This window comes from Somniosus microcephalus, chromosome 2, assembly GCF_052327205.1.
Source record: "Somniosus microcephalus isolate GS21.2 chromosome 2, FLI_Smic_1.0, whole genome shotgun sequence".
NCBI lineage: Eukaryota > Metazoa > Chordata > Chondrichthyes > Squaliformes > Somniosidae > Somniosus > Somniosus microcephalus.
Window position 1 is genome coordinate 367,996,869 of NC_140988.1, and position 288,358 is coordinate 368,285,226.

General features: G+C 47.3%; 2 protein-coding genes across 2 annotated transcripts; both read right to left on the reverse strand.

Annotated features, from left to right (window-relative positions):
- Positions 1–27,460: 27,460 nt before the first annotated feature.
- On the reverse strand, positions 27,461–40,193 carry LOC147123752 (uncharacterized). Its single transcript, XM_085975673.1, has 2 exons — positions 39,227–40,193; positions 27,461–30,707 (listed from the first exon to the last, which is right to left on the reverse strand). Exon 2 carries the CDS (start codon positions 30,687–30,689, stop codon positions 29,163–29,165), a length of 1,527 nt encoding a protein of 508 aa, XP_085831799.1. The 5' UTR covers positions 30,690–30,707; positions 39,227–40,193; the 3' UTR covers positions 27,461–29,162.
- A 9,370-nt stretch (positions 40,194–49,563) lies between these two features.
- Positions 49,564–209,445, reverse strand: dqx1 (DEAQ box RNA-dependent ATPase 1). The gene is made up of 12 exons (XM_085975679.1): positions 208,996–209,445; positions 200,620–200,982; positions 173,402–173,595; positions 153,369–153,753; positions 112,593–112,835; positions 93,644–93,743; positions 84,470–84,625; positions 80,120–80,311; positions 66,572–66,697; positions 62,084–62,274; positions 60,109–60,299; positions 49,564–55,624 (listed from the first exon to the last, which is right to left on the reverse strand). The coding sequence occupies exons 2-12, from the start codon at positions 200,932–200,934 to the stop codon at positions 55,432–55,434; spliced, it is 2,286 nt and encodes a 761-aa protein (XP_085831805.1). The 5' UTR covers positions 200,935–200,982; positions 208,996–209,445; the 3' UTR covers positions 49,564–55,431.
- Between the last annotated feature and the right edge of the window lie 78,913 nt (positions 209,446–288,358).

Genomic DNA, 288,358 nt, shown 5'->3' on the forward strand with positions numbered 1-288,358 from the left:
GGCTTCGTGCGATGCTGCAATAAGGACAGCCCTGTCCAGTGTAAGGTCGTTCTCTTCAAGTAGTCGCTTTTGCGTTCCTTCCTTTGCCAACCCGCACACGAACTTGTCTCGCAATGCCCCTGTCAGATTCCCTCCAAACTGGCAGTATTTCGCTAGTCTACGCAGTTCGACCAAGTATTCTGCGTTGCTTTCGTCTTTCCGTTGCGTTCTCGCATAGAATTTGAATCGTTCCGCCAACATCAACGGTGTAGGGTTCAAGTGGTCCTTCAGGACAGCCACAATATCATCGAAAGTCTGATCCGCCGGTTTAGCTGGTGCTAGTAGATGCTTCAAGAGCCCGTATGTCTTTGCACCCATCGAGTTCAGCAAGGTTATAGCTTTGTCATCTTCTTCTATTTTATTGGCCTCACAATAGATCTCAATGCGTTCCACGTACGTGGCCCAGTCTTCTACTTCGGAATTAAAATCGTTGATGTTACCACGCTTAGGCATCTTCCTCTCTTTGGGAACAACACAAGTATTTCTTTAAATTATTATTTCTTTTTTTTTCTAAGATGGCGGTTTTCCCGCGAAAATGGCGGTTTCCCGCTCATATCTTCTCTCCCCGCCCACTTCAATGGCGGTTTCCCGCTTCTGTCTTCTTCCCCGCCTAATGGCGGCTTCCCGCGTTTCTTCCCTGGCGGGAGGGGTACACTTTCCCCACGGGCGACGGCCGCTGGCTTTCAGGTTCACAGCCTGCGCGTCGGCTTCAAGGCTTTCCCTTTTTTTTAATTTTATGGCAGGGCGACCGGCTCTGGGTACCCCGTTGACGGCGAACAGGTTCAGCCGCTGGGCTGGCTCTCGCACAGTTCCCCTTGCTCGGCTCTGTCTCTCTCCCGCTCGCTCGGCTCTACCGGCGCTGGTTACACCCCGTTGACGGAGGACAGTTCAGCCGCTGGACTGGCTCTCGCACAGTTCCCCTTGCTCGGCTCTGCCTCTCTCCCGCTCGCTCGGCTCTACCGGCGCTGGTTACACCCCGTTGACGGAGGACAGTTCAGCCGCTGGACTGGCTCTCGTGCAGTCTCTCTTGGTCGGCTCTGCCTCTCCCACTCGCTCGGACCCCAATCGCGCCTCCCAGCCCTCTCGCAGTCTGGTGCTTCTCTCCCCGGCTGCGGCTGAGTTTCTCTCTTCCCGCGCCTACGCTCCCGGTCGCAGCGCTTCGTGGCTTCGGTCACCGCCCGGCTTTTCCCGCCGGTCGCGGTCTCTCACGACGCCGTTGGACCCGACTTTTTGTCCGGCTCCTTTTCCCCCTCGACCGTGGTCGAGTGCCAAGCCCTTATCCTCCGGCTATTCTTTTCACTTTCCCTTACTCACAGTCACCATGGCAGAAGGGACAGTCAGTGCCTGTTGCTGATGGAAGTTTTTGTCGCTAAAGTCTTCCTCCTTTCTATTGCTGCAGCCTTGAGTTTTCTCCCAGCCGAATGACGAGGGCGGTTGCCTCTTTTCGACGCTCTTTCATTGCTTTGAAATTATTGTTGCCGCAGGGTACGATCGGACTCGTCGCCACTGTAAAGTCTGTGGGTTGTGCAGTTAATTACGACACAGACTTCAGGAGTAATATACAACAGGACTTTACTATTCGAAGGTCAGGGCGAATCTGCCCTATAAATCATGCCACAGCACTTATATACCGGTGTGGTCACCGTCGGTATTACCGTATACAGAAGCCAAACAAGTAGTGCCACACCTAAAATAGTTCTCTTAAAGGTGAACGGTTACATACAATAGTCTCTTAAAGGTAGACGGTTACATACACTACAATTGTAACCAAATAATAATAGATCTGATTCTAACCCAATAATAGGAGATTATAAACTAATGAAATAGAGTTAAGGAATAACTATTTTGCATTTAAAGGTTAACTTCAGGAACAGAGTGCCACTGAGCAGAGCAAATCCAAACTAGTTTAAAGCAATGAGAGAGAGATTTCTCAATCAATGTGAAGTTGTAGGATTCGGGGCCTAGCACTAAAGCAAAGGGAAGGCAGAATGGGGTCAGTGGAAGTTGTACCTAGGGAATGAATGAGACCGTGACAGAGAGAATAAAAACACATGGATAGAGAGGATGGGAGAGAGAGAGACAAAGGGGAATGGGAAGCAGAGCGACTGAAAAGGAGAAAAAGAATGAGGAGAGAGGGAACGAGAGGTGGGAAAGAAACGGGAGGCACGGAAAGTGAGAGAGAAATAAAGGGGAGAAGGAATGTGAGAGAGAGGGAGCAAGGAGGAGGGAGGGGGAAGGAGAGAAAATAACAAGGAAACAGGGAATGAGAGGATGAAAGAATAAAAAATAGTGAAGGCCGGCAGGGAGACAGAGAGATGGAATGAAAGAAAATAAAACAGACAGTTCTGAGTTAGGGATTCTGAAAGAGAGAGAATACGAGCACTAAACTTCCTAAATCACCTCAAATCTAGCTCCCCAGACACCCTTCATTTCAAAGCCTTTCAGACCCAAGAGCTAAACCCAGAAAAGAGTCCCCTGAGTCAGCTGCTACGGAAACTAAGTACTCAGCCGGACCCTGACCAGCCCCAGACCAACACAGCCGTCCAAACACCAATCCGAGTGAACCAAATCATTAAAAAATGCAAAGAAACCTACCTGGAACATTGGAACAAAATAACCGAAAGCCAAAGCAGATTAGAATGTTACCGGGCCCTAAAAAGAGAATATAAACTGGCAGACTACCTCACGACCATCAGAGACACAAAACAGAGACAGACCCTCACCAGGTACAGACTAAGCGACCACCAACTGGAAATTGAAAAAGGCAGATACAAGAAATCCTGGCAGCCTAGAGAGAATAGAATATGCGATCAATGTCTGGCTGGCGAGGTTGAAACAGAAATGCATTTCCTCCTAAAATGCGAAAAATTCAACACATCAAGAAACATATTATTCAACAAGCTAAGCCAAACAACCCCAGATTTCAAGGAATTGGATGATCTGTCAAAATTGAGATTAGTCCTAGGAGAAGGAGACAGACCATACCTTGGGGCCAAATATGTAACAACATGTCACAACCTGAGGACTGTTTAAAATTAAGACTGTTTAAAATTAATATTGAACGTACCAAATGAAGTACAAAGACTGTTTAAAATTAATATTGTTTAAAAGTAATATTGTATGTACCCAACAAATGTCAAATCGATTGACACCTACAGAATGTTGGAAAACTGTACCTTTTTGCTATGTAAGCTTTGGCAATATGGTTCTCTGTAAACTTTCATGCCAATAAAGCATTTTAATTGGAATTGGAATTGGAATACAATCCAGATTTCAAGTATATAATTGTCACAAAACACATTAATGGACAAGGTATGCTTATACTTACAGCGACAATAGCAGTGAGTATACTAGCATATATCTCTATATTAAAAGTCTTGTGTCAGAGTGAGCACTTTGTGTAATTGTCACACCTACTTCCTGTCACAGTTTAGCAGTTACATTTCAGCGTATCCTCTGACTGACTGTGAGCGACACCACAGGAGATCTAGATTTAACACTCGGCTCTTGCAATGCAATCTCTTCTTCCAGCCCTTGAGCTCTGAAAGGTTGGCCACCCCTGGCTTAGCATATAGGCAGCAAATTACTTTGCTTGCTATTTTAATCAAGGCGTTTACCCAGACTTAAATGGAATTAAATTATCAGAAGCTGTTAAATTAATCGACAAATTAATTTCATATGGACGCCATCATGGGGGTGATTTTAATCCCCAAAAAAGGGTGGGTTGGGGTCGGGTGAGATGTACAAATTTTTTAAAATCTCAAACCCAACCTGTTCACATCCGGGTTTAAGGGAGGCGGACAGGGGACAGGCGGCCAATCCGCTCCCAGGAGGCTGGTTGTCCATTTAAATATTATAATGAGGCTGGCAGCCTGGCATTTAAGTTCAGGTTTAACAGTGGCCGGCCGGGTTTCCCAGGCCTTGGGAAACCCGACAGATCAAGGGAGGAGAGGACAGCTTCAGGGAAAAGGTAAGTGCCTTTACAGCACTGCTCGAGTCCAGAAGGAACGGCGATATATTTCCAAGTCAGGATGGCGTGTAACTTGCAGGTGATGCGCCTGCTGCCCTTGTCCTTCTAGATGGTAGAGGTCGCGAGTTTGGGAGGCGCTGCCGAAGAAGCCTTGGCGAGTTGTTGCCTGGCACCTTGTAGATGGTACACACTGCAGCCACGGTGCGCTGGTAATGGAGGGAGTTGAACGTTTAAGGTGGTGGATGGGGTGCCAATCAAACGGGCTGCTTTGTCTTGAATACCGCTCATTTTGCACCCCCACACAAGTCGAATCTCACCCCGATAAAAACAACTTGCATTTATATAGTGCCTTTACCCTGGTAAAACTTCCCACATGAGTGAAATCAAACAAAAATTGACAACTAAAAAGGAGACATTAGGACAGGTGACCAAAAGCTTGGTGAAAGAGGTAGGTTTTAAGCAGGGCCTTAAAAGAGACAGAGATAGAGAGGCAGAACGGTTTAGGGGGAGAATTCCAGAGCTTAAGGCAGCTGAAGGCACGACTGCCAATGGTGGGGCGAAGGAAGTGGGGGTTGCGCAAGAGGCCAGAAATGGAGGAGCGCAAAGATCTCAGAGGGTTGGAGGAGGTTACAGAGATAGGGAGGGGCGATGCCATGGGGAGATTTAAACACGAGGATGGGAATTTTAAAATCGAGGTGTTGTTGGACCGAGAACCAATGCCGGACTGGAAGCGAGCACAGGGGTGATGGATGAATGGGACTCGGTGCGGGTTAGGACACAGGCAGCCGAGTTCTGAGACAGCATTTTAACACACAAGAAATGCTTCTGTTGTTGAGATACCGCGGCAAACGTGGAAGTCGAGACCAGAGCTAGTAAAACACAACTGCTTTTATTCTACCTCATGACAAAGAGAAACTGGAAAAGCCCGCGCATCCACTTAAATACTTCCCAGACAGGAAGTGCTCCCGGCAGCCTGTCCCTGCGGGAAACAAGTTGCTGGAGGAAAGGGCCCCCGGCTGGGGGCGTCTGCTTAAACTGTCCATGCCGCCGTGAGTGGATTATGTCCAGTGGTGGCGTGTCGCCACAGAGCTCCCCCCAGAATCCGCTTAGGAGGAGTGGTCGAGTCGTGACGGTGGTCTGATGGTTCTGCCGCAGCGGCTCTGAGTGGTCGCCGGTCTAGTTGGTGGGGCCGGGTGGTTCGCCGCCGGCTGTGCTGGCTTGCTGGCGGGATGGCCTCTAGTTGGAGGCTGTGCCACGGGGACCTGTTCCCCTGGTTCTGTGTGTGCTGGTTTGAGCCGGTCGATGGAGACTGTGTCGACCCTGTCGCCGAGCCGCAGCTTGAAGACCTTGTCCCCGGTTTGTAGCACCTCGTACGGTCCATCGTACGGGGGTCGCAGGGGCCCGCGGTGCGCGTCGTGTCGCATGAAGACGAAGCGCGCCTGCTGTAAATTTGGCGGGACGTGAGGTGCGAGTTCGCCGTGTCGGTTGACCGGAAGTGGGGCGAACTGCTGAGCGGAAGAGAAAGAGTTGAGCCGCTGCTGTTCGGCCGACCAAGGCGTGGTAGCCTCCGGAAGGAATTCGCCTGGGACGCGCAGCGGTTGTCCGTAGACTAACTCCACTGCCGAGGACTGGAGGTCTTCCTTGACCGCGGTGCGTAGGCCTAGTAGTACCCACGGTAGGCGGTCAGTCCAGGTACTGTCCTGCAGGCCGGCGTGGAGTGAGGCCTTGAGTGACCTGTGGAAGCGTTCACAAAGGCCGTTGGCCTGCGGGTGGTACGCCGTGGTTCGGTGGAGCGTCACCCCGAGGTTGCGTGCTGTGGCCGTCCAGAGTTCGGAGGTGAACTGGGCGCCTCTGTCGGAGGTTATGTCGGCCAGTACGCCGAACCTCGCAACCCAGGTGTTAACGAACGCCCTGGCGATGTCGGCTGTGGTGGTGGAGGTCAGTGGCACTGCCTCAGGCCAGCGTGTGTAGCGGTCGACCATCGTGAGGAGATAAGTTTGGCCTTGCGATGGCGGCAGGGGACCGTCGATGTCGACGTGTACGTGGTCGAAGCGGCGGCTGGGTACCTCGAAGTCTCCCAGGGGTGCTTTTGTGTGCAGCTGTACCTTAGCCCGTTGGCAGGAGGTGGCCCAAGTCCGAAAATCTCTGCTGAGGCCGCAACAGATGAAACGCTGGGAGAGGAGTTTGACGGATGCGCGGGAACCCGGGTGGGAGAGCCCGTGGAGCGCGTCGAAGATGCGGCGGCGCCAGGTTGCAGGGATGACCGGCCTGGGTTGGCCGAGTGAGACATCGCAAGTGACTGCCGTGGCTTCGGGCCCGTGCACGACCTTGACTAGGCGTAGCCCTGGCATGCTGGTAGCCGCCGAGAGGAGGTCTGGGTCCGTGAGCTGGGCCACTGCTAGTTGCGCGTAGTCGACCGCGAGGTGATTCGCGCAGATGGCGGGACGGGAAAGGCAGTCGGCGACAAAATTGTCTCTACCGGAGACGTGCTGGATGTCCGTAGTAAACTCGGACACGGCCGCGAGCTGGCGTTGCTGCCTAGCGGACCAGGGTTCGGTGTGCTTGGCCATCGCGTATGTGAGCGGCTTGTGGTCCACATACGCGGTGAAGGGGCGGCCTTCCAGGAGGAACCTGAAATGGCGGACCGACAGGTGGAGCGCGAGAAGCTCGCGGTCGAAAGTGGAGTATTTGACCTCCGGGGGGCGCAGTTGGCGGCTGTAGAAGGCAAGTGGCTGCCACGCGCCATTGACCCACTGCTCGAACACGGCGCCGACCGCGTGGTCGTAGGCGTCGGTGGTAAGCGCGACCCGGGCATCGGCCCTCGGGTGCGCGAGCAGGGTGGCGTCGGCGAGCGCGTTTTTGGTGGCGTCGAAGGCGGCTGACGTGTCAGTGGTCCAGGCTATGTCCATCTTGCCGGATTTACCTCGGAGGGAGTCGTATAGGGGCTTCATGAGGGCTGCCGCTCTGGGGATGAACCTGTTGCAGAAGTTCACCATCCCGAGGAACTCCTGGAGGCCCTTGATGGTTGTGGGGCGGGGGAATTGCTGGACGGCCTGCACCTTGTTGGGCAGGGGGACGGCCCCAGCAGGGGTGATGTGGTGACCGAGAAAATCGATCTCGGTTAGGCCGAATTGGCACTTCGCCGGGCTGAGGATGAGCCCGTATTGGGCTAGGCGCCCGAACAAGATGCGAAGGTGTTCGAGGTGTTCCTGTTTGGAGGAGCTGGCCACGAGAATGTCGTCTAGATAGACGAATAGGAAGTTTAGGTCCCGGAGGACTGAGTCCATCAGGCGCTGGAAAGCCTGGGCTGCATTCTTGAGGCCGAAGGGCATCCTCAGGAACTCGAACAGGCCGAATGGGGTGATGACGGCCGTTTTGGGGATGTCCGCGGGGTGTACGGGGACTTGGTGGTAACCGCGCACCAGGTCGACTTTGGAAAAGACGGTTCGTCCGGCCAGTCGGGCTGAGAAGTCCTGGATGTGTGGCACCGGGCATCGGTCGGGGGTGGTGGCGTCGTTAAGACGGCGGTAGTCCCCGCAAGGGCGCCAGCCTCCGCCGGGCTTGGGGGCGATGTGGAGGGGCGAGGCCCAAGGGCTGCTGGAGCGGCGGATGATGCCGAGTTGTTCCATGGTGGTGAACTCGGCCTGCGCGATTTCCAGCTTGGCCGGGTTGAGTCTGCGGGCGTGGGCAGAAACTGGGGGGCCGGTGGTGGGGATATAGTGCCCCACACCGTGTTTGGCGGCTTTTGCCGAAAAGGTCGGGTTAGTGAGGGCGGGAAACTCGGCTAGGAGTGCCGAGTAGTCGTCCGTGGCTCTGGCGAGGCAGTAGGTCGTCAGGCAGGCCGAACGGGCCGGGGTAAATGTGCCGGGGATGGGGGCCATAGTGTTGATGTCGACGAGGCGGTGCCTCGGAATGTCGACAAGGAGGCCGTGGGTGCGTAGGAAGTCTGCGCCGAGGAGTGGGCAGAGGACCTTGGCTGTGAGGAACTCCCAGCGGTAGCGGCGGCCCGCGAGGTCGAGCGTGACCATGCGGGTGCCATATGTGCGGATGTCAGAGCCATTGGCTGCGGCCAGCGTGATACCCCGTGTGCTGCGTTGGATTTCGAGGGCGGAGGCGGGGGTGATGCTGTGCTGGGCCCCTGTGTCGCACAGAAATCGGCGGTTGGTTCTGTCGTCGGTGACGTACAGTAGAGGCCCCTTTTGCCCCGCGGCCATCGCGGGGGCCGGTGCGGGGGGGGTTTGAAAGTACACGGTGGCATGCAGCGTTGGGCCCTAACGCCAAAACGGGTGTGGTAGTAGCAGTGACCTGGAGTGGGAGGGCGGTCGGGCCTAGTGGGCCGAGAAGACTGCGTGGTCGTTGCCGTGAGGTCGGGCGCGACGTCGCGAGCGGACTGTGCAGAGAGCAGCCGGTCGGCCTTTTCAGCTATGTCATTCAGGTCCGTGGAGCCAGACTCCACAATGAGTGGGCGGATGCTGGCGGGGAGCTGCCGAATGAAAAGCGTGCGAAAGAGGGCGCCGGGGTTTTTGTCGTCCGAGAGGGACAGCATGTGGGAAAGCAAGTCTGATGGTGAAGCGTCACCAAGGCCGGGGAGGTCAAGGAGTTGGCAGTGGCGCTGGTAAGAGGACGTTTGAAATTTTTTAAGGAGCGCAGCCTTCAGATGTTCGTACTTGCCGTCTGGTGGTGGATTCTGCAGCGCTGCCCAAACCTTGGGGACTGTGGCATAGATGAGAGCGGAGATGAGGTAGTCGTACTTTGTGGCGTCGACTGTAATGTGTTTCAGCCGGAATCTGGACTCAGCTTGAACAAACCAGGCTTCAGCCAGGTTCTCCCAAAAGTCCGGTAATTTAACCGTGACTGCGTTTGTATCCGCCATGCTAGCTTAGGATTCGTCCTGAGCGTCGGGGTCACCAGTGTTGAGATACCGCGGCAAACGTGGGAGTCGAGACCAGAGCTAGTAAAACACAACTGCTTTTATTCTACCTCATGACAAAGAGGAACTGGAAAAGCCCGCGCATCCACTTAAATACTTCCCAGACAGGAAGTGCTCCCGGCAGCCTGTCCCTGCGGGAAACAAGTTGCTGGAGGAAAGGGCCCCCGGCTGGGGGCGTCTGCTTAAACTGTCCGTGCCGCCGTGAGCGGATTATGTCTAGTGGTGGCGTGTCGCCACACTGTCTGTATTTACTTGCAGTCCTGTGGGAAAGTTAGCCTTTCCCTACAACCATCAGCATCCTGGTAAACTACAGTCACATGCTTTGCTGGCGACCAGCTGATCCTTCACTTTATGAATGGGATTTTTCTGGTGGGAAAGTAGTTACAGTAAAGTGGAGGCATTACTGAACTTTACCAAAATCAGCATTCTTTTTTGCCCTTATTCTTGAACTAAATACCTAGAATTGCATTAGTCACTTTTTAGAGGTGTCATAATAGAAACTGAAATAAATGTTGTGGTCAGCGATAACTAGTGTAAAAAGGAAGTGCTGCTTCTTTGTAAAATGCAAATGTTTCTAAATCTATGTTTTTTAGCAGTCATGTCATTGACTGCTGAATAAATAGTATGTCCCCCCAGTTAGGAGCAGTAAGAACATAAGAAATAGGAGCAGGAGTAGGCCATTCACTGGGAGTGGGAGTTAATGCATTTGGGGAGGGAGGGCTAACAAGGCAAGGGAATACACAATGGGCCAGAAATTCGGGTCGGAGGCTTCCCGCGGGTGCAAGCCCCCCGACCTGCACTTACCTACTGCGCCTGCCGTTGTGCTGTGGGCCCGCGTGTGATTCCGATCATGGGCCTCCTCCAGCTGCCGGTGCGCAGTGCTCGTGTATCACAGCGGCGCAGTTAGTTCGCAGCGTCCCCTGGGATCACGTGGGCCATGGGGAGCCAATCGGAGCAGGGAATCTCCATTCATAGATTTGACAGAAAGACCTGTCAAATCTATGAATAGAAATCGGCCCCAAAACCTAAGTAAAACTTCAAATAATTTTTTTTTTAAATCACATTTTTAAAATAACTATAAATTACATAAATTAACTATTTTAAACAAAAATTAAAATTTTTGAAAAAATTAATTAAAGTTTTTAACGGGGCTAAAAATAAACTTACCTTTCTTTAAAGTATTTTAAAATGATAAACCTGTGGAAAAAATGTTTTAATTTTACTTAATTAACCTCTTACCTTGTTAAAAGCAGGCCTTGCGCCTTCTTTTTCCACGGGCAGCTGCTCGGGACTTACCCGCATGGAGAAACCTGTAAAAAAATCAGAAGTTCCAGGCATACGCGCTGCCTCTCCGGTGCACGCGTTTGACCTCCGAACCCTTTCCTTCAAGGGAATGGAAGTTCCGGTTTCTAGTGCATGCGCAGTGCATGCGTGAAACCGGCACTTACGTTGGCCTTACGGGTAGCGTGTACTCACCTGTGGGGACCCGAATTTCTGGCCCATTAAATAGTCAGATGCTGAGACGTGTAGAGGAACAGAGGGACCTTGGAGTGCATGTCCACAGATCCCTGAAGGTAGCAGGACAGGTAGATAAGTGGTTAAGAAGGCAAACGAGATACTTGCCTTTATTAGACGAGGCATAGAATACAAGAGCAGGGAGCTGCTAGAACTGTATAAAACACACAGGCCGTGATTTTGCCGGTGCTCAAAGGGCGGGTTTGGAGGCGGGTCAGGAGCTAAAATCAAAATCATTGACTGCGGGTAGCGAACCCGCCACCTTCCCGCAACTTTGCAAAGTGTCGGGTCTGCGAGTCCCGGTCAGACCCGACACCAAGCGGCGGGAGAGGCACTTAAGGCAGTTAACAGCTTGTTAAGAACATAAGAAACCGGAGCAGGAGTAGGCCAATCGGCTCCTCGAGCCTGCTCCGCCATTCAATAAGATCATGGCTGATCCAATCTTGTCCTCAACACCACTTTCCCGCTCTCTCCCCATACCCCTTGACTCCCTTGTAGTTCAAATATCTGTCAATCTCCACCTTGAATATATTCAGTGACTCCGCCTCCACATCTCTCTGGGGTAGAGTATTCCAAAGATTCACGACCCTCTGAGAGAAGAAATTCCTTCTCATCTCCGTCTTAAATGGGCGACCCCTTTTTCTGAAACTATGCCCCCCTAGTTCTAGATACCCCCACTAGGGGAAACATCCTCTCATCATCAAGCCTGTCAATCCCCCTCAGAATCTTATCTGTTTCAATAAGATCACCTCTCATTCTTCTAAACTCCAATGAGTATAGGCCCAACCTGCTCAATGTTTCGTCATACGTCAACCCCTTCATCCCAGGAATCAACCTCGTGAACCTTCTCTGCAATGCCTCCAATGCAAGTATATCCTTCCTTAAATATGGAGACCACAGCTGTACGCAGCACTCCAGGTGCGGTCTCACCAGCGCACTGTAAAGTTGCTTCAAAACTTCCCTACTTTTATACTCCATAGCCCTTGCAATAAAGGCCAACATTCCATTAGCCTTCCTAATTACTTGCTGTACCTGCATGCTAACTTTTTGTGTTTCAAGTACTCGGACCCCCAGATCCCTCTGTACCGCAGCATTTTGTAGTCTCACTCCGTTTAAATAATAATTTGCTTTTTCATTCTTCCGTCCAAAGTGGATAACCTCACATTTTCCCACATTATACTCCATCTGCCAAATTTTTGCCCACTCACTTAACCTATCTATATCCCTTTGCAGACTCTGTGGTGTCGAATTTCCAAGCCCCGTGGAGGCGGGTTTGGAGGCGGGAGTGGTGGGAAAGTTGCAGAATCAGGGGGCAGGAACCCATCCCGCTCCCAACCCGCCTCCGTGCCAATGTCCCAGGAGGCGGGTATCCGACCTGTGCTGGGAGGCGGGAAGGGGATTAGTGCCAATTAACTGCCTGTTAACAGGTGGTTAACAGGCACTTTTTTGCCTAATCCCTATTTTTAGCCCTGAAGTGTGGGCTTCCCGACGGCTCCGAACCACGCCAAGTTAGCGAGGCGGACCGTCGGTCTGAAGGGGTTGGAGGGGTCGAGATGTCCGTTGTGCAGGTGAGTGATGGGTGCATGTGTGCATATTTTGGTTCTGTCTTCACAAAGGAGGACACAAATAACTTCCCAGAGATGTCGGGGAACATAGGGACTAATGAGAGGGAGGAACTGAAAGAAATCAGTATTTGTAGGGAAATGGTGTTGGGGAGGTTGACGGGATTGAAGGCCGATAAATCCCCAGGGCCTGATAATCTACATCCTAGGGTACTTAAGGAAGTGGCCCTGAAGATAGTAGATGCATTGCTGGTCATCTTCCAGAACTCGATAGACTCTGGAACAGTACCCATGGATTGGAGGGTAGCTAATGTTACCCCACTATTCAAAAAAGGTGGTAGAGAAAAAGCGGGGAATTATAGACCGGTAAGCCTGACATCGGTAGTGGGGAAAATGCTAGAGTCCATTATAAAAGATGTAATAGCAGAGCACTTGGAAAGCAGTGACAGGATCGGACAAAGTCAACATGGATTTACAAAAGGTAAATCGTGCTTGACTAATTTACTGGAATTTTTTGAGGATGTAACTGGTAAAATAGATAAGGGAGAACCAGTGGATGTGGTGTATTTGGACTTTCAGAAGGCTTTCGATAAGGTCCCGCATAAGAGATTAGCGTGCAAAATTAAGGCACATGGGATTGGGGACAAGGTATTGACTTGGATAGAGAACTGGTTGGCGGACAGAAAGCAAAGAGTTGGAATAAACGGGTCGTTTTCTGAGTGGCAGGCAGTGACTAGTGGGGTACCGCAAGGATCGGTCCTAGGACCCCAGCTGTTCACAATATATATTAATGATCTGGACGAGGGAACTAGATGTAATGGCCCAGAAATTCGGCTCTCCACGGGTGAGTACGTACGGGGTACTCGCCCGTAGGCCGAATGGAAGTGCGGGTTTTCTGCATGCACTGCGCATGCGCGGGAAACCGTCACTTCCGATCCTCTGAGCGAAGGGGTTCAGAGGTCGAACACGCGCGCAGGGGAGGCTGCGCGTGCGCTTTGAACTTAGGTTTTTTTTGCAGGTTTTCACGCGAGGTTAAGCTTGCAGGATTTACACATTTAAAAAGCAGGCGTAAGGCCTGCTTTTTACAAGGTAAGTGGTAAATTAATTAAAATTAAAACATTTTTTCCACAGGTTTATTATTTTTAAATACTTTAAAGCAAGGTAAGTTTATTTTTAGCCCCGTTTTTTTATTAAATTATTTTTTTCAAAAATTTAAATTATTGTTTAAAATAATTATTTAATGTAATTTATAGTTTATTTAAAAAGTGTGATTTTTTTTAAAATGTATTTGAAGGTTTACTGCTATTTTGGAGCCCGTAGTATTCATAAGTTTTGACAGGTCTTCGTGTCAATCTTATGAATGGGCTTTTCCCTCCTCCGATTGGCTGCCCATGGCTCACGTGATCCCAGGGGACGCATCGCACTAACTACACCCCTGGGACACGCAAGCACAGTGCGCCGGCAGCTGGGCCAGGCCCCGGAGCGGAATTCCACAGGGCCCTACAGCTCAACTGCTGGCGTGCAAGGTAAGTGCAGCCACCAACCCGAATTTCTGGGCCATTATCTCCAAATTTGCAGACGACACAAAGCTGGGTGGGAGGGTATGCTGTGAGGAGGATGTCGTGAAACTCCAGTACGATTTGGACAGGTTGGGTGATTGGGCAGAAACATAGCAAATGCACTATAATGTAGATAAATCACAGAATCACAGAATCACAGAAACCTCACAGTGCAGATAGAGGCCATTTCAGCCCATCGAGCCTGCACCGACACATATCCCACCCGATCCCCGTAACCCCTACACCAACACATATCCCACCCTATCCCCGTAACCCCACGTATTTAATCCCCCTAACACTAAGGGTCAATTTTATCATAGCCAATCAACCTAACCCGCACATCTTTGGACATCTGAGGCTATCCACTTTGGCAGCAAAAACAGGAAGGCAGATTGTTATTTGAATGGCAATAGATTGGGAGAAGGGGAAGTGCAAAGAGACCTGGGTGTCCTTGTGCACCAGTCACTGAAGGTAAGCATGCAGGTGCAGCAGGCGGTTAAAAGGCAAATGGTATGTTGGCCTTCGTAGCGAGAGGGTTCGAGTACAGGAACAAGGATGCCTTGCTGCAGTTGTACAGGGCCTTGGTGAGACCGCACCTTGAGTATTGTTTGCTGTTTTGGTCACCTTATCTGAGGAAGGATGTGCTTGCCATGGAAGGAGTACAGCGAAGATTCACCAGGCTGATACCTGGGATGGCAGGAATGACGTATGAGGAGAGATTGTGTTGATTGGGCTTATACTCACTGGAGTTTAGAAGATTGAGAGGGGATCTCATCGAAACCTATAAAATTCTGTCAGGCCTGGACAGACTAGATGCAGGAAGGATGTTTCCGATGGCCGGGGAGTCCAGAACCAGGGGTCATAGTCTAAGGATAAGGGGTAAGCCATTTAGGACTGAGATGAGGAGGAATTTCTTCACCCAGAGAGTGGTGAACCTGTGGAATTCTCTGCCACAGAGGGCGGTGGAGGCCAGTTCATTAAATATATTCATGGAGTTGGATATATTTCTTAAGGCTAAAGGGATCAAGGGATATGGGGAGAAGGCAAGGACAGGGTACTGAATTTAGATGATCAGCAATGATCTCATTGAATGGTGGAGCAGGCTCGAGGGGCCGAATGGCCTACTCTTGCTCCTATCTTCTATGTTTCTATGTAAGTGTGTGAGGTAAGTGTAAAGTGTTTTACTAAGTTTTACTTATCTTTACTTTCTCCTGCAGGCTTCTTTCCTTCAGTTCTTGGGAGTCCCTCAGTTCACCAGTACAGAAAGCAGAATGGCCACTGAACTGTCAAAAGCTGCAGCATTCTGCTTTCTGGTCTGGAGAGATCTCTAACTGAGTCTGAGTTGAAGGGCTCAAGTTAGAAGACAGATTGTCAGTGTTTGACAGCTTCACAGAGCTGTCAAATGCCGATTTTTCATCTGTCAAAAGCTCCTGACAGATGAAATGTCAATCCCTGACGTCACCAGTTACCAGGTGTCCCTTAATTGGCCTGCTGAGCCCGCTGGGCGGGCTTAACAAGGTCAGTCAAGGGAAAATAGCGTGGGTTGGCCACAAGTCGATGGAGGCGGGATACAACCCAAAAAGTGGGAGTCCCGCCTTCATCACGTCCCCATTGACAAAATCCAGCTCTTTGTGTCCTCCTCACAACTTGCTAACCCACCTATCTTTGTATCATCAGCAAATTTGGCTACAGTACACTCGGTCCCTTCATCCAAGTCATTAATGTAGATTGTAAATAGTTGAGGCCCCAGCACCGATCCCTGTGGCACCCCACTAACTACTGGTTGCCAACTGGAAAATGACCCATTTATCCTGACTCTCTATTTTCTGTTAGTTAGTCATTCCTCTATCCATGATCATATATTACCCCTAACCCCGTGAGCTCTTATCTTGTGCAGTAACCTTTTATGTGGCACTTTATCAAATGCCTTCTGGAAATCCAAATACACCACATCTACTGGTTCCCCTTTATCCACCCTGTTTGTTACATCCTCAAAGAACTCTAGCAAATTTGTCAAACACGATTTCCCTTTCATAAAGCCATGTTGACTCTGCTTGATTGTATTATGATTTTCTAAATGTCCTGCTATTACCTCCTTAATAATGGATTCCCTCATTTTCCCAATGACAGATGTTAGGCCAACTGGCCTGTAGTTTCCTGCTTTCTGTCTCCCTCCTTTCTTGAATAGTGGCGTTACATTTGCGATTTTCCAATCCGCTGGGACCTCTCCAGAATCCCTTTTTTACAGGCTCTTCCCATTTTACGACATTTTCAGCGTGTTGCACGTTGTGCACCAAACACGCCCGCTGATTGTGGCGGGTTCAGCAACTCGCTGAATTGTTGACGGCTGCTCCTGCAGCATAAAAGCGGAGGTGCGACATGGCTGACTTTCAGATGCCAGAACTATGTGCTTTGAGGTTTGATGTTTTGGAACACATTTTGCTGGTCTATTGAGCTGGTGAGTGTTTAAGCTGAGATCCATATGCACGGTGACCTCCTTGGAATACCCTCTGGCCACATTGATTGCATTTAAGGTTAGGGTTAGGGTTAGGGTTACCCCTAACTGTTAAATCTGTGAGTTGTTCAAGTAATTAATACTCAGACTTAATCAGTAACAATAAAACAGGTCTTTACTGGTTGGAGGTAGGGACTATACGTAGGTCTTTACTTCATGCCCACAGGCGGGAACTGAGGGGAGATTAGTACCCACAGTACTACTTATACCCCTATGGCCAGGAGTGGTACTGCGTATCACTACGCCCTACAAGTAGTGCAGTCCTGTCCATAGGTTCAAAGTAGCACACATATTACATACACAACATTCCTCCCTTCCTAGCTTTACAGTCATCTCCCCATTTAACATAACGTAATAACATATATACATATATAACTTCAGAAATGGGCACATCAGTAGACTTGCCAGACTCAGAATCCACAGTTAAACTATGTTGTTGTTGCTCAGTGGAATTCTGTGCTGAAACTTTGTCTTTTGCACCTGAGTTGGGCTTACCATCATCCGTTCCAGAGTCTGGGCCGACTATCTTCACCGAGTTCTCACTCGTTATTGTTTGTAGGAAATGCCAGTCCATATTAATTTTCCTAATCCACTCCCGTCCTAGTAGTGGAGGACCTCCTTCAGATATCACATATAAGTCCATTATTTGACTGTCTTCGCCCTTGTGGACCACTGCAACCTCTATTTTCCCGATGGGGTACACTCTTTGCCCCGTGTATGTTTCCAATATAATCCCCGTATCCTGTAGGGGAATATGTTGGAATAACTTTCCGTAATCTTTCTTATTTATGACCGTCAATGCCGATCCAGTGTCCAATTCCAGTTTTACTTGGACTCCTTCTATCTGAAGAGTGACCCAAATTGTCTGGAGGTCTGCACCCTTACCAGCGTTGAGTACTCTTAAGCTAGCCAGTTCATTACAGCTTAAGCTAGCCAGTTCATTACTGCTAGCGTCTGAATCGGACTCCTGTTCGGTCACCTTGTGTACCTTTGCGTATTTTCCTTGCGGTGACTTCTTGTTGCTGGTCTTCTTCCCTGACCTGCATACTCTAGCTATATGTCCAAGCCTACCACAAGTTCTACATTCTTGGTTTTTAAACCAACACTGGTTCTGATCATGCGTTGTCTTTCCACAACGATAACATTTGCCAGAACTCACACCCAATTTGTGTGCACTGAGCTCCGGTGACCGTAGCTGCATTACTGCCGTGCCTCTCGCTGCGGCTTCGTGTGCTGCTGCCATAGTGACTGCCTTCTCAAGCGTCAGCGCATTCTCCTCGAGCAGTCGCTTTTGTGTATCCTGTTTAAATAAACCACACACAAATTTGTCTCGTAGTGCATCTGTCAGTCCCGTTCCAAACTGGCAATATTTTGCTAATTTACGCAATTCCAGCAAATATTCAGCATTGCTTTCATGCTGTAGCTGCCTTCTGTCGTAAAATTTAAATCGTTCCGCTAGCATCAGCGGCGTGGGGTTTAGATGATCTTTCAGGACAGTAACAATCTCATCGAACGTCTTATCCGCCGGTTCATCTGGTGATAACAGGTGTTTCAATTGCCCGTATGTCTTCGCACCCATTAAATTTAATAATGTTAGAGCTTTATCTTGGTCACGAATTTTATTGGCCTTACAATAATTTTTTACTCTTTCAACATATATGGCCCAATCTTCGAGGTCACTATCAAAGGTGCTAATATTCCCGTGTTTAGGCATTGTAGATTTGCAATTTCTCAGATTTTATTTTCTTTACTTGTTATCAAAGATGGCGGCTTCCCGCTCTTGCCGTCGTCCTCCGCCCACAAAATGGCGGTTTTCCCGCGCTTGGCGGTCTTCACCCGTCCCCCAACGCCGTCTCCCTTCAGCCCCCGAGTGCGGCCCTTATCTTCGCCGCGATCGCCCGAGTGCGGCCCTTATCAGCGGATGCGATCGCTGGATCGCGAAGCGGCTCTCGGCTCTTATCAGGAGATGCGATCGCTCTGTTGAAACGCCTCCCGCTCGAAGCGGCTCTCGCGCCCTATTCCTCCAGCTCCCCCAGCCCCGTTCGTGCGGCCAACGCGGTCGACTGCCTGTCGCGTCGCTGCCCGGCTCAGACAACGGCTTACCCACCACCAAGCTGGAGAAGAAGCTGACGGTCGCCGATGGAGGCTCCGAGGTCAGGATGTCTTCCAGTGGGGTGGAGAGGGTGGAAACCTCTCTGCAACGTCCTGGCTGTGGATGAAGCTGCCGTGGAGTGACTGCCGCAGGGTTCGAATCAGACTCGTCGCCAGTGTTAAATCTGTGAGTTGTTCAAGTAATTAATACTCAGACTTAATCAGTAACAATAAAACAGGTCTTTACTGGTTGGAGGTAGGGACTATACGTAGGTCTTTACTTCATGCCCACAGGCGGGAACTGAGGGGAGATCAGTACCCACAGTACTATTTATACCCCTATGGCCAGGAGTGGTACTGCGTATCACTACGCCCTACAAGTAGTGCAGTCCTGTCCATAGGTTCAAAGTAGCACACATATTACATACACAACACTAACCCTAACCCTAACCCTAAATGCAGCGCTTGTAATATCTATTCCTCAACTGAGATATATACCAGCAGGATAAGTACCATTTATACCCCCTCATCCTGGTCCTCAGAATCGGAGGGAGAGCAGCCGTGGCAGCAGCAGAACCAGGCACAACAGCAGCACCAACAACAGGAGCGTCAACCTCCTCCTCACCCACCTGATGTTGCACAGGGCAGAGGGCGTCAGCGCAGGGCTGCACCGCGCCGCAGGAGATATCCCCAACACAGGGTTTACAGGCAGAGGATGAGCTTCCTCAATGTGACTGAGCAGCACTGCCAAAGGAGGCTGAGACTTTCGCGAGAGGTATCGCTGACATCTGCGCAATGCTGCACCAACACCTGGAGCCCAGATCAGCGGGTGGACACTCCTTACCAGTGTCTGTTAAAGTCACCACCGCACTCAACTTCTTTGCTTCAGGGTCCTTCCAGGGATCAGCGGCATCTCCCAGTCGGCCGCACATACTTGCATCACGCAGGTTACCAATGCCCTCTTTGCAAAATCACACAATTACATCCACTTCTCCACGGATGAAGCAAGTGTAACCGCGCGTGCAGTTGGCTTTGCAAATATGGCAGGCTTCCCAAGGGTGCAGGATGTCGTAGACTGCACATGTGGCCTTTAGGGCACCCCATCACAATCCAGCTGCATTTGTCAACCGCAAGGGCTTTCACTCCCTTATCGTTCAGCTGGTGTGTAACCACAGGAAGAACATTATGCATGTTTGCGTCAAGTTCCCTGGCAGTTGCCATGACTCGTTCATCCTGCAGCAGTCTAATGTACCTCAGCTGTTCAATCTGCCAACCCAATTTTCCGGATGGCTACTTGGAGACAAGGGCTATCCCCTGAAAATGTGGCTAATGGCACCGATGAGGAGGCCATCAAGCGAAGCTGAGGAGCGCTGCAACATGAGCCACATTTCCACAAGAAGCATCATAGAAACATAGAAACATAGACGATAGGAGCAGGAGTAGGCCATTTGGCCCCTCGAGCCTGTTCCGCCATTTAATGAGATCATGGCTGATCATCCAAACTCAGTACCCTGTTCCTGCCTTCTCTCCATATCCCTTGATCCCTTTAGCCTTAAGAAATATATCTAACTCCTTCTTGAATATATTTAATGAATTGGCCTCTACTGCCTGCTGTGGTAGAGAATTCCACAGGTTCACCACTCTCTGGGTGAAGAAATTCCTCCTCATCTCAGTCCTAAATGGCCAACCCCTTATCTGAGACTGTGACCCCTGGTTCTGGACTCCCCTGCCATTGGGAACATCCTTCCTGCATCTGGTCTGTCCAGTCCTGTCAGAATTTTATAAGTTTCAATGAGATCCCCTCTCATTCTTCTAAACTCTAGCGAATATAAGCCTAATCGACCCAATCTCTCTTCATATGTCATAGAGCAAACCATCGGCTTGTTCAAAATGTGACAGATCTGGTGGAGCCCCACAGTACACACCAGCCAGGGTCTCCAGAATCATTGTGGTTTGCTGTGCCCTGCGCAACATCACACTGCAGCGTGGCTTAGCGCTGCCGGAGGAACAAGTGGCTCAGCGCACAGCCTCCTCGGAAGAGGAGGAGGAGGTGGTGGAGGAGGTGGCAGATGAGGGATGTCTGGCAGGGGCGGATGTACCAATTCCACCAGCACACAATGACATTGCTGGCCGTGAGGCAAGGGATGCACTCATCCATGCCAAATTCGTGTAATTTTACACATCAACCACATGTGGCTGGCACATGGAAATGAATGTTTGGCCGACCTTCTTAACACACCACACAGCATCTGTACAATAAACTGTGGTTTCCTATCACTCTCACCACCATCATTACAGATGAAAGGCACCCTGACCTCTCACTGTGACACTTCCATTTCTGAGCACACATAGGCCAACTCGTTGAATCTTTGCGATCGCTTTTCTTTAATACATTTATAATCACGATGAAAAACATTACTTTGTATGAGATGAAAACACCCAAGTGACTACCTGTGGTGATTATTCTTGTTTTATAAGAAGCATTGTAATTGGTTGCCTGTTTTCCTGCCTTGAGATATATGCTGTAAACTTATTGGTTAGTTGATTCCATGTGACCTGTGGTGGCCATCTTAAATTCAGTTTTCTACAGTGGTTGAGACTGGGTGCTCAACATGTACTTGCTGGTTTTTTAAGGTTAATAAAGCCTAGCTTTTGAAAGGCAATCTACTCTTTATTTCAATTTATTAACCTTTTGCTATGATGGAACGATATCTTCGACCGGAACGATTTAATGCTGACCCTAATTCTGCAGGAGTGGATGATCAATGGAAACATTGGTATCGTACATTTAAAAACTTTTTGGGTGTGTTGGATCAGCAGTCCCTGAATAAGTTGGATATACTAATCAACTACATTGCTCCAGATGTGTATAAGTATATTTTGGACTGTGAAACTTATGAATTGGCTATTGCTACGTTGGAAAAAAAATTCGTTAAACCCAAAAATGAGGTATTTGCACGTCACCTTTTATCTGCCCGTAGGCAGCAGGCGGGAGAATCCTTGGAAGCTTATTTACAAGCACTCCGGCGCCTTGGTGCTAACTGTAATTATAAGGCCGTGTCTGCAGAAGAACATAAGGAAGAGTCGGTACGGGATGCATTTATTAATGGATTATTGTCTAGATCAATTCGTCAGCGGTTATTAGAAAATAAGACTTTGGATCTTAAGAGTGCTTTTGAGCAAGCCTCTACATTGGATTTGGCTCAGAGAAGTTCGGATTCTTATGCTCTTTTTGATCGGCCTGCGACCGTGGTTTCGGCAGTTCCGGATGCAAGGGGGTTACGTGGATTTAATAGGAGTGGTTTACCAGATTCCGAAACAGTTTCTACTTCGGCAGCTGTTGCCTCTAGGATTCAGAAGTGTTATTTTTGCGGGAACGCCCGGCACCCCCGTCTGAAGTGCCCTGCCCGGGAGGCTGTGTGTAGTAAATGTGGCAAGGGAGGTCATTATGCACGTGTTTGCAAATCGGTTGCCTCCTCTGCGACCATTCAGCCTTTAGATAGGGCGTTTATTGCATCAGTTTCTGCCGCCTTTTCCCATGGCCTAAACAAAGCTATAGTTATGGCCCAAGTTAATGGGTTAGAAGTGAAGGCTCTTATAGATACGGGCAGTACTGAGAGCTTTATAAGTCTTCAGTTTGTGAGGGAGAAGCGTTTGAAAATTTCGCCTGTTTCCTATCAGGTGTGTATGGCTCAGACGACTCTCACCTCACAAGTAGCTGGTTGTTGCCTTGTGAAATTAATTCTCCTAGGTAATACGTATACTGATATACGCCTATCCGTTCTGCCTAATCTCTGTGCGGACATTTTGATTGGTCATGATGTGCTTCAATTACATGAGTCCCTCAGTCTTTCTTTCAGAGGAACCAAGCCACCTTTGTCTATTTGTGGATTAACTTCTTTATTCATTTCTCCATTATCACTTTTTTCCAATTTGATGCCGGACTGTAAGCCAATTGCTACTAAGTCAAGAAGGTATAGCAGTCAGGATAAAGAATTTATTAATTCTGAAGTTCAACGTCTTTTATCAGAAGGAATCATTGAACCTAGTTTTTTGCCCTGGCGGGCACAGGTAGTTGTCACCACTAATGAGAGACATAAGAAGCGAATGGTGATAGACTACTCTCAAACTATTAACAGGTATACTCAATTAGATGCGTACCCCCTGCCTAAGATTGATGAGCTTATCAATAAAGTATCTCAATATAAGGTTTTAGCACTATTGACCTAAAGAGTGCTTATCATCAGATTCCTATTGCTAAGAGGGACAAACCATATACGGCCTTTGAAGCTGGCAGAAAGCTGTACCAGTTTTGCCGAGTACCATTCGGTGTTACTAACGGTGTCGCCTGTTTTCAACGGGCAATGGATGCTTTTATAAGTGATAACTCTCTCTCTGACACCTTCTCATATTTAGATGACATCACGGTGTGTGGCAAATCAAGGGTGGAGCACGATTTTAATCTAGAAAGATTCCTTCAAGTTGCAGAAAAAGTTGGCTTAACTTTCAATAAAGAGAAGTGTATCTTTTTGACCACCGAGGTAAATTTACTGGGGTATATTATCTCAGGAAACAAGATTAAACCAGATCCAGAACGGCTGCGACCACTGATTGAGTTACCTTGCCCTACTAATTCTAAGGCCTTGCAACGAGTTGTTGGACTGTTTTCTTATTATTCTAATTGGATTGCAAACTTCTCGCAGAAGATCCGGCCCCTTATTCGGGTTACGACATATCCTCTATCATGGGAGGCCAGGGTGTGTTTTGATAATCTTAAAAAGGATATCCTTGGAGCAGTTGTGCATTCTATTGATGAGCAGGTTCCCTTTGTGATTGAGACGGACGCTTCCGATTTTGCAATTGGGGCTACCCTGAACCAAAATGGAAGACCTGTGGCCTTTCTCTCACGTACTCTGAGCAATAGTGAACAGAGACATTCATCAATAGAGAAAGAGGCGTACGCAATTGTAGAAGCACTGCGTAAATGGAGACATTATTTATCTGGGCGACATTTTACATTAATAACTGACCAAAAATCTGTGTCCTTCATGTTTGATGTCAAACATTTCGGAAAGATTAAGAATGATAAAATAATGAGGTGGAGGATCGAGTTGGCATGCTATCATTTCGATATAGTCTATCGTCCGGGGAAGGATAATGTTGCCGCTGATGCGCTGTCGAGGGCTTATTGTTCTGTGCTTCACGGAGATTCGCTTATTAATCTTCATAATGCTTTGTGCCATCCTGGTGTTACGAGGATGATACACTTCGTACGCAGTAAGAATTTGCCTTTTTCAGTTGAAGACGTCAAGCGGATGACTTCGTCATGCTCTGTCTGCGCCCGGTGTAAACCGAATTTCTTTAAGCCTCAACGAGCTCATCTTATAAAGGCTACTTCTCCCTTTGAACGCCTGAGCGTTGATTTTAAGGGGCCTCTTCCTTCAACGACTCAGAATCGATATATATTTACTGTTGTGGATGAGTTTTCAAGGTTCCCTTTTGCTTTTCCTTGTGCAGATGTATCAGCTGCTACAGTTATTAAATGTCTGACTCAACTTTTTGTCATCTTTGGGATGCCTGTGTATATCCATTCGGATCAGGGAAGTTCTTTTATGTCTTCCCAGTTGAAGGAATACCTCCAGAGTCGGGGAATTTCTACTAACAGAACTACCCCGTATAATCCCCAGGGTAATGGACAGTGCGAACGATACAATGGGGTGATCTGGAAGGCAGTTATGTTGGCTTTGACATCCCGGAACCTTAAGAATACACAGTGGGAAATGGTACTGCCTGATGCCCTGCATTCCATTAGATCATTGCTTTCAACGGCTACTAATGTGACCCCCCATGAAAGGCTCTTCAACTATCCGCGGAGATCCACTACGGGATATTCGGTACCTTCATGGCTTACTATGCAGGGACCTGTGCTGCTCCGACGCCATGTTAGACTGTCAAAGTATGATTCTTTAGTGGAGGAGGTGGAGCTATTGGAGGCAAATTCCCAATATGCTCACATTCGATTCCAAGATGGGAAAGAAAGTACGGTTTCAGTTAAAGACTTAGCTCCTTGTGGTGGCCAGCCTTCTCCTGAAGACATTAACAATAGCCATAATTCAGATAATGTTGATGTCGTCACAGATACTACGAACATTTCCAATCCTATTGCAGACACTTACAATTCTCTTAGTCTGCCCCCGATGGATGTTCATGACCCTCCCAGTCTACCTTCTAATGGGACTTCCAATCCGGAAACCGTTGATAATCGGGATATTGATAGCTTCCCTGCAGAAGATATTTCTGTGTCTCCTGGTGTGGGAGGGCAAGGAACTCCATCAAGGCTAAGAAGGTCGACACGAACAAGATATCCGGTCGACCGATTAAAAATGGACTTTTAAAATAATTAATAAATTAATAGTAAAATTTTAAAATTGTTGAAGGCATTATACATGTATTGCTCTAGTCATAAATAACTAATTGTAAACTGTAAAGGCTACCTAGGTTGAAGTATATTTTAAAAGGAGGGGTGAATGTGGTGATTATTCTTGTTTTATAAGAAGCATTGTAATTGGTTGCCTGTTTTCCTGCCTTGAGATATATGCTGTAAACGTATTGGTTAGTTGATTCCATGTGACCTGTGGTGGCCATCTTAAATTCAGTTTTCTACAGCGGTTGAGACTGGGTGCTCAACATGTACTTGCTGGTTTTTTAAGGTTAATAAAGCCTAGCTTTTGAAAGGCAATCTACTCTTTATTTCACTACCCTTGTGACTATTTGTGTGTTAACTTTCTCTTACATATGCTTCTACGTGGTGCTTCCCCTGTGGCTTCAGCAGATGTAGAGGCACCTTGCTCACTTCTATGCTTAGATGCCTTTGGCAGGCGTCCTCTGGGTTCTGGAGCCTGGGAGGACCCCGCAACAGTCTGCTCCTCCTGCGGCTGTGCAAGGGCTAAGATGGCCATCTCAGTTGGGTGATGAATCTGGGGCTCTGACCGAGGGCTCCACAGTGGCATGGGAGTGTGAGCGCTTGGAGAGGAGCCCACGCTTCCTTGTTGTCGACCACCAACATCCCTCTCATGGGTCGCCCACACTTCACTGCTAGCAAGTAGCTGAGGAACACCTTGCTGCACATCAGTGGGGCCATGAGGACCCGTCTCTGTACTGACAGTCCTCATAACGGGGACGTCCATGTATCTTTGGTTCCTCTCTTCAATAGATGCCCAACCATCCTCCATAGCAGACCGTCTATTTAGAAGAGTCACCATGTTCATTTGATTTATATCCTCCATGGAGGTTGCTATCCTTTCCATGGTGGCACCTACATTCGCCATTGCGTGCACCACGACATTGCTCACGTTTGAGATTGACTCCTCCATTCTCTGCACACTCGCAGTTACCATGGATACAAACCCTGTCAGAGACTCCTGTACTTGTTCCTGGAGTTCCAGCACCGCTCTCTTTCTGGATGGCCCCAGAGGCACAGTGTTTACATGCAGCTGAGCAGAGCTAGGATTGTCCTGCAACCTCCGACGAGGACTCTCCACTGCTGTCACTGTCTCCACCATCTGCTGATGCTCACTTGTGAGTTGTGACACACCAGGTGACAACACTACTCCAGCTCGCAAAGGACCCACCGAGGTGTGCATCTCTGCACTGGTGCTGGGTGCGCTGATTTCTGGTGACGCTGCTCCCTTAGAGGCTCCAGGTTACTCTGAGGTGTCATCCGGCTCTTCCTCCTGGACAGTGGGGAGGGGGGCTCTCGATGGTCCTGTGGGAGAGTAAAGGCATGGGTTAGACATGTGATATTTAGGCAGGAGACACATCCTATTGTGCAGATGATCAAAAGTCAATCTGTATGAGCATCAGATGCCATATCAGTCACTCATGAAATCGAAATGAGAGGGTTGCAAATCTATCCTGTCACCAGCTTGCTCTACTGTGCCCGTCTCTCTGTCCCCCACTTCCAGCTCCTCTGCACCTCCGACGATGTCGAGAGCAGCCTCCTCAGAGCTTGTTAAAGTCGCCAGGGATGGTGGGCCTCCTCCTGTCCTCCCTCTCTCCCTCTTATTGTGGGCTCTCTTTTCCTGCAATAAGGGACACAAGTGGAGTTTCAGCAAGATTGATCAGGGAGTGGAAAGAATCCATAACATAGAAGCTTAGAGGGAGACAAAGATGGAGTGAGGTGCCAAAACCAAGGTGCCTCCCTATGCGTTGTTAGTTGTTGTCACTGCATTACAGTGAGAGCAAGTGTGAGGGGTACATAGTAAGATGGTGAAGTGATTCTGTACAGAGAGAGAGAGGGATAGGTGAGGGTGCAAGGGAAGTAAGGGTAAGTTGGGATGTGGAGGAGTAGGTTAACAATGCAGTGCTGGTGATGAGGAGATAGGGAGCAGATTGAAGGTAAGTGTGATGTTATACTCACTTTTGCTGTGCGTAGCAGATCATTGATCCTTTTTCGGCACTGAACCCAGGTGCGTGAGCACAATGACCTTGCGCTGACCTCCTCAGCAATTTGCAGCCAGGCTGCCTTTGTCTGTTGAGCAGACTTCCTCCAGCCATCGGGAGGGAACAGAACCTCCCTGTGACCATGGAGGGAGTCATCATCAAATTGAGGACTGGCCTTAGATCTTGCAGCAGTCATGTTCCAAAGACTCGTTTTCAGGAGCAGCAGAAAGGAAATGAAATCCAACGGCTACATGGGCCCCTTAAAAGCTCCTGAATCGAAGACATCAGCAGAGGCGAGCAGCAGACCTGCACCCACTAATTGGGTGACAGCACATTAACAGAAACTTCACATGAACATTGGCTATAATACACAAGAGCCTACCCTTGTGTGTTCGTGGAGAGAGAAACAGAGTTAACGTTTCAGATCTGGGACCCTTCATCAGAACTGATGAAGGGTCCCAGACCTGAAGCGTTAACTCTGTTTCTCTCTCCACGGATGCTGCCTGGCCTGCTGAGTATTTCCAGCATTTTCTGTTGTCGTTTCAGATTTCCAGCATCCGCAGTATTTTGCTATTATACCCTTGTGTGTTGTTAGTTGATATGATTGGACTAGGATGAGGGGCGAGTGTGAGGGGTGGCTAGTGAGATGGGAAGTGATAATGTAGATAGAGAGGGATGGGTGGAGGCGCAAGGTAAGTTGGTGTGAGTAGTGTAAGCGGTTTTTGATCCTAGCCCAATTGCTAGACAGACGGTTCGAATCGCCCCTACCTTACGAATGTTCTATACCCGGGAATTATTATTCAGAGCGTAAATGGAATAAGTCACGGACAGGAATGCTTCGGTGAAAAATCAAGCTTATATTTATTTGGTCTAACATACACTGGCTAAAACATGCACTACTAAACAAAATCACAATCCCTGTGGAGAATAAAATCCAGGTTACAAACATACATACAGTACAAAACTGGGAACTATAACAAGCAGTGATTCCCTTGTTGCTATGGTAGACTCTAATTCCACCCCTACCAACGAATTACCCAGTCGCATAAACCCCTTCGCCTGGCTGAACCAAACGAAGCTCCCACCCTCGGAATAGCCCAAAAACTTCACTTCTGAGAAAACTCTGAGCCCTTACAGCTCACGGGTTACCGGCTTGGGACACTCGAGACTGTGCTTACCCCCACACGTGGTCGGTTTCGATCACTCCGCTCGGCGGCTTCTCTGGTACTTCTTGTTAGTTCTATCTTGTTGGAGCGGGAGCGCGAGAGAGAGAGAGAATGGTGGAAAAGAATCTATCTTTTATAGGAGTCTGGCTACCCCTATCTTTTCCCGCCAATCTTTAAAATCCTTTTGTTTCTAAGCACTCCGGTACTTAATCAGTGATGGGTCATCCTTGGACCTATGAGTATTGGATTAATGGCCCTAAGTCTGGGACATATCTTTCGGTCTTTGTGTTGGGAAAAAACTGGCTCCTTTTTGGCTGGCTGAGGCCAGTGGGTTCATTGTTCTGCTTCTCTTCTGAGATGGAGGTGAGAAGTGCTTTTGCATATTAGAGTGGCCTTTTAATCAAGTTCAAGTTCAATGGCCCCCTTCCTTTTTCCAGGACTGTCGGGCGAACCCATACATTCTGGATGACTGACAGTTCTTTTGTCACAGCCAACTGCCATGCGTTCTCTGGAGTTTTAACAAACCAGTCTCCCATGCATTTGCACAGGGCGATCCCACCACAGGGAAAATGCCCTCAGAAAATCCCATAAAGTCCACAAAAATATTCTCGACTGAGTCCATTCTTCAAACAGAGACTTTGCGATCTCTTCAATCCCCCATTTGATGCTTCTCTTTCCACAAAGCATCACTCAATGAGAGAGCAAAGGCCAAAGTCTCCCACAAGTGAAGCTGTTTCCCTGATTTTACGTTTTAAACCCCAGAACTGCACCCCTTACTGCATGTCATAGCTCCATTCTACCGAGTCAAAACATCAGCAAAACGGTTTCTTAACACATTCAAACGGCTGGGTTCCAATTCCCACCGACAAACTTCAAGTCAAAATACAGAACATTAATAAGATTCACAGGACGTTACAAAAAAGTCACCGTGCACATCACACAGTACAGCATTGACAGGTGGTAACACATTACAAAAATGCAACAGCGCACATCGCACAATACAGAGTGTAAAACTATAACCAGAATACAATACACTTGCTTACAGAACTTTGGTACATTACAAGTTTTGGCAGGGAGAAACCATCATCAACACAAATCAAATTACACCTTTCTGGATCGATCTAACTCTCCTTGCCACCGCGCTCGGAGCATCTGGCTCCGTTGCCTGCAGCTGGTGTAAAACAAGTAGCTTACAGGCAACAATTGTATGATAACTAATGCATGGGAACAGATGCGGATCCAGGGAGGAATCTCTATACTCAGACCGATGTCCCACCATGGTGGCGAGACAATCCCATTGATCTCCTTCCCCACTTCTACTGTCTTTTGCTCTAAAGTGTAAAAATGTTTCTGGGAGAGCTCAACGGTCTTTATTAACTCAGCGAGGTGTTCCGGCAGAAAAGGAATCGGGTACCCGAAATGCTCCACACAGTATGGTTGGACCGCCCGCAATCTACAGGGACAGGGTAGGCTTCAGAGGCTAAGCGAAGCTGGCACGGGCTCAACAAATTGCTATACGGGTGCAGCGCGGTGAGATGCTTGTTGCTTAACCATGAAGGGACGCGACCTTGCCTCAGGTCCTCCAGGTTACTGCGGCCCTCGCCCAGCAACCATGCTCCATACAACACACACACCTCATTCCGTGCAGCCTGCTCCGAGGCGTTCCTGTCCTCCCGTATCAAATCATTGACAGTTTTAGCGTGCCTCTCCAGCTCCGCAATGACCTCCTTTAAATGAACGGTCATTGCCTGGTCCTCATGAAGCTCTGAACCCACCACTGTATTCTCTTCCCCTAGAATCTTACGCAGTTGGTTCTTTAACCCAGTGATCTGCATCTGGAGTTGTGCGTCATCCATACTATTAATAATACCCGTTCCTGTACTGAACGCTGTAGCTACATCATTCCAGGTCCCTCTTCTCTGCCTCCCGGACCCCACACTATCCCCAACATTCAGATTATAAAGCTGTTCTTTCTCTACATTTCCATAGTCCAGTTCACAAATTTCCTGAAACATCGCTTTTAACAGAGCTTCATAAAGCTTCTCCGTCTTCCTTGGACACCACACAGGCAGATGGACTTCAGTCAGGTTCAGGATCAAGGATGCCACAGCGTAGTGCACGTTCTGAAACAACACTTTTTCAGTAGGGATCATCACCAACCCATTCCCTGGACCCCTGGTGGTGGTGAGACACCCATCTACAGTCGTCTGTACCGTCGGGGCTCTGGGCGGGGGCTTCCTGGTGTATGAGATGAGCTCTGTGGCGTTGTTGATGTTCGGGGGTTTTGGGATTACACAGGAGTCCACACTCTGATCCCAACCGATCCCATCCCCGGCGTCCTGCCATCGCCTGCTAAACGCGATCGATACACCTGCTGGGCAGATCTTTTCCGACCCCCACATACACACATAAGTCCCTTCCTCGGATTCCCACCACTTATCCCAACACACATTCACTCCTCCCTGAGAACCCGTGATCGTCCAGTACGTATCATTACTTAGTCTTTCCCAGTCAGCTGTCTGGTCCCCTGTATCCGCGCTCAGTTTCCTGAGCCACCACCACCTTCCCAGTGGAATGTGTCCCCTACAGCTAAGGCACACCTGTTTACCCTCTGTTACCCTAACCCGGGAGGTGGTAACCCCTATTCTCGGGCATGAGATGGACGTTTCACCATAGGTGAACTCGTCATGGCTGGAATACCGGGTGGAATTCGACCCCAGCCATCCAGGCCATCTTCCCTCGTGGAGATAGATGCTCGCCCCATCCTTCGAGCCACCTCCAGTGGTCATGGTCAGTCCGTCTCCCCCAGTGCAGCCGAAGACAACTGATTCCTCGGTGTCGCCCCTGTGACGCGTGCTGGCTTCAATCATGATGATCAGGACTACCATAGTTGACTTCATCTTGTTCTTAGGCGTTCCCTGAAAACACAAAGAATGCAACGTTGTCCTTGGGTGATGCCTCACCTTTCCAGACGCAGCTACACATGATTAAAATCCAAACTATACAGACAAGCTAAGGCAACAGACAGGAGAGAAAGAAGTTATGTACAGCGCCACACGTCTCCGGGTGGCCACACTAGGTCTCCTCGACCCTGGGCCTCTTACGACTCCGGCTTCCTTCGTTCACCGGTGTGTAAGGAGGCGTCCACGGCACCTTCGGCCGTGGGATCCTGGCACTTCTTCTCACTCCTGCTCCCACAGGCGGAACGACTGGTCCCTCTGTGGACTCCTCACAGTCCCAGATTAGGGGCTGGAGACCCACACCTGTAGCGCAGCTCACCACTCCCTGCTGTTTCCTCCTATTATCAGCTCTTTCCCCAGGATTAAAAAGCTTGCACTGATTGATATGGAACCACTAAGTGCGTCGGGGCATTTTGACCGCATATACCATTGGACTTGCTCTATCCACGATACTGTACGGTCCCATGTATAGCGGTTCAAAATTCCCTACCCTGGCGAAGTTTCTAACCATTACTTGATCTCCGACCTCCCACTCGTGGTGCCTCTGAGGCTCAAGCAATAAACGATTTCTACGATGTTGCTTCCCCATGTTACTGGCAGCCTGCCAATGGATCTGTCTGAGATGCTCAAGCAAATTCTTAACCAACCTGTCCCGGTTCACCTCTCTCACCTTCCGTGAGAACCGGGGCCAGTACATGGCTGGGCGTTCTCATGACCCTGCCAGTCACGAGCTCATGCGGGGAATACCCTGTGCTTCTAGACAGGCTGGCTCGGACCCCATCAGAACTAACGGCAATACCTCCGCCCATTTTCTAGGCGAGTCTCCCGTCTCCTTCCGTAAACTTTCCTTGATGGTCCTATTAATTCGCTCCACAATCCCCGATGACTGCGGGTTGTGTGCGACGTGCCATTTACCCTCTACACCTAGCATCTTTAGAGTCGCCTGCATGACTGCCCCTGTGAAGTGACTCCCCTGATCGGACTTCACATACTGTGGTAGCCCCCACCTAGAGAACACTTCTCTCACTAGAATCCTTGCGGTCCCCAAAGCTGTGGCTGTTCGGCATGGGAAGGCTTCTACCCATTTAGAGAACACATCTACCAGGACCAGGCAGTACTTGTAGCCCCCCTGAGCAGTGGGCAGCGGTCCGATATAATCGACCTGTAAGGACTGCCCTGGTCCCTCCACTCTCCTACTGTGTCCCATGGATACCTTCCTTTTCTGGGGGTCAGGGTTGTTTGCAGCACACACCAAGCAATCCGCGCAGAAGTTGCGAATGTCCTCCCTCAGTTGCGGCCACCACCCTGCCTGTTCCATCCGTTGCCAGGTGGTCTCCGGCCCGGGGTGCCCCGCTCCTGGACCAACTGAAGGAATTCCCTCCGGTGCTGCTGCGGAACTACCCACTGTTCCCCTCTGAAAACCATCCCTTCCTTTACCGTAATACCTGCCACTCCGTATGGACCCTCTACCTTATCTCCCTTAGCCAGCATCTCCAGAACAGTCTTTAGGGCGGGATCCCATGCCTGGACTATCTTTAGGTCCGGGGCCAATGCTACCCCTTCACTCCCTTGGGTCCCACCTCTGTCTCTGATCGCTGCTACCAGACTCGACCAATATGGATCCCAAAACGTGCCCGTTCGAGCACCCTCTTTGGCCAGCACGTCGGCCTGCTGATAGAACACCGTGCGGTGTTCTGTCTTAGAATGGGCCTTGACTTTGTGGATATAGAAATCCCCCTGGGTTCCTATCGATGTTAGGATCTGTCGCAACAATGGCTTGGTTGCTAGGGGTTTCCCGTCTGCAGATGTGAACCCACGACGAGACAAAATGACTAAATATTCTGTACACGAAGTGAACATGCTGTCCGAGCAAATCGTGTAGGGTGTAGGGAACTCTTCGTGGTGGGTAACCACGTACACCACCGCCGACAGTTCAGTGTGCTGGGCGCTCATGGTGCTCGGGAGTTTAATGGCCTTGGCAATGCCTGCCTTTGGGTCAAAAATCCGGCATCCAGTGAGTCACTCCCCGGCCACCACTGTACTGGACCCGTCTACATAGAGCTCGCTGCCCGTGGGATGGATCCCAGCCCGAAACCCTATGTCTACGTCCCATACTGCTTCAACAGAACATTTGTGGGCCACCCCTGGGTAGATCAAAGTTGCGGCGAGCTTGGGCTCACAGAGGCCTTTCACACTTAAATTCATCTGAGAGAGCAATAAAGTCCAGCGAGCAATGCGTGCACTGCTCGCCGTGCCGTCCTTTATCCTCCCATCCAGAAGCATCTGAGTGGGCGTATGATGGGTTAAGAGAGTTATCGGTGACGCCCCCGTGAAGATTTGTGATCTCCTCACGGCCCAATGTGTGACAAGCAGGTGCCTCTTACAATTGGAGTACCCCCTCTCTACACCCGTGAGGATTCTTGCTGAGTATACCACAGGCCTCAGCTTGCCATGCCGCTCCTGGAGCAGCACTGCACTCAAACTGTCCCCTGTGGCAGCTACCTCCAAAAAGAACTCCTTTCCCCCATCAATCTCTCCTAAAGCCGGTGCGGTCTGCAGATCTCTCTTCAGACGACTAAAAGCTGCCATGCAATCCTCATCCCACTCCCTTGTGGAGGAACCGGAGTAGAGGAGCTGTCGTAGTGGCATAGTTCTCTATGAAATCCCTGCAGTGCCTTGTGAGTCCCAGGAAGGATCTTACCCCCGTTACCGTGGTCGGGGCAGGTAGCTCCTGTACCGCCTTCCTCCTCGCCTCATCGATGGCCCTCTCCCCAGCACGCACGGTCAGCCCAAGGAATTTTACTTCCTGCTGGCCGATCTGTGCTTTCTTGGGATTAACCTTGAACCCAGCTCCCTTTAACAGGCTCAGCAGCTCAGCCAGCAGGGGGCCATGCTCCTCCCCCTCAATAGAGAACAAAAGCAGGTCGTCCACGTACTGCACAAGCCGCTGCGGTCTGCTGAACCCTTTTAAACAGCTGGCCATACATTGGTGGAAAATAGAAGGACTGTTATGAAACCCTTGGGGAAGTCAGGTCCATGTGTACTGCTGACCCTTGACAGTGAATGCGAACTTATACTGGTCCTCCCTTTTGAGAGGGATAGACCAGAATCCGTTCGAAATGTCCAGCACCGTGAATGTTTTCGCGGATGCTGGGATACTCCCGATCAGGTCGGCTACGGCTGCGACGGTGGGGGCACAGGTTGGGATGTTCTTGTTAAGAACCCGATAGTCCACAGTGGCTCTCCACGAATTGTCCGGTTTCCTAACCGGCCAAATCGGAGAGTTCACATGGGTCGCTATGGGTCTCAACACACCCTGCTCAACCAGTGATCCCACTGCCATCTCTAAATCCGCCTCTGCCTCTCTGGGGAAGTTGTACTGTTTCGGTGGTCGGGCCATGGGGTCTCCTTCTACTCTGACCTCCACCCCTATTACCCACCCACAGTCGTGCTTGTGTGTAGCGAATGCAGCGAGGTTGGCTTGCTCATCCGCTATGTACTCCGCCAGGGTAGAAGTGACCAAAAGTTCAAGGTCATAACTACCCTTGGGCTTCATCGTACACACGGTTCCCTTGCCTTGTTTCCCTAGTATAACTACCACCTCCTTCTCCTTTCCCGTGCATACTACCCCCCAAAGACAGTGATTCCAGAAATCCACCAATATCTTGTGGGCCAGTATGAAGTCTGCCCCCAAAATGCCTGTTCCCTCCCGCTCCCACCGCATCAGGACACATTTCCACTCCGTATGGAGTGTACCCAGATCGATGGCTGGTGGGATGGAGAAAGACCCAGCCTGTTCGTTCCCGGTGAACCCTACTAAGTTATGTGGGACCCCGCTCGATAGAGGTGATGTGGTCGGGTTATCCGCATAGACAATGGTGCTTGAAGCTCCAGTGTCCAGCAGATAGGTCCCTTGTACCTTCTCCACCCCCATTTTCATGCACGGTCTCTTCCAAGCATCATAACTTAGTGGGCACAGGTAAACGGGCTGAGAAGCCCCTAGTCATGGGTCGGGATTGTTCAGGGCGGATGGGAGTACGCTGCCCGCTGCCGTGTCCACCCTACCCTGCTGGAAAGACTGCGCGGAGAGCAGCCACTAATACCGCGAACGGATCAGTGCTGCTTCCTGCCACAGCTGCGGCTTTCTGCACTGGCGCTGGAGGATCCCCTTTCCTGCTCCTTTTGTCAGAGACTGGGCAGTCTTTCCTCCAGTGCCCTTTACTCCCGCACCTATAACAACCCTGCTTCCTCTCTGAGCTACCCCCTTCCTGGCGCCACTCTCTTCTAACGTTGCCTCCACTAGGCTTTAACTCGTGTACTCTGCCCTTTGGTTTGTCATCCTCACCCCTACCATTCTTGAAAGAGAGAGTTAACTGCCGGATCACACTCTCTTCTGTGGTCTGGGGATCCCTGGAATCGAACCACCCCTCTGCTTTGGCCTTGATCCTGGGCAGGCTGTTCGCCACCAGGGTCCTCAGCCAATGAGCCCTAGGCTCCCCCTGCAGCTGCACCCGGTCAGGCATCCCCGCACAGGCACTCCGGTAGACAGGCCAAAGCCTGTCCGCAAAAGCCTGCGGTGCGTCCCCAGCTGACTGCAGTGTCCTTTCCACTCGGGAGAAGGGACTTCCATCATTTAGGCCCATAGCCTCTAGGATGTCATCCTTTATCCCCTCTAATGTACCCTGTCCCCTCTTGCTACCCGCTGAGAGCGACTGGTACAACCTACTATCCAGTGAAAATAAAAGTAATTTGGCTGTCTCAGCTTCGTTACAATTATTGATCCCCCCCCACCTACTCCACATCCGTAAAATGGACAGATGGGTCCCCTATGCTGGTCAGTTTGGTCAGGTTAGAGACCATTGCCTGCAGCTGGGGGGTCGTATACGGGACCACGAAGTCACTCTGCAGTGCTCCTTGCTCTTGACCATCTACGGGCGCACCGTATTTCCGCTGCTGGACAGGACACATGGGTCCTGGTCCCGGCACTTTGGGCGGTGGTCGAGCGTCCTCCTCTGCCTCATAGTCCTCCTTATCTCCCTCCTGCTCTTCCTCATCTACCCAGACCACTCCCGGAGCTACCAAGCAGACCATCCCTTTGGCCTTAGATAGAGCATTGGTCAAATTCCAGATCTGCTCCTGGCAAGGACCATGATTACCCTTATCAAACCCTCCAGTGCTGGCGACTCTGTATGCCACCTGAATATCCTTCAACTGCGCTCCCAGCACCTTTACCTCATTTGTGGTGTATGTGCCTTTAAGAGCCCCCTGTGTACTGTAATGCCGGTAATGGCCACTCGGGCTATATAAGCCTGTATATTGTCTTGTATCTGTTAGTTCACCTCCAGACTTTGTTCAGTAAACACCTGTGAAACCAACTCCTGCCTTCCGTGTCTCTATTAACACACGGATACAACATCATTCAACAAGCGAGCGTTCTCCTCCCTAGCCACTCTCTCGTTCCCCTTTGCCTCAGTTACCTGGCATTGCAGGAACTCCTTATGGTTACGGAAGGTTTCCTCCTGGCTTATTCTTCCCTGCTTCTCATCCCTTAGCTCCGTGCATAACCTGCTCCCTACTACAGCCCTTGCGTCTGACTGTGCCTCGGACTCCCTGAGCTCTGCCTCTAACTTAGCAACCTGCTTATCTAGCAGATGCACTTGTCTTTGTAGACAGACGAGCCATATCGCCTTTTCAATGCTGCGCCTATGCTCCTTGCCCTCCGTCCATTCTGCCGCTGCGTCCACCGGACGCACAGCACGCAACAAGCCCAGCACCCACTTCTTAGTGACGTTAACCTTCTTAAACACATATGAAGAAATCCTTTCCTCCATTTGGGACCTTTCGCCAGAAGCGCTGTCCATGACTGATTTACACTCCTTTAACCCAGGTCCTGCCGCGGTCACCAAGAGATGTAAGCGGTTTTTGACCCTAGCCCAATTGCTAGACGGACGGTTCGAATTGCCCCTGCCATACGAATGTTCTATACCCGGGAATTATTATTCAGAGTGTAAATGGAATAAGTCACGGACAGGAATGCTTCGGTCAAAAATCAAACTTATATTTATTTGGTCTAACATACACTGGCTAAAACATGCACTACTAAACAAAATCACTGTCCCTGTGGAGAATAAAATCCAGGTTACAAACAACATACATACAGTACACAACTGGGGACTATAACAAGCAGTAATTCCCTTGTTGCTATGGTGGACTCTAATTCCACCCCTACCAACGAATTACCCAGTCGCATAAACCCCTTCGCCTGGCTGAACCAAATGAAGCTCCCACCCTCGGAATAGCCCAAAACTTCACTTCTGAGAAAACTCAGAGCCCTTACAGCTCACGGGTTGCCGGCTTGGGACACTCGAGACTGTGCTTACCCCCACACGCGGTCGGTTTCGATCGCTCCGCTCGGCGGCTTCTCTGGTACTTCTTGTTAGTTCGATCTTGTTGGAGCGGGAGCGCGAGAGAGAGAGAGAATCTATCTTTTATTGGAGTCTGGCTACCCCTATCTTTTCCCGCCAATCTTTAAAATCTTTTTGTTTCTAAGCACTCCGGTGATCAGTGATGGGTCATCCTCGGACCTATGAGTATTGGATTAACGGCCCTAAGTCTGGGACATATCCTTCGGTCTTTGCGTTGGGAAAAAAACTGGCTCCTTTTCGGCTGGCTGAGGCCAGTGGGTTCATTGTTCTGCTTCTCTTCTGAGATGGAGGTGAGAAGTGCTTTTGCATATTAGAGTGGCCTTTTAATCAAGTTCAATGGCCCCCTTCCTTTTTCCAGGACTGTCGGGCGAACCCATACATTCTGGATGACTGACAGTTCTTTTGTCACAGCCAACTGCCATGCGTTCTCTGGAGTTTTAACAAACCAGTTCCCCACGCATTTTCACAGGACAATCCCACCACAGGGAAAATGCCCTCAGAAAATCCCATAAATTCCACAAAAATATTCTCGACTGAGTCCATTCTTCAAACAGAGACTTTTGCGATCTCTTCAGTAAGGATGTGCAGGAGTAGGGTAGGGAAGGCAGAGTGCTGGGGATGTGAAGGGTGTGGCTTTGCAGTAACATTTCGTGATCAACTGAGATCATTGAAAGGTTTGCGCCACTGCAGCCTGGTCCGCCTGACTGCAGTGGCGCAATGTGCAACCAGGCTGCGTTGGTCTCCTGGGGAGGTCTCTTACGACCATGGGAAGGGAAGAGAACCTCCCTGTGTGCCGTGCCTCCCTCCATAAGTATATGGAGGGAGTCATAGGAGAGCCTGGGTGCAGCCGTGCACCTCTGTGCAGTGCTTGTCAGTGTTTGCAGCACCTCAATGCTGTGGAACACTGACAGCACAAATGTCAAAATGAATGTGGACATGGTCCCTTTAAGGAAAGTGGCTGATGACGCGTCATCAAATGATGTCATCAGACCTGCTTCCTTCAATTGGCCGGGAAAGGCGCTGGGCGGGCTGGAGCCAGCAGCGAGGCCAGGACCCGCCACCGACATTGCCCGCCACGGTCCCACCGAGGCTGGTAAAGTCCAGCCCAAAGTAATTGGTAGAAGAGTTAGAGGGGAGTTGAGGAGAACGTTTTTCACCCAGAGGGTGGTGGGGGTTTGGAACTCACTGCCTGAAAGGCAGAAACCATCATCGCATTTAAAAAGTACTTGGATGTGCACTTGAAGTGCCGTGCCCTACAAGGCTACGGACCAAGAACTGGAAAGTGGGATTAGGCTGGAGAGCTCTTTTTCGGTCGGCACACATGATGGGCCGAATGGCCTCCTTCTGTGCCGTAAACTATGATTCTATAATTAGGGCAGATGACCAAAAGCTCGGTCAAAGAGGTAGGTTTTAATGATTGTCTTAAAGGAGGAATGCGAGGTAGAGAAGTGGAATTTTAGGCAGGGAATTCCAGAGCTTAGGGCCTTGGGAGCTGAAGACGTGGAGCGATTAAAATCAGGAATGCTCAAGAGGCCAGAATTGGAGGGGCGCAGATACCTCAGAGGGTTGTAGGGCTGGAGGTTACAGAGATAGGGAGGGGCGAGGCCATGGAGGGATTTGAAAAGAAGGATGAGGAGCTATGTGTTCCACCCTCTCAGGTGGATGTAAAAGATCCCATGGCAATTATTGGAGAAGAGCAGGAGAGTTCCCCTGGTGTCCTGTCCAACATTTATCCCTCCACCAAAACAGATGAACTTAGTCGTTTATCTCATCATTTTTTGTGGGACCTTGCTGTGCACAATTTTGTTCCTGTGTTTGCCTGCATTTCAACAGTGACTGCACTGCTAAAAAAAAAAATACTTAATTGGCAGTGAGCTGCTTTAAGGCATTCTGTGGACATGAAAGGCGCTATATAAATGCATGATTTTTTCTTTCTATCTAAAATGCTGCCCCATTCATAAATTAACAGGGCTACCCCAGCCAATGTACAGGTGGTGTGTGTGACCACAGGTAAAACATCAAGTGTCAGAAAGTGCAATACTCTGGAAATACCTTTGATTTGCTTATCCCGCAGTAGTGACTAGTTGCAGACTTCTTTCAAGGTCCAAGAAGATTCCAGCGATGGCTTCTGAGGGACCAAGGGTAAGCCCAGCAGCGAAGGCTGACGAAATCAGTGGTGTCCCCTAGGACATGAGCACAGCAAAGTGGTGAACTCCCACAGGAAAGATGCTTCCTAAAAAAAATTCTGGTAAACTAGAAGCACTTTCACATTTCACAATTAATGTCTTTTTAACCTAAAGAGGAAATACAAAGTGACATTTGGATTTTCAACAAACCATCACTTTCCCAGAAGTCACCTCAACCAGCCAAGTCGCCCACATCCTAGTTCACAAAGGATCACGATGTACGGACCGCGTCCTATTACCCAGATCTCTCAATTAAAAGAAGAGGGAGACGACATGGAGGAAAAACACAACCTTTAAATCAGTCCCGGAATAAACAAACAGAATTACATAGATTTATAAAAAAAAACAAATTTAAGTGTCTTGGATAGGTAAACCCGGGTAGTCAAAGTTGATTTACGCCTCTGGCCAGCAAAGACCTGGACTGGATGAACAACAGGCTGCCTTATCTAGTAGGACTGTGCCGTAGAACTAACTCCAAGCTTCACCTTAAATGCATTTTTTGCACTTGCTGAATACCTGAACCCTACATGACTTCCAATAACAAATGGCTATTTATCAGAGTTAGGGCTGATCTTGTGAGACAGATGTTTGTTGGCAACTGGACTGTGCTGGACCCCTACTTCAATACAGATGAAAAAAGTCAGACAAATATATACTGGGCGGAACTCAACAGGGATTTAAAATGGGTGGTAGCATTTCAAGACTTCCTTTGTATTTCCTTAGAGCAGGATTTCCGGGAATGGTGGCATAGTGGTCATGTTACTAGGCCAGCAATCCAGAGGCCTAGACTAATGACCCAGAGATACGGGTTCAAATCCCGCCACGGCAGCTGGGGAATTTAAATTCAGTTCATTCAATAAATCTGGAATAAAAAGCTAGTATCAGTGATGGTGACCATGAAACTACTGGATTTTCGTAAAAACCCACCTCGTTCACTAATGTTCTTTAGGTGAAGGAAATTTGCCGTCTTTACCTGGTCTAGCTTATATGTGACTCCAGACCCACAGCAATGTGTTTGACTCTTATAACTACCCTCTGAAATGGCCTAGCAAGCCTCCCAGTTGTGCCAAACTGCCACAAAGAGCGGTTCAAGGCGGCGGCTCACCACCACCTTCTCAAGGGCAATTAGGGATGGGCAGTAAATGCTGGCCTTGCCAGCGACGCCTACATCCCAGGAATGAATAAAATAAAAAAGAGTGGCTTGGCTGTTTGTGATATAACGCAAAGTTTTCACCCCAAAAAAAACCAGGGCGCGGTGAGGATCAATTTCCACTCCCCCCCCCCACCATCTGTTTCTATCTATCCTGTCAGAATTTTAAACACCGCTGCAAACCGTGCCCTAATCTCCTCTGTTCTAAAACAAAATCTTTTCCAGACTTCCTTTGTACAGGAAACTCTTTTTTATCCGGCACCGACGGGACCGGCGTGGTGCCGGTTGATCAAAAAGTTCGGATTACAGAGAAGTATTTTAAAAGGTACGAGAGCCCCGTACACGGCCACAGATTCAGGCATCCCTGTTGCATGGCAACAGGTGCAGGAACCCCGGTTACACGGCCACAGATCCAGGCATCCCTGTTGCATGACAACAAGTGCAGGAACCCCGGTTACACGGCCACAGATCCAGGAACCCCGGTTACACGGCCACTAATATGAAGTAAAACTTACCTGAACCTAGTCCTGAATTTTGCCGGTTAAGAGAGATTTCCAGTTATTTAGGTGTCGGTAAAAAGAGAGTTTCCTGTATCTCCTTATAGCAGGCACCACCCTCGTGAATCTGCAAAGTAATCTTAACCTCAACATCCTTCCTATAATGCGGAGCCCAAAGCTGAACACAGTACTCCATTTAAGGGGAAGCTAGATAAACACATGGGGGAGAAAGGAAGGTTATGTTAATAGGGTGAGATGAAGAGGGGGTGGGAGGAGGCTGGTGTGGAGCACAAAAACCAGCATGGACCAGTTGGGCCGAATGGCCTGTTTCTGTGCTGTGCATTCTATGATAAGGCAGGATCTGGCCAAAGTGACTGGGATCAGCTACTTGTAGGAAAATCCACATCAGAGCAGTGGGAGTCATTCAGAAAGGAAATAGAGAGAGTACAGCGCCAACATGTTCCCGTAAAGGTCAAGGGTGGGGCCAACACGTCCAGGGAACCCTGGATGCCAAGGGATATACAAGAATGGATTAGGAAAAAACAGAAGGCTTTTGGCAGATACAAAGGACTAAAAATAGTGGAAGCCCTAGAGGAGTATAGAAAGTGTAGGGGGGTATTTAAAAAAGAAATTAGGAGAGCAAAGAGGGGGCATGAAAAAACACTGGTGGGCAAAATAAATGAAAATCCCAAGGTGTTTTAAAAGTATATTAAGGGCAAGAGAATAACCAAGGAAAAAGTAGGGTCCATTAGGGAACAAAGTGGCAATCTGTGTGTAGAGCCGGAAGATGTAGGTGAGGTTTTAAATGAATAATTTGCATCTGTGTTCACTATGGAAAAGGACGATGTAGGCATAGAAATCAGGCAGGGGGATTGTGATATACTTGAACAAATTAGCATTGAGAGGGAGGAGGTACTAGTGGTTTTAGCGGGCTTAAAAGTGGATAAATCCCCAGGCCCAGACGAGATGTAACCCAGGCTGCTGTGTGAGGCAAGGGAGGTGATTGCAGGGGCTCTGACACAAATTTTAAGAAACTCTCTGGCCACAGGGGAGGTGCCAGAGGACTGGAGGACAGCTAACATAGTACCATTATTAAGGATAAACCAGGGAATTACAGGCCAGTGAGCCTAACATCAGTGGTAGGGAAATTATTGGAAAAAATTCTGAGGGACAGAATTAGTCTCCACTTGGAGAGGCAAGGATTAATCAAGGATAGTCAGCATGGCATTGTCAGGGGGAGATCATGTCTAATCAATTTGATTGAACTTTGAGGGGGTGACTAGGTGTGTGGATGAGGGTAGTGCAGTTGATGTAGTCTACATGGACTTCAGTAATGCTTTGGACAAAGTCCTGTATGAGAGACTGGTCAAGAAGGTAAGAGCCCATTGGATCCAAAACTGGCTTAGTGGCAGGAGGCAGAGGGTGATGGTCAAAGGTTGTTTTTGTGACTGGAAGCTTGTGTCCAGTGGTGTACCGCAGGGATCGGTGCTGGGTCCCTTGCTGTTTGTAATGTAATGTACATTAATGATTTAGATATGAATGTAGGAGGTATGATCAGTAAGTTCGTAGATGACACGAAAATTGGTGGCGTGGTAAATAGCGAGGAGGGAAGCCTCAGGCTGCAGGACAATATTGATGGGATGGTCAGATGGGCAGAACAGTGGCAAATGGAATTTAACCCTGAAAAGTGTGAGGTGATGCATTTTGGGAGGACTAACAAGGCAAGGGAATACACAATGAATGGTAGGACCCTAGGAAGGACAGAGGATCAGACGGACCTTGGTGTGCATGTACATAGATCCCTGAAGGCAGCAGGACAGGTGGTTTCAGAAGGCATATGGGATACTTATATCCTATGCCTCGGCTAATGAAGGCAAGAGCAGGGAGGTTATGATGGAGCTGTACAAAACGCTAGTTAGGCCACAGCTGGAATACTGTGTGCAGTTCTGGTCACCACACTATAGGAAGGATGTGATTGCATCGGAGAGGGTGCAGAGGAGATTCACCAGGATGTTCACCACATGGCAGCTGTCTCTCATTCTGCCAGAACATTTCACACCTAATCTCGAGCCGTCTTTTGTCTCCACTAGTCCTATCACCATCTCGTCTGGTTTTGAATACCTCTTCATGTCTCTTCACTTCTTTTGTTCTCTCCCAGCCCTGCCTTTCGATCTATTTAATTTCCTTTCCAGTTTTGAAAAAGGGTTAGACCCGAAACGTTGACTCTAATTTCTCTCCACTGATGTTGCCTGGCCTGCTGAGTTTTTCCAGCATTTTCTGTTGTTATTTCACCAGGATGTTACCTGGGCTGGAGCATTTCCGCTATGAAGAGAGACTGGACAGGCTGGGGTTGTTTTCCTTGGAGCAGAGAAGGCTGAGGGGGGACCTGATTGAGGTGTACAAAATTATGAGGGGCATAGACAGGGTAGATAGAAAGGAACTTTTCCTCTTAGTAGAGGGGTCAATAACCAGGGGGCATAGTTTCAAGTTAAGGGGCAGGAGGTTTAGAGGGGATTTGAGGAAAAACTTTTTCACCCAGAGGGTGGTTGGAATCTGGAACTCACTGCCTGAAAGGGTGGTAGAGGCAGGAACCCTCACAACATTCAAGAAGCATTTAGATGAGCACTTGAAACACCATAGCATACAAGGCTACGGACCAAGTGCTGGAAAATGGGATTAGATTAGACAGGGCTTGATGGCCGGCACAGACACGATGGGCCGAAGGGCCTCTTTCTGTGCTGTATAACTCTATGACTAGTCTATATTATGGTAGTCTGACTAAGATTTCATATAGATTCACCATTATATCTTGATTTTTATATGCTGTACCCCTCACTATAATACAATACTTCCATTCGCTTTTTTATGGCCTCATCCACTGGATGTGCTGCTTTTGATGTCTTGTGAGCCCAAACCCCCCGCCACTTCCACAACAGCTTTCACCCAAAGTATCCGATTACATTTCTGTATCTAAAATTTACCACCTCACATTTACTGACATTGGATTCCATCAGTTACCTTTCTAGCCCATTCCACCAACTTATCAATATCCCCTTGCTTTGGTCCTCACCATTATTTACTATGCCTCCTATTTTATCATCTGCAAATTTGAACACTGATCTGAATGGTACTTGCATACTGAACACCCCCGATGGGAGTAAGCACTTTGTAGCATTTGCAGTCCAATGACTTCTCGTGTACTGTATTGTTATTCTTCGACGGGAATATCCAAAAATAAAAAAGTCACCTTAGTTGGTACCACATCTCCTCCAATCCCCTCCCAGCGCACGCCCACCATCCGCTACTCTGCAACGCTGGGCTCCTTTCCCCTTCCAACATTAGTGAAACGCCTCCAGCAGTCTTGGCTCTGCTTTGGGGAATTCCCTCCTGTTGAGATATTTTAAAGTGGTTTACATGATCAAAGTATCCCTGCCGGCCTTTGCTTTAGCATTTTAGCTGCAGAGCGAATTGTTCCTGTGTGAACAAACTGAGCTGAGCCACGAAAATCAGGCACCGAGATAAGGGGGCAGTTGCTAAGACACCACATACCACAGCAAAAGATAGCATTGAGAGACTGCTAAGACAGTCAGAAAAGTGAAGTCCTGCAAGGCCACTCGGCCTACGCATTTACAGTACACAAAACAAAGCTTGTAGAACAGAGGTGGAGGCCGAAAGATTAGAAATAGACTAAACACCTAAATGCGTGGCCTCAGCAAATGTGCACCTACGCATAAACTGTTATGCGCAGGTGCAGCCCAAAGGCAGCTAAATAAAGAATGGGACCGGTGTCTTTAGTGCTCTCGGGAGAGTCAGAAGTCCATTCGCCGTAACGGTGACCCACAAAAGATTTTTTAAAATTCGTTCTGGGGAGGTAGGTGTCGCTGGCAAGGCCAGCATTTATTGCCCATCCCTACTTGCCCTAGAGAAGGTGGTGGTGAGCCGTCTTCTTGAACCGCTGCAGTCCGTGTGGTGAAGGTACTCCCACAGTGCTGTTTGGGAGGGAGTTCCAGGATTTTGACCCAGCGACGATGAAGGAATGACGATATACTTCCAAATCAGGATGGTGTGTAACTTGGAGGGGAACTTGGAGGTGATGGGGTTCCCATGCGCATGGTTTTATGAAGGGGAAGTCATGTTTGACAAATTTGCTGGAGTTCTTTGAGGAAGTAACATATAGGGTGGATAAAGGGGAACCAGTGGACGTAGTGTATTTAGACTTCCAAAAGGCATTTGACAAGGTGCCACACAGAAGATTATTGCTTAAGATAAAAAATCACGGGATTGGGGGTAATATTCTGGCATGGATAGAGGATTGGCTATCTAACAGAAGGCAGAGAGTTGGGATAAATGGTTCATTCTCAGACTGGCAATCAGTAACTAGTGGTGTTCCGCAGGGGTCAGTGCTGGGTCCCCAACTCTTTACAATCTATATTAACGATTTGGAGGAGGGGACCGAGTGTAACATATCAAAGTTTGCAGATGATACTAAGATGGGAGGGAAAGTAGTGAGTGAGGAGGACATAAAAAACCTTCAAGGGGACATAGACAGGCTAAGTAAGTGGGCAGAGATTTGGCAGATGGAATACAATACTGGAAAGTGTGAGGTTATGCACTTTGGCAGGAAAAATCGTAGAGCAAGTTATTATCTTAATGGCAAGAAACTGGAAAGTACTGAAGTAAAAAGGGATCTGGGGGTCCTGGTGCACGAAACTCAAAAGGTTAGTATGCAGGTGCAGCAAGTGATTAAGAAGGCCAATGGAATGTTGGCTTTCATTGCTAGGGGGATAGAATATAAAAATAGGGAGGTATTGCTTCAGTTGTACAAGGTATTGGTGAGACCGCACCTGGAATACTGCATACAGTTTTGGTGTCCATACTTAAGAAAGGACATACTTGCTCTCAAGTCAGTACAAAGAAGGTTCACTCGGTTAATCCCGGGGATGAGGGAATGGACATATGAGGAGAGGTTGAGTAGATTGGGACTCTACTCATTGGAGTTCAGAAGAATGAGAGGCGATCTTATTGAAACATATAAGATTGTGAAGGGGTTGGATCGGGTGGATGCGGGGAGGATGTTCCCGATGATGGGTGAAACTAGAACTAGGGGGCATAGTCTTAGAATAAGGGGCTGCTCTTTCAAAACTGAGATGAGGAGGATCTACTTCACTCATAGGGTGGTAGGTCCATGGAATATGCTGCCCCAAAAAGCTGTAGAAGCTACATCATTACATAAATTTAAAACAGAAATAGACAGTTTCCTAGAAGTAAAGGGAATTAAGGGTTATGGGGAGCGGGCAGGAATTTGGACATGAGTCTAGGTTCGGATCGGTCATGGCCCTGTGGGTAGCGGAGCGGGCCCAGGGGCCGTGTAGCCTGATCCTGCTATTTCGTGTGTCTAATTCTGTTAGATTCAGGAGATGGTTCTGTGATAGTGGATTGGCGGTTAGGATCAGATCAGCCATGATCTTATTGAATGGCGGAGCAGGCTCGAGGGGCCGATTGGCCTACTCCTGCTCCTATTTCTTATGTTCTTATGTCCTTCTAGATGGTAGAGGTCACGGGTTTGGGAGGTGCTGCAATGCATCTTGTAGATGGTACACACTGTAGCCACAGTGTATCGCTGATGGAGGGAGTGAATGTTTAAGGTGGTGGATGGGGTGCCAATCAAGCAGGCTGCTTTGTCCTGGATGGTGTTGAGCTTCCCGAGAGTTGTTGGAGCTGCACTCATCCAGGCAAGTGGAAAGTATTCCATCACACTCCTGACTTGTACCCTGTAGATGGTGGAAAGGCTTTGGGATATCAGGTGAGACACTTGCCACAGAATACCCAGCCTCTGACCTGCTCTTGTGGCTACAGTATTCATGTGGCTGGTCCAGTTAAGTTTCTGGTCAATGGTGACACCCAGGATGTTGATGGTGGAGGATTCGGCAATGGTAACGCCATTGAATGTCAAGGGGTGGTGGTTAGACTTTCGCTTGTTGGTGATAGTCATTGCCTGGCACTTGTGTGGCACAAATGTTACTTGCCACTTATAACATATGATCAGCTTGAACAGGAGCAAACAGTATTAATTGCTCGCTATTTAATATAATACTGTAGAACAGTTGTATAAACCACTATTGTTATTAGTCAATGTAAAGCTTGTTGTTTAAAACCACTTGGGCCTGAATCTCTCAGGGGTTATTGTGCAGGACTAGCAAACCTTTGTTGCGACTGTAATCATGGGAAATCCCTACATCTCCCTAAATTCCTCTGCCTTGCTACTCACCTTCAAACACCTTCTCAATCATCTGTGTCTTCAATGACCACCCAACTCTTCTACCACTGTTCTGTGTCCGTTCTTCTGTGAAGCACCTGGAGTCATTTATTAACGTGCAAGTTCTTGTTGCTGAATGCTCAATAATTACTACTCAAGTCTGTAAACCCAATGATGAATGTTATTTATTTATGATCGTCATGTCTTGGGATATTTGACCATTTCCCCCCAAAAGGATTTAGAAAAAGATTCATATTGAAGGTTATTGTATTTTGAAGCAAAGTGTTTTTGTGCACAAGTTAGAAAAAGGTGCACGGAGCCAAAAGGTGGTTCAGCGTGAGGCCCAGGCCATTTTATCAGCTGTGCCTCATTCAGCAGTGCTGAAGCCGGGTACGCTGTCACAAAACCGGTAGGTGGGAAATCAGGAAGGAGGCCAAGGCCGTTGGTACCCAAGGTAACATGACCGTGGCATAAAATTAGTGCTTGAACGAGGAGGCTGGGATCTCCAAAGAGCTGCCGGAGCACTTGGAACCATCAAAAATTTACCAATAATTACTCTGGTCACTCCGGCTAGATTTCGCTGGCGTATTTGTCCCAGTGCGGGTCTCCTGCAACTTCAGGTAAAAATCATGTTGGAGCACCGATGACATCGTCAGGCTGTGACTTCAGCATCTTAAATAGACCCCCCACCGCCCCCGCCCCCACAGCGGGCGGCCCTCCTGTGCCTGAAATGTCCCTGGTTAAAATGGTGGCAGGTGGGACGACATCAACAACCCAATCCTGTCTCTGTCATTTTAACTACCCGCCCGCCCTGTTCAAAGGAGGTAAAGACAGGCAGAGACAAAAAGGCCTGGATATTAACAAGGGCAGGTTATGTAGGCTTGCGGGGATAGGGGGGGGTACGGAGTTTCGGATGGGAAACCCAGAAGTGCGTGTTTCCCCGCATGCTGTGGAGTTAAAACTTGCGTCTTTTGTACGACAGGTTTCCCGCACAGAGGTCAGCCTGATTGACAGGCGTGGCTTCCAGTCGGGCGGGGAGGACTCTGGAGCAGGCCGCAGGACCAGGTAGGCCTGATCCACGACCTGGGGGAGGGGAAAGGGACTGATCCCTGACCCCGGGGAGTGTTTGATCTCCGGTGGCGGGGATTCCGATCTCCTGGGGTCTTTGTATGGGGGTAACTTGGTCGGGGGGGGGGACCAGGGGTAAGCACTACTGCTCCTCCTGGCCCAGAAGCAGTGCTGTAAAGTCACTTACCTTCCCCCTTAAGCTCGCCTCACCTCCCTTCAGCTGCCAGGTTTCCCAAGGCCTGGGAAACCCATCCGGCCACTGCAAAGAACGTTAAATCAGAAGCTGCCAGCCTCATTAAAATATTTAAATTGCCAACCCACCTCCTGGGTCCAGGGATTGAACTGTTTGTTGCAGAATTGGCACATTGTAGCTACGGCTGGTCTAGATAAGCTTATAGTCAATGGTTAGCCCCGTCCCCAAGACGATGATGGTGAGGAACTCACTGATGGTAATGACACTTAAGGTCAAGGAAGATGGCTGCATTCTCATTACCTGGCACATGTGGCTTGGATGTTGCCTGGACCTCATCAGCCCAAGCCTGATTATTATACAGGACCTGCTATAGTTTAGCTGCTTCATTATTGGAATGATGTGGAGATGCCGGTGTTGGACTGGGGTGGACAAATGTAGAAGTCACACAACACCAGGTTATAGTCCAACAGCTTTATTTGAAATTACAAGCTTTCGGAGCGCTGCTCCTTCACCTGACGAAGGAGCAGCACTCCAAAAGCTTGTGATTTCAAATAAAGCTGTTGGACTATAACCTGGTGTTGTGTGACTTCTCTCATTATTGGAAGAGCTGCGAATGAAGCTGAACATTGTGGAATTGTCAGCAAACAGCCTCACTCCCAACCTCATGGTTGTAGCGAAGGCAATTGCCTAAGGAACGCCTGCAGCAATGTCCTGGGGGCTGTGACGATTGGGCTCAAACAACCACAACCAACTTCTTTTGTACCAGGTGCGACTCCAGCTGCTGGAGAATTTTCCCTTTCACCAACTTTCAAAAGATTGTGAATATCCAGTTTAAATCACAGGGGGGGTAGCACCATTACAACCACGGGCTACGTCATCGTACAAGTAGGTATTGGGCAGTGTGACCCTACTCTGGCGGGTAAGGGGCATGAGGTCCACTTATGGGAACAAGCGATGCTACTGAACCAGAGTAGGTAGTGGAGGCTGACTCAACTTTGTAATAATGATTTTTGCAATATAATAGACACTCTCAACAAAATACAATAAAGCAAGACATTTTTTTAAATTTTACACTGTAGTCATTAAAATTGACGACACCACTGGAATTTGCTACTTAACTTTAAATATCACCTGTGCAACATTGGGAAAAGTACAATAATTTCAAATTCGGCTAAAGTTTACAGCATGTTTCTTCCTCAGTACAACAGCAAGTTTCTAAAATGTGTGCTTACAAGACCAGTATTCCAGTTAGTGGGAGAAAAATAATCAAAGATAAACATAGCAGCAACACCTATATATTCTACCAGTTCTGAAATCAATAGTAGCAAACAGCAACTTGTCTACCACCTGTGCAATTGGCACTTGTACAGAAAATAAATTACAGCAGGAAAGGACCAAGTCCCCAAACCTTAAATTAATTATGTGCAAAGAAAACAATGTAATGTCTGTGCTATCCTTTCAAATAAATTACAGTATAAAGCTTTCATTCGGAGAAGAAATTGGAGCTTTACTCAAACTCCAGATTATTTTTGACTGGCACAGCTTCAGTTTTAAATGCGTATGTCCAAAGCTAATCGGTGATTTGCAATTTATATACATCAAAAAAACAAAGCTGTACTGCTATATTGAGGATTGTAGTGTTACAGGGTGTCACCATAAGTCAATTGCTATTTCCCTGTAGCCCCAAGGCAAGAACTCCAAAAGCACAATGTTTGACAAACCAGTGAAGGATCCTCATGCATTTAAACGGCCCCTTAATTTATGAAAGAAAAGATTCAAAATAGGCGAAGCACGGTTGAGACATTTGTGAGACACAAAGGCTCGCTATAGATGCGTCCATTCATTTATTGCTGCGATTATCAAATAGTTATAGAATTATCTGAAATAAATGAACGTCCCTGGTAAAGAGTTACGACGTGCAGAAGAAATTAAATGGTGATTTTTTTTTGACTGACTTTGAGATGTGCAAATTTTCCCGAGCAGGATTAAAAACCCGGGCATTTTGCCTAAATGGTAAAGTGGAAACCCAGCTTGGAGATGCATCCTTAAAGTTTCCCCGCACTTAAATCCCTTTTTTACCAGAAATTCTAATCATCAGAAAAAAAGCTACCCAAATTGGCACTTTGATTTGCAGCAGCACTTAAGTGTCCAGATTTGAAGTTTCCCTCTCGTCCTCCTGCTCTGAGGCTGGCCTTAAGGGCGGCGCTACTGCCACCAGCCCCGACAGGCGCAACAGCAAACTGGGCAAATTCACTAAATCCGTCAAGAATCTGGCCTCCCAGCAAGCTGGACTCCGTGAGTCTGGCCGGTCTACACTGGGGCTGTGAGCGGCCGCTCCACCACCCCATCCAACGCCAGTTTTAAAGCCGCTTCAGAGGCTAACCAGCCTGTAAATTAGTTCCGGATCTCTCTTCTTCAAGAAGATGACATGATTAAGAGGCTGGTGTTGAAAAAAAACCACACACACAAAAAATAAAAATAAAATGATGCTTCTAAGTCCAATTCAGAACATTCTACAACTTCAAAACATGTTTTCTGAAGCTACTAACTGTACCGAGTATTGTGTCAAGTCAGTCAGCTTGAAGTTACCAATAACAACAGAAAACGCTGGAATAACTCAGGTCAGGCAGCATCCGTGGAGAGAGAGACAGAGTTAATGTTTCTCCAGTTTTTCCAGCATCCGCACTATTTTGCCATTGAAAGTTACTAATATCCGTGCTGCGGATGAGATATACTAGTTTAAACCCACCACACTGATCTTTTTAAAGTCATTAAATAAAACAAAATCACAATTATTCAAGTTTGCGATAATAAAACTTTGGATCTCGTCGCTACTACCAAGAGCTGCAGATGCTACTTCCTGAAAGTAATTTTTATTTATCTTGCTCTGATTTTCCCTGGTGAGGTTGCTGCCCCCCCTCTAGGGTCAGATTCCACAGGCCGACAGCCTTCTGACATCTCAGCCAAGCTTCAAGTGAGCCCCGGACAGTGTCTGTTAGTGCGCCATGTGGTAAGCTCAGCCTAGTACCGTTCTCATAGAAACATAGAAGATAGGAGCAGGAGTAGGCCATTCGGCCCCTCGAGCCCGCTCTGCCATTCAATGAGATCATGGCTGATCATCCAAATTCAGTACCCTGTCCCTGCCTTCTCCCCATATCCCTTTAGCCTCAAGAAATACATCCAACTCCTTCTTGAATATATTTAATGAATTGGCTTCAACTGCCCTGTGTGGCAGAGAATTCCACAGGTTCACCACTCTCTGGGTGAAGAAATTCCCCCTCATCTCTGTCCTAAATGGTTTACCCTTTATCCTTAGACTGTGACCCCTGGTTCTGGACTCCCCCGCCATCGGGAACATCCTTCCTGTCTGTCTAGTCCTGTTAGAATTTTCTAAGTTTCAATGAGATCCTCTCTCATTCTTCTAAACTCTAGCGAGTATAAGCCCAATCGACCCAATCTCTCCTCATACGTCATTCCTGCCATCCCAGGTATCAGCCTGGTGAATCTTCGCTGCACTCTCTCCATGGCAAGAGCGTCCTTCGTCAGATAAGGCGACCAAAACTGCACACAATACTCAAGGTGTGGTCTCACCAAGGCCCTGTACAACTGCAGCAAGACATCCTTGCTCCTGTACTCAAATACTCTCGCTAGGAAGGCCAACATACCATTTGCCTTCTTAACCGCCTGCTGCACCTGCATGCTTACCTTCAGCGACTGGTGCACAAGGACACCCAGGTCTCTCGTTGCACTTCTCCTCATCCAGCGTCTACTTTCCCAACACAGGTCGCTTGATTTCCCCCCCCCGCCCTCCTTCTTAGCCCCGAGCACTCAGCCCACAAGTCGGTGCCCTGCCCGAGAGCAGCTGACTCAGCACAGCCCATGGAATCAAACCTGGCGCTTTCTAGTCTGTATGGCAACACTGGGCTATGGGTGTACCCACCAGGTAAGTGTGGGGGGGGGGGGTGGGGGGGTGATCGGTCATTTTACTATCAGTAATTCCCTGATCCCAAACTGCATCTTGTGGTAGTGCCTACTTGAAACCTGAAGGTAGCGACTGCTTCGGGTTCATTCAAAAAATCCCATTTCAGTTGCAGAAATCAGAGTAAACTCAACGAGAAGTAAAGAAAATCTAGAGTCCTAAAGTACACAGATGCACACACAAAAAGGTGGAAGAAAAAAAAATCACATTTGCAGCTTACTGTATAGTTTAAAAACTCAGAAACGCAAACACAAAAATATGCTCTGCTGTTAGCTACCATTGGCTGGATTCCAGAATTCCCAATTCTGTTTTCTAAAATTCCAGTTAAGGTTTAGGGTAGGGGAAAAAAAAAATCACACGTAAAAAAATAATATCGTTAGCAGTTTAGTCCTGTAATAAACAGGGCACTTTACCCCACCAGACTTTGCTCAGTGCCCAAGGTTCAGCTGACCAACTAACAAAAAAACATCTGAAGGACAAACTCTACAGATGGAAACTGCAACCGTCTCTCCCAGTCAGATTCTCAGAATGCAACACCCCCCACCCGCCCCCCCAGAAAACCGCTCGGATATGCGGAGTGAGCATGGGGAGAGTAACCAGTATGGCAGTGTGCTCTTTGATCTCACTTCGAGACTGTCAACCGTGAGGGATTACGGAGTGTCCTCCTCAAATTCGGCTGCCCTCAAAAGTTCGTCACCATCCTTCGCCTGCTTCACGACGACATGCAAGCCGTAATCCTGACCAACGGATCCACCACAGACCCAATTCACGTACGAACCAGGGTCAAGCAAGGCTGTGTCATGTCCCTCCCGAACAAAGACGCCTGCACGGTCAGGCACATCAGTTATTAGATAGTGCTCGACCTGGGAGAGTGGAATATGCATCCCCACTGGCTGGGACGTGGAATTTTCACATTGTTCCAAGGCCGAGCTTTATCTGGACGCTGTGCTCGCAACCATTGCTGGAAGCTAGAGATTTAACCTCCTGTAACCAGACACAGCTTACAACTTGACTTTGTCTGCCTTGCATCTGGTCCCAGCTTGGTCAGCATTCCAGTGAGCTTCATGATGTAAAAGTGCAAGATATTCACATTGAAGGAAACTGTGCACGCACGCCACTGTGAAAATAGGGACAACCACAAAACTATTTACAAAAGGTAAAGGAGAAAGTTACAAATCCAGACACGTAATAGAATTCCTAGTAACTATACAATCAATGTAGTGTCCAAGCTCTAAAAAACACAAACAGTGCATTACACTCTAGGCACTCCTATATTGCTAATGTTACTTTTGTCCAAGTTTATTCACCTCTCGTGCAAACTGCAAGGGACAGCCTTTCTGATTTAGATTTACAAGCGCACAGACACAAACATACAAACGCGCACACACACTCACACCCAGATAAACACACACAGACGCACAGAGATACAAACGCACACACACACAAACACACACAGACGCACACAGAGATACACACGCACACACAAACACTCACACCCAGATAAACACACACAGACGCACAGAGATACACACGCACACACAAACACACACAGACGCACAGAGATACACACGCACACACACACACTTACACCCAGATAAACACACACAGACGCAGAGAGATACACACGCACACACAAACACTCACACCCAGATAAACACACACAGACGCACAGAGATACAAACGCACACACACACACACCCAGATAAACACACAAAGACAAATGCACACAAACACACACCGTGTGCGCGAATCCTTCCATGGTAGAGGTGAGGTTTGATGGCTAGCTGTACTATTCAATTATCAAAGAGCTCAATAAGGGAGAACTAGTCATAGAATCATGGAGTGTTACAGCACAGAAAGAGGCCATTCAGTAAATCAAACCTGCAACGATGTTTTTCACCTCATCAGCCATCTAATCTAATCCTTGCTCACTCCCCATATCCTGAAGTAGTCTTTTTCAAGCAACTATCTGACAATCCTTTAGGAGAATTTATGGAGAGATTCGTAGACTTTTTTAAACCTCATATTTTTGGGCCTGTGACACCATTTTTTATTTTAAAGAATTTCTTTTCCTATTGTGCTCAAGGTGAAGGATCCTAGTTTTGGGAAATGGAACATTTTCCCATTGCTAGCATCACATGCTCGAGCAGAAGTGAGGTACAGCACGAGTGAGCTGCAAGGTAAAGTTGCCTCTATGCTGACCCAAATATATCTGCCTAAGTGCCAATCTCAGTACAGGATCCCTTACTGTTCCCATGCAATACTTCACTAGTTCCGCAGCAGCCATCCTGGAGAGACGCTACCACATTCATCGTAATTCTGTGCTATGGGCCCACACTCGAAATGGGTTGAGACTGCCAAAACTCATTTCACGCAGGACCTTTGCATGCATCCTGTACCGGGTACCAGGAGGTGAAAGGGGCAATGTACCAAACCACTGCGCAACCCATTAGTCTGTAGCTTGAAGGAGAATGGAGAAACAAAGACAGGTCGGGGGAGTTCCTTCAATTGAAAGTGACTCACTGACTACTGAACCAAAATATCTTCTGACCAGAATCATACAGTACAGAAGGAGGCCATTTGGCCTATCGTGCCTGCTCTTTGAAAGAGCGATCCAATTAGTCCCACTCCCCTGCTCTTTTCCCAAATGTTTCCTTTTCAAGTATATATCCTATACCCTTTTGAAAGTTAACTATTGAATCTGCTTCCATCACCCTTTTCAGGCAGGGCGTTGCAGATCATAACTCGCTGTGTGAAAAAAAAATTCTCCTCATCCGGTTCTTTTTGTGAGAAGGAGGTGAGATGGTGGCGATTATATTCAAACGCTGGATTTGGTTCCCATGTTGTATACGAGTAGAGTTGATGGCCAGCTGTCATTAAGTCACTGGTCCCTTTGCCCGCCCCAGGTGCTGCCGTCTCCCTTTCCGTTCACTGAAGTAAACAGAGCTCCTCATTTTCAGCCCCTTCTGCGTTTTCTTCTTCTTCCTTCAGGGCTTCCTCTGCCTCTTCGTCTGGCTGTGTCTCCGTGCCGCTCAGCTTCTCGCGAAGCTCCACGAGCAGGTCGCGGCTCTCGCTGGCCGGTAGGTTGCTAAGGTAGTACTGCGGCGCAAACTCAATCAGCCTAGGAGAGATGGCAAAATCCAACAGACTGGTGTCAGAAATCACAGCTTAAAATGGATTTACTCTTCGCGGAACAGGTTAAGAACAACGGGTTATACATGGTGTTATAAATCTCATCATTCATCAAGAAACTACTCGTGAAATAACGCTGGATGGCCAGCTGGTGGCGCCGTCCAAGGAGTATAAATACTCGGGCGTGGGCCCAGCTTTCCAGGGACATTTTGTAAGACAAGGAACTAGTGAAGTACAACTAGACCTCCATGTTCTGAAACAAGTTGGTTAAAGCCTTGCTTTATACTCAAACCAAGTGCCTAGTGAGTTTTATTACGTCACATGGTATTTACAGCACAGAAACAGGCCATTCGGCCCAACAGGTCCATGTTTGTGCTCCACATGAGCCTCCTCTCACCCTTCTTCAGCTAACCCCCATCAACATATATATAACCTTTCAGTTCTGGTACCATTCCAGTAAATCTTTTTATCACCTTCTCCAGCGCCTGGAGGTATTGCTTCAGTTGTACAAGGTATTGGTGAGACCGCACCTGGAATACTGCATACAGTTTTGGTGTCCATACTTAAGAAAAGACATACTTGCTCTCGAGTCAGTACAAAGAAGGTTCACTCGGTTAATCCCGGGGATGAGGGGATGGACATATGAGGAGAGGTTGAGTAGATTGGGACTCTACTCATTGGAGTTCAGAAGAATGAGAGGCGATCTTATTGAAACATATAAGATTGTGAAGGGGTTGGATCGGGTGGATGCGGGGAGGGTGTTCCCGATGATGGGTGAAACTAGAACTAGGGGGCATAGTCTTAGAATAAGGGGCTGCTCTTTCAAAACTGAGATGAGGAGGAACTACTTCACTCAGAGGGTGGTAGGTCCATGGAATATGCTGCCCCAAAAAGCTGTAGAAGCTACATCATTACATAAATTTAAAACAGAAATAGACAGTTTCCTAGAAGTAAAGGGAATTAAGGGTTACGGGGAGCGGGCAGGAATTTGGACATGAGTCTAGGTTCGGAATGGTCATGGCCCTGTGGGTAGCGGAGCGGGCCCAGGGGCCGTGTAGCCTGATCCTGCTCCTTTTCGTGTGTCTAATTCTGTTAGATTCAGGAGATGGTTCTGTGATAGTAGATTGGCGGTTAGGATCAGATCAGCCATGATCTTATTGAATGGCGGAGCAGGCTCGAGGGGCCGATTGGCCTACTCCTGCTCCTATTTCTTATGTTCTCTGTATCATTTTCATAATATGGAGACCAGAGCTGTTCACAGTACTCCAAGTGCGGTCTAACCAAGGTTCTATACAAGTTTAACATTACTTCCCTGCTTTTCAATTCTATCCCTCTAGAAATGAACCCCTAGTGCTCTGTTTGCTTTTTTTAAACAAATGGTCTTATTAAACCTGCGTTACTACTTTGTGATTTGTGACTCTGTACCCCCAGATCCCTCTGCTCCTCTACCCCATTTAGACACATTTTCCAAGGAGTATGTGGTCTCTTCCTCCTCACACTCATCTATATTGAAGTCCATTTGAAATAAAAATCCCACTCATTCAATACAGCAGCAGCCAGGATATTTTTTATGTGATATTTCAAGAAACCCTCATTACATCAATTTACTGTGAATATAACATTTTATATTCTATGAATAAATCAGGCAAAAATAATTGCTCCAATACTACAGACACTCTAACAGCTAAACTCTGACAGGAGGCCATGGGAGGGGGGGGGGGGTGGTGGAGTTACAGATTCAAACTAACAAAAAGCAAATTAAGACTCGATGTCTGGAAATTATTCTCACACAAAAGAATAATTTGGAAGGAGCTGGGTAGGGCAATGGAGGAAAACCCATTGAAATCTTTTAAGAAACAGACTGTTCTGGGAGGATTGCAGCTTCTTTCTGAATGGATGTGGCCTCCTCATCTATACCTAACTCATGGCTCATATTGCAGCTATGCCCAGATGGTGAGCTCTTTCTGTTAAAATGTAGTCTTATTGAAACATACAAGATTCTGAAGGGGATTGACAGGGTAGATGCTGAGAGGTTGTTTCCTCTGGCTGGAGAGTCTAGAACTAGGGGTCACAGTCTCAGGATAAGGGGTCGGCCATTTAAGACTGAGATGAGGAGGAATTTCTTCACTCAGAGGGTTGTGAATCTTTGGAATTCTCTGCCCCAGAGGGCTGTGGAGGCTGAGTCTTTGAGTATATTCAAGGCTGAGATCGATAGATTTTTGGACTCTAAGGGAATCAAGGGATATGGAGGTGGGGCGGGAAAGTGGAGTTGAGGTCGATGATCAGCCATGATCTCATTGAATGGCGGAGCAGGCTCAAGGGGCCGTATGGCTCGTGCTCTTATTTCTCATGTAATACTCCTGTCTCCAGAGTGTGGGCAGTCTCAATTCAGCTTCTAATGAGCAGGGGCCCTGAACACAAAACTGGCAATCTCGTTCAGAGGGGCCAGAACATAATTGGTATAACAGCAAGCCAAACACAGCCACACCGCCATGGGAGGACACCAACTGGGGTCCAGGTGAACACCTGAACTTGACAGAGATCATTAGCAATCGATATTCACTAAGGAAGACACTAGTAACCTGCCCTCTATAAATCAGACATATAATCCAAATAGGATTCACAAGTTCAACTTCAGTGGTTCTAGACAGGCTGAAAGGCTCAAAGGGAATACACTTCCGGGAATGGAATGTATTTATCTTAGGGTACTAAGCAAGACAAGTAATTTGAGGTGCCGATGGTCATCACGAGGGAGCTGAATGCTGAAAAGGTCCCATTAGATCAGAAACAAGCTAATGTGATAAACATTTTCAGAAAATACGACAAAATACACTCAGGCAACAAATTTGAAGATTACCTGTGTGATTACAACCCTAGTAAATAGCAGATTCAGAAGAGGGAAGATCCTGCCTGACCAACTCCTTGGCCTTTTTTCAGGAAGTGATACCCAAGTGAACTTTGGAAAACCCAATGATGTGGCATACCTACACTTGCAAAAACCCTCGTCAAAAGTTTCATACAAAAGACTGCTAGACGCTTAGGAGTGGGGACTCAAGGTAAAAGCTGTGAAATTGGGTGAAGTATATGAAACAGTGGGTATTGATATTGGGCTGTGGGACTAAATGGAGGGTCCCACAGATCAGTTTTCAGATTCTTGCTGTCTCTTAATTACACTGAGGACTTGAATTCAGAAGCTCAAAGTAATTAGAGTGTTGAACCATACAGCCAAAACAGCACGCAAGGCAGAGGATGCCGTGATCAATTGAGGTTTTGTTTGGGCTGGAAAGGAATCATTTCACCAGGTGTTCGGAAGATTGAGATCTGAAAAACCAAGCTCAGAGCGAAAGCGATCGTAAAAACTGATAAGCCAGTTCGGTGATGACAATAATAAAAAAAAAACAATCACCACTGGAGTGAGTGATTGGCTGTAACAGGAAATTAAATCTGGAAGAGTATTAACTATCCTCAGAGCTTGGGGTATCACCAGGATCCTTCATAGAAACATAGGAGATAGGAGCAGGAGTAGGCTATTCGGCCCCGCGAGCCTGCTCCACCATTTAATGAGATCATGGCTGATCATCCAAATTCAGTACCCTGTCCCTGCCTTCTCCCCATATCCCTTGATCCCTTGAGCCTTAAGAAATATATCCAACTCTTTCTTGAGTATATTTAATGAACTGGCCTCCACCACCCTCTGTGGCAGAGAATTCCACAGGTTCACCACTCTCTGGGTGAAGAAATTCCTCCTCATTTCAGTCCTAAATGGCTTACCCCTTATCCTTAGACTATGACCCCTGGTTCTGGACTCCCCGGCCATCAGAAACATCCTTCCTGCATCTAGTCTGTCCAGGCCTGACAGAATTTTATAAGTTTCGATGAGATCCCCTCTCAATCTTCTAAACTCCAGTGAGTATAAGCCCAATCGACACAATCTCTCCTCATACGTCATTCCTGCCATCCCAGGTATCAGCCTGGTGAATCTTCGCTGCACTCCTTCCATGGCAAGAACGTCCTTCCTCAGGTAAGGCGACCAAAACTGCACACAGTACTCAAGGTGCGGTCTCACCAAGGCCCTGTACAACTGTAGCAAGACATCCTTGTTCCTGTACTCAAACCCTCTTGCTACGAAGGCCAAGATACCATTTGCCTTCTTAACCGCCTGCTGCACCTGCATGCTTACCTTCAGCGACTGGTGCACAAGAACACCCAGGTCTCTTTGTACTTCCCCTTCTCCCAATTGCTACATCCTTGCAGTACACTCCTAACACAAGTTACAGTGTTATTTTTGATTTACTTTATTTTTTTCTCCTACGAAAATACAAGACAGATCTCACGATGAAAGAAAATCCTTGTTCTAGATATATGAATTTAGTGAGAATGTGTTATGTCTGCAGTAACGGACTCTCCCCATATCCCCTGTAATGTACACACACTGTAGCTCAAAGGACTGGAACCATTTCCTAACGGTCTTACATTTCTGGCTGAATCTCGGAGACGACGCTGATGCAGTTGTCTTGGAAGATGGTGAACTCATGATACAGGACCCAGGAGGGAGGCCGAGGCCGAGGCTTCCTGGTGAGGTAACACGATGAAGGATGCAGGTGGGCCACGTGCTTATGATTCAGCATCAGGTAATTCCCAGAGCCATCCACGTCTCTTGCTACCTAGAAACCGGGTTTTTTTTGGGGGGGGGGGGGGCGGGGGAGGATGGGAGTGGAGAGGAAAGAAAAAATTAGCGTAATTAATCAGTTAAAATAAACGCCCTTCTTCAATTTACCATGGAATTAAACAGAGTTACCAGTCTTTTTCTTAGGCAGTCCCTCGGAACCGAGGATGACTTGCTTCCACACTAAAAATGAGTTCTCAGGTGGCTGATGAGTCCAATACAGGACCTACTACAGTCTCTGTCACAGGTGGGGCAGACGGTGGTTGAAGGGGCGGGTGGGTGGGGTGCTTGGGTTGACGTGCGCTCTTTGCGCTGCCTGCACTTGCTCCCGGCAAAGAGACGCGAGGTGTTCGGCGCCTTCCCGGATGCTTCTCCTCCACTTTGTGCGGTCTTGGGCCAGGGATTCCCAGGTGTCGGTGGGGATGTTACACTTTTTCAAGGAGGCTTTGAGGGTGTCCTTGAAGCTTTTCCTCTGCCCACCTGGGGCTCTCTTGCCGTGCCGGAGCTCCGAGTAGAGCGCTTGTTTTGGGAGTCTCGTATCGGGCATGCGGACAATGTGACCCGTCCATCGGAGCTGATTGAGTGCGGTCAAAGCTTCGATGCTGGGGATGTTGGCCTGAGCGAGAACACTGACGTTGGTGCGCCTATCCTGCCCATGGATTTGCAGGATCTTGCGGAGGCAGCGTTGGTGGTACCTGCTGTACATGGTCCATGTCTCTGAGGCATACAGCAGGGCGGGAATCACTACTGCTCTGTAGACCATGAGCTTGGTGCCGGGTTTGAGGTCCTGGTCTTCAAACACTCTCTTCCTCCAGTTACCAGTGCATTAAGATTAAGACAGCACCTCACCCCGTAGCGTGCCCTCCCTCGGTGACAAGGTAAAGATTTTTTTTAACATACATCATAAATAACTCTGACACTCATCAATTGTGATCTGTATCGTGTTTGCATAAAATCATTTTTCTGAGGGTTCTTCAGTACCATTTCAACCGATGCCAAACCGACTACCGAGTGCAGCTACCAGGGAAAGGCTTCTTCGGAGCAGGTTTAGGGGTGGTCTATTGATGGAGCTCAGACAAAATACTTTATTTGGTTACTGGCGGTCATCAGCTGAACCCAGTTAGGTGACAGCAGCTGGAAAAGCAGCTGCTCACTCTTCAGTTCTCGAGAGGGGTCCGTCTGACATATCTTTTTCTTTCTGATGCTGGCCAGCCTCCTAAACATTCTCAGGATTTCCTGCTGTTTTTTTAAAAAATGGATGCTGTTCAATGCTTAGCAGAGATCAATAAATCTGAATTGTATCATCTCTAGTTTAATATTAAACTTAAAAATATGCAGGTATTTCAATATTAAAACATATTTCTCGTATTTCTAATTACATTTTAATGCGCGATCATCGAGCTTTGTAGCCTATTTTCAGTCTGCGGTTTTGCATTCTCACGGCTGCAGTCGGAGTACATGCCTTTGGCACAGACAGCCGTGCCTTCCAAACATACAGCAGAGTCGAGCCTAACAACTCCACACTGTTATGGCGGAACAGTTAAGTTAACAGAGTGATGCATCAGGCAGAGTTCAGGGACCTTAGTGCAATGCCACCATGGCATACCCGTCAAACGTTACACTCGTAACTATGCAAACCAGACCTTCTTCAAGAGAAGGTCGACAAGAAATGGCATGCAACATAGCAGTATTAAGGGAACTATATATAGCTCGCTAAAGATCTTCAACTGATGCCAGGTCTTGGAGGCGGAGAAACTGGGACGGGGCAACACGATCACGCACCTTAAGGAAGTAGCCCGAGATCAGAGCTCTCTTTATGTTGAGCACGTTTTCCTCCATTCCGAAGTTGGGTGGCGATACAGGCAGCTCAATCCTCTGCATCAGTTCCAACAGTTCGTAGCGGACGACGTCCGCCAGCTTCAGAGCAGAATAACTCAGATAGTTCTTCAGACACCACGTTTCATCTTCATCATCTACAAGCAGATTTTACAGGGGAGGTAATCTGATATCACGGCCCTCTCACCAGTAAATAAATTAATATGCTCCAGATACAACGTAGACAATAGTGGGCAGGTGGGACAGATTCTGAGCTTTTAAGAAGTACATTCGTGTTGCGGGTGGCGGGGGTGGGGGTCACTGCACGATTTTACCCTAAAAGGCAAAAATGGGAAGGGGGGGGGGGGGGGGGGAAGTAATGGAAATATCCAGCATGCTAGTCAGTGTTTAAAAGAGAAATATCTGTTAAAATTTCAGGTTTAGCTGAAGGGTCACACCTGAAATGTTAACCCATCTTTCTCTTTCAGGTGCTGCTTGCCCTCTGCACATTTCCTCTTTGTGTTGTTCCTTGGGCTCACTTCAGCTGGTGCATTTCACCCAGTGGGCATGTGAGGATGCCCACATCGACCACGGGAAGATAATCGAGTGATAATTATGTGTTGATGGTTTGGAACCAGTCGGTGGTACTGCTCATCTGCCAAGTCTCCACGGTTTGTGCCTGCTGTTTTCTCAACAATTAACAAAGCAAAATAGAAGAGATGATAGAATTAGGTCAGTGTGTATGAATAAGCAATTGCATTTTTATGTTATTTCAAAATTGGACATTTTCAGTTGGTCTGTCTAGGGGAGGTACAGTACAAAAAATTGAAGTGTTGCTTTTGAGATAAGCAGCATTAAATCAAGTGGTACACAGCGCACACTTCCTACTATTATCTATACAGGTTAACAGCAGAGAGGCTGACTATCTTGATGTGTGAATCTTGTACTATTCGGTTTGAGAAAAGGTAGTGCTGGGGAATGGTACACTTTCTATTTTTGGGCAGCCGGACTCAACATAAAGCACTTCCAGGTTAAGTACAGCTTTGTTAGATGCAGAACAGTGCTCCGTGAACAGTGCTCCGTCTTCACTGCCCCGGCAGTGCGTCTGCAGTCAAACCTTGGAAGAGCACCCGATAATGTCTCAATGCGACATTTTTCCATTTCTCGCACCAGGGTGCGAGGGAGACTTGTCAATTTAGTCCTGAATTAGGGGCCGTTTATTGCTGCAAGAACTGGGTTGAGATTGCCCAAACACATTTCATTTTAGGCAAAAAGGTTTCATGACATTATGTACTGTTTATATGCAACACTGCTGAAAAAGCAAGTAGAATAGTCCAAATTTTATAATACTCTGATTACGTTTCAAAGAAAAAAACACCTACACATTTGGGAATATTTATTGGACTTTACATCCTAAATTATAATTAAAGAATTCCCCGTGTGTCAACACCCTTGTAATCAAAATGGAAGTTTTGTCCTCTTAAGATGTGTAATAGTTGTGGTAACCCAGTGCTAAGATAGATTCAACAAGATTTATTTAAAACTGAAATGGCTGCTTAGAGGTGATCTGACTGTGCCATAGACTCGCCTGAAAAATGGACAGCCAGCAACTGAAAAATCATGGGCGGGGCGGGGAACCTGATGCAATCATACACGCTCCACCCATTTGTACCAGGCACGCACCGCCCTAACCAACGGAAGCCTCTTGGTGGGCCCAGGAGCAGGCGTGCTCCTCCTAGGACCCAAATATTACTCTGGCGTGCTACCGGACCGTTTGGTGGGCCGAAGGTACGACACGCTTATGACACGCTGAAGCTTAACGATCAGGATTTCTAAAAGTGATAGAAGATCTAAAGTGACATTTGGCATAATGTACAAGCCAGTGAAATCACCCACAATCCAAGGGGAAGCGTGGCAGGTTTCTGAAACTGAACAGAACCAAAGAAAACATTATAACGCAAGTGTCTCTGCCTTCAAGAGAAGCTGCTTAAAGGGGAAGTAAAGTCATTTCAAGTGTGGACCCTTCATTAGAACTGGAGGATATTACAGATGAACAAAAAAGGAACAGGACAAAGGGAAGGGAGAGGAAAGAGAAAACATACCTGCCATTAACCATCTTCTGTCTGCCAAGCACTTTATAGGCCATTCTATTACTTCTGCGTGCGTGCGTGTGTCTGCATGTGTATGTGCGGGCATGTTTCTGTGCTTTTCCTCATTTCTTTTGTTTTCTGTTCCTTTTTCTAAGTGCTGCTCATCTGTAATATCTTCCCGGTCTGATGAAGGCTGGGAGATATTACAGATGAGCATCCACTTGTCTGTTCTCTCCACAGATGTTGCCTGACCTGATGTGCATTGTTTCAGATTTCGAGCATCTGCAGTTTTATCCCTTTCTGTTTACCCTGGATAAAGTGCCTTCCACAACACACACCTAGACGTATACATGATTGTTAAGAGCGTAGAAAAACTTTTAACCCGGAATATTGCTTCAAAATAAACGGCAGAAGCAGAACTAGGGGGTCACAGGTTCAAACTAGTAAAAGGTAATTTTAGGAAATAATAACAACTTGCATTTATACAGCGCTTTTAATGTAGTAAAACATTCCAAGACGCTTCACAGGCAAGTAATCAGACAAAATTTGACACCAAGTCACACAAGGAGATATTAGGGCAGATCAAAGAGGTAGGTTTTAAGGAGCGTCTTAAAGAAGGAAAGAGAGAGAGAGAGAGAGAGAGGCAGAGCGGTTTAGGGAGTTCCAGAGTTTAGGGCCTCGGCAGCTGAAGGCACAGTCGCCGATGGTGGAGCGATTAAAATCGGGGATGCCCAAGAGGCCAGGATTGGAGGAGCGCAGAGATCTCTGAGGGTTTCAGGGCTGGAGGAGGTTTCAGAGATCGTGAGGGCGGGCGAGGCCATGGAGGGATTTGAAAACAAGGATGAGAATTTTAAAAAATTGAGACGTTGCTTAACTGGGAGCCATTGTAGGTCAGCGAGCACAGGGGCGATATCATAAATTCTTCACACAAGCGATCGATGTGTGGAATGAACCAGGGGTCACAGTCTAAGGATAAGGGGTAAGCCATTTAGGACCAAGATGAGGAGGAATTTCTTCACCCAGAGAGTGGTGAACCTGTGGAATTCTCTACCACACAAGGCAGTTGAGGCCAATTCATTAAATATATTCAAGAAGGAGTTAGATATATTTCTTAAGGCTAGAGGGATCAAGGGATATGGGGAGAAAGCAGAGACAGGGTACTGAATTTGGATTAACAACAGAAAACGCTGGGGAAAAACCCAGCAGGCCAGGGCAGCATCCGTGGAAAGAGAAACGTTTCAGGTCGAAGACCCTTCGTCAGAACTGGAGTCCAATTCTTCGACCTGAAACGTTAACTCCGTTTCTCTCTCCATGGATGCTGCCCTGGCCTGCTGAGTTTTTCCAGCGTTTTCCGTTGTTATTTCGGATTGCCAGCATCCGCAGTATTTTGCTATCGTACTGAATTTGGATGATCAGCCATGATCTCATTGAATGGCGGAACAGGCTCGAGGGGCCGAATGGCCTACTCCTGCTCCTATCTTCTACGTTTCTATATAGTGGCGGTTAGAACCCCGCAATCATTTCGGAAACAATCGGGTACTACAGTGGGGCAGACTAGGATCTCTCTGAATTGATGAACTAAGATGGGTGGATGAACAAAGACTGACCTTCCTTATCTGTAATTACTTCATGAAGATGCCTTTCGTTCATGACACAAATGGATTGAATAGGGTCCGTGATACTGTAAATCGTGTGGAAGGAATATGCTTGAGGGACTAAGTGAAGATGCTGCCATGCATGCTTTATGTTCTTATGGCAGGCCCTGCTTCGGCTATGCAATCTGAAACGAATGCTCAGGCAATGAAATCACAATGCATCTAAAGACAATGTCATTAATGCACTCGCTACTCCAGCAGTTTAAAAAAAAATCTATTTCACACTTTAGCTATTTTTTGCAGCCTTTGGAGCGAGAGTGCCAGAGAGGGACATTTGTGTTAGAAGCACTGTCTAGCAGTGCAAAGTTATCAACGGCATTAATATGGCCTGCCCTGCCGCAGTGGCGGGAGGTAAACATCATATAATGAAAACCTAATGGAGGAAATAACTTTTTAGCCAGTCTTTGGCTAGGTTAATGAAATCAATAATGAAATAATGATATCTAACAATACGAGTGGCTGCCGGTCCAGAATCATCGTTAACAATAACTTGCACTTATATAGTGACTTTAACACGATAAAACATCCCAAAACTCCTCACAGGAGGTGAAAAAAAGTCGGATAAAATCTGCTAGTTAAATGATCAGTAAAGACGGGTATGAGGCAATGCGAGCAGCTGGCACAATTGTGCCACTTTTTTTTTGCGGGGGGGGGGGCGTGGGAGGGGAAACAACTACTAATTTAAAGAATACCGCTTTTTCCGCACTTACGCTGTTTGAACGCATTGTAGAGATTGATGAGAGTAAAATGGTCACCCTCGGGATGCAGAAGAACCCTCCTGCGAATGGCTGCGGCTTCCTCCAAATGCTTGGGTGGCGCAACAAAACACGGCGATGCTGAAGAAAAGGTAAATACTCAGGTCATGAATGTCTCGAGATACTCAGCTCTAATACAATAATCAAAGAGCGATAGCAAACTCGATTTAAACACCTGGTAATGATCGTTACGGCGATTCTCTGTCAGTGACCACCCGTCTGCTTCGGAATCAGACAACTCTGCTTTGAGGATTGACTTCTGCTTGTTAAGAAAACGCGGCCGGTTACTGGTTAAGAATTTTAACCAGCAATACAGGCCCCTTTTTTTTTTACACTACTTCAATACACAATATTAAACACCCATAGAAATTTACGGCACAGAAAGAGGCCATTCGGTCCGTTTTGCCCGCGCCAGCCAAAAAAAGAGCCATCCGGCCTAATCCCACTTTCCAGCTCTTGGTCCACAGCCCTGCAGGTTACGACACTTCAAGTGTATATCCAAGTACTTTTTAAATGCGATGAGGGTTTCTGTCTCTACCACCCTTTCAGGCAGTGAGTTCCAGACCCCCACCAACCTCTGGGTGAAAATATTCTCAACGCCTTCTAATCCTTCAACCAATTATTTTATATCTATGCCCCCCCTGGTTATTACCCACTATATTACCAGTTAAAATAATGGACCAGTAGCAATTTATATCAAATCAGGCAGGTGACATTCCCAAGGTGGTAATAGCAAAGGTTGAAAATGAGACAGAAAAGTTTGTAAAAAAAGATTGCACACATGCAGAAAATGCTGGAAAAACTCAGCAGGTCAGGCAACATCCGTGGAGAGAAATTAGAGTTGACGTTTCGGGTCGAAACCCTTCTTCAAAACTGGAAAGAAAAGAAAATAGATCGAAGGCAAGGCTGCGATCGAACAAAAGAGACAATAAAAGGTATTCGAAGCCAGACGAGATGGTAATAGGCCTGTGGAGACAAAAGCTGCCTTTTGTCTCCATGGGCCTGTTACCATCTCGTCTGGCTTCGAATACCTTTTATTGTCTCTTTTGTTCGATCGCAGCCTTGCCTTCGATTTATTTTATTTTATTTCCAGTTTTGAAGAAGTGTTTCGACCCGAAACGTCAACTCTAATTTCTCTCCACGGATGTTGCCTGACCTGCTGAGTTTTTCCAGCATTTTCTGTTGTTATTTCGGATTTCCAGCATTTGCAGTATTTTGCTATTGCACACATGCAATTGGTCTCTGTTTAACATATCCAGTCCAGTGCCTGACTGGACAGAAGGTGGCCACTGTAATTCTGTTGCACTTCGCATTGCATTTCACAACACCTCCCAAACCCGCGACCTCCCCCACCTAGAAGGTCAAGGGCAGCAGGTGCATGGGAATGCCATCACCTCCAGTTTCTCCTCCAACTCACACACCATCCCGACAGACTTAGATCGCTGTTCCTTCATCGTCGCAGGGTCAAAACCTTGGAACTCCGTACCTAGCAACCTCGTGGGAGCACCTTCACCACACGGACTGCAGTGGTTCAAGAACTAGGTCCATCACCATCACCTTCTCAAGGGCAACTAGAGGTGGGTAATAAATGCCGGCTCTGCCAGCGATGCCTACATCCAGCGAATGAATTAAAAAACAAATCAACATCCTGCAATCTCAGTCAAATCAAAGCCGCCTAAAGGATGAAACACTTTGCTGCTGTCCAAACAAGTGAGAATTTGTGTCTTTTTTTTTAACTACACATTTCTGCCATTACAACAGCCTTCCAAACAGTCTCTCCTTTCTCCAAGTTTGAAATTCTCACCAATTATACACCATCTAGCCCTTCAAAAAGTTCAATGTGGTTTATAGTCACAGGTAGCATACCTGCAATTACATGGAACACTCAATCCTCCCACCATTATTTTTTCAGATTAGGACATTTAAGTTGCTCAAGAACAAAATGAGTAAAATTTATCACATGCAAAAATTAGCAGGATTGCAATGTCTGCATCTACTGCTCAAGGCTCGAATCAGACTGTGCATGAGAGTACTACAGGCCCACTTGAACAGTGCTGTTATACCACAAACTGTCTGACTCAACTTTTGTTCATTGCAATATTGGCCCAGAAATTCGGGTCTCCACGGGTGAGTACGCACGGGGTACTCACCCGTAAGCCCAATGGAAGTGCCGGTTTCCTGCAATGCACTGCGTATGCGCGGGAAACCGGCACTTCCGTTCCCCGGAAAGAAGGGGATCAGAAGTCGAACGCATGCGCTGGAGAGACAGCGCGTGCGCATCGAACTTACGGTTTTTTTTGTTGCAGGTTTTCCCGGGAGGGTAAGTCTCCAGAAGTTACACATATAAAAAGCAGTCGCAAGGCCTGCTTTTTACAAGGTAAGTGGTGAATTAATTAAAATTAAAACATTTTTCCACAGGTTTATTATTTTTAAATACTTTAAAGGAAGGTAAGTTTATTTTTAGCCCCGTTAGAAAATAAAATTAATTTTTTCAAAAATTTAAATTATTGTTTAAAATAGTCTAGGTTCGGATCGGTCATGGCCCTGTGGGTAGCGGAGCGGGCCCAGGGGCCGTGTAGCCTGATCCTGCTCCTATTTCCTGTGTCTAATTCTGTTAGATTCAGGAGATGGTTCTGTGATAGTGGATTGGCGGTTAGGATCAGATCAGCCATGATCTTATTGAATGGCGGAGCAGGCTCGGGGGGCCGATTGGCCTACTCCTGCTCCTATTTCTTATGTTCTTATTATGTTCTTATGTTATTTCATGTGATTTATAGTTTATTTTAAAAATGTGATTTAAAAAAAAATTTATTTGAAGATTTAGTGATGTTTTGGGGCTTATAGTATTTATAAGTTTGACAGCCCTTCCTGTCAAACTTATGAATGAAGCATTCCCTGCTACCATTGGCTCTCCATGGCCCACGTGATCCCAGGGGACGCTTCGAACTAACTGCGCCCCTGGGATACGCAAGCACTGTGCACCGGCAGCTGGAGGAGGCCCAGGATCGGAATCCCACGCGGGCTCACAGCACAGATCGGGGGCTTGCACCCGTGGGAAGCCTCCGACCCGAATTTCTGGGCCATTATAAGACCAGTCCACTGCACACTTAAAAAGAAAAATAGATGCTTATCTTAAATAAAATTACAGTAGAAATTTGCCCACGTCTGGTTTCACTTTACCTCGACTATTCCATCTGTGAGAATGGACCATACATTGTCATTCATTCCTTTTGCAAGTCTCGATTTGTAACATTTCCTGTTCTAGCAAAAGCGATTCACATTTAAATCCCACAAGATCCTATTTTGTGTGAGTTGCGCAATTCTGCAAGGTAGTATAAAAATAACCCAAGGCACTTCACAGGAACGTTATCGGATACAATGCGACACTGCGCCATAAAAGGAGATACTAGGGCAGCTGACCAAAAGCTTGGTCAAAGAGGTAGGTTTTAAGGAGTGTCCTAAAGGAGGAGAGGTAGAGATATGGAGAGGTTTAGCGAGGGAATTCCAGAGCCTAGACAGTTGAAGGCACAGCCGCCAAGGGTGGGGCAAAGGAAATCGGGAATGCACAAGCGGCCAGAATTTGAGAAATGCAGAGATCCCAGAGGGTTGTAAGGCTGGAGGAGGTTACAGAGATAGGGAGGGGCGAGGCCATGGAGGGATTTGAAAACAAGGATGAGAATTTTAAAATGGAGGCGTTACTGGACTGGGAACCAATGTAGGTCAGCGAGCACAGGGGTGACGGGTGAACGGGACGTTTTTGCACGAGTTAGGATACAGGTGGCAGAGATATGGATGAGCCCAAGTTTATGGAGGGTTAAAAATGGATGGCCAGCCAGGAGAGGATTGGAATAGTTGAGTCTGGAAGTAACAAACAAATAGATGAGGGTTTCAGCAGCAGATGGACTGAGGCAGGAGCAGAGGCAGGCGTTATTACGGAAGTGGGAGTAAGCGATCTTGGTGATGGAGAGGATAAGGGGTCGGAAGCTCAGTTCAGGGTCAAATAGGACGCCAAGACTGTGAACAGTCTGGGTCAGCCTCAGACAGTGGCCAGAGAGGCGGAGGGAATCAGCGGCTAGGGAATACAGAGTGTGGCGGGCTTCACTTTGGAGTGTTATAACCAGAAGTGAATACAAATTAACCTGCAACCCCCTTATGCCATAGCTGCAATATACAGGCCCACCGCTCCACTACCATTAGTCTGGTGCAGAAGTGAAAATAATAGGGTTATATTTTTTATCCATATGATTGGGTGGAAAGTCTAGCCTGAAAAGCTGGTGCAATACTGAATAGCCACGAAGTGGGTATCTGAAACAAATAGCTTGGAAATTCTGTTTCCTTTTTGGCACATAAATCTCACAATCGGGGGCGGGCGCAAAGAGGAAGGAAATTGGTGCAGAATCCATTTCCACCGAGTATCTGGCCCTTTCTACCCAAGTGGAAAAATCTTGATTGTGGCTAACCCCCTCTATCATGATATCACAGTAAGAAGAGGAACCCAAATGGGGCCAAATAGCCATTTCCCAATGACTATTGATCTGAGAGAGATTGATTATTAAGAAATGTGGCAACTTGACTGAGGAGCACATAGGGACTCATGACTCAAATTTTCCTCTTCGGCCACACACTCCCTGACCCCCCACACTCCTCGCCTGTAATTCTGGCCATGTCTTAGAAAAGAAAGACTTGTATTTATATAGTGCCTTTCCCGACCTCAGGACGTCCCAAAGCGCTTTACAGCCAATGGAGTACTTTTTTTTGACGTGTAATCACTGCTGCAATGTAGGAAGTGCAGCAGTCAATTTTCACACAGCAAGCTCCCACAAACGGCAATGTGATAATGACCAGATCATCTGTGTTTTTTAAAAAAAAGTGATGTTAATTGAGGGATAAATGATAAATATTGGCCAGGACACCGGGGATAACTCCCCTGCTCTTCGTCGAAATAGTGCCGCGGGATCTTTTACGTCCACCCGAGAGAGCAGATGGGGTCTCGGTTTAACATCTCATCCAATGGCACCTCTTGACAGTGCAGGGCTCCCTCGGTACTGCACTGGCGTGTCAGCCGAGACTTTTGTGCTCAAGTCTCTGGAGTGGGACTTGAACCCGCAACTTTCTGACTCAAAGGCGAGAGTGCTACCCACTGAACCATGGCTGATGTCCAGGAAGTTAGGACCGAGGTCCAGGAAATGCTGTAAAAATGACATGAGGGCCTGAACCTTTTATGCATATGACCCGGTCCCCAGGGTTAATCACTGGGCAAGAATTCCCACCTAGCCTCACTTCTGGCCACACCACAGCCCAGTCGGAATTTCTGGGCTAATTTTATTTTACATTGTAAAAAATACTGTGGTATTGGTAGCAAAGGTTGCTTACATTGACCTTGTTTCCTGCAAAAAGGAGAAACACTGAAGAGGAAAGGTTTTTTTAGAAGTTCAATATTTACGATCTCCCCTCCTGGCCTCCTGCAGCTTGGAGGTCACGTGTGCAACTCATAGACACTGCTATTTCCTCAGTCCGTAAAAGGCATTTGCACACATACACACTGACACACACAATACCACAAAGAGCGACACCCTTCTCATTTTCCGACCCACCTTAGAACGATCATAGCAATATGCAAAAATATTGCACTTCAAATCGAAGAAAGTTTAAAATCATCCCATTACTAACCAGTTCACCCAATACAGGAATGCCCATTAACCACAACTATCGTTCCCCATTACATCTCCGTTATTATGGTCAGTGCTCCCATGAACTTTCCTCAACACACTCAGGGCTGGATTTTTCCAACCTCGGTGGGTCCATGGTGGGCGTCGTCCGTGGTGTGTGGGGACCCTGCATCTGTCTCGATCCCGGCCTCCAACATGAATTGCCGCTGATGGGGCTTGTTAAGCCCGTCCTGCGAGGTTCCCGGCCAATTAATAGGAAGCGGGTCATTTGATGACGTGTCATCAGCCGGTTTCCTTAAAGGGACCATGTCCACATTCATTTTGACATATGTGCTTTCAGCGTTCTACAGCAGAGGTGCTGCAAACACTGACAAGCACTGCACAGAGGTGCACGGCTGCACCCAGGCTCTCACATTACTCCCTCCATATGCTTATGGAGAGAGTCACAGCAAGCAGGGAGGTTCTCTTCCCTTCTCATGGGCAGAAGATGGTGTGGAGATGCCGGAGTTGGACTGGGGTGGACAAATGTAAGAAGTCACACAACACCAGGTTATAGTCCAACAGCTTTATTTGAAATCACAAGCTTTCGGAGCGCTGCTCCTTCTTCAGGTGAAGTGGAGAAATGCATAAAGACACAGCTTATATAGTCAGAGAATCATGTCAGATGTTTACAGGTAACCTTTCCAACTGCCATTTATCACACCTCGGCAGAGAGATAATCACAGCAGTCAAAAGTGTGAATGGTGTCCAAACAGGTCAGTCAGGGAAACATTACATCAAAGAACAATGAGGTGGGGTCACAAGGGGTCAAATATTGCAGATGCTGGGGTCTGTATGAAAAACAAAAAAAGACAAAAAACATTTTTTTTGGCTGGAAATCACAGCAGGTCCGGCCGCATCTGTGTAGAGAGAACAAGCCAATGTCGACTCGAGTCTGGATGACCCTGCATCAGGTGGGGTTACATGTAGCGTGACATGAACCCAAGATCTCGGTTGAGGCCGTCCTCATGAGTGCGGAACTTGGCTATCAGTTTCTGCTCGACAATTTTGCGTTGTCGCGTGTCTCGAAGGCCACCTTGGAGAATGCTTACCCGAAGATCGGAGGCTGAATGTCCTTGACTGCTGAAGTGTTCCTCGACTGGGAGGGAACACTCCTGCCTGGTGATTGTTGCGCGGTGTCCGTTCATCCGTTGTCGCAGTGTCTGCATGGTCTCGCCGATGTACCATGCTCCGGGGCATCCTTTCCTGCAACGTATGAGGTAGACAACGTTGGCCGAGTCACATGAGTATGTACCATGTACCTGGTGGGTGGTGTCCTCACGTGTGATGATGGTATCTGTGTTGATGATCTGGCATGTCTTGCAGAGGTTGCTGTGGCAGGGTTGTGTGGTGTCGTGGTCGCTGTTCTCCTGAAAGCTGGGTAATTTGCTGCGAACGATGGTCTGTTTGAGGTTAGGCGGCTGTTTGAAAGCGAGTAGTGGAGGTGTGGGGATGGCCTTAGCGAGGTGTTCGTCGTCATCGATGACATGTTGAAGGCTGCGAAGAACATGGCGTAGTTTCTCCGCTCCGGGGAAGTACTGGACGACGAAGAGTACTCTGTTGGTTGTGTCCCGTGTTTGTCTTCTGAGGAGGTCTATGCGATTTTTCGCTGTGGCCCGTCGGAACTGTCGATCGACGAGTCGAGCGTCATATCCCGTTCTTACAAGGGCGGCTTTCAGTGTCTGTAGGTGTCCATCGCATTCCTCCTCGTCTGAGCAGATCCTGTGTATTCGCAGGGCTTGTCCATAGGGGATGGCTTCTTTAACGTGGTTAGGGTGGAAGCTGGAGAAGTGAAGCATCGTGAGGTTGTCCGTGGGCTTGCGGTAGAGTGAAGTGCTGAGGTGTCCGTCTTTGATGGAGATTCGTGTGTCCAGGAATGAGACCGATTCTGAGGAGTAGTCCATGGTGAGTTTGATGGTGGGATGGAACTTGTTGATGTTATCGTGTAGTCTTTTCAGTGATTCTTCGCCGTGGGTCCATACCTGTAAACATCTGACATGATTCTCTGACTATATAAGCTGTGTCTTTATGCATTTCTCCACTTCACCTGAAGAAGGAGCAGCGCTCCGAAAGCTTGTGATTTCAAATAAAGCTGTTGGACTATAACCTGGTGTTGTGTGACTTCTTACATGGGCAGAAGGCACCTCCCCAGGAGACCAATGCAGCCTGGTTGCACATTGCACAGGAGGACACAAGTAGGAATGTGGTCAGGAGGACCAGGCTGCAGTGGCGCAAACCTTTCAATGATCTCAGTAAATCACGAAACGTTACTGCAAAGCCACACTCAACCTCATCCTGCTGTGCCACTCGTCAAATCCCCATCACTCTGCCTTCCCTACCCTACTCCTGCACATCTTTACTCACACCAACTTACCTTACACCTCCACCCATCCCTCTCTATCTACGTTATCACTTCCCCATCTCACTAGTCATCCCTCACACTCATCCTCACCCTCACCCTCATTCTTGTCCAATCATTCAAACTAACAACACAGAAGGGTAGGCACTTGTGTGCTTTAGCCAATGTCCGTGTTTCTGTTAATGTGCCGTGAAACATTGAAATCTTTATTTTCAACACTTGTCTTCTTGGACAGATTTGTGTGCACCTTTGGAAGTGTCTTAGTGAGTTCCAGTGAATGGTGAGACATAACGTTTCCACCCCTCCCCCAATGGTGATGTGTGTGAAAGGAATGGCTTGGACATTGTAGGGATGCTTTATGGTGTTGGTGTGGGGTGGTGCCAACCTGGTGCATCACGTGGCGGCCAGGGTGTAGTGTTAAGTAAAGTAAATCTGGCCATGGTGAGGCCATTGCTGGCGTCCCAGGCAGCAATGTGCACGGGTGATGATGCCCTGTGTCCAGTGCAGCATCAGTTGATTGCGGAGAAGGTTGGTGTGGATGTTGGTGCTGCTGGTGTGCCCGGTGATGCTGGTGTTGGGGCTGATCGTGTTGGGATTCTGAGGAGCAAGGTGAGATTTTTTCAAGGGCACTGATGCTGATGTAATAGATGGCAAGTGAGGTTGAGATGACAGAAGTGATCTGTCAGTGGTGAAAGAGGTTGTTCCAATGAGGTGACACTGGATAGAGAGTTTGCGCCAAACACTTGCTATCTGCATAAAGCTCAATCTGTTTTCCAAATGCAGTAAGCAACAACTTCTAACGTTGGAAAGTGAAGACCTATGAAATGGGAGCTATCATAGAACATTTGCAGCTGTCGGGTTAGTAAATCATTCCATGCTGACACAACATCCAACCTATTTACCTAACATGATACCCGCTCTCTGGGAACCTCGATAAAAACCTGGTAAAATGCTAAGTACATGGGAAAATGGTTCTTAACTAGCTTTTGATAAGCTTTAAACTATCTAAATTGGCTGACCCGCTGCTTGGCGTCGGGTCTGTTCAGGGATGACAGACCCGACACTTGGGAAACTGACAAGGAGGCGGGTTTGCAGCGGGATACTGGCCTGCTGTCAATCTTTGTGATTTTGACAGCGGACCCGCCTCCAAACCCGCCCTCTGAGCGCCGGTCAAATTCCAGCCTCAGCTTCAAACACATGGCACACAATTACTTTTCAAGGCTTATTGCAGCCTTCGACTCAAACTACAGGGCACTTCTTTCTCAAGATCTCAAAACTGTGGAATCTCCTACCTACTGCAGTCTCTCCTTTCTCCGACAAGCTTTTGAAACCCAATCTTGCCGCCACTTAAATCACTACAACCCGATTCGTCTCACTTCATTTATTCTTTTCAACCTGCCCTGGGGACGTCCTGACCCTGCACTTTAATTTTTCAAGAAAATAGGGCCAGAGAGAACATAAATGCGATTTAATGAAAAGTAAAATTTACAACAAACTAGGAAAGAACTCTTCACTGAAAAAAATGTTTGGAATAATTTGCTATTTTGCCGAGGCGCTGGGGGCTGCTGTTAGCTGTGTTGCTGCACTGCTTTTGGGAGAAAAGGGGGGTAAAAAAAGGAACAAAACTGGAGATTGACTTCCATTCACCAAGTCACCTAGCATTAGAGGCATGTTGTCAGGTGGGAGGACAGAAATGCTCAGTACCAGCAAAGAGCCCAGCATAGGAATGCAGGGATTCAGGGTCATTTTAAAAATAAATCATGCAAAAGCTGTACTCCTCCACGTCAGACGGATGCCTCTTCAATCATTTTAAACTGTGCAATGTTCAATCAACCAGAGAGCATATTTGTCGGAGTAGAAAGGACGTGCCGATAAATGCACGCTCTCTCCCTACCACTTCCTTCAACCCGCAACCTCTCTTCTTCTTAGGCAGTCCCTCGGAACCGAGGATGACTTGCTTCCACATTAAAAATGAGTTCTCAGGTGACTGATGAGTCCAATGCGGGACCTACAGTCTCTGTCACAGGTGGGGCAGACGGTGGTTGAAGGGGCGGACGGGTGGGGGGGTGCTTGGGTTGACGTGCGCTCCTTGCGCTGCCTGCGCTTGGCTTCCGCTTGCTCCCGGCGAAGAGACTCGAGGTATTCGGCGCCTTCTCGGATGTTTCTCCTTCACTTTGTGCGGTCTTGGGCCAGGGATTTCCAGGTGTCGGTGGGGATGTTACACTTTTTCAAGGAGGCTTTGAGGGTGTCCTTGAAGCGTTTCCTCTGCCCACCTGGGGCTCTCTTGCCGTGTCGGAGCTCCGAGTAGAGCGCTTGTTTTGGGAGTCTCGTATCGGGCATGCGGATGATGTGACCCGTCCATCGGAGCTGATCGAGCGTGGTCAAAGCTTCGATGCTGGGGATGTTGGCCTGAGCGAGGACACTGACATTGGTGCGCCTATCCTGCCAATGGATTTGCAGGATCTTGCAGAGGCAGCGTTGGTGGTACCTCTCCAGTGTTTTGAGGTGCCTGCTGTACATGGTCCATGTCTCTGAGGCATACAGCAGTGCGGGTATCACTACTGCTCTGTAGACCATGAGCTTAGTGCCGGGTTTGAGGTCCTGGTCTTCAAACACTCTCTCCTCAGGCGACCGAAGGCTGCACTTGCACATTGAAGGCGGTGTTGGACTTCGTCACCGACGTCTGCCCTTGTTGACAGTAGGCTCCCGAGGTATGGAAAGTGGTCCACGTTGTCCAAGACCTTGTCGTGGATTTTGATAATCGGGGGGCAGTACTGTGTGGCGGGGGCAGGTTGGTAGAAGACCTTTGTCTTACGGATGTTTAGTGTAAGGCCCATGCTTTCGTACGCTTCGATGAAGGTGTTGGACGATGGTTTGGTGTTTGACCTCAGAGTGTGCGCAGACGCAAGCGTCGTCTGCATACTGTAATTCGACGACACCACCCGTAATGTCAAATTACCTGTACCAAATTTTTTCCAACTGAACACTGGTAAAGCCAAAGTCATAATTTTTGCCCTCCATTCTGCTCCCTTGCCACTGACTGTATCCCCTCTCCAAACATCTGCTCAGGGTGCACTAGACTGTGTGGAACCTTGGTGCCCTGCTCAACCCAGAACTGAACTTCAAAGCCCACTTGTTGTCCACCATCAAGGCTGCTTACTTTAGCTTCCACAACACTGCCTGCCTCCATCACAAAAAACAAATTATCTGGTCATTATCGCACTGCTGTTTGTGGGAGCTTGCTGTGCGCAAATTGGCTGCCCACGTTTCCTACATTACAACAGTGACTACACCGCAAAAGTTCTTCATCAGCTGTAGAGCGCTTTGGGACACCCTGAGGTCTACATAAATACAAGTCTTTCTTTCTTTCTTTACCCCTGCTTCACTTCACTGCCGCTGAAACCCTTACCCACACTTTTGTCGCCTCTGGACTCAATTTGTCCACCTTGCGGGCTTTGCATCTTCCATAAACTCCAACTTGATCAATACTCAACTGCCCCTAACCTGTCCTGTTCGTCAGTCACTCCCATCCCTACACCGATTGGCTCCTTGCCCACCGTAGCACTGAATTTAAAATCCTTGTCCTCAGCCTAACCAATCTCTCCAACTTACATCCCCTAGTGCACCATTTCGACTCTGTTCTTTTGTTCATCAGCCTCTCCGTTCCATCTTCAGTGGTAGAGCCAGTTGCCAAGGCCCTACTCTGTGGAATTCCATTCATAAACCCTTGTGCCACTTCTCTTACCACCTTAAGAAATGTTTTGACCAAAGTTCCCAACTCCTGCACGATGACTTGTCTATTCCCTTTATTCCTTCCATCTATTTTTTTCTCCCGCTTTGTAAAGCATCTTTCTTCATTAAAGGCACTATACAAGCAAGTTGTTCCTTAAACACTTCAATGAAAAACCATTTTCCCACTTCCACCTTAAAGGACTAGGACAAAGACTGTTTAACTCATTCTACACACAAAAAGATATTATTTCAAATGGCGGAAGCTGAGGGCAAAGAGAGAAATCGCTTCAACGATCTGGCCAGATGGCATTCAGCAGGTTGTCTCAAGCAGTAGTCATTCATCTGAGTAGAGAGAGGCACATGGCCTCCACCTGAAAGCTTAGGAACGTTGGGCGCGAATTTGCCAGCCCTGGGGAGGCGGGTATGGAGGTGGGACCGCCGGGAAAATGGCAGAATTTGGGGGCGGGTGCCCACCCCGCCTCCGTGCCATCTTGCCAGGAGTCGGGTAGCCGTCCCGCACCGGGTCCCGTCTCCTTGGAGGCGGGAAGGGGATTAGTGCCAACTATCTGCCTGTTAACAGGCAGAAAATAGGCTCATCACCATTTTGCCCACACAAGTGCGGGCTTCCCGAAGGCTCCGAACCCCGCCAGGGTCACCGAGGCGCGTAGTGGGTCTGCAGGGGCTGGGGGGGCGGGGGGGGTGGGGTGGGTGGGGAGTGCAAAAGTGTGCTGTGGAGGTAAGTGATGGGTGCAAGTGTGGAGAGGTGAGTATCTGAGGTAAGTGCAAAGTGTTAGTAAAAGTGTACTTACCTTTGTTTCTTCCTGCAGGCTTCAGTCGGTGGGGATGCGGAGAGTCTCTCACCTCCGCGGCAGAGATGACAGATGGCCGCTGCATTCTCCAATGCAACAACCATCTCATTTCTGCAAAAGAGGTTTGATGAGGTCTTGAATTCAAGACCTTATCAAACTACAGAGAATTGTCAGTGTTTGACAGCTTCACAGAGCTGTCAAATGATGACAATCCATCTGTCAAAAATTTTTGACAGATGAAACGTCATACGCTGACAGTCTCTGTAACCGGCTTCCCCTTAATTAGCCTGCTAAGCCCGCTGGGCAGGCTTAACAAGATCAATCGAGGGAAAATAGCGTGGGTTGGCCAGAAGTTGATGGAGGCGGGACTGAAACCCGACAAGTGGGAGTCCCGCCTCCAAAAGCTCCCCATTGTCAAAATCACCCCCATAGTTTCAGATACACACACACACGAATCTGTCCACACGTGAGCTTTTGAGAGTAAATGAATTTAAATGTTCACAGAAAGATTGAATTAGTGATGTGAGGAGGCAGAAGTGGGTGTTGTGTGTGGGGGGGGGGGGGGGGGCAATGGCAGGAGTGGAAGACTGGTGGGGATCATTGTTGATCCAGCTAAAATAAAATACGTATCGCAGTACACATTTAAATGCCTTAAAAATATTAAATACACGCCACCTGTTATGGAAACAGCATCCCCCATTGAGTTATGTGTAGATTTATTATGTGCAGAGAGCCAGCACGGGCTCGACGGGCCGAATGGCCCCCTTCTGTGCTGTAACCATTCTATGATTACAATTGTCACCGGGAATGCTCTGGAGGAAAATAGGGCGAGGCAAAATTGGAGAAAGGCAGAACATTTTTTTTGTGTTAAATTTTAGAAACAAATTATTCTCACCTATTACCATCGCAGCAATTGTTAGCATCTCATTCACACAGTCAAATTCACAGGATGCAAGAAGAGCTTTGGCAAGCTGCGGATCCAGGGGGAATTCAGACATAATAATTCCAACTTCCGACAGGTTCCCGTCGTCATCCAGAGCAGCCAAATAGTCCAGGTCCTCTAGTGCCTGCATCAGCGCCTCTGGGGCTGAGGAAAGTAAAAAAGAAAGACATTACCGCTGTGCAGGTGTGTTTTTTTTGTATTATTCCAGGAGTCAAGCAGAGGTAATCACTTCTCACAAAAACTAAAGCCGGTGCCTGCTGAGAGTGCAGTTATACCCGCAGTGTGAGGCAAACACATAAATCAGACCTTTCCCAGAAATTAATGCACAGTGTAGCCAGCCAGCTGAAACAGTGACTTGTTGGGCTCCACATTGTATCGTTACTCACTAATAACACAGAAGGAACGCTTGAGGGGAGACTTTAAAGAATTGTACTTCTGCGCCTGGTCGTAAGATCTTATTGCCTTTGTTCTACAAATGATTTGCATTTTTTACAGTATCAGAAATATACAGCACAGAAGGGAGGCCTGATGGGTCCAACCAGTTAGTCCCATTTCCTTGCCTTTTCCCAATAGCCTTTTATTTATTTTTTCCAAATATTTAACAACTTCCCTTTTTAAAGCTATTATAGATTCTGCAACCACCAACTTATTCCACGTTCTAACAACCTTGTGTCTTAAAAAACTCTTCTAATCTGTCTCTTTGCTCTTTTACGGACAATCTTACATAGAAACATAGAAGATAGGAGCAGGAGTAGGCCATTCGGCCCCTCGAGCCTGCTCCGCCATTTAATGAGATCATGGCTGATCATCCAAATTCAGTACCCTGTCCCTGCCTTCTCCCCATATCCCTTGATCCCTTTAGCCTTAATAAATATATCTAACTCCTTCTTGAATATATTTAATAAGTTGGCCTCAACTTAAATTGATGTCCTTTAGTTACCAACTCACTGACCAGTGGATTTAATGCTCCCCTACTTATCTTACCAAAACACCTTCATAATCCTGAATTACAAATCTTAACCTTATCTGTTCCAGTGAAAAGAGCCCCAGTTTCTCTAATCACCTCTCACAACTAAAGCCTCTCATCCCTGGGATCATCTTAGTAAATCCCTTTCAGATTTTGGACGGTTGTGGTTTCAAGTCCCACTCCAGAGACTTGAGCACAAAAGTCTAGGCTGACACTCCCAGTGCAGGGCTGAGGGAGCGCTGCACTGTCGGAGGTGCCGTCTTTCAGATGAGACGTTAAACTGAGGCGCCGTCTGCCCTCTCAGGTGGACGTTAAAAAATCCCATGGTACTATTTCGAAGAACAGTGGAGTTACCCCCGGTGTTCTGGCCAATATTTATCCCTCAATCAACATCACTAAAAAAAAATTATCTGGTCATTATCACATTGCTGTTTGTTGGAGATTGCTGTGCGCAAATTGGCTGCCGCGTTTCCTACATTACAACAGTGACTATACTTCAAAAAATACTTCATTGGCTGTGAAGCGCTTTGGGACGTCCGGTGGTTGTGAAAGGTGCTATAGAAATGCAAGTCTTTCTTTCTTTGTACCCGTTCCACGGCCTCAACATCATTCCCAGTTGTCCAGACCTTAGATCCTGCAGGGGTAAAACATTTTGGGACTACTATAGCGTTCGGTTAAAGCAAACTGGTACTATGGTTTTATATGATGTGAGATTAGGTGACTATGGGCTAGAAATTCAGGTGTTGAGCGTCTCTCCGTAGCGCCATGAAATGGCGATCAAATAGCTGAAGCTGCTCTTTCACCAGCTGGTTGCGGGTCCTGCGGTGGCCACCATATTGCCTTCCCCGTTTGCGCTGCCAGTAACTGGCAGCGCCCTGGAAAAAAAGTGGCGGCGTGGTGACGTCAATCGGCGTGCAACGCCGACTTAACGTCATCAACACGAACTTCAGCCCTAGCGCTGGGTCCGAAGCAGCAAGCAGGCTGACAGTGGCGATGTCTGCAGCTCTTAAAGGGACACAGACATCATTCAGGTAAGGTTGAATTTAAGAGTTTGGACTGTTTTTTGTTGTTGATTTTATTGAAGCGGTGGCTTGCTGCAATAGATGTGAATTTTTTTTTAAGTGTGTAGGGAGTGCTGCTGGACGCTTGCAAGGGCTCGGATGGTAAATGAAGATCTTTGGGAAGACAGAACATGCTGCGAATACTCAGCAGGTCACGCAACATCCGTGGAGAGAAAAACAGAGTTGACGTCTCAGATCGACACGCTGCCTGACCAACTGAGTATTTCCAGCATTTTATGCTGTTCATTTTACATTTACAGCATCTGCTTGCAGAGGGAAGAGGAAGATGCAGAAGTGGAGGAAGCTGAAGAGGAGCAATCAGACGGAAGAATGCATCCCAGACAGCCCCTTTGTGGCTGGGATATCTGGGAAGAATCATCTGCTTGCGGTCCCACTGGCTGGGCAGGCTGCCTCAACTTGTTGACCCAGTGGCTGGGCAGGCTGCATTTCCTGGGTGTGTGAAAAGAGGAAGGCACAAGGGTGGAGTTGTGCTGATGGGAGGGCAGGAAAACAAGAGGTGCAGGCCAGAAGGAGGATAACGTACGAGGATAACTGCATTTTGCATCCTGGCAGTGACGGCCTTAATGATGCGCTCCCACATTGTTCTTTCTGGAGGGTCTCCTGCCCCCCTGTGGGTAGCGGGCTGATCTTGCAGTGTTGACCCCCTGCACAAAGCTGGAGTGCTGCGTGTCAGACCTTCGGTGGCCCTTCCCTGGCTTGCTGAGCCATTTGTGTTAGTGCGGAGGCAGTTTTCCCATTTGTTGAGGTTAGGAAGGTAATTCAGCTTTAACAGCTGAATATTCACATTTGGAACTTCTTTTAAATATTCAACATTTCTTAAAAGGCAGAAAGGACTGAAAAATGTATTGATTCACTGCATTTTATTTTGTATTGCTTCAGTGTGCGTGGCCCCTTTAATTCTCAGACCTCTTCATTACCCACAATTCCCTGCGTGCTCCACAGCTTTGCGCACAGAGGCTGTGGGAAGCTGCAACGCCGGACCCGGACGGGAACGTCGTCCCGGATCCCTCCAGCAAAACCATCAGGACGGAGTTGCACGGAAGATGAGCGCTGCGCCACCTATCTCCATGCACCCCCCAGACCAGTATCACTCGGTTAGCATTATGACCATTTCCAGCGGCTATTAACTGTAGTTGCCGGGGACACCGGCAGCTTTGCTGGCGAAGACAAATTTTTCCCCCAATATGTTTATCTGCAACATCATGATGGCATTTCAATATATATGCTAAGAACATGGGCCCGTATTTTCCAGTAGTGACCACGCAAATGCCGGTTTCAGGCACGCAAAGTGCATGCGCTGAAAACCGGCATTTTCGATCTGTCAAGAATCCTCTTGACAGATCGCACGCCTGCCCTGGAGAAGGGCCTCTGCGGGCGGAGAGTTCCGCTTTCTGGAGAACCTCCGCCCACTGAAATCACTTAAAAATCTTACGCCTGGTAAAAGCATGAGTTTAAAAAAAGTAAAAAAAAATTTTCCCCCACTCATTTATAACTTAAAAATACTTTCCAAAAAAAGGTAAATTTATTTTTAGCCCCGTAAAAAACTTTAATTTTTTTTTCCAAAAATTAAATTTTTGTTTAAAATATTTAATTTAATGTAATTTTAACTCATTTTAAAAATGTGATTTAAAAACAAATGTATTTAATGTTTTGATGTGTTTTTGGAATGATCTCCATTCATACTTTTGACGGGTCTAAGCTGAGCGATTCCTTTCTCCCATTGGCTCCCCATGGCCCACGTGATCTCAGGGACGCTTGCGAACCGCCTGCGCCCCTGGGATACCTGGGCCTCTGCGCATTTTGTCGTGGAGAGGCCCAGGAGCGGAAATGGCCGGACCTCGGGAGCCCTCAGGTAAGGGCGCAGATTTTTTCCAGGTCGGAGGCCTCCGCACGCAGGAAGCCTCCGATCGGAAAATACTGGCCATGGTTTTCACAGACCAATGAAGCTGGACTACATTTTACAATGTGGAGGATACTTATTAAGATTTTTTCCTTCGTGGATGTAGAGGTGTTTCACTCTATTAAAAAGTTTCACTGCAAAGGTATCAATGTAATTAGTTACAGTGACACAGCTTTTCAAACAAAACCTTACAGAAAGTGACTGAGGACTGAGTAGTAATATGCATCTCAAAATTAACACGTATATTTCAATGATTACCTGTACTTAGTTTTTAATACAACTGGATATTTGTTCACCCATGACTGTAGTCTACGCCAGCATGCACATCATACCAAATGCTGTGTTGCCCTTACCTGGCCTATCCAGGAAGTCACACTGTCCCATATCTGCAATATCCAGCCTCTTCAGCAGAAGCACCAGGTGACTGAGGTTTGTTTCAGATACTCGGGGTGGTGGAACCTCCAGCATCGCGTTGTGGAATGCTTCGGAGTACAAGCGGAAGCACTTCCCTGGAAAAGGAAAGCACGCAATGTTAAACAATACTCTTAAAAGACCGGTTTCGTCTTCCGAAAACACAGCGTCAGTTTCCACATGTACGCTGACGACACTCAGCTCTACCTCACCACCTCTTCTCTCGACCCCTCCACCGTCTCTAAATTGTCAGACTGCTTGTCCGACATACAGTTCTGGATGAGCAAAGATTTTCTCCAATTAAATATTGGGAAGACCGAAGCCATCGTTTTTGGTCCCCGCCACACACTCCGTTCCCTAGCCACTGACTCCATCCCTCTCCCTAACATCTGTCTGAGGCTGAACCACACTGTTCGCAACCCTGGTGTCATATTTGACACTGAAATGAGCTTCCGACCACATATCCGCAGCATAACAAAGATCACCTACTTCCACCGCCGTAACATCGACCATCTCTGCCCCTGCCTCAGCTCATCCGCTGCTGAAACCCTCATCCATGCCTTTGTTACCTCTAGACTTGACTATTCCAACGTACCCCTGGCTGGCCTCCCACATTCCACCCTACGTAAACTTGAGGTCATCCAAAACTCAGCTGCCCGTGTCCTAACTCGCACCAAGTCCCGTTCGCCCATCACCCCCTGTGCTCGCTGACCTACATTGGCTCCCGGTTAAGCAACGCCTCGATTTCAAAATTCTCATCCTGGTTTTCAAATCCTTCCATGGCCTCGCCCCTCCCTATCTCTGTAATCTCCTTCAGCCCCACCACCCTCTGAGATATCTGCGCTCCTCTAATTCTGCCCTCTTGACCATCCCTGATTACAATCGCACAACCATTGGTGACCGTGCCTTCTGTTGCCTGGGCCCTAAGCTCTGGAATTCCCTGCCTAAATCTCTCTGCCTCGCTACCTCTTTCCTCTTTTAAGACGCTCCTTAAAATCTACTTCTTTGACCTGCCCTAATTTATCCTTATGTGGATCGGTGTCAAATTTTTTGTCTTAAAATACTCGGGTGCAGCGCCTTGGGACGTTTTACTATGTTAAAGGCACTATACAAATGCAAGCTGTTGTTGTTGTTCCCTTCTCTTGCTGCTGCAGAACTGACCACCAGGAAACAGGTGACATCACTGCACCACGTAAATATTAGCAGCATCTAGTGGGTGGAAAGGTAGATTATCTATTCAGCAGGCTACCTTTGTGCTGAACCCCAATCAATATCTTGCTTCAAGGCCACTCATAAATGTTGCAACACAGTGCAGCACAGAGTGATGGGATCCAGGTTTGTGCCTTCGATTACTATTACCCTTCCCTAATTGCCCTTGAAAAGGTGGGTTCCCAATTTCAATTGTGCTACTACAAAAGCAAGATACTGCGGATGCTGGAAATCTGAAATTATTATTTTTTTAAATTTCAATTCTGCCACTGTGGGTTGCTCACAAGCTTTCACATCACATTGTTTCTTAAATGCATCCAAGGTTTTTGCCTCCACAGCTCTCCCGGGAAGTCCATCTTGTGTATCTCTGTTAAGATCACCTCTCCAATGCCCATGTCCAGGCTGAAAAGCCCAAATCTCTGTCGAGTTTCCTTGTAATTCAGACTCTTGACCACAAGGGTCAGCCTCGTGGTTCTTCTCTGCACTAGCTTCAACGTCTTGGCAACCTGAAATGGACTTTTTGGCTCTGTAGTTCAACGTGCAATTGGCTTTGTTGACTGCTGCTCTACATTGCGTAGTCATGTTCACAGAATGAGAACAGCACAGTAGGAGGCCATTCGGCCCGTAGAGCCCGTGCCAGCTCTCTGCAAGAGCAATTCAGCTAGTCCCACTCCCCCGCCCTTTCCCTGTAGCCCTGCAATCTTTTTTCCTTCGGGTACTTATCCAATTCCCTTTTGAAAGCCACGATTAAGTCTGCCTCCACCCACCCTTTCAGGCAGTGCGTTCCAGATCCTAACCATTTGCTGAGTAAGAAAGTTATTTCTCATGTCGCCTTTGGATCTTCTGCCAGTCACCTTAAATCTGTGTCCTCTGGTTCTCGACCCTTCCGCCAATGGGAACAGTTTCTCTCTATCTACTCTGTCTAGACCCCTCCTGATTTTGAACACCTCTATCAAATCTTCTCTGCTCTAAGGAGAACAACCCCAGCTTCTCCAGTCTATCCACTGAACTATAATTCTTCATCCCAGGAACCATTCTCGTAAATCTTTTCTGCACCCTCTCTAAAGCCTTCACATCCTTCCTAAAGTGCGGTGCCCAGAATTGGACACAATACTCCAGTTGAGGCTGAACCAGTGTTTTATAAAGGTTCATCATAACTTGCCTTTGTACTCTATATCTCTATTTATAAAGCCCAGGATCCCGTAAGCTTTTTTAACTGCTTTCTCAACCTGCCCTGCCACCTTCAACAATTTGTGCACATACACCCCCAGGTCTCTCTGTTCATGCACCCACTTTAGGATTGTACCCTTTTAGAGTTTAGAATTGAGTCTATGATTCCAAATTCTCATTCTACTTCATTCATGGAGCATGTGTGCTTCTTATTTTTCTATCCTATGGACAGTACTTTGCATTTGTCCGAATTAAATTTTATCTGCCGTTGATCTGTGCGCAAACTTATTAAAACTAAAACTAGAAAACAGAAAGTTCTATTAAGTAGTTCTATTTGATTAGGGCTCTATAATTGTTTCTGCGGGAGCTACCCCCCAATAGAATTCCCTCCCTAGTCTGAATGCGTGTGCCAGGGAGCCCAGATCTTGGACCGGGATCGTGCCTGCCGCGACCGCCATCTTCAGATCATTCCACGGCTCACCACTTCCTGATGTTTCTGCCCAAACGCTCCGCACCTCCCAACACGAGGCTACTTATTGGCGGTCACTCCTGCAGCCACTATGGCTTCCTTGTACTCTGAAATTCCAACAGCATCTCGACCTCGTCACTTCCCTGACTTCAAAAAAAAACCTCCTTAAGACCCTTCTTTTTGAAAGTGTTTTCTTTTTAAAAGAAAAAGTGTTCTCAGGATGCGGGCTGCATTTGTTGCCTATGCCTAGTTGCCCTGACTTGCTGGACCACTTCAGGGCGCGTAGAGTCAACTATATAGTGTGGGACTGCACTCACATGCAGGGCAGACTGATTATAGGTGGCAGGCAATGTTCCCATTAAGCTCCGTGGCCACGCAGCGCTCTGGAGGTCCCGTGCAGCCAGTGAGCCGGCTTTTAAATGCAAAAACTGTGCATGCGTGGATTTTTGACTGGCCCCTTTAAGGGGCTGTGCGCGCACCCCCCCCCACCAAAAAAATTAGAGGGAACATTGGTGGCAGGTCCCCTTCACTGAAGGATATTAGTTGGGTGTTTATGACAATCTGGCAGTTTTTATAGTCACAGACTTTTTTTTTTCCCCTGGTGCTCGGCCAAAAATGACCAAATTTATTGAATTCAGTTCCACAACATATCGTGATTTGAACTCATGAACTTCTGGGTTGCTAGTCCACTACCATAACCACGATGCTACTGCACGCCCTCTTGACTCTCTTCCCTTTCCCCTTCCGGACTTGGTATTCTCTCACGATCCACCGGCCGGTAAAGAGCTCCGACCCACCTCTCTTAATAAGTGATGGGCAAATTGAAGCTGTTATTGAGTAACGCACAGCGACAACAAAAAGCAGTTTTCTAAATGATGAGCTTTGAGTCAAAGATGTCTTAAAGAGCAAAAAAAAAACCCACAAGGTTATAAACCAATTTAATTATTCATCGATCACATGTAAATTTTACTGCAAGCCTGGCTGCCGCATAACTTCACTTCTCTTTCCAGGTATATTAGTATGACTGGAGTCAGACCACAAAGCAGACCAGCTTCTTTAACCTTGTTTAAAAAAAAAATCAGGATATTTTAATGATAAAACATATACGCTAACCACCATCATCAAAACTGCTTTATTTGTGGGAACATGATAAGAAGTGGAAGCAGAAGTATTTTTCTCCAGAGTCTTTCAAACTTTTTTAACAATCATTTCATACTTGCAAGCATCATCGCAGAAGTATCCGACATTGGCTAATCAGAGGCACGAATGCCTGGCAATGTCTGTGGTGAACAGAGGCCTTCCCTCGATTTCTAATACGCAGCCTTCCTGCCTCGGGGTTGGGAGCTTAAGCTCAAGGTTTCTCTTAGAAACATAGAAGATAGGAGCAGGAGTAGGCCATTCGGCCCCTCGAGCCTGCTCCGCCATTCAATGAGATCATGGCTGATCATCCAAATTCAGTACCCGGTCCCTGCTTTCTCCCCATACCCCTTGATCCCTTTAGCCTTAAGAAATATATGCAACTCCTTCTTGAATATATTTAATGACTTGGCCTCCACTGCCTTCTGTGGTAGAGAATTCCACAGGTTCACCACTCTCTGGGTGAAGAAATTCCTCCTCATTTCTGTCCTAAATGGCTTACCCCTTATCCTTAGACTGTGACCCCTGGTTCTGGACTCCCCGACCATCAGGAACAGCCTTCCTGCATCTAGTCTGTCCAGTCCTGTCAGAATTTTATAAGTTTCAATGAGATCCCCTCTCATTCTTCTAAACTCCAGCGAGTATAAGCCCAATCGACCCTTTCTGCCTTCTCTCACTGGACTGCGAGAATGTGATGGGAGGCAACTCCAGCACTCACTGCACATAGCGTCATGGGAATTGCGAGATAAAGAAAGACCAAGGTCCATCTAGTTCGGACGAAGGGTCAGCCACCTGGAACGTTCACTCGGTTTCTCTCTCTCTCTCTCTCCACAGATGGTGCCCAACCTGCTGAGTATTTCCAGCATTTTCTGTTTTTATTTCAGATTTCCAGCATCCGCAGTATTTTGCTTTTCCATCTAGTTCACCTTCTGCTAAGGGAACGGTAACACTGTGGTCATGTTACTAGTAATCCAGAGGCCTGGACTAATAATATGGAGACCGTGAGTTCAAATCCCACCACGGGAGCTGGGGAATTTAAATTCAGTTCATTAAAAAATTCTGGAATAAAGAGCTAGAATCAGTGATGGTGGCCACGTAACAACCGGATTGTTGTATAAAACCCATCTGTTGTCCTTATCTGGTCTGGCCTACACGTGACTCAAGACCCACAGCAATGTGGTTGACTCTTGAACAGCCCTCTGAAATGGCCTGGCAAGCCACTCAGTTAAGGGCAATTAGGGATGAGCAATAAATGCTGGCCTTGCCAGCAACGCCCACATACAGTGAATGAATTTTTAAAATTCCTGGTGGTTGCATGAGACAACGATAATGGAGTTGTTGACTAATCGTAGCAATCAATCTCTATCAATTAATCTACAACATTCCTAAGACGTGAGGCGAGGGAAACCCGAGTGTTGGAAAGCTTTGGGAACCATAGATCCAAAGCCACCTGCTCCTCCCAAGCATGCTATACTTAACCGCAAGTCATGTCACAAGTGAAAGTACAATTTTACAACTATAGGCTCTAAAGAGGACCAGAGAGAGGGAAAGAAAAAACACTATAAGGTTGATTGCGGGGTCCTGTCACAATGCCACAAGTAGCAGAGAGTTGTCCTTGGTTATTGCCATACACACACTGGCCCAGGTGCTGAGAGAATGCTTAATAAGTAGCAGGAACATCTCGTAACCCAGTAATTCTTAAAGGACTGCCATGAAAATGTTAAAGGATATGTGGGCTGCAATTGTTTTGGAGTATTTGCCAGCCTTTCCAAAAGCCGTATCAGGATAAAGATTTGGCAGGTAAGAAGCAAGGGAGGGCAAACCCAAGGCAGAGGAAGGAAACAATCAGAGCGCCTGGCCCCTTGTTTGATGGCTGTGGACATGTGCCACGCTCCAGGAGGTGGTTTGCCCTTCTCGACAGCTCCCCATAAGATGGCAGTGCATCATGCCAAATGGTGGCCAGGCTCACCTTTGTGTACTGTACCTGCAGCATCCAGGAAAAGACGTGGGAGAGACCAGAATACTTTAGGGAACCTGGAAAGTAATCTATATTTACATAAGAACATAAGAAATAAGTGCAGGAGTAGGCAATTCAGACCTTCGAGCCTGCTCCGCCATTCAATAAGATTATGGCTGATCTTCTACCTCAACTCCACCTTCCCACTATCTCCATATCTCTTGATTCCCTTAAAATCCAAAAAATTAGCGATTTCTGTCTTGAATATACTCAATGACTGAGCCTCCACAGCCCTCTGGGGTAGAGAATTCCAAAGATTCACCACCCTCTGAGTGAAGATATTTCTCCTCATCTCAGTCCTAGATGGCCGACCCCTTAATCTAAGACTGTGACCCCTGGTTCTAGATTCTTCAGCCAGGGGAAACATCCTCCCTGCATCTACCCTGACAAGCACCTTAAGAATTTTATATGTTTCAATGAGATCACCTCTCATTCTTCGAAACTCTAGTGAATATAGGCCTAGTCTACTCAATCTCTCCTCATCCCAGGAATCAGTCTGGTAAACCTACATTGCACCCCCTCTAAGGCAAGTATATCCTTCTTTACTGCTCGTCCTTTCACAATCTACACAGCATTTAAAGCATACTTCAGCACAACATACATTAAACTGCAACATACAACTGAGAGCTTGGTATACGGACATCCTCGATGGGTTTCACACATCACATATTGCAAAGCAACCCATCTACATGAAGTTTGCATGTGCATGTGAACGTCGGCAGGTGCCTTCTTTCATTTTCTAAAACCCGACCAGAAAAATTGTTGAGTGAAAAATGTACTGGGCCCCACACGCCCAGGTCCCACCAGCTGAAGTGGTCTCGTCGGTTCAAAACACCGATGGTGGAAACCCTGGGATTTTTGAAAGTTAAGCTAAAAATTCTTGAGAAACAGAAATGAGATGCTAGAATGTTGTTAAAATGCAGCTGATGGCAAAGCAGGTTGGCTCTTGTGTTTTTGCCAGCGCTTGAAAATATAAATGGGCCTGGTTTAAACATAGAAGATAGGAGCAGGAGTAGGCCATTCGGCCCCTCGAGCCTGTTCCGCCATTTAATGAGATTATGGCTGATCATCCAAACTCAGTACCCTGTCCCTGCTTTCTCCCCATATCCCTTGATCCCTTTAGCTTTAAGAAATATATCTAACTCCTTCTTGAATATATTTAATGAATTGGCCTCAACTGCCTTTTGTGGTAGAGAATTCCATAGGTTCACCACTCTCTGGGTGAAGTAATTCCTGCTCAGCTCTGTCCTAAATGGCTTACCCCTTATCCTTAGACTGTGACCCCTGGTTCTGGACTCCCCCGCCATCGGGAACATCCTTCTTGCATCTAGTCTGTCTAGTCCTGTTAGAATTTCATAAGTTTCAATGAGATCCCCTCTCATTCTTCTAAACTCTAGCGAATATAAGCCTAATCGACCCAATCTCTCCTCATACGTCATTCCTGTCATCCCAGTTCTGGTGGCACTGCAGACCCACCATCGTCACCGGAGTCAGTGGCTCTGCTTCTGAGCAGCGTATGGTGCCAGGTGGAAAATTAAACGGGAGGCAGATTTGCCCTCTCCCCAAAACCAGCCCAACACCACAGCACCTATAGAGTAAATTTACAACCGCTTGCCAAGTGGACTATGTCAAAAAAATCAGTCTAATAGGAGCTCATTTAAGGGTTTGTTTTCCAATGGTGAAGCTTAAGACACTTGCACTACATCCCTCTGTGTCCTATTTTCACTTTGAACACCCCGGGATTGGAGGAAATTAACACTTATCCATGCAGCTTTTAAGCCAGCTGTTAGATACAGTAGTGTTAGTAAGCTTCGCACCTTACAGACATTAGCGCATTAAACCCCCTCCCGCTGCACAGGAACAACCTACAGGCAAATACTAATGGCCTACAGTCAATGTTCTCTGTAAGCTGCGCTGCCGCACAGCGCTCTGCAGCTTCCACGCAGCTGGCTCACCGGTTTTTAAATTGGAAAAAATTTGAATGGGCTGCGTGGCCCCCTCCCTCCGCCACAAAAAAAAATTAAAGGGAACAATGGCCCAGAAATTCGGGTCCCCACGAGTACTCACCCGTAGGCCCAACGAAAGTGCCGGTTTCGTGCATGCACTGCGCATGTGCGGGAAACCGGAACTTCCGTTCCCTTGGAAGAAGGGGTTCAGAGGTGAAACACGTGCGCCGGAGAGGCAGCGCGTGCGCATTGAACTTACGTTTTTTGTTCCAGGTTTCTCCGGGAGGGTAAGTCTCCAGGAGTTACACATGTAAAAAGCAGGCGCAAGGCCTGCTTTTAACAAGGTAAGTGGTGAATTAATTAAAATTAAAACATTTTTTCACAGGTTTATTATTTTTAAATACTTTAAAGAAAGGTAAGTTTATTTTTAGCCCCGTTAGAAAATGTAATTAATTTTTCAAAAATGTAAATGATTGTTTAAAAGTTATTTTATATAATTTATAGTTATTTTTAAAATGTGATGGTTTTTAAAAATTTATTTGAAGTTTTAGTGATGTTTTGGGGCTTATAGTATTTATGGTTTTGACAGCTCTTCCTGTCAATTTTATGAATGGGCATTCCCTGCTACCATTGGCTCTCCATGGCCCACGTGATCCCAGGGGACGCTTTGAACTAACTGCGCCCCTGGGATACGCAAGCACTGCGCACCGGCAGTTGGAGGAGGCCCAGAATCGGAATCCCACGCGGGCCCACAGCTAGGTAAGTGCAGGTCGGAGGCTTGCACCCGCGGGAAGCCCCCGACCCGAATTTCTGGGCCATTGCCTACAGTCTATCAGACTGGCATGTGTATCAATCATAACGACTGCTGCGATTGCCAAGAATTCCATACATAATCAGACAAAAATGCTTCATTTTGTCAGAGCTTTCCTAAAAACAACACCCAGAGGAATCTGTATCAACACATTTGGTGTTCGTATGTGAATTTTACCAACCTGAAAATATACCTTTTTACAGTTATGGAGCTGCATATAATTTCCACTGGTTGTTGACTGACTTGCACAGCCCAAAGAACTGCAACAGTGCCAAGTGCAGAATAGCTGGTGGATCTTCCGCACACATTTCCTTAAACTAATCTTTGGCATTTTACTCGGTCGGGATTTATTCTTACCTGGGCAGGTGTGGCCTAATCTCTGCCACCTCAGTTCAGCCTGACTCTTGCTAATTGGCTGAACGACCTGAGAATCAGCCCTAATGCGAGGATTGTATACCTGGGGAAGAGAGAATTGAAAAAAACATATAGTAAATACAGCCTAAGAATTAAAACTTTACATACTGGATACATCTCTCAAGACCTCATTTGGACAGGTTTAGGCTGTTAATTCGAGGGGAAAGAAATTAAATAAATCCAGCAAAACATGCACTTCAGATATAAAGTTAATAGAGCTTGACGAGCAATGGACATTTAAAGAGGCAGTATTTTTTATTGATCTACACGATCAGGAATTTAACATGGTCTACAATTATAAGAGGCTGTGTCAGCACTTACTTAGCAAGCAATCACCCAAAAGCATCACGATCTTACCCTGGTTATCAACACCACAGGTAAGTGAATCTGGTTGGGTTGGGTTCCATTAAAAGGGGCCAATGATTTTTCTACACAGCCCTGTTCCTGGGACTAGGAACAGGGTCACTGGCAAGGATTGGAAGCTAAGCAGAGCCAGGCCTGGTTAGTACCTCGAGGGGTGACCATCAGGGAAGACCAGGTGCAGAAGGTCACGGAAGGAGCCCTGAGGAGGGGCGGTTGGTGAGAAGGTCACGGAAGGAGCCCCAGGGACGGCTGGTGAGCAGGCCCGGGCGTTGGGCTGAAGATTGTCGGACAGGAGGAATGGTGGAAATGGAATGGCGGCGCGCACAGACGCAGCGGCTTTGCTTCTCCCAGGACGGTGCTATTTACGTTTAATGTTAATGTTATTTGTACTGGACTCATGGGAGCTTGCAAGATCACATTTCGTTGTTCATGTACTTGTGCATTGTACAATGACAATAAAGTTGAATTATTATTATTAATAGACTGGTGATGAGGCAAGAACATCTGTACTTAACTGATTCACTGAATGGCCCATCAGAAACAAACGCTGTGCAATTCAATCTCTGAGTTTATCGAGTGAGCAGCTGAACCACATAGACCAGGGAGATTCTAGGTTTGATTCACTGAGCTGTTCAGAGTTAGCACGGCAACTCTACGGATGCTACAGTTTGCCCCTGGGTTAGGGAGGATAGAACGAGTCCAGGGTACTGCCTGAACTGCAATTCAACAACTCCTTTAGGAACTACACGTGAACATTTGGCAAGGATACGATTAGACTCGCCTTGGGCGTAATCTGTGGTCAAATAGCTTGTTGGCGGCAACAATAACAGCTTGCATTTATATAGCGCCTTTAACGTAGTAAAACGCCCCAAGGCGCTTCACAGGAGCGATTATCAAACAAAATTTGACACCGAGCCACATAAGGTGATACAAGGGCAGAAAATCAAAAAGCTTGGTCAAAGAGGTAGGTTTTAAGGAGAGTCTTAAAGGAGGAAAGAGGGGCAGAGAGGCGGAGAGGTTTAGGGAGGGAATTCCAGAGTTTAGGTCCTAAACAGTTGAAGGCACGGCCGGCAAAGGTGGAGCGATTAAAATCGGGGATGCGCAAGAGGCCAGAATTGGAGGAGCGCAGAGATCTCGGAGGGCTGTAGGAAGTTAAAGAGATAGGGAGGGGTGAGACCATGGAGGGATTTGAAAATAAGGATGAGAGCTTTAAAGTCGAGGCGTCGCTCAACCGGGAGCCAATGTAGGTCCTCGAGCACTGGGTGATGGGTGAACAGGACTTGGTGTGAGTTAGGGTACGGGCAGCAGAGTTTTGGAAGAGCTTAAGTTTATGGAGGGTGGAAGATGAGAGGCTGATCCGGAGTGCACTGGAATAGTCAAGTCTAGAGGTAACAAAGGCATGGATGAGGATTTCAGCAGCAGATGAGCTGAGGCAGGGGTGGAGTCGGGAGATGTTACCGGAGGTGGATATAGGCGGTCTTAGTGATGGCGCGGATATGTGGTCAGAAGCACACCTTGGGGTCAATTCGAACAGTCTGGTTCACCCTTAGACAGTTACCAGGGAGAGGAATGGAATTTGTGGTGGGGACTGAAAACAATGGCTTCGGTCTTCACAATATTTAGTTGGAGGAAATTTCTGCTCATCGGGCAAGGAGGACAAATCAGAGACAGTGGAGTGGTCGAGAGAGGTGATGGTGAGGTAGAACTGGGTGCAGTCAGCGTACATGTGGAAGCGGACATGTTTTCAGATGATGTCGCCGAGGGGCAGCGTGTAGCTGAGAAATAGGAGGGGGCCAAGGATAGATCCTTGGGGGACTCTAGAGCAATGTTCCCGTGAATTTTTTTAGGGTGCAAGGGACCGCGCAGCCGATTCAAAATGCCGCGCGTGCCGCAGTTTCTCCTATTTAAAAGCCGGTGAGCCGGCTGCACGGGAGGTGCAGAGCGCTGCGCAGCTTAAAGGGAACATTGCTCCAGAGGTAACGACGCGGGAGCGGGAAGAGAAGCCAATGCAGGTGATTCTCTGGCTACGACTGGGTAGATAAGAATGGAACTAGGCGAGTGCAGTCCCACCCAGGCTGGACGACGGTGGAGGGGTGTTGGAGCAGGATGGAGTGGTCAACCGTGTCAAAGGCTGCAAGCAAGTCGAGAAAGACGAGGAGGGATAGTTTACCACGGTCGCTGTCGCGTTCACACATGAATAACATCCACGCGGATGAACTACTGGAGAGTAACCAGCACCCCATGGAACCCTACTTCAGCAAAGAGACAATGCTCGGAGGATGGAGAAGGGCAAAAATTGGTAATAAAAATAAAATCTCTGCTGACACAAGATTTGCTATAAACCGAAGGGGGTGGGCATAGTTCAGCTGCTTCTACAAGAGTAAGATTTAAACTTGCAGCTTCTTCCCGCCCCTTGCTAAAGAAGGGATACAAAGTCCTGGAGACCTGCACACAAAGTCTGTGTGTGTCTGTGTGTGTGTCTGTGTGGACTGTGCTATGTAAAAGCAGTTTTGGGTAGTGTTAGTTCAGCCCCACGTCACACAATTTTTCACTCAAAATCTCAAGAGGGACTACAGCTAGCGTGGAAAAGGGAAACATTTAAGTGGTACAGTATGGTTGGGGCTAAGGCTTTACTCTGCACCTGCACATGCCACGTTTAGCCTGGGATGACTGATAGAATTGCCAAACCTCCAGGAGTTAAAGACTAATAACCAGGATACTGCTGCGGGCAACCCAGGATAAAAAACCATAAGGGCAATAAAAAATGGTTTCATTTTAAAAACAATTTTTGAACACTTGTTTATGAATTATAAAAATATTGGACATGGGGTGGGGGGAGGGGGGAAGTCTGTTGACTGGCAGTGAAGAATAATCCAATTGGGTAATGAAGAGTCTATTCACTTTCTGATTGGTGAGGACCGCGAGGATGGACGTGTCTGGTGACCAATGGCAGGAGTGCGGGGGGCAGGGCAGTCGGCGGCAGGAGGTCATGTGATGAATCCTCCAGGAACATGTCCAACCCGAGTTGGCAGCCCCAGCGACTGATGGTGGCATTGTGCTGGCTAAAATTCCCCAGCACCGACATTCCTCAGCTCGAGTGCCAGCTTAGCTCAGTAGCAGCACTCTCGGCCGAGTTAGAAGGTAGTGGTTTCAAACCACACTCCAGGGCTCGAGCACATAACTTGAGTCGCTGAAGGTAAGCATGCAGGTGCAGCAGGCGGTTAAGAAGGCAAATGGCATGTTGGCCTTCGTAGCGAGAGGGTTAGAGTACAGGAATAAGGATGTCTTGCTGCAGTTGTACAGGGCCTTGGTGAGACCACATCTTGAGTATTGTGTGCAGTTTTGGTCGCCTTATCTGAGGAAGGATGTCCTTGCCATGGAAGGAGTTCAGCGAAGATTCACCAGACTGATACCTGGGATGGCAGGAATGACGTATGAGGAGAGATTGGGTCGATTGGGCTTATATTCGCTGGAGTTTAGAAGAATGAGAGGGGATCTCATTGAAACTTATAAAATTCTGACAGGACTGGACAGACTAGATGCAGGAAGGATGTTCCCGATGGTCGGGGAGTCCAGAACCAGGGGTCACAGTCTAAGGATAAGGGGTAGGCCATTTAGGACAGAAATGAGGAGGAATTTCTTCACCCAGCGAGTGGTGAACCTGTGGAATTCTCTACCACAGAAGGCAGTAGAGGCCAATACATTAAATATATTCAAGAAGGAGTTAGATATATTTCTTAAGGCTAAAGGGATCAAGGGATATGGGGAGAAGGCAAGGACAGGGTACTGAATTTAGATGATCAGCCATGATCGCATTGAATGGTGGAGCAGGCTCGAGGGGCCGAATGGCCCACTCCTGCTCCTATCTTCTATGTTTCTATATGTTTCTATGAGACAGTGCCGCATTGTCGAAGGTGACATTTTTCACATGAGATGTTAAAATGAGGCCCTGACACCTGTTTGTAAAAAAAAAATCTTGGCAGCGTTCAAAGAAGAGTTCTTCTGGTGCTCAAACCAACATTCCTCCCTCAAACGATGTACCAACAACAGATTAACTGGTCATCCACTTCACTGTTGTTTGTGGGACCTTGCTGCGCACAAACTGGCTGCCACGTTTGTTTACAAACAGTGACCACGCTTCAAAAAGTAATTCATTAGTTGTGAAAGTCTTTGACTCATCCTGCGGATGTGAAAGGCACTATATAAATGCAAGTCTTCAATAAGGACAGAAATTCAACAAAAAAATATGTAGCTCCAGTTTTCAAAGCAGCAGATTACAGGAGTAAACATCGTTTGCATTTTAGATATTGGAGGTCCAAAGTGGAGGCTTGTCATCAAACTAATAAGAAGTGATTTGTAGAACAAAATGGAATCCCCTGAATAGGAACAATCTACCATCTTTTATGATAGCAAAATACTGCGGATGCTGGAAATCCGAAATAACAACAGAAAATGCTGGAAATACTCAGCAGGCCAGGCAACATCCGTGGAGAGAAAACAGAGTTAACGTTTCGAGTCAAACTCTTTGTCAAGACTGGAAAGGCACAGGAAATGAAATAGATTGAGAGGCCAGGCTGGGAGAGAACAAAAGAGAAGTGAAGAGACATTAAGAGGTATTCAAAACGAGACTATCACCATCTCGTCTTGTTTTGAATACCTCTTAATGTCTCTTCCGCACCCATGAGGACGGCCTTAACCGAGATCTTGGGTTCATGTCACGCTACATGTAACCCCACCTGATGCAGGGTCATCCAGACTCGAGTCGACATTGGCTTGTTCTCTCTACACAGATGCGGCCGGACCTGCTGTGATTTCCAGCCAAAAAAAAAAAATGTTTTTTGTCTGTTTTTGTGTTTTTCATACAGACCCCAGCATCTGCAATATTTGACCCCTTGTGACCCCACCTCATTGTTCTTTGATGTAATGTTTCCCTGACTGACCTGTTTGGACACCATTCACACCTTTGACTGCTGTGATTATCTCTCTGCCGAGGTGTGATAAATGGCAGTTGGAAAGGTTACCTGTAAACATCTGACATGATTCTCTGACTATATAAGCTGTGTCTTTATGCATTTCTCCACTTCACCTGAAGAAGGAGCAGCGCTCCGAAAGCTTGTGATTTCAAATAAAGCTGTTGGACTATAACCTGGTGTTGTGTGATTTCTTACAAGAAATTAAAATGCAGTCGTGGAATTGTGGGCAGCCCATTATAGCAAAGATATGGGAGCTATGGGAACATCGCAACGTAGATTCACCAGGATGAGACACGGCACAAGAGGATATAGTTATGATGAGACTTTAAAAAAAACTAGAGTTGTATTTACTGAAGCAGAGAAAAATTTGAAGAAATCTATCCAAATTGTTCAAATTATGTAAGGGTTTGAGAGGGTACGTCGTGAATGAGTGACAGGGGGCCATAAATTCAGGATAAGTTAAATAGCAGCAGCAATGTTCCCTTTAAGCTGCGTGGCCATGCAGCGCTCCAGGGAACCCGTGCAGCCGGCTTTGCAATGCAAAAAACCCGCATGCGCAGTATTGCGAATGGGCCGCGCAGCCCTTAAAGGGGCCGCGCAGCGCCAAAACAAATTTCAGGGAACATTGAGCAGGAGTTTAGAAGAACTTTTTGCAGATATAGAATTGTTAGTATAAGGATTGCTTTATAAAAAGTGATTATGGAAGCTGAGTCAATCACTGCATTTAGGAAGGAATTAAATCAAAACCTGAAGTAAGAATTTAAAAAACAGGGTGGAAAGAACAGGGAAATTACACTGCAAAGAATGATTTACTCGAACTTCATTTATGCTAATTCCCCCCACCACATACTACTGTTTTAAACAATTAATGTCAAGCTATCTAGAGTAAGATTTGGAGAACTCATCAATACAAGTGAATCAGTGGATTCAAGAACAACAACTTACATTTGTATAGCATCTTGAAGCTAATAAACTTCCCAGGACACTTGTCAAAGAGAGAGATGTCACATATTTCATTTATTTGTTCTCAGGACGTGGATGACACTGGCAGAACCATAGAATGGTTACAGAACAGAAGGAGGCCATTCGGCCCATCGAGACCGTGCCGGGTCTCTGCACGACCACTTCAGCTAGTCCCACTCCCCCGCCCTTTCCCTGCATCCTTGCAATTTGTTTTCCTTCAGGTACTTATCCAATTCCCTTTTGAAAGCCACGATAGAGTCTGCCTCCACCCACCCTCTCAGGCAGTGGATTCCAGACTCTAATCACTCGCTGCGTAAAAAAGTTATTCCTCATGTCGCCTTTGGTTCTTCTGCCAATCACCTTAAATCTGTGTCCTCTGGTTCTCGACCCTTCCGCCAATGGGAACAGTTTCTCTCTATCTACTCTGTCTAGACCCTCATGATTTTGAACACCTCTATCAAATCTCCTCTCAACCTTCTCTGCTCTAAGGAGAACAACCCCAGCTTCTCCAGTCTATCCATGTAACTGAAGACCCTCATCCCTGGAATCATTCTCATAAATCTTTTCTGCACCCTCTCTAAGGCCTTCACATCCTTCCCAAAGTACGGTGCCCAGAATTGGACACAATGCTCCAGCTGAGGCCAAATCAATGTTTTATAAAGGTTCATCATAACTTCCTTGCTTTTGTACTCTGGGAGAAAATTTGGGTTGCTTTGCACACCCCGTTAGCACCCTTAGAGGGCGCTAACGGGGCGCAAAGCAACCAGCGCCGGGGCGCGGCGCTGCCCACGCCTCCCGCGAAATTCAGCGGCGGCACTAACCGGTAGCGGCCCGCCGCCGGCGATGACGTCATCGCTGTGCGCAGCGCCCCGGCCGCGATCTTCGGGAGCGCCCCCTGACTTATCGCCGGACGCTATGTCCAACGGGGTCAGGGGGCCCTACTTGCAGCCGGGGAGGCACTATTTAAAGGCGAGGTGCGGGGCGGCCATTTTTGTTGCTGGCTGCCAGCCTGCGCTCCCGTGCCCGGCCTCCTGAACCACCCCTCCCCCGCGGAGTGCCGGCTGCGCTCCAAGAGCCCGGCACTTCTCTTGAGCGCCGGGCTCTTTTGCCGGTACTCCCGATCCCCTGGGGGCCCAGCTGGGCCCCGGGTCGCGCTGCGCAAGGCCCCTCCCCTTTAAGAAGGGGTGGAAGGCCTGCAATACCGTAGCACGTAGCGCCACGATATTAAGTCGCAGCGCCCCAATAGGGATGCGGGGCATTTCCAGTAGTGCCCCGCTTCCCTCTTGGGGCGCAACCAATCAATTTCCAGCGCAGAGGTGCTAATTTTAGCGCCCCGGCGAAGTTAAATGGGGCGCTACTCAATTTTTAGCCCTCTACCTCTATTCATGAAGCCCAGGATCCCACATGCTTTTGTAACCACTTTGTCAACCTGCCCTGCCACCTTTCAACAATTTGTGCACAGATACACATACATATGTGGCAGGACCACATTTTTTGTCCATCTTGACTGTGTTTACAACTGAGTGTCTAATTAGAGCATTATGAGTCAACCACGTAGCGTGCAACTGCAGTCAAACATAGGACTAGCAGGTTTCCTTCCCTGAACGCCATTAAGGGAAGAAAATCTGCAGAGCTATGGGGAAAGAGCAACGGGTGTAGGACTAATTAGACAGCTCTTTCAAGCAGTCGGCACAGGCTTGACGCGCTGAATCATTCTATGATTCTATTCAACCATCCTGCAGCTTTCTGGGTCAGCCCACAAATTTACTGAATTCATTTTCCACGGTGGATTTGCATTTACGATCTCGGCCTAGGACCATGACCACTGCAGTACCACGCCTGCATGGTCAAAGAGAAAGGGGGAACAATTCAGTTGGTTTGCGCCTCCCATTAGCGCCTTAAGGGGGCGCTAATGGGGCGCAATGCAACGAGTGCCCGGGCCCGGCGATGTTTGCGCCGCTCACGAAATTAACTGGACATTTTGCGGCGGCGCTAAACACTATCGCCACGATCTCCTGCGCCGGCAGATCGTGACTTCAGTCGAGTGTGCAACGCCCCGGACCAGATATTGAGTGGCGCCCCCTACCTTACCGCCTACCGCTAGCAACGACAGGTTGAGGGGAGCGTTTTGCCGTCAGGAAGGGACTGGGGGAGCGCTATTTTAAGGCAACCGCTTCCTGCCTTTTTTGCATCATGCATTCTGAGAGAGAGAGAGAGTGGTGTAGTGGGGACAGTTGGTAAATAAGCGCCCTAGAGTATATCTTTAACTGGTGGTATTGAATTAATTTAAATTAATTAAAGGGGTAAGTCATGCCAGAGAGCCCAGCCCCGTGTTATGCTCCTCTTGCTCTATGTGGGAATTCAGGGACGCTGCCAGTGTCCCTGATGACCACGTGTGCCAGAAATGCATCCAGCTGCAGCTACTAACGGGCCGTATTGAGGCGCTGGAGCTGCGGATGGATGGGTTGTGGAGCATTCACGTTGCTGAGAGGGTCGTGGATTACACGGATGATGAGTTGGTCATGCCGCAGGGTAGGGTTGCACAGGCAGAAGGGAAATGGGTGACCACCAGGCGGAGCAGTAGAAGCAGGCAGGTAGTGCAGGGGACCCCTGTGGCCATCCCCCTTTCAAACAGGTATACCAATTTGGATACTGTTCAGGGGGCTGACTCACCAGAGGAAGGCAGCAGCAGCCAACTTCCTGGCACCGGGGGTGCTTCTGCTGCTCAGGAAGGGAGGAAAAAGAGTGGGAGAGCAATAGTGGTAGGGGATTCTATCGTAAGGGGAACAGATAGACGTTTCTGTGGCCGTAAACGTGACTCCAGGATGGTTTGTTGCCTCCCTGATGCCAGGCTCAAGGATGTCACTGAATGGCTGCAGGGCATTCTGAAGGGGGAGGATGAACAGGCAGAGATCGTGGTTCACATTGGGACCAACGACATAGGTAGGAAGAGGGATGAGGTCCTGCAACAAGAATTTAGGGAGCTAGGTAGCAGATTAAAGAGCAGGACCTCAAAGGTTGTAATCTCTGGATTACTCCCGGTGCCACGTGCTAGTGAGTATAGGAATAGGAGGATAGAGCAGATGAATGCGTGGCTAAAGAGTTGGTGCAGGATGGAGGGCTTTAGTTTCCTGGATCACTGGGCCTGCTTCTGGGGAAGGTGGGACTTGTACAAGTCGGACGGGTTGCACCTGAACCAGAGCGGGACAAATATCCTTGCGGGGAGGTTTGCTAGCACTGTTCGGGGGGGTTTAAACTAAAATGGCAGGGGGTTGGCAACCTGAGCAGGGAGACAGAGGAAAGGAAAACAGGGATAAAAGCAAAAGATAGGAAGGAGAAAAACAAAAGTGGCAGTCAGAGAAATCAACGGTTTAAATCAAACGTGGCCAAAGTAAATAATAATTGTAATAGGTCTAAGAGCGTTAAAAAAACAAGCCTGAAGGCTTTGTGTCTTAATGCGAGGAGCATTTGTAATAAGGTGGATGAATTGGCTGCGCAAATAGAGGTAAACGAATACGACTTGGTTGGGATTACGGAAACGTGGCTCAAGGATGGCCAAGACTGGGAACACAACATCCAGGGGTATTCGATATTCAGGAAAGATAGGCAAAAAGGAAAGGGAGGTGGGGTAGCATTACTGGTTAAAGAAGGGATTAATACAATTGTAATGAAGGATATTAGCTCTGATGATGTGGAAACTGTATGGGTAGAATTGAGAAATACTAAGGGGAAAAAAACATTAGTGGGCGTGGTATATAGACCTCCAAACAGTAAGGTGGAGGTTGGGGATGGCATTAAAAGGGAAATTAAAGAAGCGTGCAATAAGGGCACAGCAGTCATCATGGGTGACTTTAATCTACATATAGATTGGGCCAACCAAATTAGTAACAATACTGTGGAGGAGGAATTCCTGGAGTGTTTAGGGGATGGTTTCCTGGACCAATATGTCGAGGAACCAACCAGAGATCAGGCCATCTTAGGCTGGGTATTATGTAACGAGAAAGGATTAATTAGCAATCTTGTTGTATGAGGCCCCTTGGGTCGGAGCGATCATAATATGATCGAATTCTTCATTTAGATGGAGAGTGAAGTAGTTGACTCAGAGACAAGGGTCCTCAATTTAAATAAAGGAAACTACGATGGTCTGAGGAGCGAGTTGGGTAGGATTGATTGGGGAATGGCGCTCAAAGGGTTGACGGTGGATAGGCAATGGCAAACATTCAAAGACCAAATGGATGAGCTACAGAATTTGTTCATCCCAGTTTGGCATAAAAATAAAACAAACAAAGTGACTCAACCGTGGCTAACAAGGGAAATTAGGGATAGCATAAGATCCAAGGAGAGGACATATAAATTGGCTAGAAAAAGCAATAATCCTGAGGATTGGGAGCAGTTTAGGAGTCAACAAAGGAGGACAAAGGGATTAATTAAGAAAGGGAAAATAGAATTTGAGAGTAAGCTAGCAGGGAACATAAAAACTGACTGTAAAAGCTTTTATAGATATGTGAAGAGAAAAAGATTGGTGAAGTCAAGCGTAGGTCCCTTACAGTCAGAATCAGGGGAATTTATAATGGGAAACAAGGAAATGGCAGACCAACTAAATACATACTTTGGTTCTGTCTTCACAAAGGAGGACACAAATAACCTCCCAGAGATGCCAGGGAACATAGGGTCTGATGAAAGAGAGGAACTGAAAGAAATCAGTATTTGTAGGAAAATGGTGTTAGGAAAATTGATGGGACTGAAGGCCGATAAATCCCCAAGGCCTGATGGTCTACATCCCAGGGTACTTAAGGAAGTGGCCCTAGAGATAGTAGATGCATTACTGGTCATCTTCCAGAACTCGATAGACTCTGGAACGGTACCCATGGATTGGAGGGTAGTTAATGTTACCCCACTATTCAAAAAAGGTAGAGAAAAAGCGGGGAATTATAGACCGGTAAGCCTGACATCGGTAGTGGGGAAAATGCTAGAGTCTATTATAAAAGATGTAATAGCAGAGCACTTGGAAAGCAGTGACAGGATCGGACAAAGTCAACATGGATTTACAAAAGGTAAATCATGCTTGACTAATCTACTGGAATTTTTTGAGGATGTAACTGGTAAAATAGATAAGGGAGAACCAGTGGATGTAGTGTATTTGGACTTTCAGAAGGCTTTCGAGAAGGTCCCACATAAGAGATTAGCGTGCAAAATTAAGGCACACGGGATTGGGGGCAAGGTATTGACTTGGATAGAGAACTGGTTGGCGGACAGAAAGCAAAGAGTTGGAATAAACGGGTCGTTTTCCGAGTGGCGGGCAGTGACTAGTGGGGTACCGCAAGGATCGGTCCTAGGACCCCAGCTGTTCACAATATATATTAATGATCTGGACGAGGGAATTGGATGTAATATCTCCAAATTTGCAGACGTCACAAAGCTGGGTGGGAGGGTAAGCTGCGAGGAGGATGTCGGGAAACTCCAGTACGATTTGGATAGGTTGGGTGATTGGGCAGAAACATGGCAAATGCACTATAATGTGGATAAATGTGAAGTTATCCACTTTGGTGCCAAAAAACAGGAAGGCAGATTATTATTTGAATGGCAATAGATTGGGAGAAGGGGAAGTGCAAAGAGGCCTGGGTGTCCTTGTGCACCAGTCGCTGAAGGTAAGCATGCAGGTGCAGCAGGCGGTTAAGAAGGCAAATGGTATGTTGGCCTTCGTAACAAGAGGGTTTGAGTACAGGAACAAGGATGTCTTGCTACAGTTGTACAGGGCCTTGGTGAGACCGCACCTTGAGTATTGTGTGCAGTTTTGGTCACCTTACCTGAGGAAAGACGTTCTTGCCATGGAGGGAGTGCAGCGAAGATTCACCAGGCTGATACCTGGGATGGCAGGAATGATGTATGAGGAGAGATTGTGTCGATTGGGCTTATACTCACTGGAGTTTAGAAGATTGAGAGGGGATCTTATCGAAACCTATAAAATTCTGTCAGGTCTGGACAGACTGGATGCAGGAAGGATGTTTTTGATGGCCGGGGAGTCCAGAACCAGGGGTCATAGTCTAAGGATAAGGGGTAAGCCATTTAGGACTGAAATGAGGAGGAATTTCTTCACCCAGAGAGTGGTGAACCTGTGGAATTCTCTGCCACAGAGGGCGGTGGAGGCCAGTTCATTAAATATATTCAAGAAAGAGTTGGATATATTTCTTGAGGCTAAAGGGATCAAGGGATATGGGGAAAAGGCAGGGACAGGGTACTGAATTTGGATGATCAGCCATGATCACATTGAATGGCGGAGCAGGCTCGAAGGGCCGAATGGCCTACTCCTGCTTCTATCTTCTATGTTGCTATGTTTCTATGAGAGAGAGAGACTTCTGGAGAGATTCAACGTTGTGTGAAGGATTTTGGGTACCGAGGAGCACTTTGCAGGTTCATTTTGATTTGCCCTTCCTTGTATCGATTTAGAAGAGACTGTGGGGGCTGCACTCTGAGCTCTTTCCCTGGGCCTCTCCATTGTTCTTTCCAGCAGATTAGATGTACAGGTCTCTCCAGGCCGAGATTCAAGGCTGCAATGAGCAGGATGTGGATGGAGAGCAAGATCAATCTATTCATATAACTGAAATCCCTCATTCATGGAATCATTCTCATAAATCTTTTCTGCACCCTCTCCAAGGCCTTCCTAAAGTGTGGTGACCAGAATTGGACACAATGCTCCAGCTGAGGCCAAAACAATGTTTTACTAAGGTTCATCATAACTTCCTTGCTTTTGTAGTCTATGGGAGAAAAATTGGGTTGCTTTGCACCTCCCGTTAGCAACCTTAGAGGGCGCTAACGGGGCGCAAAGCAACCAGCGCTGAGGCACGGCGACGCCCACGCCTCCCGCGAAATTTAGTGGGAGATTAGCGGCAGCGCTAACCGGTAGCGCCCCGCCGCCGGCGATGACATCATCACCGTGCACAGCGCCCCAGCCGCGTTCTTCAGGAGCGCCCTCTGACTTACCGCCGGACGCTATATCCGACGGGGTCAGGGGGGCCTACCTGCGGCCGGGGAGGCGCTATTTAAAGGCGAGGTGCGGGGCAGCCATTTTTGTTGCTGGCCGCCAGTCTGCGCTCCCGTGCCCGGTCTCCTGAACCGCCCCTCCCCTGCGGAGGGTCGGCTGCGCTCCATGAGCCCGGCACTTCTCTTGAGTGCTGTGCTCTTTTGCCGGTACTCCCGATCCCCTGGGGGCCCAGCTGGGCCCCGGGTCGCGCTGCGCAAGGCCCCTCCAATTTAAAAGGGGGAGAAAGGCCTGCAATACCGCGGCACATAGCGCCGCAATATTGACTCACAGTGCCCCAAGAGGGATGTGGGGCACTTCCAGTAGCGCCCCGCTTCCCTCTTGGGGCGCAACCAATTAATTTCCAGCGCGGGGGCGCTAATCCCCCGGCGAAGTTAAATAGGGCGCTACTCAATCTTTAGCCCTATCCCTCTATTCATGAAGCCCAGGATCCCATATGCTTTTTTAACCGGTTTCTCAACCTGCCCTGCCACCTTTCAACAATTTGTGCACAGATACATATACATATGTGGCAGGACCACATTTTTTGTCCATGTTGACTGTGTTTACAAATGAGTGTCTAATTAGGGCATTATGAGTCAACCACGTAGCGTGCAACTGCAGTCAAAACATAGGACTGGCAGGTTCCCTTCCCTGAAGGCCATTGAGGGAAGAAAATCTGCAGAGCTATGGGGAAAGAGCAACGGGTGTAGGACTAATTAGATAGCTCTTTCAAGCAGTCGGCACAGGCTTGACGCGCTGAATCATTCTATGATTCTATTCAACCATCTGGCAGCTTTCTGGGTCAGCCCACAAATTTACTGAATTCATTTTCCACGGTGGATTTGTACTTACGATCTCGGCCTAGGACCATGACCTCTGCACTACCACACCTGCATGGTCAAAGAGAAAGGCTTTGAGGAGACTTCTGAATATTGGGAGGGAGGTAGCAAAGTAGCGATGGCTGAAAATTCTGCCACCAAGATCAGAGTTAGGAGACTGGAAGGCATGGTCTGGGCTCAAAGCTCCGGAAGAGTTTGCACAGACCATGGAAAAGAAAGAAAGAAAGAAAGACTTGTATTTATATAGCACCTTTCACGACCTCAGGACGTCCCAAAGGCCCCAGTGTTGTCACTGTTGTAATGTCGGAAACGCGGCAGCCAATTTGCGCACAGCAAGGCCCCACAAACAGCAATGTGATAATGACCAGATAATGTTTTTTGAGATGTTGATTGAGGGATAAATATTGGCCCCAGGACACCGGGGATAACTCCCCTGCTCTTCTTCGAAATAGTACCATACGATCTTTTACATCCACCCGAGAGGGCAGACGGAGCCTCGGTTTAACGTCTCATCTGAAAGACGGCACCTCCGACAGTGCTGCACTCCCACAGCACTGCACTGGGAGTGTCAGCCTAGATTTTTGTGCTCAAGTCTCTGGAGTGGGACTCGAACCCACAACCTCCTGCCTCAGAGGCGAGGGTGCTACCCACTCAGCCACGGCTGACACTAATATACAATTTATAAGTCAGGACGAGAGTTCTGTAATTCAATGAGCTGCCGACTGATGGGATTTGTACGAGTGGGGCTTACTTGGGACAGGGTGCGAGATACAGAATTTTGGACAGTTCATGTAGGGAGGAGCTCAGGAGACTGGGGAGGAGAGCCTCGGACACCATCCTTAACCACACCGCTTCAGCTGTACATGTGCCAATTCAGTTTCCTCAAACTATCAGGTTTAGTAACTCCGCCAAGCTGCTTCTAACCCCAATGACCTCACAAGCACTTTTAAAATAGGAAGAAAACAACGCCAAAGTCAATTCCAATCCCGTTTAACTGGTTGATTTTACTTGAAATGAAAAAAAAAAGGGGTCCCGATGGTGAGACTATCGCTAATATTATCAAGTATTAGAATTTAATGAATCATATCTGTAAACATTACAGGATGGTTATTTTCTGGGCACATTTTAAAAGTTACAAAGAGTCAATGCTCTAGTTGTAACATTGTGAAAAGCGCCGACTACAGGTAACATTTATGTACTTCAATCCTGTGACTATTTGAGAGAACCACTGAGAGATCACTGCGGAGCTTTTGGTGAATTAAAACCGCTTTTATATTGCTCAGTTGCTTCCTTCCTGTCTTGGAGGAGTTGCAATCCCTTTTTTGAATGCTAAAGACAGGGACTGGCCAAGCAGGGCTCGCTTGTAGAATGCAGACAACCAGTTGCAGTGCCAGTCAGATCCCAGGGCGTGGCATATTCGTACTGTGGAAAGAGGCCAAAAACAGAAACCTATTCGCCTGCAATAAAAGTGCCTTAAGCATTCTACAGGAGTGCTGTTGTATAGGCATGTTCTCCCCTCAAAATAAACAAGAATGTTTCAAATCTGATTTTGTTTGCACTTAACCTTTTTGCTAAAGCTTAATATGCATTTACAATGTTGTATAAAGCAGATAAAACAATTGCAATCCATACAGTATATCAAATTCACAAGGTACGGTAGCAGAGTGGTTATGTTACAGGACTAATGATCCGGAGACATGAGTTCACATCCCACCATGGCAGCTGGGGAATTTAAATTTAGTTATTTAGATAAATCTGGAATAAAAAGCTAGTAATGGTGACCATTTAACTACCATTTAATACCCATCTGGTTCACTAATGTCCTTTAGGGAAGGAAATCTGCCGTCCTTACCCGGTCTGGCCTGTGTGACTCCAGACCCACAGCAATGTAGCTGACTCTTAACTGTGGGAGTACCTTGACTACAGTGGTTCAAGAACGCGGCACACCACCACCTTTTCAAGAGGGATGGACAATAAATGCTGGCCTTGCTAGCGAAGCCCACATCCCGTGAATGAATTAAAAAAAAAACACAATTCATTACAGGATAGAGTGCAGTGTGGCTCAGTGGGTAGCACTCTCGCCTCGGAGTCAGAAGGTTGTGGGTTCAAGTCCCACTCCAGAGACTTGAGCACAAAAGTCTAGGCTGGCACTCCCAGTGCAGTGCTGAGGGAGCGCTGCGCTGTCGGAGCTGCCATCTTTCGGATGAGACGTTAAACCGAGGCCCCGTCTGCCCCCTCAGGTGAACGAAAAAGCTCCCATGGCACTATTTCGAAGAAGAGCAGGGTCCTAAGGTGTCCTAATATTTAACCCTCAATCAACAACACTAAATCAGATGATCTGGTCATTATCACGTTGCTGTTTGTGGGAGCTTGCTGTGCGCAAACTGGCTGCCACGTTTCCTACATTACAACAGCGACTACACTTCAAAAGTACTTAATTGGCCGTAAAGCCGTTTTGGGTCGTCCTGCGGTCATGAAAGGCGTGACAGAAATGAATTTCTTTTACTGGATGGCCAAACCAGAGGTTATGAGCTCAACTCCCGCCATGTCAAGTTGTGAAACTGAATTCTATAAAATATGGTAATTTGTGGTCTGGCACCAGAAAAATAGACCATGGGCGGGTGGAACTGTGGTGTAAGAAGGCCTTCTCAGGGTAACTAGGGCCTTTGTGTCCACATCTGAGCTTTCACCGCATCCAGACAATGAGGTCATTTGGTCTGCAGAAGGAGAGTTTCATCAAACTAGAATGTAAGCTGGTACAAGTGAACTGGAACAGCAAATGCCCGACAATCCCACAGTGTTTCTCTCTGTTGTCTTCGAACATGGGGATTGAGTAATGCTGCACCCAAGGTATTGCAGGAGTTTTAGAAAAGCCCATTGCAAATCCTCATTCACTGGCAGGTCATTGAAAGAGGTGCGCCAATCACGGTTTGGTGAGTCACAGAGCCTAGAGGCACGCAGTAAAGTGAGCAATACAAGTGGATGTGTACACGCTACCCACAAGAAATACAAGGTTGCTCCACTTTAATATAAAAAAAATCTTACTAAAAATGAAGGGTAATTCCACAGGTAATCAATTTGGACAATCTCGATGTAGACTTCTCAATTCATAGATGCACGCAAGGGGAAGCTGGATAAGTACACGAGGGAGAAAGGAGTAGAAGGATATGCTGATAGGGTGAGATGAAGTAGGGTGGGAGGAGGCTCGTGTGGAGCACAAACACCGGCACGGACCAGGTGGGCTGGAAATTCAACGTCATTCGATGCAGTTTGTGAGAATGGTCTTCCAATGCATCAACGGACACGCAACTGGCAATCTCACTTGGATAGCTGGTGGGGGGAAATGGGGAAATGTTACGCTGATAAAGCAGGAGGGAGGGGCGCTGCCAACATTCCCTGCAAGCCAAAAACCAAGCATACCCGGTATTTTGAATGGCCCGCTCAGCCCCTTAAACCAGGGGCCACCGGGGCGGGGGGCAAACAGAAATACAGGGAACACTGGCTGCTGCCCACTGTCGGTGCAGAGTAGAGCGAGCTTAACTCGGGATAGAGTTACACAGCACAGAAAGAGGCCCTTCGGCCCATCGTGTCCGCGCCGGCCATCAAGCCCTGTCTATTCTAATCCCATTTTCCAGCACTTGGTCCGTAGCCTTGTATGCTATGGCATTTCAAGTGCTCATCTAAATGCTTCTTGAATGTTGAGGGTTCCTGCCTCTACCACCCTTTCAGGCAGTGAGTTCCAGATTCCAACCACCCTCTGGGTGAAAAAGTTTTTCCTCAAATCCCCTCTAAACCTCCTGCCCCTTACCTTGAAACTATGCCCCCTGGTTATTGACCCCTCTACGAAGGGGAAAAGTTCCTTTCTATCTACCCTATCTATGCCCCTTATAATTTTGTACACCTCAATCAGGTCCCCGCTCAGCCTTCTCTGCTCTAAGGAAAACAACCACAGCCTGTCCAGTCTCTCTTCATAGCTGAAGCGCTCCAGCCCAGGTAACATCCTGGTGAATCTCCTCTGCACCCTCTCCAATGCAATCACATCCCTCCTATAGTGTGGCGACCAGAACTGCACACAGTACTCCAGCTGTGGCCTAACTAGCGTTTTGTACAGTTCCATCATAACCTCCCTGCTCTTATATTCTATGCCTCGGCTAATGAAGACAAGTATCCCATATGCCTTCTTAACCACCTTATCTACCTGTTCTGCTGCCTTCAGGGATCTATGTACATGTACACCAAGGTCTCTCTGATGCCCCCTGGTTATTGACCCCTCTACTAAAGGGGAAAAGTTCCTTTCTAAGGGGGAAAGTTCCTTTCTAGCACTTCGTATCCAACCTGACACGTTAGACTCGGACACGAAGGCGGGTCATTTTTGCCTGACCCGCGCGGTGGCAATCCGACGGGATGGGTTGCACCTATTTTTCCCAATGAAAAGCAAAAAATTGGGCAGGGTGTAAAACGGGTAGTGGACCCGATGGCAGCAGCTTCCTGCAGGCCGGGTGCGGTGAAAATGACCCTGTAAATGGTTTATTCCTCAGCACTAATATGCCGTCTCAACGGGCACAAATGTTAAAAGATTCAAAGTAGGCAAAAATGTGTCTCCTATTTATGACAGTAAACATATATTTAAGTCGAAGAGTAAGAGTGTTTATAAAAAAATAAAAATAAAAATTTGGATTAGAAATGTTATCGTTAATGGAAAAAGAAAATCGTAAGAGATAGAATTCACTTACATTTTTCAGTTCCATTCCAGAGTCTACTACATAAGTGACATCAGTAGCAAATGAAGAATCAGCTAACGAGTCTGCAATGATGATCTTCCTCCGGTAATCTTTGAATCTCTGGTTGCAATTTTCATAAATTTTTTGAAAATTGCTTCCTACGCCCGAATGCAAGGGAATGGGAACGAGCTCGCCCAACTGAGACCCGATAGCACCCCCTTCTGTCCGTACAGCTCTACAGCAGTCCGTTATCTCCTGCAAAAACAAGAAGAGATGAGAATGAGATATAAAAGCTTGCCTGCTGGTCATCACGAAACAACTGCCTCATTCAAATGAACGGACAGCAAATTGAAATAAAGCATCTTCACCGGTCTTCAGTAACCAGTTGGTGACAGCTCCCATCACTGCTCCTCAGAACGCCTCAGCAACGTAATGCATTTTGGAATGAAAAAGGAGGAGAGGCAATATAAATTAAATGGCACATTATTAAAGGGGGTGCGGGAAGAGAGAGACCTGGGGGGTTCACATACACAAATCTTTGAAGGTGGCAGGGCATGCCGAGAAGGCTGTTATAAAAAAGGCAAACGGGATCCATGGCTTTATAAATAGAGGCACAGAGTGCAAAAGCAAGGAAGTTATGCTAAACCTTTGTAAATCACCGGTTAGGCCTCAGCTGGAGTATTGTGTCAAATTCTGGGTACCACACTTTAGGAAGGATGTCAAGGCCCTGGGGAGGGTGCAGGGGAGATTTATCAGAATCGTTCCCAGAATGAGGGACTTCCGTTCTGTGGAGAGACTAGAGACGTCGGGTTTGTTCTCCTTGGAGCAGAGAAGGTTAAGGGGCGATTTAATAGAGGTGTTCAAAATTTCGAGGGGTTTTGCTAAGTAGATAGGGAGATACTATTTTCACTGGCAGGAGGGTCGGTAACGAGACAACACGGATTTAACAGAATTTGCAAAGAATCCAGGGGGGAAATGAGGAGAAATCGTTTTACGCAGCGAGTTGTGGTGATCTGGAACGCGCTGCCTGAAAGTGTGATGGAAGCAGATTCAATAGTAACTTTCAAAAGGAATTGGATAAATACTTGAAAAGGACAAATAATAGGGGTTTTGGGGAAAGAGGAGTCAATCTAATTGGCTAGATCTTTCAAAGAGCCAGCATAGGCACGATGGGCCGAATGGCCTCCTTCTGTGCTGTATGATTCGATGAAACCTTCTCTTCGATCACCATCCCAAACTTGAATTATCCCGTAAACAAGTTCATGACTGCCCTTTGTGCCTCTCGGCATTCTCCGAATGTCCATCATGGTTTCATAGCTGCCTCCTTAACAGCAGCATCCCGAAATGGCCCATCCTTTGCTCTCACTGAGCATCTTGCTCAGCATTTCACAAGGTCAACTCCTTCCTTCGGTCACCCTTTGCACCACCAAATTCCGCCCCACCCCCCCACCTTCGACCCTATCCGCACACAATCTTCTGTATTTACCCCAAGAATGCTCACTTGCACGTGAATAAGTCACTCTTAAAATTTAGGATCTGCCTTGGATACCTCCTCTGCTTCAGTGACGTCAGTCACTCCCATAAATGGATCCCACACCCCTTACGTGCCGGAATTGACTGCGATTGCCCAATATCTACTTATTCAATCGCATAACCCGGGGTGCAACAATGGTATCCACTTGTGATCCAAACTGGATATTCCTATCTTTTGCAAATGTCCCCACATCCCTTGCCAATCTTTGAGGGTGGACTAAGAAAACACCCGGTAAGATGAGGCCAGATTCAAATCGTTAAGCTTGTCCAAAGCTCTGCGACATGCGTCAAGCCCTGTACTAAATCCAGCACACCCAATACCCCGTCTTCACTGACCTACATCGAATCCTCATCCCCAACACATTAAATTTAAATTCTCATCCCTCCATGGCCTCGCACATTCTCTGCAATCTCTGATAGCCTTATCTCTCCCCCCACCCCCCATCCCCAACAGTGTTCCTCTGTCTTCAGCCTCTTGAGCATTCCCCTTCTTTTACTCCGTCATTGGCTCAGAGCCTTAAACTGCATGGGTCCTAATCTCTGGAATTCCCTCCCTAAACCTTTTTCAGTCTCTCCATCTCGTTCCTCTTTCAAAAACCCTTCACAAAACCCCTCCTAACCTCTCCTTGCTGGGCTCTGTATCCCTTTTTCCTTACCCCCGTGAAGCAGCTTGTGCCATTCTTCAGATTAAAAAGGTACTATATTAACGCAAACTCCTGATGTGACAAGGTCACGCACTGCCAAAAATGTAGCCTAAAAATTAGAGGCAGGCCCTTCAGGAGTGAAGTTAGGGCCTTGGTGAGGCCACACCTTGAGTAGTGTGCGCCGTTTTGGTCGCCTTATCTGAGGAAGGATGTTCTTGCCATGGAGGGAGTGCAGACTGATACCTGGGATGATACCTGGGATGGCAGGAATGACGTATGAGGAGAGATTGGGTTGATTGGGCTTATATTCGCTAGAGTTTAGAAGAATGAGAGGGGGTCTCATTGAAACTTATAAAATTCTAACAGGACTAGACAGACTAGATGCAGGAAGGATGTTCCCGATGGCGGGGGAGTCCAGAACCAGGGGTCACAGTCTAAGGATAAGGGGTAAGCCATTTAGAACTGAGATGAGGAGGAATTTCTTCACCCAGAGAGTGGTGAACCTGTGGAATTCTCTACCAGAGAAGGCAGTTGAGGCCAATTCATTAAATATATTCAAGAAGGAGTTGGATATATTTCTTGAGGCTAAAGGGATCAAGGGATATGGGGAGAAAGCAGGGACAGGGTACTGAATTTGGATGATCAGCTATGATCTCATCAAATGGCAGAACAGGCTCGAGGGGCCGAATGGCCTACTCCTGCTCCTATCTTCCATGTTTCTAGGAAACACTTCTATACACAAAGGGTGGTATAAGTTTGGAACTCTCTTCCGCAAACGGCAATTGATGCTAGATCGTTAATTTGAAATCCGAGATTGATAGATTTTGTTAACCAAATGTATTAAGGAGTATGGGGGAAAGGCGGTTATATGGAGTTAGGTCACAGATCAGCCATGATCTCACTGAATGGCGGAACAGGCTCGAGGGGCTCAATGGCCTCCTCCTGTTCCTATATGGAGCGTTGCAGAGCACAATCTGCACATTAAAGTAGTTATTACTGATCAGATTAATATTGGGCAAGCGCTGCATTGCAAGTGATCCAGCAATGGGGATGGAGGGGGATGGACACATAGCAAGAAAGGAATTTCTGTTGTTCTATAAATTCCCCAATTTAAAAGCATAGGTAACTCATGAAATAGGTTCCTTAAATGGTAGCTGCGAAGATATGAACCAATCGCCATACTCCCTCCTCCCGAAGTTCCATTTCGCAAGACAGCAAAAGCCACTGCACATGCGACCAGTCTTTACTGTGAGCAGCACCAGAGAGCTGGCAACAAACCCAGTGCAATCATCAGATAATTGGTTTGCAACTTGCTCGCAGATAGAGGGCATGTTACCCTCAAAAAAATGACCAAGGAGGGAGATGTTCCCTGGCTTTCCTTCAGGCAGTACGTATATGGTACTCGGTCATACAGACTAGGAAATTCCCAGGGTTAATCTAGCCAATTTCAGCCAGGGAAGCCCCAAAGGCAGTGAAATTGGCTTCCATATTATTAGCAGTTGCTTGCCATCTAGTAGCCAGTGCTTTCGAGGGCAGTTCAGTGCAGACAGGATTAGAGCCAGCTATACTGTCCCTATGGTCAAAGAACTTGTTGACACTCACTGTCTAGCCTGACCCATGAGGAAGGACTACTTGGCTGCCAGTATCGGAGAAACCATACACCAGTTTGAGGAACCAGCTTCATGCAGTCATCACCAATTCTGAGCCAATACATTCCAAAGGGATCCGTAATAATACTTTGTCTCTCTTCCCTCCATAGTTTTGATGCACAGCTGACAATATTATATAACAAACTTTCAACCGTAACAACTTACAACCTTTTCTTTCTTCCTGGTTACCTGGCAGGTTTACTCGCTATATAACAACTCCAAACAATCCATTACCGCTTATTTATTCTTCCTTTTTTTCCCCAAGCTATGTTGAAACAGTCAAGATTAATTCTACTTAAAAGCACACAGAGGGATGGATGTTCTCTTTTCCCCAAACAACAATGTCCTGTACCTACAACAGATAAGATCAAAGTATGGAATGAGGAAAGGCCATTTTGCAGATTAAACAGGTTTGTTCTGCAGACCATGTATAATGTGCACTCAACTCAACCCTGTCGATTTTCTGAAAGATACTACATGGAAAACACATCCATAAGACATGGAATCATAGAATGATACAGCACAGAAGGAGGCCGTTCGGCCCATCGTGCCTGTGCCGGCTCTTTGGTGGAGCTATCCAGTTAGTCCCACTCCCCTGTTCTTTCCCCAGAACCCTGTAAATTTTTTCCCTTCAAGTATTCATCCAATTCTCTACTGAAACTGCTTCCACCACCCTTTCAGGCAGTGCATTCCAGATCACAACAACTTGCTGTGTTAAAAAAAACAAGTTTCCTCATGTCGGTTGAGGTTCTCTTGCCAATCACAAGTCTGCCTCCTCTGGTTGCTGACCCTTCTGCCACTGAAAACAGTTTCTCCTTATTTACTCTATCAAAACCATTCATGATTTTGAACACCTCTATCAAATCTCCTTTTAACCTTCTCGGCTCTAAGGAGAACAACCCCAGCCTCTCTAGTCTCTCCACATAACCGAAGTCCCTCATCCCTGGTACCATTCTAGTAAATCTCTTCTGCACTGTCTCCAAGGCTACACTTACAGGGGATGTTGTTTGCAACGTTGATTAGGGCCATCGATGACGTGCGAATCTAGACTGTACCGTGCCATTGTAGTTCTGAGTTTCAGCACAAGAACTATTGTCCTCCATAGATGCAGACGATCAACTGCAGTAGCTTTATACTCCTCAATTCCATAATCAACACAGCATGAACTCTTTCTTTTGTTTGCAGTCTGGTCCACAGACGAACATACGAAAATGACGGGCAGGGAAAGCGCAGCTGGTCCATCAAGCCTGCCCCACACTCTTGATATCTGGAATTTCATGACGAGACCCTTCCTATCCCCACATACCTACCTGCCCCCCTCCCCAAAATCACTTAGGGTTTGCTCCCTTTGCATGCGTGGCCTCCAACAATGCAGTCACAGTCTAAAGTAGCTAGCCTGCACGTGTGGGACCACATAGTTTATAAGATTTTAAAAATTAATAAATTAGTTAAAAATTAATACGCATCTGTAGGAAACGGATTCTAACCCAGCTTAGAAACGACCCCCTTTATCATCATCAATTCAACCACGACAATTCTGCTGTTGGATTCAGCTTGTTTGTTCAAAGTAAAATAACTCTTGAGTTTGTAAAAACAGAGAGCCTGAACTGATGATCCACATCAGGGGTGCCGACCCTCCAGGGTTGTCCAGGAGTCCAGTATTAATCCTTGGACACTGTTGCGAGCAACCCGGGAGAAGAAAAAAATCATAAGGGAATTACAAAAAAAGTGTTTTTTTTCTCCTCATTTTCTTTGAACACTTTCGTTTATTAGATCTGAGAATATTGGAGACGGGGGAAAAAAACGACTGTTTGACTGGGTGGGGTGGCTGGAGATGGGAGGTCACGTGACGGAACCTCCAGGAATACCTCCCACCAGAGCTGGCACTCGAATCAATATAAACAACTACGGGGCAACCGGCAGGGAATACGCCGCCTGGAAATCACGGACGTGCAGTTGTGACTTTCCGCCCGTCAAATGAATGGACCTGCTGGGAGCCCCAGGTGGAGGAGGGGACACCCTTAAGATGGACCATGCACATCATAATACGTTGAAATAAATTTTACATGAGGTATTGTACCGAGATTATGAAGAGAACTGACAAAATTGTTCTCATGTTAAAGGATTCAAAAAATAGGGGAAAACCAAGTTAAAAATTGGGAGGCAGAAGAGGAGAAGTTAGTGGAACTTTTTCCACTCAAACGGTAATGAATGAATTTGTGGAACAGGTTGCCAGGAAAGGCAGTTAGAAGCGTTTCTGAAGTACGGCTAGGAGGATATGGGGAGAAGCTAGGTAGGTGTATGCTTGTTGGGCGCAAAGATCTTTCCCATCTATGTTCTTCTTACCAACAACAACAACATGTATTTATATAGCACCTTTAAAGTAGTAAACTGTCGCAAGGCGCTTCACAGGAGCGATTATCAAACAGAATTTGACACCGAGCCACATAAGGAGAAATCAGGGCAGGTGACCAAAAGCTTGGTCAAAGAGGTAGGTTTTAAGGAGCGTCTTAAAGGAGGAAAGAGAGGTAGAGAGATCTGGGAGTGATGTCTAAGATCAAGGTTGGATGAGAGGTTTATGTCCATTGATAACATTTCAGTTAAATTCTGTAAAAAGGATTAAAGATATTCAAATTGACAACCTTGAAAAAAAGCAGTGATACTGAGGCTTAGTGGATAACATATCAATATTTTATTAAAAATCTTGCAAATGGTGTGCATTTTCTGTCCACAAACCTTACTACTTATCACAATTTGGAGTAATGCTTTCTTTACAACAATAACTTGTATTTATATAGCGCCTTTAATGTAGTAAAACGTTCCGCTTCATAGGAGCGTTTTAAAACAAAATTTGACACCGAGCTACGTAAGGAGAAATCAGGGCCGAGAGGTTGGTTTTAAGGAGCATCTTAAAGGAGGAAAGAGAGAGGCCGAGAGGTTTAGGGAGGGAATTCCAGAGCTTAGGGCCCAGGCAGCTGAAGGCACAGCCGTCAATGGTGGAGCGATTAAAATCAGGGATGTACAAGAGGCCAGAATGGGAGGAGCGCAGAGATCTCAATGGGTTCTAGGGCTGGAGGAGATTACAGAGATAGGGAGGGACGAGGCAATGGAGGGATTTGAAAACAAGAGTGAGAATTTTAAAATCGAGGCGTTGCTTAACCAGGAGCCAATGCAGATCAGTGAGCACAGGGGTGATGGGTGAACAGGACTTGGTGCAAGTTAGGACACGGGCTGCAGGCTGTTACAGTGCTGCAGCAAAGGTGGATCGGGTTAATGCCATGTTACTCCACTGCACTCTAGTTCAACAGCAATTCACAATATAGTGTGCAAATATTGACACTCCTTGTTCAAATAAGGCTTATTTCCTTAAAGTGTATACAAGTCCTATAAAGGTTCATTGTACAAAGAATTTTCAAGCTGTCAAACTATTTTACATTTTTATAAAAGCCACGTCCTTTCCATAGACAAACTAATGCATGAAGCGCTGAATCATTTTGACAGTACCCCGCCCAATTTTAAACTTGCAATGTGAGCAACAGAATCTGGATGTGAAAAACATGGGAAAGAGGGGTGAAAACATTATGTTGGACATGGATCAATGCAACGAGCAGCTAACGAGCAGTTCATTCTGAAACTCAGCCACAATAGCACAATACAGCACCGATGGCCCTAGTCAAAGTTACAAACAACATCCTCTGGAAGTGTGACCATGCTGCATTATCCCTCCTTATCCTCTTTGCAGTGTTCCACACGGTTAACAATGCCATCCTTCTCCAAAGCCTCGTGCCTATGTTGTCTACATCCATGCAACTGCCCTTTCATGGTTCTATTCCTGCCTGTCTGAAAGTATCTAGTGCATCTCCAGAAATGGCTACTCCTCTGTCCAGTCAATTCTGGAGTCTCCCAAGGATTTATCCTTGTCTTCTTCCTCATTACATCATGCCCATCAGCAATATTCCCCCTACTTTATTTTTTGGGGCTGCGTGGCCACTCACGGCGCAAAACTTAACATTGAAAAAGCCGGTTCCGGGCTGCGTGGGACCAGCAGAGCTGTGGGGTCGTGTCGCTTAGAGGGAACGTTCGTTGCCCATCAGTAACATCATCCACAGGTAAGGAAGGAGTTGACAGTGTCGAAGGCCTTTGTGAGATCAAAGAAGGCCATGTACAGTGGTTGGCACTGTTCCCTGCATTTCTCTTCTAATTGACGTACGGTGAAGATCATGTCCACTGTGCCCCTTAGTGGGCGGAATCCGCATTGCGACTCTGGGAGGAGCTCTTCGGCCACTGGGAGAAGGCGATTGAGGAGGATTCTTGCGATGTCTTTCCCTGTGGCAGACAGCAGGGAAACTCCTCTGTAATTACCGCAATCAGACTTGTCACCTTTCTTGAAGATGGTCACAATTACGGCGTCTCCGAGATCCCCTGGCATGCTCTCCTCCTTCCAGATAAGAGAAATGAGTTCATGAATTCGCGCCAGTAATGCTTCTCCGCTATGCTTTAGTGCCTCGGCGAGAATTCCATCTGCTCCAGAGGCCTTGTTGTTCTTCAGTTGTCGGATGGCCTTTTCAACCTCATGCCAGGCTGGGGTTGTGCTAAGATGGTGACGGGTAGCATGCTGTGGGATGGAGTTGACACTCGCGTCGATGACAGAGTCGTGGTTAAGGAGATCTTCGAAGTGCTCCTTCCAGCAGGCACTGACTGCCTCTCTGTCCTTGATGAGTACCTCTCCGTTCTTGGCCCACAGTGGGGTAGGGCCTTGGGTGCTTGGGCCGTAGATGGTCTTGACTGCGCTAAAGAATCCACGCATGTCGTGGTTGTCGGCTAGCTGCTGGGTCTCCTGCGCTTTCTCCACCCACCATCTGTTCTTTAGGTCGCAGGTTTTTTGTTGGACCTCGGCCTTCAGGCTTCTGTAGAGCTGCTTTCTTGCTCTCGAGTTCTGTTGCTGTTTCCAGATCAGGAATGCCTTGCGCTTGCGGCTTATTAGCTCCTGGATCTCATGGTCATTCTCGTCAAACCAGTCTTGGCGTTTCCTGGTCGAGTGACTGAGCGTCTCTTCACAGGTGCTGATTATGGAGGCCTTGAGTGCAGACCAGGCGCTGTGGACACTTTGTGTCTCTACATCACTGGGAGTTGTCAGGTTGTTTGTGAGGCGCAGGCTGAATAAGGCTTTCTTATTTGAGTGCTCCAGTGTTAATTTTCCTGCGGCATTGTTTCTGTTGCCGCCGCTGTTTTGGGGCTACATTGATGGAGGTGACAGAGCGGATTAGGCGGTGGTCTGTCCAGCAGTCGTCAGCTCCTGTCATAGCGCGGGTGATGCGGACATCCTTGCGGTCCCTCGCTCGGACGATGACGTAGTCCAGCAGATGCCAGTGCTTGGAGCGAGGGTGCTGCCATGAAGCCTTGTACTTGTCTCTCTGATAGAACAAGGTGTTGGTTATGACAAGGCCATGTTCTAAGCATTTCGACAGGAGGAGGGTACCGTTGGAGTTATCTTTCCCTACCCCCTCTCTGCCGATCACACCTCCCCAGAGGTCTGTGTCCTTTCCAACTCTGGCGTTAAAGTCGCCAAGGAGGATCAGCTTGTCGCCCGTTGGGACTCGGGACAGGGATTGTTCGAGGCTGGAGTAGAATTCCTCTTTGGTCTCGTCTGTGGCTTCCAGTGTTGGGGCGCACGCACTGATGACCGTAGCGCACTGGTTCCAGGCTAGGGTGAGCTGAAGAGTCATGAGTCGCTCGTTTATACTGCTAAAGAGAGTCTCTGAGACGCGTCAACTGTGAGGGATTATGGAGTGTTCTCCTCAAATTCGGCTGCCCTCAAAAGTTTGTCACCATCCTACGCCTGCTTCACGACGACATGCAAGCCGTGATCCTGACCAACGGTTCCACCACAGACCCAATTCACGTACGAACTGGGGTCAAACAAGGCTGTGTCATCGCACCAACGCTCTTCTCGATCTTCCTTGCTGCAATGCTCCAGCTCACCCTCAGTAAGCTCCCCACTGGAGTGGAACTAATTTATAGAACAAACGGGAAACTGGTCAACCTCCGTCGCCTCCAGTCCAGATCCAAGGTTGTCCCATCCTCTGTCGTCGAATTACAGTATGCAGACGACGCTTGCGTCGGCGCTCACTCGGAGATCGAACACCAAACCATCGTCAACACTTTCACCGAAGCGTACGAGATCATGGGCCTTACACTAAACATCCGTAAGACAAAGATCCTCTACCAACCTGCCACCGCCACACAGTACTGCCTCCCGATTATCAAAATCCATGACGAGGCCTTGGACAACGTGGACCACTTTCCATACCTCGGGAGCCTACTGTCAAAAAGGGCAGATGTCGGCGACGAAGTCCAACACTGCCTTCAGTGTGCCAGTGCAGCCTTCCATCACCTGAGGAAGAGAGTGTTTGAAGACCAGGACCTCAAACCCGGCACGAAGCTCATGGTCTACAGAGCAGCAGTGATACCCGCCCTGCTGTATGCCTCAGAGACATGGACCATGTACAGCAGGCACCTCAAAGCACTGGAGAGGTACCACCAACGCTGCCTCCGCAAGATCCTGCAAATCCATTGGCAGGATAGGCGCACCAACGTCAGTGTTCTTGCTCAGGCCAACATCCCCAGCATCGAAGCTTTGACCACGCTCGATCAGATCAGATGGACGGGTCACATTGTCCGCATGCCCGATACGAGGCTCCCAAAACAAGCGCTCTACTCGGAGCTCCGGCACGGCAAGAGAGCCCCAGGTGGGCAGAGGAAACGCTTCAAGGACACCCTCAAAGCCTCCTTGAAAAAGTGCAACATCCCCATCGACACCTGGGAATCCCTGGCCCAAGACAGCACAAAGTGGAGGAGAAGCATCTGGGAAGGCGCCAAACACCTCGAGTCTCTTCGCCGGGAGCAAGCGGAAGCCAAGCGCAGGCAGCGCAAGTCAACCTAAGCACCCCACCCACCCGTTCAACCACCGTCTGCCCCACCTGTGACAGAGACTGTAGGTCCCGCATTGGACTCATCAGTCACCTGAGAACTCATTTTTAATGTGGAAGCAAGTCATCCTCGGTTCCGAGGGACTATCTAAGAAGAAGGAAGGCAGGAAAGCTTTCACACCTACGCTGATGACACCCAGCTCCATCTCTGTACCCCGCCCTGCCCCGCCTGCCTCTGTGCTGTCTGACTGCTTCTCCGATATCAAGTCTTACATGAATTATAATTTCCTCTGGTTCAACATTGGGAAACTAACGGCATCATCTTCGGCTCTGCCGTGAATTCTGTTCCCCTCCCACAACCACTCTCTCAAGCAGTTCGCAACGCAGCTTCATGTTTGACCCTCAGCTGAGCTTCAGACTTCATGCCCGTACCATCAAAAAGGCCACTTACCTCCGCCTCTGCAATATTACACCCCCTGCTCCTACCCGAGCCCCTCTGCATTGTAACCATTACACATGCCTCTGTCACCTCCAGACTCAACTCATCCAATGCTCTCCTTGATGTCCTCTCACCCTCCACCAGCCATCAATTCCGACTTCTCCAAAACTCTGCTGCACATAAGCGATGCGGCACTAAGTCCCGCTTGCCCATCACTGCTGCTGTCGTTCAGCAACATTAGCTCCTGTTCTGGAAACACCGAATTTAAAATCCTTATCCTCATCTTTAAAGCCCTCTATGGCCCAGCTCCAACTCATCTTCTCCTGCCCTTCATGCCCCAACCATTTTACATAAGAACATAAGAAGTAGGAGCAGGAGTAGGCCATACGGCCCCTCGGGCCTGTTCCGCCATTCAATAGGATCATGGCTGATCCGAACCTAGACTCACGTCCACTTCCCTGCCCTCTCCCCGTAACCCCTTATTCCCTTATCAGCTAGGAAACTGTCTATCTCCGTTTTAAATTTATTTAATGTTGCAGCTTCCACAGCTCTCTGGGGTAGCAAATTCCATAGATTTACTACCCTGAGTGAAGAAATTTCTCCTCATCTCAGTTTTGAAAGGGCAGCCCCTTATTCTAAGATTATGCCCCCTAGTTCTAGTCTCACCCATCAGTGGAAACATCCTCCCCACATCCACCCGATCAAGCCCCCTCACAATCTTATATGTTTCGATAAGATCGCCTCTCATTCTTCTGAATTCCAATGAGTAGAGGCCCAACCTACTCAACCTTTCCTCATAAGTCAACCCCCTCATCTCCAGAATCAACCGAGTGAACCTTCTCTGAACTGCCTCGAGAGCAAGTATATCTTTTCTTAAATATTGAAACCAAAACTGTACACAGTATTCCAGGTGTGGCCTCACCAGTACCCTGTATAACTGAAGCAAGACTTCCCTGCTTTTATACGCCATCATTTTCTCTGAATCCAACCTCTCGTGCACTCTACGCTTCCCTTTTCCCACCACTGCTGATACAAACTTCAGCTACCTGGGTTCTACTTTCTGGACTTCCCTCCCTAAACCTCTCCGCCTTTCTTTCCTCCTTTAAATAACTTCTTAAAACCCAATTCTTCAGCCAAGCTTTTGGGCACTTCTCCTAATTTCTCCCTTCCTACCTCAGCACCTGTTTACCTAATGCCTATCCTGGAAGTACCATGCAACTTTTTAAAAAATACATAAAAAGCACTAAATAAATGCAAAATGTTTTTGTATTTGACTTGAAAAGTGATGTAATTATGCAGAAAGATTAAAAAAGATTGTGGGGGGGGAGGGAGGGAGGAAGGATTGAAGTACAATAACAACTTCATATAGCGCCTTTAACTTAAGAAAACTACCCCAGACACTTCACAGAAGTTTAATCAGACAAAATAACAACAGAAAATGCTGGAAAAACTCAGCAGGTCAGGCAACATCCGTGGACAGAAATCTGAGTTGACGTTTCGGGTCGAACCCTTCTTCAAAACTGGAAAGAAAAGATAGATCGGAGGCTGACCATATAAGGAGATATTAGGACAGGTGACTAAAAGCCTGGTCAGAGACGCAAGTTTTAAAGCGGGTCTTATGCAAGATAGTTTTCTAGATCAGTATGTTGAGGAACCAACTGGGGAACAAGCTATTTTAGATCTAGTATTGTGCAACGAAAAAGGGTTAATTAATAACCTTGTAGTAAAGGGGCCTTTAGGGAAGAGTGACCATAATATGATAGAATTTTATACTGAGTTTGAAAGTGATTTAGTTAAATCCGAAATTAGTGTCTTAAATCTAAACAAAGCAAACTACGTAGGTATGCGGGGCGAGTTGGCGAAGGTAGATTGGGAAACTACATTAAAAGGTATGACAGTGGACAAACAAATATACATTCCTTTAAAGCACAAAAACCCCACAGGAAAAGTGGTCCAACCGTGGCTAACAAGAGAAGTTAAAGATAGTATTAGATCAAAGGAAGTGTCTGATAATGTTACCAAAAATAGTAAGCCTGAGGATTGGGAGGACCTTAGAATTCAGCAAAGGAGGACCAAGAAATTGACAAAGAAAGGAAAAATAGAATGAGAGTGAACTAGCGAGAGACATAAAAACACACTGTAAAAGCTTCTATAGGTATGTAAAAAGGAAAAGATTAGCGAAAGTAAATGTGGGTTCCTCACAGGCTGAGACAGGAGAAATTATAATGGGGAATAAGGAAATGGCAAAGAAATTAAACAAATACTTTGGGCTGAGTTTTGCCGGCGCTCAAGAGTGCGGGTTTGGAGGCGGGTCCGCTGTCAAAATTGAAATGATGGGGTAGATTTTCCTCAAGCTGTCGGGAAGGAGGCGGGACTTCAACTTTCGTGTTTTAGTCCCGCCTACATCGACGTCCGGCCAATCTGCGCGATTTTCCCTTGATTGACCTTGTTGAGTCCGCCCAGCGGGCTCGGCAGGCCAATTAAGGGCCACCCGGCAACAGGTGACGTCACAGACTGAAATTTCATCTGTCAAGAGTTTTTGACAGATGAAATATCAGTGTTTCACAGCTGTTTGAAGCTGTCAAACACTGACAGTCTGATTTCTAACCTGAGTCCTTCTACGCAGACTCAGTTAGAACTGTCACCAGCAATGAAAGCTGAAGGCTGTCACTTTTGACAGATCGCAGCCGTTCAGCTTTCAGTTCCGGCTGAGTGATGGACTCCCAAAACCTAGAGGAAGAAAGGCTGTTAAGGTAAGTACAGGTAATTTAAACTTCTTTACACACTTTAGACACACCAAACACACATGCACCCATCACTCACCTGAACACCAACATCGCAATCCCTCCAAGTCCTTCAACCCGACGGCCCAACTGCTCTAACCTGGCGTGGTTTGGAGCCGTCGGGAATCCCACACGACACCCCTCAAAATAGGGATTAGGCTAAAAACTGCCTGTTAACTACCTGTTAACAGGCAGTTAATTGGCACTAATCCCTTCCCGCCTCGGGTCGGCAGGTCCCAGTGCGGGGCAGGTACCCGCCTCCTGTGAAACTTACGTGGAGGCGGATTTTGGGCGGGATTGTGTCGGGACCCCCGAATTCGGGATTTCCCCCCCCCCCCAACACGCCTGAAACCCCGCCTCACGGGTCAATGAAAATCTACCCCGATGGGACAGCGGGTTGGGAACCCGCAGCGAAACCACCTCCATGTAAGTTTCCAAAGTGGATTTCAGAACAGACCTGACACCAAGCGGCGGGGGAGGTAATTAAGATACTTAACTGCTTGTTAAGTGCTTGTTTACTACTATTTTGCCAGCCTTTTTCTATTTTATCACATTTTTAACGGGGTTCACGTCAGGTCGGGTTCTCTATGTCTCCCCATTGCTGTGAATAAGTGACAGCTGCAAAAGTGGTATGAAAGCTACCATTTCACAGCTGGTCACTTTCCAATGTCAGAAGCCTGAGCCTTCAGGAGTTGGAAGACACTTTTGAGCTGTATGCAGTTTGGAAGTGCTTGGGGTAAACTTTCTATCCACTGTCACCTCCTTGGAGCAAGCTCTCTCACCATTGACAGATCGCTTCTATCAGCTCAACTTCAGCTGCCATCTATTCTAGCAACATCATTGACCTTCTCTGCAGTCACCATGGCCCACTAAATCCCTCCACGATCAGCCCCAACACCAACATCACCAGGCACACCAACAACAATACCAACCTTCTCCACAATCACCTGATGCTGCACAGGACATCAGCACCCAACAACATTGCTGCCCGGGAGGCCAGTGATGGTATCATCATGGCCAGATTTACTTCACAACACTGAACACCCTGGCTGCCACATGATGCGCCAGGTTAACACCTCCCACACCATCACCATAAAGCAGTTAGCCTGACATCAGTACACGGGAAAATGCAAGAATCTATTATTAAGGACGTGGGTAACAGGGCACTTAGAAAATAATATTAGGATTGGGCAGCGTCAACACGAATTTATGAAAGGGAAATCGTGTTTGACGAATACAGTTTTTTGAGGTTGTAACTAGCAGAATAGATAAGGGGGAACCAGTGGATGTGGTGTATTTGGATTTTCAGAAGGCATTCAATAAGGTGTCACACAAGAGGTTATTAAACAAAATTAGGGCTCATGGGATTGGGGGTAATATACTAGCATGGATTGAGGATTGGTTAACGGACAGAAAACAGAGAGTAGGAATAAAACGGGTCATTTTTGGTTTGGCAGGCTGTAACTAGTGGGGTACCGCAAGGATCAGTGCTTGGCCCTCAGCTATTCACAATCTACATCAATGTTTTGGATGGGGGGACCAAATGTAATATATCCAAGTTTGCTGATGATACAAAGCTAGGTGGGAATGTAAATTGTGAGGAGGATGCAGAGGCTTCAAGGGGATATAGACAGGCTAAGTGATGGGCAAGAACATGGCAAATGGAATATAATGTGGAGAAATGTGAAGTTATCCATTTTGGTAGGAAAAACAGAAAAGCAGAGTATTTTTTAAATGGTGAGAAATTGGGAAATGTTGGTGTACAGAGGGACCTGGGTGTCCTTGTACACGAATCACAAAGTTAACATGCAGGTACAGCAAGCAATTATAAGAGGATTTGAGTATAAGAGTAAAGATGACTTACTGCAATTATAATAGGGCCCTGGTGAGACCACACCTGGAGTATTGTGTACAGTTTTGGTCTCCTTACCTCTAAGGAAGGATATACTTGCCATAGAGGGAGTGCAATGAAGGTTCACCAGATGATTCCTGGGATGGGAAAATTGTCCTATGAGGAGAGATTAAGTAGACTAGGCCTATATTCTCTAGAGTTTAGAAGAATGAGAGGTGATCTCATTGAACATACAAAAATTCTTAGAGCTTGGCAGGGTAGATGCAGGGAAGATGTTAAGAACCAGGGGTCACAGTCTCAGAATAAGGGGTCGGCCATTTAGGACTGAGATGAGGAGAAATTTCTTCATTCAGAGGGTGGTGAATCTTTGGAATTCTCTATCCCAGAGGGCTGTGGAGGCTCAGTCGTTGAGTGTATTCAAGACAGAGATCGATAGATTTTTGGATATTAACGGAATCAAGGGATATGGGGATAGTGCAGGAAAGTGGAGTTGAGGTAGATCAACCATGATCTTATTGAATGGCGGAGCAGGCTCGAGGGGCCAAATGGCCTACTCCTGCTCCTATTTCTTATGTTCTTAAAGGAGGTAAGAGACAGAGATGTTTAGCGAGGGAATTCCTGAACTTAGGGCCTGGACGGCTGAAGGCACAGCCGCCAATGGTGGGGTGAAGAGAGTGGGGGATGCGCAAGAGTCCAGATTTGGAGGAACAGAGAGTTCTCGGAGTTGTAGGGCTGAAGGAGGTTACAGAGAAAGGAGGGCAGTTGCATGGAGGGCTTTGAGGCAAGTCAGCGAGGACAGGCTTGCCGGGTGAGTGGGACTTGGATGAGCTGTAGTTTAGGGAGGGTGAAAGATGGGAGGCTGGCCAGGACAGCATTGGAACAGTTGAATCCGGAGATAACAAATGCATGGACAAGAGTTTCAGCAGCAGATGAGCTGAGGTAGGGAAGGAAACGGGCAATGTTACGGAAGTGGGCGAACGTTGTGATGGAGAGGATATGGGATTGGAAGCTCAGTTCAGAGTCAAATAGGAAGCTGAACATAACAAGAGAAATAAGTAACAAAAATGGAATTTTCCAGCACTGTTCCCAAATGTTACCCTATCAAGCCCAGTTGTTGACAAAACTGTACCCCAATCGCGATCTCGGCTTACTACAAGTCTGTGCTTACTTTCTCTGCAGTCACTCTTAGCAATTCTATATAAATACACATTAAACAATAATTTATTTTACAAACAAAATGTGATGATTTGTTAATTGACTGACTTCTATAATTGTGTGTTTACGGCATGCATCCATTTTCAGTCAGTAAATTCAAACAACTACTTTTGTCAAACAATTGCCAACAATTCCAGGAACAGTCCTCTGTCATCACTTGCTGAAATAGTCATTAAAATTCAAACCGAAAATAGCAAATTTGGAAGTACATTTCACTCAGTAAATGAAGTGGTGAGTTGCTTTTATGTTGATCCTAAGCCGCTACTTACCACAGTAAGGTCTCCCGCTGCTGACAGCAATCCCCAAACAAACCTACTCGGCACCTGCGAAGACTTGTTTTTTTAAACTAGGTCTTCCTTAGTCTAGTAATAGAAACATAGAAGATAGGAGCAGGAGTAGGCCATTCGGCCCTTCGAGCCTGCTCCGCCATTCAATGAGATCATGGCTGATCATCCAAATTCAGTACCCTGTCCCTGCCTCCTCCCCATATCCGTTGATCCCTTTAGCCTTAAGAAATATATCCAACTCTTTCTTGAATATACTTAATGAACTGGCCTCCACCGCCCTCTGTGGCAGAGAATTCCACAGGTTCACCACTCTCTGGGAGAAGAAATTCCTCCTCATTTCAGTCCTAAATGGCTTACCCTTATCCTTAGACTATGACCCCTGGTTCTGGACTCCCCGGCCATCAGAAACATCCTTCCTGCATCTAGTCTGTCCAGGCCTGACAGAATTTTATAGGTTTCGATTAGATCCCCTCTCAATCTTCTAAACTCCAGTGAGTATAAGCCCAATCGACACAATCTACATGGCTTCAGTGAATGTGTTGTTCCTGATTCAGCGCAAGTCATATAGAGTCATAACGGTGCAGAAGGAGGCCACCGAGTCCGTGCCGGCTCTCTGTAGAGCAATCCAGTCAGTCCCATTTCCCTGCTCTATCCCCGTAGCCCTGCAAGTTTATTTCCCTCAAGTGCCTATCCAGTCTCCCCTTGAAAACATTGGCCCAGAAATTCAGGTCCCCACGGGTGAGTACGCGCTGGGTACTCACCCGTGGGCCCAACGAAAGTGCCGGTTTCGTGCATGCACTGTGCAAGCGCGGGAAACCGGATCTTAATTTCCCTTAAAGGAAGGGGTTGACAGGTGGAACGCATGCGCCGGAGAGGCAGCGCGTACACCTGAAACTTCCGTTTTTTTTCCAGGTTTCTCCAGAAGGGTAAGTCTCCAGCAGTTACACTTTTAAAAAGCAGGCGCAAGGCCTGCTTTTAACAAGGTAAGTGGTGAATTAATTAAAATTAAAACATTTTTTTCCACAGGTTTATTATTTTTAAATACTTTAAAGAAAGGTAAGTTTATTTTTAGCCCCATTAGAAAATGTCATTATTTTTTTCAAAAATTTAAATTGTTTAAAAGTTATTTTATGTATAGTTATTTTAAAAATGTGATGCTTTTTTAAAAATGTATTTGAAGTTTTAGTTATGTTTTGGGGTTTATAGTATTTATATAGTTTTGACAGCTCTTCCTGTCAATTTTATGAATGGGCATTTCCCTGCTACCATTGGCTCTCCATGGTCCACGTGATCCCAGGGGACGCTTCAAACTAACTGCACCCCTGGGATACGCAAGCACTGCGCGCCGGCAGTTGGAGCAGGCCAAGGATCGGAATCCCACGCGGGCCCACAGCACAACGGCCGGCGCGCTAGGTAAGTGCAGGTCGGAGCCTTGCACCTGCGGGAAGCCCGACCCGAATTTCTGGGCCATTGAGTCATTCATTGTTGCATCGTGGCACACTATCACGACGACAACCAGCGGCTGCACGTGGCTGGCTGTGCATGCACTGATGTCGCGTAGCGTTGCTTTTTGCCGTTTGTTTAATAAAAAAATAACTTACTGGAGCAACAGCAGTAACTTCCAGGTGCAGCCAGGTAGAACACAAGGCAATCGAAATGGCTGCAGAATGGAGCAGCAACAGCATTGGTCAGAACCATAGAAGTATACAGCATAGAACGAGTCTTTGCCGACATTTCGCCAAAACAAATCCCACTGCCCTGTTCTCTTCCAATATCCGCAAAACTTTCTCCGCTTCAAATATTTATCTGCTTCCCCGAAAAGATGCCATGACAGTGCAACCCATGTGCTGAATGTCTGGATTAAGTTTGCATCCACCCACACGAAGACTGGCTGCACTGTGCAAGTGTAAATGCAGAAGAAAGGTGCACATAGCTCACTCTCCCACGCCTGGCCTTCCTTATTTGATTTTCTTCCCCTTTCTATTTGAGGAATTTTTGTGTGCTGGAGATTGATTCCCACAGTTCTTCTATTGCGATTGTGTATTATATTACTTGCACTTTCATAGCACTATTCAAAATGTTTCAAAACACTTTAGACAACAGATTAATTTTTGGAATGTAGTCACTGTTCTCCCTCTCACCAACTTGTCATAGGAACATAGGAATTGTTAGATGACGAAAGACCAAGGTCCTTCTAGTTCGCCATCTACCATCTTGGTCGTCGCATGATACAGCGATATGGAGTTGTTGACTAATCATAGCAATCTCTAATCAGTTAAACTACAACAGACCCAGACATGACAGGAGAAAAACTCCCGTGCTAGAGAACATTAGGAACCATAGGTCCAAAGTCACCTTTTTCCTCCCAAGCAGTTACTAGATGTCATGTCTCAAATTACTCACCTACCATATCCAAAAATGCTGATGCTTACCTCCATTATTGCCTCTTTTCTTCCAGTGCATCCACTTGCTCCCCTGTCCCTTCTAGTTCCCACAATGGCTATTCTATCCCTCCAGTTTCTTACCATCTCCTGATGCCTTGTATTGTCCCCTCCCCTTGCTCCCACTGGCTACCCTTACTGTGAAGGACCTTGGGACATTTTACTATGTTACAGGCGCTACATAAGTGCAAGTTGTTGTTGTCTTTACACTACCACCCTGACAATCACCTCCTCTCATCAACTTCACCCAAACACTCCATAAATCGCACCCTCACTTGGCCTTCCGTACCCTCCCATCATCCAACCTAAATCCTCTGCCCCGTCAACAACCCCACAAAGCCCCTTCCCCCACCATCACAATCGCCAATCCCATGCCCTTTCACCATCTATTCCTCTTTGCCTTCACCATCCTATTGCCCTCCTTCTCCTCAATGACTCCCGATTTCCCTGTCTGACTCAGAATCCTCATTCTCTTCTCCATCTTGTATGTTGCCCCTGAGCGGGATCTTAGCTAGAGCAGGCTGTTCTGAATCTTATGATCCATGAAGACTCATGAAATAACACTGGACGGCCAGCTGGTGGCGCCGTCCAAGGTGTATAAATACTCGGGTGTGGGCCCAGCTTTCCCAGGACATTTTGTAAGACAGGAACTAGTGAAAGATAACTAGACCTCCATGTTTTGAAACAAGTTGATTAAAGCCTTACTTTATACTCAAACCAAGTGCGTAGTGAGCTTTATTGCGTCACAGGCATTGAGGAGTAGCCCGGGGTTGCTGGCAGTAGGGTGTAAAGAGCAGGGTGGGTTTAGGGCGTGGAACAGGTCAGGCGGTGTCTGGGTTATCCAGTCAACTGGGGGGTCAGGGGGCAGCGAGCATTCCCTCAGGTGGGGTCAGGAATTAAAAAGAAAACTGCGGTTGTTAACAGGGAATGAAGGATATAGCTGGGTTTGGTGGCCATGAGTGAACAGCAGGTTTCTCCGGAGTGGGGCTGGGAATTAAAATATATGAACTGCAGCTGCAGGAACAAGGGAAGGGAATTTAAAAAAATAAATTTTGTTAAACTTAAAATAAAATATAAACCTTAACTGACTTGAGAAATAACACAAACAAGATGGCAGGCGGAGCTGAGTGACTTGTATTAAAGAGCCACCTAGTTCCCGCTGGCCTGAGACTACATTGTGACTCTCTGCAAATGAAATTACAATGATAAATGTTTACATAGGGAGTTTTCATTGTAAATATTCACCTAAAACCATTGTCTTCGGTCGCCACCACAAACTCCGTTCCCTCGCCAACGACTCCATCCCTCTCCGTGGCAACGGTCTGAGGCTGAACCAGACAGTTCGCAACCTTGGTGTCATATTTGATCCTGAAATGAGCTTCAAAACACATATCCGCTCCATAACCAAGTCCACCTATTTCCACCTCCATAACATCGCCCGTCTCCGTCCTTGCCTCAGCTCATCCGCTGCTGAAACCCTCATCCATGCCTCTGGACTTTACTGTTCCAATGCACTTCTGGCCGTCATCCCACGTTCTACTCTACATAAACTTGAAGTCATCCAAAACTCTGCTGCCCATGTCCTAACTCGCACCAAGTCCTGTTCGCCCATCTCCCCTGTGCTCGCTGACCTATATTGGCTCCCGATTAAGCGGCGCCTCGAATTTAAAATTCTCATCCTCGCTTTCAAATCCCTCCATGGCCTCCCCCTTCCCTATCTCTGTAATCTCCTTCAGCTTTACAACTCCGAGATCTCTGCGCTCCTCCCATTCTGGCCTCTTGTACATCCCTGATTTTAATTGCTCCACCATTGGTGGCCGTGCCTTCAGCTGCCGAGGCCCTAAGCTCTGGAATTCCCGCCCTAAACCTCTCGGCCTCTCTTTCCTCCTTTAAGATGCTCCTTAAAACCAACCTCTCGGCCCTGATTTCTCCTTACGTGGCTCGGTGTCAAATTTTGTTTAAAACGCCCCTGTGAAGCGGAACGTTTTACTACATTAAAGGCGCTATATAAATACAAGTTATTGTTGTAAAGAAAGCATTACTCCAAATTGTGATAAGTAGTAAGGTTTGTGGACAGAAAATGCACACCATATGCAAGATTTTAATAAAATATAGATATGTTATCCACTAAGCCTCAGTATCACTGCTTTTTTCCCCCAAGGTCGTCAATTTGAATCTTTAATCCTTTTTACGGAATTTAACTGAAATGTTATCAATGGACATAAACCTCTGGTCCAACCTTACATAATCTTGATCTTAGACATTGCTCCCAGATCTCACTGAAAACCGAAATGCTTGTGACCTCCTGATTCAAGCTAACCATAACACAATTAAATCCATAGAGATGTGTTAGCATCCCATTTTCTCAATGGACACCATCAGTATTACTGCAGCACCAGTCACTTCTCCGAAATAGCCCTTAAAAGTCAATTGTACAGTATATAGATAAAATTACATATTTTCAACTATTAAAAATTCTGTGGGACAGAAATATAATGCTAAAAAATAAATGCACAGAGTGCCATTCCAATTGAAAAGAGAGTTTATATAATAAAACAAAGGTTGATGCAGTGTTGATGTAATGCAGTGAGAATCAGCATCGCAGTGTTTACTAGATAGCAATGTTTCCTCTAAGCTGCGCGGCTGCTCAGCACTCTGGAGCTCCCCCACAGCCGGCTCACCGGCTTTTAAATAGGAAAAACTGCACATGGCCGGTATTTTGAATGGGCCGCGCAGCCTCTTAAAGGGGCCGCGTACACCCACCCCCCACCCCCACCCTGCTCCCCAAAACAAAATTAAAGGGAACATTGCTAGATAGGCCATTATATTCACAAACTATTTATTCTAATTGCATGTGGGGTCATTTTGAGTCCTTGGGCAGGAATTTAACTCAGGAGTCGGGTTGGAGGCGGGACTACAACTTTTGGGATTGTAGTCCCACCTCCATCGAGATGCGGCCAATCCACGCGATTTTAACTTGTTTGATCTTGTTGAGCTCGCCCAGCGGGCTCAGCAGGCCAATTTAGGGCCACCCGCCAACAGGAGACGTCACAGACTGAAATTTCATCTGTCAAGAGCTTTTGACAGATGAAATATCAGCGTTTCACAGCTGTTTGAAGCTGTCAAAACACTGACAGTCTTATTTCGAACCTGAGTCCTTCTCCACAGACTCAGTTAGAAATCTCTCCTGCACAGAAAGCTGAAGGCCGTCACTTTTGACAGATCGCAGCCATTCTGCTTTCTGTGCTGGTGAGATGAGGGACTCCCGAGACCTAAAGGAAGGTAGAAAAGGTATGTAAAACTTATTTAATCACTTTAGACACACCAAACACACTTACCTTTGTACTCATGCACACATCACTCACCTGAACACCGACATCTCGACCCCTCCAAGTCCTTCAACCCGACGGCCCGACTCCTCTAACTTGGCGTGGTTTGGAGCCGTCGGGAATCCCACACTTCAACATCAAAAATAGGGATCAGGCTAAAAACTGCCCGTTACAGTTAATTGGCACTAATCCCCTTCCCGCCTTGGGGAGGCGGGTCCCACTGCGGGGCGGGTACCCGCCTCCTTTGAAACTGGCATGGAGGCGGGTTTGGGTGCGGGAAGGGGTCGGGACCCCTGATTTGGGGATTTTAACCCCCCCCCCCCCACGCCTCCAATCCCGACTCCACGGCACAATGAAAATCCTGCCCCTTAAATCAAATATCAAGACTTTTGAAAATAGGACACTGAACTCTGAATTAATTTCTGTATCTAACAGTAGCTAGAACTGGATCACCGGCATGAACTGCAATATCAGTAGAAACAGGAGTTAAGGAAAGTCAGTAGTATGGATCATGGCAAATGAAAAAAGGCTAATACCAGGAGGAACAAGCAGGACGGGAGGGAGGGCAAGTATGTGACCAGACAGACAATCAAAATGTTGGCACTGAAAACTAATGCTCTGTGCCATCAGAAGAACACCACCACCTCCAAGTTCCCCTCCAAGTCACACACCATCCTGGCTTGGAAGTATATCGCCGATCCTTCATCGTCACTGGGTCAAAATCCTGGAACTCCCTCCCGAACAGCACTGTGGGAGCACCTTCACCACACGGACTGCAGCGGTGGCTCACCGCCACCTTCTCAAGGGCAATTAGGGATGGGTAATAAATGCCGGCCTTGCCAGAGACGCCCACATCCAAGGAGGGAGCATACACACTAACACCAAGCATTAAATCGGCAACCACAGACCCCGTGGAAAGCTGACCCGGATTTCATGAGATTTCGCAAAATGCTGTTCTCTTCAAAATGCTACCCGTCTAAAAGAGGAACGGACTCATTTTAAACCGATTCAAACTGCCAAACCGAATTATCCCAGGGAGGTAGAAATTGTGGAAAATCTAATTGATGACAGCGAGGGTCTGAGGTCAATCTGGGTATTTTTCCATAAAGAAATATAAAAGTATAAACAGCTCTCATAATCCGGTTATGGTCAAGAGCAGTTAGCTAGGCACTGAGCTGCAAGAGGCCTTGATGATAACAATTCCCAAAGCAGGCAGAGCTCCTATGTGAGCGCTCTAGGCCCATTTATCTCATTAACTTTGCCTCCACGATACTTGTATAAATTTGGCACGCAGCTTGAAGGAACTTTGCCTTTCCTAATTTACAAGGAATAGATTGCGTGAAGACGCAGGTCTCGAAGGACAATACCAGTAGCTGTTCCCACATCTCCGGAGCCACCGACATTTTTTTTTTTAAATTGCTGTAAAACCTGGGAAGCTGCAGGGAGATATAGTCAAATACAGGAAACTCTTGATTTACCGGCACCTAAATAACCGGAAATCTCTGAAAATTCAGGAGTAGATTCAGGTAAGTTTTACTTCATATCAGTGGCCGTTCCTGGATCTGTGGCCCTGTAACCGGGGTTCCTGTACCTGTTGCATAGCAACAGGGACGCCTGGATCTGTGGCTCTCTTACAATACCTCTCTGTAATCCGGACTTTTTGATAAACCGGCGCCACGCCGGTCCCGGATAAAAAAGAGTTTCCTGTATGGAGCAAATTGAACATTCACCCCAACAGCAAAGGACCATTAGTCAGTATTCTACTCTGGCCTCCCTTTCTAATGGCCCCACAGGAAAATGATCTCATTCATTTTACCCCAGATTTGAACAACTGAATAAAAAGAAGGACTTGCATTTATATCGCGCCTTTCATGACCTCAAGATGTCCCAAAGCGCTTTACAGCCAATGAAGTATTTTTTTTGAAGTGTTGTAATGTAGGAAACGCGGCAGGCAATTTGCACACAGCAAGCTCCCAGAAACAGCAATGTGATAATGACCAGATAATCTGATTTTAGTGATGTTGATTGAGGGATAAATATTGGCCAGGACACCGGGAATAACTCCCCTGCTCTTCTTCAAAATAGTGCCATGGGATCTTTTACAACCACCTGAGAGAGCAGATGGGGCCTCGGTTTAATGTCTCATCTGAAAGACGGCACCTCCGACAGTGCAACACTCCCTCAGCACTGCGCTGGAGTATCAGCCTAGGTTTTTGTGCTCAAGTCTCTGGAGTGGGACTTGAACCCACAACCTTCTGAATCAGAGGCGAGGGTGCTACCCACTGAGCCACGGCTGACACTCAAGCTCTAAGTTTCTGGATAAATCTCTAAATAAGCAGAATAGACATCAAATGATCTCAGTGTGGCAGTGGACACTCAGTTAAAATTAATGTCCTTCCTAGTTTGAACCCTGACTGTCACCCATGTCTCAACCTGCGGTATTAGCAATAGTTATTCAAACAAAAACAGTCCTGCAAGAATGCTTAGAATGGATTCATTGAGGGCCACAATCCGGAGCAGTGACTAGCTCAAGAGAATTCTCACAGAGGGGTACAGTAGCATAGTGGTTGATGCGCTATCAATTACTCATAAAAGACGGAGAGTTAGGAGAGTAACTAAAAGGCTTTTATTAACAAAGAACAGAGCATGCCTCTCGTGGTTGACTGGTTTCCAAGAAAGCAGGGGCTGCAGAGCAGTCACCTTTATACCTGGGCATGTGGGTGGAGCCAGGGGCAGAGCCAGCTGAGGCATGCATAGATACAACAGTGTGCAACAACAACAACGGTGAACAACAATAACAGTGGTTTACCACATTCACCCCTTGTTTAAAATTGAGTCCGGCGGGGTGAAGTGTACTAAAGGTTCGTGTAAGTAAGTCTATCAGGTGGCCTTGTATGCCGTCCTGATCGTCGTGGTGGCGGCGGTGATGGTGCAGCATCCAACGTTGAATCTGGCGTCTCATTGAGTGGTTGGGTGGTCAATGACGGGTCCTGGGGCTGCGGCATGCCGTCTACAGGGGTTGGGTTGTGGATAGTGGTGGATGGCAATGGTAGTGTTTCAGGGGCACCCGAAGGTGCGAGGTCTCGTATGGAGACTGTGTCCTCCCGCCCGTCCGGGTACGCCACGTAAGCATACTGGGGGTTGGCGTGGAGGAGGCTCACCCTCTCGACCAGGGGGTCCGTTTTATGGGACCTCACGTGCTTCCGCAGTAGGACGGGTCCTGGAGACGTCAGCCATGTCGGTAGCGAGGTCCCCGATGTGGACTTCCTGGGGAAAGTGAACATTTATTCATGGGGGGTGGCATTGGTGGCCGTACAAAGCAGTGACCGAATGGGGTGGAGCGCCGCAGGGAGGACCTCCTGCCAGCGAGAGGTCGGAAGGCCCTTAGGTTTTAAGTTTAAGAGGACGGCCTTCCAAACCGTCGCGTTCTCTCTTTCCACCTGGCCGTTCCCCCGGGGGTTGTAGCTGGTGGTTCTGCTTGTAGCAATACCTCTCGTGAGCAGGTACTGACGGAGTTCGTCGCTCATAAAGGATGAGCCCCGGTCGCTATGGATATAGCTAGGGAAGCCAAACAAGGCGAAAAGGTCATTCAGACATTTAATGACCGTGGTACTGGTCATGTCTGGGCAAGGGATGGCAAACGGGAAACGGGAGTACTCATCAATTATGTTGAGGAAGTACACGTTGCGGTCAGAGGAGGGGAGGGGCCCTTTAAAATCGACGCTCAGGCACTCGAAGGGGCGAGTGGCCTTGATCAGGCTTGCTCTGTCTGGCCTATAAAAATGCGGTTTACACTCGGCACAGATTTGGCAGTTCCTGGTCATGGTCCTGACCTCCTCGATGGAGTAGGGCAGGTTATGGGATTTGGTGAAATGGAAGAACCTGGTGACCCCCGGGTGGCAGAGGTCATTGTGGAGGGTCTGCAGTCTGTCAACCTGCGCGCTGGCGCAGGTACCATGTGATAGAGCATCTGGGGGCTCATTGAGTTTCCCAGGCTGGTACAAGATATCGTAATTGTAGGTGGAGAGTTCAATTCTCCACCTCAAGATCTTGTCGTTCTTGATTTTGCCCCTTTGCTTATTATTAAAAACATAAAAGCTACTGAACGCTGGTCAGTGAGCAGGGTAAATTGTTTTCCGGCCAGGTAATGCCTCCAATGTCGCACCGCTTCCACAATGGCCTGGGCCTCCTTTTCAACAGAGGAGTGTCGAATCTCGGGGCCCTGGAGGGTCCTTGAGAAAAAGGCCACGGGTCTCCCCGCCTGGTTAAGGGTTGCAGCTAGGGCGAAGTCGGATGCGTCGCTCTCCACTTGGAAAGGGATGGACTCATCCACTGCGTGCATTGTGGCCTTCGCAATATCACTTTTTATGAGAGCGAAGGCTGCACATGCCTCTGCTGTCAGGGGGAAGGAGGTGGACTTGATGAGGGGTCTAGCTTTGTCCGCATAGTTGGGCACCCACTGAGCATAGTAAGAGAAAAACCCTAGGCATCTCTTCAGTGCTTTTTGGCAGTGGGGGAGGGGGAGCTCCATAAGGGGGCGCATTCTGTCGGGGTCGGGGCCGATGACTCCGTTCTCCACTACGCAGCCAAGAATGGCGAGGCGCGTGGTGCGAAACATACATTTGTCCTTGTTGTATGTTAGATTCAGCCGCTGGGCCATACGGAGGAATTTCTCTAGGTTAACGTCATGGTCCTGCTGGTCGTGGCCGCAGATGGTGACGTTGTCTAGATAGGGGAAGGTGGCCTGCAGCGCCTTCTGGTCAACCATTCGGTCCATCTCCCTTTGGAAGACCGAAACCCCGTTGGTGACGCCGAAGGGGACTCGGAGGAAGTGGTAGAGACGACCGTCAGCTTCGAAAGCTGTGTACTGGCGGTCCTCAGCCCTGATGGGGAGCTGGTGGTATGCCGACTTCAGATCAATTGTCGAGAACACCCGGTATTGTGCTATCTGATTGACCATGTCAGATATGCGGGGGAGTGGGTATGCATCTAACTGGGTGTAGCGATTGATCGTCTGGCTGTAGTCAATAACTAGGCGCTGTTTTTCGCCAGTCTTCACTACCACCACTTGTGCTCGCCATGGGCTAGTGCTACCCTCAATAATCCCTTCCTTCAGGAGTCTTGCTACTTCGGATTTAATGAAGCTCCTATCCCCGGCACTGTACCGCCTGCTTTTGGTAGCGATGGGCTTACAGTCGCGGGTGAGGTTAGCGAACAAGGGGGGGGGGGGGGGGGGGGGAGACTTTAAGCGTGGAGAGGCTGCAGATGGTGCGCGGCGGGCGATTTAAAAGCTGCTGGCTGCAGACGGTGAGTGGGGGGAGGGGTCCGCCGTACGCTAATGTGACACTTTTAAGGTGGCACTGAAAATCCAACCCCAGTAGAACGGCAGCGCAGAGATGGGGCAGGACAAGAAGTTTAAAATTTTTGTATTCTGTGCCCCTTACTGAAAGGGTCACTACACAGTAGCCACCGACATCTGCTGAATGGGATTTGGAAGCCATAGAGATCCGATGGCGCGTTGGCAGGACCGGGAGAGAGTAACTGTGCACCGTGTCGGGGTGGATAAAGCTCTCCGTGCTCCCGCTGTCGAAAAGGCAGGTAGTGGCGCGGCCGTTTACCGTAATGTCCATCATGGACCTGGACAGTTGGTGAGGGAGAGATTGGTCCAGCGTCACGGAGGCCAGCGTATGGTCGAGCGAGTCGCTGTGGTCGTCAGACGAGGCGGTGGTTGAGTCCGGGTCACCCGCGATTGGAGTTGGAGGCGTCCAAGATGGCGGACAAAATGGCTGCGCCCATGATCCCGATCCCGATGCGGCTGGAGGTGTCCAAGATGGCGGACAAGATGGCTGCCCCCACGGTTCACACGCGGCGCTGCTGGCGTTAGCGGTTTTACCTTTGCAGGTACTGACGTAGTGTCCTTTCTTCCCGCAGCCGGAGCAGGTAGCGTTTTTCGCCAGGCAGCGTGCTCTGGGGTGTTTTGCCTGGCCACAAAAGTAACATTTCGGGCCCTTGGACATCGCTGCAGCAGTTGGTGCCGGGGGTGGCGGTCCCATGACCCAAGGTTGCGGCGTCCACGGTGCGGAGCGGTTAGGGGAGAATGCGTCCATATTCCTGTGGGCCGCGTCTAGTGAGAGCGCGAGGGACACTGCCTTCTTCAGGTCGATTTCGCCCTTCTCCAACAGCCTCTGCCGGGAGTAGTCGGACTTGAGGCCCGCAACGAAAGCATCTCGGATAAGTCCCTCCGTGTGTGTCGCAGCCGATACCTCTTTACAATCGCAGGCTCGGCCGAGTATCTGTAGTGCCCGTAGGAATGCCTCCACCGATTCCCCGGACTGCTGTTTGCGGGGTCTCAGGAGGTGTCTGGCATAAACCGTATTTACCGGGCGTGTGTATTGTCCTTTTAGCAGATCGATAGCCGCCGCGTAGGTAGTCGCGTCCTGGATGAGCGTGTAGACTTGGTGGCCCACCTTGGAGGCCAGGATTTTTAGTTTGTTTCCATCTAGTGTCACTGCTGAGGCTTCCAGGTAAGCTTCGAAGCAACGCAGCCACTGTGCGAACTTGGTAGACGAACCCGCCTCTTGAGGGTCTAGGTCCAGGCATGTTGGTCTGAGGGCATGCAGCAGCGCCTGCTGCTCAGCGTTTGGTGCCGTCCTTTGCTGCAGCGCCTGCAGCTCAGCGTTTGGTGCCGACATTTTGTTTTTGTTAATAAAATTGATGCGCTATCAATTACTCATAAAAGACGGAGAGTTAGGAGAGTAACTAAAAGGCTTTTATTAACAAAGAACAGAGCATGCCTCTCGTGGTTGACTGGTTTCCAAGAAAGCAGGGGCTGCAGAGCAGTCACCTTTATACCTGGGCATGTGGGTGGAGCCAGGGGCGGAGCCAGCTGAGGCATGCATAGATACAACAGTGTGCAACAACAACAACAACGGTGAACAACAATAACAGTGGTTTACCACAGTGGTTATGTTACCAGACTATTAATCCAGAGGCCTAGACTGCTGAGCCAAGAGACACGAGTTCCAATCCCACTACGCTAGCTGTGGAATTTAGATTCAAAGCAAGTATCAGTAATGGTGACCATGAAACTACCAAATTGTCATAAAAATCCATCTGGTTCATTAAAGTCCTTTAGGGAAGGAAATCTGCTGTCTTTACCTGGTCTATGTGACTCCAGACCCACAACAATGTGATTGACTCTTAACTGTCCTCTGAAATGGCCTAGCAAGCCTATACAAGGCGACGGCTTCTCAAGGGCAATTAGGGATGGGCAATAAACGCTGGCTTTGCCAGCGACGCCCACATCCCAGGAATAAAAAAAAACAGACCTACCAAAAAGCAGCACCATCTGATTACAGGAAACTCTTTTTTATCCGGCACCGACGGGACCGGCGTGGTGCCGGTTTATCAAAAAGTCCGGATTACAGAGTGGTATAGTTAAAAGGTACAAGAGCTCCGTACACAGCAACAAATCCAGGCCTCCCTGTTACTTAGCAACAAGTGCAGGAATCCCGATTACACGGCCACAGATCCAGGAACGGCCACTAATATGAAGTAAAACTTACCTGAACCTACTCCTGAATTTTGCCGGTTAACAGAGATTTCCGGTTATTTAGGTGCCGGTAAATCGAGAGTTTCCTGTACTTTTATTTTCTCCCCGCAAAAAACTCCCTCTCTTCCCCTCCCGCCTCCCCGCAACCCCGCTCCCAAATCCACCAGCATGGACCAGCACAATTTCAGACCCACAAAAGACAAAACAACTTTGTTGTGGACCAGGTGAGGAGCCGTAAGTGACCCCCCTACCCCATTCTGAGTGTCAGGCTGTATTATTCATCGGTACTTAACTGTAGTTTGTGGGGAGATTCAAAATATAAAACAGATGGAGCTGATGAATTCACAGTTCTAATTACTTAGCATATAAAATTAGATCTCTCATGGAATGATTATACCCCAGTACAATAGTGACAATTGAGGTCATTCTCACCAATGAAGGAGTCCACCTGAGCACACAACCGTAGCAGAATAGGTTGGAAAAAAGAATATGGTCTTTGGTGCAGCAAATCTTTCCTTTTGTACCAGACTTGTGCACCAGTCGCTGAAGGTAAGCATGCAGGTGCAGCAGGCGGTTAAGAAGGCAAATGGTATGTTGGCCTTCGTAGCGAGAGGATTCGAGTACAGGAGCAAGGATGTCTTGCTGCAGTTGTACAGGGCCTTGGTGAGACCACACCTTGAGTATTGTGTGCAGTTTTGGTCGCCTTATCTGAGGAAGGATGTTCTTGCCATGGAAGGAGTGCAGCGAAGATTCACCAGACTGATACCTGAGATGGCAGGAATGACGTATGAGGAGAGATTGGGTCGATTGGGCTTATATTCGCTAGAGTTTAGAAGAATGAGAGGGGATCTCATTGAAACTTATAAAATTCTAACAGGACTAGACAGACTAGATGCAGGAAGGATGTTCCTGATGGCGGGGGAGTCCAGAACCAGGGGTCACAGTTTAAGGAAAGGGGTAAGCCATTTAGGACAGAGATGAGGAGGAATTTCTTCACCCAGAGAGTGGTGAACCTGTGGAATTCTCTACCACAGAAGGCAGTTGAGGCCAACTTATTAATATATTCAAGAAGGAGTTAGATATATTTCTTAAGGCTAAAGGGATCAAGGGATATGGGGAGAAAAAGGGACAGGGTACTGAATTTGGATGATCAGCCATGATCTCATTAAATGGCGGAACAGGCTCGAGGGGGCGAATGGCTCCTATCTTCTATGTTTCTATGTACCACCCATGACTTGACTGACACTTAAGTCTGTTTCACTTTGAGTGTCACGGTATCCTGTCATAAATATGGGCATGATATTACAGTGGATAGTCAAGCGCCTGCCTCCCTTTGAACAGTGGGGGAAAAATTCGGTAGTGACCTGTTTGGGGCGCCAACATTGCCAGGGCGGTAAGTTTAGCGCCCAGAGCTAATTAGCACCCCATACTGCGATTTGGCTTTAGCGCTCCAAGAATGGAGCGCTAAATCAAGCACTACCACTTCACAGAGGGTGCTAATGGGCCGGTAGCGCCAGGCCGCTAATGAAGTTAGCGCTCAGGTCTCGGAGGCTCCTTCTCTGGATTAAAGGGAAGGGCCCAACGCTTACTCCAGCCTCAGGTAAGGCCGTGAATGGGTGGGCAATGGTGCCCGTAGGCCCCGAGGAGCAGCCCCAAGCACCTAATAGAGTGCAGGGCTGCCCCATCGGTGGCACCAAAAGTGGCAAAAGGCTGCACCCGGGGCGCTAATTAAAAGTTGGCCTACCTGACAGCCGATGCCTTTAATTAGCACCCCCCCCCCCGATCAATGCTGTTAGCGCTCAGCAAAGGCGGAGACAGCGCTACTCAATTTCCCAGTGGGGCGCTAACGGAACGCTGTGCACCCGGATGACGTCACGATCTCTGGGGCGCAGGGTTCCGAGGCGCTAACCGGCAACTGAATTTAAAGCACGGAGCGGTTATCGGCCCGCCGGGGCACAAACCCCTTCGCGCCGCGTTAAGAGTCTGGGCGTGGCGCTAAGCTACCCAATTTCTAGCCCAGCGAGTTCATTAAAAGGTCCGACAATATTTCTCGGCTCAGAGAGATAAGTGTAAAAAAATATCGAAAGCAACTGCTTTCTTTCAACAAATTCATATGAAAACCCACAACAGTTCTGTGTCACATCAGGCAGGCCAAAGCAAACCAGGAATTAGGCCATCTCCCCCGGTGGCACCATAATCAGCTAGAGAGAAAGCTGCTTCAGTTATTTTAGGAGTTAGTGCCAATGTGATCAGACTCTGGAAGTAGGTAACTGGGTCACATCAGGAATCTCTGCTAGTCTACTTAAAAACAGGATGAGGATTGTATTCCAACTGCATCAATCCCCTTACTGTCCGATGTTCCTCTCCCTGGCCACTGCCTGAGGCTTATAAAATTCTAACAGGACTAGACAGACTAGATGCAGGAAGGATGTTCCCGATGGTCGGGGAGTCCAGAACCAGGGGTCACAGTCTAAGGATAAGGGGTAAGCCATTTAGGACAGAGATGAGGAGGAATTTCTTCACCCAGAGAGTGGTGAACCTGTGGAATTCTCTACCACAGAAGGCAGTTGAGGCCAATTCATTAAATATATTCAAGAAGGAGTTGGATATATTTCTTAAGGCTAAAGGGATCAAGGGATATGGGGAGAAGGCAGGAACAGGGTACTGAATTTGGATGATCAGCCATGATCGCATTGAATGGCGGAGCAGGCTCGAGGGGCCGAATGGCCTACTCCTGCTCCTATCTTCTATGTTTCTATGAACAAGACCTTCCCAACTTTGGCGTCCTATCTGACCCCGACATGCCCACTCCATCACCAAGAACGCCCACTCCCACCTCTGGAACATCGCCCGTCTTTGTCCCGGCCTCAACTCACCTGCTACTGAAAGCCTTATCCATGTCTTTGTTACCTCTAGACTTGACTATCCCAAGGCTCTCCTGCCCGGCCTCCCACCCTAAATAAACTTGAACACATCCAAAACTCTGCTGCCCGTGTCCTAACTCGCACCAAGTCCCGTTCACCCATCACCCCGGTGCTCGCTGACCTACACTGGCTCCCGGTAAACTAATGCCTCGATTTTAAAATTCTCGTCCTTGTTTTGAAATCTCTCCATGGCCTCGCCCCTCCCCATTTCTGTAACCTCCTCCAGCTCCACAATCATCAGAGATCTCTGTGCTCCTCCAATTCTGGCCTCGTGCGCGTCCCTGATTTTAATCGCTCCACTACTGGCGGCCGTGCTGTCTGCTGCCTGGGCCCTGAGCCTCTCCACCTCTCTCTCCTCCTTTAAGACACTCCTTAAAATTCTTTGACCAAGATTTTGGTCACCTGTCATAATAGAACACAAGAACATATCCCTTGTCAGAAGGTTGTGGGTTCAGGTACTACTCCATGAACTTGAGCAGTGCAGTACTGAGGGAGTGCTGCGCTGTCGGAGGTGCCGTCTTTCGGATGAGATGTTAAACCGAGGTCTGCTCTCTCAGGTGGATGTAAAAAATCCCACGGCACTATTCGAAGAAGAGCAGGGGTGTTATCCCCAGTATCCTGGCCAATATTTATCCCTCAATCAACATCACTAAAACAGTTTATCTGGTCATTACCACATTGCTGTTTGTGGGAGCTTGCTGTGTGCAAACTGGTTGCCGCGTTTCCCACATTACAACAGTGACTACACTTCAAAAGTACAGGAAACTTTCGATTTACCGGCACCTAAATAACTGGAAATCTCGGTTAACCGGCAAAATTCAGGAGTAGGTTTTACTTCATATTGTATTTGCCTTCTTCCATCTGTGCTGTGCAAGGGTGTGGCTGCAGCTGTTACTAAGGTACGAGAAGCTTGAAACTTGTGGCCATTGTTACAGGTTTGTTGCTTTATACGGAGCTCTCAGCTCTCCCTATCTTTTACTATAGCGTTCGGTTATCCGGAATTTTTGATGAACCGGCACCACGTCGGTCCCGTCCGTGCCGGATAAAAAAAAGTTTCCTGTACATCATTGGCTGTAAAGCACTTGGAGACGTCTGGTGGTCATGAAAGGCGCTATATAAATGTAAATGTAAGTCTTTCTTTGATTTCCTTAGTGCCAAAAAAAATCTATCGATCCCTGTCTCGAATATACTCATCGACTGAGCATCCACAGCCCTCTGGGTTAGAGAATTCCAAGGTTCACAACCCTGAGTGAGGAAATTTCTCCTCATCTCAGTCCTAAATGACCAAACCCTTATCCTGAGACTATGTCCGCACTAGTTGTAGACTCTACAGCCAGGGGAAACAGCCGCTCAGCATCTACCCTAAGCTCTCTGAGAATGTTATACATTTCAATGAGATCGCCTCTCATTCTTCTAAACTCCAGAGAGTATAGGCCCATTCCACTCAATCTCTCCTCATAGGACAACCCTCTGATCCCAAGAATCAATCTAGTGAACCTTCATTGCACCCCTTCTAAGGCAAATATATCCTTCCTTAGGTATGGAGACCAATATAAATGCAATTTGTTGTTATGGTTGATATTCAAGAATCCAGAATCCAGTCACTTGAGAACTTTTCTACACAAAGTATAGTATTTGCCTACTTAAATCATTTATCACCCAGATCTTGTATTACTTTTAGTTAAGCAAAGAGAATTCAAGTGGGACTCAGTCTGTTTGCATATCTGCTCACCAACATCCAAAATGAAGTGTTATTACATTACGTTATTATAAAGAGAGACAATGCATGGTTAAAACGGGAGGAAAGTCCAGAGGTACGTGTCGCGCAACGTGCTCTCCCTTGTAAAAAAATTACAAGTGAAAATAGCTGTTACCAATTTTTTTTTTTTTTTTTTTTAAAAAGCTTCAAATATTATTCTTGCATCCAGCCTGTTTCACTGAAGCCATTCAAGGAGAGGAACTGCCCGTGTCCCATAATGGCTCTATTCATTATAAGAGGGAGCTACAATTTTGAGCAGGGACGGGAGCTGGTCGAGAACCACAGGAAAATATGCTATAGCCAAGCAAAGGGTGTCAAGGGTCTACCATCGCTCAGCAGAGCTGCAGTAAAGCACAGATGCCTTGTTGTGCTAATACATTAAAAGCTTTTGAAAAAGAACAGCAGTGAGTATTTTAATCTTTTAAAACATTGTTATGCATCTATATCTCATTAAAAGTCTTGCGCATGTACACACAGTCTACAAAATTCATTTTCTATTCTCATGACTTTTTGTCACTTTTAAATCCACATTTGGCATTGCAATTCTCTATATATAAACACACAGGCCTGCAGTTTACGGTGCTTCCGACAGTTTACGGTGCTTCCGACAGTTTACGGTGCTTCCGACAGTTTACGGTGCTTCCGACAGTTTACGGTGCTTCCGACAGTGTATGCACAGCGTACGCTACAGGCAGCCTTCAGAATGGCCCCGCAAGTTCCGGGTTTCCGCATGCATAAGGCCTTCTTTTACCAGCGCAAGGGTTAAAATAAAATGTTAAAATAACATTTTGAAAATGATTTAAACATACACATGCATTTAAAATTAGTTTAGGTAAATTTTAAAATGTTTAAATTTATTTTTCAAAAAATTACATTTTTATTTCAAATGTTTAATTAAAGGGTCTTTTAATTAATTTTGAACATGGGGATATTTCTTTTTATTTAAGTGTTGTGAAATTTTATTTACAGGAAACTTTGGTTTATCCAGGAGGTTATATGTCCGGAATACTCGATCTAACGGCAAAAATCAGGAGCCGTTTTCTATATGTTTTTTTAGTTCTCGTTGCTTTTTTTTCCCCCAGTCAAGCACTGCAAGGTCTGTAGCTATAGCAACAGCTTCAGCTACAGGTGCTTGCAGCCGCAGCCGACTGTTTTGAAGCTGTTGCTAAGCAACAGGGTTTGTTGATTCACACGGAGCTTCTCAGTTCCATATGTTTAAACATTAACTCTGGTATGTCCGGCACTTTTGATGTTACGGCACCAGCTCGGTCCCGTCAGTGCCGGATATCAGAAAGTTTCCTGTATTGGGTGATTCAGATTATATTTATGGGGATTCCATCCGTAAATGGGATCCCGATAAGCATCATAGGAATCTCCCTTTGCCATTGGTTGGCCAGGCCCACGTGATCTCAGGGAAGCTTGCGAACCGCCTACGCCCCCGGGATCCGTGGGCCTTTCCCTCAGGCCTACGCCTGCAGGCCCAGGACCGCAAGAGTCCGAAGCTCCGGAGACACCAGGTAAGTTCGTACTTTTCTTTCGGTTCGGTGATGTACGCCGGTGCCAAGCCTCCGACCGCAATTTCCAGGCCATAATCTCATGACCCTCTGTAAACAATTGCCTGTAGCTCTTTATTGACAAACCCATCGAATCACAAAATGGTTTTTTTTCAAAAAAATTTCCCTCAACTGACATTTAGAATGTCTAAAATAAGGTTTTAAAGAAAAATAAATTTCAAAAATTACATATTTCACATGATGATTAGATCTGCCCAGTAACTGCATTAAAGGCCTCAGCCACTCTCAATAACCTGGGATGTGACTGGATATTGCTTCCTCACAGCAGTTGAGGACATGACCTGTACTTGGGTGTAACAAAGTTTACGGATGACACGAATCTTGGAAATGTAGTAAACTGTGAGGAGGACAGCGACAGACTGGTGAAATGGGCAGACACGTGGCAGATGAGATTTAATGCAGAGTGATACCTTTTGGGAGGAAAAATGAGAGGCAATATAAACTAAATGGTGTAATTTTAAAGGGGTTACAGGAACAGAGCGACTTGGGGGTTTACATGCAGAAGTCTTTGAAGGTGGCAGGACAAGTTGAAAAAGCTGTTAGAAAAGCATACAGGATCCTTATAAATAGAAGCATTGAGTACAAAAGCAAGGAAGTTCTGGTAAACCTTTATAAATCATTGTTAGACCTCAGCTGGAGTACCACGTCCAATTCTGAGCACCACACCTTCAGGGGGAAAATGAGGAGATTTATTTTTAAAACTCAGCGAGTTATGATGATCTGAAATGCGCTGCCTGAAAGGGCAGTGGAAGCAGATTCAATAGTGACTTTCAAAAGGCAAATTGGATAAATACTTAAAATTTGCAGGGCTCTGGGGAAAGAGCAGGTGGAGTGGGACTCTTTCAGAGAGCTGGCACAGGTAGGATGGGCCGAAGGGCCTCCTTCTGAGCGGTTATGATTCTGTGAACAGTTGTCCAGAACTTTCAATCACATCTGTGCAGTCTGAGCATCGGCAATTTGAACAATTCCTCAGTGTGAAAGGGGTGCCTGAACAAGAGTAGAAGAGCATTGCTCTTCACCTTGGAGAGGATACGAGGCGAACTGCTTTTTCCAAAAGACTTGGGGAAAAAAAACTGGAGATTGAATTCTCAAGGCTGTTACTTCAGGCAAGTGATGACACATATATGTGTCTTTCGTATGAGACGTTAGACCGAGGGCCCGTCTGCTCTCTCAGGTGGATGCAAAAGATCCCACGGCACTATTTCGAAGAAGAGCAGGGGAGTTATCCCCGGTGTCCTGGCCAATATTTATCCCTCAACCAACATCACTAAAACAGATGATCCGGTCATTATCACTTTGCTGTTTGTGGGAGCTTGCTGTATGCAAATTGGCTGCCGTGTTTCCCACATTACAACAGCGACTACACTTCAAAAAGTACTTCAATGGTGTAAAGCGCTTTGGGATGTCCCGAGGTGGTGAAAGGCACTATATTTTTTCTTTATTAACAATTGTGAGTTCAATTATAAATTCCTCACAAACGAGACCTCATTAAGCCTGTGAACAGCATCATAGAAACATAGAAGATAGGAGCAGGAGTAGGCCATTCGGCCCCTCGAGCCTGCTCCGCCATTTAATGAGATCATGGCTGATCATCCAAATTCAGTACCCTGTCCCTGCCTTCTCCCCATATCCCTTGATCCCTTTAGCCTTAAGAAATATATCCAACTCCTTCTTGAATATATTTAATGAATCTGTTATCGTGCTTTCTTTGTTGATGGTTAGAAAAGAAAACAAGAGATTGTTTATGGATGATGGATTGCTGTTGAAAATTCTGTTGAAAAAGTCTATCCTGAATATTTAAATGTTGAACCTTTGATCAATTTTGTTTATGAAAATGTATACAGGAAACTTTGTGATATCCGGCACCGACGGGACCGAGCTGTTGCCGTTCGATCAAAACTGCCGGACATGTTGAAACATACGGAGATTTTCAGCTCCGTGTGAATCAACAAACCCTGTTGCTTAGCAACAGCTTCAAAACAGTCGGCTGCAGCTTAAAAGCGTCTCTAGCTGAAGCTGTTGCTTGCAGAGCCTGACTGGGAAAAAAAAGCAACGAGAAGTAAAAATACTTATAGGAAGCGGCTCCTGAATTTTGCCGGTAGATAGAGCTTTCCGGATTTTTAACCTCCGGATAAACCAAAGTTTCCTGTATTTACTAAAAAGGATTGTATAACTAGGGAAACTCATTAATTGGACGCTAAATTTTCTACTTCTGCGCTCATGAGGTATACCAGGAGTGCATCAGTAAATTGCACACCCTTTGCCCGTGATTTTCCGTCCATTAAATTTAAATCTTTATGTGTAAGAATACAAAGACAGGAACCAGTTGGCAATGGAGAGCTGGTGGTGGGTTTACCCTAGGGTGCAAAAGGGGTATAGATGGACGTTTGAACAGTTTGGATTAGATTCTCCTCGGCCCGTCCCACCTTCACAAAGCTAAGAGGCTCAACTCTCCCCAATCTGCCAGATCCCACCAACCTTTATTACTGCCAGGCTCTCGCTCTCCCACTGCTCAGAATACCTCCTCAGTCCTGCTGGACCCTCTCAGATCTCCTAGATTGCATTCCCAGTGCTCCCTGAATCCGGAACTGTCCCAATGCTCCCAGAGCCCGAGATCTCACTCTCCGATATCTCTACATCCCAGGTTCCCGCTCCCAGTGATCCCAGAACCCAACAACTGTCCCAGTATTCCCAAAACTCCCAATATTCTCAGACCCTGGGATCCGTTGAAAGTACTGTTGACTGTAAGACCACATTCTACTACTGCCAGACTGTAGGATGGCCCCAATGTTGATGATCCAGCATCCCTGATAATGCCACTTGGCATACACACACAAATCCACACACACACATCCAAGACAACACTGGGGTGAGCACTTCGAACAAAACGTATTCTGCAACGACCCTCCCCCATTTTCTTTCCTCTATAAGCATCTGCAGCCTAGAGGTTAGAATATGGAATGCAAAATTCAGAACAAACAAAGAGAGAGTCTAACCACCGCCCCATGACATTTAACGGCATTACCATCGCCAAATTCCCCACCATCAACATGCTGGGGGGTCACCATTGATCAGAAACTTAACTGGACCAGCCACATAAATACTATGGCTACAAGAGCGGGTCAGAGGTTGGGTATTCTGCGGCGAATGTCTCACCTCCTGACTCCCCAAAGCCATCTACAAGACACAAGTGTGATGGAATACTCTCCACTCGCCTGGATGAGTGCAGCTCCAACACTCAAAAAGCTCGACACCATCCAAGGCAAAGCAGCCCGCTTGATTGGCACCCCATCCACCACCTTAAACATTCACTCCCTCCACCTCCGGCGTACCGTGGCTGCAGTGTGTACCATCTACAAGATGCACTGAAGCAACTTGCCAAGTCTTTTTCAACAGCACCTCCCAAACCTGTGGCCTCAACCACCTAGAAGGACAAGGGCATTCGAGTTGGAAATATATCACCGTTCCTTCATCATCGCTGGGTCAAAATCCTGGAGCTCCCTACCTAATAGCACTGTGGGAGCACCTTCACCACACGGACTGCAGCGGTTCAAGAAGGTGGCTCACCACCGCCTTCTCAAGGGCAGCTAGGGATGGGCAATAAATGCTGGTCTTGCCAGCGATGCCCATATCCCAGGTGTGAATAAAAAAATAATCCAGATAGAATAAAGGAAAAGGGATTTAAGGAATATAGAGGGTAAATGCTGATATGGACTGGTTGGGCCGAATGGCCTGTTTCCATAATCTAACTTCTATGTATCATCAGGCAGATTTCCAGTTGATTATCTGTCATGACACAACAGCCATTAGAAATAAATCTCAAGTCAAAAAGGATTTCTGCTGCTGAAACCCTTGATTTTACAAGTATGCATACCCACCTTTTCACTGGCCAGGAACACGATAATGTTGCCCTCTTCTCCTTTCCTGTGGATATCCAGTACTGTTTGCGCTGCAGCTGAAACACAGTCCTTAAACTGGCCATCTCTGTATATAACTTCCACGGGAAATGAATTTTCGGCAGCATCCTCCACTTTTACAAAAGGCGCGCCAGCATAGTAACTCCCCAGCCTGCCCGCCAGGTGAGGCGCCGTGATGACCACAACCTTCAGCTCCGGCCTCTGCCTCGGCAAGTCTTTCAATAAACCGAGGAGGACATCGGTTGCAACTGTCCGTTCGTGGGCCTCGTCAATGATTATAACTCCATAGTGATGCAACAAGGGATCAGACATCATTTCACAGAGCAATACATCATCTGTGCAGTACCTGTCGAAGAGAGAAAGAACTTGCGTTTAGATAACAACTCATCGCGTTGCGAGGCCATCTCAAAGCTCTTTATAACGAATGGCTTCCATTTTTATTAAAAAGTGCTTTAACTATGGTATGCAGGCAAGGACAGAAAGTTGGGGCTTCGATTAATCATATTCTTGCAACAAGTTAGCTCACAAAAACAACCATGTGCTTACCCAGCTGAACACTAACTAAAGATCACCAGATACACCAACCGAATTAACATCTCACAGGAAAAAAAAACATTTGGCATCAACTTGTGTACGTCTACACAACCACAGTTTCCACGTGGAACTGACTGTTCATTGATTTCGGTTGTGTAAATTGGAATTTCCATTAACTGGAGCACAAAGATCCAACGTTACCATCATCATCCGAAGCGCCACAAAACAACTACAGGAAACTTTGGTTTATCCGGAGGTTAACTGTCCGGAATGCTCGAGCCACCGGCAAAAATCAGGAGCCGTTTCATTAGGTTTTTTTTCTTTTCGTTGCTTTTTTTTTGCAAGATCTCGCTGAAGCTGTTGCTAAGCTACAGAGACGCTTGCAAGGTACGGCCGACTGTTTAGAAGCTGTTGCTAAGCAACAGCGTTTGTTGCCAGATACGGAGCTCAAAATCTCCGTGTGTTTCAACATTAGCGCTGGTTTGTCCGGCAGTTTTGATGGGACGGCAACAGCTTGGTCCCGTCTAGCACAAAGTTTCCTGTACTAACTAGGCAATAAGGGATTTGGTTAATAAGTTTAGGTAAGTATGCAAATGGTTTTATAATCGTCATTTACACGGCAGAACAGGTTCCAGAAGCTGTACCACAATACGTGCTCCCAGACCTGGTGCTGCAGAAATACTTCCCTTTATATTTTGCAATGGTTTGTGCCAGATAGTTGAACTATAAACTCATCGTTTGTGTGTCAGTGGGTCGCACTCTCGCCTCCGAGTCAGAAGGATGTGGGTTCAATTCCCACTCCAGAGACTTGAGCACAAAAGTCTAGGCTGACACTCCAGTGCAGTGCTGAGCGAAGTGCTGCCTTTCGGATGAGACGTTAAACTGAGGCGCCGTCTGCTCTCTCAGGTGGGCAACAAAGATCCCACGACATTATTTCAAGAAGAGCAGGGGAGTTCTCCCCGGTAACCTGGCTCGATCAGCTCCGATGGACAGGCCACGTCGTCCACATGCCCGATACAAGACTCCCAAAACAAGCGCTCTGCTCGGAGCTCCGACACGGCAAGAGAGCCCAGGTGGGCAGAGGAAACGCTTCATGGACACCCTCAAAGCCATCTTGAAAAAGTGTAAAGGAGCGCACATCAACCCAAGCACCCCACCCACCCGCCCCTTCAACCACCGTCTGCCCCACCTGTGATAGAGACTGTAGGTCCCGCATTGGACTCGTCACCTGAGAACTCATTTTTAGTGTGAAAGCAAGTCATCCTCGGTTCCGAGGGACTGCCGAAGAAGAAGAAGATTTATCCCTCAATCAACATCACTAAAAATAGATTATTTGGTCATTATCACAAACTGTGGGCAAATTGGCTGCTGTGTTTCCTACATTACAACAGTGACTACAATTTAAAAGTTCTTCGTCGGCTGTGAAGTTCTTTGGGATGTCCTGAGGTTGTGAAAGGCGCTATAGAAATGCAAGTCTTTCTTTCTAATGGATACATGGGAGATGTAGTGAATGCTGATCACCTCCTGTTGATCCTTATCCTAGCAGGATGCAGCAAAGCATTCAAAACAAGAAGAAAGGTGAGAAAAAGGCGGTTAGGATCAGATCAGCCATGATCTTATTGCATGGCAGAGCAGGCTCGAGGGGCCGATTGGCCTACTCCTGCTCCTATTTCTTGTGTTCTTATGTTAAAATTGACAGAGAAAAAAGAAGTTCCTGCAGAAAGTTAAGATTCTCAGCAATTTTCAATCCTCCAGTTATGGTGTTGATATTATCCATCATACTACAGGAAACTCTCGATTTACCGGCACCTAAGTAACCGGAAATCTCGGTTAACCGGCAAAATTCAGGAGTAGGTTCAGTTCAGGTAAGTTTTACTTCATAGTAGTGGCCGTTCCTGGATCTGTGGCTGTGTAACCAGGGTTCCTGCACCTGTTGCTAAGCAACAGGGATGCCTGGATCTTGTGGCCGGGGTTCCTGCACCTGTTGCTAAGCAACAGGGATGCCTGGATCTTGTGGCCGGGGTTCCTGCACCTGTTGCTAAGCAACAGGGAAGCCTGCATTTGTTGCTGTGCACAGAGCTCTCGTACCTTTTACTATACCTCTCTGTAATCCGGACTTTTTGATAAACCGGCACCACGCCGGTCCCGTCGGTGCCGGATAAAAAAGAGTTTCCTGTAATTATTGCAGCTGGAGTGTGGAGTGGAACAGCAAAAACCAACAGGATAGCAGCATTCCCGAGAACGCCTCCGTTATTGGCCACATTCCAAGAAATGTTTCGAAAATGTATCTGCTATTTTATGCCAATCTGCTTGTCTCCTGAAACTGCCTAGCTCTTGGTGAGATACACTTCCATGGCTACGGACACCCCTCTGGCATCTAAATCGCTGTTCATGTGTGAAACTAGGCAATGAATGCCAACAGGACTGCTTTTCACAGTAACTTGCACTTAAATCCCACCTTCAATGTAGCAAAGCGTCTGCCCCCCTCCCTCCCCCCCATCTTCAGCTGCTTAATCAAAAGACCTCTCCACCATAAAGTCAGGAGTGGAGCTGTTTGCTGATGATTACACAGTATTCGGCTCCATTCCCTACTCCGCTGATAATGAAGCAGCCCCTGCCAGCATACAGCAGGACTTAAACAGGCTTGGGCTGACCAGTCACAGGTAACAGCTGTGCCACGTAAGTACTAGGTACTTGAGCCTCTAGCCAAGCTGTTCCAGTACAGCTGCAACACTGACATCTATCCGGCAATGTGGAAAACTGCCCAGGTATGTCCTGTCCACAAAAAGCAGGACAAATCCAATCCGGTCAATTACCGCCCCATCAGTCTACTCTCGATCATCAGCAAAGTGATGGAAGGTGTCATCGACAGTGCTTTCAAGCGGCACTTACTCACCAATAACCTGCTCACTGATGCCCACTTTGGGTTCCGCCAAGACCATGCGGCTCCTGACCTCGCTACAGCCTTGGTCCAAACATGGACAAAGGAGCTGAATTCCAGAGGTGAGGTGAGAGTGACTGCCCTTGACATCAAGGCAGCATTTGACCGAGTGTGGCATCAAGGAGCCCTAGAAAAACTGAAGTCAATGGGAATCGGGGGAAAACTCTCCACTGGCTGGAGTCATACCTAGCACAAAGGAAGATGAATGTGGTGGTTGGAGGTCAATCATCACAGCCCCAGGACATCGCTGCAGGAGTTCCTCAGGGCAGTGTCCTAGGCCAAACCATCTTCAGCAGCTTCATCAATGACCCTCCCTCCAACATAAGGTCAGAAATGGGGATGTTCACTGATGACTGCACAGTGTTCAGTGCCATTCACAACTCCTCAGATAATGAAGCAGTCCATGCCCATATGCAACAAGACCTGGATGACGTGCAGACTTGGGCTGATAAGTGGCAGGTAACATTCACGCCACACAAATGCCGGGCAATGACTATCTCCAAAAAGTGAGTCTAATCACTGCCCCTTGACATTCAACGGTATTACCATTGCCAAATCCCCCACCATCAACATCTTGGGGGTCACCATTGACCAGAAACTTAACTGGACCAGCCACATAAATACTGTGGCTACAAGAGCAGGTCAGAGGCTAGGTATTCTGTGGCGAGTGTCTCACCTCCTGACTCCCCAAAGTCTTTCCACCATCTACAAGGCACAAGTAAGGAGTGTGATGGAATACTCTCCACTTGCCTGGAGGAGTGCAGCTCCAACAACACTCAAGAAGCTCAACACCATCCAGGACAAAGCAGCCCGTTTGATTGGCACCCCATCCACCACCTTAAACATTCACTCCCTCCACCAATGGCGTACCGTGGCTGCAGTGTGTACCATCTACAGGAAACTTCGCGATATCCGGCTCCGACGGGACCGAGCTGCTGCCGATCTATCAAAACTTCCAGATAGACCAGCGCTAATGTTGAAGGATACGGAGGTTTTCATCTCCGTATCTGACAACAAACACTGTTGCTTAGCAACAGCTTGTAAACACTCGGCCCGTACCTTGGAAGTGTCTCTGAAGCTGTTGCTAAGCTACAGAGACGCTTTCCAGAGCCTGACAGTTAAAAAAATGCTAGAAGAAAAAAAACCTACCCAAAACGGCTGCTGATTTCTGCCGTTAGAGCGAGGTTTCCGGACATACAACCTCCGGATAAACCAAAGTTTCCTGTACAGGATGCACTACAGCAACTCACCAAGGCTTCTTCGGCAGCACCTCCCAAACCCATGATCTCTTCCACCTAGAAGGACAAGGGTAGCAGGCGCATGGGAACACCGCCACCTCCAAGTTCCCCTCCAAGTCATACACCATCCTGGCTTGGAAGTATATCGCCGATCCTTCATCGTCGCTGTGTCAAAATCCTGGAACTCCCTCCCTAACAGCACTGTGGGAGTACCTTCACCACACGGACTGCAGCGGTTCAAGAAGACGTCTCACCACCACCTTCTCGAGGGCAATTAGGGATGAGCAATAAAATGCTGGCCTTGCCAGCGACGTCCACATCCCCTGAACGAATATAAAAACATTACCATCTCCAATAAGAGAAAGCCCAATCACCACTCCCAACTTTCTAGGGTACTGCCATCGCTAAGCCCCTATTATCATCATTTTCGCAGGGGTGGGGGGGGGGGGGGGGGGGGGAGCTGTCATCACAGAAGCTGACTGAAGCAACTACATCAACACAAAGGCTACAAGAAAAGGACAAAATCTGCATACTTGGCAACGAGTGGCTCACCTCCTGACACTCAAAGTCTCTTCACCATCTACAAGGCTCAAGTCAGGAGCATGACAGAATTCTTACCACTCGCCTGGATGGGTGTCAGCTGCAACACCCAAAAAGCTCAACACCATCCAGGACAGAGCAGTTTGCTTGACTGGCACCTTGCCACTGGATTAAATATCCACACACTCAACTGGCACACTGTGGTTGTTGTATGCACTATTTTTAGGACGTACTGCACCAGCTGACCGCGATTACTTTGGCAGCATCCCAAGGACCTCAACCATGAAGAAGAACAAGAGTAGCAATGCTGTGAGAACGCTGTCACCTCTAAGTCATACACAAGTTCCCCTCCAAGTCACACACCATGCCGACGTGGACATATATGGACATTCCCGAGTTGTTGCTGCATCAATCGTCTGAAATTCTTTACTGATCAACATTGTGTGAGAACTATAACAAAGAGTGTAGCGATTCTGGAATGTCCACCACCACTTTCTCAGGAAAACTAGGAAAGAGCCAAAAATACAGGCCTGCCAGTGTTGCCCACATCCTGAGAAAAAATTATAAAAATTGAGAGTGGGAGTCAAGGGAGCAGGAGGTGGTCTTACAGACAGGAGGTTGGTGAGCTTTGGCATGGAGATAACAGAGAAACTATAAAGAGTTCTGAAGTCAGAACTGAGATAGAGATAAGCTGAAATGCTCAAGGATGGTATAAGGGCTGGTGGAGACTTACACAATGGAGCAGATAGCCTCAATATTGGATAAAAACAAGCCCAAGCTCTTCACAATTGGCATTAGAAGTGAGGGTAGTGGGGACAGCGGAGAGCTTGAAGGAGGCAAAAGGGTTTAAGATTTCTCTTGACCTCCAGATGACCCTGGAATATAAGATAATTGGCCCTGCACTCACTGACATACATTGGCTCCCGGTCCGTTAACGCCTCAATTTTTAAGTTCTCGATTTTAGAAGTGCGAGGTGATGCATTTTGGCAGAAGGAACAGGGAGAAGCAATATACACTTAATGGCACAGTGTTAAAGAGTGTGCAGGGACAGAGGGACCTGGGAGTTAATGCGCATAGGTCCCTGAAGGTGGCGGGACATATTGAGAGTGGTTAGCAAAGCATATGGGATCTTGGGCTTCATAAATAGAGGTATTGAGTACAAAAGTAGAGAAGTTATGCTGAACATTTATAAAGCGCTGGTTAGGCCACAACTGGAGTATTGCGTCCAGTTCTGGTCACCACACTTTAGGAAGGATGTGAAGGCCCTTGAGAGGGTGCAGAGGAGATTTACCAGAATGGTTCCGGGGATGGGGGATCTTAGTTACAAAGGACAGGTTGGAGAAGCTGGATTTGTTTTCATTAGAGCAAAGGAGGTTGAGGGGTGATTTGATAGAGGTGTACAAAATTATGACAGGTTTGGACAGGCTAGACGGGGAAAGGCTGTTCCCACTAGTTGATGGTACAAGAACTAGGGGACACAGGTTTAAGGTTTTGGGCAAGAGATACGGGGGGATGTGAGGAAAAACTTTTTTACGCAGCGAGTGGCGAGGACCTGGAACTCGCTGCCGAGGGAAGTGGTGGAAGCGGAGAGACTGGATAGGCACTTGAGGGAAATAAACTTGCAGGGCTACGGGGATAGAGCGGGGGAATGGGACCGACTGGATTGCTCTACAGAGAGCCGGCACGGACTCGATGGGCTGAAAGGCCTCTTTCTGTGCCGTTATGACTCTATGGCTCATCCTTGTTTTCAATTCCCTCCATGGCCTCCCCCTGCCTATCTTTATAACCTCCTCCAGCCCGACAACTCAACGAGATACCTGTACTTCTCCAATTCTGGCCTCTTGCACATCCCCAATTTTAATCACTCCACCATTGGCCCTAAGCTTTGGAATTCCCTGCATAAACCTCTGAGCCTCACTCCCTTTCTCTCCTCCTTTAAGTCGCTCCTTAAAATCTGCCTCTTTGACCAAGCTTTTGGTCACCTGTCCTAAGATCTTTATATGTGGCTTGGTGTCAAATTTGTCTGATAACGCGCCTGTGAAGTGCCTTGGGACATTAAAGGCACTATCTAAATGCAAGTTGTTGTTGTAGTAGTAGAGCGGGAGAGGCTATTTTTTTTTTTTCAGTTGGTCAAACAGATCTGTCAAGTTCTATGTCAGTCAGTACTTCACGTCAGACAGACAGTTAGATAGCAGAGAAACAGTCATGGAATCAAGGGACTTCTTGCAATCTAGTATACTGTATTCGCTGCTCACGATGTGGTCTCCTCTACATTGGGGAGACCAAACGCAGATTGGGTGACCGCTTTGCGGAACACCTCCGTTTAGTCCGTAAGGGTGACCCCGAGCTTCCGGTCGCCTGTCATTTCAATTCACCGCCCCATTCCCACTCAGACCTCACCGTCTGCGGCCTCTTGCATTGTTCCACGGAAGCTCAACGTAAACTCGAGGAACAGCACCTCATCTTCCGATTAGGCACTTTACAGCCTTCCGGACTCAATATCGGTTCAACAATTTCAGATCATAACCTCGGCCCCGATTATATTTTCATATTTTTTATCCACACTTTTGGTTTGTGTCTTTTCCCTTTTTATTTTTCTCTCTCCCACATGGCAGCTGTCTCTCACTCTGCCAGCGCATTTCACGCTTCATCTAGAGCCATTGTCTGTTTCTTTACCTGTCCTATTACCATCTCGTCTCACCTTGAATATCTCTTAATGTCTCTTCTTTCATCCCCTCCCCCATTTCCCAGCCCCCAAACTGCCTTTTAATCTGTTTCATTTCCTGTGTTTTTTCAGTTCTGACGAAGGGTCTTCGACCTGAAACGTTGACTCTATTTCTCTCTCCACGGATGTTGCCTGGCCTGCTGAGTTTTTCCAGCGTCTTCTGTTGTTACTATGGACTCACGGGTATTGGTGGAGAGATAAAGCTGGGACGAGACTGATCATATGTCACATATATTTAAGTGCATCCGTTGGATTTCAAGGCATGAAGGTAGGACGAGAAATTACGAGGGAAATTAAAGAGTCAAAGGAATCAACGCTCGAAGCAAGAGATCCGACTAATTTTTGAAAAAGAAAGTCAAAACTTGTTCATTTCCCCCCCCACCCCACCCCTCTGTTGTGCTCCTCGCTCTTTTAACCAGTTCTGTTTTCTATCAGGGTCTCAGGGATTCAACTAAAACAAGCCAGAGTTACAAGGGAATAAATTGAGCCAAGGAACCCTTGTTACAGCGAAAAAAACAGACTAGGCAAAATGACAGAGCAGCGAGCCCGCCTTTCATTGACTGAGCAGGGAACCTCACAGATTTCTAAACCATTTGGAAATAGCAGACTCTCTCTCCAGCCCATCTCTCCACTGATGTAGAAATATCCAGCCATCAAAAGGAGGGGGAATTAAATAAAATCCCAAGGCATTACAATCTCAAATTATTCTTTTGCTTCCAATAGGAAGCAGCTGTTTGGAAGCGATTCAAAGCACTGTGCCCGAGGACACAGGTAGGGTGTATACGCACTATGGCCTAGAAATTGAGTTTTGGCGCTGCCAGGGCTTTAGCGCCGGAAGTTAGTGCCGGAGCTAAGTCGCGCTGGTCGGGCCCAAAATTCACTGGTTCTGCGCCCAAACGGCTGCCGGCGCTGCTGAAAGCTGTTAGCGCCTGAAAACTGGCGCTATGCGCTGAATTTCGGCGCTATTCCGGCGCTGCGGCGCCCGCTGCGGTGCGGCAGGTTCGGGAAGTGCAGGCCTCCTCCTTCCCTTAAGGAGGAGCTGCCTGCACCCGGCCGCGGCCCGCGATAATCTTATTAAAAATGAGCCCGGCACCTCGGACAAGTGCCGGGCTTGCTTCTGTTCCGGGGGGGGGGGGGGGGGGGGGAAGTCCGGGGAGGGAGCTGCGGCCAGGCGGGCGGCGGGAAAGCGGCCGGCCGCCGCGGGGCCTTTAATGCGCCGGCGCAAACTTGTGCAAGGCACCTCTGCCAGAACGTTGCTTGCGGCTGCCACGGGCGAGGCGGCCGCAAGTCAATTTCGGCGCTGGGGCCCGTCACCACGGCAACCGGGACGCTGCGCACACCGATGACGTCATCGGTGCCGGCGCAGCGCTACCGGTCTACCGCGGCGGAAGGGCCCCAGGCAATTTAGGCGCCGGCGCCAATTGCAGCGCTAGGCCCTCTAGCGCCGCAAAATCGGCGCTAAGGGCACTGAATTTCTAGGCCTATACTTTTAAGATTTGATGGAAATTTCACAATTGAAGGTTATGAGAATAAGAGGTTAAAATATTCACAGGAACACTTACAATTAACAAATTTGGGGCAAGAATGGTACACATTTAAAAAAAAACATTGCTTATATGTACATATTAATCTTCCAGAATTCCCTAGATTCTAGAACAGTCCCCAAGGATTGGAAGGTAGCAAACAACCCCGCTATTTAAGAAAGGAGGAAGAGAAAAAAGAGAACTATAGGCCTGTTAGCCTGACATCAGTAGTAGGCAAAATGCTAGAATCTATTATTAGGGATGTGGTAACAGGGCACTTAGAAAATAATAATACGATTCGGCAGAGTCAACATGTTTTTATGAAAGGGAAATTGTGTTTGACAAATCTGTTCGTTTTTTGAGGTTGTAACTAGCAGAATAGATGAGGGGGAACCAGTGGACGTGGTGTATCTGGATTTTCAAAAAGCATTTGATAAGGTGCCACACAAGAGGTTAGTACACAAAAATAGGACTCATGGGATGGGGGTAATATATTAGCATGGATTGAGGATTGGCTAATGGACAGAAAACAGAGAGTAGGAATAAACGGGACATTTTAGGGTTGGCAGGCTGTAACTAGCAGGGTACCGCAAGGATCAGTGCTTAGGCCTCAGCTATTTACAATCTATATTAATGACTTCGATGAGGGGACTAAGCGTAACGTTTCCAAGTTTGCTGATGATACAAAGTTAGGTGGGAAAGTAAGCTGTGAGTAGGATGCAAAGAGGCTGCAGAGAGATATAGACGAGGGGTCACAGTCTCAGGATACGGGGTGTGACATTTAGGACTGAGATGAGAAGAAATTTCTTCACTCAGAGGGCGGTGAACCTGTGGAATTCTCTACCACAGAAGGCTGTGGAGGCCAAGTCACTGAATATATTTAAGAAGGAGATAGATAGATTTCTAGACACAAAAGGCATCAAGGGGTATGGGGAAGAGAGCGGGAATATGGTATTGAGATAGAGGATCAGCCATGATCATATTGAATGGTGGAGCAGGCTCGAAGGGCCGAATGGCCGACTCCTGCTTCTATTTTTCTATAGACAGGTTGACTGAGTGAGCAAGAACATGGCAAATAGAAGACAAGGGCCCGTAATTTCCGATAGGAGGCTTCCTGCGTGTGGAGGCCTCCTATCGGAGAAAAATCTACGAACTTACCTGAGGGCTCCCGAGGTCTGGACACTTCCGCTCCTGGACCTCTCCAAAATCGAAATGCGCAGGGCCCACGTATCCCAGGGGCGCAGGCGGTTCGCAAGCGTCCCTGGGATCACATGGGCCAGGCCAGCCAATAGCAGAAGGGAATCTCCCTTCATACTTTTGACAGATAGACCTGTCAAATATATGAATGGAGATCACCCCAAAAACACAGTAAAACATTAAATACATTTTTTAAAAACCATCACGTTTTTAAAATGAGATAAAATTACAATAAATTAAATATTTTAAACAAAAATTTGATTCTTGGAAAAAAAATTAGTTTTTTTACGGGGCTAAAAATAAACTTACCTTTTTTAAAAGTATTTTAAAATTATAACAGTGAAAATTAATTTTTTTAAACTTTTTTTAAAACTTTTATGCTGGTAAAAGCAGGCCTTATGCGTGCTTTTACCAGGCATAAGATTTCTAAGGGTTTTCTGCGGACTGAGGTTCTCCAGATAGCACCTTCTCCAGGGCAGGCATCCGATCTGTTAAGACCATTCTTGACAGATCGGAAATACCGGTTTTCAGCGCATGCACTTCGCATGCCTGAAACCGGCATGTCCGATGTCCCTATAGGAATGTACACAGCCCGTACACATCGGAATATACGGGCCAAGGTGGGAAAGAGTGAAGTTATCCACTTTGTAGGAAAAACAAAAAAGCAGAATATTTTATGTAAGGTGAGAGACTGGGAAATGTTTGCACTCAGAGGGACCTGGGTGTCCTTGTACACGAATCACAGAAAGTTAACATGCAGGTACAGCAAGCAATTAGGAAAGCAAATGGTACATTAGCTTTTGTTACAAAGGGATAAGAGTATAAGAGTAAAGAAGTCTTACTACAATTGTACAGGGCATTGGTGAGGCCACACATGGAGTACTGTGTGCAGTTCTGGTCTCCTTACCCATGGAAAGACATACTTGCCTTAGAGGGAGTGCAACGAAGGTTCGCTAGACTGGTTCCTGGGATGAGGGGATTGCCCTATGAGGAGAGGTTGAGTAGACTGGACCTACATTCCCTAGAGTTGAGAAGAATGAGAGGTGATCTAATTGAAACATAAAGGGGGAGAAATTCGGTATCGCCCCATTTGGGGCGCAATTATCGGCCGGGCGCAAAGATTAGCGCCCGGCGCAAATTATCGCCGCCGACTGCAAAATTCGCCTCTCTCGCCCCTGGAGGTGATTGGAGCACTAAATGAGGCGCTTCACATCTGTCTTAAGGCACAAAGGCCAAGGAACGAGGCGCTAACTCACAGCGCTGGCGAAGCTCATGTGATTTCAGTCAGCAATGGAACACAGACACACTGGCACCAGCCAATTCTTAAAGGGGAGTTCTGATGAATGGTCATCGACCTGAAACGTTAACTCTGTTTCTCTCTTCACAGATGCTGCTTGACTTGCTGAGTTTCTCCAGCATTTTCTGTTTTTATCTTAAAGGGGAGGGTTGATCTTGGTCTCCATCCACATCCTGCTCATTGCAACCTTGAATCTCGGCCTGGAGAGACCTGTACATCAAATCTGCTGGAAAGAACAATGGAGAGACCCAGGGAAAGAGCTCAGAGTGCAGCCCCCACAGTCTCTTCTAAATAGATACAAGGAAGGGCAAATCAAAATGAACCTGCAAAGTGCTGCTCAGTATGCAAAACTCCTTCACACAGCGTTGAATCTCTCCAGAAGTCTCTCTCTCTCTCTCTCTCTCTCTCTCTCTCACACACAGAATGCGTGGTGCAAAAATGTCACCAACAAAAAAAGGCAGGAAGCGGTCGCCTTTAAATAGCGCTCCCCCAGTCCCTTCCCGACTGCAAAACGCTCCCCTCAACCCGTCGTTGCTAGCGGCAGACGTTAAGGCAGGGGGCGCCACTCAATTTCCAGTCCGGGGCGCTACCGGCAGCAACGAGGCTATAAAAGTCCCAGAGACCAGGTAAGGCCTCAGTGCGTCTGCGGGTGTTCCAGCGGCAGCAGCGGGGCTATAAAAGTCCCAGAGACCAGGTAAGGCCTCAGTGCGTCGGCGGCTGTTTCAGCGGCAGCAGCGGGGCTATAAAAGTCCCAGAGACCAGGTAAGGCGTACCAATCTCCAGTCTGGGAACTCGGAGGGAAGGAGAGAGGTAAAAAGTAATCCAAGTGTGACGTCACCAGAAAGCGGGTAAGTGATTGGTTGGTAAGTATTTCTCCCTTTTTAAGCTTAAATCTCTTTGGTTTATAGTTTCTAAGGTGCGATATTCATCATCTAGAATCGGGACAGAGTGTATTTAAAAATAATATCAAATTTAATTAATTACATAGAATGGGAGATCAGGTGATGTGTTGCTGCTGCAATATGTGGGAGCTGGTGGACACCATTGATGCTCACAGTGATCACAATTGCAGTAAGTGTTGGCTGCTCGAGGAATTCCGGCTCCGTGTTGAAGAGCTGGAGTCCGAGCTTCAAACACTGAGACACATTAGGGAGGGGGAGAGTTACCTGGACTCTGTGTATCACGAGGTAGTCACACCAATTAGATTAATTAATTCAGATGTAGTCCGTGGCCAGGGTCAGGATGGTGTGACTAGAAGTGAGGCAGGTACGGGGATCCAGGAGGTAGTGTTGGAGGAGCCGCAGCCCTTGCACTTGTCCAACAGGTTCGAGGCTCTTACTCCCTGTGAGGATGGGAACAGGGACTGCGGGGAGGCTGAGCAACCTGGTCACAGCACCGTGGAGTGGGGGGTCTTCAAGAGGGGGGAGTTAAAAGAAATGTTGTAGTGGTAGGGGATAGTATCGTTAGGGGGATAGATAGAGTTCTTTGCAGCCGAGAGCGAGAGTCCCGAAGGCTGTGTTGCCTGCCCAGTGCCAGGGTTAATGACATCTCCTCTGGACTGGAGAGAAACTTGGAGTGGGAGGGGGAGGATCCAGTTGTCGTGGTCCATGTTGGTACCAACGCCATAGATAGGACAAGGAAGGAGGTTCTGCTGAGGGAGTTTGAGCAGCTAGGGGCCAAATTAAAAAGCAGAATCACAAGGGTAATAAATTATTACCTGAGCCACGAGCGAATTTGGCTAGGAGAAATAAAATTAGAGAGTTAAATGCGTGGCTCAAAGACTGGTGTGGGAGAAATGTGTTTTGCTTCCTGGGACACTGGCACCAGTACTGGGGCAGGAGGGAGCTGTTCCGTTGGGACGGGCTTCACTTGACCAGTGCTGGGGCTAGAGTCCTGGCGGATCATATAACTAGGGCTGTAGAGAGGGCTTTAAACTAACTAGTGGGGGGGGAGGTTCCTAGAGAGCAAATAATAAAAATGACAACAGAGAAGGTCATAGACTTAGGTAGCAGTGGGGAAATTAAAAACCAGAGCATGTCAGGAAGGGGCAGAAGGTATAGAGTAAAAGGTAAAGTAATAAAAAGGGCAAAAGCAGGAACTAAGTGTCACAAAACATATTTGAAAGTTCTCTATCTGAATGCACGTAGCATTCGTAACAAAATAGACGAGTTAATGGCACAAATAACTACATATGGGTATGATCTTGTGGCCATTACAGAAACATGGCTGCAGGGTGACAATGCCTGGGAATTAAACATACCAGGTTATTTAACGATCAGGAAGGACAGGCAGGAAGGAAGGGGAGGTGGGGTGGCTATGTTAACAAAGGAAGGAATCACTGTAATACAGAGAAATGATATTGGGTCAAAAGATCAGGATAATGAAACAGTTTGGGTGGAGGTAAGGAATAATAAGGGGAAAAAAACACTAGTGGGCGTAGTCTATAGGCCTCCGAACAGTTGCAACTCTGTTGGACGGAGTATCAATCAGGAAATAGTTGAGGCTTGTAATAAGGGAACATCTATAATTATGGGGGATTTTAACTATCATATTAATTGGACAAATCAAATTGGGCAGAGCTGCCTTGAGGATGAGTTCATTGAGTGTATTAGGGATGGGTTTCTTGAGCAGTATGTAACTGAACCGACCAGGGGGCAAGCAACCTTAGATCTGGTCCTGTGTAACGAGACAGGATTAATTAACAATGTCCTAGTAAAGGATCCCCTTGGAATGAGTGACCATAACATGGTTGAATTCCATATTCAATTAGAGGGTGAGAAGGTTGGATCTCAAACAAGCGTGCTAAGCTTGAATAAAGGAGACTATGAAGGTATGAGAGCGGAATTGAGTAGAGTGGATTGGGAAAATAGATTAAAGGGTAAGACGATATATGATCAGTGGTGTACATTTAAGGAGTTATTTTACAACTTCCAAAAAATATATATTCCACTGAGAAGAAAAGGGTGTAAAAGAAAAGACAGCCATCCGTGGCTAAGTAAAGAAATTAAGGATAGTATTCGAATAAAAACAAGGGCATATAAGGTAGCCAAATCTAGTGGGAGGATAGAGGATTGGGAAAACTTCAAAGGACAGCAAAAAATAACAAAAAGACTGATTAAGAAAGGGAAGATAGATTATGAAAGTAAATTAGCAAAAAATATAAAAACAGATAGTAAGAGTTTTTATAGTTATATAAAAAGAAAAAGGGTGGCTAAAGTAAATGTTGGTCCCTTAGAGGATGAGACCAGGAAATTAATGGTGGGAAATATGGAGATGGCAAAAACACAATGAATATTTTGTATCAGTCTTTACAGTAGAAGACACTAAGAATATCCCAACACTGGACAAACAGTGGGCTATAGGGGGGCGGAGGAGCTAAACACGATCAAAATCACTAAGGAAGTGGTACTCGGTAAAATAATGGGACGCAAGGCGGATAAATCACCTGGACCTGATGGCTTACATCCTAGGGTCTTGAGGGAAGTGGCGGTAGGGATTGTGGATGCATTGGTAATAATTTTCCAAAACTCCCTGGACTCAGCAAAGGTCCCGGCAGACTGGAAAACTGCTAATGTAACACCCTTATTTAAGAAGGGAAGTAGACAAAAAGCTGGAAACTATAGACCAGTTAGCCTAACATCTGTGGTTGGCAAAATGTTGGAGTCCATTATTAAGGAGACAGTAACAGGACATTTGGATAATCATAATTTAATAGGACAAAGTCAGCATGGTTTTATGAAGGGGAAGTCATGTTTGACAAATTTGCTGGAGTTCTTTGAGGAAGTAACATATAGGGTGGATAAAGGGGAACCAGTGGACGTAGTGTATTTAGACTTCCAAAAGGCATTTGACAAGGTGCCACACAAAAGATTATTGCTTAAGATAAAAAATCATGGGATTGGGGGTAATATTCTGGCATGGATAGAGGATTGGCTATCTAACAGAAGGCAGAGAGTTGGGATAAATGGTTCATTCTCAGACTGGCAATCAGTAACTAGTGGTGTTCCACAGGGGTCAGTGCTGGGTCCCCAACTCTTTACAATCTATATTAACGATTTGGAGGAGGGGACCGAGTGTAACATATCAAAGTTTGCAGATGATACTAAGATGGGAGGGAAAGTAATGAGTGAGGAGGACATAAAAAACCTGCAAGGGGACATAGACAGGCTAAGTAAGTGGGCAGAGATTTGGCAGATGGAATACAATACTGGAAAGTGTGAGGTTATGCACTTTGGCAGGAAAAATCGTAGAGCAAGTTATTATCTTAATGGCAAGAAACTGGAAAATACTGAAGTACAAAGGGATCTGGGGGTCCTGGTGCACGAAACTCAAAAGGTTAGTATGCAGGTGCATCAAGTGATTAAGAAGGCCAATGGAATGTTGGCTTTCATTGCTAGGGGGATAGAATATAAAAATAGGGAGGTATTGCTTCAGTTGTACAAGGTATTGGCGAGGCCGCACCTGGAATACTGCGTACAGTTTTGGTGTCCATACTTAAGAAAAGACATACTTGCTCTCGAGTCAGTACAAAGAAGGTTCACTCGGTTAATCCCGGGGATGAGGGGATGGACATATGAGGAGAGGTTGAGTAGATTGGGACTCTACTCATTGGAGTTCAGAAGAATGAGAGGCGATCTTATTGAAACATATAAGATTGTGAAGGGGTTGGATCGGGTGGATGCGGGGAGGATGTTCCCGATGATGGGTGAAACTAGAACTAGGGGGCATAGTCTTAGAATAAGGGGCTGCTCTTTCAAAACTGAGATGAGGAGGAACTACTTCACTCAGAGGGTGGTAGGTCCATGGAATATGCTGCCCCAAAAAGCTGTAGAAGCTACATCATTACATAAATTTAAAACAGAAATAGACAGTTTCCTAGAAGTAAAGGGAATTAAGGGTTACAGGGAACAGGCAGGAATTTGGACAGGAGTCTAGGTTCGGATCGGTCATGGCCCTGTGGATAGCGGAGTGGGCCCAGGGGCCGTGTAGCCTGATCCTGCTCCAATTTCGTGTGTCTAATTCTGTTAGATTCAGGAGATGGTTCTGTGATAGTAGATTGGCGGTTAGGATCAGATCAGCCATGATCTTATTGAATGGCGGAGCAGGCTCGAGGGGCCGATTGGCCTACTCCTGCTCCTATTTCTTATGTTCTTATGTTCTTATGTTGCACACTTGACTGACGTCACGATCTGCCGGCGCAGGAGATCGTGGCGGTAGTGTTTAGCACCGCCGCAAAATGTCCGGTCAATTTCGCGAGAGGCGCTAGTTGGTTTGCGCCCCACTTAGCGCCCTCTTAAGGTGCTAACGGGTGGCGCTACCAACTGAATTTTTCCCCCAAAATTCTTAAGGGGCTTGACAGAGTTAATGATGAGAAAATGTTTCCCCTGGCTGAGGAATTTAGAACACGGGGTCACAGTCTCAGGATAAGGGGTAGGCCATTTAGGACTGAGATGAGGAGAAATTTCTTCACTCAAAGGGTAGTGTATCTTTGGATTTCTCTATCCCAGAGGGCTATAGATGCTCAGTCGTTGAGTATATTCACGACAGAGGTCAATAAATTTTGGGGAATTAAGGGATATGAGGATGGTGGGTTGAGGTCGAAGATCAGCCATGATCTTGTTGAATGGCAGAGCAGGCTCAAGAGGCCAAATGGCCTATTCATGCTCCTATTCTTATGTTCTTATATAATAAATGGGAGGCTGAGATTTTGTTTTGCAAACTATTTAAGAAAGATTTCCATATTTCAATGGGGTGCAAAGATTAACTACCATTTCCAGCAGAGTCTCAGTAATATTGAGACTTGAACCCACGTGCCCTTCGAGGCACTAATGACCTCGTCTGAGGGAACAGAAGACAATGATAAACCGCCTCAGCTTTGCTCTTGCTGTTCGTAACATCATCTGAATCTTAAGGGAGTGCATCATAACTGTGTAACATACATTTGGAATTTTCTAAATAACCTGTGCATATAGATGCATAATTAGAAAATGTATTTTGCGACCAAATCATGAAGTATTGTCTATCACACGAGTTGCTCAACACACGTAGTCACAAATACCTATAAGCAATAATATTCCCAAGACTATAATGTAGTACCATGTAGTACAGGAGAGAAAATTCAAGGTCCGATGGAGTGGAGCTACTTTACAGAACAAACGGGAAACTGTTCAACCTCCGTCGCCTCCAGTCCAGATCCAAGGTCGTCCCTTCCTCTATCGTCGAATTACAGTATGCAGACGACGCTTGCGTCTGCGCTCACTCGGCGGTCGAACTCTAAACCATCGTTAACACCTTCACCGAAGTGTACGAGAGCATGGGCCTTACACTAAACATCCGTAAGACAAAGGTCCTCTACCAACCTGCCCCCACCACACAGTACTGCCCCCTGATTATCAAAATCCACTACGAGGCCTTGGACAACGTGGACCACTTTCTATACCTCGGGAGCCTACTGTCAACAAGGGCAGACGTCGATGACGAAGTCCAACACCGCCTTCAGTGTGCCAGTGCAGCCTTCGGTCGCCTGAGGAAGAGAGTGTTTCAAAACCAGGACCTCAAACCCGGCACCAAGCTCATGGTCTACAGAGCAATAGTAATACCCGCCCTCCTGTATGCCTCAGAGACATGGACCATGTACAGCAGGCACCTCAAAGCACTGGAGAGGTACCACCAACGCTGCCTCCGCAAGATCCTGCAAATCCATTGGCAGGATAGGCGCACCAATGTCAGTGTTCTCGCTCAGGCTAACATCCTCAGCATCGAAGCTTTGACCACGCTCAATCAGCTCCAATGGACGGGTCACATCATCCGCATGCCCGATACGAGACTCCCAAAACAAGTGCTCTACTCGGAGCTCCGGCACGGCAAGAGAGCCCCAGGTGGGCAGAGGAAACACTTCAAGGACACCCTCAAAGCCTCATTGAAAAAGTGCAACATCCCCACCGACACCTGGGAATCCCTGGCCCAAGACTGTACAAAGTGGAGGAGAAGCATCCGGGAAGGCGCCGAATACCTCGTGTCTCTTCGCCGGGAACAAGCGGAAGCCAAGCGGAAACAGCGCACGTCAACCCAAGCACCCCACCCACCTGCCCCTTCAACCACTGTCTGCCCCACCTGTGACAGAGACTGTAGGTCCCGCATTGGACTCATCAGTCACCTGAGAACTCATTTTTAACGGTTCCGAGGGACTGCCTAAGAAGAAGACTACCGGAGAGAAAATTCAAGGTCCGATATCTATGTTAATCTTTAAGCAACGTGTCCCATGTGATTTTTCCCATTACTAGTACCAGAGTTCCTGCTAAGGTGTGCACGCAGCGGTCTGAGAGGTCCCGTACAGGCCGCTCACCGGCTTTTACATTGCAGATACTGCACAGGCGCAAAGATTTGTAAAGGCGGAGGTGCCGTCTTTCGGATGAGACGTTAAACCGAGGCCGGGTCTGCCCTTTCAGGTGGATGTAAAAGATTCCATGGCACTATTTCGAAGAAGAGCAGGGGAGTTATCCCCAGTGTCCTGGGCCAATATTTATCATTCAACCATCACTAAAAACAGATTATCCTGTCATTATCACGTTGTTGTTTGTGGGAGCTTGCTGTGCACAAATTGGTTGCCGCATTTACCTACATTACAACAGGGACTACACTTCAAAAGTACTTCATTAACTGTGAAGCGCTTTGGGACATTCAGAGCTCATGAAAGGCGTTATATAAATGCAAGTTCTTTCTTCCTGTTCTGTTTGGTTTAGCGCAGCGCTGGGTCGTGTCTTTACACAAGATTAACAGCCAATGCACTTCAAAAGTAATCCACTGCGTGAAGTACTTTGAGGCATTTCACGGCGATATTATCTCGTCAGCAGTTTTGCTCCGCCTTTTCCCAGCCCTTAGCTTCCAGCTCTGTGGTAACGAAAACAAGTATTTGCAGCAAATGCCACCTTCCATAACAACCTGAAGATTAGCAGTTTTGAAAATTCACTTAAAAGATTCACATGCGTGCTAAACTGACCTGAGAATAGTTTCTGTCGTGCAGCAGTCTTCATAAGGAACACGGTACCCAATCTCATGACCCACATTTAAGTCCAGTTCATCTGCCACACACTGTGCCAGACACATGGCAGACAGGCTGCGGGGTTGCGTGCAGACCACCATGCCGTGTTGATACTGAGTCGAGAGGGCATACTCAGCACACCATTGGGAAATCTAATGAGGGGGAACAACAATACAAGCCAGATATTAACTTTTAATTTTGTAATTCATACAAACACCCTTTACTACTTGTTCTGTCCCAATAATACATCTTAGGGCAACTTGCAGTAAAGTTAATATTTTTTCTGGAAATTGCTAGAGAAAATATAAGAAACTCTTGGTGGCATACAAGGAAGTGGGGGCTCCTCTCCAAACGCTCACACGACCATGCCACTGCAGAGCCCTCGGTCAGAGCTCCACCAGAGTCCCCACCCAACTGAGATCGGCATCTCAACCCCTGTACAGACGCAGGAGCAGCAGACTGCTGCCGAGCCCTCACAGGTTCGCAACCCCAGAGGACGCCCGCCAAAGGTGTCGAGACAGGAGCAGCAAGTGAGCAAGGGGCCTCCACATCTGCTGAAGCCACAGGGGAAGCACCACGTAGGAGCACGCGTAAGAGGAAGATAATGCACAAGTAGTCACAAGGGTAGTCACTTGGGTGTAATCTTGTGTTTAATTTTGAAAAGCCATCAGTTGCTTATTGTCACAAAAAATTCTGATGGCAAACTGTTGCAGTTGTGGTGTGTGTCATTTCGCTAATGGGACTTACACATTGAGGGCTATGGGCGACTTGCAATTGTCAGTATGGTGGTCAGAGTGATAGGAATCCGCAGGTTCTTGGCCATTGTCGATGGTCTGATAAGAAGGTGCGAGGCAAAAGTGTTTGATTGTGCAGGCCAAGATGAGTGCATCCCTTGCATCCCGGGCAGCAATGTGGTCGCGCGCTGGCGCCTTCTGGCCTGTGCAGCTTCAGGTGGCTGAGCAGCAGCTTGGCGCTCCTGTTGTTGCTGCTGCTGTTGGTGGTGCTGTTGTTCATGGTTCTGCTGCTGCCACGGCTGGTCTTCGTCCGAATCTGATGTCCAGGAGGAAAGGAAATAAATGGTTCCCATGCTTCTGGTATATGCCTCAGTTGAGGAAGCGTTCAGTCAAGGTGGCGAGAGGGATTTCCCAGGAGGTCACGCTGGAGATGGGTATCAGGCTCCAAACTTCCACAACAATGGGTATACCTGCTAAAAGTTCCCCCAGACCTGAGACAACAAAGTTCTGCCACCTGCAAATGATGATTGGTGAAAACTCCTTTTTAATGGTGGAGCTGCAGCTGTTAGTAAGCAATCCACTTGTGAGGCCGCCGGGATTCACTGGCGTGTTCCAGAGGAGACGTGCAGGATGTGGGAAAAGTGGAAAAATTAGAATGGCCTCTCAAAATGGGATTATAGAGGCAATTAAGTGGTTGTTAAGGGCCTTAAGGGCCTATCCCGCCTTGGGTCAGAAAACACGCATTTGGGAAAATTACTCGGAGGCGGGATCGGGCCCGCCCGCCATTTTTTGCAATTTTAACACCGCACACACCTCCAATCCCATCTCGTCGAGCCTGGCAAAAATCGAGCCATAATTCTCTGTTTTAAATACCTGGAAAATTATTTATTTCTTTTTCTGTGAAATTTGTGCTGTAATTAGAACATTTAATCTGGTCCCCACAATACAACCTCCAACATTAAAAGAAGTAATTCCTTCACTGCCTCCTCCCCCGACCCACTGGCCAAAGATTTTACAAACGGATGGTTCTTCTGGACTTATAAATTAATTTCATCAAATCTTTCCGATTCAATTCTCTCCTCATGAAGTGTGTGAAATATGTAAATATTACATTTTACAAAGCGCCAAAAATTACCAGCAGACATATAAATAATTGACACCATCTTACTCATTGCCTCAAAATGAAATCATTAATTCTCCGCAACCTACAAATGAATTAATCAAATCTTCACACTTTTTTTCCCCATGTGCTGGCTCAATCCTTTTCTCCAGTCTCTGAAAAATGTCTGTGTAGATTATGTATATACTTAATTAAATTATAATGCCTCCACCATGCAATGCCAACATGGGAAAAATAATTAAGAGGCAGAGGGCATCATTTGGATCACACAAATAAAGATCACAGGCTGGATTTTCATTGAGTCGTCAGGTAGGAGGCGGGACTACAACTTTCGGGGTTGTAGTCCCGCCTCCATCGAGTTCTAGCCAACCCACGCGATTCTGACTTGACTGACCTTGTTGAGCCCGCCCAGCAGGCTCAGCAGGCCAATTAAGGGCCACCCGGCAACAGATGACGTCACAGATTGATATTTCATCTGTCAAGACCGTTTGACAGATGAAATATCAGCGTTTCACAGCTGTTTGAAGCTGTCAAACACTGACAATCTGTACTCCAGGTTAATTCCTTCCTGTCAGGATGATTTAGAGATCTTCCCGGAACAGAAAGCTGAATGCTGGAACTTTTAACAGCTCGCGGCCATTCTGCTTTCTGTGCCGGTGAGATGAGGGACTCCCGAGACCTGAGGGAAGGAAGGTTGTAAAGTTAAGTAAATGTAAGTACAACTTCTTTAAACACTTTACACACACCAAACACACTTACCTCTGCACTCATGCACCCATCACTCACCTGAACACCGGACATCTCGACCCCTCCAAGCCCTTCATCCCGACGGCCCGCCTCGCTAACTTGGCGTGGCTTGGAGCCGTCGGGAATCCCACATTTCAACAATGAAAATAGGGATTAGGCTAAAAACTGCCTTTTAACTACCTGTTAACAGGCAGTTAATTGGCACTAATCCCCTTCCCACCTCGGGGAGGCGGGTCCCAGTGTGGGTCGGGTACCCGCCTCCTTTGAAACTGGCATGGAGGCGGGTTGGACGCCTCCAATCCCGCCTCCACGGCACAATGAAAATCCTGCCCCACGAGTTCCCAAGCGCAACACCATGCTACATGTAATTTATGGAGTCAGCCGTGGCTCAGTGGGTAGCACTCTCTCTCTCTCTCCTCTGGGTCAGAAGGTTGTGGGTTCAGTCCCACTCTAGAGACTGGAGAACAAAAATCTCCACTCCAGCACAGTGCTGAGGGAGACCTGCACTGTCGGAGGTGCTGTCTTTTGGATGAGACGTTAAACTGAGGCCCTGTCTGCCCCCTCAGGTGAATGTAAAAGATCCCATGGCACTATTTCGAAGATGAGCAGGGGGGGTTCTCCCCGGTGTCCTGGGGGCCAATATTTATCCCTCAACCAACATCACTAAGAAACAAATTATCTGGTCATTACAGGTAGACTATCCTTTATCCGAAAACCTCGGGACCAGCCGTGTTTCGGTTTTCGGAAAATTTCGGATTTCAGAAGGTATTACAGGGCAGCACCCCGTAAGCCACCACATTAATATTTCTGCAGCGAACCTTATGAATACCTGTATTCACACTGAGTGGGATAAATAAAGACTATAAATACTGTAGTATTACAGGGATAAATACTCTAGTACAGTTTATTTGTAAGGAAAACATTCAGTAAAACTTCAAACATATACAGGTACAAACTAAGCTAAATACCTGTACATATACATGCAGTAAAGATACATTACATCTGGCTTGAGGATCTTGCAGAAGAGGGTACATCAGTGTTGTCATCATTGTCATCAGGTTGGAGTCGGACATCTGAAGATGGGCCAGGAACAGGATTCTCAAGTGATGAAGCAGCACTACGACAGACGGCCTTTTTAAAGATTTCTTCCAGTGTCATCTGTCTCATTAACATTGGTTTCTGTCTAAGCAGTCTCTCTTTAATTGAGTAAACTTACATAATCTCTTGCTCACTGATAAATGCACGTTGTTCAAGGCCAGCAATTAACTGATCACACATTGTCACCATATCGTCTATGGGGATTTTTTCACCTGTGTTCACAATGTCATCATCATCATCAGTACTATCCTCATGCTTGTCTTTATTTAACACCATTTCAGCAATTTCCCCATCACTCAACGAATGCACAACAGGTGCATCATTGTCAATGTTCAGCACTTCTTCGATGTCAGCTTCCTCTAACTTATTTACACTTTCGGATGATAAACCTTTGGCGTAAGTAAGGAGGTTTGATATCATCTTCTCCTGACTGACAGGAAATCCTTCAAAATCTTCATCTGCAGGTCCATCTTCATGAAACATCATTGAAGGCCAAAGTCTGTGCCAAGCATTTATTAATGTTGGTTTGTCAACATCGTTCCAAGCATTAGCAACTGCGTAAATGGCATCCTTAACATTGAATTCTTTCAGGAAGCTTTGGATTCCTATGCCTCTGTTGATTGCATCAAGCATAGAGTTCAAAAAAACGTCTTTATACTTGCTCTTCATGGAGCGTAAAATTCCTTGGTCACAAGGCTATGTTAAAGATGTCACATTAGGGGGAAAGTTAATGCCGAAATCATAACTTTTCACAAGAAGTTCAGGAGGGGGATGTGCGGAGCAGTTGTCCAGGAACAATAAAATTTTGCAGTTTTCTTCCAGTCCAACTTGCCTGCAATGAGCTCATGTCGCTGGTACGAAGTGGTTATTGAACCAGTGAGAAAATATTCCTCTGGTTATCCATGCTTTCTTGCTCGCATAATAATGCACAGGTAAATTGCATACACCTTTCAAACATCTCGGATGTTGGCTTTTTCCAATCACTACCAACTTTAACTTGTGTGTGCCTGCAGCATTGGCACACCCAAGAACAGTCAACCTGTCCTTAGCATCCTTAAAACCTGCTGGTGCACTCTCATCAGCCGTTGCTAATGTTTTACTAGGAACGTAGCGCCAGAACAGAGCTGTTTCATCAGCATTGTAAATTTGTTCAGGACCGAGGTTTTCATCAGATATTATTTTTGCAAATTCATCTATGTAATTTTCAGCTGCTTCATGATCAGCAGAAGCTTTTTCACCACAGATTTTCAGATATTTTATACCATGACGCTTCTTAAATTTATGCAGCCAACCTTCTGAATATTCACACTCAACTGAATATTCACACTCAACTTCAATGTTCAGTTCTTCATGGTATATTCTAGCTTGTTTCATGACCATCAAACCAGTCAGTGGTACACGTTCACCTCTGCGTTGTCGAATCCACTCAATCAGCACACGGTCAAGATCTTCATTTTTTGCCCTATGCAATGTTTTCCTACTTTTCATTAGTTTATGGTCATCACTGTCAGTGTAAAACTTCAACAACTTGTCTTTCTGTTTCTTTAAGTCATATATGGTGGTAGTTCCCACCATATTCTTCAGTAAAACACCGCACAGACACACCACGATCAAGCTTCTGCAATAACTCCACTTTCTGTGATATCAATAATGAGAGATGCTTCCTTCTCTGCTTCTCACTGTTACCCATAGGGGTATCTGCAGCTCTTTTTAGCATTTTCACAAATCGTAAAAAACCAACAAATATCAAAGAGAGCAGCAGGCGCACGTGTGACAGCACTGAGACACAACTGACGCCTCACACCTGCGTGGGTCAAGCATCGGCCGCGTCGGGTCATGTTTTGCGCCACTCGGGTCATGTCGTGCGCACGACTTACGCTGAACGAAAAAACTTTCGGTTTTTAGAGGGTTTCAGTTTTCGGAAGTTCGGATAAAGGATAGTCTACCTGTATCACATTGCTGTTTGTGGGAGCTTGCTGTGCACAAATTGGCTGCCGCATTTCCTACATTACAACAGTGACTACACTTCAAAAAGTACTTCATTGGCTGTAAGGCACTTTGGGACATCCTGAGGTCAAGTAAGGCGCTATATAAATGTAAGTCTTTCTTTAATATATTTATTTACTTGATCTAAAGTAAGGCGGCAGACTACAGAAGGCATGAAGAAGCTGGGAGAATGGACTGAAAAGCAGCTGATGCTGTTTAATATGGAAGAAATAAGAGGCAATGCATTTTGGGAAGAAGAATAAAGAATCATTTATAATTTAGTATACTTTATATGCAAGTTTCTCAATGTTAAATACTAGAAGAAGAAAATTTTACAAGGCCACGGGGAACGAGCAGGGGAATGGGACTAATTGGACTCATCTTTCAAAAAGCTGGCACAGGCACGATGGGCCGAATGGCCTCTTTCTATGCTGCACCATTCTATTATTCTAATACAGTGGAACAGCAAAGGGCCCAATGTATGCAGATGCATAAAATATTAAAAGTGGGTGAAAAGGTTTTTTTTAAAAAGCCATGATTTGGTGTTTATATCGAGAGCGTTTGAACACAAAGGCAAAGAGGTCCTGCTGACTATACAAACTGTTGTTCAGGCAACACCTAGAAAGCAGTGCACAGTTTTGGGCTCCTCATTAAAATGTAACAAAAGGCCAAAGAAACTTTAGGCTTTAGACAAGAAACTCCTTCGTATCCGGCACCGACGGGACCGGGATGGTGCCGGTTGATTAAAAATTCCGGATAACGAAGAAGGGACATGGAGTGACAATGGCCCAAGGTACGAGAGCCCCGGTCCACTGACACAAGCGCCGGAGCCCCGGTCCACAGGCACAGGCGCCGGAGCCCCGGTCCACAGGCACAGGCGCCGGAGCCCCGGTCCACAGGCACAGGCGCCGGAGCCCCGGTCCACAGGCACAGGCGCCGGAGCCCCGGTCCACAGGCACAGGCGCCGGAGCCCCGGTCCACAGGCACAGGCGCCGGAGCCCCGGTCCACAGGCACAGGCGCCGGAGCCCCGGTCCACAGGCACAGGCGCCGGAGCCCCGGTCCACAGGCACAGGCGCCGGAGCCCCGGTCCACAGGCACAGGCGCCGGAGCCCCGGTCCACAGGCACAGGCGCCGGAGCCCCGGTCCACAGGCACAGGCGCCGGAGCCCCGGTCCACAGGCACAGGCGCCGGAGCCCCGGTCCACAGGCACAGGCGCCGGAGCCCCGGTCCACAGGCACAGGCGCCGGAGCCCCGGTCCACAGGCACAGGCGCCGGAGCCCCGGTCCACAGGCACAGGCGCCGGAGCCCCGGTCCACAGACACAGGCGCCGGAGCCCCGGTCCACAGACACAGGTACAGGGGACCAGGTTACACAACCAGAGGTGCAGGAGCCATGATTACATGGCAAAAGGTACAAGAACCCTGGTTACACAGCCTCAAATATACAGTATACGGAAGCCTCAAAACCTACTCCAGAATTTTGCTGATTAGAGAATTCCGGATAACGAGAGTTTCCTGTATTTTCTTCAACTGAAATAATTCATGGAAAATTTGCCAGAAGTGTTCAAAATGATAAAACAGACACGTCAGAAATAAATAAATGATTTTCATTGATAGGTAAATCGAAGCCAAGAGCCTATGGTCTCAAGATAAGCACTAGACGCATAAAGGAGAGGTGAGAATACACATTTTTCTACAGAGTTATGGGAATGTGAAAAGCTTTGCCATAAATGGTGATCAATGTTAAATCAATAACAACATTCAAAACGTTTTTGGACAATTATTAATAGAAAATAAAGTGTGTGGAGAAGCGGAGAGGCTATGGGTGGGAATTCCAGAGCTTAGGATCGAGGCAGCTGAAGGCACGGCCACCAACGGTGGAGCGGTGAAAATCTGGGATGTGCAATAGGCCAGAAATGGAGGAGCGCAGAGATCTCGGAGGAGGTTACAGAGGTAGGCAGGAGTGAGGCCATGGAGGAGTTTGAAAACAAGGATGAGAAGTCTGAAATCGAGACGTTGCCGGACCGGGAGCCAATGTAGGTCAGCGAGCACAGGGGTGATGGGTGAACGGGACTTGGTGCGAGTTAGGACACGGGAGGCAGCGTTTCAGATGAGTTCTGTCTCTTTGATATGCTGGTGCTTGGGTTTCTCACCAGTGCCATCAAGATGAAGTTTGAAGTGTACTCAGAAGCCCACTGGACCTCCGAAACACAAAAGACTGCAAACTCTCCCACCAACACTCTTTAAAAAAATTTTTTTTTTTTTTTTTTTTTTAAATTGAACAGCTGAGGCCAGAGTCCAATAAATGTGAATACCATTGGGCCCATCTAGCTCATCCTTCCTATGGTCCTCCAATCACAGCATCCAACTTCATCTGGAATGACTTTGTTACCCTAACTGGAAGATCAATCTAGGAATTAAATCGCTCTTCACGTGAAGGAAGCCCTTCACAACATCAGTTTAAACCTTTTACCAGTCTGTCCTGCAAACGTGGGATTAACTCGATTGCCAGCTCGATTGTAATTTGGCTATTCTTGACGGTCGTTAGGTGGGTACATTCAGGCCCTACCTTAACTAGCCAGTATTTTCCCCCAATATTGCTGATGTGGGGAAAATACCAGATGGGAGCCTCCAGTGCATTGTCCTGGTGCACCACCTGGCATCCAACCAAAAAAAGTGAAACTAATGGTGGTCTAGAAGCTGACAGACAGAAAGAAAAGAAACAAAGAAAGAAAGACTTCTATAGTGCCATTCGCGACCACCGGACGTCCCAAGGCGCTATACAGCCAACGAAGGACTTTATGAAGTGCAGTCACTGTTGTAATGTAGGAAATGTGGCAGCCAATTTGCGCACAGCAAGCTCCCACAAACAGCAACGCGATAATGACCAGATAATCTGTTTTAGCGATGTTGGTTGAGGGATAAATATTGGCCAGGACACCAGGAATAACTCCCCTGCTCTTCTTCAAAATATTGCCATGGGATCTTTTACGTCCACCTGAGAGGGCTGACAGGGCCTCGGTTTAACGTCTCATCTGAAGGCCGGCACCTCTGACAGTGCAGCGCTCCCTCAGCACTGCGCTGGAGTGTCAGCTTAGACTTTTGTGCTCTAGTCACTGGAGTGGGATTTGAACCCATAACCTTCTGACTCAGAGGCGAGAGTGCTACCCACTGAGCCACCGCTGACATGCTGATCTTTCTCTCAGACTTATATAATGTGCAGAAGACATTTGGGTGGGGAGGAGGAAAAAGGGTTATCAAAATAAAGCGGGATCAGAAACACACCCTGAAGATCACTGAAATGCGACAATGAACGGCAGCAAATCTCTGTGGCCCGATTACTATCTGCTCGACCTTAGTGCACTGCTTATGATGTCATCAGAACACAACTAGGTTACAACCCACTTGGTAACACCCTATAGGTGTATCTATAGTGAATATATCCTGACCAGTCATACACCTGACAAGAATACAAGCTAATTCACAAATAACTTGCTCAAACAAATTAATAAAACCACCCTCCGCAAATTCCACTTGTATGTACTGCAACATGCTGCAGGGTGTCTCAAGGCATTTCATGGTTGAAGCGTCAATAAATAACTCAACCTTTGCTCTTAACATTTACAACATGACCTCAACTGCTAGATGTAGTGTCTTGTGGCAGATCTGCATTATCCAATATTCAACAGTCAGTGATTCTATTCACTGAAAAAACTATTTGATCTTCATTTTTAATTTAAAGCAACTTTCTCTTTCCAAGTGAAAAGATGTGATTCTGTTTTGGTTAGAGGATATTTATCGACTCGCCCCACCCCCCCTCCAAATTATTTCTTCCCACTGGGCTTCTTGAGCACACATCACCTGCTCCAAGTCTCCACCAATGTTATTCTAAACAGGCTCCTCAGAGACAAGCACCAGAAGAATAATGATTCCCTCGCAGAGATTCATTCCATTCCTCTCGGCAAAGATCTGGGCCTTGCCTAATCCCTATGGTGGCACAGCTGAGACAACATGCTTACCGGAGTAGAGGCAAATAAAAGTCACACTTCATGCCTGTCGCTCTGTGGCCATGAAGACTGAGATGAGGAGGAATTTCTTCACTCAGAGGGTTGTGAATCTCTGGAATTCTCTACCCCAGAGGGCTGTGAATGCGGAGTCGTTCAGTATGTTCAAGGCTGAGATCGATATTTGGTCGCTAGGGGAAATCAAGGGCTTGGGGATCGGGTGGGAAAGTGGAGTTGAGGTCGATGATCAGCCATGATCTTATTGAGTGGCGAAGCAGGTTCGAGGGGTCGCATGGCCTACCCTTGCTCCTAACTCTTATGTTCTTAAAGTGCTATGTAATAATCCCCCCACACTCTCATTGCATGATTGTCATGGGGTAGAATAAGGATCACTTACTACTTCAAAACAGGCTGTCAGTTGTTTTGGTGAAAGGTCTGTTTAAGACCAAGAAGCTTGGAGATCACATCATTAACTTGAAGAGACTGGGACCCCTGCCTTGCAGGCATGAGGGCTTGTGACTTTGTACAGAGAGCCGAGACTTGAGCTCTGTAAATGTCATTTACTGTAAAAATGTTCAAATTTTAAATAAAAAATAAATACATTTAAAAAAAGGCTTCTGGACTGGAAGGAGTTAACCAGATTGTTTGCACTATGATTGACACAAGGGATGCTATTCCCCTGTAACATGCCGCAAACTAAAAACCAATAATGGTTCAGTTCAAATGACATGATTTGGTCACTGCAGCCTGTGTTTGCTACTACTGTCCAGAAGCCCACAAATTGCAAAAATAAATTGCAGACAGAATGAAACCGCCTCCCACAATCTCCACCAACTTACAACACAGGCTGGGGCATGTTCAGAGAACACACAATCTCAGGGCTCTGATGAAACTGGTAACTCGTTCAGGCTTTTCTCTTGCAGGTTAGCACCATCATCTGAGCCCCTTGATGCATATACCTTGCCAACAACAACTCCTTGGCGGCAGTAAATCAAGAAAGTTTGTTGTGGTCTGGAATGCACTGCCTGAAAAGGCTGTGGAAGCAGATTCAATAGTAACTTTCAAAAAGAGAATTGGTATAAATACTTGAAGGGGAAAAAATGTCAGGGCTTTGGGGAAAGAGCAGGAGAGTGGGATTAATTGGGGGACATGGAGGGAACGGCATCAACATTTGCTGACAATATCAAACTAGTAGGCAACGTAAACTGTGAAGAATCGCGAGAACTGCAGGAGGACAGAGAGATTAAGGAAGTGGACTGATGTATGAAACACACAGTTGAACACAGATAAATATGAAGTACTGTAATATCTTGATGAAAGGTCATCGACCTGAAACGTTAACTCTGTTTCTCTCTCCGCAGATGCTGCCTGACCTGCGGAGTATTTCCAGCATTTTCTGTTCTTATTTCACAAATGAGATCCTCTGTGACTGTGAGGCAGGATCCCTCCTCACCATCTCTGCACCCCTTGATGTGGTTGATCACACCATCCTTCTCCAAAAGCCTTACCTCCATTGTGCTACTCAGTAGGATTACCCTTGCTTGGTTCCACTCTTACCTATATGATCATAACTAGAGCATCTCCAGCAGTAGCTTCGCCCCACCCCGTTACCTCCATAGTTCCCAAGGATCTATCCTAGGTCTGCTCCTCTTCTTAATCTACGTGCTGCTCCTTGGTGACCTCATCCGCATACATGAGGTCAGCTTCCTCCTGTTACAGACGACACCCAGCTCTACCATCTCTCTCGACTCCTTCACTGCCTCTGTGCGGTCAGACTGATTGTTTGATATCCAGTCGTGGATGAGCTGCAAGTTAAACATTGGGAAGACTGAAGCAATCATCGTCGGTCTCTGCCAGAAACTCTGTACCCTCGCCAGCGATCCCACCCTCCTTCCTGACCACTATGTTGGATTGCACCAGAGTGTTCGCAACCTCGGCCTCCTAGTTGATCCCATGCCGAGCTTCTCATTCCATAGCCTCTCCATCACAAAGATTGCCGACTTCCACCTCCAAAACATTACCTCAGGCCGTCTGCCACTGAAACTCTCATCATGCCTCTGTCACTCAACTATTCCAATGCCCTTTTCGCCAGCCTCCTATCCTCCACTCTGTGTAAACTTCAGCTCATCCAAAACTCGGCTGCCTGTATCCTATCCTGCTGACCCACATTGGCTACTGGTCCCCTAAGGCCTTCAATTTAAAATTCTCACCCTTGTGTTTAAATCTCTTCATGGCTTTACCCATTCCTATCTCTGTAACCGCCTTCACCCCTTTAATCGCTCCACAACTCTTCATTTCTCCAAGTCTAGCATCTTGTGCAACCTCTCTACCTTAGCCCCACCATTGGTGATCATGCCTTCAGTTGTCTAGGCCCCATGGTCTAGAATTAAGAACATAAGAATTAGGAGCAAGAGTAGGCCATTTGGCCCCTCGAGCCTGCTCTGCCATTCAATAAGATCATGGCTGATCTTCTACCTCAACTCCACTTTCCCGCACTATCCCCATATCCCTTGATTCCCTTAATATCCAAAAATCTATCGATCTGTGTCTTGAATATACTCAACGACTGAGCCTCCACAGCCCTCTGGGGTAGAGAATTCCAAAGATTCACCACCCTCTGAGTGAAGAAATTTCTCCTCATCTCAGTCCTAAACGGCCGACCCCTTATTCTGAGACAGTGATCCCTGGTTCTAGATTCAAGATCATTTTATTGCCATATGTAACTAGTACAATGGAATGCTTACTCCCCACTCACTCCCACAATACAAGCATATAAATATAAAAGCAAAAAGTAATAACAAGTATAAAAAAAAACAATAAGCAAATAAGCAGAAAGTATAGCAATAACAGTCCAAGTTGCAGGATATGATGAACAGTGCAAAAAAAGCCTCAATTACCACTGGAAATAATAGTAATGTAATATGATAAATATATGGTAATATAAATATAATATATATATTTACATAAACATATAACCATAATATGTGGGGCAGTGCGGTTAACAGTTCAGTAGGCGCACTGCCTGTGGATAGAAACTGTTCTTAAACCTGCTGGTCCTGGTTCGGATGCTGCGGTACCGACGTCCGGACCGCAGGAGGGAGAACAGTTTGTGCCCAGGGTGATTGGGGACCTGGATGATGGAGCGGGCCTTGTTCCGGCACCTTGTCTGGAAGATCTCCTCGATGGACGGAAGTGCACACCCGATGATCTTTTCTGCCATATTCACCACTCTCTGGATGGCTTTCTTGCTCGAAAGTTACAGAGCGTACCTACGCGTGCGTTACGTTGAAAGAAAGCTTACCTTTCTGAAACACTGGTAAGCGTATTTACGTTTCGGCCGGACGAAAATCGCGCCCGCGGTATCCGAAAAACCTTCAACATTCCGCTCATTAGCATCTCATTATCCGCTCATTAGCGACAGAGTGACCTCGAGGTCGACCAATTGTACGCCGGGTTGCTGGCGCGTGCGGCCGGGCCCTCCTACGGTCGAGTGACGGGACGATTGACCAATCCTACGCTTTGGTGGCCCGACGGTCGACCAATCGGTGCGTGTGTGGGCGGGCCTTATCGTTCTGAACCGAGGTGAGTAGCCGCCATCTTGCTTCCATTCTTTTTCCTGCTTTCTGCGTCTTTCTTTTCAAATATACATTTCCAGCAAAATAAAATTGTTTTTATTAAATTGTTTTAAAAAAAACTAGATTCATTTGTAAATATTTTCTCTAACCTGAAGATTCTTTTTCCTACCTTTCCCCGTTTTTGTTAGGCCTAAAAGCCTGGGCCTTTCTTGCCCAGCCAGGCCCGAGCTAGGTAATTGTCCCACGGCTTCTGCTAAGCTCCTCACCCCCCCCGTGTCACGTTACCCGGGGCAACGGCGTCAGCCACGAGGGTCAGGGTGCGCGCGCAGCAGCTGAGACGCGGCGTCTCTCTCTGTTTCCCGCTCGGCTCGGGCGGGGGGGGGGGGGGGGGCGGGGCTCTCGGGAGTGCGGATCTCGGGCGGGGCTTGGAGAGCAGGACGGGTTACCCCGGCAACCGGGCCCGCCGGCCGTCTCTCACAGCCGCAATCGGCGGTCTTGAGGCCAGCTCAGGAGGGCGGGGCTCCGGAGAGCGGGAGGGCGGGTGGCCGGAGAGCGGGCCTCCGGAGTTCGGTGCTTGGTTTGGTTGGGGGGGGGGCGGGGCTCCGGAGATCCGGGGGGGGAGCGGGGCTCCGGAGATCGGGGGGGGGGGCGGGGCTCGGGTGATGGGGGGGCAGAGATCAGGGGGCTCTCCCCCTTCCCCCCCTTCCTCCCTCCCTTCCCCTCCCCCCCTCCCCCTTCTCCCCTTCCCCCCTTCCCCCCCCTTCCCCCCCTCCTCCCCTTCCCCCCCTCCTCCCCTTCCCCCCTTCCCCCCTCCCCTTCCCCCTCCTCCCCTTCCCCCCTCCCCTTCCCCCCAGTCGCTCTCTCTCTTCCCCCCAGTCGCTCTCTCTCTTCCCCCCAGTCGTTCTCTCTCTTCCCCCCAGTCGCTCTCTCTCTTCCCCCCAGTCGCTCTCTCTCTTCCCCCCAGTCGCTCTCTCTCTTCCCCCCAGTCGCTCACTCTCTCTCTTCCAACAACATGCCCTCGAAAAAGCCTCGGCACCGCCGGGCACTTCAGCTAGTTCCTTATGTAAGGAGACCATCACTGTACACAATACTCCAGGTGTGGTCTCACCAGGGCCCTATATAATTGCAGTAAGACATCTTTACTCTTATACTCAAATCCTCTTGTAATAAAGGCCAACATACCATTTGCTTTCTTAATTGCTTGCTGTACCTGCATGTTAACGTTCAGTGATTCGTATACAAGGACACCCAGGTCCCTCTGAACACCAACATTTCCCAATCTCTCACCATTTAAAAAAGACTTTGCTTTTCTATTTTTCCTACCAAAGTGGATAACTCCACATTTCTCTACGTTATATTCCATTTGCCATGTTCTTGCCCACTCACTTAGCCTGTCTATATCCCCTTGAAGCCTCTGCATCCTCCTCACAATTTACATTCCCACCTAGCTTTGTATCATCAGCAAACTTGGATATATTACATTTGGTCCCCCCATCCAAAACATTGATGTAGATTGTGAATAGCTGAGGCCCAAGCACTGATCCTTGCGGCACCCCACTAGTTACAGCCTGCCAACCCGAAAATGACCTGTCTATTCCTACTCTCTGTGTTCTGTCCGTTAACCAATCCTCAATTCATGCTAGTATATTATCCCCAATCCCATGAGCCCTAATTTTGTTTAATAACCCTCCCTAAACTCCTCTGCATCTTCACTTCTTTCTCCTCCTTTAATACGAGCCTCAAAACCTCAGTCAAGATGGCGGCCGTGACGGTCCGGTGCTGAGATCGCTCTCCCTGTTTCGGGCGGCCAGCTCTCGCTGCTCGCTCCCGCAACCGGAGCGAGGTGCTCGGCGAGTCGGGCAGAGGCAGCGCAGCGCGGTGAGCAGCAGCAGCAGCCAAGCCGACCCGCTGGAGCACATCGGCCGGCAGCTCCTCGGCGGGAAGGAATTCCAACTGGGAGGAGGGGAGCCGAGCATGGCGGCCAGAGGCCGACCCGTGAAGAAAGAGAAGTAGGCCCCGGGCCGTGGAGCGTGGAGCCGGCGACGGTGAAGAGGAGGCCGCATTGGAGCATTCACATCCCGACGATGTGTTCGGCGAGTCGGGCAGAGGAGCGCAGCGCAACGAGCAGCAGCAGCAGACTCACGACACGCTGCAGCACGTCGGCCGGCAGCTCCATTTCGGGTAACTCGCAGTCCGGATGGGAGGAGGGGAGCCGGGCATGGTGGCCAGAGCGGGAGAAGCAGGCATGTGGAGCCGGCAACAGTGAGGAGGAGGCCACGGTGAAGAGGAGGACGGAGCGGCTGAGGGACATCGTGCTCCCACTGCCACGGGAAGCCATTGTATTGACTCTGAACGCGGCGCTGTATGTATAGCTGACGCGTCCCTACGGGGAACAAGCATTCCATTGTACTTGTTACATATGGCAAATAAATCTAATCTGAATCTGATTTTGGTCACCCCTGTTTTATCTCCTACTCAGCATCCAGTTTTGTCTGATTATGCCCCTGTGAAGTGCCTTGGGACATTTTACAACATTAAAAAGATGTTATATAAATGGAAGTTGTTTTTGCAATTCAAACAAAACAGGAGTGCCTTCTAAAAGACGTAATCTTATAGCCATATATGAGATAGGAAACAGTATAGAATAGGTAAATTTACTTCAAATTAAATTGTGACAGACGCTCAAGAGGACAATACTAGTAAAAGGTAAATTGAGAACGACACCAGGAAGCTCTTCACACAATAGTTTGAATGGACTTGTGTGTATAGGAGTGGCTGTAAAAAGCCTGGAATTATTTAAAAAACAAACAGTTGTATGGTATAATGGAGGAGATTGTAGGTTGAATGAGTTAAGATAGGCCAACTCTTATCTATATCTATTTTGTGAATCTGGGTAGAATATTCCCTCATTTAAAAAAAAGTATAAATATAAATTAGAATGAGTTTTAAAGCCGCAATAGTAGCCCCACTGCTTTACGCACTCCAGTTCTGTCACAGGCAATGTTTGCGGAAGAAGAGCTTTAAAAAATCTAATACATAATCTTTAAAAAGGAATAAAACCCAGGGAACCCTCATTGTAAATTGTATTTGTGAACTTTTACCTCGGTTAGGGACATAGGAATTACTGGACAAACAAAGAACAAAGTCCATCTAATCTGTCTTCTAGTATCCTGATAGTCGCATGATAATGAGGTTGTTGACTAAACATACCAATCAACCTCTATCAGGCCTGGATATGAGGTGAGGAAAACCTCAGCTTGGGGAACCATAGGTCCAAAGTCGCCTGTTCCTCCCAAGCATGCTACACTTGCCACGCGCAGGCCGCTCACAGGCTGTTCCCTCGATGATACCGCGCGTGTGTGGCCGTCTGTACCGGGCACCAAAAATAAAATTTAGAGGGAACATGGCACACATCTTGTTAAAATTTATTTTGAGTGCTAAACAATCAGGAATTAAATTTTAGTTTTCGGATCTGTTACTGACAGAAAAAAAAACATAAATGCTATTTCCACGAGCCATTCCTGATATTCTTCAAGAGCAGAGATTCATATATATGAATTATAAATTAATGGATTAGATTAACACCAGTTTTCAGTAGTTCTTAAGACACTCCTTAAAACCTACCTCTTTGACCAAGCTTTTGGTCACCTGCCCTAATTTCTCCTTATGTGGCTCGGTGTCAAATTTTGTGTGTTATAGCACTCCTGTGACACGCCTTGGGACATTTTACTACGTTAAAGGCTCTGTATAAACACAACTTCTTGTTGTAGTTCTCACTTTCACCATTTTCTGTTTACACTGACTCTCCGATCTCACTCTGTGGGCTGGATTTTGTCAATGGGGACGTGATGGAGGCGGGACTCCCACTTTTTGGGTTGTAGTCCCGCCTCCATCGACTTGTGGCCAACCCACGCTATTTTCCCTTGATTGACATTGTTGAGCCCGCCCAGCGGGCTCAGGCGGCCAATTAAGGGACACCCGGTTACTGGTGACGTCAGGGATTGACATTTCATCTGTCAAGAGCTTTTGACAGATGAAATATCAGCGTTTGACAGCTCTGTGAAGCGGTCAAACACTGACAATAAGACTTCTAACTTGAGTCCTTCTCCACAGACTCAGTTAGAAATCTCTCCAGAACAGAAAGCAGAATGCTGCAACTTTTGACAGCTCGCGGCCATTCTGCTTTCTGTGCCGGTGAGATGAGGGACTCCCGAGACCTGAAGGAAGGAAGCCTGCATTAGTAAGTAAAGGTAAGTAAAACTTATTTAAACACTTTACACACACCAAACACACTTACCTCTGCACTCATGCACCCATCACTCACCTGAACACCGGACATCTCGAACCCCCCAAGCCCTTCAGCCCGACGGTCCGCCTCGCTAACTTGGCGTGGTTTGGAGCCGTCGGGCAGCCCACACTTCAGGGCTAAAAATAGGGATTAGGCCAAAAACTGCCTGTTAACTACCTGTTAACAGGCAGTTAATTGGCACTAATCCCCTTCCCGCCTCGGGGAGGCGGCTCCCAGCACAGGTCGGGTACCCGCCTCCTGGGAAACGGGCATGGAGGCGGGAAGGGTTCGTGCCCCCCGATTCTGCAATTTCCCCCCCACTCCCGCCTCCAAACCCGCCTCCACGGGGCTTGGAAATTCGAGCCCTGTGTCTCCACAGTGGGATTTATTCAAATTGGTCTGTTTTAAAAGATGTGCAGTCTTCCATGCATTATTTTTCCCCAGCAGGTTAGTCTTACTCAAGCTATAAACACACCTGTAAAAATTGATTGCAAGTAATTCAATTCTTTTGTTGCTGTACGTCAACAAAGAAGCATTTGCCATATACATCACATGAGAGGGGGTGGATGAGAAAGCTATTGGAGGGGAAAACAAACCTGGCAACTATATTGTACATCCTGAAATGTGACTTGCCTTGGCAACTGGGCAGAACACAGCTCAGCATATAGTCCTATCATTTCTGAATCTAGCACGGACTGATGCAATGAAAGAGTCAAAAACAAACACTGAGAACCTGAAATAAAAACAGAAAATGATGTACACTGCACAAAAAAAAGGGGAGCTTGGTTAAAATTGGATTGAGACCGTACAGCAGAACAGGAAAGGGAAAGTAGGTGAGATTCTAATCAAGGGAAGGAAGGGAGAGAACCAACAGGAAGGCCACTGGTCAGATATGCTAACTGCTAGCACAAAGAAGAACTGTTAAGAGGATTAAAACACTAGGTGAGGATTTTTGTTTAAACAGGGAAAGGTTGAAAGTGCTGAATGATATACAAAGGTCATCTCAGTTAGGCAGTGAATGAGTATTACAAAGACAATTTGACCAGACTATTTGGCTCAGTCGGTTTTTAGTTCTTCGGTCCTATAACGGAGTTTGCCTACCTTTCCTTTCAAGCTCTCGCAAAAGGTTTTGGCCCGAAATGCGAACCTGTCTTTTTACACTTGCTGACAGATCTGCTGTGTATTTCCAGCATTTTCTGTTTTTAAACCCGACAGTGGAAACTTTCATCCCAGTGGCCCCTCTGTTCCCTGTCATTTTTGTTTGGGTGTGAGGCCCCTTTAGCGGGCTGCGCAGCCCATTCAAATTTCCGGGCGTGTGCAGTTTTTCCATTCAACGCGGGACCCGCAGACCGCTGCGCGGGGACCCGCAGACCGCTGCATGGGACCCGCAGACCGCTGCAGGGGACCCGCAGACCGTTGCGCGGGGACCCGCAGACCGCTGCGCGGGGACCCGCAGACCGCTGCATGGGACCCGCAGACCGCTGCGCGGGGACCCGCAGACCGCTGCATGGGACCCGCAGACCGCTGCGCGGGGACCCGCAGACCGTTGCGCGGGGACCCGCAGACCGCTGCGCGGGGCCTGCAGACCGCTGCGCGGCAGCGCGACCTTGCAGCTTAATGGGAACATTCCGCAAGAGACTTAAAAAATACAATAGCGGACAGTCTTAATGTGGTTCCCAGCAGGTGCAAGTATACAGCACAAAATTGCCATGATTTTGCACACATTAACAATTTCACAAGAGAGAGAGAGAGATTATTAGGATTGCTGATGGGAGAAACTGTACAGTTCAGTCATATATCAGGAGATGCTCCAGGCTGGGGCTTGACGCACAAAGGCAGGACAGACTAGAGGCATATTTACTTGGCTTCTCTCCTGTACTGTGGATCCGGGAATGCTGCATGCTTACACTGGCTGCCAAAAGTGGAAAGCATTCTCTGCCTTGCCACCTCCCTCCCTGCCATCAAAAACTTCATTAAAACTCCTCTTTCACCGTGCTTTTGCCCTCTTCCTTCCTCACCGCCCCCCCCGCCGTCCCATTCAGCATACGCGCTACCCAGCAACCTGTAAAACAAGCAGGACGTCTCTTTATACAGAATGCGCATAGAAATGGAACTTTTTGCTGTTGTTCTATTCCCTGGATTGGACATTCCACACTTTAATGAGCACAAAAATTCACCGAGTTAAGAACCACGTGACTCATTGCGGCTAACGCACAAGAAATTGAAACATTTGCGGTCACTGAGAAGTCGAGTGTCTGCGCTCCATCCTTCGGTGTCATCTGTGTCTCAGTGGTAGCACTCGCGTCTTTGACAGAAGATTGTGGTTTCAAAAACCACCTCAGAGACTGGCGCACAAAACCTAGGCTGGCACTTCAGCGCAGTACTGAGGGAGTGCTGCACTGCCCTCGTTTGGATGAGATGTTAAACCCAGGCATCACCTGCCCTTTCAGATGGATGTAAAAGATCCCATGGAGGAAAGGCGAGTGCTCCCCGGTGTCCCGGACAACATTTATCCCTCAACCAACAGTTTCACTAAAACAGATCGTCTGGTCATTTATCTCATTGTGTTTGTGGGAGCTTGCTGTGCAAAGTTTGGTTGCCATGTTTCCTACATTACAACAGTGACGACGCTTCAAAAGTATTTCATTGGCTGTAAAGTGCTTAAGGATGTCCTGAAGTCGTGGAAAGTGCTGTAGAAATGCAGCTTCTTTCTTCAATCACAGTGAAAGCTGAGTTTTAATTAAGTTTTTGAAAGTAGGCAGCGAGGTGGTAAGACGGAGAATGCTTTCCACGTTTGACAAGCAGTGTTAGCATCCAGCATTCCTGGATCTACAGTACAATGCAACTCAACTAGATATTTTGGGTTTTTTTTAATGTGTTGTTGGATAAGAGATATATATTGGCGAGAACACTCCATCCCTCTCCCTGGCAACTGTCTGAGGCTGAACCAGACTGTTCGCAACCTTGGTGTCGTATTTGACCCCGAGATGAGCTTCCGACCACATAGCTGCACCTCCTATTTCCACCTCCATAACATCGCCCGACTCTGCCCCTGCCTCGGCTCATCTGCTGCTGAAACCCTCAATCCATGCCTTGCTTACCTCTAGACTTGACTATTGTAACTCACTCCTGGCCGGCCTCCCATCTTTCACCCTCCATAAACACAAGCTCATCCAAAACTCTGCTGCCCGTATCCTAACTCGCACCAAGTCCCGTTCACCCATCACCCCTGTGCTCGCTGACCTACATTGGCTGCTGGGTAAGTAATGCCTCGATTTTAAAATTCTCATCCTTGGTCTTCAAATCCCTCCATGGCGTCAACTCTCCCTATCTCTGTAATCTCCCCGAGTCCGACAACCACCCAGAGAAACTCCAGTATGATTTGGACAGGTTGGGTGATTGGGCAGATGCATGGCAAATGCAGTATAATGTGGATAAATGCAAGGTTATCCATTTCGGTGGCAAAAACAGGAAGACAGATTATCTGAACGGCAATAGATTGGGAAAAAGGGAAGTACAACGAGACCTGGGTGTCCTTGTGCACCAGTCGCTGAAGGTAAGCATGCAGGTGCAGCAGGTGGTTAAGAAGGCAAATGGTATGTTGGCCTTCATAGCGAGAGGATTCGAGTACAGGAGCAAGGATGTCTTGCTGCAGTTGTACAAGGCCTTGGGGAGACCACACCTTGAGTATTGTGTGCAGTTTTGGTCGCCTTATCTGAGGAAGGATGTTCTTGCCATGGAGAGAGTGCAGCGAAGATTCACCAGACTGATACCTGGGATGGCAGGAATGACGTACGAGGAGAGAGTGGGTCAATTAGGCTTATATTCGCTAGAATTTAGAAGAATGAGAGGGGATCTCATTGAAACTTATAAAATTCTAACAGGACTAGACAGACTAGATGCAGGAAGGATGTTCCTGATGGTCAGGGAATCCAGAACCAGGGGTCACAGTCTAAGGATAAGGGGTAAGCCATTTAGGACTGAGATGAGGAGGAATTTCTTCAACCAGAGAGTGGTGAACCTGTGGAATTCTCTACCACAGAAGGCAGTTGAGGCAAATTCATTAAATATATTGAAAAAGGAGTTAGATATATTTCTTAAGGCTAAAGGTATCAAGGGATATGGGGAGAAAGCAGGGACAGGGTACTGAATTTGAACGATCAGCCATGATCGTTATAGGCGTTTCTGCGGTCGCAAACGAGACTCCAGGATGGTGTGTTGCCTCCCTGGTGCAAGGGTCAAGGATGTCTCAGAGCGGCTGCAGAACATCTTGGAAGGGAAGGTGAATAGCGAGTTGTCGTGGTGCATATAGGCACCAACGATATAGGTAAAAAGCGGGACGAGGTCCTAAAAGCGGAATATAGGGAGTTAGGAGGTAAATTTAAAAATAGGACCGCAAAAGGTAGTAATCTCAGGATTGCTACCAGTGTCACGTGCTAGTCAGAGTAGAAATAGAAGGATATTTCAGATGAATACGTGGCTAGAGGAATGGTGTAACGGGGAAGGATTCAAGTTCCTGGGACATTGGAACCGGTTCTGGGGGAGGTGGGACCAGTTCAAACCGGACGGTTTGCACCTGGGCAGGGCTGGAACCGATGTCCTAGGGGGAGTGTTTGCTAGTGCTCTGGGGGAGGGTTTAAACTAAAATGGCAGGGGGTTGGGAACCTGAGCAGGGAGACAGAGGAAAGGGAAACAAGGATAAAAGCAAAAGATAGGAAGGAGAAAAACAAAAAAGTGTCAGTCAGAGAAATCAACGGTTTAAATCAAACGTGGCCACAGTAAATAATAATTCTAATAGGTCTAAGAGCATTAAAAAACAAGCCTGAAGGCTTTGTGTCTTAATGCAAGGAGCATTCGTAATAAGATGGATGAATTGGCTGTGCAAATAGAGGTAAACGAATATGATTTGGTTGGGATTACGGAAACGTGGCTCAAGGATGGCCTAGGCTGGGAGCTCAACATCTAGGGGTATTCGATATTCAGGAAAGATAGGCAAAAAGGAAAGCGAGGCGGGGTAGCATTACTGGTTAAAGAAGGGATTAACACAATTGTAAGGAAGGATATTAGCTCTGATGATGTGGAATCTGTATGGGTAGAATTGAGAAATACTAAGGGGCAGAAAACGTTAGTGGGAGTGGTATATAGACCTCCAAACAGTAAGGCGGAGGTTGGGGATGGCATTAAAAGGGAAATTAAAGAAGCGTGCAATAAGGGCACAGCAGTCATCATGGGTGACTTTAATCTACATATAGATTGGGCTAACCAAATTAGTAACAATACTGTGGAGGAGGAATTCCTGGAGTGTTTACGGGATGGTTTCCTGGACCAATATGTCAAGGAACCAAAAAGAGATCAGGCCATCTTAGACTGGGTATTATGTAACGAGAAAGGATTCATTAGCAATCTTGTTGTACGAGGCCCCTTGGGTCGGAGCGATCATAATATGATCGAATTCTTCATTAAGATGGAGAATGAAGTGGTTGACTCAGAGACTAGGGTTCTAAATTTAAATAAAGGAAACTACGATGGTCTGAGGAGCGAGTTGGGTAGGATTGATTGGGGAATGTCACTCAAAGGGTTGACGGTGGATAGGCAATGGCAAACATTCAAAGACCAAATGGATGAACTACAGAATTTGTTCATCCCAGTTTGGCATAAAAATAGAACAAAAAAGGTGACTCAACCGTGGCTAACAAGGAAAATTAGGGATAGCATAAAATCCATGGAGAGGACATATAAATTGGCCAGAAAAAGCAATAATCCTGAGGATTGGGAGCAGTTTAGGATTCAACAAAGGAGGACAAAGGGATTAATTAAGAAGGGGAAAATAGAATATGAGAGTAAGCTAGCAGGTAACATAAAAACTGACTGTAAAAGCTTTTATAGATATGTGAAGAGAAAAAGATTGGTGAAGTCAAGCGTAGGTCCCTTGCAGTCAGAATCAGGGGAATTTATAATGGGGAACAAAGAAATGGCAGACCAACTAAATACATATTTTGGTTATGTCTTCACAAAGGAGGACACAAATGACCTCCCAGAGATGCCGGGGAACATAGGGTCTGATGAAAGGGTGGAACTGAAAGAAATCAGTATTTGTAGGGAAATGGTGTTAGGAAAATTGATGGGACTGAAGGCCGATAAATTCCCAGGGCCTGATAATCTACATCCTAGGGTACTTAAGGAAGCAGCCCTAGAAATAGTAGATGCATTGCTGGTCATCTTCCAGAACTCGATAGACTCTGGAACAGTACCCATGGATTGGAGGGTAGCTAATGTTACCCCACTATTCAAAAAAGGTGGTAGAGAAAAAGATGGGAATTATAGACCGGTAAGCCTGACATCGGTAGTGGGGAAAATGCTAGAGTCCATTATAAAAGATGTAATAGCAGAGCACTTGGAAAGCAGTGACAGGATCGGACAAAGTCAACATGGATTGACAAAAGGTAAATCGTGCTTGACTAATCTACTAGAATTTTTTGAGGATGTAACTGGTAAAATAGATAAGGGAGAACCGGTGGATGTGGTTTATTTGGACTTTCAGAAGGCTTTCGATAAGGTCCTGCATAAGAGATTAGCGTGCAAAATTAAGGCACATGGGATTGGGGGCAAGGTATTGACTTGGATAGAGAACTGGTTGGCGGATAGAAAGCAAAGAGTTGGAATAAACGGGTTGTTTTCCGAGTGGCAGGCAGTGACTAGTGGGGTACCGCAAGGATCGGTCCTAGGACCGCAGCTGTTCACAATATATATTAATGATCTGGACGCGGGAATTGGATGTAATATCTCCAAATTTGCAGACGACACAAAGCTGGGTGGGAGGGTATGCTGTGAGGAGGATGTCGTGAACCTCCAGTAGAATTTGGGCAGGTTGGGTGATTGGGCAGAAACATGGCAAATGCACTATAATGTGGATAAATGCGAGGTTATCCACTTTGGTGGCAAAAACAGGAAGGCAGACTATTATTTGGATGGCAATAAATTGGGAGAAGGGGAAGTGCAAAGAGACCGGGGTGTTCTTGTGCACCAGTTGCTGAAGGTAAGCATGCAGGTGCAGCAAGCGGTTAAGTAGGCAAATGGTATGTTGGCCTTCGTGGCAAGAGACTTCGAGTACAGGAACAAGGATGTCTTGCTGTAGTTGTACAGGGCCTTGGTGAGACCGCACCTCGAGTATTGTGTGCAGTTTTGGTCGCCTTATCTGAGGATGTGCTTGCCATGGAAGGAGTACAGCGAAGATTCACCAGGCTGATACCTGGGATGGCAGGAATGACGTATGAGGAGAGATTGTGTCGATTGGGCTTATACTCACTGGAGTTTAGAAGATTGAGAGGGGATCTCATCGAAACCTATAAAATTCTGTCAGGCCTGGACAGACTAGATGCAGGAAGGATGTTTCCGATGGCCAGGGAGTCCAGAACCAGGGGTCATAGTCTAAGGATAAGGGGTAAGCCATTTAGGACTGAAATGAGGAGGAATTTCTTCACCCAGAGAGTGGTGAACCTGTGGAATTCTCTGCCACAGAGGGCAGTGGAGGTCAGTTCATTAAATATATTCAAGAAGGAGTTGGATATATTTCTTAAGGCTAAAGGGATCAAGGGATATGGGGAGAGGGCAGGGACAGGGTACTGAATTTGGATGATCAGCCATGATCTCATTGAATGGCGGAGCAGGCTCGAGGGGCCGAATGGCCTACTCCTGCTCCTATCTTCTATGTTTCTATGTAACCCTCCGAGATCTCTGCGCTCCTCTAATTCTGGCCTCTTACGCATCCCTGATTTTAATCGCTCCATCGGCGTCCGTGCCTTCAGCTGCTGAGGCCCTAGGCTCTGGAATTCCCTCCCTAAAGCGCTCTGCCTCGCTTTCCTCCTTTAAGACGCTCCTTAAAACCTACATCTGCCCTAATATCTCATGTGGCTCGGTGTCAAATTTTGTTTGATAACGCATCTTGGGACGTTTTACTCCATTAAAGGCGCTATATAAATGCAAGTTGTTGTTGCTCTTCTTCAAACAGTGGCGTGGGATTTTTTTTTACATCCACCCGAGTGGGCAGACTTTAAGGTCTCAGCTGAGAGACGGCACCTCCAGCAGTGTAGCAGTCCCTCAGTACTGCACTGAAGTGTCAGCCTAGATTACGTGCTTGTCTCTGGAGCGGGATTTACTTACATAAACCAGAAAAAGCGGCGTTCGATCCCCTGTCTCTGCCGAGTTGGCTGATTTATCCCTGGCCTCGGTACTCTGAGGCTAGGGAAGACAGATCTGCTGGGATTCCTGGTCCTAGGGAACGGTACCATAGTGGTAATGTTACTGGACTAATAATCCAGAGACAAGAGATCAAATCCCACCACAGGCAGTTGGGGAATTTAAATTCAGTTAATTAAATAAATCTGGAATTAAAAGCTAGTGTCAGGAATGATGATTATGAAACTACCGGATTGTCGTAAAAACCCATCTGGTTCACTAATGTCCCTTTAGGGAAAGAAATCTGCCGTCCTTACTCGGTCTGGCCTATATGTGACTCCAGACTCACAGCAATGTGGTTGACTCTTAACTGCCCTCTGAAATGGCCTAGCAAGCCACTCAAGGACAACTAGGGATGGGCAATAAATGCTGGCCTTGCCAGCGATGCCCACATGCCGTGAACGAATAAAAAAAAAACATTATTTTGTGACACAGTCTAGAAAGTATGCATATTGCGACATAGGGAGAGCACAGGACTTCCAGGCATGGTTGAATAACCTGCTCACTGCCTGGACTCACAAACAAAGACAACCATTTGGACTGGAGGGCTGCCAGCACTGGTGGAACTGTATGCCAATAAAAAAAAAATCAATAGAGGAGAGCCATTACACCATCTACAAGGCACAAGTCAGAAGTGTGATGGAATGCTCTCCACTTGCCTGGATGGGTGTGTCACTTGGAGGGGAACTTGGAGGTGGTAAAAACACCACCACCTCCAAGTTCCCCTCCAAGTCACACACCATCCTGACTTGCAAATATGTCGCCGTTCCTTCATCGTCGCTGGGTCAAAATCCTGGAACTCCCTCCCTAACTGCACTGTGGGAGCGCCTTCACCACACGGACTGCAGCGGTTCAAGAAGGCGGCTCACCACCACCTTCTCAGCTGTGAATGCGTATATTCAAGGCTGAGGTCGATAGATTTTTGGACTCTAGGGAAATCAAGGGATATGGAGGTGGGGCGGGAACGTGGAGTTGAGGTCGATGATCAGCCATGATCTTATTGAATGGCGGAGCAGGCTCGAGGGGCCGTATAGCCTACTCCTGCTCCTATTTCTTATGTTCTCAAGGGCAATTAGGGATGGGCAATAAATACTGGCCTTTCCAGCGACACCCACATCCCATGAACAAATAAAAAAATGGAACAAAATGCAAAAATAAACAAAACACTTCAGTTGATGACCTATGTAGGATAGCAGACTGCAATGATCAGGTTATGAACAGGCTAGTTATATACATATCATGCAGGGGGAGATGGAGTAAATCATGTGTGTATGCTGTATTAATCCACAAATTCATATTCTTGCAATTAAGAATAAAATTGTGACTGTTTCGGGTTTAATAAGTTGCCCATTTTAAAAATAAACCCCCCCCCGCCAGTATAGCACCGACCTGAGTACTTTTGCCACATCCCAGTCTGCCAGAAACCAGTACCACATTATTGTTGACAAGGCTTTCCATGAAGTGGTACTTGACCCTCCAGACCGGCAGAGCTTTCCTCCGTTTTAGTAGCTCGTAGTACCGCGAGGAAAAAGGCAGCCCGTCGAAAGGATTGACTTCCAGATCGCCGCCTTCACAGTTCAAGCCCTCGTCCTCGTCGTCATCCAGCTCCGGGTTAAAACCATTCAGCTTCAAGGAGGAGACCGAGATGGAGTCGGCAGCCGGCCCACTGGCCTCGGCCTCGCTGTCCATCCTGCCACTGTCCATTTTGCCGAGTCACTTTTACAATCCAAGGGCTGTCTTCAAAGCTACATGCTGCAAAGAAACAAGGGCGATCAGAAGTTAAAGACAGTCAGCAGAAGTGGCACTAATATTCTTGCACAGCAAGCTCCCACAAACACAATGAGATAAATGGCCAGATGATCTGTTTTAGTGATGTTGGTGGAGGGATAACTATTGTCCGGGACACCAGGGAGCACTCTCCTTTTCTTCATGGGATCGTTTACGTCCATCCGAGAGGGGCAGATGATGCCTCGGTTTAACATCTCATAACAGTGGCACTAAGAACAGCACTAATGATCTGTGCCATGTAGTCACGCAGCTAGAGCTCAGACTTACAGTTTCCTAATCTCAACTGTGACAAGTAAAGGTCCAACAAGAGAGCAGCAAAAACAGGATTACCAAAAGTTGCTCCGACTGCCCTAGCAAACCTTTAAACAGCGGTGTTAGCAAGTTGCCCACCTGATCGTTAAACCAGCGATAATGCAGTGATGGTTCCGAATTTATTAAAGCATTATTTGAATTAAAGTTCTTTTCTCTTTATAAAATCCAGAGTTGTGTCGTCGAAGTTACAACAGCAGACACTCTCGATCAGGTTAGCTGGAGCTTGGGACTTCGGAGCTGGGAACAATTGCTGATATTTTTATAGAAATATTTCCCAGGGTATGAAATTTGCCGACTGTAGCTTATAAAGCTGCAACATAACTCACACATAATCCCAGCAGAACGTCTAGGATGAACAGAAGTGTAGAGTCAGAGCAAGATCCCGCACACCCAGGTCAGGTATTTCTGTTTCCTCACATCAACCACCCTGTGACAGCTCTCACTGAGAACGTCAATTTACTGAGCACGAGGGGTGACTTAGGCCAGTTTTGCACTGTCCCAGTATAGCACCGTATATAGCACTTGTACATAAATACAAGTTGTTGTTGTCAGGCTATGCCCACTAGCAACTGGACTGAGGCTGCTCAATCTCATTTAAGGTTGTGGGTTCAAGTCCCACTCCAGAGATGTGAGCACAAGAATCTAGGCTGACCCTCCCAGTGCAGTACGGAGGGAGTGCTGCACTGTCAGAGGGGCCGTCTTTCGGATGAGATGTTAAACCCAGGCCCCGTCTGCGCTCTCAGGTGGATGTAAAAGATCCTATGACAATATTTCGACGAAGAGCAGGGGAGTTATCCCCGGTGTCCTGGTCAATATTTATCCCTCAATCCCACATCACAGAAAAAAACATTATCCAGTGATTATCACATTGCTATTTGTGGGAGCTTGCTGTGCGCAAACTGGCTGCCATGTTTCCTACATTACAACAGTGATTACACTTCAAAAAGTACTTCATTGGCCGTGAAGTGCTTTGGGACGTCCGGTGGCCGTGAAAAGCGCTATAGAAATGCAAGTGTTATGTTTTCTAGCGCTCGTAGTGCTTTGTAAAGACGCCTCTGGACTCGGTAGTTTGTAATTATAAACTACTGTTTTATTTGAGTTGTAATGGCTGCCTGCCGCATGGTGCGGGGTGATATTTCCAAGTGCACTGTGCGGCGCCTGCGCACTACTTTCCCAGCATCGTAGTGCTGCTACACTTGATTTGAGTGTTAGTACACTTGTACAATGTAGTCCCAACATAACTATGTAACAGCAAGTCTTCCTTTCTTGCTTTTCATTTCATGTAGGGCCCTTATAGCCAGCAGTCAGAGAAGACCCTTTGTTCCATTAATGAGCTGCGCATCCTGCTCGTTAGTTACTCAGTATTACGGTACAGTGCGCCTGCTATTCAAATGTGTGGGGGTTTGGGCGTGGGGAGGATGAACAAGCAGTTTAAATGTAACTACTCCACACAGAAGATAGTAAATGTATGGAGGCAGATAATGTTTAAAAATCAAGGGGGCCCCAGATAGGTTTATTTTGATTCAAGAGGCAATTGAGGACAAGAAGAAACAGAGCACCATGCGGTACTGTTAACTTTGGGCTTGTCACAGATGGATTGCAATGGATTTTCTCAGTTCTTTACATTCCTGTGAAGACTTAGAAACATAGAAGATAGGAGCAGGAGTAGGCCATTCGGCCCCTCGAGCCTGCTCCACCATTCAATGAGATCATGGCTGATCATCCAAATTCAGTACCCTGTCCCTGCCTTCTCCCCATATCCCTTGATCCCTTTAGCCTTAAGAAATATATCCAACTCCTTCTTGAATATATTTAATGAATTGGCCTCTACTGCCTTCTGTGGCAGAGAATTCCACAGGTTCACCACTCTCTGGGTGAAGAAATTCCTCCTCATCTCTGTCCTAAATGGCTTACCCCTTATCCTTAGACTGTGACCCCTGGTTCTGGACTCCCCGGCCATCGGGAACATCCTTCCTGCATCTAGTCTGTCTAGTCCTGTTAGAATTTTATAAGTTTCAATGCAATCCCCTCTCATTCTTCTAAACTCCAGCGAGTATAAGCCCAATCGACCCAATCTCTCCTCATACGTCATTCCTGCCATCCCAGGTATCAGTCTGGTGAATCTTCGCTGCACTCCCTCCATGGCAGGGCACTGGTGAGGGGAAATTAATTGAAGGAATGCAGAATCCGATAATGGCAGTCTGGTGATAAAGGTGTTTTATAAACAAACATTACCTATTGTAGTAAATAATTTAAAAAGCATGGTGCCTTGACTGCAAGAACTCTCAGAAAGCTGAAGTGGATTTACAATCATCCATCTCAGTTACAGAAGCAGTCACTATTTTGGTGCCGATTTCCTTCTGACCTTATTTAAAAATAACAAGCTGCTAGATCAAGGATACAATTTATAGACGACTCGAATACTGTGAATAAAGCAAAATTCTGTTTATTTTACAGTATATTTTTTCTAATTCTACATAATATTCAGCATTGAAGAAATAGATGAAGCAGCATTTTTGCATGTTACCCGACAGAAACAGGTGCACAACTGGGGGGGAGAAAACAGACCGGCCATTTTGTACTTGAGGACTGAATCTCCTTTCTCTCATCTGTCGTAGCACCAAGTGCGATACGGCTGCCGCCTCAGTGCAGACGGTATTCCACGATGGAATTCCCATCTGTCCCAATGATTGCTGTTCCAATCGGAAAGCATAGCCTGAGGAAACTAGCCGAGAGTGGCATGTGGTGAGGGCAGACTAGTGCAACAGCGCACGACAATTCCAACTGCAAAGAGCGGCAAAGTCAGCAGTGCTAAGGGGAAATGATCTACATAAATATAATATAGAAACATAATCAATCTATACAAGTGTTCCTTGTGGGCCCTGGAGACTTTTCACTCCTCTATACCAGAACACAACCTTTGGAAAATAAAATATGATTTATCTGCACCACTTCAGTACAAAAAGAACGGACTTGCATTTATATAGCGCCTTTCACGGCCTCGGGACATCCCAAAATGCTTTACAGCTAATTAAGTACTTTTGGAAGTGTGGTCACTCTTATAATGTAGGAAAAATGGCAGCCAATTTGCTCCCAGTAAAGTCCCACAAACTGCAATAGAACTAATGGTCATAGTCTAAGGATAAGGGGTACCCGGCCATTTAGGACTGCGATGAGGAGGAATGTCTTCACTCAGAGGGTGGTGAATCTTTGGAATTCTCTACCCCAGAGGGCTGTGGAGGCTCAGTCGTTGAGTATATTCAAGACAGAGATCGATAGATTTTTGGATATTAAGGGAATCAAGGGATATGGGGATAATGCGGGAAAGTGGAGTTGAGGTTGAAGATCAGCCATGATCTCATTGAATGGCGGAGCAGGCTCGAGGGGCCGAATGGCCTACTCCTGCTCCTATTTCTTATGTTCTTAAATAACCAGATAACTTGTACCAACATTACTAAAACAGATTATTTAGATATGCTAGACAATTATAGAAGAGCTTGTAGTCTGGAGTGAGATCATTATAAATCTCTCGAGGAGTGAGGCTTACCAGATAACTGGCAAAGACCTGTCAGTACCACTTGTGGGCATATTTATCACAGCTCAGTGATGGTAAGGACAGATTCTATTTATACCACATGTATAAAATACTTTTTGAACTTCTATCACAAGTGCCGAAATAAGAACAATGTAACAGTTCCCAGCCCACGTGACCTAAATCGTCACAAATCCTGGAATAACTCACCATAATTCTGCTTGCCCGCATGGCCTAAGATCGCATTAAGGTCTAATTTAAGTCAGCCATGTTGGTAAGGGAAGAAACGAACATTACAATTCTCTAAAGCCAGGTTTATCCTTCAGTCAATGCTTTTAATTTTGAGGTACATTTGGGATGGTACTATAGTGCAATCGTTTACAACTGCACACAAGAATAATTCATTGTTTTGGAGACGTGATAAGGTGCTATATAATGGGAAATTATTCTTCAGCCAAAAGTCCTTTGTCTTAAGTCTCCGACTTATTTTATATTCCAATACAGCTCAAAGTACTTTCTCCAATCACAACCCTACACAATCCATAAATGGACTGCTGGGTGTTTTTCACTGATATATTCACCATTACACTTTACTGAAATCCTAGTGACAACATTGCATCACATCCATTAAACAAAAAACAAAATCAATCATTTAGATTTAGCATCATTTTTAAACCAAAAAGTTCACCGTTTATTCCCCCCAAAAAATACATTTCACACCATCCAGATCTTTTTATATTGTCAGTACGTTTAAATAAAGCTGCAGGGTTGCCACAGACAAAAAGAAAATAGCTTTTGGCAAACTCTGATGGGGGCAGGGGTGGGGAGTGGGAATAGCCCTGCATCACCCGTCACGACACGCGTGACCCGGTGAGAGTTTGCAACAGATTTTACACCACTGCATCCCGCATTGCACGTGGCCAACCTTTCATTGTTTATTTAGCAAAGACAACACACATTTTGTTGAACAGAATGTCCCTCGTGAAGGACTGCGTGACATGGAGTTCCCAAAGGTGTACAGCACAAGAACATGCAGTCTGGAGGAAGAAACATAGAAACATAGAAGATAGGAACAGGAGTAGGCCATTCGGCCCCTCGAGCCTGCTCCGCCATTCAAATTCCTCCTCATCTCTGTCCTAAATGGCTTACCCCTTATCTTTAGACTGTGACCCCCTGGTTCTGGACTCCCCCGCCATCGGGAACATCCTTCCTGCATCTAGTCTGTCTAGTCCTGTTAGAATTTTATAAGTTTCAATGAGAAAAAGCCATTCAACCCATTGAGCCTATTCCATTCACATCAGATGATTCTATAATGGACAACTCCCACGTCTTAACGATCTCCTAGGGGCAGATTTAAATTTCTGTCGCTGGCCGGAAAACTGGCAGTATCGAATGGGCCGCCTGGTATATACCTACGCTCGATTTTCTGAGCCACTAACTGCAATTAGAAAGAATCAGGGCGGGATGTGTAACGGGCAGCAGGTTTCCACCCAGCAGTGAGAGTTACAATCTACCCCCGCGGTTCTCCCCCCTGCCTTTCCTGAAAATATCCTGAGAGCTCTCAATCCCACTTATCAGTGTGAGCCGGAGGTCAGCGGGTAGCACCCTCACCTCGGAGTCAGAAGGTTGCTGGTTCAAGTCCCACTCCAGGGGACTTGAGCACTAAAATCTAGGCTGACACTCCCAGTGCAGGGCTGAGGGAGTGCTGCACTGTCAGAGGGGCCGTCTTTCAGATAAAACATTAAACCGAGGCCCCCCGTCTGCTCTCTCAGGTGGACGTGAAAGATCCCATGGCGCTATTTCATAGAAACATAGAAGATAGGAGCAGGAGTAGACCATTCGGCCCCTCGAGCCTGCTCCGCCATTCAATGAAATCATGGCTGATCATCCAAATTCAGTACCCTGTCCCTGCTTTCTCCCCATATCCCTTTAGCCTTAAGAAATATATCCAACTCCTTCCTGAATATATTTAATGAATTGGCCTCTACTGCCTTCTGTGGTAGAGAATTCCACAGGTTCACCACTCTCTGGGTGAAGAAATTCCTCCTCATTTCTGTCCTAAATGGCTTACCCCTTATCCTTAGACTGTGTCCCCTGGTTCTGGAGCAGGGGAGTTATCCCCAGAGTTCTGGCCAATATTTATCCTTCAATCAACATAACAAAAACAGATTATCTGGTCATTATCACATTGCTGTTTGTGGGAGCTTGCTGTGCACAAATTGGCTTCCGTATTTCCTACATTACAACAGTGACTACATTCCAAAATGTACTTCATTGGCTGTAAAGCGCTTTGGGGCGGCTGGTGGTCATGAAAGGCGCTATAGAAATGTAAGTCTTTCTTTTTGTTAAATCAAGTTAGCAGTCCGGCTCCTTTCTAAAAAGGTGCCAACAGACCCCAAATCAACTCCTTACTCTGGGAGCCTGCTGCTCACATTCACTGTCCTGTGAGGAATAAATATCCCCGAGAGGAACATTTTTATTTAAATTGCAGTTCCCCATGATTACTACATTTTATCATAATGAATTTTATTAGATTATATCCTGGCTGCAAGCTTCCTGCAAAGGATATACTTCTAAGTCAGGAAGCTATTTAAGATAATTGACAAAAGAGCTAAGGGGGAAAATGAGTTTTTTTTTTTAAAAACAGCAAGTGGTTATGATCTGGAATTCAATACCTGAAAGGGTGGTGGAAGCAGATTCGATAATAACTTCCAAAAGGGAATTGGATAAATACTTGAAAAGGAAAAAGAAAATGCAACGTTATATGGGGAAAGAGCAGGGGGAGTGGGACTAATTGGACAGCTCCTTCAAAGAGCCGGCACAGGCACGATGGGCCGAATGGCCTCCTTCTGTGCTGCGAGATTCTCTCATTTTATTGACCCAGTCACCCCAATTCACCTCAAGCAAGACTTATCTTCCCCCTTTGAAATTCTCTTATAAATGATTAAACATTACTTTTACAGACCTTTTGTGTACTGAGTGATTTTATTTGAAGATATCTTTCCCAGGCCCGAGTCCACCCGTCCAGTACCCCCCAGCCCACATCCAGGATCACCCTAATCAAGAGGCCTCTGATGTTCAAAACAACAGTTTTCCCTCCTTTTAAATTCCCTGATCAATTAAATATTAAATCTTCATGCCCAGGACAGATTTGTATTTCAAAAGAATCTCCGCCAAACACCAGGACCTTGAGCACAAAATCCAGGCCGACACTCCCAGTGTAGTACTGGCACTGTCGGAGGTGCCATCTCTCGGACGAGACGTTACACCGAAGCCCCGTCTGCCCTCTCAGTTGGATGTAAAAAGATCCCATGGCACTATTTCAATGAGAGGAGTTCTTCCCCCACCTCCCCTGAGTATGCTGGCTCAATATTTATCCTTCAACCAACACCACTTTGAAAAAAAAATTATCTGGTCATCGTCACATTAAAAAAAACTAATTTTCTCTCTTGGCTCTTTTGCCAATTATCTTAAATAGCTTCCTGATTTGGAAGTATATCCTTTGCAGGAAGCTTGCAGCCAGTATATAAGCCCTCTGAGTGAAGCCATTTCTCCTCTTGCCACCCATGGGACATCCCAAAGTGCTTTACAGCCAATTAAGTACTTTTTTTTTTTTGAAGTGCAGTCACTGTTGTAATGTAGGAAACGCAGCAGCTAATTTGCACACAGCAAGCTCCCACAAACAGCAATGTGACAATGACCAGATAATCTGTTTTAGTGATGTTGGTTGAGAGATAAATATTGGCCAAGACACCAGGGATAACTCCCCCACTCTTCTTCCGATAGTGCCGCGGGATCTTTTACGTCCACCCGAGAGAGCAGACGGGGCCTCGGTTTAACGTCTCATCCGATAGACGGCACCTCCGACAGTGCAGCGCTCCCTCAGCCCTGCACTGGGCGCGTCGGTGCAGATTTTCTATCTTCAAGTCTCTAGAGTGGGACTCGAACCCGCAAACCTTCCGACTCAGAACCTTCGAGGTAAAATGTTTCCCCTGCCTGCCCCCCAGCCTTCCCATACACTAAAATCAAGTGAATTATTAAAAAGAAAATATGACAGCAAAAAATTGCACTTTTCTCAAAAAAATAATCAATAAAAATCTGACAGCACTGAGCTACCAGGCAACAGCACTCACCTGGTCCTGTCTCTCTTGGGGAAACTCCAGCCTGATTATTTGCTTGTACCTCTCAGTCTGCAAGTTGATGTTTTACATGAACTCTGAGCCAATTATAAAAAATTATCAGGGCAGGAGACCGGGGTTCGACCCCCGTCACCCCCACAACCTTTAACCTCAACTCTTTTCCACCTGAGCCGATTTTTTAAAATAAATAACCCAGAATAATTTAATCTTAATAAATAATTAATAATGATTTAAAAAAATATTTATCCCACCCCTCCCAACGGTCTATTGATAGATTTGTTTTATTTTCTCTCTCTATCCCTCCTTCGTCGATCCCGCGCCCGTCCGTTTTTGTTGTTAATTTTCCGCCCGTTTTATTTCTGATTTTTTTTCATTAATTGTCATTATTATTTTGATTTTAAACTTGGATGCGGACGACACTCAGCCACCGCCACCATTTTGTTGAGCGGCCCCTGGAATTAAAGGGGAAGGCGGCCGTGAAGGGCGGGGCTTGCGCGCTAGTGCCGATAGGAAATCGGGTTAAAGGGGAGGGCGGCTGGATTGTGACGTGTATGTCTCTGTGTGTGTGTGTGTGTACAGGACATCAGGGATAGAATAGAGAAAAGGATAGAAATAACAACAGAAAATGCTGGAAAAACTCAGCAGGTCAGGCAACATCCATGGAGAGAAATTTGAGTTGACGTTTCGGGTCGAACAAACGTCAACTCAAATTTCTCTCACAGAATCACAGAAACCCCATAGTGCAGATAGAGGCCATTTCGGCCCATCGAGCCTGCACCGACACATATCCCACCCTATCCCCGTAACCCCACGTATTTAATCCCCCTAACACTAAGGGTCAATTTATCATAGCCAATCATCCTAACCCGCACATCTTTGGACTGTGGGAGGAAACCGGAGCACCCAGAGGAAACCCACGCAAACACGGGGAGAATGTGCAAACTCCACACAGACAGTCACCCGAGGCCGGATTCAAACCCGGGTCCCTGGCGCTGTGAGGCAACAGTGCTAATCACTATGCCCACTATGCCATCCACAGATGTTACCTGACCTGCTGAGTTTTTCCAGCATTTTCTGTTGTTATTTCGGATTTCCAACATCTGCAGTATTTTGCTATCATACTAGAGAAAAGGATAGAATCATACAGCACAGAATATGTTCTTATGTTACAGAAAGAAAAGAAAGACTTGCATTTATAGGCCCAGAAATTCGGGTTGGGGGCTTCCTGTGGGTGCAAGCCCCCGACCTGCACTTACCTAGCGCGCCGGCCGTTGTGCTGTGGGCCCGCGTGGGATTCCGATCCTGGGCCTCCTTCAACTGCCGGCGCGCAGTGCTTGCGTATCCCAGGGGCGCAGTTAGTTTGATGCGTCCCCTGGGATGACGTGGGCCATGGAGAGCCAATCATAGCAGGGAATGCTTCATTCATAAGTTTGACAGACCTGTCAAACCTATAAATACTATAAGCCCCAAAACATCACTAAATCTTCAAATAATTTTTTTTTTTAATCCCTTTTTTAAAATAAACTATAAATTACATGAAATTGTGGCGGAGCCACTGAATGACTCTGGGCAACTGTATATAATTCCCTTTAACGATGTTCTAACACCAGCCTAAGCCGGTACCATTGTGTTAGACATTACTGTGTTTTGTATATAGTGTTTGTATGTACGGGGCGTGGCCCCTTTAACAGCACGGGAAAACGCGGGCAAACGCGATGACGTCACATCGCAAACCACGTGACTGCCCAGGCAGTCCTCGCTCGTGGAACCTCCATCTTGTTAAGACCTGTTTTCGTGGTTCTCCTGCATCGATCTCAACAAACGGTTCGAACTCGTTTAGTCTTACATTAAAGACCTGTTTGTTTGATCTCCTGAGTCGACCTCAGTTATTAGTTAGGAATTCGACGATTCCTACATTGGTGACCTTGTTTTTTGTGAACGTTTTTCGCAAAAAGAACACAACATGGAGGCCAACGCCGTTTCGCTGAAGCTACCGCAGTTCTGGGAGCAGCAAGCGACCTCGTGGTTCATTCAGGTCAAGTCCCAGTTCGCCCTGAGGGACAACGTTGTGGATCAGACCAAATATCTCTATGTGGTCTCCGCACTCGACGGCTCTACCACCTCGCGGATCATCAGCCTCCTTGAGAACCCTCCAACAGAGCGCAAGTATGAAACCCTCAAGGCGCGGTTGCTGCAAGTTTTCGGGCTCACTAAATCGGAGCGTGCCCGTCGATTGCTCGCTATGCCCGGCCTCGGGGACTCCAAGCCTTCGGAGTTGATGAGCCAAATGCTCACACTCCTGGGCTCAGAACCAGAATGCTTCCTTTTCCGTGAACTATTCCTCAGCCGGCTGCCTGAGCAGGTGCAAGCTGCCCTGGCCAGATCTGAGGTGGAAGACTGCGCGGCACTCGCAGCAGAGGTGGACAACATTTTCGCGGTAACGCAGCAATACTGCACCGCCACGAGGCGCCCATCCCCCACAGACGCTGCCCCCAGCTCGTCAGCCTGCAGGGCTGTGTTTCTACCATGCGCATTTCGGCGCGAAGGCGAGACGTTGCCGCCCCCCCTGCAGCTTTCCTCAAAAAATAAAACAACCGCGACTACTGAGGAACGGGTCTAACGGGCGTCCCGTGGCCACCATGGCGATCGGCAGCACGGGCAAGTTGCTTTTCATCACCGATACGCTCTCCGGTTGTTGTTTTCTGTGCAATACCGGAGCGCAGTGCAGCATTTTCCCCGCGTCCGCCCTCGATGTGCAGGCAGGGAATCACGGCCTCGCCCTTGAAGCGGCCAATGGCGGAGCAATTCGGAGCTTCGGCAGACGGCGAGTGGAGGTGTGCTTCGGGGGCAACGTTTTCACTGGGAGCTTGTTACAGCCAAGGTTTCTCAACCCATTCTCGGCGCGGATTTCCTGTGCGCCAACAGCCTCCTGGTCGACGTGAAGAACCGACGGTTGATCAACGCGGCAACTTTCAATTCTATCCCTTGTTACCGCAGTAACACTGTGCTTTCCCGACTCCTGACGAGTTCGCTCGTCTGCTCGCCGAATTTCCCGACCTGACAAGACCCACGTTCTCCTCCACAGTCACGAAACATGGTGTTACATAGAAACATAGAAACATAGAAGATAGAAGCAGGAGTAGGCCATTCGGCCCTTCGAGCCTGCTCCGCCATTCAATGAGATCATGGCTGATCATCCAAATTCAGTACCCTGTCCCTGCCTTCTCCCCATATCCCTTGATCCCTTTAGCCTTAAGAAATATATCCAACTCTTTCTTGAATATACTTAATGAACCGGCCTCCACCGCCCTCTGTGGCAGAGAATTCCACAGGTTCACCACTCTCTGGGTGAAGAAATTCCTCCTCATCTCAGTCCTAAATGGCTTACCCCTTATCATTAGACAATGACCCCTGGTTCTGGACTCCCCGGCCATCAGAAACATCCTTCCTGCGTCTAGTCTGTCCAGGCCTGACAGAATTTTATAGGTTTCGATGAGATCCCCTCTCAATCTTCTAAACTCCAGTGAGTATAAGCCCAATCGACACAATCTCTCCTCATACGTCATTCCTGCCATCCCAGGTATCAGCCTGGTGAATCTTCGCTGCACTCCCTCCATGGCAAGAACGTCCTTCCTCAGGTAAGGCGACCAAAACTGCACACAATACTCAAGGTGTGGTCTCACCAAGGCCCTGTACAACTGCAGCAAGACATCCTTGTTCTTGTACCTCAACCCTCTTGCTACGAAGGCCAACACACCATTTGCCTTCTTAACCGCCTGCTGCACCTGCATGCTTACCTTCAGCGACTGGTGCACAAGAACACCCAGGTCTCTTTGAACTTCCCCTTCTCCCAATCTATTGCCATTCAAATAATAATCTGCCTTCCTGTTTTTGCCACCAAAGTGGATAACCTCAGATTTATCCACATTATAGTGCATTTGCCATGTTTCTGCCCAATCACCCAACCTGTCCAAATCGTACTGGAGTTTCACGACATCCTCCTCACAGCATACCCTCCCACCCAGCTTTGTGTCATCTGCAAATTTGGAGATATTACATCCAATTCCCTCGTCCAGATCATTAATATATATTGTGAACAGCTGGGGTCCTAGGATCGATCCTTGCGGTACCCCACTAGTCACTGCCTGCCACTCGGAAAATGACCCGTTTATTCCAACTCGTTGCTTTCTGTCCGCCAACCAGTTCTCTATCCAAGTCAATACCTTGCCCCCAATCCCATGTGCCTTAATTTTGCACGTTAATCTCTTATGCGGGACCTTATCGAAAGCCTTCTGAAAGTCCAAATACACCACATCCACTGGTTCTCCCTTATCTATTTTACCAGTTACATCCTCAAAAAATTCCAGTAGATTAGTCAAGCATGATTTACCTTTTGTAAATCCATGTTGACTTTGTCCGATCCAGCCACTGCTTTCCAAGTGCTCTGCTATTATATCTTTTATAATGGACTCTAGCATTTTCCCCACTACCGATGTCAAGCTTACCGGTCGATAATTCCCCGCTTTTTCTCTACCACCTTTTTTGAAACTGGGGTAACATTAGCTACCTGCCAATCCATGGGTACCGTTCCAGAGTCAATCGAGTTCTGGAAGATGACCAGCAATGCATCTACTATTTCTAGGGCCACTTCCTTAAGTACCCTGGGATGTAGATTGTCAGGCCCTGGGGATTTATCGGCCTTCAGTCCCATCAATTTTCTTAACACCATTTCCCTACAAATACTGATTTCTTTCAGTTCCACCCTTTCATCAGACCCTATGTTCCCCGGCATCTCTGGGAGGTTATTTGTGTCCTCCTTTGTGAAGACATAACCAAAATATGTATTTAGTTGGTCCGCCATTTCTTTGTTCCCCATTATAAATTCCCCCGATTCTGACTGCAAGGGACCTACGCTTGACTTCACCAATCTTTTTCTCTTCACATATCTATAAAAGCTTTTACAGTCAGTTTTTATGTTCCTTGCAAGCTTACTCTCACATTCTATTTTCCCTTTCTTAATTAATCCCTTTGTCCTCCTTTGTTGAATCCTAAACTGCTCCCAATCCTCAGGAGTATTGCTTTTTCTGGCCAATTTATATGCCCTCTCCTTGGACCTTATGCTGTCCCTAATTTCCCTTGTTAGCCGCGGTTGGGTCACCTTTTTTGTTTTATTTTTATGCCAAACTGGGATGAACAAATTCTGCAGTTCATCCATTCGGTCTTTGAATGTTTGCCATTGCCTATCCACCGTCAACCCTTTGAGTGCCATTCCCCAATCAATCCTACCCAACTCACTCCTCAGACCATCATAGTTTCCTTTATTTAAATTGAGGACCCGAGTTTCCGAGTCAACTACTTCATTCTCCATCTTAATGAAGAATTCGATCATATTATGATCGCTCCGACCCAAGGGTCCTCATACAACAAGATTGCTAATTAATCCTGTCTCGTTACATAATACCCAGTCTAAGATGGCCTGACCTCTGGTTGGTTCCTCGACATATTGGTCCAGGAAACCATCCCATAAACACTCCAGGAATTCCTCCTCCACAGTATTGTTACTAATTTGGTTGGCCCAATCTATATGTAGATTAAAGTCACCCATGATGACTGCTGTGCCCTTATTGCACGCTTCTTTAATTTCCCTTTTAATGCCATCCCCAACCTCCGCCTTACTGTTTGGAGGTCTATATACCACTCCCACTAACGTTTTTTTCCCCTTAGTATTTCTCAATTCTACCCAAAGAGATTCCACCTCATCAGAGCTAATATCCTTCATTACAATTGTGTTAATCCCTTCTTTAACCAGTAATGCTACCCCACCTCCCTTTCCTTTTTGCCTATCTTTCCTGAATATCGAATACCCCTGGATGTTGAGTTCCCAGTCCTGGCCTTCCTTGAGCCATGTTTCCGTAATCCCAGCCAAATCGTATTTGTTTACTTCTATTTGCGCCGCCAATTCATCCACCTTATTACAAATGCTCCTCGCATTAAGACACAAAGCCTTCAGGCTTGTTTTTTTAACGCTCTTAGACCTATTAGAATTATTATTTACTGTGGCCACGTTTGATTTAAACCGTTGATTTCTCTGACTGCCACTTTTGTTTTTCTCCTTCCTATCTTTTGCTTTTATCCTTGTTTCCCTTTCCTCTGTCTCCCTGCTCAGGTTCCCAACCCCCTGCCATTTTAGTTTAAACCCTCCCCCACAGCACTAGCAAACACTCCCCCTAGGAGATCGGTTCCAGCCCTGCCCAGGTGCAAACCGTCCGGTTTGAACTGGTCCCACCTCCCCCATAACCGGTTCCAATGTCCCAGGAACTTGAATCCCTCCCCCTGGCACCATTCCTCTAGCCACGTATTCATCTGAAGTATCCTTCTATTTCTACTCTGACTAGCACATGGCACTGGTAGCAATCCTGAGATTACTACCTTTGAGGTCCTGTTTTTTAATTTATCTCCTAACTCCCTATATTCCGCTTTTAGGACCTCACCCCGCTTTTTACCTATATCGTTGGTGCCTATATGCACCCTCCCCTTCCAAGATGTTCTGCAGCTGCTCAGAGACATCCTTGACCCTTGCACCAGGGAGGCAACACACCATCCTGGAGTCTCGTTTGCGGCCACAGCAACGCCTATCTATTCCCCTTACAATTGAATCCCCTATTACTATAGCTCTACCCCTCTTTTTCCTCCCATTCTGTGCAGCAGAGCCACCCCTGGTGCCAGGAAGTTGGCTGCTGCTGCCTTCCTCTGATAAGCCATCCCCCCCAACAGTACTCAAAGTGGTTTATCTGTTGGAGAGGGGGATGGCCACAGGGGAGCCCTGCACTACCTGCCTGCGCCTTGTACTCTGCCTGTTGGTCACCCGTTCCCTTTCTTCCTGTCCAACCTCTACCTGCGGTGTGTCCAACTCCGTAAATGTGCTATTCACGATGTCCTGAGCATCGTGAACGTTCCAGTATGTATCCAATCGCAGCTCCAGCGCCGCAATGCGGTCTGTCAGTAGCTGCAGCTGGATGCACTTCCTGCACATGTAGTTGTCAGGGACACAGGAAGTGCCCCTGAGTTCCCACATATCGCAGGAGGAGCAGATCACGGGGCCCGGCTGTCCTGCCATGACTTACCCTTTAATTAATTGAATTTAAATTAAATCAATCAATCCCACTAATTACACTACAGTTAATTGGTTTACCAACAGTCCCTGCTACACTAGAGAGACCTTAGAAACTATAAACCAGAGTTACCAGAGCACCACATCACCACCAATGGCCCCCCGGTCTACACGCGAGCCCGGCGCCTGGAACCTGGCAAGCTGGCGGTCGCAAAGGCGGAGTTCGCGACCATGGAACGGTTAGGGATTATTCACCGGTCGAATAGTCCCTGGTCTTCACCCCTCCATATCATCCCGAAGCCTGGCGGCGGATGGCGACCATGCGGCGACTATCGACACCTAAACGTCGCCACCACTCCTGATCGGTACCCGATCCCCCACATCCAGGATTTCTCTGCCCATTTGGCAGGGAGCACCGTCTTCTCGAAAGTCGACCTCGTACGGGGCTACCACCAGGTCCCAGTGCACCCACAAGATGTCCAGAAGACCGCAGTCATCACCCCATTCGGCCTCTTCGAGTTTTTGCGAATGCCGTTTGGGTAAAAGAACGCCGCCCAGGCTTTCCAACGCCTGATGGACTCCGTGCTGCGGGACCTCAAGTTCCTCTTCGTCTACCTGGATGATATTCTCATTGCCAGTCCTACTAAAGAGGAACATATCTGTCACCTACACACCCTTTTTCGACGCCTCAGCCAACACGGCCTGATTATCAACCCGGCCAAGTGTCAGTTTGGCCTGCACCAAATTGATTTCCTGGGGCATCGCATTACCGCAGAGGGAGCGGTTCCTTTACAAGCGAAGGTAGAGGTGGTGATATCCTTTCCACGCCCGCAAAACATTAAGGCCCTGCAGGAATTCCTAGGCATGGTAAACTTTTACCACCGTTTCGTGCCTAAGGCAGCACTACTCATGCAGCCCCTGTACGAGGCCCTCAAGGGCAAGACTGGCAAGAACCCGGTAGACTGGACGGATGACATGGCCCGAGCATTTGCCGACACCAAAAGCGCCTTAGCCAACGCAACCATGCTGGCGCACCCGCTGCCAGGAGCCACCATCGCCCTCACCACCGACGCGTCAGACTACGCAATCGGCACCGTGCAAGAGCAGCGGGTGAATGGGACATGGCAGCCGTTGGCATTCTTCAGCCGTCAACTACGGCGGAACGAGAGAGCATATAGCACGTTCGACCGGGAGTTGCTCGCCCTTTTTCTGGCCATCCGCCATTTTCGTTTCCTCCTGGAAGGACGTCCTTTCACCGCCTTTCTGGACCATAAGCCACTAACTTTTGCCATGGCCAAGACCGCCGAACCGTGGTCATCCCAACAGCAACGTCAACTGACCTACATATCCGAAATCACCACGGATATACAGCACGTGGCCGGTAAGGACAACCTGGTGGCAGACTGCCTCTCCCGTGCGACCATCAATACGGTTCATTTGGGCATCGATTACGCCCTCATGGCAGCGGACCAAGCCTCAGACCCAGAAGTCCAAGCCTGCAGAACGGCCGTCACTGGCCTCCGGTTGGCTGACGTCAAGTTCCATTCGGCAGGTACCACACTGTTGTGTGACATCTCCGTACGGGACCCTCGCCAGGTCGTGCCGGTCGTCTGGCGCCGTAAAGTGTTCAACGCCATACACGGGTTGTCACACCCAGGAATGAAGGCCTCTCAGAAGCTGATGTCAGCGAAATTCGTATGGCATGACATGCACAATGATGTCCGTGACTGGGCCAACCCCTGCGTGGACTGTCAAAAGGCCAAAGTACAGCGCCACGTCAAAGCTCCGTTGGCCACCTTCACAGTTCCCGAGCGACGTTTTGACCATGTCAATGTGGACCTGGTAGGACCACTCCCACCCTCCCATGGTTTTTCACACATCCTGACCATGGTTGACCACACCACCAGATGGCCGGAGGCGGTTCCCCTGTCATCCACTACTTCGGCGGACGTGGCCAGGGCGTTCATTTCCACCTGGGTCGCCTGTTTCGGAGTGCCCGCAGATATTTCTTCCGACAGAGGACCGCAGTTTTCCTCCGAACTCTGGAATGCAGTGGCCCAAGGACTCGGTGTCAAATTGCACCGCACCACGGCCTACCACCCACAGGCGAATGGCCTCTGTGAACGCTTCCACCGATCACGGAAAGCCGCCCTGAGGGCCAGCCTCCAGGACGCTGGATGGGCAGACAAGCTACCGTGGGTCCTGTTGGGCCTTCGCACGGCCCCCAAGGAAGACATTCATTCTTCATCAGCGGAGCTGGTGTACGGTCAGCCACTGCGAGTCCCGGGGGATTTCCTGCCAGCTTCGACGAAGCCATGGTCCGCGTCTGACCAGCTTACTAGTCACCAGGAGGCGGCCAGATGCTTCGCACCGGTGCCCACTTCGCATCATGGGCTGCAGAGTTCGCACGTTCCCCCGGAGCTTCACAAGGCTGAGTACGTCTTTATTCGCCACGGTGCTCATAGGGATCCACTCAAGGCCCCATATACTGGTCCCTTCCGTGTGTTGGAGGCAGGGGACAAAACCTTAACGGTAGATGTCGGTGGTAAACTGGACCACATTTCGGTCGATCGCTTAAAGCCAGCACATCTGGACCTCGACTGCCCCATCGAGACAACACAACCGCCGAGACGGGGTCGGCCACCCATCGCCATTACAGCAGACCCAGTGCAACCGCCCGCCAGACCGCCAGCCGCCCAGCAGCCTCCGCCTCAGGAGTACAGGAGTCGCTCTGACAGGCTCGTCAGACCCCCTCACCGCTTGACTTTGTCCGTTAAAGCGAATTCTGGGGGGGGGCATGTGGTGGAGCCACTGAATGACTCTGGGCAACTATATATAATTCCCTTTAACGATGTTCTAACACCAGCCTAAGCCGGTACCATTGTGTTAGACATTACTGTGTTTTGTATATCGTGTTTGTATGTACGGGGCGTGGCCCCTTTAAGAGCGCGGGAAAACACGGGCAAACGCGATGACGTCACGTCGCAAACCACATGACTGCCCAGGCAGTCCTCGTGGAATCTCCATCTTGTTAAGACCTGTTTTCATGGTTCTCCTGTATCGATCTCAACAAACTGTTCGAACTCGTTTAGTTTTGCATTAAAGACCTGTTTGTTTGATCTCCTGAGTTGACCTCAGTTATTAGTTAGGAATTCGACGATTCCTACAAAATAACTATTTTAAACAATAATTTAAATTTTTGAAAAAATTAATTACATTTTCTAACGGGGCTAAAAATAAAGTTACCTTTCTTTAAAGGATTTAAAAATAATAAACCTGTGGAAAAAATGTTTTCATTTTAATTAATTCACCACTTACCTTGTAAAAAGCTGGCCTTCCGCCTGCTTTTTAAATGTGTAACTGCTGGAGACTTCCCCTCCCGGGGAAACCTGCAAAAAAAACGTAAGTTCAATGCACAAGCGCTGCCTCTCCTGCGCACGTGATCCACCTCTGAACCCCTTCTTTCAGGGGAACAGAAGTACCGGTTTCCCATGCATGTGCAGTGCATGCACGAAACCGGCACTTCCATTGGGCATACGGGTGAGTACCCAATGCGTACTCACGTGTAGAGACCCGAATTTCTGGGCTATAGTGTCAGCGGTGGCTCAGTGGGGAGTGCAACTCGCCTCTGAGTCAGAAGGTCGGTGGCTTCAGACTCCCGGGACTCGAGCACATAAAGCCAGGCTAGCACTCCAGCGCAGTGCTGAGGGAGCTCCGCTGCACTGTCGGAGTGTGCTGTCTTTCGGGTGAGACGTTAAACCGAGGCCCCCGTCTGCCCTCTCAGGTGTACGTAAAAGATCCCCATGGCCACTATTTCGAAGAAGAGCAGGGGAGAGTTATCCCCAGTGTCCTGGCCACTATTTACTTTTTGAAGTATAGTCGCTGTTGTAATGTAGGAAACATGGCAGCCAATGTGCGCACAGAAAGCTCCCACAAACAGCAATGTGATAATGACCAGATAAGCTGTTTTAGTGATGTTGATTGAAGGATAAAATATTGGCCAGGATACCGGGGAGAACTCCCCTGCTCTTCTTCGAAATAGTGCCATGGGATCTTTTACATCCACCTGAGAGAGCAGGTGGGGCCTTGGTTTAATGTCTCATCTGAAATGACCACCTCTGACAGTGCAGCACTCCCTCAGTACTGCACTGGAGTGTCAGCTTAGGTTTTTGTGCTCAAGTCTCTAGCGTGGAACTGTAAACCTACAACCTTCTGACTCAGAGGTAAGGGTGCTACCAACTGAGCCATGGCTGACACTATATAGAAGGGGGCGGTTTGGGTTGTCGTGCTTGTGCCGGCTCTTTGAAAGCACCGTCCAATTTAGTCCCCACACCCAGCTTTCTTCCTATAACCCTGAAATCAGTGCGTGCCTATCTCTCTTTCCCTGCCTGTCTACTCATTTAACATCAATTTAAAGGGGAGAGGATTGGAGAAATGGAGCAGTGTGTACTTATCTCTCTCTCTCTATGCCTGTATGTCAGTAAGAAATCAGGTTAAAGGGGAGAGGACTGAACATTGTGTGTTTGTGTGCACGGTGGCATAGTGGTTAGCACTGTTGCCTCACAGCGCCAGGGACCCAGGTTCAAAACTGGCCTCGGGTGACTGTCTGTGTGGAGTTTGCACATTCTCCCCGTGTTTGCGTGGGTTTTCTCCGGGTGCTCCGGTTTCCTCCCACAGTCCAAAGATGTGCGGGTTAGGTTGATTGGCCATGATAAAAAAAAATTGGCCCTTAGTGTTAGGGGGGATTAAATACGTGGGGTTATGGGGTTACGGGGATAGGGCTTGGGTGGGATGGCTGTCGGTGTAGGGACCGGGTGCTTGGGTTTGGATGATCAGCCATGATCTCGTTGAATGGCGGAGCAGGCTCGAAGGGCCGAATGGCCTACTCCTGTTCCTATCTTCTATGTTTCTATGTTTCTATGTCTGTGTCTCTGTGTGCAGAAATTGTTAAAAGGGGAGGATTGAAGAAAGGGTTAGTGTGAACGATATCTCTTTGTGCCTGTATGTCAATTGAAAATCAGGTTGAAGGGGAGGGTCTCTCTCCCTCTCAGAGATCCCATAGCACTGTTTCGAAGAAAAGTAGGGGAGTTATCCCCAGTGTCCTGGCCAATATTCATCCCTCAACCAACATCACTAAAACAGATTATCTGGTCATTATAAAATGTATAAAATTCTGCCAGGGCTAGACAGACTGGATGCAGGGAGGATGTTTCCCATGGCTGGGGGTTCTAGAATGAGGGGTCACAGTCTCAGGATATGGGGTAGGAGATTTAGGACTGAGATGAGGAGAAATTTCTTCACTCAGAGGGTGGTGAACCTGTGGAATTCTCTACCACAGAAGGCTGTGGAGGCCAAGTCACTGAATATATTTAAGAAGGAGGCAGATAGATTTCTAGACACAAAAGGCATCAAGGGGTATGGGGAAAGAGCAGGAATATGGTATTGAGATAGAGGATCAGCCATGGTCATATTGAATGGCAGAGCAGGCTTGAAGGGCCAAATGGCCTACTCCTGCTCCTATTTTTCTATGTTTCTATGTTATCACATTGCTGTTTCTGGGACCTTGCTGTGCGCAAATTGGCTGCTGCGTTTCCTACATTACAACAGTGACCACACTTCAAAAAGTACTTCATTGGCTGTAAAGCGCTTTGGGGCGTCCTGAGGTTGTGAAAGGCGCGACAGAAGTGTGAGTCTTTCTTTCTTTAGAGGCAAGAGTGCAACCCACTGAGCCAAGGCTGATAGGCCAGCTCATCATCTGCTGAGCAAAATCAACGAATCTGCTTTTGGTGGAATTGATTAAGGGAAGAAGGTTACACTGAGAAAACCTCGAGCTCTTCCTCAACTAATGTCACATCTAAAGGTCTGCAGCTCCGCCAATGAATCACTCCCTCCATCCTACACTGAATCAGATCAGGCCAGAATGTGTGGCCAAGTCACTAGCAGGGCTTCAACCCACAACCTTCTAATTCAGAGATGAAAGTGTTACCATCTGAGCCAATTAAAAAACTTGGATACAGGAAACTTTTTTTTATCCGGCACGGACGGGACCAACGTGGTGCCGGTTCATCAAAAATTCCGGATAACCGAACGCTATAGTAAAAGATACGGAGCTGAGAGCTCCGTATAAAGCAACAAACCCACAGCTTCAGAACAACGGCCACAAGTTGCAAGCGTCTCTGTAGCTTAGCAACAGCTGCAGCCACACCCTTGCACAGCAGCAAATGGAGGAAGGCAAGTCATAAAAGTTACCTGAACCTACTCCTGAATTTTGCCGGTTAACCGAGATTTCCGGTTATTTAGGTGCCGGTAAATCGAAAGTTTCCTGTAGAAGGCAATGAAAAGGGAGGGGGACCTGGAAAAACAGATGGCAATGAGGAAAGGAGGATATGAATGGTAAGAAGTTTAATTTGGTGATTTGGGGACAAGAAGGTGGAATCTGGAATTTGTGCTTTAACAACAACAACCTGTATTTATATCGCACCTTTAATGTAGGACAACATTTAGGGATGGGCAATAAATGCTGGCCTTGCCAGCGATGCCCAGATCCCATGAACGAATTTTTTAAAAATCCCAAGGTGCGTCACAGGAGCGTTATCAAACAAGATTTGACACCGAGCCACATAAGGAGATATTAGGACAGGTATAGAAACATAGAAGATAGGAGCAGGAGTGGGCCATTCGGCCCCTCGAGCCTGCTCCGCCATTCAATGAGATCATGGCTGATCATCCAAACTCAGTACCCTGTCCCTGCCTTCTCCCCATATCCCTTGATCCCTTTAACCTTAAGAAATGTATCTAACTCCTTCTTGAATGTATTTAATGAATTGGCCTCAACTGCCTTCTGTGGTAGAGAATTCCACAGGTTCACCACTCTCTGGGTGAAGAAATTCCTCCTCATCTCTGTCCTAAATGGCTTATCCCTTATCTTTAGACTGTGACCCCTGGTTCTGGACTCCCTCACCATTGGGAACATCCTTCCTGCATCTAGTCTGTCTAGTCCTGTTAGAATTTTATAAGTTTCAATGAGATCCCCTCTCATTCTTCTAAACTCCAGCGAGTATAAGCCCAATCGACCAATCTCTCCTCATACGTCATTTCTGCCATCCCAGGTATCAGTCTGGTGAATCTTCGCTGCGCTCCCTCCATGGCAAGAACATCCTTCCTCAGATAAGGCGATCAAAACTGCACACAATACTCAAGGTGTGGTCTCACCAAGGCCCTGTACAACAGCAGCAAGACATCCTTGTTCCTGTACTCGAATCCTCTCGCTATGAAGGCCAACATACCATTTGCCTTCTTAACCGTCTGCTCCACCTGCATGCTTACCTTCAGCGACCGGTGCACAAGGACACCCAGGTCTCGTTGCACTTCCCCTTCTCCCAATCTATTGCCATTCAGATAATAATCTGCCTTCCTGTTTTTGCCACCAAAGTGGATAACCTCGCATTTATCCACATTATACTGCATCTGCCATACATCTGCCCAATCACCCAACCTGTCCAAATCATACTGGAGTTTCTCGGCATCCTCCTCACAGCACACATGCCCACCCAGCTTTGTGTCGTCTGCAAACTTGGAGATATTACATCTAGTTCCCTCGTCTAGATCATTAATATATATTGTGAATAGCTGGGGTCCTAGCACCGATCCCTGTGGCACCCCACTAGTCACTGCCTGCCACTTGGTAAAAGTGGCCAAAAGCTTGGTCAAAGAAGTAGGTTTTAAGGAACGTCTTAAAGGAGGAAAGAGAAGTAGAGAGGTGGAGAGGCCTAGGGAGGGAATTCCAGACCTTAGGGCCTCGGCAGCTGAAGGCACAGCCGCCAATGGTGGAGCAATTAAAATCGGGGATGCTCAAGAGACCAGAATTAGAGGAGTGCAGATATCTCGGGGGGTTATAGGACTGGAGGAGGTTACAGAGATAGGGAGGGGTGAGGCCATGGAGGGATTTGTAAACAAGGATGAGAATTTTGAAATCGAGGTGTTACTTAACTGGGAGCCAATGTAGGTCAGCACTGGGGTGATGGGCGAACGGGACTTGGTGCGAGTTAGGACACAGGCAGCAGAGTTTTGGATGACCTCAAGTTTACGGAGGGTAGAACATGGGAGGCCAGCCAGGAGTGCTTTGGAATAGTCAAGTCTAGAGGTAACAAAGGCATGGATGAAGGTTTCAGCAGCAGATGAGCTGAGGCAGAGGCAGAGTCGGGTGATGTTATGGAGGTGGAAATAAGCGATCTTGGTGATGGCACAGATATGTGGTTGGAAACTCATCTTGGTTGCAAACAGTCTCGTTCAGCCTCAGTTACCTGGGAAACGGATGGAGTCAGTGGTGGGAGTTTGTGGTGGGGACCGAAGACAATGGCTTCAGTCTTCCCAATATTTAGTTGGAGAAAATTTCCGCACTTCAATTGCTGGATGTTGGACAAGCAGTCTGACAATTTAGAGACCGTGGAGGGATGAAGAGAGGTGCTGGTGAGCTTGAGCTGGGGATCGTCAGTGTACATGTGGAAATTGACGCCGTGTTTTCAGATGATGTCGCTGAGGGGCAGAATGTAGATGAGAAATAGGAGGGGGCCAAGTATAGATCCTTGAGGGACCCCAGAGGTAACGGTGCGGGAGCGGGAAGAGAAGCCATTGCAGGTAATTCTCTGGCTACGACTGGGTAGATACGAATGGAACCAGGCAAGTGCAGTCCCACCCAGCTGGACAATGGTGGAGAGGCGTTGAGGAGGATGGAGTGGTCAACCGTGTCAAAGGTTGCAGACAGGTTGAGAAGGACAAGGAGGGATAGTTTACCTTTGTCACAGTCACAAAGGATGTCATTTGTGACTTTGATAAGAGCCGTTTTGGTACTGTGGCAGGGGCAGAAACCAGATTGGAGGGATTCAAACATGGAATTGCGGGAAAGATGGGCACCGTTTTGGGAGGCAATAACACGTTAAAGGACTTTGTAGTGGAAAGGTGGGTTAGAGATGGCGCAGTAGTTTGCAAGGACAGACAGGTCAAGGGTTGTTTATTTGAGGGGTGGGGTGATGACGGCAGATTTGAATGAGAGGGGAACATAAGCTGAGGAGAGAGAACCGTCAAAAATATCACCTAACATGGGAGCCAGGAAGGGAGGTTGGGTGGTCAGCAGTTTAGTGGGAATAGGGTTGAGGGAGCAGGAGATGGGTCTCATGGACAAGATGAGCTCGGAGAATGCATGAGGGGAGATAGGAGAGAAACTGGAGACAGATGTGAGATCAGGGCTCGGGCAGGGGGAACCTTAGAGGAAGCTTGGCCCGGTGGGCTAGGGGAAGGGAGGAAATCGACAGAGGCAGCTGATCGGATGGTCTCAATCTTAGTGACAAGGAAGTCCATGAGCTCCTCGCACTTGTTGTTGGAGGTGAGCATGGAGGAGACAGGGGCGAGGGGTTTAAGAAGACGGTTTCCAGTGGAGAAAGGAAACCGGGGAAAGAAGGTGGAATCTGGGATTGGTACTTTGGGGTGGGGAAGGAAGGAAAGTGCGAGCATTAACTGAGAATGAGTGAGGTGTGGGAGTGGAAGCATGAACTGATGCGTGGGGTGGGGGGGGGGGGTGGCAGGGTGCCAACATGATCCATACGGAAATAAAGAGCACCACCTGGAACTGCTGGAGTGGAAGAAGAGCACCAGCTTAACTAGATTAGAAGGAGAGAAGAGTGCCAGGTTGAATTGGTGAGTGAAAGGGCGAAGTGCCAGTGTGGACGGCCCAGGATGGGTTGGCAGAGAAGAGTGTGACTGTCAAAGGGTGGGGAGTTGCATGGGGAATTGTGTGAGTCCAGGATCACTATAGATTGGATCCAGAGAGGGTAGGGTGGCTCTGTAAACTGGGCAGTGAGGGTTGGTTGGTTGGATTTGGGAGATAGACTGTGAGATAACCTGTGGGAGTGTCGATCTAGTGAAACTCCAAATGTCACTTTGTTCTAGAATCCTAGAATCATAGAATGGTTACAGCACAGAAGGAGACCATTCAGCCCGTCGAGCCCATGCCGGCTCTCTAAAAGAGCACTTCAGCTAGTCCCACTCCCCCGCCCTTTCCCCGTGGCCCAGCAATTTTTTTTCCTTCAGGTACTTATCCAATTCCCTTTTGAAAGCCATGATTGAGTCTGCCTCCACCACCCTTACAGACAGTACATTCCAGATCCTAACCACTCGCTGCGTAAAAAAGTTTCCCCTCATGTCGCCTTTGGTTCTTTTACCAATCACCTTAAATCTGTGTCCTCTGGTTCTCAACCCTTCTGCCGATGGAAACAGTTTCTCTCTATCTACTCTGTCCAGACCCCTTATGATTTTGAACACCTCTATGAAATCTCCTCTCAACCTTCTCTGCTCCAAGGAGAACAACCCCAACCTCTCCAGTCTATCCATCTAACTGAAGTTCCTCATCCCTGGAACCATTCTTGTAAATCTTTTCTGCACCCTCTCTAAAGCCTTCACATCCTCATGAAGTCTATCACTATCCTTCTCACTGTTCACTATACTTCCAAGTTTTGTGTCACCTGCAAATTTTGAAATTGTGCCCTGTACACCCAAGTCCAAGTCATTGGCCCAGTAATTCCGGGCACAACGCGTGAGTACGGACGGGGTACTCACGCGTGTGCCCGGAGGAATTGCCAGTTTTCAGCATGCACAGCGCATGCGCTGAAAACCGGCATTTCCTGTCCTCTGACCCAAGGGGTTAAGAGGCAGAACGCGCGCGACTGCACAGGCAGCGCGTGCGCAGTGAAATTCCTTTTTTTTTTCAGAGTTGCGCGTGTGTAAAGGCCTCCGGTCTTTACGCATTGAAAAACCACACGTAAGTACTTAGTTTTTCAGGTAAGTGGGCTTTTAGTACAATTGAGACATTTTTTTTCCACAGGTTTGTTATTTTTAAAGAATTTACAGTAAGGTAAGTTTAGTTTTAGCCCCGATTTTTTATATAAATTTTTTTTTCAAATTTTAAAATTATTGTTTAAAATAGTTTTTCAGAGTTCTTTATTGTTCATTTAAGTAGTGCAATGTTTTTTTTAATTTTCTTTCAGGTTTAAGTAGTGTTTTGGGGCCAGGAGTTTTCAGGAGTTTGACAGCTCTTACTGTCAAACTCATGAATGAGTTTCCCCTCCCCTGATTGGCTGCACAGTGCTCACCTGATCCCAGCCGGCACATCGCACTAACTACGCCGCTGGATAAGGTAAGCACTTCGCGCCGACATCTGAACCGGGCCAGTGACAGGAAATGCAAGCAGGCCCGGGCTTCAGATGTCGGTGCGCAGGGTGAGTGCACATCGGGGGCTTGCACGCGCGGCAAGCTCCCGATCCTAATTTCAGGACCATTACTTTTGGTTAAGACTAAAAATCTTAGCCATGAAGTGCAAAAGTCCTTAAAATTAACAAATAATGTAAAAACTCAAGATTTCCCAGGAAAGCCTGCACTCTGTAGAAATGCACCAACTTTGTGTCTTTAACATTTGTATTTCCCTTCAGGTTTTCATATATTTATGTTTTTATTCCCTCCAATGCAAGTGAAGGGATTGGATGTAATGACAGTTTAAATGACAAAGGCCATCATTAGTTTTTGTGGACTATGTCAACATGTACATTTGTGTGTGTGGGAGTGTTTTTTTTATTTGTTCCTGGGATGTGGGCATCGCTTGCAAAGCCAGTATTTTTTGCTCATCCCTAGTTGCCACTCAGAAGGTGGTGGTGAGTGCAAGTTAGAAAAGTAGTCAGCAAAACTAGTAGGGAGCAGAAACAAAGGCCAACAGTAAAGAGGGTCAAAGTGCAGAAAAATATTAAACAGGCAAAGTTGAAGGCACTTTATCTAAATGCACGTAGCATTCGCAACAAGGTGGATGAATTAATGGCACTAATAGAAGTAAATGGGTATGATATAATTGCCATTACAGAAACATGGTTGCAGGGTAACCAAAGCTGGGAACTGAATGTTCCAGGGTACTCAACATTTAGGAAGGACAGACAAAAAGGAAAAGGAGGTGGCGTAGCGCTGTTAATAAGGGATGAGATCGGTACGGTAGAGATAAAAGATCTTGGCTTGGCAGATCATGATGTAGAACTGGAATCATTTTGGGTGCAGCTAAGAAACAGCAAAGGGCGGAAGACATTGGTGGGAGTTGTGTATAGGCCACCAAACAGTAATAGTAATGTAGGGCACAGTATCAATCAAGAGATTAGAAGGGCAATACGGTAATCATGGGGGACTTTAATCTACATATTAACTGGGCAAATCAAATTACCACTAATGGTGTGGAAGACGAATTCTTGGAATGCGAGATGGTTTCCTGGATCAGTATGTGGAGGAACCAATCAGGGAACAGGCTATTCTGGATCTGGTACTGTGTAATGAGAAAGGGCTAATCAATAATCTTGTGGTAAAGGGGCCTTTAGGTACAAGTGACCATAATATGATTGAATTTCATATTAAGTTTGAGAGTGATGTAGTCCAATCTGAAACTAAGGTGTTCAATCTAAACAGAGGAAACTACAAGGGTATGAGGGACAAGTTGGCCATGGTAGATTGGGAGACTACACTAAAAGGTATGAAGGAGGAAATACAATGGCTAACATTCAAGGAAATAATGCATAATTTGCAACAAACACATATTCCTCTAGGGCATAAAAACCCAAAAGGAAAAGTGATCCAACCATGGCTAACAAAAGAAATTAAAGCTACTACTAAGTCAAAGGAGGAAGCTTATAAAGTTGCCAGAAAAAGCAGTCAGCCTGAGGATTGGGATCTTTTTAGAAAATTATTACAGGGCTTGATAGGGTGGATGCTGGGAGAATGTTTCCCTTGGCTGGGGAGTCTAGAACCAGGGGCCACAGCCTCAGGATAAAGGGTAGGCTATTCAGGACTGAGATGAGAAGAAATTTCTTCACACAGAGGGTGGTGAGTCTTTGGAGTTCTCTACCCCAGAGGGCTGTGGAGGCTCAGTCATTGGGTATATTCAAAACAGAAGTCGATAGGTTTCTGACTAGTAAGGGCATCAAGGGATATGGCGATAAGGCCGGTGAATGGAATTGAGGCAGAAGATCAGCCATGATCTCATTGAATGGCGGAGCAGGCTCGAAGGGCTGAATGGCCTACTCCTGCTCCTATTTCTTATGTTCTTATGTTCTTCTTGAACCGCTGCAGTCCATGTGGTGAAGGTACTCCCACAGTGCTGTTAGGGAGGGAATTCCAGGATTTTGACCCAGCGATGATTGAAGGAACGGCGATAAACTTCCAAGTCAGGATGGTGTGTTACTTGGAGGGGAACTTGGAGGTGGTGGTGTTCCCATGCGCCTGCTGCCCTTGTCCTTCTAGGTGGTAGAGGTCGCAGGTTTGGCAGGTGCTATCGAAGAAGCCTTGGCGAGTTGCTGCAGTGCATCTTGCAGATGGTACACACTGCAGCCACAGTGCGCCGGTGGTGGAGGGAGTGAATGTTTTATGTGGTGGATGGGGTGCCAATCAAGCGGGCTGCCTTGTCCTGGATGGTGTTGAGTTTCTTAAGTGTTGTTGAAGCTGCACTCATCCAGGCAAGTGTCGAATATTCCATCACACCCCCGACTTGTGCCTTGTAGATGGTGGAAAGGCTTTGGGGAGTGAGGAGGTGAGACACTCGCCGCAGAATACCCAGCCTCTGACCTGCTCTTGTAGCCACAGTATTTATGTGGCTGGTCCAGTTAAGTTTCCAGTCAATGGTCACCCCCAGGGTGTTGATGGTGGGGGATTCGGCGATGGTAATGCCGTTAAATGTCAAGGGGTGGTGGTTAGACTGTGGCGTGGGGAAACACTGTGTGTATGTAGATAAACCTGTATAATCCCCTTTTAACTGCTGTGTTCCCCTCCCCCCGCAAGACAGTTGCAAGCTGAGAGGAATAAGGCACGTTCAGACTTGCCTGCTGCTGAGAGAAGGAAAACCAATTAGGTTCCAGCAGGTGACCAATCCGTGAGTCATCACAGGTTCGCGGGCTTCACGAATTCAGTACTGTATTGTGAGAGTTGGAGTAAAGACCTATTTCTTGTAGCTCGCTGTGTTGCCTATTTCTTTACGCGGGAGACCGTAGTCCCCCACATTGGTGACCCCGAATGTCGGCGGCCGAAGCCCCCGACTCACGCAGCCCTACAGAGGCCAGCAACGACCCGATGGCAACCAGCAGCAGCCTGATGTCGGCCGGCGCCGTGTCCTTGAAGCTCCCCACCTTCTGGGAACACCAAGCACCAGCTTGGTTCGCGCACTCGGAGGCCCAATTCACCCTTCGCAGGGTTCAAGATGATGAAGAAAGGTACCTCCATGTAGTCTCAGCACTAGCAAGCTCTACCGCCGCTGAAGTTCTCGACCTGCTGGGGAACCCACCACAGGCCGGCAAGTACTCAACCATTAAGGGCCGCTTGCTGCAGGCTTACGGCCTGTCCGGGGAGGAGAGGGCCCGCAGGCTTCTCTCACTACCAGGCCTCGGCGATTCTAGCCCGACCCAGTTGATGAGCCGGATGCTTGCGCTCCTGGGCTCTGAACCGCAGTGCTTCTTGTTTTGGGCCCTTTTCCTCAGCCTGCTTCCTCAGCAGGTACAGACTGCCCTCGCGGGGTCCCCGATCACGGACTGCGTACAACTGGCAGCCGCCGCGGACAAAGTCTTCGCCGTCGCCCAACTCGGCTGTGCAGCCGCGAGGCTCCCCAACACCACCGAGCGCGCACCGCCACGCCAGGCTGCAGAACTATGCTACTACCACGCGCGTTTCGGCCACAAGGCCCAACGCTGCAGAGCACCCTGCTCTTTCGATCAAACCAAGATGGCCGCCCGGACCAACGCACCAGCCCCGCGCCGCTGTCTAGGCCCGCTCGACCGCACCCCCGCCGCCACGGTGGCCATCGGCACCGCAGGTAAACTGCTGTACATAGCCGACTCTCTTTCAGGGCGCAGATTCCTTTGCGACACCGGAGCCCAATGCAGCATAATTCCTGCCTCCCAGCTCGACATCCAGGCAGACCGCAGCGGCCCACCCCTCGTGGCGGCAAATGGCGCAGCCATCGCTACTTTCGGAAAGCGACGGGCCGAGGTTTGTTTCAACAGCCAGCGATTTACGTGGGATTTCGTGACGGCCTCGGTGGCACATCCCTTGCTGGGCGCCGATTTTCTTTGCGCCCACGGACTCCTGGTCGATGTCCGCTACAGGCGCCTGATCGACGCAGCTACTTTCGCTTCACTGTCCTGCCAGCAGAGCAACAGCCCAGCCTTCGTCGGGTCCTGCTCCGCCCCGGCGCATGACGACTACGCCCGCCTACTCGCAGATTTCCTGAGGCTCACACATCCGATTTTTTCAGCCGCGGCAGCCAAGCATGGTGTCGAGCACCACATCGCCACTACGGGACCACCAGTGTTCGCTCGAGCCAGACGCCTGGACCCAGCCAAGATGGCAGTGGCCAAGGAAGAATTCGCCACGATGGAAAAACTGGGCATCATCCGCCGCTCGAACAGCCCTTGGTCGTGCCCCCTCCATATTGTGCCCAAGCCGGGCGGTGGCTGGCGTCCCTGCGGCGACTACAGACGGCTCAACGATGCCACCACGCCCGATAGATACCCCATTCCGCACATCCAAGACTTCTCGGCACACCTAGCAGGAAAGTTCGTCTTTTCCAAGGTCGACCTGATTCGCGGCTACCATCAGGTCCCCGTCCACCACGCAGACGTCCAGAAGACGGCGGTCATCACCCCCTTCGGACTGTTCGAGTTCCTGCGCATGCCCTTTGGGCTTAAGAACGCCGCACAGGCCTTCCAACGGCTCATGGACTCCGTCCTACGGGACCTGAGCTTCCTGTTCGTCTATCTGGACGATATCCTCATGGCCAGCACCAGCAAGGCCGAGCACATTGCGCATTTGCACTCCCTTTTCCAGCGCCTCAGCCAACATGGGCTAATCGTCAACCCGGCCAAATGCCAGTTCGGAGCAGCCCAAATTGACTTTCTCGGCCACAGAATCTCGCCAAGGGGAGCCATTCCCCTACCTTCCAAGGTGCAGGCGGTGGCGGACTTTCCCCAGCCCACCTCGGTCAAGGCGCTGCAGGAATTTTTGGGGATGGTCAATTTCTATCACCGGTTTGTGCCCAAGGCCGCCGCACTCATGCGCCCCCTCTACGAAGCCACCAGGGGCAAAACGGGTAAAGAGCAATTCACCTGGTCCAGCGAGATGGCGACAGCCTTCCACCAGACCAAAAGCGCCTTGGCCAACGCCACACTACTGGCCCACCCCAACCCGGGCACCAAGACCGCCCTCACCACGGATGCCTCGGATTACGCCGTCGGCGCCGTCCAGCAATAGTGGGTCGAAGGTGCGTGGCAGCCACTGGCATTTTTCAGCCGACAGCTGCGCAAGAACGAGCAGGCCTACAGCACGTTCGACAGAGAGCTCCTGGCCCTGTTCCTGGCAATCCGGCACTTCCGTTTCCTCCTGGAAGGCCGGCTGTTCACCGCATTCGTGGACCACAAGCCGCTCACTTTCGCCATGGCCAAAGTAACCGAACCCTGGTCCGCGCGCCAACAGTGCCAACTCAACTTCATCTCGGAGTTCACCACGGACATCCGCCACGTCGCCGGCAAGGACAATTTGGTGGCCGACTGCCTCTCAAGACCCTCGCTCCACGCAGTGCACCTGGGCGTCGACTACGCCAGCATGGCAAGAGACCAGGCCGCCGACGCGGAGATCCAGGCCCTCAGGACGTCAACTACCAGCCTCACCCTGGCCGACATCCACTTCCACGCAGCCGGCACAACCCTCCTGTGCGACGTCTCAGTCCCCTCGCCTAGGCCGGTCGTCCCATCCGCCTGGCGCAAGCGAGTTTTCGACATCATCCACGGCCTCTCACATCCAGGGATGCATGCGTCTCAGAAACTTATGTCCGCCAAGTTCGTCTGGCCTGGACTCCACAAGGATGTGAGAGACTGGACCAACACACGCGTGGCGTGTCAGCGCGCTAAGGTCCAGCAGCACACCAAGGCGCCATTGGAGTGTTTCCCAGTGCTCGAGAGGCGTTTCGACCACGTCCACGTCGATCTGGTAGGCCCCTTGCCGCCGTCGCACGGTTTTACACACCTGCTCACGATCGTCGACCGCACCACCAGATGGCCCGAGGTGGTTCCCCTCGCCTCCACCACCACGACCGACGTCGCGCGAGCATTCGTCTCGACATGGGTGGCCCGGTTCGGCGTGCCGACCGACATATCCTCGGACAGAGGCCCTCAGTTCACCACCCACTTGTGGAATGCCATCACCGCCGGCCTTGGTACCAAGTTGCACAGGACAACAGCCTACCACCCGCAGGCCAACGGGCTCTGCGAGCGCTTTCATCGTTCTTTGAAAGCCTCCCGCCGTGCCAGCCTGGCCGACACCAGCTGGATCGACAAACTACCCTGGGTTCTCCTGGGATTGCGCACCGCGCCCAAAGAGGACCTCTGCGCCTCCGCGGCCGAGATGGTCTACGGCCAACCGCTCAGAGTACCAGGCGACTTCCTCCCCCTGACAACGGAGCCGTGGTCGGCCGCCAGACAGCTTTCCATGCACCAGGACACAGCCCAGCAATTCCGTCCAGTGCCCACTTCGCAACACGGCCCGCAGCTGTCCTACGTGCCTCGAGACTTACGACATGCGGAGTTCGTCTTCGTGCGCCGGGACGCGCACAGAGGCCCGCTGCAGGCACCATACACCGGCCCCTTCCCAGTATTGGAGACGGGGGACAAAGCTTTTCTTATCGACGTCGGCGGGAAGCCGGACCTTATTTCAGTAGACCACCTCAAACCGGCGCACCTGGACCTCAGCGTCCCGTTTCGGCCGGCTCTTCCCCCACGGCGGGGCAGACCTCCCGCGTTGGCGGCAGCCCCACAAGAGGACCAAGACACGCCAGAACCTTACTTCCCGGCCGCCGCCCCACCTTCGCCGGCAGCCCGTCCAGCCAGCCCACCGGCAGACCAGCCGCCAGACCAGCCGACGAACCAACCGGCCGACCTCCCAGACAGCCCTCCTCACATGCCAGATGGCTACTACAGCCGCTACAGCCGCTTGGTCAAACCTCCGCAGAGACTGACTTTTACAGTTAACGAGGATTCTGGGGGGGCGTATGTGGCGTTGCCACATTGGGGAAACACTGTGTGTATGTAGATAAACCTGTATAATCCCCTTTTAACTGCTGTATACCCCTCCCCCCGCAAGACAGTTGCAAGCTGAGAGGAATAAGGCACGTTCAGACTTGCCTGCTGCTGAGAGAAGGAAAACCAATCAGGTTCCAGCAGGTGACCAATCCGTGAGTCATCACAGGTTCGCGGGCTTCACGAATTCAGTACTGTATTGTGAGAGTTGGAGTAAAGACCTATTTCTTGTAGCTCGCTGTGTTGCCTATTTCTTTACGCGGGAGACTGTAGTCCCCCACAAGACTCTCTTTTGTTGGAGATAGTCATTGCCTGGCACGTGTGTGGCGCGAATGTTACTTGCCACTTATCAGCCCAAGCCTGAATGTTGTCCAGGTCTTGCTGCACGCGGGCATGAACTGCTTCATTATCTGTGGAGTTGCGAATGGAACTGAACACTGGGCAATCATAAGTGAACTTCCCCCCTTCTAACCTTATGATGGAGGGAAGGTCATTGATGAAGCAGCTGAAGATGGTTGGGCCTCGGACACTGCCCTGAGGAACTCCTGCAGTGATGTCTTGGGCTGAGATGATTGACCTCCAAAAACCACAACCATCTTCCTTTGTGCCAGATATGACTCCAGCCAGTGGAGAGTTTTCCCCCTTATTCCCACTGACTTCAATTTTATGAGGGCTCCTTGATGCCACACTCGGTCAAATGCTGCCTTGATGTCAAGGGCAGTTACTCTCACGTCACCTCTGGAATTCAGCTCTTTTAGAATCAAAGAATCATAGAATGGCTACAGCACAGAAGGAGGCCATTCGGCCTGTCGAGCCCGTGCTGGCTCTCTGCAAGAGCATTCCACTCCCCCGCCCTTTCCCTTAGCCCTGCAATTTTTTTTCCTTCAGGTACTTATCCAATTCCCTTTTGAAAGCCACGATTGAATCTGCCTCCACCACCCTTTCAGGCAGTGAATTCCAGATCCTAACCACTTGCTGCGTGAAAAAGTTTTTCCTCATGTCGCCTTTGGTTCTTCTGCCAATCACCTTGAATCTGTGTCCTCTGGTTCTCGCCCCTTCTCTCAATGGGAACAGTTTCTCTCTATCTACTCTGTCCAAACCCCTCATGATTTTGAACACCTCTATCAAATCTCCCCTCAACCTTCTCTGCTCCAAGGAGAACAATCCCAGCTTCTCCAGTCTAGTCATGTAATTGAAGTCCCTCATTCCTGGCACTATTCTTGTAAATCTTTTCTGCACCCTCACTGAGGCCTTCATATCCTTCCTAAGGTGCGGTGCACAGGATTGGACACAATAATCCAGTTGAGACCGAACCAGTGTTTTATAAAGGTTCATCATAATTTCCTTTTTAATCGCTTTGTCAACCTGCCCTGCCACCTTCAATGATTTGTCTCTCTGTTCATGCACATCCTTTACATAGAAACATAGAAACATAGAAGATAGGAGCAGGAGTAGGCCATTCGGCCCTTCGAGCCTGCTCCGCCATTCAATGAGATCATGGCTGATCATCCAAATTCAGTACCCTGTCCCTGCCTTCTCCCCATATCCCTTGATCCCTTTAGCCTCAAGAAATATATCCAACTCTTTCTTGAATATATTTAATGAGCTGGCCTCCACCGCCCTCTGTGGCAGAGAATTCCACAGATTCACCACTCTCTGGGTGAAGAAATTCCTCCTCATTTCAGTCCTAAATGGCTTACCCCTTATCCTTAGACTATGACCCCTGGTTCTGGACTCCCCGGCCATCAGAAACATCCTTCCTGCATCGAGTCTGTCCAGACCTGACAGAATTTTATAGGTTTCGACGAGATCCCCTCTCAATCTTCTAAACTCCAGTGAGTATAAGCCCAATCGACACAATCTCTCCTCATACGTCATTCCTGCCATCCCAGGTATCAGCCTGGTGAATCTTCGCTGCACTCCCTCCATGGCAAGAACGTCCTTCCTCAGGTAAGGTGACCAAAACTGCACACAATACTCAAGGTGTGGTCTCACCAAGGCCCTGTACAACTGTAGCAAGACATCCTTGTTCCTGTACTTGAACCCTCTTGCTACGAAGGCCAACATACCATTTGCCTTCTTAACTGCCTGCTGCACCTGCATGCTTACCTTCAGCGACTGGTGCACAAGGACACCCAGGTCTCTTTGCACTTATCCACATTATAGTGCATTTGCCATGTTTCTGCCCAATCACCCAACCTGTCCAAATCGTACTGGAGTTTCACGACATCATCCTCACAGTTTACCCTCCCACCCAGCTTTGTGTCGTCTGCAAATTTGGAGATATTACATCCAATTCCCTCATCCAGATCATTAATATATATTGTGAACAGCTGGGGTCCTAGGACCGATCCTTGCGGTACCCCACTAGTCACTGCCTGCCACTCAGAAAACGACCCGTTTATTCCAACTCTTTGCTTTCTGTCCGCCAACCAGTTCTCTATCCAAGTCAATACCTTGCCCCCAATCCCATGTGCCTTAATTTTGCACGCTAATCTCTTATGTGGGACCTTATCGAAAGCCTTCTGAAAGTCCAAATACACCACATCCACTGGTTCTCCCTTATCTATTTTACCAGTTACATCCTCAAAAAATTCCAGTAGATTAGTCAAGCATGATTTACCTTTTGTAAATCCATGTTGACTTTGTCCGATCCTGTCACTGCTTTCCAAGTGCTCTGCTATTACATCTTTTATAATAGACTCTAGCATTTTCCCCACTACCAATGTCAGGCTTACCGGTATATAATTCCCCGCTCTTTCTCTACTACCTTTTTTGAATAGTGGGGTAACATTAGTTACCCTCCAATCCATGGGTACCGTTCCAGAGTCTATCGAGTTCTGGAAGATGACCAGCAATGCATCTGCAGGTAGACTATCCTTTATCCGAAAACCTCGGGACCAGCCGTGTTTCGGTTTTTGGAAAATTTCGGATTTCGGAAGGTGAGCGAAAACACTTCGGTTTTCAGAGTAATTCGGTTTTCGGGAGTGCGGATAAAGGATACACTATCCCTTATCCGAAAGGGTGGGGGGTCGGCGGGGGGTCGGGGTCAGCGGGGGGGTCGGGGTTGGGGGTCGGCGGGGGGTCGTGCTCGGGGGGGGGGTCGGGGGTGGGGGTCGGCAAGGGTGGGGGTCGGCGGGGGTCGGGGTCGTGCGCACGACTTACGCTGAGCGAAAACACTTCGGTTTTCAGATTAATTCGGTTTTCGGGAGTGCGGATAAAGGATACAGTATCCCTTATCCGAAAGGGTGGGGGTCGGCGGACCTTATGAATACCTGAGTGGGATAAATAAATAGAGCAGCAAATATCAAAGAGAGCAGCAAATATCAAAGAGAGCAGCAAATATCAAAGAGAGCAGCAAATATCAGAGAGCAGCAACAATCAAACAGAGCAGCATAACACCTGCATGGGTCAAGCATCGGCAGCGTCGGGTCATGTTTTGCGCCACTTTCGGCTTTCAGAGGTTTTCTGTTTTCGGATGTGCGGATAAAGGCTGGTACACTATATCTTATCCGAAAGGGGGCGGGGGCGGGGTCGGGGTCGGGGTCGGCGGGGGGTCGGGGGTCGGGGGTCGGCGGGAGTCGGGGTCGGCGGGGGTCGGGGTCGGCGGGGGGTCGGGGTTGGGGGTCGGCGGGGGTCGGGGTCATGCGCACGACTTACGCTGAACGATTTCAGTTTTCAGAAGTGCGGAAAAATGCTACACTATCCCTTATCCGGCTAGGCCTGCAATCTCCTACCCAGGAGGGAACTCAGTGACACTCTGCCCTGCTCAGCGTAAGTCGTGCGCCACTCTGGTCATGTCGTGCGCACGACTTACGCTGACCGAAAAAACCTTCGGTTTTTCGAGGGTTTCGGTTTTCGGAAGTTCGGATAAAGGGTAGTCTACCTGTACTATCTCTAGGGCCACTTCCTTAAGTACCCTGGGATGTAGACCATCAGGCCCTGGGGATTTATCGGCCTTCAGTCCCATCAATTTTCCTAACACCATTTCCCTACAAATACTGATTTCTTTCAGTTCCTCCCTTTCATCAGACCCTATGTTCCCCGGCATCTCTGGGAGGTTATTTGCGTCCTCCTTTGTGAAGACAGAACCAAAGTATGTATTTAGTTGGTCTGCCATTTCCATGTTTCCCATTATAAATTCCCCTGATTCTGACTGTAAGGGACCTACGCTTGACTTCACCAACCTTTTTCTCTTCACATATCTATAAAAGCTTTTACAGTCAGTTTTTATGTTCCCTGATAGCTTACTCTCATATTCTATTTTCCCTTTCTTAATTAATCCCTTTGTCCTCCTTTGTTGACTCCTAAACTGCTCCCAATCCTCAGGATTATTGCTTTTTCTAGCCAATTTATATGTGCTCTCCTTGGATCTTATGCTATCCCTAATTTCCCTTGTTAGCCACGGTTGAGTCACCTTTTTTGTTTTATTTTTATGCCAAACTGCTTTAGTTTATATTGCCTCTACCCGTTCTTCCTACCAAAATCTATCACTTCGCACTTTTCTGCGTTAAATATCATCTGCCACGTGTCCGCCCATTCCACCAGCCTGTCTTTGGGCCGGATATTCTGGTCCCTACGGGGGGGGGTACGCGCTGTATACTCACCTATAGGGACTTCGGAAATGCCGGTTTCAGGCATGCACTGGACATGCGCTAGAAACCAGCATTTCCGATCCGTCAAGAAAGCTCTTGACAGATCCTCCTGCTGCCCGGGAGAAGGGCCTCTGCGGGCGGAGAGTTCCGCTTTTTGGAGACCCTCCGCCCGCAGAAAACACATACAATTCTTGCGCATGGTACAAGCAGGCGTAAGGCTTGCTTTTACCAGGATAAGAGTTGAAAAAAGTTATAAAAAAATTTCCACTGATTTATCATTTAAAAATACTTTAAAGAAAGGTAAGTTTATTTTTAGCCCCGTTAAAAAGTTTAATTATATTTTTCAAAAATTTTAATTTTTGTTTAAAATAGTTAATTTATGTAATTTAATAATAGTCATTTTAAAAATGTGATTTAAAAAAAATATTGATTTAAAGTTTTACTATATTTTGGGGGTGATCTCCATTCATATATTTGACAGGTCTTCCTGCCAAATCTATGAATGGAGGTTCCCTTCTCTGATTGGCTCCCCATGGCCCACGTGATCCCAGGGACGCTGTGAACTACCTGCGCCTCTGGGATACGTGGGCCCTGCGCACCGGCAGTTTGGAGAGGCCCAGCATCGGAACTCTGCGCCTCCCGGGAGCCCTCCAGTCTTGGCGCAGATTTTTCCAGACCGCAGCCCTCCGCCCGTGGGAGGCCTGCGAATGGAATTTCTGAGCCTATGTCTTCTTGAGTCTATCAATATCCTCTTCACTGTTCACTATACTTCCAAGTTTTGTGTCACCTGCAAATTTTGAAATTGTGCCCTGTACACCCAAGTCTAAGTCATTAATATATAGAATCATAGAAAGTTACAGCACGGAAGGAGGCCATTTGGCCCATCGTGTCCACGCCGGCCGACAAAGAGCTCTCCAGCCTAATCCCACTTTCCAGCTCTTGGTCCGTAGCCCTTTAAGTTCCGGCACTTCAAGTGTACATCCAAGCACTTTTTAAATGTGGTGAGGGTCTCTGCCTCTACCACCCTTTCAGGCAGTGAGTTCCAGACCCTCTGGATGAAGAAATTTCCCCTCAAATCTCCAGTAAACCTCCGACCAATTACTTTAAATCTATGCCCCCTGGTTATTGACCCTTCTACTAAGGGAGATAGGTCCTTCCTATCCACTCTATCTAGGACCCTCATAATTTTATACACCACAATAAGGTCTCCCCTCAGCCTCCGCTGTTCCAAAGAAAACAAACCCAGCCTATCCAATCTTTCCTTATAGCTAAAATTCCCCAGCTCAGGCAACATCTTCGTCAATCTCCTCTGCACCCCCTCTTAGTGCAATCACATCTTTCCTGTAATGTGGTGACCAAAACTGCACGCAGTACTCTAGCTGAGGCCTAACTAGTGTTTCATAGAATCATAGAATCATAGAAAGTTACAGCACGGAAGGAGGCCATTTCGGCCCATCGTGTCCATGCCGGCCAACGAAGAGCTATCCAGCCTAATCCCACTTCCCAGCTCTTGGTCCGTAGCCCTGCAGGTTAGAGCATCCCAAGTGCACATCCAAGTACTTTTTAAATGTGGTTAGGGTTCCTGCCTCTACCACCCTTTCAGGCAGTGAGTTCCAGACCCCCACAACCCTCTGGCTGAAGAAATTTCCCCTCAAATCCCCACTAAACCTTCCACCAATTACTTTAAATCTGTGCCCCCTGGTTTTTGACCCCTCTGCTAAGGGAAATAGGTCCTTTCTATACACTTTATCTATGCCCCTCATAATTTTATACACCTTAATAAGGTCTCCCCTCAGCATCCTCTGTTCCAAGGAAAACAGACCCAGCCTATCCAGTCTTTTCTCATGGCTAAGATTCTCTACTCCCGGCAACATCCTTGTAAATCTCCTCTGTACCCTCTCTAGTGCAATCACATCTTTCCTGTAATGTGGTGACCAGAACTGCACTTCAAGCATAACCCTTGTATTCTATGCCTCAGCTAATAAAGGCAAACATTCCGTATGCTTTCTTAACCACCTTATCTACCTGGCCTGCTACCTTCAGGGATCTGTGGACATGCACACCAAGGTCCCTTTGTTCCTCTACATTTCTCAGTGTCCTACCATTTATTGTGTATTCCCTTGCCTTGTTAGCCCTCCCCAAATGCATTACCTCACACTCCTCTGGATTGAAGTCCATTTGCCACTGTTTTGCCCACCTGACCAGTATCAGCCTGCAGCCTGCAGCTTTCTTCTTCATTATCAACCACACAGCTGATTTTAGTATCATCTGTAAACTTCTTAATCATACCCCCTACATTCAAGTCTAAATCATTGATATATACCACAAAAAACAAGGGACCTAGTACTGAGCCCTGCGGAACCCTAATTGGAAACAGCCTTCCAGTCACAAAAACACCCATCAACCATTACCTCTTTGCTTCCTGCCTCTGAGCCAATTTTGGATCCAACCTGCCACTTTACCCTGGATCCCATGGGCTTTTACTTTCGTGACCAGTCTGCCATGTGGGACCTTATCAAAAGCCTTGCTAAAATCCATATACACTACATATATCAAGAAAAGCAGTGGCCCCAGTACCGACCCCTGGGGAACACCACTGTACCTTCCTCCAGTCCGAAAAACAACCGTTCACCACCACTCTCTGTTTCCTGTCACTTAGCCAATTTCATATCTATGCTGCCACTGTCCCTTTTATTCCATGGGCTTCAACTTTGCTGGCAAGCCCATTATGCGGCACTTTATCAATGCCTTTTGGAAGTCCATGTACACCACATCAACCGCATTGCCCTCATCAACCTATTCAAAAAACTCAATCAAGTTAGTAAAGCACGATTCGCCTTTAACAAATCCTTGCTGACTTTCCTTAATTAATCCATACTTGTCCAAGTGACTGTTAATTTTGTCCCGGATTATCATTTCTAAAAGCTTCCCCAGTACCGAGGTTAAACTGACTGGCCTGTAGTTGCTGGGTTTATCCTTACACCTTTTTTTGAACAAGGGTGTAACACTTGCAATTCCCCAGTCCTCTGGCACCAGCCCCATATCCAAGGAGGATTGGAAGATAATGGCCAGTACCTCCACAGTTTCCACCTTTACTTCCCTCACCATCCCTCATGCATCCCTAGGATGCATCCCATCCGGTCCTGGTGATTTACCTACTTTAAGTACAACCAGCCTTTCTAGTACCTCCTCCTTATCAATTTTTATCCCATCCAGTATCTCAACTACCTCCTCTTTCACTATGACTTTGGCAGCTTCTTCTTCCTTGGTAAAGACAGCTAAAAATTACTCATTTAGTCTCTCAGCCATGCCCTCTGCCTCCATGTGTAGGTCTCCATTTTGGTCCCTAATCGCAACCTCCCCCTCCTCTCTTGCTACCCACTTATATGCCTATAGAAGACTTTTTGATTCCCTTTTCTGTTAGCTGCCAGTCTAGTCTCATACTCTCTCTTTGCCCCTCTTATTTCCTTTCTCACTTCCCCTCTGAACGTTCTATAGTCAGCCTGGTTCTCACTTGTATTCTCAACCTGACATCTGTCATATGTGCCCTTTTCCTGCTTCATCTTACTCTCTATCTCTTTCATCATCCAGGGAGCTCTGGCTTTAGTTGCCCTACCTTTTCCCCTCGTGGGAATGTATCTCGACTGTACCCGAACCATCCCCTCTTTAAATGTAGTCCATTGTTTGATTACAGTATTGCCTGCCAATCGTTGATTCCAATTTACCCGGGCCAGATCCGTTTTCATCCCACTGAAATTTGCTTTCCTCTAATTAAGTATTTTTACTCTAGATTACTCCTTGTCCTTTTCAATCGCTAGTCTAAAACTTATGATACTGTGATCACTGTTCCCTAAATGTTCCCCTACTGGCACTTGCTCCATCTGACCCACCTCATTCCCAAGAACCAGATCAAGCAATGCCTCCTTCCTCGTTGGGCCGGAAACGTACTGATCAAGAAAGCTCTCCTGAACATACATAGATACATAGAAGATAGGAGCAGGAGTAGGCCATTCGGCCCCTCAAGCATGTTCCGCCATTTAATGAGTTCATGGCTGATCATCCAAACTCAGTACCCTGTCCCTGCTTTCTCCCCATATCCCTTGATCCCTTTAGCCTTAAGAAATATATCCAACTCCTTCTTGAATATATTTAATGAATTTGCCTCAACTACCTTCTGTGGTAGAGAATTCCACAGGTTCACCTCTCTCTGGGTGAAGAAATTCCTCCTCATCTCAGTCCTAAAATGGCTTACCCCTTATCATTAGGTTGTTGGCCTTCATAGCGAGAGGATTCGAGTACAGGTCCTTCAGAAATACATACTTCAGAAATTTTTCCCCCTCTCTGCCCTTTACACTGTTACTATCCCAGTCTATATTAGGATAGTTGAAGTCCCCCATTATCACTGCTCTATAGTTCTTGCACCTCTCTGTAGTTTCCCTGAAAATTTGCTCCTCTATATCCTTCCCACTAGTTGGCGGCCTATAGAATATATCTAGTCGTGTAATGGCACCTCTATTGTTTCTTAACTCTAACCAAATAGATTCTGTCCTTGACCCCTCCAGGACTTCCTCTCTCTCCAGCACTGTAACATTCTCCTTAATCAATACTGCCACCCCACCTCCTTTCTTTCTTTCCCTATCTTTCCTGAATACCTTATATCCAGGAATATTTAGTACCCAATCCTACCTTTTTTGAGCCAGATCTCTATTATCACCACAACATCATATTCCCATGTGCCTGCAGCTCACCAACCTTATTTACCGCACCTCGTGCATTCACACACATGCACTGTAAACTTATCTGAGACCTTCTTGTATACTCTCGTAGTCTGACCCTACCTAATACCATATTACTTCTTACTCTAGTGCTATCTGTCTCCTGCAATCCTTTATGCATTTTATTTCCCCTTTCCAGTGCTACATCCTGGTGTCCATCCACCTGCCAAATTAGTTTAAACCTTCCCCAACAGCACTAGCAAACTGCCCCGCGAGGACATTGGTCCCAGCTCTGTTGAGGTGCAACCTGTCCGGCCTGTACAGGTCCCACCTCTCCCAGAACCGGTCCCAATGTCCCAGGAATATAAAGCCCTCCTTCCTGCACCATCTCTCCAGCCATACAGTCATCTGCTCTATCCTCCTATTTCTATACTCACTAGCTCGTGGCACCGGGAGTAATCCTGAGATTACCACCTTTGAGATCCTGCTTTTTAATCTCTTTCCTAGCTCCCTAAAATTTGCCTGCAGGACCTCATCCCTCTTTCTACCGATGTCGTTGGTACCGATATGGACCACGACCTCTGGCTGTTCACCCGCCCCCCTCAGAATGTTTTGCAGCCACTCAGTGACATCCTTGACCCTGGGAGGCAACATACCATCCTGGAATCACGTCTGCGGCTGCAGAAACGCCTGTCTGTTCCCCTAACTATAGAATCTCCAATCACTTTTGCTTTCCCAATCTTCCTCCTCTCCCCCTGTACAACAGAGCCACCCGTGGTGCCATGGGCTTGGCTCTGGCTGTACTCCCCAGAGGAACCAATGCCCTCACCAGTACTGGTTGGAGAGCGAGATGCACTCAGGGGGGACTCCTGCACTACCTGCCTGGTCCTCCTTGTCTGTCTGACGGTCTCGGCCTGCGGGACGACCACGTCCTGAAACATGCTATGCACGTAACTCTCAGGCTCACGGATGCACCGCCGTGATGCCAGCAGCTGCTCAACTCCGAAACCCGGAGCGTGAGCTCCTCCAGCCGATGTCACTTCCTGCACACGCGGTTGTCCAGGACATGGGAAGTGTCCTGGAGTCCCCACATGACACAAGGTGTGTATGTTCCACGGGACCAAGGTGCCCTGCCATGTCTCTACACAATAGACTATTGAGTAACTTGACATGTTTGGACGTGTAACGAGGTCTGGAGCCGAGTGGTCCTGGTGGAACCCAAACTGAGCATCGGTGAGCAGGTTATTGGTGAGTAAGTGCCGCTTGATAGCACTGCCGACGACACCTTCCATCACTTTGCTGATAATTGAGACTGGACTGATGGGGTGGTAATTGGCCAGATTGGATTTGTCCTGCTTTTTTGTGGACAGGACATTCCTGGGCAGTTTTCCACATTGTTGGGTAGATGCCAGTGTTGTAGCTGTACTGGAACAGCTTGGCTAGAGGCGCGGCTAGTTCTGGAGCGCATCTTCAGCACGACAGCCGGGATGTTGTCGGGGCCCATAGCCTTTGCTGTATCCAGTGCGCTCAACCGTTTCTTGATATCACGTGGAGTGAATCGAATTGGCTGAAGACTGGCTTCTGTGATGGTGGGGACCTCAGGAGGAGGCCGATATGGATCATCCACTCGGCACTTCTGGCTGAAGATGGTTGAAACGCTTCAGCCTTGTCTTTTGCGCTCGCGTGCTGGGCTCCACCATCATTGAGGATGAGGATATTCATGGAACCTCCTCCTCTAGTTAGTTGTTTAATTGTCCACCACCATTCACGACTGGATGTGGCAGGACTGCAGAGCTTTGATCTGATCTGCTGATTGTGGGATCGCTCAGCCCTGCCTATAACATGCTGCTTTCACTTTTTAGCATGCATGTAGTCCTGTGTTGCAGCTTCCCCAGGTTGGCACCTCATTTTTAGGTATGCCTGGTGCTGTTCCTGGCATGCTCTTCTACACTTCTTATTGAACCAGGGTTGGCCCCCTGGCTTGATGGTAACGGTAGAGTGAGGGATATGCCGGGCCATGAGGTTACAGATTGTGGTGGAATACAATTTTGTTGCTGCTGATGGCCCAGTTTTGAGCTGCTAGTTTCTGTTCTGAATCTATGCCATTTACTCTGACGTCACCCTTTCAAATTCTGCCTGCATTGAGTTGCTCCCAGCTCCGCTCCCACTCAGGTCTGCCACCTCTGGTCTCGTGCATGCTCTTGCGGCGCTCTTTATCCCCGCTCAGCTCTTGCTCCACTCCCGCTCAGGTCCGCTCCTTCTGGTTTATGCCAGTGTTTATGGTTCACACGCGCCTTCTCCCACCCTTCTTCATCTCACCCCATCAACGCATCCTTCTTATCTAGCCTCCCCTTAAATGCATCAATGCTGTTCGCCTCAACCACTCACTGTGGTAGCGAGTTTCACATTCTGTTGCACTAATGATTGGTTAGGACGTTGAAGCACCAATGTGTTCATCCATGCCTTTGTTCCCTCTAGAATCGACTATTCTAACGTTCTCCTGGCCAGCATCCCATCTTGCACCCTCCACAATCTTGAGCTCATCCAAAACTTGGGTGCCCATGTCCTAACTGTCATCAAGTCCCGTTCATCCATCACCTAGGATTACATAGGATTACATAGGATATACGGCACAGAAACAGGCCATTCGACCCAACCAGTCCATGCCGACGTTTATGCTCCACGTGAGCCTCCTCCGGTCTTTCCTCATCTAAATCTATCAGCATAACCCTCTATTCCCTTCTCCCTCATATGCTTGTCCAGCCTCTCCTTAAATGCATCTATACTATTCACTTCAACCACACCCTGTGGTAGCGAGTTCCACATTCTCACCACTCTCTGGGTAAAGAAGTTTCTTCTGAATTCCCTATTGGATTTCTTGGTGACTATCTTATATTGATGGCTGTGATAAAAATAATAACTTCCGGGAAGTTATGTCATCACTTCCTGTGAACTGTGAACTGTGAACTATGAACTATGAACTGTGTACATACCTCACTTCCTGTCATATGTCACTTCCTGTTGGACTGGTATAAATACTGGTCTGTTCAGTATTGTAAGAGGCTTCTACCAGAGGCATGGTAAAGACCTCTCTTGTATATAGTGTGTTTATAAGTTACTTAAAGCTTACTTTAAAGTTACTTGATGGTAAGCCTCCTTTTTCTTACATCAATTTAAGTAACTTAGTATTTACACTCACAAATACTAGACCTTCGGACAAACTCGGAATTAAGGATCCAGGGAACCACCCATCATGGAGAAAATCCTTAGACCTATTCGTCTGGACTTGGACCCGAATGCACCAGCAGCTGGCAGGGTATGGAAGCATTGGTACCGTACTTTTGAGAATTTTCTGGATGAATGTGAAGCGGATGCTCCTGCTAGATTGAAGATACTTATCAATTATGTGACCCCAAAAGTGTTCGAATATGTTGATGAATGGGATAATTACGATGAGGTGATTCGGGCACTTAAGAAACTGTATGCCAAGACCCCAAATGAGGTCTATGCTAGACATCTACTGGCCACAGCCCAACAAGGGCCAGGGGAATCAATTGACGAATTCCTGCAAGAACTTCGCAGGCTCAGCATAGATTGTAACTTTCAGGCAGCCTCAGCTGAGCTGTACCGCGAAGAAATGATTCGTGATGCTTTCATCTGCGGGATTGCCTCTCCATTTATATGCCAGCATCTACTAGAAAGTAAAACACTTGAGCTACAAAAAGCTTTTGACCTAGCTTGTTCACTGGATTTGGCAAAGAGAAATGCAGACCTCTATCAGCTGCCCAGATCTCGGTCTGCTGCTGTAGCTGCAACCAGACAATTCAAGCGGTCTCAGGTGAACCCTATCATGGGGGAATCTAATTCTGATAATTCTGATGAAGAAGAGGAGGACGACCCCACTTTAGCAGCCTCTTGGCAATCTAGGAAGGAATGCTTCTTTTGTGGAGATGCTTTTCACCCTAGGAAAACCTGCACTGCTCGCAATGCAATCTGCAGTTATTGCGGGAAAAAAGGACACTTTGCTAAAGTTTGCCTATCAAGGGCCTCTACGAGGGCCAATCCAGCTAAGGCCTACCGAACTGCCCCAATTAGGGCCTATCAAGATGCTCCAACTAGGACCTATCAAGCTTCCTCTCGAGCTCTCTCCCGAAGAAGCACACCGAGAGTTTTAGCCACTCTCTGTGCAACGACACCAATTACAGCTGCTTGCCCACAGAACCTGTCTCATGCAGCCACAAAAATTTCAATTAAAGGGCATACCTTAGATGCCTTAATTGACTCAGGAAGTACTGATAGTTTCATTAAGGAACAGATTGTTGCGAAATTGAAACTACATGTCTTCCCATCGGACCAGGCAATTGCGATGGACCAGTCATCACTTAATACCAGAATCTCCGGCTTTTGTGTTGTTGATATGACACTTCATGGTCGTATGTATCCCTCCACCCGACTTTCGGTGCTCAAGGACTTATGTAGTGATCTCCTCTTAGGGCTGGACTTCCAAAAACAGCATAAGAAACTCACCATTGAGTTTGGTGGATCCAAACCCGGACTTACTATTTCTAATATACTGTCTAAATTACCATTTTGTGCATTATCAGCAGCTTCACTTGATGAACCCTCATTATTTGCCAGTATTCCGCCTCAATGCAAACCGATAATAACGAAATCGCGGCGCTTTAATCAGGAAGACCAATCTTTTATTGTGGCTGAAATCTCTCGACTTCTAGCAGAGGATATCATTGAACCATGTTCGTCGCCCTGGCGGGCTCAAGTCGTCATTGTCAAGAACCCTCTAAAACCTCACAAACAGCGACTATGCATCGATTATTCGCAAACCATCAATCAATATACCGACTTGGACGCCTACCCATTGCCACGCATTGATGATATGGTTAATAAACTGGCCGAATACAAAGTGTTCTCAACTTACGATTTAAAAAGTGCCTATCATCAGTTACCCTTGAAGGTCTCAGATAAGCAGTACACAGCCTTTGAGGCTAATGGACGGCTGTACCAATTTCGTCGCCTCCCATTCGGGGTTACTAATGGAGTGGCTGTCTTTCAACGGGCAATGGATGGCCTGGTTAAGCAGGAAAACCTAAGGGACACTTTTCCCTATCTTGATAACATTACCATTGCAGGTCACGATCAACAGGAACACGACTCCAACCTCCAAAAATTTCGGGATGCCCTCCATCGCCGTAATTTGACCCTGAATGAATCCAAATCTGTTGAGTCGCAACCAACCATCAACATCCTTGGCTACTGCGTAGGCAATGGTATCATTAAGCCAGACCCAGAAAGACTTCGCCCGCTCCAAGAGCTCCCGTCACCTAAGAATCCGACTTCTTTACGTCGGGCTCTCAGTCTGTTTGCATACTACGCTAAATGGATTCCTCATTTTTCGGACAAAATCCAACCCTTGCTGCATGCTAGATCATTTCCACTGGGAACAGCGGCTGTTGCAGCCTTTAACCTTCTCAAAAAACAGTTGGAGAAAGCGGCTCTTCACTCCATTGATGAGAATCTCCCTTTCGTGGTTGAATGTGATGCCTCGGAGGTGGCGATCTCGGCTACTCTGAATCAGGAAGGTCGTCCTGTAGCATTTATGTCCAGGACCTTACAAGGTGCCGAGCTACATTATCCTCCCATTGAGAAAGAAGCCACAGCCATCATAGAGGCAGTACGGAAGTGGAACCATTTTCTAGCTCGCCAGCACTTTACATTGATCACGGACCAACGATCAGTCGCCTTCATGCTCGATAATCGAAAACGAACCAAAATTAAGAATAATAAAATACAACTTTGGAGGATGGAACTGGCCTCTTTTGGTTATACCATTCTCTATCGGCCTGGCAAGGAGAATGTGGCCCCGGACACCCTCACACGGGCATTCTGCTCCACTATGTCATCCTCCACTCTCATGGATGTCCACAATGGTTTGTGTCATCCTGGCGTTACGCGCATGCTACATTTCGTACGATCACGGAATCTCCCTTTTTCCACTGGAGATGTAAAGAAAATATGCTCAGAATGCTGGCTTTGTGCGGAATTAAAACCTCAGTTCTTCCGCCCCTCAGATGGTATACTCATACATGCAACCCAACCGATGCAACGACTTAGCATCGATTTTAAGGGCCCAGTGCCCTCTTCAACTCGGAACACATATTTGCTCACCATGATCGGCGAATATTCACGTTTTCCGTTTGCCTTCCCCTGCTCCAATATGCTGGCGTCCACAGTAATCTGCTGCCTTGAGCAGGTATTTTCTCTCTGTGGCATGCCGGCTTATATTCACTCAGATCGGGGTCCATCCTTTATGTCGAGGGAACTCAAGGACTACCTCTCAGAACGGGGAATTGCTACAAGCAAAACAACACCATACCATCCCATCGGAAATGGGCAGGTAGAGAGGTATAACGGTATCATCTGGAATTCCGTACGTCTCGCTTTAAGATCTCGGGGCCTACCAGACCAGCAATGGGAAACAGTGCTTCCGGATGCATTGCACTCTATACGGTCCCTGCTTTCTACAGCCACAAATACTACACCTCATGAGCGGTTCTTTGGATTCCAGCGTCGCTCATCTCATGGGACATCACTCCCGTCATGGCTAACTACTCCTGGACCTGTATTACTCCGAAGATACGTTCGGACGTCTAAAAATGACCCTCTTGTAGATGAGGTCGAACTAACCGATGCCAACCCCACCTATGCAAACATACGATATTCCGACGGCCGAGAATCTACCGTATCATTACGGGATCTGGCTCCCTGCCCACCAGGACCTAGTGGGACATCGGGTGATGGCATTTCACCAGGAAACTCTTGGGACCTATCGGGTACCCCTCTCCAGGATCCTGATTGGACACCAACTAGCTTGGTGCCGGTAGAACCCCGTGCTCAAGGTTGCGACCCTCCCAGTACCGCGCATGAAAGTACTGATCCGCCACAGACCAGCTCTGCACCTCCCTCTGAACAGAGGCAGTCCGACTTTGAACCTATTGGGGCTCGTACTCGAAGCCATGATCTCCCCGACCCTTCACAGGGCAATCCAGGCCACACGGACTCTGACCAATGGCCAACCGCATGTAAGCGGACCAGCGACCCTCTACGACGGGAATCCAAACGGGTGCGACTCTTCCTTGTTCGGCGGCTGCGGACCAAAAGGTAGACCACAGCCTCCTAAACCTGCAGGAGGGAAGAATGTGATAAAAAATAATAACTTCCGGGAAGTTATGTCATCACTTCCTGTGAACTGTGAACTGTGAACTATGAACTATGAACTGTGTACATACCTCACTTCCTGTCATATGTCACTTCCTGTTGGACTGGTATAAATACTGGTCTGTTCAGTATTGTAAGAGGCTTCTACCAGAGGCATGGTAAAGACCTCTCTTGTATATAGTGTGTTTATAAGTTACTTAAAGCTTACTTTAAAGTTACTTGATGGTAAGCCTCCTTTTTCTTACATCAATGGCCTCTCGTCATGTTCTTCCCCACAAGTGGAAACATTCTCTCTGCACCTTTCATGATTTTAAAGACCTCTATTAGGTCACCCCTCAGCCTTCTTTTTTCAAGAGAAAAGAGACCCAGCCTGCTCATCCTTTCCTGATATGTATACCCTCGCATTTCTGGTATCATCCTTGTAAATCTTCTCTGCTTCCTCTCCAGTGCCTCTATATCCTTTTTATAATATGACGACCAAAACTGTACGCAGTACTCCAAGTGTGGTCTAACCAAGGTTCGATACAGGTTTAGCATAACTTCCCTACTTTACAATTCTATCCCTCTAGAAATAAACCCTAGTGCTTGGTTTGCCTTTTTTATGGCCTTGCTAACCTGTGTCGCAACTTTTAGTGATTTGTGTATTTGTACTCCGAGATCCCTTTGTTCCTCTACACCCCACCTAGACTCGCACCCTCCAAGAAATAAGTGACCTCCCTATTCTTCCGACAAAAATGTAATACCTCACATTTTATCTGTGTTGAACTTCATTTGCCAATTATTGTCCCATTCTGTAAGTTTATTAATGCCCTCCTGTAATTTGTTGCAGTCCTCCTCAGTATTGACTCTCCCCCCCAATTTGGTATCATCTTCAAATTTAGAAATTGTGTTTTTGATTCCAAAGCCTAAATCGTTAATGTAAATTGTGAACAGCAGTGGTCCCAGCACTGATCCTTGTGGAACATCACTTCCCACCTTCTGCCACTGTGAATAGCTACCCTTTACCCCTACTCTCTGCTTTCTGTCTTGAAGCCAGCTAGCTATCCATTCTGCTACTTGCCCCTGACTCAGCATTCTCTGACCTTGTTCATCAGTCTATTATGGGGTACCTTATTGAAGGCATTTTGAAAATCTAGATAAATTACATCTACTGTATTACCATTGTCTATTCTCTCTGTTACCTCTTCAAAAATTTCAATGAGGTTGGTCTAGCAAGACTTTCCCTTTTGAAATCTATGCTGACTATTCCTTATTATATTTTGGGTTTTCTAGATGTTCTTCTATTTTCTCCTTTAGTAGGGATTCCATAATTTTTCCTACCACTGATGTTAAGCTGACTGGTCTATAATTCCCTGGACATGATCTATCCCCCTTCTTGAATATAGGTATTACATTAGCTATCCACCAGTCTTCTGGCACTACATCTTTTTCCAATAAATTATTAAATATGTGTAGTAATGCCTCTGCTATCTCTTCCCTAGATTCTTTTAAAAGGCATGGATGCAATCCATCTGGTCCAGGGGTTTTATCCTCTTTAAGTTTGCTTAGCTACCGACCATAGAGCACATATACCAGAAACGCTGTTTACGGAGGTTACGGTCCATCATCAAAGACCCTACCCACCCCAGCCACAGTCTGTTCGCCCTCCTGCCATCTGGGAGACGCTACAGACGCATTCGCACCCGTACGACCAGATTTAGGAACAGCTTCTTTCCCAGGGCTGTCATCCTACTGAACTCCACAAATAAACTCTAAAGCCTGCACATCTGCCAATGCACTTTATTATGGTTATGTTTATGTTAATGTATTACAAGCCAAATGTATGTTGCATGTTTAAATGTCTTAATCTAAATGTACACTCTCGGGAGCCGCAAGCCTACATTTCGTTGTACTGCACTTGTGCACTAACAATGACAATTAAGTTGATTATTATTATTATTGTTATTTATTTAATATATCCCCTCTTTTTATTTTAAATGCACTTATCTCATTACTAATCTCATCATCCAATGTCATGTCCATCTGTTCTATCTTCCTGGTAAATACTGAAGCAAAATAATTATTTAATATTTCTGCCATCTCTCTATCGTTACCTGTGGTATTATCCAATCTATCCTTTAATGGCCCTATTCCCATCCCAACCTCCCTTATTTTATTGATGTGCTTGCAAAATATTTTACTATTTTGTTTTATATTCCTTGACAATTTAATTTCGTAGTTCCTCTTTGCCTTCCTAATTGTTATTTGACTTCTCTCCTAATCTCTTCATATTCTCCCTTAACATGCACTCCTCTACTGTCCATGTACTTAATGTATGCCTCTTTCCTTACCCTCAATTGTTCCTTATTGGCTTTATTCATCCATGGAGTCTCATTAGTGTTTCATTTGTTCTTTCCTTTTAGCGGAATATATTGTTCCTGCACTCTGTTGAACACCGTTTTAAATGTTTCCCATTGCTGTTCTACATCATTGTTTGCCAATATTGTTGCCCATATTATTTTCCCAAGTTCTATTCTCAGCCCTTGAAAATCAGCTTTTCTCCAATCTATTAACCTGCCTTTTGTCATACTTATGTCCTTCTCAATTATCATCTTAAAGCGTATTATATTATGGTCACTATTGCCTAGATGTTCTTCTATATTTACTTCTCTTATCTGCTCTGGTTTATTCCCCAGTACTAGATCCAATAGTGAATCCTCCCTTGTTGGGCTTTTTACATATTGGATTAGAAAGGAGTCCTGTAGACATGGTAGGAACTCCATTCTCTTATCCATTTTACCTACCTCGCCTGTCCAATTAATATCGCGTTAGTTGAAATCCCCCATGATTATTATTCTATGTTTTTTACTCAGTTCCCTAATTTGTTTGCATATTTCTTCCTCCACCTCCCTTCCACTATTAGGTGGTCTGTAGACTGCGCCTATTAGTTGTGATTGATCCTTGACATAATAAAACTCACTACGCACTTGGTTTGAGCATTAAGCAAGGCTTTAATCAACTTGTTTCAGAACATGGAGGTCTAGTTGTACTTCACTAGTTCCTTGTCTTACAAAATGCCCCTGGAAAGCTGGGGCCAACGCCCGAGTATTTATACTCCTTGGACGGCACCACCAGCTGGCCGCCCAGCGTTATTTCATGAGTAGTTTCTTGATGATGATGAGATTTAGAACATTCTTCCTGCCTAAAAGATTTGGAAGTCCAACGACTTCCTCTTAACGGATTAGGCGGACCACGAATAGCCGCAGTCTTTTAGATTTTTGTTTATGGCTAGAAGGCACGTCTCCCCAGACCGTGTCTTGGTCCCTGGGCCGCTTGATCTGTACCAGTGGATCGACAGGGCCTGTGTTGCTCTGATCGACCCAAGGGAGGCTGGGGAGATCGTGACTCCAAGTGCGGGTCCCCACAGGCGCAGAACTGGCTTCATCCTGTTGGATAGCTGGGGATTGACTGGCGTCCTGGCCTCGGGTGGCCATCCCACGGGGAGCGCTCAGCTCCCAGAGTGGATCCAGTGGGGCAGCTGACAGATCTCTCGATGTCCCAGGTAGGGCATCATCTTTGGGGGAGTGCAGAGTGTCGGCATCATCCCCATGGGTCCCTCTATCAGTTGGGTCCGTGGAACCAGCTGGACAGGGAGCCAGGTCCCGGAGCAAAACGGTGGACTCTCGGCCATCAGGGTACCGCACATGCGCGTACATGGGGTTGACGTCCGTGAGCTCTACCTCGTCGATGAGAGGATCGTTTTTAGACGATCGGACAAATCTTCGGAGCAGCACGGGGCCGGGAGCTGCCAACCATGACGGTAGAGACATCCCATGGGTGGAGCGACGCTGGAAGCTGAAGAATTGCTCATGAGGTATGACATTGGTAGATGTAGAAAGGAAAGACCTGATGGAATGCAACACGACAGGGAGCATAGTTTCCCACTGCTAGTCTGGTAGGTTGCGTGACCTCAGCGCAAGACAAACAGCGTTCCAAATGATAGCGTTATATCTCTCAACCTGTCCGTTACCGATGGGATGGTATGGTGTTGTTTTACTTGTGGCGATTCCCCATTGGGAGAGATAACTTTTGAGTTCGCTTGACATGAAGGAGGGACCCCAAGCGGAGTGGATGAAATTGGCCATACCGCAAAGGGAAAAGACTTGTTCAAGGCATTTGATCACTGTGGAAGTAAGCATATTGGGAAAGGGGAAAGCAAAGGGAAAGCGTGAATATTCATCCACCATAGTCAGTAAGTAGGTGTTTCGCATTGAGGAAGGCAATGGCCCTTTAAAGTCAATGCTGAGTCGCTGCATAGGCTGCATAGCGTGTATGAGCAAGCCATCCGATGGACGGAAGAATTGCGGTTTTAATTCCGCACAAATTCTACAGGGGGAGCATGTTCTTTTCACATCTTCCGTAGAAAATGGGAGATTTTTAGATCACACAAAGTGCAACATACGGGTAACGCCAGGATGGCATAAGTCAGTATGAAGATCCGCAAGAGTCGAAGTTGACATAGAAGAGCAGAATGCTCGCGTGAGGGTATCCGGGGCCACATTCTCTTTGCCGGCTCGATAATGTATGGTGTATCCAAAGGCAGCCAATTCCATCCTCCAGAGTTGTATTTTGTTATTCTTGATCTTAGTGTGTTTCCAGTTATCCAGCATAAAGGCCACAGAGCGCTGATCGGTTATAAGTGTGAAATGGCGACGAGCGAGAAAATGACTCCATTTATGTACAGCTTCGATGATGGCCGTAGCCTCCTTCTCGACAGGAGGATAATGGAGCTCGCTACCCTGCAAAGTTCTGGACAGAAATGCAACGAGTCGACCACCTTGATTCAAGGTAGCAGAGATCGCCACATCCGATGCATCGCACTCGACCACGAAAGGAAGATTTTCATCAATGGAACGAAGCGTGGCTTTTTCCAGTTGTCGTTTGAGGAGGTTGAAAGCTGAAATAGCCGTTGCCTCCAGTGGAAATGACTTTGCGTGAAGCAGGGGCTGGATCTTGTTGGAGAAGTGGGGTATCCATTTCGCATAATAGGCGAACATGCCGAGTGCCCGACGAAGAGAGCTGAGATTCGTAGGGGGAGGGAGCCCCTGAAGTGGACGAAGTCGCTCCGGGTCCAGTTTGATGACATCGTTGCCCACCCAGTAGCCTAGGATGTTGACTGATGGTACTGATTTCACAGATTTGGACTCATTTAAGGTTAAGTTGTGACGACGGAGAACATCAAATAATTTCTGGAGTTTGGCATCATGCTCCTTCTGGTTATGACCAGCAATGGTGATATTATCCAGATATGGAAAAGTGTCCATTAAGTTCTCCTGTTTGACTAGGCTATCCATTGCCCGTTGAAAGACAGCCACCCCATTGGTGATCCCAAATGGAAGGTGACAAAACTGGTAAAGCCGACCATTGGCCTCAAAGGCTGTATAATTTTTGTCAGAGTCCTTTAACAGTACTTGATGATATGCGCTCTTTAAATCAAAGGTTGAAAATACCTTGTAGTTAACAAGGTTATTGACCATGTCATCGATGCGTGGTAGTGGGTAGGCATCCAGGTCAGTATACTGGTTAATAGTTTGTGAGTAATCGATGCAAAGACATTTCTTGTGTTGCTTCAGAGGATTTTTGACAATGACGACTTGAGCCCGGCAGGAAGATGAACATGGCTCAATGATACCGTCAGCTGGAAGGCGAGAGATTTCTGCCTCAATAAAGGATCGATCATCTTGGCTGAAACGTCGTGATTTAGTGACTATGGGCTTACATCGGGGGGAAAGATTGGCAAACAAGGAGGGCTCGTCGAGCGAAGCCGCCGAAAGCACACAAAACGGTACTTTGGAAATAGTAAGCTCCGGCTTTGACCCTCCAAACTTGAAAATGAGTCTTCTGTGTTGTTTCTGGAAATCCTGTCCCAGGAGCACATCACTGCATAGGTTCTTGAGCACCCCGAGCCGGGTGGAGAAATAAGTGCGGCCATTGAAAATAAGGTCGACAAGACAAAAGCCGGAAGAATTGGTGGTCAGTGTTGTCAGAGCCATTGCAATTTCCCTGTCCGAGGGGTAAATATGCAGTTTTAACTTACTGACAGCCTGCTCACTAATGAAGCTGTCAGAGCTGCATGAGTCTATTAGTGCACTCAAAATGTGTCCATTTACCGAAACATTTGTGGCTGCATGGGACAGACTTTGGGGAAAAACAGCTGTGATGGGAGGAGGGGCAGTTTTACCCTTGACAGTTGTAACCTAACTAGTAGTTCTTGGGGGAAGAGCAGTTTCATAGATAGCAGCTGTAACCTTAGTAGTGGCACTTGGGGGAGGAGCAGTTTAATAGATAGTAGCTACAAAACTAACAGGAGCTCTCGACCGGTATACCTTAGAGAAGTGGCCTTTCTTACTAACAGCGGCTCTTGACTGGCATACCTTAGAAAAGTGACCTTTCTTGCTGCAATGATTGCAGGTTGCGTTACGAGCAGGACAACATTTCCTATAATGGAACGCACCTCCACAGAAGAAACACTTCCTTCCGGATTGCCAAAATGCCGCTAGGGCAGGATCGTCATCAGTGTAGGTTTCTAGGGTAGGGTTGTCATCAGCCAGGTTGGAGTCGTCATCCGTGAGGGCTTCCACCCGAGGCCTATTGAAGGAGTCACTAAAAGTGATAGCAGCAGCCCGTGCACGTGGTGAAAGATAGGTGTCTGCATTCCTCTTTGCTAAGTCCAGAGAACATGCCTGGTCATAGGCAGCCTGTAACTTGAGGGTTTTATTCTCCAACAGACGCTGACATACGAAGGGAGACGCAATCCCATTAATAAAGGAATCACAAATTAACTCCTCCTGGTACTGCTCAGCTGTAACAGCTTTAAGATTACAATCCTTGCTGAGCCTGCGAAGTTTCTGAAGGAATTCGTCAAGTGATTCCCCGTGTTGTTGTCGAGTTGTGGCCAGTAGATGCCGAGCAAAAATTTCATTTGGACATATAGCTGCTGTAGTATTTGGATAGCGGCGTCATAGTCTACACAGTCTTCGATATAATCAAACTCATGAGGGGATACATAATTAGCAAGTATCTCTAATTTATCAGGAACATTTTCACCACACACCCTGAGGAAGTTGCTAAAGGTACGATACCAGTGTTTCCATACCTTAGCAGCTGTAAGTGAATTCAGGTCCAGGTCGAGATGGGCGGGTCTGAGTAGTTTCTCCATGATGGATCGATTACTTGTCTGAGTTCCCTTCTACGGTTCAAGTCGTAGCTGGCTGTTCCCGAAATCACCCAAAGCGTGGAGTCGATATCAAGTTGATTAAATTGACGTAATAAAACTCTCTACACACTTGGTTTGAGCATAAAGCAAGGCTTTAATCAACTTGTTTCAGAACATGGAGGTCTAGTTGTACTTCACTAGTTCCTTGTCTTACAAAATTTCCCCTGGCAAGCTGGGGCCCACGCCCGAGTATTTATATTCCTTGGGCGGTGCCACCAGCTGGCCATCCAGCGTTATTTCATGATTAGTTTCTTGATGATGATGAGATTTATAACAATCCTTTATTACCTTTTATCTCTATCCATATGGATTCTATTTTTGTCTTGCTGATAGCTGCGTCACTTTTTTCTACTGCCATTATGTTATCCCTCATAAGTACAGCTACTCCACCTCCCCTTTTTCCCGCTCTATCTTTTCTAAATATGTTATACCTTGCAATGTTTAATTCCCAGTCCTGGTTTTTCTGTAGCCATGCCTCAGTAATCCCTACTATGTCTGGTTCCTCGCAACACATGATTGCCTCCAGCTCCCCTGTTTTATTACGGATACTGTGTGAATTGCTGTTCAGACAGTTTAACTCATTTTTGATAGGATTTCCTCTCACTTTATGGTTAACCATCTTTTTAGACTCCTGTTCTATAACTCTATTTATTCCCTTGCCATCAACGTCTTCCCTTACCTTATTCTTTCCTATGCTTTCTTTTCCTGTTTTGTTTATAGTTAGGCTGGTTACATTTCTTGTAGATCCTTCCCCCCATCTTACTAGTTTAAAGCCTTTGCCACCTCCCTATTTACCCTTTCCGCTATGACACGGGTCCCATCCCGGTTCAGGTGGAGCCCGTCCCATTGGTACAGCTCCTTCCTGTTCCAGACTGGTGCCAGTGTCCCATGAAAAGGAACTCCTCTTTCACACACCAGCCCTTTAGCCACATGTTAATTCTCCTGATCTGTCTGTTTCTATGCCAATTTGCACGTGGCTCGGGCAATAATCCAGAGATTATTACCCTCGAGGTCCTGCTTTTTAATTTAGAACCTAACTCCTGATACTCTTTCAGCAGGACCTCCTCCCTGTTCCTACCTATGTCATTTGTTCCAACATGGACCACGACAACTGGATTTACCCCCTCCCTTTCCAAGTTCCTCTCCAGCCTCCATGAGATATTCCTTACCCTGGCACCGGGTAGGCAACACACCCTTCGGGATTCTCGCTCTTGGCTGCAGAGGACACTATTTATCCCCCTAATTATAGAGTTCCCTATCACTACCACATTTCTATTCTGCTCCTCCCCCACTTGGACAGCCTGCTGAGCCACGGTGCCTTGGTCTGCATTGTGGCTGTCCTCCCTGCAGTCTTTCTCCTTGTCCTCACAGGTAGCGAGTACTTCATACCTGTTGGACAGGACTAGTGTCTGCGGGACCTCCTTCTCAACCTCTCCTAAATGCCTACTAGCCTGCTCCCTAACAGTCACACCCTCCCTTTCCTGAAACTGTGCTTTCCTCTGGGGTGTGACTGCATCCTGGATAAAACTGTCCAGAAATTCCAACCCCTCCCTTATGTGTTGGAGTGTCTCCAATTCACACTCCAGCTCAATGACTCTGAGCCGGAGAGATTCAAGACGGAGACATCTCCTGCAGACGTGTTTGCTCGGGACAGTCTCGCTGTCCACAAACTCCCACATACTGCAGTCTAGATACACAACCTGCCCTGCCATATCGTAGTCTAGCCTTATTTTATTTATTTAATTAGTTCAACGATTATTTATAGTTATATTAATTATTTAACCAGTTAAGCAATAAATTTTATACAGTATGTTAAAGTTTCCCGGTCCTAGTTTAAAGCATTGTCCTAGCTTAGAGAGAAAAAACGTTAATACTCACCAACCAATCACCTGCCTGCTGTCCTGTGACGTCACTCCTTGATTTTTTTTTTGCTCTCTCTCTCTCTGCCACTCCTTTTATGAGCCACTCTCGCTGGTCCCGCTCTCGCTCTGGTCTGGTGACCCCTGTGCTCGCTGGCCTACTATGACTCCCGGTTAAGCAACGACTCGATTTTAAAACTCTCACCCTTGGCCTCGCCCCTCCCTATCTCTGTAATCTCCTCCAGCCCTACAACATCTCCGAGATCTCTGCGCTCCTCCAATCCTGGCCTCTTGAGCATCCCCGATTTTAGTCGCTCCACCGTTGGTGGCCGTGCCTTCAGCTGCCTGGGCCCTAAACTCTGGCATTCCCTCCCTAAACCTCTCCGCCTCTCTACCTCTCTTTCCTCCTTTTAAGACGCTCTTTAAAACCTACCACTTTGACCAAGCTTTTGGTCATCGGCCCTACTATCTCCTTATGTGGCTCGGTGTCAAGTTTTGTTTGAAAAAGCTCCTGTGAAGCGAGTTGGGACATTTTTCCACATTAACGGTGCTATATAATTACAAATAGTTGTTGTTGCTGTGTTAGTGCCACCATGAATCCCTTACTCAATGAGAACTTTAAAGGAGGTGAGGATGGCTGGCAAACAGGTTTGTGCCAAGAAGGCATGAAGAAAGGCCAGGCAAGCAAATGTTGAGGTACTTCCTGCCTGTAATTTCACACATGTTGAATTTCATACTTGTTGCCATGGAAGAAAGTACTGGCCAACAATAAAGTTGACTTAACAACAGAAAACGCTGGAAAAACTCAGCAGGCCAGGGCAGCATCCGTGGAGAGAGAAACAGAGTTAACGTTTCAGGTCGATGAACTTTTGTCAGAACTGGAAAAAAGCAGGAAGAGGGATAGATTTTAAAGCAAATTCAGGGGCTGGGAAAAGGGGGAGGGGATGAAAGAACAAAAGGGAAGGCCAGAGATAGGATAGAAAGCAGGAGAGATTAAGAGACACTGAGAGACATTAAGAGATATTCAAGGAATAAAGGATGGCTCTAGATGAAGTGTGAATGGCGCTGGCAGAATGAAGGACAGCTGCCATGTGGGAGGGAAGGAAAAAAGCCCAGACGAAAGTGTGGATTAAAAAAAAAGTAAGGGAAAATATATATAATGTTGACTTGTTCTGTACTATGCGTGAGGAAACTACCCAGTTGACATAGAGAAAGCCATACAAGTGGCTCAGTGTTAGCACTCTCGCACTTATACTGGCCAGCAAGATTGCAAGCTCTGTGCCCTGGTCTGTGCTTTCAGTGGCCTGGGCCCTAAGCTCTGGAATTTCCTCCCTAAACCTCTCCGCCTCGCTTCCTCTCTCTCCTTTAACGATGCTCCTTAACACCTACCTCTTTGACCAAGCTTTTGGCCACCTGCCCTAATATCGCCTTATGTGGCTCGGTGTCAAATTTTGTTGGACGACGCTCCTGTGAAGCGCCTTGGGATGTTTTACTACGTTAAAGGCGCTGTATAAATGCAAGTTGTTGTTGTTCTTGTGCTGACATAGCTGAACCCAGCCAGAGCGATGACACAATAATTGGCCTCATCACCAGGGAAAGGAAAAAGAGCAGTATCAGGATTGATGATTCGATGCCATGAGCCCCTGCAGGAGAATGCGCATTTGTGGACCGTAATTCATTATCACATGGTCTGTCAATGTTCCGTAGACATCTGGCCCGATCTCCGTTAGAAAAATAGCTTTTTTACATTCAGGAATTACTTTATTTTGAGCTTGAACGTTCTCTCCTGCACCTTCAGTCGCAATAATGTTATTGGCCCTAACAAAACATCTCCCATCCGCTCAATGTAAGAACTGAATGGTTCGTGAGCTCGGTTGTACATGCCGAGACTTGTGATGAATCCTGTAGGCGCGGCCACAATTGTCCTGATCCCATTGAACAGTGACTCAGCATGCTACCTGTGTACCTGTGAGAATCAATGCCGCTGTTGCTGTGTATACATACACACGAAGGTGAAGCACAGACGATTCTGTACAAGCACTAACAGTAAAACATCACAAAATAATTCAGTTTAGGTGTCACTAATTCAATTTAAACTCGAAGGTTGAACACTGTGTCCTTCCAGGATACCTAAAAATGGCTTTGGGATCCCATCCTCATTGCCGAAATGTAATATAGAAACATAGAAACATCGAAGATAGGAGCAGGAGCAGGCCATTCGGCCCCTCGAGCCTGTTCCGCCATTCAATGCGATCATGGCTGATCATCCAAATTCAGTACCCAGTCCCTGCTTTCTCCCCATACCCCTTGATCCCTTTAGCCTTAAGAAATATATCCAACGCCTTCTTGAATATATTTAATGAACTGGCATCCACCGCCCTCTGTGGTAGAGAGTTCCACAGGTTCACCACTCTCTGGGTGAAGAAATTCCTCCTCATTTCTGTCCTAAATGGCTTACCCCTTATCCTTAGACTATGACCCCTGGTTCTGGACTCCCCGGCCATCGGGAACATCCTTCCAGCATCTAGTCTGTCCAGTCCTGTCAGAATTTTATAAGTTTCAATGAGATTACATCTCATTCTTCTAAACTCCAGCGAGTACAAGCCCAATCGACCCAATCTCTCCTCATACGTCATTCTTGCCATCCCAGGTATCAGCCTGGTGAATCTTCGCTGAACTCCTTCCATGGCAAGAACATCCTTCCTCAGATAAGGCGACCAAAACTGCACACAATATTCAAGATGTGGTCTCACCAAGGCCCTGTACAACTGCAGCAAGACATCCTTGTTCCTGTACTCCAACCCTCTCGCTACGAAGGCCAACATACCATTTGCCTTCTTAACCGTCTGCTGCACCTGCATGCTTACCTTCAGCGACTGGTGCACAAGAACACCCAGGTCTCGTTGCACTTCCCCTTCTCCCAATCTATTGCCATTTAGATAATAATCTGCCTTCCTGTTTTTGCCACCAAAGTGGATAACCTCACATTTATCCACGTTATATTGCATCTGCCATGATTCTGCCCAATCACCCAACATGTCCAAATCATCCTGGAGTTTCTCAACATCCTCCTCACACCCACCCAGCTGTGTGTCATCTGCAAATTTGGAGATATTACATCTAGTGCCCTCGTCTAGATCATTTATATATATTGTGAATAGCTGGGGTCCAAGGACCGATCCCTGCGGTACCCCACTAGTCACTGCCTGCCACTCGGAAAAAGACCCGTTTATTCCTATTCTTTGCTTTCTGTCTGCCAACCAATTCTCTATTCAAGTCAATACCTTGCCCCCAATCCCATGTGCCTTAACTTTACATGCTAATCTCTTATGCGGGACCTTATCGAAGGCCTTCTGAAAGTCCAAATACACCACATCCACTGGTTCTCCCTTATCTATTTTACCAGTTACATCCTCAAAAAATTCCAGTAGATTAGTCAAGCACGAGTTACCTTTTGTGAATCAATGTTGACTTTGTCCGATCCTATCACTGTTTTCCAAGTGCTCTGCTATTACATCTTTTATAATGGACTCTAGCATTTTCCCCACTACCGATGTCAGGCTTACCGGTCTGTAATTTCCCGTTTTCTCTCCACCACCTTTTTTGAATAGTGGGGTAACATTAGCTAACCTCCAATCCATGGGTACTGTTCCAGATTCCATCGAATGTTGGAAGATGATCAGCAATGCATCTACTATTTCTAGGGCCACTTCCTTAAGTACCCTAGGATGTAGATTATCAGGCCCTGGGGATTTATCGGCCTTCAATCCCATCAATTTCCCTAACACCATTTCCCTACAAATACTGATTTCTTTCAGTTCCTCCCTTTCATCAGACCCTATGTTCCCCGGCATCTCTGGGAGGTTATTTGTGTCCTCCTTTGTGAAGACAGAACCAAAATATGTATTTAGTTGGTCTGCCATTTCTTTGTTCCCCATTATAAATTCCCCTGATTCTGACTGCAAGGGACCTACGCTTGACTTCACCAATCTTTTTCTCTTCACATATCTATCAAAGCTTTTACAGTCAGTTTTTATGTTCCCTGAAAGCTTACTCTCATATTCTATTTTCCCCTTCTTAATTAATCCCTTTGTCCTCCTTTGTTGAATTATAAACTGCTCCTAATCCTCAGGATTATTGCTTTTTCTGGCCAATTTATATGTCCTCTCCTTGGATCTTATGCTATCCCTAATTTCCCTTGTTAGCCACGGTTGAGTCACCTTTTTTGTTTTATTTTTATGCCAAACTGGGATGAACAAATTCTGTAGTTCATCCATTCGGTCTTTGAATGTTTGCCATTGCCTAACCACCGTCAACCCTTTGAATGACATTCCCCAATCAATCCTACCCAAATCACGCCTCAGACCATCGTAGTTTCCTTTATTTAAATTTAGGACCCTAGTCTCTGAGTCAACCAATTCATTCTCCATCTTAATGAAGAATTCTATCATATTATGATCGCTCCGACCCAAGGGGCCACGTACAACAAGATTGCCAATTAATCCTTTCTCATTACATAATACCCAGTCTAAGATGGCCTGATCTCGGGTTGGTTCCTCGACATATTGGTCCAGGAAACCATCCCGTAAACACTCCAGGAATTCCTCCTCCACAGTATTGTTACTAATTTGGTTAGCCCAATCTATATGTAGATTAAAGTCACCCATGATGACTGCTGTGCACTTATTGCACGCTTCTTTAATTTCCCTTTTAATGCCATCCCCAACCTCCGCCTTACTGTTTGGAGGTCTATATACCACTCCCACTAACGTTTTCTGCCCCTTGGTATTTCTCAATTCTACCCATACAGATTCCACATCATCAGAGCTAATATCCTTCCTTACAATTGTGTTAATCCCTTCTTTAACCAGTAATGCTACCACACCTCCCTTTCCTTTTTGCCTATCTTTCCTGAATATCGAATACCCCTGGATGTTGAGTTCCCAGCCTTGATCACCCTGGAGCCATGTTTCCGTAATCCCAACCAAATCATATTCGTTTACCTCTATTTGTGCAGCCAATTCATCCACCTTATTACGAATGCTCCTCGCATTAAGACACAGAGCCTTCAGGCTTGTTTTTTTAATGCTCTTAGACCTATTTGAATTATTTTTTACTGTGGTCATGTTTGATTTAAACCGTTGATTTCTCTGACTGCCACTTTTGTTTTTCTCCTTCCTATCTTTTGCTTTTATCCTTGTATCCCTTTCCTCTGTCTCCCTGCTCAGGTTCCCAACCCCCTGCCATTTTAGTTTAAACCCTCCCCCACAGCACTAGCAAACACTCCCCCTAAGACATCGGTTACAGCCCTGCCCAGGTGCAAACCGTCCGGTTTGAACTGGTCCCACCTCCCCCAGAACCGGTTCCAATGTCCCAGGAACTTGAATCCCTCCCCGTTGCACCATTCCTCTAGCCACGTATTCATCTGAAATAGCCTTCTATTTCTACTCTGACTAGCACGTGGCACTGGTAGCAATCCTGAGATTACTACCTTTGAGGTCCTATTTTTTAATTTACCTCCTAACTCCCTATATTCAGCTTTTAGGACCTCATCCCGGTTTTTACCTATATCGTTGGTACCTATATGCACCACGACAACTGACTGTTCACCCTCCCCTTCCAAGATGTTCTGCAGCTGCTCTGAGACATCCTTGACCCTTGCACCAGGGAGGCAACACACCATCCTGGAGTCTCGTTTGCGGCTGCAGAAACACCTATCTATTCCCCTTACAATAGAATCCCCTATTACTATAGCTCTTCCCCTCTTTTTCCTCCTGTCCTGTGCAGCAGAGCCACCCCTGGTGCCAGGAAGTTGGCTGCTGCTGCATTCCTCTGATAAGCCATCCCCCCCAACAGTACTCAAAGTGGTGTATCTGTTTGAGAGGGGGATGTCCACAGGGGACCCCTGCACTACCTGCCTGCACCTAGTACTCTGCCTGTTGGTCACCCCTTCCCTTTCAGCCTGTCCAACCTCTACCTGTGGTGTGTCCAACTCCCTAAACGTGCGATTCACGACGTCCTCAGAATTGTGAATGCTCCAGTATGCATCCAATCGCAGCTCCAGCACCGCAATGCGGTCTGTCAGTAGCTGCAGCTCGATACACTTCCTGCACACGTAGTTGTCAGGGACACAGGAAGTGTCCCTGAGTTCCCACATAGTGCAGGAGTAGCATACTACGTGGCCGGGCTGTCCTGCCATGACTTACCTTTTAATTAATTGAAATTAAATCAAATCAATGCCACCAATTACACTACAGTTAATGGTTTACCAACAGTCCCCGCTACACGAGGGAGACCTTAGTAACTATAAACCACAGAGTTAAAGTTTAAAAAGAGAGGAATACTCACCAACCAATCACTTACCTGCTTTCTGGTGATATATGTGGGTAGAACAAATGAAGGACAGAGACAGGATGAGTTGCTAGTCCATGTGCTTGCTTTATTAGGCCAGAGCGAACTGAGCATGCTCATACCAAACCATGTGACAAACCATGTGATAATACATTACGTGGACATCGGCTTAGAACAGGATTGGGTTAGGTCATGATGCTGCCGTGGTGGAATAGCCATGTTGAAACACTTAACCCCTCCAGTTTCAACTCAGGGCATGAGTGCGACTTGCGGGGAGGGGGCGGCGGTGGCGGGGGTGGGTGGGGGTCAGGACGGGAAGCACCCCACTTGACAGCACGGTTTGAAGCCTGGAGAGGTTTTGACTCCTGCGCCTCAGTTCCATCTTTGAGGTCGGACACCCGCCCGAACCCGGCGGGAAACATTACCTGGGCGGCGGGGGTGGTGGGCAGGAGCAGGGCGTTGGGCGGGGCAGGACCGGGATGTCGGGAAGGCAGGAGCCACCACTGGAGATCTGAGGGAACGGTCCCCAGTAAGTGGTCACTGGAGGTCTCTGGAAGGGATCGCTTTCGGGGAGGAGGAGTGAAGGCCCAAAATTTCCTTTGTGGGGCTCTGAGAAGCACTCCTGCTCCTTCTGGAAGCTTTGAGTGAATTAAATTGTCTTTGCTTCCTGGGTCTCCCTGGTCCCGCTCCTGTTTGCTAGTGCTCTGGGGGAGGGTTTAAACTAAAATGGCAGGGGGTTGGGAACCTGAGCAGGGAGACAGAGGAAAGGGAAACAAGGATAGAAGCAAAAGATAGGAAGGAGAAAAACAAAGGTGGCAGTCAGAGAAATCAAGGGTTGCAAGCAAACATGGCCACAGTAAATAATAATTCTAAAAGGTCTAAGAGCATTAAAAAAACAAGCCTGAAGGCTTTGTGTCTTAATGCGAGGAGCATTCGTAATAAGGTGGATGAATTAGATGTGCAAATAGAGGTAAACGAATATGATTTGATTGGGATTACGGAAACATGGTTCCAGGGTGGCCAAGGCTGGGAGCTCAACATCCAGGGGTATTCAATATTCAGGAAAGTTAGGCAAAAAGGAAAAGGAGGTGGGATAGCTTTGCTGGTTAAAGAGGGGATTAACACAATTGTAAGGAAGGATATTAGCTCTGATGATGTGGAATCTGTATGGGTAGAATTGAGAAATACTAAGGGGCAGAAAAGGTTAGTGGGAGTGGTATATAGACCTCCAAACAGTAATGCGGAGGTTGGGGATGACAGTAAAAGGGAAATTAGAGAAGTGTGCAATAAGGGCACTGCAGTTATCATGGGTGACTTTAATCTACATATAGATTGGGCTAACCAAATTAGTAACAATACTGCGGAGGAGGAATTCCTGGAGTGTATACGGGATGGTTTCCTGGACCAATATGTCGAGGAACCAACTAGAGATCAGGCCATCCTAGACTGGGTATTATGTAATGAGAAAGGCTTAATTAGCAATCTTGTTGTGCGAGGCCCCTTGGGTCGGAGCGATCATAATATGATATTCTTCTTCATTAAGATGGAGAGTGAAGTAGTTACCTCAGAGACTAGGGTCCTGAATTTAAATAAAGGAAACTACAATGGTGTGAGGCGCGAGTTGGGTAGGATTGATTGGGGAATGTCACTCAAAGGGTTGACAGTGGATAGGCAATGTCAAACATTCAAAGATCGCATGGATGAACTACAGAATTTGTTCATCCCAGTTTGGCATAAAAATAAAACAAAAAAGGTGACTCAACCGTGGCTAACAAGGGAAATTAGGGATAGCATAAGATCCAAGGAGAGGACATATAAATTGGCCAGAAAAAGCATTAAACCTGAGGATTGGGAGCAGTTTAGGATTCAACAAAGGAGGACAAAGGGATTAATTAAGAGGGGGAAAATAGAGTATGAGAGTAAGCTTGCAGGGAACATAAAAACTGACTGTAAAAGCTTTTATAGATATGTGAAGAGAAAAAGATTGGTGAAGTCAAGCGTAGGTCCCTTGCAGTCAGAATCAGGGGAATTTATAATGGGTAACAAAGAAATGGCAGACCAATTAAATACATACTTTGGTTCTGTCTTCACAAAGGAGGACACAAATAACCTCCCAGAGATGTCGGGGAACATAGGGTCTAATGAGAGGGAGGAACTGAAAGGAAAATGGTGTTAGGGAAATTGACGGGATTGAAGGCCGATAAATCCCCAGGGCCTGATAATCTACATCCTAGCGTACTTAAGGAAGTGGTCCTAGAAATAATAGATGCATTGCTGGTCATCTTCCAACATTCGATAGGCTCTGGAACAATACCCATGGATTGGAGGGTAGCTAATGTTACCCCACTGTTCAAAAAAGGTGGTAGAGAGAAAAAGGGGGAATTATAGACCGGTAAGTCTGACATCGGTAGTGGGGAAAATGCTAGAGTCCATTATAAAAGATATAATAGCAGAGCACTTGGAAAACATTGACAGGATCAGACAAAGTCAACATGGATTTACAAAAGGTAAATCGTGCTTGACTAATCTACTGGAATTTTTTGAGAATGTAACTGGTAAAATAGATGCCATGGTGTGGAGATGCCGGTGTTGGACTGGGGTGGACAAATGTAAGAAGTCACACAACACCAGGTTATAGTCCAACAGTTTTATCTAAAATCACTAGCTTTCGGAGCGCTGCTCCTTCGTCAGGTGAAGTGGAGAGATGCAGCGTCCTCCCTTGACAGATGGAATTTTGAGTGCGGTTGTTGGGCTGTTGTTGTTGCTGTCGTCGTCGGAATTCGACCTGTGCCTCGGGGTTTGCCGTACCCCGAACCTCGGAGAGGACCTTGCTGCGTCTGGTTGGGTTTTCTCGAAGTTTGGTTTTGTTGATTGCGCTTTCGGTCGGTTGTCATTGGTTGGTTTGTGCTTGATGGAAAAGGTTCCCGAAATGACTGGAGTGAATGCCGTCTTCCACAGCCACTTCGGTCGTTGGTGTCTTCTTGTCGAGGTCCCCGGAACGGGAGTCGGTATACGGTACGGCTTCTTGCGGCGATGTTGCGCCGTCTGGTAGCGGAGTAAACCTTCAGTGTACCGATTGAGCCTGGGGCCTGATGTTGGATCTTCTCCTCAGCGCGGTTGGAGTTCTTTAGATGTTAGTTCGCCCCAGCTCGTCCCTCCCGACGAGCTGGGGCGAACTAACATCTAAAGAACTCCAACCGCGCTGAGGAGAAGATCCAACATCAGGCCCCAGGCTCAATCGGTATACTGAAGGTTTACTCCGCTACCAGACGGCGCAACATCGCCGCAAGAAGCCGTACCGTATACCGACTCCCGTTCCGGGGACCTCGACAAGAAGACACCAACGACCGAAGTGGCTGTGGAAGACGGCATTCACTCCAGTCATTTCGGGAACCTTTTCCATCAAGCACAAACCAACCAATGACAACCGACCGAAAGCGCAATCAACAAAACCAAACTTCGAGAAAACCTGACCAGACGCAGTAAGGTCCTCTCTGAGGTTCGGGGTACGGCGAACCCCGAGGCACAGGTCGAATTCCGACGACGACAGCAACAACAACAGCCCAACAACCGCACTCAAAATTCCATCAGTCAAGGGAGGACGCTGCATCTCTCCACTTCACCTGACGAAGGAGCAGCGCGCCGAAAGCTTGTGATTTCAAATAAAACTATTGGACTATAACCTGGTATTGTGTGACTTCTTACATTGGTAAAATAGATAAGGGAGAACCAGTGGATGTTGTGTATTTGAACTTTCAGAAGGCTTTTGATAAGGTCCCGCAAAAGAGATTAGCGTGTAAAGTTAAGGCACAAGGGGTTGGGGGCAAGGTATTGACTTGGATAGAGAACTGGTTGGCAGACAGAAAGCAAAGAGTTGGAATAAATGGGTCTTTTTCCGAGTGGCAGGCAGTGACTAGTGGGGTACCGCAGGGATTGGTCCTCGGACCCCAGGTATTCACAATATGTATTTATTATGTCCGTGTATAATTGAGACACGGACAGCAGGAGTTGATTATAACAAGTCTTTACTGAATGGAGACAATCGGGAAACTGAAACTACAGAAGGCTGCTAGTGCCTTTTATACAGGGGTGGTCACTGCCGGTACTGCAGTCTGAGACCAGTTATTCCCTTAAAGGTACATACACAACAATTCCTCCCCTTTTAGATAAACAGTACATAACATTCATTTAACAACTAAATAATAACTAATTACAATTACAATTACGGTTGCTAGATACATTGGTTGAGGTTAAGCAATTATAAGCTCAGTCTTTGAGGAGGCTTCCTGATTCTGTCTGGATAACGCCTCTTTGGGGTATCAGGTTCTTCTGGTGAGGTTGAGTCGGGATCAATGTCGTTGTTTGGTTCATCTGCTTCCAATATCACCGATTCTGCAGTAGATGCAATTGGTACTTCGGTTTCATCGCCACGTGTATCAGATTGTGGTGTGGAGTTGACGTTTTCCAGTGACTCTAGAATCTGGTCAGCATGGCGTCTTACAATACTCTCTCCAACGTCCACGGTATACATTAGAGGTCCTTGCCATGTACAGATTGTTCCTGGCTGCCATTTCTCTGTGCGGTAGTCCCGGGCCAAAACTGATTGACCTATCTTAAAACTCCTGGTCGGCCTTTCATTCATATTCTGAAACTGCTTGTTCTCCACATCTCTTCGGACGTTTGGCTTAACCAAATCCAAGCGGCATCGTAGCCTTCGATTGAAGAACATCATGGCTGGAGTTTGGTTGGTAACCGCATGTGTCGCATTCCGGTAGGCAAACAAGAAGTTATCCACCTTGTGTTGTAGGGGTATATCTTCATTACACATTGCCTTGATAGCCTTCTTGAATGTTTGAACAAACCTCTCGGCCAATCCATTAGTGGCTGGATGATATGGGGCGGATGTGTAATGCTTAACACCATTGTTCTTTAAGAACCTCCGGAACTCTTCAGACACAAACTGTGGTCCATTGTCAGAGCAAATCTGTTCAGGCAGCCCATTCCTGGCGAATATGGTTCGTAAGACTGTGATAGTTTTTTCTGTGGTGGTTGAGGACATTTTTATTACCTCTGGCCACTTTGAATGTGCATCCACCGCAATTAAAAACATCGAGTGCATAAAGGGACCAGCAAAATCAATGTGCACCCTTTGCCATGGAGATGAGGGCCACTCCCATGGATGTAGAGGAGCTTGTGGTGGGGCGTTTTGGACCTTCTGGCATCCTGTACAGCCCTTGGTCATCTCTTCGATTTCTCTATCGATTCCCGGCCACCACACAAACGCTCTGGCTAAGTTCTTCATTTTTACCACACCCAGATGACCCTCATGAAGCTCATTGAGCACTCTATCCGTCAATTTGGGTGGAATTACTACTCTGGATCCACACTTCAAGGTCCCTCTGCACACTGACAGCTGTTCTCTTCTCGGCGAGAATGCTGGCAGCAGTGGTTCGCCATGTGCTGGCCATCCCTTCACCGTTAAATCATAGACCCAGGAGAGTGTCGGGTCATTTCGTGTTTCCTTTTCTATGTTTGCATTCGTCACAGGGAGACATTCGACTATAGTCGAGTGGAATAACTCCACTGGATCCACTGCCAGTTCTCCTTCCACCGTCGGTAACGGTAGGCGCGACAATCCATCAACATTCCCATGCTGTTTAGTTCCCTTGTACTCGATGTCATATTGGTGTGCCCCTAGGAAAAGGGACCACCTCTGCAGCCGTTGTGCCGTCATTATCGGTACGCCCTTCTGAGGGTTGAAAATGGAGACGAGAGGTTGATGATCCGTTAGTAGAGTAAATTTCTGACCCTGCAGGTAGTGATTGAACTTCTTCACTCCCCACACCAGGCTGAGGGCCTCTCTGTCAATCTGAGCGTAGTTACGCTCGGCTGAAGTTAACGAGCGTGACGCATAAGCTATCGGCCTCTCTGAACCATCAAGGAATTTATGTGACAGTACCGCCCCAATGCCGTAGGGAGACGCATCACATGCCAGTCTTATCGGTAGTGATGGGTTGTAGTGAGCCAATACTTTTCTTGAAGTGATTAGGTCCTTACTCTCCTGAAAGGCCCGCTTACATTCATCGCTCCATTTCCATGCTACTCCCGTTCGTAGTAGGGCGTTCAGTGGATGCAGAATTGAGGACAAATTCGGCAAAAACTTATGGTAGTAATTCACCAATCCGAGGAATGACCTCAGTTGCGACACATTTTCAGGCCGGAGCCATAACTACCGCTTCAATTTTGTCAGGGGACTTATGCAACCCTTCTTCATCAATCACGTGGCCACAATACGATATCTGTTTCTTAAAAAACTCGCACTTGGGGCGATTGGCTCGTAGCCCATGTTCACGTAGTCTAGTGAGCACCTGCTCTAGGTTGGCAAGGTGTTCACTGTCATCTTCACCTGTCACTAGGATGTCGTCTAAGTAACACTGAGTCCCCGGAATCCCTTGCAGGACTTGTTCCATCGCTCTTTGCCATATCGCCGGAGCTGGTGCTACTCCGAATACCAGTCGATTATACTGGTAAAGACCTTTGTGAGTGTTTATCGTGAGATACTTCCTAGAGGATTCTTCAACCTCCATCTGCAAATATGCTTGTGCTAGGTCAATTTTTGTAAAACGCTTCCCTCCAGATAGTGAGGCGAAGATATCTTCTATCCTTGGAAGAGGATATTGCACTGTGTGAAGGATTGGGTTCACCGTCACCTTGAAGTCCCCACAGATGCGAACCTTCCTTGGCTCCTCAGACTTATTGTTTAACGTTTTCTTCATGACAGGAACGATGGGTGTCGCCCACTCGCTCCAGTCTACCTTAGATAACACGCCTGCATTCTCCAGATTCTCCAGCTCTGCCTCGACGGCTGGGCGAATTGCATATGGTACCGGTCTTGCTTTGAAAGATGGGAATTGCATTCTCCTCTATTTTTATCGAGGCGGTTACGCCTTTAAGAGTGCCCAGTTCTTGTTGAAATACCTCTTTGGCGTCAGCTAAGATTGTTGACAATCGTCCAGGAGTGACGTCGTCATCCTTTTTACCAGCCACCGTCAGTGCCTGAATGGAGTGCCAGTCTAAACTTATCTTTCTGATCCATTCACATCCCAATAACGGTGGTCCACCACCTTGCAGAATGTAGAGATACAATTTCTGTATTTTCTTGCCGTTGTATTCGACAGGCACCCTTATTTTTCCTCTGGGGTATACTTTTTGCCCCATATATGTCCTCAAGACAATGGATGTCTCTCTCAAGGGTATGTGTGAGAATAGCCGCTCATAGTCTCGTCGATTCATGACGGTTAGAACTGATCCTGTATCCAATTCCATTTTGACTTGGGACCCTGCTATCGTGAGGGTGACCCAAATGGTTCGGTGATCCTCTTTTGCGATTACGTTGTGAAGTTTGAGACAGCTTAGTCTCTTGTTCCCGGATTCACTATCGCTCATCTGGTCTTCGGAACTACTGTCTGTCATCTTTTGTACTTTCCTGTACGGTTCCTTAGTAGCCTTTTTGTTGTCGTTGGTCTTCTTCCCAGACCTGCAAACTCGTGCAATGTGTCCCATCTTTCCGCATTGCCTGCATATTTTGTCCTTGGACCAGCAGTCCTTCTGGTCATGGTTAGTTCTGCTGCAGCGATAACATTTTGCAAATCCCCGTGTCATTTCGTGGGTGCTGTATTCCTGTGGCTTTTGTTGTATTTCCGCAGCTCCCCTGGCTGCTGCTTTGTACTCGTCAGCTCTTTCTCTGAGAGTAACTTCTTCTGGGTTCCTTCACTCAGGAGTCCACAGACAAATTTGTCCCGTAGGGTATCTGCCAGTCCTGCTCCGAACTGGCAGTGCTTTGATAGCTTGCGTAGTTCCGTAAGGTACTCAGCATTGCTCTCATCTTTATGCTGAGTTCTCCTGTGGAATTTAAATCTTACTGCTATCAGCAGCGGTGCAGGGTTTAGGTGTTCCTGTAGGATAGCAACAATTTCGTTATAACTCTTCGCCTTCGGTTTGGCTGGAGTAATCAGGTCCCGCAATAGGCCGTACGTTCTTGCGCCCATTAAGTTTAGCAGTACCGATGCCTTTTTCTCATCGGCTATTTCGTTTGCCTCGCAATATACCTCGACTCTTTCCACATACGTGGTCCAGTCTTCTATTGCATTATCAAAGGCAGTGATATAGCCAGTCTTCGGCATCTTGGAAATCTAAAATGGCGCCTCCTGCGCTTTGCCTTCTTCTCTGATTTAACAAAATGGCGCCTCCCGCGCTTTGCCTTCTTCCCCGCTGGATTAAAATGGCGCCTCCCGCGCTTTGCCTTCTTCCCCGCTGTTGCTAGCGCTGCTTTCCGCAGTTTCCGTGGCAACCTGCAGCTCCTCGCGGCTTTCTGCGCGTTTAATATTTTTTTTAATTTTATTATTTTCCCGTCGTGGAACAACCCTTTGGGACTCTTGCCTCCCTCTTCTCGGGTCTGTACGCTGCCCGGCTTCGTAGCACCGGCCGCGCCCTGTGTGCTCCACCCTCTCTCTCTCTCCTCATCCCGACAACGCTGCTCGGCCCCGTTGCAAGCCACCCGCTCGAGTTCTAGACCGCCGCAGCCCAGGAAGGATCAGTGTACTACCTGTCACCAGCCCGATTAGCTGAAGCACCGTCGACAGGAACGAGGCCCCGCTCTCGACAGCCTCTCCTGCAAATCTTCAACTCCGCTGACTCAGGGGCGGATGCCCACGGTCGACGCCCGTTTCTACTGCTTCTTTCTTCCTTCTGGCCTCGACCTCTGCTGACTTCGCTTCAGGGATGGATCCCATGAGGTGGTGCAGACTGTCGGTAAGTTCGTATCTGCTCGCCGCCAATATTATGTCCGTGTATAATTGAGACATGGACAGCAGGAGTTGATCATAACAAGTCTTTACTGAATGGAGACAATCGGGAAACTGAAACTACAGAGGGCTGCTAGCGCCTTTTATACAGGGGTGGTCACTGCCAGTACTGCAGTCTGAGACCAGTTATTCCCTTAAAGGTACATACACAACAGTATTAATGATCTAGACGAGGGAACTAGATGTATTATCTCCAAGTTTGCAGATGACACAAAGCTGGGTGGGCATGTGTGCTGTGAGGAGGATGCCGAGAAACTCCAGGATGATTTGGACAGGTTGGGTGATTGGGCAGAAGCATGGCAGATGCAATATAACGTGGATAAATGCGAGGTTATGCACTTTGGTGTCAAAAACAGGAAGGCAGATTATTATCTCAATTGCAATAGATTGGGAGAAGGAGAAGTGCAACGAGACCTGGGTGTCCTTGTGCACCAGTCGCTGAAGGTAAGCATGCAGGTGCAGCAGGCGGTTAAGAAGGCAAATGGTATATTGGCCTTCGTAGTGAGAGGGTTCGAGTACAGTAACAAGGATGTCTTGCTGCAGTTGTACAGGGCCTTGGTGAGACCACATCTTGAGTATTGTGTGCAGTTTTGGTCGCCTTATCTGAGGAAGGATGTTCTTGCCATGGAGGGAGTGCAGCGAAGATTCACCAGGCTGATACCTGGGATGGCAGAAATGACGTATGGAGAGTTTGGGTCGATTGGGCTTATACTCGCTGGAGTTTAGAAGAATGAGAGAAATCCTCATTGAAACTTATAAAATTCTAACAGGACCAGACAGACTAGATGCAGGAAGGATGTTCCTGATGGCTGGGGAGTCCAGAACCAGGGGTCACAGTCTAAGGATAAGGGGTAAGCCATTTAGGAGAGAGATGAGGAGGAATTTCTTCACCCAGAGAGTGGTGAATCTGTGGAATTCTCTACCACAGAAGGCAGTAGAGGCCAATTCATTAAATATATTCAAGAAGGAGTTAGATATATTCCTTAAGGCTGAAGGGATCAAGGGATATGGGGAGAAAGCAGGGACAGGGTACTTAGTTTGGATGATCAGCCATGATCTCATTGAATGGCGGAGCAGGCTCGAGGGGCCGAATGGCCTACTCCTGCTCCTATCTTCTATGTTTCTATGTTTCTTTGTCGCCAGGATTTACAGACTGATGTGGCACTGTGCGCGATTTCCGTTCCCGAGTTAAAATCGCGACGATGTCCTAATTGCGTCATAGGACCCCGAGTTTCACATATTAACGAGGCCCCCGGCTGCCTGTGGCGGGCGCCTTTCCCGAGTTAATATGGCGGCGGGCGGCACGCAGCCGCCATTTTATCCACCTGCTTACTCCGTTCCAGCCGGACGGCCAGGGTTAAAATCGGGCCTTTTTTGGCTGGGTTCACACGTGACAATGGGTCACTTGGGTGAGGTATCCGAGGCCTACTGGTGACCATGGGACCAAATCTGGGCATGAATCAGAGAACAGAGCAGAAACCGGGGGGAAGTAATAACCTCAGGAAGATAACAGCTACTCTGTAGATTCTTACAAGTGTAATACCCACTGGAAATGTTATGTACGCTAAGTATGGTTATCAATCTTTAACTTAGACACTGTATTATCATTGTTATAAATCCCTGGGTTAAAGTTGCCCATGTGAAGGTACGGCAAGAACTTTTAAGGACACAATGTGACTAAGAGCAGACTTTCCATAATTCTGCACCAGTATCAACTGTTGCAGACAGTGAGGCTGCGCAGTCTCCAGGCAGAAACCCCAGGAGGAAGGGGTGGAGTCGGGGTTTTCGAGAGGGAAAAAGGAGCGACTGGAAAAAAAAGAGGGCTCAGGAGGCAAATGGCTGCCGCATCCCGTCCTGGGTTTCCAAACTCGGCCGCCGCCCTTCGTATTAGTAGCTCTGCATCCAGAACTCAAAGTGGGATTCAGTGATCGTGAAGAGAATTCAACGAAGGGGTTCGGAGTCGTAAGTCTTGCAGACATTATACATACCATGAGCTCCAACGTAAGCGCGCCAACGAAAGAGTGCACTCGAATTTGGACACAGGGACAGATTCTCCTTTGAATCTATGTAAATGGAGAATATATGTTTATTATGTCTAGATTCATTCTAATGTATGCAAATGCCTAATTTAGTTCATTGACCTGTAATCTTCTTATACTGTCTGACATTAAAAATATAAAGTAAGATAATTAGAATTAAGCCATTGTAGTAGTGATCTCCTTACTGGACTATAGAATACTGTCTACAACAGAGACCACATCTCACATATATCTAGAGAACCGTGAAGGGGTTACACTAGTCTTCTAATAACAAGGTTCGGGGCCAAAGCAAGTTGTCAGCTTAGGCTAAGTGCTGGCACTCTCCAGAGGGTTGTGAGTTCAAGCCCCACTCTGTGAGACATGTGCACATCATCGACAATTTTTCAGTGCAGTGCTGCTGGTGTGCTGCACTGTCAGAGGTGTTGACTTTAGTTCAAAGTTACTTATATTGGCCCTGAAATTAGGATCGGGAGCTTGCCGCGCGTGCAAGCCCCCGATGTTCACTTACCTGGCGCGCTGACATTTTAATCATGGCCCGCATTGCATTTCCACTCACTGGCCCGCTTGAGGTCCTGCCGCGCTGTGCATGCATGACCCAGGGCGTACTTAGTGCGATGAGCCGGCTGGCATCACGTGAGCACAGGGCAACCAATGGGAGGTTGCAAAAGTTCATTCATGAGTTTGACAGTAAGAGCTGTCAAACTCATGAAAACTCCTGGCCCCAAAACACTACTTAAACCTGAAAGAAAATTATAAAAAACATTGCACTACTTAAATGAACCATAAAGAACTCTGAAAAACTATTTTAAACAATAATTTTAAAATTTGAAAAAAAAATTTATGTAAAAAATCAGGGCTAAAACTAAACTTACCTTACTGTAAATTCTTTAAAAATAACAAACCTGTGGAAAAAAAATTTCTCAATTGTATAATAGACCACTTACCTGTAAAACTAAGTACTTACGTGTGGTTTTTCAATGCATAAATACCGGAGGCCTTTACACACGCGCAACTCTCTAAAAATAGAGGAAATCCAAGTCGCACGCGCTGCCCGATACCGCGCACACGTTCAGCCTCTTAACCCCTTGGGTCAGAGGACAGGAAATGCCGGTTTTCAGCGCATGCGCTGTGCATGCTGAAAACCGACAATTCCTCCGGGCACACGCGTGAGTACCCCGTCCTTACTCACGCGTTGGGCCCGGAATTACTGGGCCATTGATGCTGTTTCTGTTGAATCAGTGGGATTTACTTGGTGTTTCTCATTCCGGTCAATACTGTAGAAACATCACAGAAGTAGTTTTTATTTAAACATTACTTATCCTTAAATCTTTCTACTCTTTTGTGTTCTTTCTTTGATTTATTAATTATCTTATTCATCTCATTATAAAACAAAAAGTCAAATATTTTATTTGGGGCTCGGTGATACTGAGAAACTCAACGAAGGTAAAGTAACATTTTGCAAAAAGTGGGCAAATGTCACCTGATCAAAGCTTCAGGAATACAGGAAACCAGAGTTGGCAAAAAAGGGTAAATTTCCAGATTTTTGTTCTCCTGACACACGGCCTCGCTCAATGGAAGCACGTGGGGCCAGAAACTCGGCCCATGCTGTGCGCAGTCAGGTGAAGTAAGTGCCTGTGTTTGCTGCCAGTGGGAGTGAGCTGTTGGATAGTGGCCGCTTCACGTTTGGAGAGCAGTACTGAGTTACGACCAGCGGGTGGCAGTGTAGGACCACCCTGAACGGCCGAAAATGATGCTTTCAGATTCGACTTCGCATCGGAATCTCATTTAAAACTCAATGTAACTTTTCCTTAAATAGAGTAGAAAGAGGTCACAGGACCAGGAGAATTGTGTAACCGGGTAACTACAGACAAACGAATGAATCTTGAACAAAAGCAAAATACTGCGGAAGCTGGAAATCTGAAATAAAAGATCTGACGAAGGGTCATAGAAGATAGGAGCAGGAGTAGGCCATTCGGCCCCTCGAGCCTGTTCCAGCATTTAACGAGATCATGGCTGATCATCCAAACTAAGTACCCTGTCCCTGCTTTCTCCCCATATCCCTTGATCCCTTTAGCCTTAAGAAATATATCTAACTCCTTCTTGAATATATTTAATAAGTTGGCCTCAACTGCCTTCTGTGGTAGAGAATTCCACAGGTTCACCACTCTGGGTGAAGAAATTCCTCCTCATCTCAGTCCTAAATGGCTTACCCCTTATCCTTAGACTGTGACCCCTGGTTCTGGACTCCCCAGCCATCAGGAACATCCTTCCTGCATCTAGTCTGTCTAGTCCTGTTAGAATTTTATAAGTTTCAATGAGATCCCTTCTCATTCTTCTAAACTCTAGTGAATGTAAGCTTAATCGACCCAATCTCTCTTCATACATCATTCCTGCCATTCCAGGTATCAGTCTGGTGAATCTTCGCTGCACTCCCTCCATGGCAAGAACATCCTTCCTCAGATAAGGCGACCAAAACTGCACACAATACTCAAGGTGTGGTCTCACCAAGGCCCTGTACAACGGCAGCAAGACATCCTTGTTCCTGTACTTGAATCCTCTCGCTATGAAGGCCAACTTACCATTTGCCTTCTTAACCGCCTGCTGCACCTGCATGCTTACCTTCAGCGACTGGTGCACAAGGACACCCAGGTCTCGTTGCACTTCCCCTTCTCCCAATCTATTGCTGTTCAGATAATAATCTGCCTTCCTGTTTTTGCCTTCACCTGACGAAGGAGCAGCGCTCCAAAATCTTGTGATTTCAAATAAAGCTGTTGGACTATAACCTGGTGTTGTGTGATTTCTTACATTTGTCCACCCCAGTCCACACCATGGCTGAATCAGCAAGGCTGTGGGTTCAAATCCCACACCTAGGCTGACACTCCAGTGCGGTGCTGAGGGAGTGCTGCGCTGTCGGAGGTGCCATGTTTCGGATAAGATGTTAAACCATCTGCTCCCTCAGCTGGATGCAAAAGATCCCATGGTACTATCCAATAGAAGAGCAGGGGTCCTGGCCGATATTTATCCCTCAACCACCACCTAAAAAAAAAGGACAGATTATCACATTGCTGTTTGTGGGACCTTGCTGTGTGTAAATTGGTTGCCGCATTTCCTTAATTACACATCAAACTAATATAGTTGTAAAGCACTCTGGGATGTCCTGAGGTTGTGAAAGGCGCTTTCTTTCTTAATTTAAAAAAAGTATTTCTCTGGATGTGGCTGTTGCTGGCATTCAGTTGACATGCAAACATAAGAATTAGGAGCAGGAGTAGGCCATGCGGCCCCTCGAGCCTGCTCCGCCATTCAATAAGATCATGGCTGATCATCGCCCTCAACTCCACTTTCCCGTCCAATCTCGTAAGTGGTTTTCTCGGGTGTACCGAAAACACACCTCTTACTACAAGTTCTGGATGATAGGGATTATATAGACAGATCAGACTCGGACACCCATTTGAACTCAACCGTATTGTGTTTAATAGGATTAACAATAACACTCGTAACAGTACAAAACAATACAACCCTAGCTTGTCCAACAAGCCACACAATGCTAAATCACCACAGTCCAATAAAAGAACCCTCCCATGAAATAAACAATACACAGGACCCCAGCACTAAACCCCTCTAAGGTTTGGTTGGGACTTACAATCACACAGCTAAGTGTTCTTGTGGATGTGTAGGCACAGGCAATATGCTCACTCCGATTGCCTGTTGTCTTGCTTGCAACTTCTTCCGGTACTTCTCGCTCCTGGTTCTGTACTGCCGACGCAGTATCCAAGTTCCAGGTTGAGTCGAGGTCCGTTGAGGAGGGATGAAGAGCAGCGCTCAGCTTCTGGCGGTGTTCCGTCGAGCCGAGCCTCACCCGGGAGACTCGCTGTAGACTGATGTCGAGGAGAAGAGGGAGAGAGAGCAGCCCTGGAACAGCTCCTTATATACCCAAAACCCATCACCTTTCTCTCCCGCCAATACTGATCAATGTATTGGCTCAAGTGATCTGTCTGGACCCCCCCTGTGGCCTGGAGTGACTCATGACCTTTGAAATCTTTGTGAAAAATGATACTGGATGTCTGTCGTTTCCTGAGTTGATGGCCCCCATTAAGAACATAAGAACATAAGAAATGGAGCAGGAGTCGGCCATTCGGCCCTTCGAGCCTGCTCCGCCATTCAATGAGATCATGGCTGATCTTCTGCTTCAGCTCCATTCACCGGCCCTATCGCCATATCCCTTGATGCCCTTACTAGTCAGAAATCTATCGACTTCTATTTTGAATATACCCAATGATTGAGCCTCCACAGCCCTCTGGGGTAGAGAATTCCAAAGATTCGCCACCCTCTGTGTGAAGAAATTTCTTCTCATCTCAGTCCTGAATGGCCTACCCTTTATCCTGAGGCTGTGGCCCCTGGTTCTAGACTCCCCAGCCAAGGGAAACATTCTCCCAGCATCCATCCTATCAAGCCCTGTAATCATTTTATATGCTTCAATGAAATCCCCTCTCATTCTTCTGAATTCAAGAGAATACAGGCCTAGTTTACTCAATCTCTTCTCATACGACAGTCCCGCCATCCCAAGACTCAATCTCGTGAACCTTCGTTGCACTCCCTCTATGGCAAGTATATCCTTCCTTAGGTAAGGAGACCAAAATTGTACACAGTACTCCAGGTGTGGTCTCACCAAGGCCCTATATAATTGGAGTAAGACTTCTTTACTCCTGTACTCAAATCCTCTTGTAATGAAGGCCAACATACATTTGCCTTCCTAATGGCTTGCTGCACCTGCACATTCACTTTCACTGACTCATGTACAAGGACACCCAGGTTCCTTTGAGCATCTGCATTCCCCAATCTTTCACCATTTAGGAAATACTATTTATTTATGTTTTTTCTACCAAAGTGGATAACTTCATATTGATCCACATTATATTCCATCTGCCATGTTCTCGCCCACTCACTGAGCCTGTCGAGATCCCCTTGAAGCCTCTTCACATCCTCTTCACAACTGACACTGCCACCTAGCTTTGTATCATCAGCAAATTTGGAAATGTTACATTTAGTCCCCTCATCCAAATCATTGATATAGATTGTGAATAGCTGGGGCCCAAGCACCGATCCTTGCGGTACACCACTAGTCACAGCCTGCCATCCTGAAAAAGACCCGTTTATCCCTACTCTTTGTTTTCTGTCTGTTAACCAATTCTCAATCCATGCTAGTATATTACCCCCAATTCCATGTGCCCTCATTTTGTTCACCAACCTCTTGTGTGGGACCTTATCGAAGGCCGTCTGAAAATCCAGATACACCACATCTACCGGTTCCCCTTTGTCTACTCCAGTAGTTACATCCTCAAAGAACTCCAATAGGTTTGTCAAACAGGATTTTCCTTTCATAAATCCATGTTGACTCCGCCCAATCTTACTATTAGTTTCTAAGTGCCCAGTTATTGCATCCTTTATAATAGATTCCAGCATTTTCCCAACTACTGATGTGAAGCTAACAGGTCTGTAGTTCCCCATTTTCTCTCTCCCTCCTTTCTTAAATAGTGGGGTTACATTTGTTATCCTCCAATCTGCAGGAACCGTTCCAGAATCTATAGAATTTTGGAAGATGACAACCAATGCGTCCACTATTTCAATGGCCACCTCTTTCAAAACCCTAGGTTGTAGGTCATCCGGTCTTTGGGATTTGTCGGCTTTTAGTCCCATTAATTTTGCTAGTACTGTTTCTTTACTAATAATAATGTCTTTAAGTTCCTCATTCTTGTCACACCCTTGGTTTTCTCATATTTCTGGGAGGTTTTTTGTGTCTTCCTTCGTGAAGACAGAAACAAAGTATTTATTTAATTTCTCTGCCATTTCCTCATTCCCCATTATAAATTCTCCTGTCTCTGACTGTAAAGGACCTACATGTACCTTTGCCAGTCTTTTCCTTTTCACATACCTATAGAAGCTTTTACAATCCATTTTTATATTTTTTGCCAGTTTGTGCTCATATTCCAGTTTCCCTTTCTTTATCAATTTCTTGGTCCCCCCTTGCTGATTTCTAAAAAGATCCCAATCCTCAGGCTGACCGCTTTTTCTGGCAACTTTATAAGCTTCCTCCTTTGACTTAATACTAGCTTTAATTTCTTTTGTTAGCCATGGTTGGATCACATTTCCTTTTGGGTTTTTATGCCCGAGAGGAATATATGTTTGTTGCAAATTATGCATTATTTCCTTGAATGTTAGCCACTGTATGTCCACCTTCATACCTTTTAGTGTAGTCTCCCAATCTACCATGGCCAACTTGTCCCTCATACCCTTGTAGTTTCCTCTGTTTAGATTGAAGACCTTAGTTTCAGATTGGACTACATCTCTCTCAAACTTAATGTGAAATTCAATCATATTATGGTCACTTGTCCCTAAAGGCAGGTAATGGGTTTCAATCTCAAACCGAACTTGCTTAACTGGCTTATCTCCTGGAAGACAATGGCCTAGCCATCTCCTGCCTTCCACCAGTTTCGGTTGGGACTATGTTTTATTGATAGTGTTCTGAGTTACCTCTCGGGGTATTGCTCCCATTAATCATGTTAGATGATGATGACGTCAATTGGCCTGGGTTCCCTTCCACCCAGCCTGTCAGTGTGAGATGGCCATTTGCAGATGAATGCACCTTAGTCAGGTTAGCCTGGATTGCAATCTTTTTCCCGAAGCCACTCCCACAAGCTTGCCCAACAGTACAGTTCTTTCTTGGGGTATTGGATATAAAATATGATTCATATAAAAATGGCCAGAAAGCTGGTGCTACAATCGCCATATCCCTTGATTCCCCTCGAGTCCAAAAATCTATCGATCTCAGCCTTGAATATACTCAACGACTCAGCATGCACAGCCCTCTGGGGTAGAGAATTACAAAGATTCACAAACCTCTGAGTGAAGAAATTCCTCCTCATCTCAGTCTTAAATGGCCGACCCCTTATCCTGAGACTGTGCCCCCTAGTTCTAGACTCTCCAGCCAGGGGAAACAACCTCTCAGCATCTACCCTGTCAATCCCCTTCAGAATTTTATATGTTTCAATGAGATCCCCTCTCATTCTTCTAAACTCCAGAGAGTTTAGGCCCATTCTACACAATCGCTCATCATAGGACAGCCCTCTCATCCCAGGAATCAATCTAGTGAACCTTCGTTGAACTGCTTCTAAGGTAAGTATATCCTTCCTGAGATAAGGAGACCAAAACTGTGCACAGTACTCCAGGTGTGGTCTCACCGAGGCCCTGTACAACTGCAGCAAGACTTCCTTACTCTTACACTCCAACCCCTTTGCAATAAAGGCCAACATGCCGTTTGCCTTCCTTATTGCTTGCTGTACCTGCGTGCTAACTCTCTGTGTTTCCTGTACGAGGACACCCAAATCCCTCTGAACACCAATATTTAATAGTTTCTCACAATTTAAAAAATGATCTGTTTTTCTATTCTTCCTACCAAAGTGAATAACCTCACATTTCCCTACATTATACTCCATCTGCCACTCACTCAGTCTATCTATATCCCTTTGCAGAGTGTTCTCCTCACAGCTTACTGTCCCACCTAGCTTTGTATCGTCAGCAAACTTGGATACATTACACTCGGTCCCTTCATCTAGGTCATTAATATAGATTGTACAGAGCTGAGGCCCAAGCACTGATCCTTGCGGCACCCCACTAGTTACAGCCTGCCAACCTGAAAATGACCCGTTTATCACTACTCTCTGTTTTCTGTCCGTTAACCAATCCTCTATCCATGCTACTATATTACCCCAACCCCGTGAACCCTAATCTTGCATAATAACGGAGAGTTGGAATTGGGACTGGGTCTGCCCTCCATAAAGGAGATTCCGTGATCCAGTTGGATTTTTATGACAAGCTGACAGCTTCATGGTCACTGAAACCAGATGTTAATTTCCAGATTATTTTTAACTGAATTCAAATTCTCAAACTGGTATGATGGAATTTGGAACTCCCGTCCTGCTGGATTACTAGTCCAGTGCCAAGACCAGTACGCTGCAGCACCCTAACCGATCTGAGAGTAACTAGAACTTGAGAACTTAAAAGTGTCCCCACCATTTCACTTGCCCACATTTAAATCAGGCAACCATTTAATCGTGCAAGTAGCGCTATCCTAATCCTATGACCGTTATCGCCAGTTACAGAGTCTCCACTCACAACGTGTTTGTTACCTCTAGACTTGACTATTCCAACGCACTCCTGGCTGGCCTCCCACATTCCACCCTATGCAAACTTGAGGTCATCCAAAACTCAGCTGCCTGTGTCCTAACTCGCACCAAGTCCCGTTCACCCATCACCCCTGTGCTCGCTGACCTGCATTGGCTTGTGACGGAATAAGCCATATTTCAGAAAGACACACCATAATATGAACAGAATTCTGATATTTATTAATACATGATATACTGGGTTTAAAAATCTAAAGCCTCAGAGACACAGGCTGCAAACAGAAAACAGGCTTCTGAGACAGTTGTTTAACAAAGTTGTAAACATACAAGCTTTGAAATGGGAATTAGTTAAATATACTAAAATAATGACCCTATTGAAATGGCAGTTTGGCGCTTCCAGAGGGCCTGGGGTTTGCAATCAACACAATGAAAAGACCCAGTTTAAAGTGTTATAAGCTAACGCTCAGGGAAACAGGAACAGAATATTAAAAAACCGTGGCCTAGAAATTCAGTAAGGTGCTGCCAGCTTTGCGCCCAGTTACCGCCTAAAGAGGGCTTCTGCGCCAATACAGGAGTTTGCGCTGATATTCAGCGCAGCGGTAATGGCGGCAGTAGCCGTTAGCACTGCGCCGGCACCGATGATGTCATCAGTGTGCGCAGTGCCCCGGTTCCGCCCCGATACCGGCCCGATCCCCATATTTAGTTGCGGCCGCCTCTTCCGCAGCGACCGCAAACAGCAACCAGAAAACGGGGCCGTACTGTAGCCTTAGTGGGGCGCTTTAAGGTGGAGGTGTGGCCGGCCGCTTTTTCGGCGGCCGCCTGCCCGCACCTCCTTCCCCGGCCTCCTCCACCCCCCCCCCTGCGGCATTGCCGGCTGCTTTCCGCGAACCCGGCACTTCTCCGTGGTGCCGGGCTCATTTGCCGGCACTATCCAGCGGCGATCTCCCCGTTGCAGGCACCTCCACCTTAAGAGAAGGAGGAGGCCTGCAGTACCGCAGCCTGCCGCTCCGCAGCGGGTGGCGCAGTGGCGCCTAGAGCGCTGAAATTCAGTTTCAGCGCCCCAAGCGGGGGCGGGCACACCCTGGAATAGCGCCCGGTTCCAACTTGGGGTGCAAAAAGTGAATATCTGACGGTCGCAAATGGCTCCGCGCCCAGCGCTAACTTTTGGGCGCGAGCCAGCTGGCGGGGCCATAGTGAATTTCTAGGCCCATGTGCCTTTGAAAAGATGACATCAAGTAAAAGAAACACCTGCTGGTCAAATAGTTTTTATCTTAAACTTGGAAAACAAGAAACATGATTAAATATGCAACCAATTGAGATAGCTAGAAAACAAGTAAACACTCAGTCAAAGCGTATTTAATTTATACATAATAAATATGATACCTGTAGAACACTTTGAAGATATGACTTCAATAGATACACCAAGCTATTACATTGTGTTTGTATTGAACTTGGAGCAGTTAGGAGACTCAACATCTGCTAAAACCAGTAAAGCCAATATTAAGAATTGAATGAAAGAATTTTGTAAGAATGGCATCAAACAGAAACCATTGCTGTCATATTGTTTTTATGATAGTTTTTGGAACACCTAAAGGTAGAGACATAATTATGCATGCAATAGTTGAATTGACAGTAAGATAGAAAGCATTCAACAGAGGTATCAATAAAGACAATTAGCTTACATCAGCTGAGAACTTCAAAGAATAAACCACTGCAAAAAGGATATAAAAGATAGATCTTTTTATACAGAAAGTCAGAAGTCGCTGAACGGGCCAAGCGTTTCTCAAGATATTTGATTTTGGTGGATGTTCTAGATTTAGAAATAAGTAAGAAGTGTGGCAATGTAACGAAGTAAAGATTTGAGAATAAGGATCTCTGAGAAATAAGAAATGTAAGCTATTTGTATTTTGAATTGTTAATGTTGCGACTGAATCAACAGCTGTTAAATGAATGTTGGCTCTTAAATAAAACTATATATTTTTAGAATTGTCTCAAACAGTATTTCTGTATAAGCTCGCGAACCCAATTTCTGTACATGCTTTTGTAAGGAGTTGCAGAATTCTGGGGGATATTCCGGACCCTCATAATATCCGGAAGATTACAGTCTAGTTAAACTTATTAAAAGTGCTATCTGGAGGATGGTAACATCTTCAGTCATTCCTTTCCTTTAGGGAGAGATAGCCTAAACCTTTAGACCCATTTAAGCGTCTTATAGGATTCGGCTATCTCTAACTTAAGTTGAAGGTGACCGTCTGGCGAATACGCCTGATCTGGGGTAGCCCGAACAGGGCTAGGACTTGTAATTATCCCTTCAGTTGGCACCCAACGAGTGTGTTAATGAGTTGATACTAAACCTATACTTATATTTATATCTATATCCATGTTGTAGATTGTTAAGTATAGAAGGAATGTTTACTGACAGGGGTTCTAAGACCCATATTTAAAACTCTAGAGATGACAAGACCCTGATCAGGCCTTGTAGAACTTAAATCAGAACTCCCTCAATATACCATTGAGGTCTAGAAGCTTCTTATATAGTTCATATTAAACCCTAACTGAGGTTAGGTCCTGACAAAATATTAAACGGTAACCAAGGTTAGGTCTTGAAGAAATGACAAATGCTGTTGGAATTGGCCAAGTTTTTTTATTAGAAAATTTAAACGATTGCTTTATTAGGGGAAATAATCCTACCCCTCTACCTCCACAAACCAAGTGATAATTTTTGAAATAGAAGGCTTTGATGCCGACGGAGCCATTAGAACTCATGGCACGATTAATGTTGATCCCCAGAACCAGGGGATACTGAATATCATGTGGGATAATCAAACGAATACTCCAAATCCAATAAATTCCTTAATGATAAGCTGCACACCTGCACAATTGAGAGGCCTAATGAACGGTGCCCAACAAGGTGGTGGCAACCATGGCCGAATAGCAGGACCCAGAGCAGCCTATGCTCCTGGGGCCGTGGATTCCGGTTAAGGTGGCAAACTCATGATGAAATAAATGACAACAATCTTCGAG

Coding starts and splice junctions, on each gene's coding strand:
- LOC147123752 (XM_085975673.1), bottom strand. CDS start 30,689: ATGAAGTCAACTATGGTAGTCCTGATCATCATGATTGAAGCCAGCACG.
- dqx1 (XM_085975679.1), bottom strand. CDS start 200,934: ATGGACAGTGGCAGGATGGACAGCGAGGCCGAGGCCAGTGGGCCGGCT. Junction 112,836..153,368: donor TGTTCCTGGCCAGTGAAAAG/GTGGGTATGCAT, acceptor TTGTTTTTGCAG/GAGATAACGGACTGCTGTAG. Junction 80,312..84,469: donor TGACTTCCTGGATAGGCCAG/GTAAGGGCAACA, acceptor TACTTTCCTCAG/CCCCAGAGGCGCTGATGCAG.